Raw genomic sequence first — 236,423 nt, forward strand, 5'->3', positions numbered from 1 at the left:
TATAGATTTAAGATAACTTTTCACGCAGGCGAAAGCTTGTAATAATAATTTTTAATCGAATTTTAGTAAATTTGGGTACTTAATATGCTGTTGACTGTACCTTCCCGTAGTCTACATTTCTAGTAAGTACGGTCAGTGTGACTGACCGCTTTTTAAGATTGTTTTGGTTGTAGGTATTGCATTCTCTAAGAAAATAAATAAACCATTGACATTTTTTCTTATAACTCTCCCCTATACTAACAGATATTCCTTAAAATTACGCTATTCAAATGTAACATTTCTCAATAGAGTAACGTAAACAAGGGCGCGGAAGAGCCTTGCAGCGTCAGCTGGCCTCAGACCGTCGCCAGCGCAGCCACGTTGGGCGCCACGCGACTCACGTGACCCAGAATAGGGCATTGGTCACCTGCGAACTTGTCAGCTGACCTTAATAATGCATGGGTCATCTTAGGTTATGTACATTATTTTGAATGTATTGCAAGGGAATACAAAGTGAGGAAACATGCACATATAGGCAACTGAATGTGTAACCATGATTTTATTCAGGTTTGGTTCCCCTGCAAATGTTGCGGAGGTGAGAAAAAAAGGTGGCTTCGTGTAAAAACCTCACTTACCCAATCCTGGAACATGGTCTAAAATACGCCGGGCTCTTCTCCAGAGAGGTAAGGATGTAACCGGGACTTACATCAGGAGGAAGAAGTAAAGGACACCAGCAGTTGCAGGGGAAACTTACTTATCTTTTGGCTCATAAATTTGAATGCAAACCGATGTTTTACGGCGAGGAAAAACATTGCGTGGGACCCTGCACATATAGGCAACTGAATGTGTAAGTATAATCTAATACGGGTTAGGTTCTCCTGCGAAGGTCTTATGGTCTCTCTCTCTCTCTCTCTCTCACCTTATTACAATTATCTTTATCATAAAAGCTACACTGGATGAATGTGCCTTTTTCTTTGTCAAATATTCTCTTGCACTAAATTAGATTTGTTTAGCTTTAGAAGTAAAAAGAGAAGAAATGCTTGGCCTTATAAACATTCGTGAATAACTACGCCATTATTGGTATTGGTCACCTGTGATCTTTATAATGTTCAGCCACCTTAGATAATTGGGTAGGTATGCGGGCTGCCTTAATTGACTAACTTACATAGTAACCTATGCGTAGTAAAATTACTTTAGATTGAACATTTTGGTAAAGTAAAAAATAGAAGGACCACTCCAACTCTTTCCCATGTATGTCGTAAAAGGCGACTAAGGGATAAGCTTTATAAACTTGGTATTCTTCTTATAGGAGATGGGCTAGAAACCTGTCACTATTTGAAGCCTAATTCTGTGATTAAGTCAAACAGCTGAACATGGCCCATAGTTCTTTCAAGATATTGCCTCTTTCTATCCCGTGTGATATATGTTATGTTGTTAATTTTTTTACAAATAAATATTTATTAAATAATAATTTTTATAAACATAGATGTAACACTGATATCTCTAGTAGAGAGACCACAAAACCAAATCTGTCCGGTAGATTTTCCGTGAAAGAGTTACGTAAATGACCATTGTAGCTCTGGTTTTAGGCTTAAAATTACACTAGAATGAGTCATGGCCACTGAGATACCCCAGCCCAACAATTCGGCGATGCGAGCACGTGCGTTTTGCACGTGACATGCGCGCACGCATCCACGCGTTTGCTGTTGCCATGCGGTGATATGATTTGGGATAAAATATCAGTGCTAAATATGTTTCAATATTGTATTTTTAAGTAAATACAAATATTTGTACATAGGACGATATCAAAAAAAATTAATTAACCGCAAAGTAAATTCGAAACCTGTGTAATGGTAGGTGTAGCTTATAAAACGATATTATATTTTATATGCATTTAAATATAAAAATCCTGAAAAAATTGTAAAACGAGTATTCCAACATTTTAAAGTTAGAACATGAATTGATAACAGTATTTAAGTTGGGTATTTATTAAATCTAAATAGAATTTTAGGAAGCTTCATTCTAGTCTAACTGCTATTTCTGTCACACTATCACTGACTTTTGAACTACCGTCTTTTGTCATAAACTTAATTGGTATGTCTGATAAGTTTTGAACGTCGCCATTTTAATTTTGGTAGATGGACACCCTAATAGAGAAACCCACACAAAAGCACCGGCCTCGACTGTAGCCAGTTAAGACTAACTGAGAATAATAAAATATAGATATCTACTTAGTAGGCACCTATTAGTAAATGAAACGAATGAGTAGGTAGGTACTTTGATCTCTTCTAATGTTAAAACCATAAAACAGGTTCCGTTATGTTCTCTGCTCTTGTTCATGAGCTCCTGAATTTCTTCTCTTGCGGGTGAGCATGACATGCGTGGCGCCATTTTTATCGCCCCATAAACTATCGCACTTCCGTTTCACGTCATAATAAAAAGCGGAAGGGCGTAAGTTTATCGCGCTACACAAACGGCGTCGCTCGTCCCATGCTAGCTTATTTTTTTTTATTTAATAGGCAAATAAAACAAATTATAATCATTAAATCACAAAACATTTACACAAATTGAAACGTCTAAATCGTACCGAATCATGAAAATATGCGCACAGAAAGACTGAAAATTCTAGTGACTTAAACATTAGGTACAGATAGTAAGATAACAAAAATATGAGCCTAAAGGTGAAGAGAGTGTGTGACTCCAGATTCTTATTGAAGAGAATAAATTATATAATTTATGATTTTTTTTTTCAAATGTGAATAAAGTTTTTCTCATATTGCCTTATGCTTTTCTTTTTAATATTTATTTTCTTCTTTTAGGTAGTTAAAAAGAAGAAACATATATTAGGATAAAATTTAAGATTATCCAGAAATTACGCCAAAATTGTCTAAATAGGTTTATACCGTCTTTTTAACTTCATTGATGAAATTCAATTATAAATTAAAATGTATTTATTCAATAATATGAAAGTTATTTTTTTGGTGTGTGGATGGACACCCTGATCAGAATACCACGCGCTCGCTCTGGAGCCGGCGAGACTGATAATAACAAACAAATAAGCCGGCACGTGTTAGCTTCATATATGCTAAAAATATAAAGATACTTTCTGGGAATTGAACTTGATAAATATTTGATAAAATTAATTTAAATAAAGTTCGATGAGAAAAATAAATGTTATGCGTCATCATGAAGCTTTTGCCTATTACGAAGGTCCATGCCAATTAACGTGTTATGAATACTGACATTAATATCATGACTACTAACATATTTAACACCAGAGTCGCCCTCGAAACCGAGTTAATCGATATTCCCTGTTTAGTGTCATATATACCTATAATTGGTATTATAATTGGTACACCAACAGTGTTTACACACTACATTCAATGACAGGGATACACTTACATATTGTTCTTGTGAAAATACCAATTACAGGTAGGCATACACATCGTTCACCATAGATTCAGTAACATATGTAGGTATTAAATATAAAGTTTGCAGTTATAATCCTAAAACATTTACAATAGATTCAGCATCTTATGTCTAAAGACATTCAAACTATCGTCAAATATGTATAATTAAATTAGTATTAAAAGATATGTTTTGCTGTTTTGTTAAAAGTATTGAGGATTAATTTGGAAAGCATAATGTAGAAGAGCGCCATCTGTTATAGAATAAAAATAACAAATTAGCGACATCTATTGTTGAAGGGCGAAAATGTAAATGCGTTTTGTTTGTACAATAAGTAAAAAAATATATACGATTTCGATCATTTTGAAACAATTATCTTTTCTCGATAACATAAATGCAAGGCATAAAGTAAATATAATTACTAGAAGGCTACATCCCTAACAAAAATTAACTTGTCGCACTCAGAGTAATAAACATGAAACTAGGTAAATACTAGTTTTTGCATTGACCAACATGATGTTACCAAACAAAACGTGAGTCAAATTGGCAAATGTCAACATTTAATGACAGTGACAAAACAAGACGGCAACAAACCTACAGTTCACTGAATAGCGTTGTTTTTGATTTTGAATATTGAATTACTTTGAATTTATATTATTGATATTCTTCTACAAAGAAGGTACCTACAAAATTATTAGTATTAACTGCGCCACACTTATATATCATTAATTAAAAGTCACTTTTTGCTATGATGCTAATTATATTGTCAATAGGTGTGGTCAACCGTTATATTCTATTTTAACATAAATTATTTACATTTCAGACTCTAAAGACTGACTTGTTAATAAAGCCACCAAAATGACGATATTGGAATCCTGTTGGTCTCCTTGCATTTGGTCTTCTGATGTGAAAATCGGCAGTAAGGCTGTGGCCGTTTATACGGCGGCAATGAGTGTTATTTTGATAACCTTTATTGGCTATCAGATGGGTGGTGGAGACTCCACCCAGCTGTGGAATCCTCTGTTTGAAGCTGATGTTAGAGGCTGTAAGTTGATATATTTTGCTGTTACTATTGTAAGATAACATTTCAAGATTTTCTCTTAAATGATGATTTTTTGGTCTTAATCTCATCTGGATTTTATCATCCCTTTTTGACCAAAATCCATAGTGAAATTAGAAATTGTAAGTTAACATAGTCATTCTTTTCACTGTCACTGTGTGTTTTCTAGATTATCAATAAGAAATGTGATTCTTTGCTACACATGTTAAGTTGTTGGGTCTGTAGGCTAAATAGTGTGCTTTTGTTCACTTACTTAAATTACAGTATGAAAAAATATAAGCTGTTCACCCTATACAAATCTAGCTACCTATATGTGTCTGAAATTTGTTTATGCTTTTCCTAGGGGGAAATAAAATATTTTACCTATTTTTTATTATTTCAGCTCTACAAGTATTCGGAGGCATATTCATATTTATATTTGTGTTTTTAATAATCTCTTCCTTGCTAATGGTAAGTTTGAATCAGCTTTAAAATAATTTTATTTAAATCATCAGTGTTGTGTTCCCGGCACCAATACAAAAAAGAATAGGACCACTCAATCTCTTTTTCATGGATGTCGTAAAAGCCGACTAAGGGGTAGGCTTCTAAACTTGAGATTCTTCTTTTAGGCGATGGGCTAGCAACCTGTCACTATTTGAATCTCAATCATATCTTAAAGCCAAATAGCTGAATGTGGCCTATCAGTCTTTACAAGACTGTAGGCTCTGTCTACCCCGCAAGGGATATAGACGTGATTATATGTATGTATGTATGTTATGTAAATCAAAGAAGTTCTTATTGAGAATAACAAAAAAAAAATTAATCTAACATCAATGATGAAGCTTACGAAGTATGCAGAGATTGTGGCAAGTGGAAAGATGTAATCTCTGCCTATCCCTCCAGGAGAAAGATGTGATTTTATGTATGTACTCGTATGTATCAATTGAACCATGACCTAAACCATGCCCAACCTCTAATAGGTTGGGTTAGAAGCCTACCAAATGGCATTTGGCATTTAAATAGATTCATAGTAGAAGATATATTGAACTAACTAAAACAAACATATGATACACCTCTTTCCCTTAGGGATAGGCAGAGACTACATCTTTCCATTTGCCACAATCCCCACATCTATTGTTTCATCTACATTAACCGATTCATTGCGGATGACGCCAATGAGCGTCATTGATTAAAGAAATCAATGACGCTTATTGGCGTCATCCGCAATGAATCGGTTAAATAACTTTGTGCAAGTTCCTAGGTTAAGGTTACAAGATCAGTCTGTCAGGGAATATTGGGAGGGACAGGCTTACAAGCAAAACAAACCTTGATCAAATTGGATACGTCCTTCTGAAATGTCAGCTCAAGAGTTACCAAATTCCAGGTGATCGGCATCAACATATGGATGCGAGGGTTGATGCTCCCGTGGCTGGGTACCATGGGCCTCATCATAGTGTTCCAACTCTGCTTTGGGTTATGGCTGCTTGGCGGATACTACATCTATGTGAGTTAATACATAATAATCCATATTCAATAGTACTGAATTGTTCAGAAAACAGGTTTAGAAAATTTGAAAAATTTTAAAAAAGGAGGTAATACAGGAGTTGCTCCATGTAAGAATGTGATTACACCAATTCGGAATTATGGTCAAAGGTGTACCCCGGGCTCCAATCCAGAGATGTAATCAGAACAAATGTTGTTGTGTCTTGTTTTACTATTAATGTCATGTAAGCATATCATCATAATTGCTGCTAATAGGAAGGTACCATTTTAAAACCTGATTTCCCCATCTAAGTGCGTGGTCGTCATAGGCGCAAATCCCTAGAGAGGTGAGGATGCTACTGGTACTGAGAAGAAAATTATCATAATTTGGGTCACACATGCACTGCATAATGTTATAACCATGTTTTTAATTATTTACATATAAAATATAATTATTTTAAGGCTGACGCAACCCCAGGTTTTTTTCTTTAACACTTTTTATTCAATAATTTTAACTTATGTTGTTTGTTTTCTCAGCTGGATGCTACTTTTGCTGCCCTGATTGACTTTTTATGGATGTCTTACAATGTAAGTATGAAATAAATTTGTCTTTATTTTCTATGAAAAAATATTCTTCTGTCTTCCCTATTAATAGAGATGCCGTAATTAATGTTGAATTTCTAGAAATTATGAGTTTTGTTCTTAATTACTAGTGTACTTTATATATATGTATTTGTGCTTTTGTGTACAAAAGGTACTTAAATAATTGTGTCCAACTATGTTGTTCAATTATTTTATGTTCGCAACCCGCCTCGGCTTCCCACGTGTAGAATTAAGATATAAACCTTTCTCAGAAAACACCTTTTTCGAACATTTCAAACAGGAACAAATCCGACTACAACTTTTAGAGATTAGCATATATACATGTATAGACAGAGTAAAAAGGGGGGACTTTATAATATGTTCTATTTATTATAACTCCTGGCTTTAGTCCCGGTTGCATCCTCAGGACAAGGCCAGGTGAAGAGGGAGATGAAAACTAACAATAAAATCATTGATTTCAGATCTACTGCTGGCTGTGTGTGTTTTCTCAGTACCAAATTATATTAGAGATGCAGTCGCCGAATATTGAAATACTAGTTGAATATTGATAACAATTACATTATTTGTAAGACATTGTTGCCTTATTAGAACTTTAGCACATTGATCTGATAACATAGATGAACTCAACTTCTTATAATCATGGAATTAGTTTATTAAAAAATAGTTAAGAGAAAATGTACCTTTATGTAAAAGAAATTTAATAATTAAGTAAAATAGGAAGAGACACAAAGACATATAGAAATATAAAAGAAAATCGTGATTAAACTTTGATAACAACTTTCTTATAAGTAATAGACTAATATTTTATTTTCCATGAATGAATTAGCATCAACTTTCATGAATAGATAGTTATGAGCTATATAAAAATGAAATTCTAAAGTTTAGCACAAATTATGCAGATTCTGTCAAACAATATATAAGAATGAAATTTGCCTTTATAAAACAGAATGAATGATGCTTGTAATAAGGTATCTATTGTTTCCCAACTGATGTTTCTTATTATTTATTATCTTAATATTATTTTTCTAAATTCCGCCGTGTATTGTTGTGTGTTAGATATCTGAATCTTGAATGATGTAGTAAGAAATTTTATCATTTACCTATTTAGATATATTTTAATAATTGTTAAATATATGAAATGACAGTCTTTTTATAGAAGAGAAATCATGAATTATTATAGTTATTTATAAATTGCCATATCGTTTTTGTATGTTGTATACTGTTCTCATCAAATGTATGTATCTCTCATAATTTGTAAGATAAACAAAAGACTAAGACAAAATCCGTCCGATGTATAATTGTTTGTATTAATTTATTAACTTTATTTCTTGTGGGTCGTTATATGCTGAACGTGGCCTTTCAGTCTTTTCAAGACTGTTGGCTCTGTCTACCCCGCAATGGATAGAGACGTGACTATATGCATGTATGTAATGGGAGCCGTGGTCCCCCAGGCATAACACGCCAGGTATAATAACTACAATGGAAAATTATAAAATTACTGGCTCATCTATTGAAAGCTATTGAAATGATTTTGATGTACAAAGCTAATGCGATGCAAAGTTAAATAAATTGACAAGAAATTATTAGCTTTAGTTTTTGTGTAATCTCTGTTGTAGAATGATAACCAACAGAACGGTAACTTTGTTACTAGGTATTTGTTCTTGCATTTATCAGTAAAATAATAAAGTGATTTTTTTAAATTTTAATTGATTTTTTTTTTGCTAAATATAATGTTGTAAATGTATTTTTATAATTATTTTTTTGCGGCAGAACTAAACGCCGTATCAAAGCGTGCTTTCGAATACGTATAGTTTATATATTTTTAACCCAGATGTCGCTAGTGTCCAAAAACGAGTTACAAGCCATTTCTACATGAAGCAGCTCTCAGCCTCGAGACCCAGGGTCCGCTTTCAAATATTTCTCTTTTGACTTTAAATACTTAAGTTTGAAGCAAAGTCGAGCACAATAATGCAAAGACTAAGAAACAGCAAAATTATGATCGAGTTTCTCTGAATTATTTTTCAAAATTATTTAAATATTTTTTTAGATATTAAACAATAAATGGACGCGCGACATTGTTATTGTAGTCGGAATTTTGTCTTAAGATAGTTACTACCATAAATATTTCACGTGAAAGTGTAAGTACTTATGTACATTTGACAATGAAAAGAACATAAAAATATACGGGATAGGTGAATTTCAAATTGAATATGTACCTGAATTTCAAAGCCTCTATGAAATTTTCATTTAATTCTGAAGTCTATCATTAAGCCATCAGCTAAACGTGGCCTATCAGTCTTAACACTGCTGGCTCTGTCTATCCCGCAAGGGATATAGACGTGATCATATGAATGAATGAAATTTTCGTTGATAACAAGGGAAAGATAAAAAAGAGAAAACTGAAAATTCTTAATCGTTTATTCAGAGAAATAAAACTTTCTTCAATTTTTTGTTCATGTTTATCAACTAAAATAAAAAAAATACACGTAGGTTCAAAGTCAAGAAACACTGAAAACATAACAGATAAATTGAATTACAAGCCTATTCCCAATTAATTAATAATTACATTTTTAATACATTTTTAAGGATAATTATCTTAATTTTACGATACGTCAACGAAGCCTATAAAATCGAAATTAACAATGTGTTTCACTTGTATTGCACAGACATAGCATAAATATTAGAAATGTAATTTAACGGTAATAACAACTAACCGTTTTACTATAAAAAATAGAAAGTATATACATAATTCGTTTGGCTTCGGAAGAATATTAATTGCAATAGACCCAAAAGGATGAAGGTTTTCTTTTTATATCTATCCTGTATATATTGTTTTCATCGTTACACAAATTGAAGTTGCGATTTGGCATTCTAAAAGCACTGTATTATTGTACTAATTTGATTCGACCAAATAATATATTTCTTAAAAAAAATGAATGTACATAAATAACTGAAAAACAAGTCTTATATATAAAAAAATAATTAAATAAAATTAAATGTAAGGAAGTAGGTATGTACAATTAAATCTTATTTCGACAAGAGTATCATACAATGCTTACTAGCTAAAATGTACAATCGAGTATAGTATGACTATATGCTAAGTACAGTCGTGGTAGCTATGTTACAATAATTTACAAAGCTTAATTTAAAATGATATGCAATAAGCTATACATAGATATAGCCACAGGCTATGTAGCCAAGAGATTAATAGAAGAGTTCATTGATTATTTACCTTGTATCATGTTTAATAATCTGGAAAATCATTTTAACTTGTTTTTTTAATTAAGATTTTTAAATTCATGCTCGATACCAAATTGCTTTTAGAATTTTGACCTACAAAGTTGTTAATGATTGCCTTTAGAAACCTTTTCGATATCCCTTCCTTACACTCATTTTTAAGACATACTCAATAATACAAGAATATTAAAATATAACAAGGTAAATAACAAAAATGTTACAAGTAATATTTTTTCAATATTACGTCCCCACTGATTAATGTTTGAGCCGGGCACCATAATCTACAAATCGGGTTTGACCATAAATTGGAAATGGGAAACTTGAAAATGTTTGAGTGAACTTCAAAATATAAAGGACAATATATAGAGGTATCTCTACCACGTAAAACAAGTTTTCATATTTCAATAACTCAGTCACAATTGTTTTGGCACAAGTATTTTATGAAGTTATCAATGTCCCTACAGCTGTGAGTATTAAACAGTTGAAGTCTTGTCATCCGTATACAATTTACTATTAATTTCAACAAAACTTTATTTACAAGAAATAATGAGTAAAAATCTTCAAAAATCACTGGAGTCTTCGAAAGTCATGGGCGAGTCAACGTTAACATTAAATCAAAAATTAAACATAACAATGGTAATAAAACTAAAACAATGCTTGAAACAAGAACACTTTCAAATACAAATTCGATATTTGAATACATTAGAAACATTAGACAAATCTAACTTGAATTCGGCTATGAGCTCGCTGAATACCAATTGGTGTTAGGTGGAACAGACTTATCTACATTTTGGTGAGAATGAGTTGCGTGGGCGGAATGGGCCTGAGGGTGATAGAGATGGAATGAGGAAGGAGGATGGAAGAACTGAGACTGATCCAGTGATGGTGCGTAGTCCAATGCACCAGGCACAGCTGAATACGCCTGAGGTTTCAAAGGCAATGGCGCATCTCCTAGATACGAATGTCTTAAGGCTTCAGAATATGCACTGTTATCGTATGATAGTGCATATTGTTGCTTGTCCCTGGGAGAGACAGATCCTGGTGGTGTCATTGCTGAATGATAATCAGCGTAACCCCCATAAGCGATTGAACCAATATCTGTACCTTTGTGTCCTAATTGTTCACCGTAGCCTGACCCCTCGCTTCCTGGGGGAGTCGGCAATGGTCCCGATTGACCGTCACCAGAATAGTAACCGCCTGTTCTACCATCTCCTAAGAAGTTACTTCGAATGACACTTTCTCTATTCGCATATAATTGTCTAAGCAAAGCAGATGCTGGTGTCGATGTGTGATTAGCGGGTATTTGTCTGTTTAGATGGTTCAGATGATGGTTTTGTGTTCCTATCCATTGTATAGTCGACTTTTGTTGCTGTTGTTTGAGCAAGGCATCAGTTGAAAAATCTGTCGGTCGATGCGATATTTCTTTTCCGTCTAACGCTGGTAAATGTTTAGACATTGCGTTTTCTAAGTCTCTTACTGAAGTCGCATCCGTTGCGCCTTCTGGCATAGCTAAGTTAGATTTAGTCATATCTCTTTCGGCAGGCGATATGGTTGCTCCAGGATTGGATGAAGACTTTCGTCTATCCTCTTCTCTTTCTTCTTCCTCTTCAGCCGTATGTTTTCGCTTCTTTAGTCTTCTGGCAGGCATGGGAGAAGTTCTTTCGGGATTTGTATGTAGAGGTAATGGTTGAGCATCATTTAGTCGAGTTAAGTGGGTGACGTCGGAAGTTGGCACTGGGTTAGATGAAGCAGTGTCGTTATTAGATGGCGGTTCAGTTCTTTCTGCTTGATGTCTTGGAGGAGGAGGTGGCCCTCCTGAATTGTCAGTATCAGGAGGTCCGTTTTCAGGATCTCCTGCAGTTTCTTCCCGTTTTACACCTTGGACGCTTTCTTCTAGTTGACAACAATCCATCACAGTGTTAGGATACTCTCGACCACTGTAAACAAAGTAACAAAGTTACGTTATAATAGTGCACACAACGGAAGATTAAAAGTTAATTCGTTGAATATTTAAAAATACGTCCACCCTTTATAAATAACATTCCATTGATTTAAAAAAACTCTTATTACGGTAACATATCTTACATAACCTGTCCATGTATTTTCTTTCAATCAATCGCCGCTTGTATGCCCTTTGCATACTTATCGGTACACTACGTGATATCTAATTATAGCTGTGGCTTTACACAAACAGTATGGAAATCAGAATTACCTTATGACATAGTTGACGCATATGATGTTTTGTTCCTCTGCATTCTTGGAGGAGCAGACGACAGTCGCACAAGTCTGCATCCAGGTATATCCACCCAATTTGTTCATTATTCTGTAGTAGTGAGTCAGCACTTGACCTTTGTTCATTACTGTAACAAAAAAAAAATCTATATGTTTCCGAAGGCGGTTTGATTTGCATACTGTTGATTCTTAAACTTTGCAAAATTTTCCATGAAATTAAATTTTGCTACATCTCACAATTTCTTGGACATACGCCTACCAGATTTAGCCATATAAAATCAAATTTTAGTGTTTTATTGTGTTAATTTATGGAAGTGGTAAATCATCGTGATTGCGTTTGATATCTGTACATAAAAGGTTTTAGAATGACCTTGCGGCCAATATCAACAAAACAATAGGTATCGAAGACATACAAGACCATGTGACAATAATGATATATTCAGTAGATGCACACACAAGACAAAGTGACGAACACGTGTATTGTCTACGTGAATCATTAGGACAACATGCTTTTTGGTTTTGTTTTTGTATTGTGTATTGTAGTCATTAATCTTTTGATGCATTTGGAGCTAGGCCAAAAAGTGAAATTGGAAAGGCCGGCTGCAATTCGTAAAATATTAGTAAATGTCCAATAAGTCCATCTTAGTGACAGGATAAAATATCCAATTTAGTATGCATCTCATGTGAAACTATTATCATCAAATGATCATCATTTAAAATCAAGACATCGGGTAAAACATTCCATTGTCGGAAGTCTCAAATGTAGATACATTAAAGTTTATTACATTATGCACAAACTTGAATAACCTCCTGTTTAATGTCGTCAATAACTTCATCATGCAACCCAATCGCGTCTGTTGTAACCAAATTACCCGCTTTCTAACAAACACCCGGACTTTTATGGTAATTTGACAATTGTTATTCTACATTGAGAATGTCCACATTTGACCGGCATCTATATACACATTGGACATTTTAAATGCAAAGCAATGGTCTCGTAAAACTATCAACCGACGAATTGCTGTGAAGAGCCATATGACGCTCAACCTGAGTCGATTGGCGTTGAAATCGTCGGCCATCTTGTTTGTATGACTGTATGACTTGATTGGTTAGGAGACAATTGTTACGTCAGATTATAAGTCCTTCCATTCATTAATGCTCATCCTTGAAAGCCATCGTGCTCAGAGTCTTAAAAATCATGATTCTTAGATGAATCAAATCCTGATTAATAGGTATTTGATTTATTTTCGATATATACTTTTCAAAGTAGGTAGGTGTTAATATTTATCAATTAAAATAGAATTTATGATAGCTATTCTCTGGGGCGAAACCTGAATCGCGCTCAAAACTTTGTTTCTTTAAATTCTCCCTTCTAACATTATGTATTGATATTCTTGCCTATCCAGAAAATAATAAACGAAATCATAAAACTTCTATTTAACTCATCATAGTTTCCAAAAGCCATCTCAAAAGACATAAAGGCTTGACGTTTCCCACGTCTAAACTCGGGAAAGGAAACCGAAACGATGGTATACTTAAAAATTATTATTCAAATCAGGTTCGCGAGAGCCGACGCATAGCGTTAGGCCTGAATTGTATTCCTCTGACGAATGCTGGAAAAGTAATAATATCCTGCGTATATGAGGCTAAGATTACATTATTTGAATAGAGATTTTCCTCCCGATGTCTGAAGACATACCTAACCAGTGGGAGTTACGTGATAGTAATGCCGAATTTCGCATAAATAATATTTCGTTTGTGGAAAATCCTCTCTCACTGAATCCATCAATATTTTACCAAATCTATCTTGTCGTACTATGCATACCAACATGTATCCCAATCTAGTAAAATCCACACAACATAGATCTAAACAAATATAAAAACACCCTTAAAGAAAACCATGTGAACCAAATTTCCCAAACAAGTGAATACTGGCATCATATTAAAGACTAGGTATTTGAAAAAAGTCTTAACTAATGACAAATTGACAGATGTAAAAGACAAAAGAAGGAGGACGATATCTTGACTATAAAAGACCAAACAAAAGCTTAACTTTGCTACAGTCCAACAAAATTTCCCAGAAATCAGGCGGACTCATAAATTTTCCTCGTAACGGCGCCTCCTTGAGCTGCCAGTCTTCTTGACATGGATTTCCAAAGGGTACAAACTGAATACAAATTGCGGTTGCGACACGACAGCAAGGATTTCACCACGTACTTAATATTGGGTCATGGGTGGAGAGTCATCGATTGTTTATAGACCATTGACGAGGTTAATGATTCAGTACGATGTGAAGATTTTTAAAGATATGGAAATCAGCAAGACCCAAGATGCATTAATCTCCAATTTCCTTGTTTTCTAAGGCAAAGACGATAGACTTTGGGTTTTTGCTTAATTCTTTAAGGTCTTTATAAATATGTACAAATTTTGGCGTTAGCTTCGTCTGTAAGGTAGGTAGTTGTCTCTATGTGCCTTCTAAGTTATTTTAATTTTATGTGTTGACATTATTTTATAATTCTGTGGTATTAAATTGAACGACTGAATAGACGATGTTTTATTCACTTCTCAATAAAAATCAATTCCTTATACCTACATGTAAAATCCGAAAGATCTTTCCACTTTGTTGTCTTTCCTAATGGTAGGTCAATTTTTAATTTAAAAGTGGTACTTACAATCTACATGGCATTTTCTTAGTTTGTTCGCATCTTCCCCATGGCAGAGCGCGTACAGGTTCTTCCCCGTCAGCTCCTCTGCTGTGTATCCGAGTAGTTCAGACACCCTGCTGAGAATTCAAAAAGATGTTAGGTATTTCTGTTCATTCTCTTGATAAAATAAGTGAGCTTTAATTCTTTTTGGAAAAATAAGTTGAAAGTACACGTAAATACTCGTAGGTACTGTGGACGTTTTGCATTAATTTTGCATTGCAAATCTGAAGGTATATTCAATTTTTTTCCCATCAACGAATTCTGCTTAATTTGTAAAACGTACTTAAGCCAACTTAAGAGTAAATTTTGTACACAAAAATCAAGAAATCCAAGTACCTGGGTTCACAGTGGGCTATTCTGAAGTCGAAGTTAATTCTAGTGACAAACATATCAGATTCCAATCTGATCTCGTGGACTGAGGGTGGGGGCAGTGCTATCGCTAAGGCCACCATTCCCAGAAGGACTGTAGGAGACTTCCGACTGTGTGAGAAGGAGTATTGTGGTCGGAGCCGGCACAGCATTAGAACTACCTGGAAAGATGGAGAAAGGAAATTTAGTTGAACGTCTACGGAAATCTCTTTTTATTTCATAACTCACACATTATTCTAAAACTCCACTTTATCTATTATTCTGCAGACTACAATGAGTACAAAGGTAATGAAGATTCAGTTTATGAAATTAAAGTACCTACGTGATGGCATCGCATCACAAGAAAAAGTTAATAAAAAAATCTCATCAAACTTCCAAACTCATTTTCAGGATCTACATGAAACGTGTTTAATACAACGCGAAATAAACCTGAATCTATTTACAGCATATTTCAGAGGCACGTAGAATCATGTGGCTGATGTCAAAAATTAGATACGAGGCAATTTCAAATTTTCCCAATAAAATCTTTGCCTGTGGCGTTTCCCTACTTAGCGGAGTAATAATGGTGGTAATAATTACTACGTCGATCCTGTTCCGACTGTATGAGCCATTTAGATCGAGATAAAGAGAATTAGAGGTATTAGTTCTGGATTTATAGGATTCAAGTTGTAATAATTTGTCACATATATTTACTCGTGATATCTACATAGCTGTATTTTAGAGGTGAATTGCAAATTTAAGTACCTACGTGCGTTGAAATTTTATTGTTAAACGATCATTTTAATGTTTGTATAATATTTTAATCTTGGTATAAAAACATATTTCAATTAATAACATTAAACAATATTAAATTATTAACTTATAATTAGTCGACTTTTAAATACTTATAAATAACAAAGCAAAAATCGATATTTAGTCAGAAAAATGTTTACAAAATACTTAAATAAAATGTAGATAAAATTTATACCCTACAAACAATCTATTACAGCCAATTTCGCGAACCCAGTACGTTATTCGCAAGTCGCTTGAGATATAATCGTACTTTATGACCTAACACCGAGTTAAGACAAAAATTATTGCCAGGACCGTGCCTTGAGGCACCCCACGCAATATCATAACTCTAACCAATAATGTTTGCGATGTTAGCCTTTATAGAGACATCATAGAAATTAAATTTGTTGCTATATTATATTCAGATATATATATAAAATTAAATATAAATGTAAATTGTATTATAAGGACACATATTCTATCAAAAACTAAAGTCAAAACTAACATTAACAAAAAGAAAACAGAACCTGAAAGTTTTAATAATTGTTACAATTATTTTATCTCACAGAATATATATTTTTTTTATATCACAAGCTTCCAAGAAGCTTTGATAACAGTTGTCTTAGATACCCACCCGCCAGTTACCATTCTCCTCATATCTTGATGTCTCACCCTCCTTGCTTCGTGCAACCTAGATTGAAAATGAAAATTCAGCGTCCATTCATTTCTCATTCTAAACTATAGAAAAGAAATATGTCCACAAATTTCCATAGTCATTTACAACTATAAAGTTGATATTTATTACATTGAAATTACTTTCGTTAAATTTGTTTTTAATACCTAATGAATTCATTATTAAAATGTTATTTGGTAATGGAAGATGGGTAAATATACATATGACACTATTCAATCAAGTAAAAAATATATATTTTAAAAGTTTATTATTTATAAGGTAAATTGACGTCTTTGTATAACTATTAAAATGTGTATAAAATAATATTTCATCATGCTTTACCAAATCTTCAATTAGCTAATGCCATAATATAGCCTTACCCTGTATCCAGAGGATTTGAAGTGACAGCCACGTTTGGTTAGAGTGCTCTTCATTCTGACACAAAATGCTCTGTCCATCCCCCGATAAAGTTGACCGCTGGCTGCTAAACTCATTTGTGAAGACACTGCGAATAATAAGGTAGAATTAAATAAAATTGATACCCCTAAATTTATTTACCTTCATAATCCAATCAATATTTGAATACAGGTCGATTGCAATAAGTATAACAGCTTTTGTTCAGCCTCGGTTTTGAAAATTTCCAGAAATCCTTAAGCTTTTTGGCTGCCTTTTTATTCGTAATTCACATTAGATTTATCACGTCAGTTTTTTTATATCACTTAATATTTGTAAGTATGTAAATAAGCACCTACTTATGTAATATTTTGATAATATTAATTAAGTGTGAAAAAACAACACTTTTAAACTTATCTTACTAAAATCCTTTTTGATATCTTCAATTTAGTTAAAAAACAGTACGATAGGAGCATTCCCTTATCTTTATTCGTTAATGAGATGGCAATCAGTCTATTCAGGAGTTATAGAGCACTCGGCAGCTAATTAAAAGATTCGGGCCAAGCGTTGGGAGCAGACAGATCAACACCACGGTCTAATTGATTTCACTGCCTTGGTCCGTGATTCTGAGAAATTTTACGTGATTCTAAAAGTTTCGGTCGATGAAACTGTTTATTTTGTAGAAGCGGGTCTCTAGCTTCCTGGTTTATATTGGCGGTAGATAGCCGCTTGACTTTTTTCAATTAGAAATATGATGTGAAGAATATAACTAATGATGGAGAACACACTCTCAAAATTGAAACAAGTGAATATTTAACACCAAGTATGGTACAAAAGAATGAATCAAAAGACAAAAACAAATAATTATAAAATAGTTTCTTCATTGCTTGGGCGATAACCACACAATTTCCATTATGGTGGACAATGTGGTCTGGCTTGAATCACGGCTTTGTACCTAATACGTAATCATAGATTGACTCAATACAAAAGCATTTCGATAGTCTTGTTGTTTATATTTTATTTTTAAACAAAGTTATTTGGGCTCTTTTACACATTGTTTTTTATACATATGTAATCCATGTTTATAACGCCAAAATAGAAAGACTTTCTTGCTCTACATTCATGTAATTGACCATTGGTATAAATAACAACGACTGCTTTGACCAGTGCTAGCGGTCTTAACAAGTATACTCTGTTTTCATTAATTTTTACCAAACAACTTTTCCGTTGCCTATGATAATGGAAAATGTACTATAGTCAATTCAAGAAATGACATCTTTTGAACACTTTGTGATTGTTTTTATCAAATTGTCTAAGTCGTGTCTCTGATTTATGTGTCATAAGATATCAATCATATATCATTATTACAATCACCAAGTTTAAGAACCACAGCTGCCACCTCATCCACTGGTGTTACTTCATCAGTTTTAGGAATGGCTTTATGGGTATCAGTTGACAATGTGGTCACTTTACCACGGCCTACTGTTCTGAGAGGTTCGTTTTTCCACGCCCGTCACTACACAAAGATCCACTGTCACACAGAATCCGTCCTGATTGATTTTTTATCGATCGTCACTTTTTTAACACATCGTAAATTGAAATTGATTCTAGCCCTCGAAGTATTCATGTTGGTAAATTGATGGACCCTATTTAATATAAAAAAACATGGGGCAAATGTGTTTAGATCAGGAATTAAATTGATCGGTAGTTTTCGGTATGAGTATCTACCTGAAATTAATTAAATTTATTGACAGCTTTACTCAGCCAAGTTTTTACAGCTATAGCTTTTTAGAACATGTTTATAAAATGAGTTACTATTGAAGAATGTGGATAAGCAAAGAAGTAGGCGGGGATCGCGGCAAGTGAAAGGATGTACTCTCTGCCTATCTCTCCAAAAAAAACTGGATATAGATATGTCTTTTCATATTAGACCTATGAAAACATATCTATTGCACTAAGAAAACTATGGTATAATGAGATAAATTTCACACTCAGAACTGTTCTCATTACTTATTTATCATCTTCAACGAAACAGTTATTTGTCAAAAAATTTCTTAAAATTATATTATTTTGTATTACAGTAGACGTGTTCCATATTATCTAAACAACAAAAAAGACAAAGTAGTTTTTGCTAAGCTGCTTGTATTATGACCACAAATAAAAACTCCGAATGCACTGGACCGAGGAATAACTGCTATTTAATAGTAAAATTTATACCGGAATGGATTTTTTGTCCAGCAAAGGTTTAATTAAACCTAGCACCCACATTTGGTATAGTTGTCAAGCGGTTCAGTGTGAATGACTTCAATTTTATCGTGGTGGCGCCAAATTTCAATAACTTAAACTTTGTTCCCATAACAGACAAATGAAATGTTAATCAGATGTTTTGAAGACGCCTACGGACACCCCATAGACAGTTTCATAAGCTCCCAACGCGCCGTGAAGTGGCCATAATCTAATTTCAATTTGTACCAAACTTATTATAGGCGACATTAAACGATTCGACATACTAAGTGAAATTTTTAAATCGGTAATGTCACTCATTGGTGCAATGGCCTTTAAAAGAGGAAAATTTAATTGAATTCTTAACAGATTTTTTCATCGTTTTTGTAGAAGATGGATCGCTATCGTCTTTTTCTACAAATGTTACAAAAATGTTGACGCCTAAATGAATAACGGAGCTAAGTAGAAAGTCACCACTTTTTACTTCATTTGACAACTGTCTAATAAGACGTGGTAGATCTCACTTATTAAGAATTAATTCAGTTTAAAGAATCTCGTTAATTCGGTTTTATATAAAATAAATTTCTTTAACGATATAAACTGTGGAAACATTTAATAAAACCAGTACTTACTGGTTTTATTAAATGTTTAGAATAACAACCACCAAGACTACCAAAAGCTTACTTGTACCTGCTAACCTAATCGCTTTATCTAAAACTATTCGAATAAATCCAATTTTAATTTAAGAGAAAAAAACTATTCGAAATCTACATTTATTTTCTACTCACCATCAGGATTATTGGTGCCATGCTGACTGCCTTCTTCGCTGCCTGACGCCGGGCTGTTAAGCCCAGCACCTCCAGACCTTCCCGCCAGAGATAGACCTAGTTGTTCTGCAATTTCTGCATGGTCCGCTTGGTGCACGTAATCGAATATACTACTCCCCGTCATTTCTACCTGGTGGACAAATAATATGATTTTAATACATTTTGTAGATATCTAAAAAAGTAACAGTTTCCGTAGAGGCGTCATGTAAATAATATTCTGTAAACTGCGTATTTATGTATATCTCTGTAAAGTTGCTAGATGATCTATTTTTTTAAAGATTTGTATCTTTGTACTATACCTAGTATACTATATTGAAATCTGAATGGACCCATTATTCAGATAAAACAAACCCAACTGGTTAAACTTCTACAATATCACATTTACTTTCATCATAAAAATCATCGTGTTCATTCATCCTAGCATTTCCAAGTAACTGGATCCCAAAACCCGGCGAGTGCAAGTTATGTACCCACTGCTGAGCCATCACGTACGTTGTCATCGTTATGAATGAACGGGTGTTATCAACCATCTCATAGCAGGTGGCTCCGCGGAGACACCTATAAACCTCGGAGGTAACGGCTCTAGAGAGAAAATTGAAGAAAATACTCGTCCAGCTAACAATGAACCGGTAGTTTGCCTGAATATTGCAACTCATTATGAAGTTTTTTTATCAAGTGTATTTACAGAATGCCTTTTATAGGAACAATTAAAATTTAAAAAAAAATCACCAGCTGTAAATATGACAAATTACACAGACGGAGTAAGCCCTAAGTTGTCAATGATTTTTTATTAATTATCATTATCCACATATATACACTATCATGTAACATTATATGTTCATATAAAAAAGATCATATATCATATGAAAGTCCACCGCAATCTTTTCGTGGCTACAGCTTATGCAAATGTTTCTTTAAATATATTTATCAAATATAATTGTGGGACCCTATTACGGATTCAGTTGTCGTGTATCCGTGGTCACAGGCGCATGAGAATGTGAAGAACAATAGTGTAGTTACGGTGGTCTCTTCCAAGAATCCACTTGGCATTTTATGGCGTTTTCGCTGATTCGTCTACAAATTTAGATGTAACAATCGAATTTATTATGCGAAGATGGCGAAAAGTTTTTGGCGTTTTTCAAATGTTTAATAAGCTTTCACAAAATAATTTTTTTTCGAGTTCTTGTTTAATTAATTTTAATTTTAAATTATTCAACACTAAGAGATTTACAAACAAACTAGTTGTGTTTCTTGGAAAAAACTGGCGTCAACCATTTAAATTAGAACATTCCGTAAAGTTCTAGCGGCTAGTGCAAAGTATCTAAGTGGATAAATTGTCGAGGATGTCAATTACAAATTTAGAGGTAACAGTCGAATTTATTATGCGAAGATGGCGAAAAGTTGTTGGCGTTTTTCAAATGTTTAATAAACTTTCACAAAATCATTTTTTTTCCAGTTCTTGTTCAATTAATTTTAATTTTAAATTATTCAACACTAAGAGATTTACAAACAAACTAGTTGTGTTTCTTGGAAAAAACTGGCGTCAACCATTTAAATTAGAACATTCCGTAAAGTTCTAGCGGCTAGTGCAAAGTATCTAAGTGGATAAATTGTCGAGGATGTCAATTACAAATTTAGAGGTAACAGTCGAATTTATTATGCGAAGATGGCGAAAAGTTGTTGGCGTTTTTCAAATGTTTAATAAACTTTCACAAAATCATTTTTTTTCCAGTTCTTGTTCAATTAATTTTAATTTTAAATTATTCAACACTAAGAGATTTACAAACAAACTAGTTGTGTTTCTTGGAAAAAACTGGCGTCAACCATTTAAATTAGAACATTCCGTAAAGTTCTAGCGGCTAGTGCAAAGTATCTAAGTGGATAAATTGTCGAGGATGTCAATAATGATTTTTTGAAAGCGTTTAACTCTGAAGGAATCACGAACATAAAATTTCAGTTTCTTCACATTAGTTTGACCCAATAAAATAGACATGAAGTATCGATAAAAACGACACGTAAATAATTTCCTCGGACGGGACGGAGCACGTCCAAACAAAAAGTATCCATTTTCTTCGGTTATCTTTAAAAGAAAAATATGATTTCCCATTGTCGGCGTTATCATCAGTCTTTATAGCTGCCCCGAAAAAATGCCCGCAACAGAATTTAATATAGCAGCGTCTAACGCAGGCCTTGCTTATAAGAAAGTTGTATCTACGCTTATTTACCAGGAAGTTTATGTATTTTATATGTCTACACACACTAACATCCAGGCGAAGAAGACTTATGGACCCGTGTGTGTTAGGAAGGTGTTTAGATGTTATTTGACGGTAGTTGTGTGCGTGTTTGGGGGTGTGTGAGTGGTAAGGTTCGCAGCCGCATTAGAATGAAGAGCACGCGCGCGCCTCGCCCGGGACGTGACCGGCATATCGCATCGTCCCTTTCCCCCCATTTTCCGTCTCCGTCACACCACCCCAAAAGCCAGCCATGTTGGATGGTTCCAACGAAAATTTCTCAGTTTTCAGATCTTTTCAGAGCGGCTTTTAATTTCGTAATGTTATTTAATTTTGTTTGGATGTAAAAATATTTTTGGGAAGTTTCCCTGGCTCGCTGGTTTTTGTTTTATATGTGCTTTATTGTCGGGTACGTTAATCCGAATCTAGAGCATGGTTTTGCATTTCAGATTAGCTCTCATTTTGTAGAAACAAAACTGTTCTGGAAGATCTCTGCTTGTTAGCATTGTAATACGTTCATTATCATCCCTTGGAGTTAAATCTGCAACTTTGTGACAAATAAGCTTAAAATATTTCTCAAAAAGTCTTTTTAACCCTTTGAGATGGTCGGGGTAAAAAAGCAGATAGTCCATAAAAACATCCCACGTAGAAGGCATAACACGACACGTGTAAAAGGACTTATCTGTGATCTGTGCATTACCACCGGATGTCTTTCTAGCGCCGCCGAAATTTCAGATTAAATCGTCTGACTGTACTGCGTGAATGTGTGCGTGGTTCAATGGATGCGCTTATCTCAGTTGTTCATGTACAGACAATTTTGAGAAGGTCTTTGGTACTATTTCATGTGTTTCATTTTGATATCGGGTTATTGAAAAATGTCACAAATTATTTACATCTTTGTATACGTTTGTCACTTCTCCTCACATTAAGGGTATACTTATTCCCAAATAGACGACTTGCAAAATTTTAATCAGCTGTTCTTGTTTCGGGTCGATGTCCTGTTTTATATACATACATGATCTGTTGTACTATAAAGATGGTTATAAACTTCCAGGTTGGTATATACACGAAGTAACTAATTCTCATCCCAGATCACTTTCAACTCCTGAATAACTTACACATAGATGGCATATTTGATGAGCAGTACCGCATTCGAAATAAGGTCTGGAGTATCTTGTGGGACCCTGACAGATTTCAACTCTTTTTATGTGGCAACCTCACTTGCCAATTTGGGTCATGCCTGAAAGATATAAAGTGTCGAATCGAATGTGTTCGTGGGATTGCCACGTGAAATTGTTTCTTTCGAGATCGGATCAGTAGCGTCATGTTAGTAGTCGTTTGATTAGTGTGGTGAAGAAGATAGCTCTTTTATTTGATGAGTGTAGTTTTATGAACTAGATCTTTATATTCGGCTGTGTAATTTTTACACTTTAGGTCTGGGTTCATGTTGTTATTTTATTTTGTTTCGTTTGTTATAGGTGAACAAATAAAAAACATTTTTTACTTTTTGCCTCAAGTAAATTTACGATATCATCGATGTTCAATAACATGAAGTTGATTTTTGAAAATTGAAAATAATAATCCTAAAATTGCATATCACGTAAAATAGAATAATGAGACCAAAAGAAAAATGTCAATAGCATGCGCTAAAGACTTTGTAGTATAAAATATTACAATAAAATCAACTTATTTTGATGAAGATGATTATGTTATAATGATAATGTTAAAACTGCATTTAATTTAAAGATCAAAACAGAAGATTACTTACTTGTGATAATCCTAAATATATAGATACAGTTTCAGATATGTACAGGAACCTCCCGTCCGCCGCTACTGACAAGGCGAATCCATCGAGGGACTGTGAACAAAAAGAGAAATAAGTAAATTATACATACATACATATAGCCACGTCTTTTTTTTCACGTCGTCCGGTCTAGCCGATTTATTCGGCTAGAATAATTTAATAATAAAAAAGTATTAACAAATTGCCCATCAAAGGCATGTTTCAGGCATATGTAAGTATCCATCCATCCTTTCGCCCTGAAAGGATGGATGGATACTTGGATAGAAGAAAGTTTTGCAAGAAGCTTTGGTCAAGCTGCCAAATCACAGTATGATTCGTCAAACTTAATTAGCAAGATCTTAAAGATTAGTTTAGTATGAACTACTGTTTTATTTTTAAAGATGCAGTAGATCTGAATAATAAAACCTATATCCACGTCGCTTGTCAGTACAGTAAAAGCGAAACTACTTACTTAATAGTAGCCATCAAATAAAATTTCGTTCAGTAAAAAAGGTAAACAAATAATAGCATAGATGATTACGAAAACCGATCACCACGAACCAACTAACTGTACTAGATGAGCCATCCACTGTGTGTTTAAACCTACTTAAAAAAAGGAGGAGATTTTTTATATGACCGTATTTTAAGTATAAGTATAGTTTTAGGAAACATAGTGGAGTTAGTAGAGAACCTAAATATTTTTTATACATACATTTAACAGGAGTATTTTATGACATGTCCGTATTATTATTTTAATTTGTCTTAGAATCAAAATTACTTCGAATAAGGAATGTAAGTGTACCTAATTCACCCAAAACTTTGCAAAACTTTTGAATTTATAAATAATATTGGCTATAATTAATAACGTTTGGTGGGTCCGTATACTTAAGAAGTCAATTAGGTTACTTGGTTTAAATATTCTAGAACTTCATTATTCTCTTTTTGCTGGCATAGAGAATTCCTTCCTGTAAATGTATTTCTTTGTAATCTATCTTTATTTTAATGAGATGCACGGTTGACAAAGTACACTTACTACGATTAAGTTTTTTATCCGAAAGCCGCGCTTAATCGATGGAAGATGATAAGTCTAAAATAAAATAACAGCATGGATTATAGTTGTAATGGCCTATTGTCATTTTCTTTCTTCACAGTACGTGGCCCTAGTTTGTTTAAGAAAAGTAACCTATAAGAGTGCTCATGATATTTTGAAAATACAGCGGCCAATAATAAGTTGATATGGAAAGCAAAAAGTTAAGAACACAATTTCGATCTATTTCTTTTTTGTTTTTGTAATATTTCTTGCAAAAGGCTTTTTCAAAAATATCTACTGAATAAAAATAGAGACGACAACAAAGCTACTGAAAAATACAATTTAGCTTAAAAATAAAACCAAATGCAGGAAGTACCTACTTACGAAGTTCATTTCATCCAATCAATCAATCCATCATATATACTTATAGGGTTTTCTCATAGGACTGAATTTATAGTTAATTGACCCTTATGTATGAAAGCTGAGAATTTTCTTAAGACAATCCAACAAAATATTATTTATTATTGACAAACATTGCGTTTCTTCATGCACGTCCTTATTTTTTCTCCTAAACGTACAACCTGTCCCGCAAAACATTTGCCCTCGCCAAAAAAACCGAATCAAGGAATCACGTACACATTATTTTCATTGCACGGAATAGAAACCACAGCACCCACAGACATTATAATGACACAGAATCGATTGCACAAAATGATAATTTACGTGATCGAATGACAGAATAATCGATTTTTTTTACGATACAACCCTATCAAATGGCCCAGAAAGCGTGTGTTCGATTTAATATTGTTATGAAATTTTTGTGAAATCAGTGAAATATCAAATTGTCGTTTCGCAAAATTATTTGTGTGTGTAAGTAGTGTGTCGCAGTGTTCTTTTGTATGTATTCTATTGTATGTTTGTTGTTGAAAAGCGTTAAGTCGGCCATGATTGCGCAACGGTCAAGTTCGAATGTGGAATGGCGTGCTTTCGGTTCATTTTTTGCATGACTGCCGACGAATGTAAACATACCTTTTTGTGAGTAGGACTTGGTTATTATTTGTTTCTCTAAGTGCAGATTTCATTTTACAGTTCTAAGCTCGGGATGATACGAGTGAATGAAACTTTTCATAATGTAAAAATATAAACTCCTACAACAGCGATAAGAAAAGATACTTAGGTAAGTATCTTTTCCTATCGCCAGTGGAATAACTACCTAGTTATTCTACTGTGCTTAGGTTTGTAATAAACCTACAATTATAGGTACCTATGTCAGTAAGTATTTCCAGCTTGCAATTTGTACGAATATTAAAATTAATTGAAGTTTAATATTGCTTCTATCAACAAGTTAACATTAAAAAAAACAGTTGTAGTATTAAGGTGCATACATGCATGGCGGGAGAAAACTCACAGCATTAAATTTTCGATGAGAAATAAATTATTATTATTTTAAATAATATTAAATATAAATAAGAAGAAATATAATTTGTGGTACACACCTGTTTTCAACAACATGCAACGTCGTTAAATGATTAAACTGGCAAATTTACTTTCGACATTAAAATAAAAGTCCTGTGTCAATAGTTTATAAATTATACTATATTTTTACTTAAATTAAAGAAGCTTCCTTAGACATCCATGGGTATGTAAAATTCTCGGCTCCATTTGATAAGGTAAACACTCCATTCAACCAGGAAGTTAAGGCTTGTCTAGAGTGAAATGATAAGTACTTACAAGTAACAATCACAGTGCAGTTGGTTTCAGAAGATTTTTATACACTATTTATCCGATAAAATTATAATATATAAACAAGAAATACATAAACAGTTATTTCCGTTCCCGTGGGTATGTTGGGGAATCCTTTCTTAGTGCATCCCTAAAACACATACAGAAACCTACATGTCAAAATTGATGACTCAAGACTTGGACTAGACAAACATTAATTATTAACCTTTAGTTTAAGGAATAAGACTTTTCTAACCATTATTTGTTTATGTGTACTATACGGTGTTGTGTGGTTCCCGGTACCAGTACAAAAATGAATAGGACCTCTCCATCTCTTTCCCATGAATGTCGTAAAAGGCGACTAAGGGATAGGGCTACAAACTTGGGATTCTTTTTTTAGGCGATAGGCTAGCAACCTGTCACTATTTGAATCTCAATTCCATCATTAAGCCAAATAGCCGAGCGTGGTCTATCAGTCTTTTCAAGACTGTTGGCTCTGTCTACTCCATAAGGGATATAGACGTGACCATATGTATGTATGTATGTATACCTGGAGGATGTGGGTGCCCTGATGCTGCTCGAACAGCTCCATGGCGAGACCAGCCGCCGATCTTCTGCTTTGAGCACCTGCAACAAATGATAAAACATTTTACAACACTCGTTATCCTTCGGTTATTAGACCCGTATACGTTCTCACTTTTCATTCATTCATTCATATAATCTCGTCTATATCCCTCGTGAGGTAGACAGAGACAGCAGTCTTGAAAGACTGACAGGCCATATTCAGCTAGGCTTAATGATAGATGGAAAGATGATATAATTGAGATTCAAATAGTGATAGGTTGCCAGCCTGGCTATGAGAAGAATCCCACTTTACGTTCTCAATCTTTGGGAAAGAAGCCCAGGTTGCGCCTTGAACCACCTTCCTGGTATGGGTAAAGAAGCCTAGTCGACGACTGACCTTCGCAACATTTGCATAGGAACCTATCCGATATTACATCATGGTCACACATCGAGTTGCCTGTTTCCTCACGATGTATACTCTCATTACGGTTAACGAAAGCGGAAGAATATCGGTTAGCAATCAGACTAATACACGTAATTCAGAAAAGAATTATCAGGACATGGCCATGGTAAGATTTTAAGTTGGGCCTTCCAGTGCATCATATTTTTTAATATATATGGCATCCACCACCCATGATTGATACATTTTACACTAGGTATTCGAACATTATAAATAAATAAAATATATACGGGACAAATTACACATATTGAGTTAGCCTCGAAGTAAGTTCGAGACTTGTGTTACGAGATACTAACTCAAAGATACTATATTTTATAATAAATACTTATATAGATAAACATCCAAGACGCAGGCCAATCAGAACCATCCCATTAGACTTTTTTGTCTCATTTTGCTTACTAATGATAATAACAATAAAAAAGGTGTACAAAACCTATAAAACGCGAATTAATTTCAGTATAATAAACAAACTCAACAAAAAGGGAATCCTTGCACTTGAACCTACTTAAATTTAAAACCGTGGCCATTGAGAAAGCGAGTAAAACAAGGGGACGAGGTTGTCATCGTAAAGCAGTATGTAACCTGACACCGCGGCGTTATCAGACAGATCAGACAGACAGACACCGCCACAGTAGCCTTGTGGTTGTGGATACACTGATGAGTTATATATGGGATTGTGTGTTGAATAGTTCGTGTATGATTTAGGAAGATATGGTGGATTTTGGTTTCTATGGATTGTTTCCCAATAAAAGAAATTCAGACATGATCAAATTATGGGTAGGTATGATTTTTGCTAAATAAATGCATTTCATAATATATTTTACATCATTTACATTTACATAGACTTTTATAAGAAATCCCTTTACTCCTTAAATAATCCTTCAGATAAAAGTATTGTCATATCATTGACAAAACAATTTTAAAAACATGACTTTCTTATAAAAGTAAGTAAGATGGGTGTTATGCGTGAAATAGGACTAGTTGGTCAGACGATTCATTATCATTAAAACAAAAAATTATAGGACGTTTGTTAAAATGCCCTTTGGTCTCCGCACTTTAATCGACAATTGCTTGAAACATGTGAAGTCGCAATCAAAATATTGATTTCAGTCCATCACAATTTGATTGAGACTTCATATGTAATCAAAAATCGTACCCATAGAAACCCATAGTAATATTAGGCTGTATTATTCCGATTCCTATGCATACCACAAATAACTAAACACATATTTATTTATAAGGAACTTTTTAAACCACTGAAAACAACGTATTTATTGAGACTATGAATAGCACACCGAATCCTAAGTACCTATTCAATACGCGTTTGTCGTAACACATTTGAGCAAGGAAAATCTCGGTACTCTTCGCCACTTGATTTCGGCAATTTTGTTTACAGCAGACCCAAAACAATGTGTTGTTTACAAGTCGGAGGACACAGCGAACAAGATCACGTTCGCATAATTTTGGTAATGGTCACACTAAATCGTTGCGTCACTGAATCGTGAGGAACACCAAACTTCCTCGGATGTTAGGTAAGTTACACACTATTTTTCAAACTGGTACAGTTTCTGGTACCTGTCCCATTCCTATGGCGACAGTTTTTACTTTGTAGGTATTTTTTTGTCCGTTTATCTGTCTGCACCAAAAAATAAGTATTATTAACATCAAAGTATTATCATCACAGCGCATAGTAGGTACCCGAAGTCAAAAAACTTCCCAATTTTAACCGCTCCGTTTTCTTTTCTTTAAAACAATCATTCTAAGGAAGAAGAAGATAAGAAAAAGATAAATAAAGAATTTAACAGAAAATGCTTATTGCCTCATATTATTTATATTTATCCAGACTTCTAGTAACCTATTACCTACTCAAGTAAGTACATATATACCTACGTGACAGGATAAGAATTTATATCGGAATATTCATACACTCTTTCTCATGCAGCCAACAAACAAATGAGTCATATTATAATTTATCATTTAATTAATTTAATTCAAATTAATGCGACATTAAAATCGCATGAGTGAGAACCTCCTTATCTACTGTCGTGCCTGTCTGTCTGTCTGTCCGCGCCGACGTCACGAACTTTAGTCAGTCACGACCAAGTGTCCTTGCACCCAAACATAGACTTTGTCAGTTCTGATAAGACTCACTTTCGTTTGTTTTGGGGTTTCGTAAATCAGGTATTGGTTCGCAAATCGTCTATTCAACCGACTTAAAAAAAAGTTCTGAATTGATTATTAGATACTTGTATGTACTCGTATTTTTATTGTTTTAGGTACTTTATCTATACCTCTACCATTTATAAACCTTTCAAATTTTGATTATATTTTAGTGAATAAAGGAAGTGAATAGTAATTTTAGGAAATTTGTTGAAATATTTGTTAATATATTATAAAAATGTGGAAAAATTAAATCTCTCGTTACATTACATACACGTCTTAACAGGTGTTTCGTATTAAAATTGTTAAATAAGAAATATTATATCTGGTCTCTACACAATACCACAATTCGTAATTTGCCAACAAAAGGATAATAATACAAAGATAACCACAGTTTGTCCGTCTGTAAATAAGTCGCAAGCGCAGCATCATAGCATCGTAAGTTCTCAACAAAATAGAGCAAAACTACGGTTTTCTGCCGGCCTCTGGGACTGAGTAGAAGCTCCATATAATTCTTAGAATATAAAAAAATATCGAACCAATTATGAGTTTAAGTTATTCATCTATTTATGTAGACAGAATTATATACAGGAAGTAATTATTATTGAAAGTTATCAGGATGAGTATATATTTTTTGGTCTATGTTGTTAGGCAAAAAAAAATCTATTTATATTCAATTAGTAATTGTATACTAAACTAATAAATTAATTAAATACAAAAAAGTAAAAGGTTCTTTGAATATTGAGTGGAATGGTTCTTTTTAAAAGAATAGGAACCACTCCATCTCTTTCCCATGGATGTCGTAAAAGCGGACTAAGGGGTAGGCTTATAAACTTGGGATTCTTCTTTTAGGCGATGGGCTAGCAACCTGTCACTATTTGAATCTCAATCCTATCTTAAAACCAAATAGCTGAACGTGGCCTATCAGTCATTACAGACTGTAGGCTCTGTCTACCCCGTAAAGGATATAGACGTGATTATACGTATGTATGTATGTATGAACCATCGAAGTATTATTTATTCTTTCAAATTAAATCTACCTAGGTACTCTAATTTCATTCCGAAAGAGATGCTCGAATGAGGAAGTCTATTATTTATAACATTATCTTTTTCCAAGTCTATTTCATTATACTTGTGCCGTTAGTTTTAGTTCCGTACTCATTTCTCTGAAGAGGTGCTCCGGAGTAAGACTGTGAACCTGGATTGGATAAGCCAGGTTTTTACACGAAGCGAACCTGACCTTCCAACCAATATTGGTTCATGGAAAAATTAAAATAATTATTTTCGATGGCATTTCTAAAAAAATCCCAACATCGTGGTCACACGACAGCCATGCAAGTCGGCATATCAAAGGTAAGCTCTCTGTGTTTTGTTGAATTAAATCGTTATAAAGAACACGCTTGTCGTATCTGAGATCTCGCGAGGTAAATATGGTTTGTACCCTAAATCTGCGCCATGTGAACTTGCTATATCTGTGTCAACCCGATCTGAACGATAACGGCGGCTGTTATCGCATTTTTATGAGATTAAATTGACTTTTGTAAGTAAAAATGTTACTAGAAATCTTACAAGTACTTACTCATACATTTCACTGCTGAATCGCTTACGCAAAAATAACCGTCTTCCGTTTTTATGGACATTTCATAACTCTTTTATGGAAGCGTTAAGTACTTACTCATTCATCTCTCTTTTTTACAAAAAATCGCATATCGGGTATCGCATGATCTCTTGCCTTCTATCCAAACCTACTCTCTGTTATAAAACTTTTGATATGAGACACTAAGTTTCAGTTTTCATCACGTGGCACTTATGACTTCTGAAAAGTACTTATCCTATCTCCTTCAGAGTACTCCTTACTATATGCACGTAAAAATCACGAAGATCGGTTCAATGGTTTTAACGTGAATGACGGACAAACAAGCAAACCTTTATATCTAAAATATTAAGTATGGACGCATATACAATGATAATATACTAATGCTGGTACCTACTTCATGTACAGAAGTACAATGAAACCATTACTCCACCCCAGCGTACAAATTTTTATTAAGGCGCTAAGTCTTCGTATAATTTTCTCATTACCACCGCCGCCTTAACTCTCGCCGCCATTATTACTGTCATTTGTACAGCATCAACGCTTAATAAACTTTGGTATTTGTTTGACGTTTTTATTATGAACGAATTATAAAGATAACTAACTGGTTAGCGAAAAAGAATTTTCAAGCCAGTTTGGACGTTGAAACTGAGAGGCTTGTCATAAGAACATTAAGGTACCGACGAGCGAAACACTTCGATCATCTCATCAACCAATTTGTATGGAAGTGGAATAAAAAAAATTCACTATTTACAATTCGTGTTTTACGGAAAAATGCACTGAAAATATCATAACGAACAAAAATTATTGCATGCTTTACACATTAATACTGAGAATACTAAGATATTGGTTTTAAGTTCTATAGTTATAAATGAATTCAATAGTTTACAAAGAAAAGAATCGTCTTTAATTCAGCAAGAATCAGCTTTCCCTTCTTTTCAGGTGATTATGGCTCCACTCGTGGTCAAATTTAATAACCCACCCTAAAGACTGGCCACTTAACGAACCACACGCTAGTCGATCGATTTGATACGTTTTCTTCGGACTACATTTACACGGAACTAAGATGTGACTGATAGTTAAGAAAAAATTAAATTATTTTTTTCTTAAATTATTGAACGTTTATTTTAAAGTTATTAGCAGTGTATTTTTTATTCTTATTGAAAACATAATTAACGCTTATTGTCAAAAGATGTTTATTAATACTATAGTGGCTTGCCTCTGAAGAACGCTTTTTAAATAAAATTCTCTTACCTAATATGAGATCTCGATCTATGGTAAAATAAAAAAAAATCGAATAAAATTAGTATATAGGATAGGAAACCTATAAAATTATTTGCAAATAATAATAGTATTATATGATTTTATAGTCCTATACTTTCAACTTCCTATCCTTCCCACTAACATACAAAATGCAAAAATTTGTAAGGATGGATGATTATTACTATTTCACGCGAAATCTAAATCAAATAAACATAGACGGTGTAAATTCAGCCATCAATAGCGCGACCGCATTAGAGATAGAAAAGCAATAATTTGCGCGTATTTGTTCTTCTCGACAGCGGGCAATGCCAACATTGACCGGGGCTGTTTTCACAAGGCGAAATTAAATAAAACTCACCACTAATATTGAGGGGTGGGGTACCAACGACGTGGTAGTGTTATATTTCTTTGGTTCAAAAATAGTTCTTTTTTTCTAAACGAATCATCTAAGAACATTTAATTTTAAGAGTTACTTTCGGGTTTACCGGAGTTTCCACGTAAGGAACCTGAACAAACATGTCAAATTTCAAATCTCTGGAACCAGCGGTTTCGGCTGTGTTATAGAAGGTGAAGAATCTACATACGTACATATTTATAGTCACCTATACATATATCCCTCGTAGGGTAGACAGAGCGAACATTCATGAAAAGACTGAAAGGTCACGTTCAGATGTATGGCTCTATGATGGAATTGAGATTCAAATAGCGACAGGTTGCCAGCCCATCACCTACAAGAGGAATCTCAAGATTATAAGCTTATCCCTTAGTCGCCTTTTACTACATCCGTGGTAATGATAAAGAGTGGTTCTATTCTAAAGTCCCGCATACCACACGACACGGTGAAGATTCTATTTCCAAGTTTTCACAAAGGTCCCTTACGAAAGAAACTTGTGCCCCTCAAAAATAATACAAGTCGGTGTTGATTGGCACCCCCGGGGCCCTTGACCGGGCCCAACACGGGTAATGAAGAATTACTGCCCTTTGTACAGTCGGCTATCGATTGCTGATTAAACGGCATAAAGATGGTATTATTTTGGCGTGAGTGTACTGTGGATTTTTGGACGAGTATGCGAAATAAGTATATCTTTTTTTATTGAGATTGGCGCAACGGTTGTACTTAGACCATATATTTATGTGCATTCTTTTACATTTTCTACTAGTAGTTATAATTAGATTTAAGTTATGTGACGTCAATAAGTGATACCTTGTATCCAATCATGAAAAATCTATTCTACGATTTTTTTTCTAACTGTGCATAGTGAATCTGTTATTTTAATTTAAATTATATTTAAAATTGTTTACTTGTTTCAATGAAATAATTGTTCACTAAAGTAAAACAAAACATTGTTAAAAGAGTACATGGAGCACACATTCACTACCCTTTCAAAGAAATAGCATTTCCAATTCGATTCCACTAAAGTGAGAAATACCAAAAAATCACGGTAGCGTATAGTAATGAATTGTAACTGGGCAATTACACGGCCGGACAACCCTTCAGCGGCGCGCGGGGTCGAGCCGGCCCGGTCGATACCAAATAAAAATAGCAGAATCCGGCAAACGATCCGGGATTCGGAACACGTAGTGTCAATATAGAACTCCCGATGATTGGGATGCACCGGCTGAAGGGACGCACAAAAATGGCGCTTCGGCGACTATGGATTGAAAATAAATGCTGTAATGCGACTTGGTTTTATTAAAGGTTTCTTTTCGAGTGGCTAAATTAAAGTGATCCTAGCGCTCTAGTAATACAAACTAGAAATGAATTAAAATAGAAAATAGCAAATATTTTCAATTAATACGAAAAATTTAAATATATACTTATCTTAAACAATTTTAAAAACATAAAATACAATGAATAAATCAAAACATTTCGGATGGAAAATGTTCCTCTGTAGCTGATTCTCAATTCCATTTTAGCTTAATGCATTTCCTACTATCTAATGGCCCATGCATATGAAAAAATGATTAAATTTAATGTAGATCTGAGATCTTAGCGCTTTTCTTAACAAGTATTAAGACAGGTAAGTATTTATTCACGGACTTCAAGAACTAGATATAAATTAAACCAACAGTAATAAGTCTATCACTTATACGTTTCTAATCCTAACCCTTAATCAACGCGCCGAAACTCCTTACCTTAGAAAACTCCGGATCTTACCCGTTCGGAATTCCGGCCGACTCAATAAGCTAACCCTTCCGCTAATCCGGGGTATAATGAACCCGCCAGGATCGTATTAAACGCTTACGTTGTCACCCCGTACGTGGGAATAATAGGAGAACGTTTCTATTATTTAGTTGATTCGTGAGTAATAAACATGAGTGTTTATACATTCTTTGAAAGGCCAGTATTCAATACATATTTATTATTTACTTAGTTGGTAGCAGTTTTAAATATATTTTTATTTTAAATTTAACTATAAATGCACAAATAGGAATCATATAAATTTTTTCAATATCTTTTCTAAATTCTTGTTGGGAAATGAAATATTTTAAAATTATTAACATGGTTTTTTTTTATTTTGATTAATACCAAAGCGTGTTATAAATTGTATTTTTTTGTAATTTATGCACATTATTTTTGTAATTTATACATAGCAATATTAGTGAAATCAATGTGACATACCAAATTATGCCACTACCACAAACAAGACTTGTTTGTTTTTTATTATTTTATATTGATGGAAAACAAAATCGGATGTTAGCTGGCACGTCGTGGCTCAACCCGTGTCGCGTCGCCGACATTTTCCCTTTATTTATTGTTATTTTTCTATTTCGCCGGCAGATGTGCGGCCATGATTTACGGGGCTCTAGTATTGCGAACGTGAATTATAACGCTAGTTTTTGGTCAAGGGAACCTTGATACTGGCTGAAAAGAGAGGGAGATGTGAGTTCAGGTTATTTTGTTGAGAATGTTCATTTCGGTGAATCTTCGGAATGCGTTCTGGTATCTCATATATCAACGAGCTTTTGAATCATTTATATTAATAATAATATAATCACATCTATTTTCCCTGCGGTGCAGACAGAGCCAAAAGTCTTGGAAAGACTTATAGGCTACGTTCAGCTGTTTGGCTTAATGATAGAGTTGAGATTCAAATAGTGACCGATTGCTAGCCCATCGCGTAAAAGAAGGACTTCAAGATTATAAGCCTATCCCTTAGTCGCCCTTTTACGATATCCATGGGAAAGAGATGAAGTCGTCCTATTCTTTTTTATTGTGATTCCCAGCACCAACGCCACCAACACCAACCACACGGTTGGACATATCGAATAACTATGTTTACATATGTGAATGGAAATAAATGAAAATTTAGAAAATAATTAACTTTTAAGAACCTTTTCACGCAAACTGTTTAATTATGAATTTATTTCAATGGACTTAGGTATGTCTGAAAACTCATCACCATAATAAATGATTTGCTCACAGCTAAATTTGCCTGCTGTGAGTGTCGCATTCGTTAATGTTATGAATTACTCAATTGGGCTATTTCACCTGCCCATTATGATAATCGTGAACTTACAAAAATTGACCGTAAAATATTAACACCGGCAGAGCATACGTCCGATCGTCACGAATTCCAGCGCCCTACTGCTATAAATCAAGCGTGCCCCCACCACGCGGCAATATGGGAACAAAACATGTGTTTACCCCGAAGTTAATTTGTCGAATTTATCTGCCTTGTCTTTGCAACGTATTGTGATATATTACGTGGTACCAGCTTCTATTTTGGTTTCCAATTTTCTTCCTTAATCCAGTTTGTTGTTTTTTTTTCACCTGAGCTGTTTCGAAATCATTGTAGGTAGCTGGCAATTTTCGTTTCTTACTGATAAAGCGAATGTTAGATATACTTCCGATTATTTATTTCACAGCGAGTATGTATCAATTTAAATTATTTATTTTCGACACTACTATATATATTATAACACTTTATATTGCAAGTGAATTAGTTCTTTAATAACTATGTACTATTTCTTGTAACTGTGTAAATGACTGTGCAATAAAAATATAACAAACAAACAAACCTTTTTGTTAGATTTTATGTTATTAATTTTACTAAAATAAATATATTCGAGTTATAACTAACAACGTAACACAACTACATACATATATGCATAAAGTAAAATTAGCATATAAATACTTCATGAGTTAGTAGTCAATACTGGTAGGTCATCTATGCTTCTCATTGTACCCACTTCAATAGTCCGATCACATTCCAAACAGATTTACAAATAGCATATCTAGCTATTAGTCTATCTGTCACTAACCAGGCTGCCGCCATGGTCTGTCATTCGATTAACCAGACAATTGGCACTGGGATTTCACCACTACTATATTTAACGTAATTTGCACCAAATTTTGAATACATTTCACGCAAGAACTAGCCCATCGTTTTGATTATAATACAAACCTGGCAATGGATGTTTTTCAAGTGCAAATTTAGTCGAATTCTTGTTCACTTGTCAGTTTAGGTAGTATGAAAAGTGGTTCCGGTACTTATTGCTATTAAGACCTAAATAGAACACGTATTATTAAGATACCTGCCGTGTTGAAATATACATTTAAATAATATACTAGGTAAACGTTTTTTTTAGATCTAATAGTGACAAGTGAAATGTCATTACAAATAATAATTTTGAGCGAGACAGTAAACAAGTATTTCTACAACTGAAATCATACCCATAGGGTAATTTGTCCATACATCAAAACGTGACAAATTGTACATAACAACTCAAAAAACATTACAGAAACCAAAAGGATGTGAATTTAAACTCACCAACTCACAAACCTACTTATGATAACACAAAGACTGCACAGTGTTACCAATTAAAAGACGTAGCCAAAACGAAACCCCAATTTGAATAAACCAACCAAGTCACGTAGTGCAAATAAGCAGGCACTAACAAGCGGTATATCGCTTGCACTGATTGTTAATTGATTAGATTAAAAATTTTGGCCCAATTCGCCGCGTATTGTTACCAGGGGGACGCCCTTTACGCATTAATTAGTATTTTTAATAGGCGCGGTGTCTTTTACAATTTGCTCGTTGACAAGACCACTGTGTGGTTATCTTGTTAAGTTGTGGGTTTGATTTGATTAAATAATCAATTTATTTTCTTTTATTTGTCTTTGAATAATAATTAAAAACTAAATCATTAACAATCCAAAACAAAGTTCATCTTATACATTGACGTGTTTTCTATCTTGTAAGTAGGTACTTTTATGTCTTACTCGACTTAAAATGAAATTGTGACTGAATTTAATGAAAAATGAATATGAATGAAAATTAAAAACTTGTTCTTCTTAGAACAAGTTTTTAATTTTATAAAGCGTTAGTTTACTTAGTTTCAAACAAGCGGCAATATCGGAAATATATCGGTCCATATTTACTAGAATTCCCTTCAATTCTTTATTGCTTACGTGAGTGTATTCGAAACTTGAGAATTTAACCCCCAAAGTATTTTGTGAGACAATTTTGAAACCCCAAATGCTCATGTTTTATTGTCTCGAATATTTTTATTTGAATACAGAAGTAAGGAAAGCCGGTTTGAAAATTGAGTTAAAATGACAGTGGCGTATGTAGTGATTCGCCTTGTGGTCGTATTAAGCGCATTAGGGGCCAAAATTGGATTTGTCAGGGGTGTTTTATTGGTACACTTGTTACGAATTTTGAAGCTGTGTTAAAAAATAGCATTGTCATAATTCGTACAAAATATGAATGAGTTATGGGTTTATTAAAAAGAAAATATATGTATAAGTTGACAAAAATAAAATTGTAGTTTATAAAGATTTTAGTGTCTCAGTCAATATACAAAAACTTAATAGTTCCAAAATAAGTAATAGTTTATTATGCCATATCAAAATGTGTGAATGCCATAGCAGACTCGGTTAATAAATATAAATAAATGGCTCGGTGTTAAGCTGAACACGTTCAGCCATATTGTGGCATCACGGATACTACTGCTTGTGCGTTGCAAAATCATCAATCATTGAAAACTTAAACGATAAATAAATAAATACGGAAAAAATCACTTTTAAACGCTAATGATTTCCTATAAAATAATAGTAAACTTTTATCTCGACACACTCACAATAATCTGTTTTTTTTTTTTACTAAACGCAGAATTTAACTCAAAATTCTAAATAAACTAAATAAAATCAAGCTATCAAAACAGACACATGTGTGGTTAAAACAAACGTTTATTTTTCGCCATTGAATAGGTAATATTATTTGAAGTATTGCGGAGAATCAGGGTCCCCAAGGTGCATTTATTTGCGTGCACGCTCCGATAAACAATGTTTGTGATTTACTTAGAAATCCGCCGGTTTTTTGTCCACGCGAGGATTATTCCGCGCCAATGGACAAACTGTCGTCGCTCTTTCTAATAAAATACTGCTTTTTAGCGGCCTATTGTTTATTACCTAATTTAAAATACCTACCGATGAAAAAAGAGAGAAGATCAAAGATATTTTAAAGCTTGTAAGTATTAAAATTTCTCTCTCTTTACGATATTATTTTTTAGCAGGTTTGTATTTTTCGTAACCTTGTAAAGGTTTGTATAGATTATTAAGTTTACCAAAAATTATAAAACTACCACTTATTCATAACTTATTACTGTCTTCGTGATGTCCTAAATGAGGACATTCCATTTAGACCAGTCGTGTTTTAATTTAATTTACACTAACAACATCACTATCTAATTTATACCTATTGAATATACTACATAACGTTTGAAGTAGGCACTACTACTACAATGACAGTCTGTCTGTCTGTACGAGGGCGCGGTAACACGGTTAAGAGACAATGGCTTGACGAAGGAAAATCAGATTTGCTAACCCTCCGTTATTTTAAACCTACAGACATTTTGCATAACTCTACAAGGGGTAGTAACTCGGTTTAGTGAATTTAGTTTTGCTATGGTTAATAATGACAATATGCTTGATTGGCGGTTAAAATTTAATCATTCGAATATAGCAATTTGAAATATTAACTTCGAATTTGTGGTTGTAGCCGTTGGTAGCGAATGAGTTGTACATACAAATTGTTACATGAATATTTTTTTAAATATATTTTTTAGATGTAGTCTCTGCCGACTGCGTAATTTTATTAATGTACTTATTTAACATAATTACTTAGGGGAAATTACGAAAAACTACACTTATCTATATTATGTGATGATTTTGAAAAAAAAAAAATGTAACAAAACAAAGCAAATTAAATAAAGTTTTGAATTTTGGATTAGGGTTGAGGAGATCCTTGTAGGATTATACATACATTCCAGAGATACGGTTAACAGCATGCCAATCGAAATCTCTATTGACAAAATGTAGTTTATCCTACTTGTAACTTAATTTTTACAATAATATCATTTTTATAGGTATATTGACATATTATAGGACCGAATTAAAATCAAATTAATTAATACATTATCTTGTGGATAACCTTAACTTTGAACAGAAGACTTCATAAATCAATTAACAGGTAGGGATTAGTCAAGGATATGTACTGCCAAGTAAATATTTATCTTGTGAAATGTAACTTGACGAGTGTCATCCCTATATTTTGAAACAAAGTCTACGCATAGAAATCTAACATCTGAATTATTTTAATTTACAGTCAAAAAAATAAATGAAAAAGTCAGTGATAACCAACCTTTCAGGGCCTTACTTGTCGGCGGCGGGTCTCTGCTCCACGGCGGGTCGCCATGGCCGGAGAAGTCCCTTAACTTGAGGTAGCTTATGGTCAGCCTTATGATGGAAGCCTTGTCCAGTTGACTGGTGATGGCAGCCGGGAGAGGCAGCATCTTCGCGAGCTCGTAAAACTCGTAGTTTTCTTTACCGCGTCTCGAGCGCGCGGCGTCTCGACTTTTTTCTTTTCGCAGCTCTAGAATGCTGTGGGAGAGAAGTTTGACGTTAGCTTTTTATGTAATTTTCTTTGATATTTAGGAACTTACACTTAGGACATGACCTACTCTCTTCTCTTTTACTAAGACGATTTAACATTAGGCCTGAGCCTGGTATTTTGAGTCACATCATTACACGACATAACAGTGTTATAACTGATTTTAAACTTTCGTTGTTGCATTATACTATTTATAAGTTATGCAGATATTATACGCGCATGTAACGTTTAATTTAACTCGGACTCTAACATGCTCCGAAACGTCCGAGACAAAATAAAAGTATCTACTTATGTTACGTGCGCGTTTAATAAAATGTATCGAATTAACGAACGTGGCGATTAAAGTTGTTTTAATTTCTATTCAAATAGGTACCTATAAATGTGCTTAGAAAAGTGTATTGTAAAATAGGCAAGTACATTGGTAAGTAATAAGATTTATGCCATAATTATCTCTCTTTCGTTTCATGATCAAGGTCCAAAGAACAGTGACTACATAAATCTGTATATTTCAATAAAACCTCTCATACTTTTATACGATATGAAAATGGGAAAAATTCCCATAATTTCGGTGGGTGTCCCGCCCGCCACGCCCACACGCCCCGGGGGCGGGGCTGCTAATGAGACCCACTGTTTTATTGTGCCATTTACATTTCAAACATGGAACATTTACATTTTTAAAGTGAGATACCTGTCTGTTTCCTGTCAGCGATTTAAAAGTTATTCTGTTTGTTCTTATGATATTTTTTAATCAACACGCTCGATATTTCAAAATTGAGTAATATTTGTCTCTTGGCATTTCATTATCATATCAATACATAATAAAGTTAGATATCTAGTATTATAGAAGGTAACTAAGTTAAAAGGTTTGCATTTGTGTAAATAAGAATATAAATTTGCAATTCCAATGTATGCAAATAAAAGAAGATCCTATTTGTAATTAAAGGATTTTAATTTATAAAAACAAAATTTCCATCTCAAGTGAGCGTTTGTTACAAAAAGTCAGTCCTCCATTCAAAGGACTTCGTATTCTAAGTTCGTTTCTCTGTATTGGAAAATATTTCGACTTTATTAACTCACATCTACAAAAGTGTATGTAGGTATACATAAAATTTACTTGAGTTTTGTCTCTATGATAGTTATTTGTTTGATATTATTTGGTTTTAATCCCTGTTGCATGATTAGATATAATAGGTATTTTATTACGAATCCGAAGTCAAGAACCTAATGAAACAGCGAAAACGTCAATTTACGGCCACTGGTGCTAAACCTTTTCCTGCACCGTAAGCGAACCAATGATGGCCGACTTTACGATCGCGTGCGATTACCGTCCGTGAAGGTTTATTGGCACCTGAGTAAGGCCATTTCGAAATGGCGTCTTTATTCTTTTGTTTATACGTGGTGACAGACAACAGTTTGATGGCTTTCTTGGGTTAAGGGTTGCTGACCTTCGAATTTTGATGGTTGTCTGCGTTTTATTGTCGGGAAGAACAATGCTAAAGTACTTTGGCTAAGGTGGCTTGTGGATAGTTTGAGATGTTTTGAAATAATGATGAAATGGAGAGGCTGAAAACATATTAGAATTTTACCGTTGGTACTTAGTTATACAGAAATCTTAACGTCGTGTTATTTATAAAAAAAAAAGACAACATGAGAAGTAGGTACTAGACTAGTTTATTTATTATAAAATCTAAGTTGATTCAGAAGAAAAAACTATATTTATATTTAAGTTTTTTAGCTTGATCTTGAATGACCTCCGATACAATTGGAGAAAGAAATAGCATATCTTGAAATCCGTTCCTTATCTAAATTTAAAAATCGAATTGGTCTCTAAAAGAACTACTAAAACGTTATCAGAACATAACTACAGCTTTGGGAGTAATAATTCTTAAAAATAAAGAAAACCTTAAACCCTTTCTAGATGGTACTGGCTGATAAAGGTTAAACAGTTAAAGTATAAAACGAGTAAACGATTGCACTTGATTTAATGTTTTGAGGGGTTGCTCTGGTCAGTTGCGGGGTAATCGGGGTAACATTGTTTAAAGTTTACACTGACCGAGGGTTGAACTCCCCTGCTTTTGTTATTTTATAAATTTATTGTAGGCACATTACAATTATATACTCAAAGAAAGTTATTCTTTTTGTTATTCCATAATAAAAGTAAATTTATTTATTCCTTATACCAATTGAAATTTGATTTAGTTACGGTAGAGAAAGTCATCCTCCCAAAATAAAAGGAGAACAATAATACCTTTTTAGCATTAGAATGGCTTATTATTTATTTATTACTTTGAAAAAAAAAATAACCAAATGGCACCAGATAAAGTCATACCCTTCTATTTAGCACCTTTTCTATAATGGCTCGAACATAATTATATTTATTATTTTTACCTATACATAAAAAATCTAAAGACAGTTAAAGCGTCACCCACCCAAAATATAAGAAGAGCAACACCTATTTAGCGCTACGGTGTTAATTTGACGAGTCCCCTCCTAACAACTACACCGGCTACTAGCGTCCGACGTCAATTACCTTATGATTTATGGTTAGGTTGGATTACGGCAATCGTGATCTATGGCTCTGATATTGCTCGACCGTAGACAAAATAGACGAAAGTAAAATATGTTTGCAATTTTTATATGACTGTAAGTAAATATTTGACCTGTTTCTACAGGTAGAAATTACTTTACAAACCACCAATATTTGTACCAAATTTTATTATAATCGTATCAGTGGACAAAATAAAAAGATTAAAATGAAATCATTCGAATTTTAAAACCGAAAAAGAAACAACAATGTTTTTGATAGCACGTTCGATTTTTACGGAAATGGAACTGAGATTCCGTTTTCCTCTCGAGTCTCACTCAGGAGCCGAATCTAATGGTTTTTATGACGCATTCCGAACTTTTACAGCTAAATGGATAAGTAGTCCCCTTCTGTAGCTAAAGAGATCTACTCTAGTGCTTTCGGACCGTTCATTCTTGGACGTGTCGTTGTGATTTTGTTTTTCTGCAAAGTGCAATATTGTGTTGCGCTTTGCAAAAGTCTTTGTTGGGCTCATAATAACCTTTATTTTTTTTTTTTATTGAAATGTATCTTCATATTTTAAGAATAAGTTTTGATTCAATATTTCATTCATAATTATGAAATCTTGATATAAAAATAATAAAATGAAAGAAAAAATATGGAGATAATATGGTTGAATACTAAGAAGAGAAGTCAACAACATCCTAAGTCATAAGAAAATTAATCTAGAGAGAATTACCTATCCAATAGACATGACTGACTCACCCAATCCATAGTTATGGACAGTCATACCTATCTGGTTCTTCTCAATAGTGGTAAGGATGCAACTGGGACTAAAACCAGGAAGAAGAAGAAGAATTACTTTTCCAATAAGAATTTACGAATTTAGTATTAGATATCTTATATAGGTAATACCTGTCAATGTGAAAAAAATATATATAACAATGAATACCGAATTAAACTAATTGAGAGCGTATATTTTATATTTACCTACTTCACATTAAGTGGTAAAAATACAAAATCCAGTCTACTCCAATGTTTTTGTTCTGACCAATTTTTATGACGGACCTCCCTTCATCTTAGAAGTGGCTGTCTTTAAGTGTGCACGTACGTGTCCCGACGCCCCGTACACCTGGGAATCGAACCCGCAATACGCTACTAACGCATTGACCCCCTCTTTGACAGCGTCCTGAAATTCGACTCAAAGCCTAAGGATTTAAGAACAAAAATCGGGAAAAATGTTTAGCGACACTGGTCAGTGATGATTGGTGTCTATTGGCCCGAAAAAGACGCAACTTTGATTACGCGTCAAGCGAAATTCGACTGAAAATCAATACGTTTAAGACTTACTTTCGTAGATAGGGTAGATGTTGAAAGAAATTTTCTTGCAAATTGAAATAGGACAGAGGGAAAAAAGTCCAGAATTGAACCTTGGAATAGTCGTAAAGGCGTCCAGGCTAGCGACGCAGTAGTTATGGTTAATGTGAGCGGACAAATTGAGTTGTGCCCGGTAGGAAAATTAGCGCTCCCGGGGGAACCTGCGCGTCAGTATGACAGGAATTTCATTTCTGGACGATTGTGTTACGTGTTGAAAAGTTGACAGTTTTATATTGCATTACATATGGGGATTGTTTTGTTGTTTCTAAACTATTTTGATTTGGGTAACGTGTCTAATCTAACAACTAACTAACTATCAAAGAATGTAAATTTCACAAAATTATTTTTGGATGGATACGTGCATTACTATAACTCTTGATCATGTTATTACTTTCTCACTTAATAATCACATTCACAATAAAAAATTTAATGAAGATCTTTTTTGCACTTAGCTTCTTTCACCTTTCGATCTTCGGCAATAATTTAATCCATATTGTGTCTTGCAAATAATAACATCTATAATAGTATTACTCGCTTAAAACCTCGTTTAAATACTGGTAGCAAAAGCAACTACATTCTTAGTATAACTATTGGCATCTAAAGGGTTTGACACCTTTGCGATTAACCCCTCAAATGATAGCTCCATAATCCGCTGTCGTTTGAGCCTGGGAATTGTCGAGTATTTCATGCTTCAATAGCGTTATGTCTAAACACCTTTTATTATTGCGGTTAAATGTATTGATAATGGAAGCAACGATAAGATGAAAGGTGTGAAGTTATTAATGGTGAGATACGTTATATGGTTTCAACCAAAGAGAATGTGATCACGAATATTTAATGGGTTCAAATATTTAACTATCAAGGAATGTAATGAAATTTTTTAATTAAATTAAATACGAATATAAACAATACAATATACGTTTAAACAATCGTATGTCACTTTCCTATTTAAATACATTTATAATTCTGAATATTAAAAAAAAATACTTAATCATCACAATGTCAATTATTTGAGGAAAAACAGAACCAAGAAATGCTTGAAATGATAAAACACAAATTACAGAACATTTAAAATAAGTTCTCTATTAACCAAAACAATGAACTTTCAATCTTAAAAGAAAAAATACACTAATTTTCACACAAGTATAGCCGGAGATTATAAAAATAACACCCCGATATAATAATTCCACTTAAGATGACAAATATGACGTGTCACATTGTCACACAAGTGGTCCTACCGACTGCGCCACTTCGGTCCATGGTATATTATACCACAACAATGACTTTCTTGATAATATTCAGCAGCGGAGGGTTATAAGTGGTTATTATGTGATTATGAAAGATGTAGTGAAGACGTTACATGGTATTAAAAATTTTAATGGGATTTTTTAAGTACTTTTTAACACCGGGACATTTAAGGTCCTATATAGGTATAGACATAACTTGTACATACTTACACACATTCATATAATCACGTATATGTAATTTGCGGGGTAGACAGTGCCAACAGTCTTGAATAAACTGAAAGGCTGCGTTCAGCTGTATAGCTTACCGATGGAATTAAGATTGAAATAGAGACTAATTGCTAACCCATCACTTAAAAAAAAACCAAGTTTATAAGCTCCCGTTTATTATTTATAAGTTTAGTGTTATTTTTATAAGGACATATGTTCTGAGAACCATATGTGACTTGTACACATGTGTTTAACCTCAGCTTTTACAGTATTGACTTTAACACTTAACTATAAAATAAAGAAAGGAAAGTTAAGAGTTCCAAAAATAATCTCGGAAAATTGACGACAATTAACGATTTTTTTCGATATTTTTACATAAGACTTATACACATCCTAGTACAAATAATAAAATAGTGATTAATTATACCAAAAAACTATTCTCAGTTTACGATCTATCGCATACAAATGGCGCGGAGTTAACAAAACTTCTCGCCTCCCCCAGGGTCGGCTAGTTGCCTTTAAAAGATCTCCGACCCTGGGTCAGTCAACCGGCAACTCCCCAAGGATCTCCCCACGGTCACTTATGGGATATTCAAATTGTTCGCACTTTTCCTCAGATCGTATAACGATTGATTAAATAGGAAAAGAATATTTGAAGGTAATGCAGTCCGAAAATGAAGACACAGCTCAAAAACAACTGGTCTGGTTTCAATGAAATTTGGCATTGAAAAAAAAATTGAAATACATATTGGCATAAATATAAAATTGACTTTCCTACATGTAATAAGTAATTATACGTGCTAAATATTATGGCAGCTTTTGGTTTATTTAATAGTGTCTTTCTTGGTGGAGTAGGTAGAGAAATTTATAAGTATTTGTTAATATGTCAGCAGTAATTATTTATTTAGGGAAATTAAATATAAGTAATTATATTAACATATGAGTATAATTTTTTTCATGATTGCCTTTCCGCTTACCACATTGCGTTATCCCAGAAATGCAATTTTATTATTTCCTTATTTATTTTTAAATATTTCTAAAAGTTTTTTTTATTTATTTTATCAAGATAAATCATTGATCAACACACCAGTAAATTAATAACATAATGCATACTATTAGCATAGCAATACCTACCCATTAACTAAACGATGCAATAACGCCATCTTGTGTCAACTAAGGGTAATAACCAAATAAAAGAGGGGTGATAGTTGACGTAGGAAATGAAATGTCATCGGCATATTACTCTTAGGATTATTGATATTACTGTTTCGTATCGCAAATTATAATCAAAAGATATGTCTATTTCTGTTATTATATTTGCCGGTATACTATTATTTTCATCATTAGTAACGCTAGATTTATTTACGATAATATTTTAACTATGGTAAGGTTACTGTTATAAATATTTGTTGAATAAAAAAGTCTTATAATAATAGTAATGACATATTTTATATTTAAACATTTTGAATATTTTCATAAAAAATATAAGTAATATAAAAAGCCGTTAAGTAATATAAATTTAATCAAGAAAAGCTTAAAGTTATTCAAAGAGTAAATTCAAAGCGAGGTTAAATCTATATTTGTGGTCAGTTTGTATTTCTAAACACATTCAAAATATACAAGCTACATTTTAAAACCGAACTCTTTTTGTGACTTAACTTTTTTATTTATAATTGGAAAATGTCAAAGGGTGACAAAAAGTCACTCGTGATGCGGTTGCGATGAGTTGGCGTGTCAAAGTACAGGTCACGTTGGTCAGTTGTGTCAAATAGTTTCAGTAAGAAATGTTATTTCGTATCTACTGAGTGGTAGGTCAACAGCCGATTTTGATACTGGCATTGTCATTGTAAATTATTTTTCTACAAAGAGGATTTATTTTTATTGGTTTTAAATTAAAAATTATTGAATGAGTTAAATTATCATTAGAAGTACTAAAAAAATTACATAGGTAATAAAAAAAAATGTGTGCAGTTAATTTAATATGCGTATGAATTTAACTAAATTCACAGAATGAATAATCAATAAAATATTTGTTTTGGGATTAGATATAATTTTATTATTAAAATATTTTTATACATTTTGAATTGAATTCTAAAATCCATAATAATGTACTTATTTTTTTTATTTTGTGTGGCATATCTTAAAAATCTAAAGCTTAGATAAAAACAGCGCGAATTGCGATTAGCATCCTCTTTTCGGCTAAACATTTATAGTGTTAGTAGCCTAGGTATCTTCCTAAGGTGGTAGTATAGGGTTTACATCAGACGATCGTTAATTCAACCGATTCCTAAACAAGAAAAAAAATATATAAATTACTTCTAGTACCAAACCAGAACACCCTTGCCTAGTTTGTTTTTAAAAAAATCACGAAAAAAAAACAGAAAGTATTACTCCGTAAAGCACCAAAACCGAACAGTCCTAGTCTCCGTTCGGAAATTAGAAGGGCTTCCTCTCACGGGACGGCCGTCGCATCCCCTAGATGAGTATAATATGACTCGGCGAATTTGAGACGCTTTAGAGGTGACGACGGCCCTAATGATATTCCGAAGGAGGATTGTAAGGAGTTGATATAGTGATAAAAATGCCCTGATGGTAGATGACAAAGTTAGTTACTTGATATTATTCATACTTACTTTTTGAAGATTACTTAAAAAAGATAATTAAAAAGAATGGGGAGTGTTTATCAATGATAATGTGTTAGATTCAAATATTCGTAGGTAAGTAGGCATCTGGCCACTGGTAAGTATTTGTATATGAAATCGTTCTAATAAAATTGAATTGTAGTTTAGAAATGAAATTTTAAAGATATAGTTACTGTTTGAACAATTAAAATCAATTGCAAAAAGGCTATATTCAATAAAAGCGAGCATATTTGGGATGAAAATAGATGGTCAGTGGCGACTCGCCCTTAAAGCCCAGTGGGACAATTTGTACGCGCGCCAAATAGGCTATTTGACAAAGTTCTAAAAACTATCTTAGGGTATTTATTTGTTTATAAGGAGCCCTACAAAAATATTTTTCTGCCTTTATTACAGCTATTTTATTAAAAAATCGAAAAAGAAAATGAAATATTCAAATATGCCGCCAAAACGCGACTTTTAGCAATATGGCGGCCATGGCATGCAGTGACGTAAATTTCGTGTAAATATCATACAAAGCTTGTTGGTGTTTCGAAAAGTTTTGATTTTCTCTTGTTTTATTTAACTTGTGCCACGTCATATGTGTGAAAATTATTAAAATGAGTTCCTATAAATGTTGTGTAGTGCCTCAATGCACTAATACAACAATAAAATCTCCTACGAAACTGTTTTTTTCTATGCCGATGGATTTGAATATTCACAAGAAGTGGTTTCAGATCATGATCTAAGATAAGTGGTTACCAAGATATACTTACATTGATGTTTTCACATTCCTCAGTTCGGCAGCATAGCTATAGCAGCTTCTTCCAACCATTATTGCGTCCACTTTTGGTAGGTTTCGACTGTCAGCTTTCGCAGAATTGGTTTCCATTATTAAATACCTATGTTATCTGAGTAATCCTGAGCGATCAAACACTTATAAAATCTTGAAAAATAATAGCGAACACTAAGGAACGGTACGATCCACAGTCTGTTTATGGATAATTGACGTCATAATAGAAATAGCCAATCACGTTCGTTTTTAGTCACGTGACAGCTGCATATAAAAACCTAATTTTCTGAGACGGATTTTGTTTAAATTATGCAATATTTTTATCTCACGTTATTACAAATCGCTCCAAAAAAATAATATTAAGACTGATGACATAAAAGAAATGTATATTTTTAATACAGTCAAATAGCCTATTGCCGCTCTTTAGGAGTTTCATAATCACGTCGTACCCAATTTTCGTTTGAAACACACAAGGAATAATAAACAATCAAAAAAATTTGATTTAATTTTATAGGTAAGATATCAATGTCTATTTGTAATTAGTATCTTCGTATTCCACGTTTTAGAACTTTATCTAAAAGCTTATCAGACACATACCTAGTCTAAGTACTTGGATATACCTGATAAAAAGTTATATCCAAAACCCTCTAGAAAAGAGCCCGGATTCTGGATTGGGTAGGTAAGTCAAGTTAATACACATATCAACTCCTAAGTTGTAGGAACATTTTATCAACAATTTTACTGCTTATTAGTACGAGTAAATGCCAACTTTTCCCATAAAAACAACAAAACCAAACTAATGATACCACAATATCATATTTCAGTACCAAAAGAAAAAAATACCTAATAGTCAAGCGGGCAGTGATCCAGCTTTGACAAAAAATGGCCCAACTACAAGACGCGCCGATACGACTATGACAAATGGAAGTCCGCCGCTTAGCAAATTGCCTGTCGAAATCGCCGCGAAACTGGAAAATTGTTTCATTCATAAATGCAATAGCCCGGATTACCAAGGATAGCTTTTTGATGAATAAAATAGTAAGGGGATTTAGTGGCCCCATGTGATAGCTTGCGGATTGGTATGGACAAATGTTGGCATTTATTTTTTTGGTTTGTTCGAAGCACTTCGCCAAATCTGGCTTGTCTCAGATTTTATTAGCTTTGTATTTAATTTTTCATCATCATTCCCTGGTGTAAGTCTCGGTTGCATCCTCACTTATCTAGAGCCAGGGAACCACAACCTGTAAGATTTTAACGCCTCCGCCTTCGTTGGGCCTGGTCTGACGTCGTCAAACATGATATTTGTGTCAATAGTCTGAAAACGGATGCCGTCACAGACCGGACGAAGTGGAAAGACAAATGTAGGAAAGCGGAATCCATACCCCAAAGCTCTATGGCATAGGGTGCAACTGGGAATGCGCAATGATGAGAAAGAAATCATTGAGATTTTTACATGAAGCGGCTCCTATCCTTAGTTGCTACATAATACAGTATTTTATGCGGTAGGATTATCTTTGTATTGAACTGAAAGTAGGTAAATAAAACTAGTTATAGGCGAAATTAGCAATACAAAGGAAGTTAGGGACTGCATTTGCCGCCAATTCAAAGGAGAAGGAAATAATAGTTATTTGCAATAATCGGTTGAAGGGACGGCTGATTGCGCCCGGGGCGAACGGGATTTTTCCCGTATTTTTGTCTGGCAACTTGCAGTTTTGGCTCACAGTTCGTTAGCGTTTAATAAAAACCATTTACTGAATTAAGTGATGGTTATACGAATTGTCTTGTCTTAGTTATGAATCTCGCATTGCTGTACATGTTCATTGATTATTAGCAAGTTATTTGACTCTGTGGGATGCTTACATATTTTAAGAAGTCTATAAACGGTTCTGTAATAATAGACAATAAATGGAGAGGCATAAACTTGGGATTCTTCTTTGAGGCGATGGGCTAGCCACCTTCAATTCCATCATTAACCTACACAGCTGAACGTGGCCTTCTAGTCTTTTCAAACATTTGGCTCTGTAACCCCGTCAGGAATAAACACATGATTATTATGTAAGTATAAATGGGTAATAATAAAAAACACCAATCTCTAGCTGAGACTCGACCCTTACAATGCTATCCCCACATTACTGACAATTCGACCATAAAAGAAGAAATTAAAACAACAGGGGCAGAAAACTCCGCTGATGAGGTAAAGGGGAAATAATAGATCATTTTCGGGACACTTGTCCCTTTATTGACTGGTCCTGTGATCGATCGGACAACCCTTCAATTATTTTGTTGGTATGCCATTGTATTTGATGAAATATATTATTTAGAACGGTATATGAGTTAAAGCACAGAAAAAATGTAGTAGAAATATGTGTGTGTACATTTATTGTTTAAAAAAAATATATAAATTCTTCTCTCTGACTATAAAAATATAAAATTCTAGTAGAGAAAAAAAATAATAACCGAGAGCTAAAGAAAAATTATCTGTGACAGCGAAACTGTGTGTACATCTCACTCTAAGTGATACTAAATAAAAAATAAGGGCAATGAATGATTGACTCGCATACCTTCGAATGTAAATGTAGTACGAAATAGATGAAAAAAACAGTGACGTTCATAATCTGTTAAGTTTTTACGGCGAGATCGCGTGTAGTCTATATTTGAAAAAAAAACTTATGACCAGTTCATCTTCGCCACAGAATCTCAATATCAATATCCGGGTCAGACCACTAAACATCCATGAATAACACTACAATGTGTTTTCTGTTCGATTTATGTACGCTAATGTAACCCTTATCACGTTGAAATAACACTACTCTGTTGTGGTTATTCGGAAGCCCAGAAATGATTGTCGGCCCTTCAATATATAGATCTATTACGATTTGCTTTTTTTTTAGCGCATACAGGTTGATCAAAATATTTAACTTTATTTTTTTATTTCAAAACTCGTAGTCGCAAACTTATAGTTAGGATCTGGGATGTTTATTTTTTATATCGTCATTCTTCAGGCGTTTGACTAAGTAGCAATGGTAAAAGTTAGGTATAGAATTTCACAAATTTTTAAAAATTATACACGGAATTTAAAAGCAAAACTTTAAATTCTATTAATAACTTTTAAAAAATTTGGCAGTCATTATATTATAACTCTATTATTTCCAATAATAAGAAATACTTTAAAAATGTGCCTTAAAGAACTACGTGTAAAGTGGATTGAGCATTCAAACGTAACGTTAGAAAACAAAAGGTATCGTGATGGTCAGATAATTTCATAACTCAAATTAACTAAATATCTATCTAAAAATAATGAGAGAGAGTAAATTGACACGTAAATTTTTGCAGTAGTTAGTATTTTTAATACTGTAGGCTCTATATCTACCCCCATAATGGATAAACGCGTAATATCTAATATATTTGTTTTTGTATTTTTAAAAACATCCTGTATTTGAGACCTCAATAAGTTGAAATCCGCAAGTCATCGCGATTCGTCGCGCCCTCTAGCCATTGGAGTTTTTACGACCGACGAATTTCTGGCTCCTATACGCGAGGTGTGACGCGTTAAACAATCTATAAATCAACGATTATGATTAGGAAATACTTTATTTATAATCAAAGCTTTTAATATATTTTTAATGAGAAAAAAAATACTTTCTCGACAAGCAAATAATTTTGTGCTCACTGGTGCCAAGAGTTAAGCTTAAAAACGCAAATAGTACCGACCATGAAAAGCTGAATGAATTAAATGTAGTTTTACCTCATATTATTTATCCCTTTGTTCAGTCATTGTCATTGTGTAGCAGTTTGGTCAACCTGATCTATATTTAAAACCAACTTATCATAAAAAATTCTACACTTGAGAACTACTTAGTTAACTTACTCATAATTACAGTAGCTTGATCATGTGACAGTATCGAATCAAAACCCCTATGAATCAAGATATCAGAAGTAGAAATAAGGGTAGCGTCAGACATAAGTGAAATCCAACGGGCCGCGAAGGATTATCGCGTATAATACCGCCTTTGTGCGAAAGATATGAGAAATATCTCAATTAAGGACAACGGTTCATTTAATGCTTTATTTGAAAGACAGTGACACATTATGATTATAATAATTTGCCAAGGATCGAATTATACCTACGAATGCCCTTAAAAAGTTGCCTAGGATCAAATTATTCTTGTATTAAAAAAAAATGGTAAAAAAATTACAGGGTCGCACTTAGTAGACACATGTATGTATAATGTCTCTGCTTATCTCTCTCAGTAAGAAGAGTGATTTTATTGATGTGTCTGTTCAATTCAATATTTGATTAGGTAAGTACTTACTTCTCTAACACTGAAATTTACTAATACAAAAGCTTTTAAGTACAACCATTTAAACAACACGCAAACTTGATCAAAGTTTTAGAAAATTAACTTCTCAATACTTTAGGACCAAAGCTTTCAATAACTTCTAAGAATATTCAGTTAGATTGAGTTACATCCATTATGACCACTAATTGCATGTTTTATCGGGCTTTTTAGGAATCAATCAACTTTTTAAAAATGGAACCAATAAACAAGGGAATGGATTTTTTATATGTACCTACTGTACATATAAGAAAAATCCATTCCAAATAGGTAAATTCAGATAATTAATAAGTAAGTAGGTTATTAACACGAATATTTTAATTTGCACATGCATTGTTTAGCAAACTCTATTTTTTGTGTTTGTTTCTTATATTACCTATTTACTTATGCCCTGTGACTTAGTCCGTAAAAATATAGTTTAACCCGACAGTATGGATTTGCTTCTCTTAAATATATAAAACTACGGATGAATATTTTTATATGAGAGTACACCCTCTTAAAATTTGTAAACGTAGAATTACTTATTAGTAGACACCATTTTTGCCAAAGCTTAGTGGCAGAGGGTGCAACTGGGAACACACAAAGATTTTAGAAAATACATATTTGTATGTTCGGAACCCTTTAGCGCACGAAATAATCGCACTTATTTTTTTCAATGCCGTTGCGGTTAAGAGAACAGTTTTTACCCGCTCAGGTGCAACGTTCGAATCCGATTTTTATTCCCATAATATACGACTTTTCTTTAATGGATTCGATATTATTCGATACTTCTGTTGAAACGATTATCTTAATTGTGTTTCGGTTGCCGGTGCCTCGGAAACAAAAAAAGATTATGGTTATGTGCTTTCAATAATTTTGTACGTCTTGTTATTTGGAAGGAAGTGGTCAAAGAGAGGCGGTTAAGACTAGAAACTGACACTAAATTTGATTGACCAATTGAAGATGTTGTATAGCTGTTACAAGACGGAACACATTTTAATTTTGAGAAATAAAGAATTAATCTATCTTCGCCCCCAAGAACATTCATTCTTTATCCTTTACGGGTCAGACAGAGCCAATAGTATAAGAAAACTCGAAGTTCGCTTTTAGTTAAAACAGATGGCAGGGTTTAAGCCCATTGCGTAAAAGAATCCCCTGTTTATCCCAAAAGATGTATGTGATAGATTAGTAAGTATATGATAAAAAATAATTCAATAGACACAATTTATTAATTTTAAGCCTTTTCATACAAAACCATTGTTCACAATGCACGTGTTTTGTTATTTAGTAACGCTCTTTATTTTCCAATCAAAATTTTCTTAAACTCGGATGCTAGATTTTTTACAATTTTTTTTCTTCGTTTAGAATTTTGATGAAGTGTGAAAGGGTTCTTGTCTTCGGATTGAGTCAAAAGACCGTTTTTGTTAAGAGAATAGGTGAATAAAAACTGAGAGTAACGCTAAAGAATTTGTAGGAAGTGTTTTATAAGGGTGATAAGTAGTTGTTGGCCCATGTGATTTTCATTGATGGATATTTTATAATTAATTAATAAATAGGTAATATGTAATTTATAAATTATAATTTATATATAATATACAATATATGTTTTAATAAAGGATTTTGTGGAGTTACATTTTTTTTATATAGGTATAAGCATATAAAACAAGATCCTAACATATTTAGACGAAAAAAGAATAACTTGCTAATTAAATTTAATTTGATAGCGCCAGCAATTGTTTTTGCAACTAAAATTTCAATATTTAGATGAATTCGAGATTTTGAGCATTAAGAAACTTCATTCAAGGTGTACTACAATTCAAGTTTATGGCCGCAACGCAATCCCACTCCGCGGCAGTCAATGAAACCAGATTTTGAAGTTACGCAGCTTACTGCGCTCATTTCAATTTGATATTTGATCTTTTTTTCGTAGTTAGTAATCGTAGTAGTATAATTACAATTGTAATTATTCTTTTATAATATGATAATTGTAATAATATTAGTAGTTATAATTGGTGCATAAAAATCTGAATAGAAAATGTATCATGTAGGTATTTTTTTTTAAAATCTGTGTAACCGATTATTTCAAGTGGTTATAAGTTTGAAGATAAACAACCGGTTAATCAGAATTATAAAATCTCATACAAGTATTGTATATTTTTTGTTGATACGCCTATTTGTGTAACTTTTCACGAGATTGGCTTTAAATGTTCATGGCAAAATTTCTTCATGTCAATTTGTTTAGTTTGGTTACTGATGGGAGTACCTACTTATTATGGAATCAAGAGCCACCAAGTTATTTTACTATTAGGATACAACAATATGTTTATACTCCAAGGCAGTAGTTAAGTGGCCGAGATGCCAGAACGTCACTAAATAACTTTTCTGATGTTTCTATATGAAATACATTTTCTGTAGCTTTAGACAAAACAATACAAAAGTTATTAATTATGTTGATTGTAAGTTGAAGTAAGTATGCTATGTTGGAATGGTAGATATTATTTATAATACTTAAATTTAAATTGGCAGAATTCTCAGACCAATTATACCAAATCAAGATGAACAATATAGCTAGTATTAAAATTTGTACCATCCTTTATCTCATTACAACAATACGAGTTTCTGAGAAAACGACAAATTAGGAAGTTGGACTTGATATAACGATATCATATTTGTTGTACCTACCTACTAAATTATGCGAGATTCATTTCTTGTAGAGCTCATTAGAACTTTGATATTTTTATAATGTTTTTACAAATTTTGTGTTTGTAAAAACATTTCAGTATTAAGTATATTATATGTTCAGCCGTCTAGCTGAAAGCTTCCATAAGGTTTTGTTTTAAAGTTAGCTCTATCTATTCTGTAAGGAATAAATATGTGGTGTATGCATATTAACTAATTTATAAAATTATAATTTCTAACATCTAAATTAAAATAGCTACAAAGTTCAACATATGTAGGTACTAAGAGAATCACAAATCCTTTGTCCAAATGTATGCCTTTTTTAAATTATTGCACTATAAACATATCAGTTGTTAATTTAGGTGTGTATAATTCAAAGATAACAAAACATTAGGTAAATAAATTTAACAAGTGCAGAAATATTTTTTTTTGTTGCTAAGTGCTGATTAAATATGATTATGTTGCAATTTGCTTAATCTGAGCCATTGAATTAAATGTCAAGAACAATAACATTCCTTAGTGTTTTAAAAAACACAACACCAAGCAGTCACTCAACGGTCATGACATGATAAAATCTAAATTACTCTATGTAACTTGTTCTGACCGGCTGTATTAACAAAAAAAAAATATAATATTTTTTGTTTCGATTTACAAAATTTATTTGTTTTAAATTTTGTAGGTAATATATTTACTTATATTTTTATAATTTTGCTCTTTAGACTGATAATATAAATTTACCTAACATTCTGTGCATACAAAGATAAAATTTGAGAAGTTTTAAAAAGAATCCTTTGTTTTTTATCCTTACTACACTTGTAACTTCCTTAAATTCACATTGATTTATATTAGAACTTCAAATTTTATCTTATTGATTTTCTTTATTTTCATTAAGTTTTTTAACATTTTGTAAAATTTTCTATATGTCACCTTTTAATGTTTAATTTATCCGATCTTTTATTTTAATAGATTTTATTTAAAAAAAACAATAAAATATTATAACCTCCTGTACGTAGGTACTTTTTTTATTAAACGATGATGCAACTCGTCAAGTAAAGCCAGCAGATGTTAGAAACCTGTATAACAATGTGGTAGAGATACGAATCACGAAATATTCGTATGTAATTTCGCTTTACGCGGACATTTAAAAGTTTATTACCTTGTTTTGTTCTTTCATTAAGCACTTAATACAATGCGACGTCGATTTAAAAATAGTGTTAAGTAAATACTATATGATGTGCTTCTGCTATAGACTTATTTCTAAGTATTTGTAATATTCTTAAGTTTAAAGATCTGAAAAACATTGAAGTACTGAAGTATTGAAGTACAACACCAAAAAAAATGATTTGCTTATTCTATAATCTAAAAGCGATTTTTAAAAAGCACAAAATCATAAAAAGTCTGCAAAGCAATTTTAAGCATTTTAGAGTGTAGATAAATATTTTTGTTACATTCAATAAATTGTCATCATATTCATCATGTTCAAGTAACATTGATACAATCAATAACTATTTAATAAAAAAGACAATTTATTGAACACATAATTGAATAAAAGTAACTAAAAAAATATAAAGAAAAAATGAAACGTGCCCAGGTTCAAGATGCGATTGGTTGGATGCTTGTTGCTGCCGACAGATATCCGGGCTTGTCTGTACGAACCAGGAATGGGTGAAGGCCGGGTTAAGGCTCGGATTGAGGCCTGGCCCGGGCCCCGGCAGCCCCATCACTCCAGGCAGCCCGCCAGGCCGCTGGTGGTGATGGAAACCAGCCGAAGCCACCGCGTAGTCCATTGCCACCGCCTGATACGGCAACATTGTCACACACTTTTATAAAAAAAATTAGTCCAATTTATTAGTAGCACTCAGTTCCCGCGTTTTTGACATTCTGATTAACGAGTATCAATATTGTTTGTCCACACTCAATGTCAATCACAGTTCCATTTTCAATTATTTTTTACACAATATCACTGTTTGTTATTGGTCTTTTAATAGTTTATTACTTGTTGTGGCAACCCAAAGGCTTCTGCTGAAAAGTCTTTGCAATCGTAAAAGCGGAGCCGACACTTTAAGTCCACAAGGGTTGACGGGCCGGAATCAGCCGTTTCAGGCTGGAACGTTTTCAGTTATCAAACAAACACCCGTTCTATTTTCGTGGCCGATCATTTACGGGGCTAGCTATTCACAGGGGAAAAGTCACGCACAGCCACCCACTTAATAAATATTCTGGGCATATATCCGTTTTTACGCGGACGTGACTGGCGGGATACTGTCCGCTTTTCACGTACGGAACGCGCTGCCGATTATCGAAAACAGTTGCATGCGTCCCCCTCCTTCGACCTCGGACGTGCAACTGAAGGCGAGCACGCGCGCCAAACGCGACTCTATCACACTCGGCGTAGACACCCTGTACGGTCGCCGCTCGGGAAATGGGAAGGAGATGCCGCCGTACAAATGAAAGGGATGGAATCGATCGGACGTCATCGCTAAGTTAAAAGCCTGCGTCGTTACACGGCCCGTAATAGGCGGTTACGTGATTGGGCGTGGCTTAGGCTATTAAGTTGAATTGTCGCGCTCTGATTGGTTGAAATTGGTAGTAGTCGTCTACGTGATATGTTCGGGAATACGTTTATAGCGGGTGTTCATAGAATATAATAAGTAAGTTGTAGGTTGGATGCGCGCCAGTCGAGTTGGTGTTGCGGTTAGTTTGGGATCGCACAATGGTTTTTAATTATTAGTTAGGGACCGTTAATGGGTGACCGATTAGTATGTAACTGAGTAACCTATGTGAATGAACGTACGGAGGGGCGGGGTCGGCACGCACCTTGTGAGCTTACGAGCTTTATAGATTGACAAGCAGTCTGCCAGACCATCAACTGATTAGTATAACTTGTACCTAATTAGCCCTATCCCTTTGTACGGCGTCTCCATCTCATTTCCTTAGTAGCTTTAGAAACCTTACTTAGCTCCGATAAAGCCAAAAGAACATGCTTAAAAAAAGTTAGGCACTTAGTTGATTTAAGAATTTATCAATGATATAGGTAACTTCTAAGTTTTAATTAATTATAGCTATATAGATATTAATTAATAAAAATAGCTTTCATAACATTATTCTGAAAGACTGTTAGAAGGATACCTACCAATATTTGAAAATAAATATACGTAAGTACTTATTAGGAAGATACTACTTTTACTCATCCTGTATATATACTTTACTAATCATACCGAATGGAAACTTAGACTGTACTTAGTTATGACAAATTACTCTTTTCTGTCAAAATTATTGTACTTAGCCTTTTCCATTCTGCACAATATAAGAAGGTAGGTACCTACTTACTTATTAACTTTAGGTACCAGGTAGGTAAGTATCGATATGAAAATTTACTTTCCATTATTGCTCTATTGGTAACTTGGGATTCTTATTTTAGGCGATGGATAAACAACCTGTCACTATCAGAATCTGCGAATTCCCATAATCTAAACGTGGCTTATTCGAGATTGCTATGGTTCTGTCTACTCCGTAAGGGATAAAGACATTACATTTACTTGTATCTTATTCTTCCACAGAAAAAGCTAATGTATTCAAAATATAGGTATGAAATGTTAACCATAATTTTATTTAGGTTCTTATGTCTAGTAGAAAATATTAATGATTTTTCATAACAACATACAAAACATACTTATACGGTTTTCGAAGATAGTTAAAAACAGCAGTTTCTATCAAGTTTATTCCAACGGAATCCTAAGGCTTCAAGCAGGATGCGCAGATGAGATTAGACAAGACTCACGCGCACGTTGTTTGAATTATAAACTTATTAAACACTTCTATAGAAAGTGTTGAGATTAAAAGATTACATTGACGACCTTAACAGTGTACCATCTCTTGTACCTACGTGAATTTTTAAAGTAAATATCATTAAATGTGTTGTTTTGGTCGTATTTTAAACGCTCAAGCAAAAGAAATACTTAAGTGCTTAGATCGCTCAAAAATTTTCATTATTACTACTTACACTTACACTACCTATATAAATGGAACGATATTTTAATTCTTTTTACATTTACTTTTTTTTTTTGAACGACTTGGCTCTTGGATGATTGCCTAATTAATAAATCTGAAATTAAAGCATTATATTTATTTCACTCTCCCACAGTAGAGAACAGGCATAAGCAAGTACTTAAGTATACTCTTTCTTTTAATTTACGAAGGCTATATACTCTTCAATTCTCCATTTTGACCATTATCTCGTCATAATGTCACCTCTTCATAAAAAAAATTCTGAACAATCAATTTTTTAAACTTACCTCAAGAATTTCCACTGAATTCTTAATCCCAAAACAATTGCTAAGCAAAATCATAGACGAAGCATGTTGCGGATAATTAACTGTTAAATATGGCAAAATTTGTATCACTTCGAATTTGGTGCAGTTTATAATTCAATATTTGACTAACCTCAAGAATTTTTACAAATCTTTTTTTTACCGAAATCAAACTAACCTCACAAACAAACTCAAAGCTAAAACAGTTTGAAAACAAAGATCAGCTGATCGGTGGTCGCCTCTTGTTGGACCCGCTGAATACTAACGGCAGATAAGTGAGACGTGATCGAGAAGCGGGTTAGCCTGAAGCCAGGGCCGAAGGTCGCTTATACTATGATACGAGTATACATATAGCAGCTGAACGTGGCCTATCAGTATTTTCCAGACTGTTGGTTCTGTCTACCCTGTCTGTATGTATTATATACCGTGTGGTTCCCGGCACCAATAAAAAAAAGAATAGGACCACTCCATCTCTTTCCCGTGGATGTCGTAAAAGGCGACTAAGGGATAGGCTTACAAACTTGGTATTCTTTTATAGGCGATGAGCTAGCAACCTGTCACTAGTTGAGTCTCAATTCTATCGTTAAGCCAAATAGCTGAACGTGGCCATTCAGTCTTTTCAAGACTTTTGGCTCTGTCTATCCCGCAAGGGATATAGACGTGACCATATGTATGTATATGTATGTAAGTATATACATACATTGTTGGTCGAGGGGTTATGGCACTTACCTGTCTTAAGAACACGAATTTGAATCTAAAGCGGCCAAGTACTCATATACAAGAAAGCGTAATACACAGGTTTGAATCTTTCCAGCCATGAGAGTTTTTACTAAATTTTCATAAATAATATTAGCAATTCTTAGGACCCTCTTAATAATAATAATAGATAATAAAGCTCTAAAATTGCTCTTGCTAAATGGTATGTAGGGGGAAAAAGCATACGGAAACGGTGAAATTCCGATAAGTTGATGATTTATGGTCCAATATGGATTTCTTATAGGTTTTTACTGAGATAAAACGGTAGTCCAATGTATAACATTAAACATTTTTTCTTCAAAGGGAAAATTTCAACCAAATCCTTTAAGTACCTGAAATAACTATACTTACATGCCTGAAATTTCGAACTGAAGGCGAAAATTTAAACGTGCAACTCTTAATTGTAAGTGCCACACCAATTACTTCTCAAAAAAGCTCAAGAATTCCTTAGACCACTGTTCCCCTTTAATAGAAGCCATATTGCAATAATTTCTTGTATCCTGATGTGCTATTGTCTCTTTCACACAAGCCCATGGTCAGCCCAGCCGCAGCAACTTCCGGTCTAACGGACCCTGCGTGTTTAGATAATTTTCCGGTGGCAGTGTTGCCAGCATAAAGGCAGATTATAATCTGTAGCACTGGCAATACTGCTTACACCGGCAATTTGGCGGCAATTCATTGCCAGGGTCGGATCGAGGCATCTAAACTGTGTCTGGCAATGAATTGTGTGTTTGATAGTTAGTGGCAACCCTAGTAGAAGGCAAAAAAAAATACATCACATGATTATCAGTCAGAATAGGTAAAGAAAAGGGGCCCGAAAATGGTAGTGCCTACAGGCCCATGACAGGGTTTAACCGGCTCTGTAGTTAGGTACCTACACACCATATGATAGCAATGCAAGTCGCTAATAATATTAACGGAAATTGTATATATAAAAAACAAGCAAAAGAGGTTGTTAACTGAAGGTTTACAAATATTACAAAAAATATATTTTTATCTTTCAACCCAAAGTCCTTGGCTTTCTCGCTTCTCTATAAAAAACGTATTCTCTTCTGAGTTGAGATGTCTTTAAAGACAACAAATCATTCCAAGCATGTCTTATCACCTGTACACTGAAAAAGCCTAAGGTTTTTCCTAATTATGCTTGGTCAAAGCTGACATAAACTTTATAAAGTAGTGGTTTTGATACAATTAATAGTGAGCCCGGTGGGCCCATACAAATGTTACTGCCCTGCGAAGAATTTGCCTACATCCGCGATACGGCCCTGTCTATTGCGGTCATTTGGCTCTGATTGGTTTGATCGGAGTAATTCAGATGAAAATAATATTAGATTGGTAAGTGCGAGTGCATATAATGGTAACAATTTTATCTGTAGCAGATGTTACAAAACTGCTTATAGCACTATACCTATTATGATCTTCCTGGTGTGCCTAAGGTCTGAATTACATATGTCTTATTAAGATCTAATTAACCACGATCTTTGAATGTCTGTAATTGTTAACCAACGATATCTCTGTCTCATCTTTGCGCATTCCTAGTTGCAGTCTCTACCAAAATGCTTCGGAGTCCAGGGTCCGCCTTCCTAAATTTATACATCCATTTTGTCCGGTCTTCAGTTTTCAGGCCATTGGCACACATATCAATTTTACGATGTCAAGCCAAGTTTCTTCTAGCTGGGCCCGGCGGAGGCGACATGCCCAGACACATGTTACTCAGATAGCCCCAGATGGTCACCACCTCTATAACTTAACTCAATTTGAAAACATTTTAGTAAGGACCAATTTTTTAGCCGAGCTTATATCGAAGTCGTGGCTTATGCGACTTTAGTCTGAATCGAACTATTTTTAATTTATTTAATCAGGAAATAAGTAGTTTTATTAAAGTTAAATTTAGATGCCTATAACATTGACCGACTGTGGAATTTTGCATTTATATCTTGTACTCTAAAATGTTACAATATTCTAGATACGCTATGTAACTAAACAAATAGAATTAATTTCAAGTTTGCAAAGATAAAACATTAAAACTCGTAATATACTTCATACTTGGTCCATAAAGTACCACAAATATTATTAATAGAACGTTACAAGTTTTGGAGCTCAAAATAGATACTGGCACATTTCGAAACTTGTTAGTACTACCGAACCAGCAGGACACCAACTATTTTTAGTATTTTCACTTTTTTTATGGCCATATCTCAACTCATTTATCCAAAATGGACCTTATTTCGGTTTCGCTAGAAGATACCATGCGGCGTTGTTTTCTATTGTTTTCAGCTTGAATTACGGTTAACGTTTGGAATTCGTCTACGGTTATAATCAATAAAGAGATCGGTTTGGTGGACACGGTCACGCAAGGGGCGAACCAAAGCGCGGACGCACTGGTACGCAGGATGTTGATACAGTGCCTTAGGAGGTAGCGGCAGCGATTTGTATAGGGACAAATACCGTCTCTTTTAGCACCATCTTATTATTGTTTAAATAAATCTGTAAGATTCTTGGAGTTGAATTAGTTTAAAATCAATAGTCGATAGACAAATGAAATATACATATCAGATACTAGCTGTGCCCGCGACTTCGTCCGCGTGGAATAGTTATTTTGGGCATCATTGAAGCCCTCAAGGATGAGTAATTTTCCCCGTTTCTTTTTTCACATTTTCCATTATTCCTTCGCTCCTAAAAGTCGAAGCGTGATATAATATAGCCTAACGCCTTCCTCGATAAATGGTCTATTCAACACAGAAGGAATTTTTAAATTCGAACCAGTAGTTCCTGAGATTAGCGCGTTTGAACGCGCAAACAAATAAACTCTTCAGCTTTATATTATTAGTATAGATATAGATATCAGATTTATACTAGTTATTATTAGAGGTTTATACTTAGTTTATCTGTGTCAGACCAGTGTGAGAATGATTTAATAATCTCCATAAAATTATATAAGTAGATTAAATAAATGACGTAATATGCTGTTTCAACTTAAAAATATCGATTATTTAACATATCCTTGAATTTCACCTCTTATATCGCTACGTGGGACATTTTCCGCTTCCGCCATCTCTTATCACTGAACTGCCACCTTTATTGCGTTGTCAGAAAACTGCCTTCTTATTGGATAATTCGTGATTTTCATTTTTTTCTCCAGTACTGCGACAGGTGTTTGAACCTGTCACCACGATCTTGACATTGCTGAGAAGACAGGTCGATGAACTAGTATACTGTTGACGATGAATCGATTTTAGGGCTTTCGCTTGTCAATTTTCTGGTGAAATTTGGTGGCTCGATAACTTAATTTGAACCTTTGAAGTACCACTGATTTAGTTAATTTATTTTTAGCTACTAATATCTTAACACACCAATTATTTAGATACTTACAGGGGAGGGCAAGTCATTGAGTAGGTATAATGAAAACCCATTACAATCACCGAAAAATTTTACTAGTAATAACTCATTTCAATAAGAAATTTTAATTTCCATATGCTAGTGGCATCTTTTCAGTCACTTCAGGGTTCTTCAAATCGGTCTAGACTCCAGACAGACTTCGTGGGGAACGCTATACTATTTACCTACTAATTTAAACTGTTTGTTTGTTTGTACATTCGAATCGGTGCGCCTTGGAACGTACCTAATCCACTCGACAACCGCTGCTCAACCTACGTAGATATCAAACCTAACAACATAAAAAAAGAGTCCTAGTTTCTCCCCCCACCTCGCTAATTCCCCCACCACGCCATCTATAGTGAATTTTAAGCAGCATCGATCGCTGGCCTACATTCTCTGGGGACGCACGTACAATGACCTGGCCTTTATTTTATGGCTAGGGTGCTAAATCTTCGGTCATATGGTCTACGGAGGTCGTGTTCGATTGATTTTTCTTTGTTTCTATTTTTAAGAAAAAAAGTAACTGGCCATTTTTAAATACATAAAATATAAAAATAATGTAATGCTTTAAATAAAATAAAAATAATGCTGATGAAGATGGAGGCGCGTGACGTCAAACAGAGTATAATTATTATAGTAATGCCGGTATAGTAGTGCCCGCGACTTCGTACGCGTGGAATAGTTATTTTGAATAATTTTCCTAGTTTTTTTTTTCACATTTTCCATTATTTCTTCGCTCCTAACAGTTGCAGCGTGATGATTAATAGCCTAAAGCCTTACCTCGATAAATGGTCTATTAAACACAAAAAAAAAATTCAGTTCGAACCAGAAGTTCCTGAGATTAGCGCGTTCAAATAAATTAAACAAACTCTTCAGCTTTATAATATAAGTATAGATAAAATATTACTTTTGCCATAATATTTAGCTGTAAGTACAAAATTCCTTTCAGTTTTTTTAAAAGTCACGTTTATATGGCAATTTTACGTAAAGGTTTTCTGTAACCACAACAGTATTAAACCTTATACGACAAACACAGCCACAAAGCAGATAACTTAACCCGCAACATAAACAACATAACATTCACTTAAGTACGAATAAACATGTCCAAGTTTAACACAACCTCTATCTACCCCGGAATTAGGGAACATACACGCATTAAGATGGCAACCATGATACTTTGATATGAATTAAGATATTCTAATTTTAATTGTCCCAGCCCTAGAGGACGCAGTGTTGCCCGTGTGCAGATATTTCCTTTGTTCATGTATAATTAATTGTTATTTTTTCTTACAATATTATATTGGAAAAAATCTAGAGTGTTTAAAGTCAATAAAAATATCAAAAAGAAATCTTTGTTTCTCCTTTTATTAAAAAAAAAACTTTCTAGAATTCAACAGTGTTTGAAAACTTGATTGAGGCATTTGAGCAGTGGATTTATCGCCATTTTGAATTGTTATGATTTATGAATAAAAGATTAAAATACATATTTTTTATTATTCACTGACGCTAATTTAAATGTAGAAATAAATTATGTATTTAGAAGCGAACGACCTAAATAGAAGTACATATTGAAAAAGGTTTTCATTAAATGTACCTAATAGAAGAATTAATAAATAATTTTTAAAAGCTCATGACACACTGTTATAAATTATTAAGTATATACATACATACATACATAAATCTTTATCCCTCGCGGGGTAGACAGAGCCAATAGTCTTGAAAAGACTGAATGGCCACGTTCAGCTATTTGGCTTAATAATAGAATTGAGATTCAAATAGTGACAGGTTGCTGGCCCGTAGCCTAAGAAAGAATCCCAAAGTAAGCCTATCCTTTAGTCGCCTTTTACGACATCCATGGGAAAGAGATGGAGTGGTCCTATTCTTTTTTGTATTGGTGCCGGGAACCACACGGCACGGTATTAAGTATATTATTGTTTTAATCTAATCACTTGAAATCATTACTAAGAAAATATATTAAGCACAGATAAAATCAACTCAAAACATTAAACTTTGCATATGGGGCCAATTATGGCGGAATTTGTATAATTTCTCTGATATGTCTGTAAATAAATTAATAAAACAACCCTTTGGCAAGGGTTAAGATTTAAACGCCATGATATGATCTAACCCTTCGCGTTACGACGTAATATTTGGAAGTTATAGGGGTCCTTCTATACTGGATTTAACTAGGCGTTTTCTTAGAAAACTTGGTATTTCTCAACCCGTTTAAACAGACGCATAACAGTTTAAAGTTTTAATAGAATTAGAATTTTCAGGAGGTAACATAAAAAGGATCTGACAGTAAATCTTCGGGTTAAGCAGATATAATGGGTATAAAATGAAGTCATTATCGGATAACTTAATCGGGTTCTTTAAAATAGATTTCAAAAATGTATCATATTCAAAAAGAGATCGTATTGTTAACATCCAATTCGAAAATCAATCATTTCGTAGAAAGCCCAGTGTTGCCATAAACACACTACTAAAACTCCGAAAAACTCCTCCGTCACCGGATATGACTTGGAATCTCATCAGCATTCGTGACACGGAGTCACACCCCTGCTGAAGACACGTAGATATAATATTAGCTTCTTGTAGCTATGAGGTTAGATGATTATATAAATTGGTTCATCCGTACTTCCAAACTTATAATAAAAAGTTTAGTATTTTTATTTGTAACGAATAAATAACAAGACAAGACAAAATCTTCAGGAGTAACAGTAACAAAGGTGGTCAGCCCTGAAAAGACTAGTAGGTATACTTACAATATAGGTTCACCTATGATTTTATTGATAAACTATGTTATGTATGTATTTACCAGTTTAATAAGCAAAAGTTTGTGTGATCATCAATATATGACATATGTACATACATAAATTCACGCCTTTTCCCAGAGGGTTAGGCAGAGACTAAATCTTTCCACATGCTACGATCTCTGCATACTTCCTTCGCTTCATCCACATTCATAACTCTCTTCATGCAAGCTCACCGGTTTCGGGTACTCTATAACCTTCTATTTTAACTGTAGATTTTAATACGATTTAATCGTTTTTTCTATAACGGTAGCATGAGCAAAGCAAAGGGCATGTAACTTTAAAAATTCGGCCCCAGTCTTCGAAACATGGGTATATGAAGCTTGTTTACTTCATATAATCACGTTTCGTTCAGTCGTAGTCTGTAAAAATTTGAAGTTACGAAGTCTTTAAGCTCCTTCTTAAACGCAGCAAGACATAAAACTTAACTAAATTCAAAAACATAATGCAGAACAAATTACGGGCATTCCCGTAATTCGTACAAATTGCTTACAGTTTAAAAAGATCGCGCTAACACCCTTAAGACATTTTTCTCACCCCATTGGTCGCGCATTTTTCTTTTTTCGTCTACACTCAATAAGAGGGTATTTTTTCTTCGAAAAGCGAAAACCTAATAACGCAGAGTAATTTTTCAATTGGCCGTGTTAGCTATTTTGGAACACCTTGCTTGCCTTGGATGGCTTTATGTAATAGTATAAATATAAATAACTACCTACTTATATTGTAAGACCCAATAATAATGACTGCTAGAGTGTCTATTCAATGCTTTTAGAATTAATTGCGGCTTTAGTTAGCACTTTAAACACTACACAAAAGTTTAAGTACTCTTACATTAGGACAAATGTAGTTTTTACATTGGAAGTGAAAAGGATTTTTTGAATAAATGACAAAGATTTATTAAAAAAAATATTACTCTTATTATCTCATATTGAACTGACTTTGTGAAATATATATATATATATAATATATATATATATATTATCTAAACAATTTTAATCAACCGAGAGGTAGTTCATTAAAGTTTGAATCACATCACTACAGTAAAATAGGAGTCCCATACCTATATATTTTTTAATTTCATCGAATAAATTTAGTTACTCAAAGTCTATTGCATAAACTTGTTCATTGGAAACAATTTGCATACATTTTTTCTCCCATGTAATACAGATTCCATTGTTGGGTGTGTCTGTCTGTCAACTTTTGGTAATCACTAAGTAGTATTTGTAAAGTTCCTCTCTTTCAAAGGGGCTTTACGTTGCAATCATAAGTTAACATTTAAAAAGTAGTTTACTCTAAAATGATTTGCCAAATACATGTGACAATAAGAAATTCTTCAGGTTTTTTTTATCACATAAACACTTTTAATTCGAATTAAAAATAATATTTTGACTGTAAATAATAAGATAATTATTATTTATGACTTTATTTAATAGCGGACATGAAAATAATTCAGTCATGTAAAAATAAGAACGTCGTAAAAACTAAAGAATTAAAAGAAAAAAAATTGCATGTCAATGACATTTTGACAAGCGAGTAAAATTTAAACCACCCACAATTGCACGGTTCGATGCACTGCACCGTAGACTGCATACTTTTTAGAGGGGAAATATTCAAATAAATGTTTTGAAATATAAACTTCGTATTGTAAATCAAACATTTAAATAAAAATTCAGTTGCTTCACAAAAAATTTAGATACACAGATGTATTATACTTACACTTATTCTATAGAATTATACGCTTTTTATTACTAATCTTCTTGAAATATTACGAACATATAAACAAACGTCGGAGAAGGACATAGGTAGTTCCTTTCATCCCGGTTAAAACTACGGTTCCCAAAGGATTTGCGAAAACCCTGAATTCTTTTGCGGATTGCCTTATTTGTTGTATATGGCGCTACATTCACACGGGCGAAGCTGCGGGTAAAAGCTAGTTGAAAATAAGTGACGTATAAACTATATATAAAAACTTAATATAGACAGCAATATTTTTATTTACAAATAATGCACTATTATCACTTGAATCACTAGGAATATTATCCAATCACATTTATTAATATGAAATCAATGTTTATTTCTTTCAGGAACTTATTGCTGGTAATTTGTTAAAAAAAAATTAAACCAAAATTAAATATTGTTGCCGCTTCTGAAAACTACACTCTATGCTACCCCTCAGTGGCTATAACGGGGCAATCTTGTGGGTGACAAATGAAAAAAAACTGAGTTGAAAAAAATATGCTATTTTAATAACATGACTTGTGCATTAACCGACAATATCTTAGCAAATTTTTACAAAAAAAATTTAAGTTGGATAAAATTTTATAAGTAACTAGCTACTTACGAAAAAATATTTTTTGCTAAAATATGTTGATCCCAATTTACCTATGTATTTTATTATATTATATTTATTGTATCACGATAATAAATTTTAATAGGCAGATTGAGAGTTTATACAAGTCTTGTCTCAAATTTGGAACAGCAAAATTTTCCTGTTAAAACTTACGGAATTTACCGTAATAAAATACAATAATATTAAATCATTTCCTTATTTCTATAGTGTCATAGCAGACGTGACATTAAACATGCAAATATGTGATGCGTCTCAAAAAATGTGACATTAAAACTCAATTAACCGGATTAAGTCACCACCAAGGCACAGAGTCCTGAAGACCTCTGTTGTTTCTTTGCTCTGTTACGCGATTAAGTAATAATGTGCTCGTGTCTATATTGTACAAATGTGAAGGCTCATTAAGCTCAATTAATACAATTTGTATACGATATAACAATCACGTATATTATTACTATTAATGATGTCGCGTGTTTTACAGCTGTAGATAAAGAAAATTAATTAAAATTTTAAAAAGACCTGTTTCATAAATAGGACAGAACCATAGACATAGTCTAAACTAAGCACTCTGCATTAAGAAGAAACTTAGATTATTAGATGTGTCACGATATTTTTTGCATAATGTAAAATCAACAGGGTCTCAAGATATCGACTGCAATTTTCGAAAAGAAATCATAAGTTAATGTGAAGTAACAGTCACAGCAAAGAATACTGAATTAACAAAATTCTTTGGATATTATGGAACTACTATAATCAAGTCAAGGTATGCAGTTGCTAGACGGTGTAACGCCTGTTGATAAGATTATAATACTGTGACAGTTAATCGTGACACTTGATGTAATTCTGATTCAAATCACTAAAGGATTCCAACTGCAGCGACTGATGAAAAGTCGGAATTATGTCAATCAAAGATTGAAAATTTTAAATTATGTGTGATTTTTTGATACGAGTGCTTTTTAGCCATACAATTTTTTTTACATGTTGTTCGTGGGAATTTGATTATTTTCTTATGTAACTAAATATTTAGAATTGCGTATTTCACCATAAATATTAAGATATTACAATACAGTTTTGGGCTATTTTGATTATTCTTCTCTATTCAATTTGTACAAACTGTATTAACGAACCCAAGTATCAAAATCAATCAAATCGATCATATATAGACGCACAGAAGTCACGTAGAGACGCGGTCGACTTTGCACGTACACCAATCATCTGAACTGCGCCCGTGACCATACACCTGTCCTTTTCTCGCCCACACGCAACCCTATCTCCCATCTTTTTCCATTCCTACGATTCCGTCGGGAAATTTGAATAGAAGACAGAATTAGGTGCTTTGACATTTCTTTATAAGGTGCTGATGGATTTTGTTTGATATCCCCTTTTGGTACATGCCCTTTTTGAGGTGAGGAAGGAAGAGTCTTTGAGTCACTCGCCTTTTACAGTTACAAAATTAATGTTATGTTTTCTTTTCATTGTATCACGACAATAAATTTTAATAGGCAGATTCAGAATGGTACGTTTTGATAGAAGTCGCTTAACACGCAATTTCAAATAAAAAAAAATTCATGGAACGTTACTAATTAATAATATTCTAGACCTACCTTATAAAAATATCACCAAAAAAATATAATATATATCTACCTAAATTTAATTTAAATCACACCATTTAAGGAAATTGAACTTAATAAGGAAAAACTACTTACAAACATTTAAAAGGATAATCACGTGACTGACATTAAAATACAAAATAGTCAAATTTAGAACGATTTTTGTTTTTTGAAATGAATAAAGAAAATGGAATATGGCTAAAATCTAGCGGGTTTTGTATTTGAAGGGTAGTCACAGGCACACCCCGATGGTCCCCGTTCGATGCCCGCACGCACGACCGACCCCGTCTCAGCGAAATCTTGATCTCTACGCTTACTTTTGTCATTGAGGAAATAGAAATACTTATTTGCAATGGATACGTAGGAAGTAACTTAATAACAGACATTATATACTTTAAGCGTTAGAAGGGAAACAAAAATATAGTAGATATTAGAGGCCGCCCGCGACATCGTCTGCGTGGAATCAATCCCGCGGGAACTCCGGGATTAAAAATATGTTATGTTAATCTGGGTCTTCAGCTACCTACATACAAAATTTCATCGTAATCGGTACTGATATCCTGACATACTCACAAACTTTATCATTTATAATATTAGTAGGATAGGATTTATTGGAAAGTTTATGTTATTTATGGTGAAATTTTATTCATTGGTAGAGGTAGTTGGCACACTTAATAGTTTCATGTTCTTTCGTTTAGTCAAGACCTATTTAATAATATTTGACTAAGAAAATATTAAACTAAATGAAATGTAAATCTTTTAATATCGACAACCGACGAAATTCGAGTAAAGTGCATTATACTTTTAACCCCTCACTTGAGAACCGATGTGAGAGTACCCACGTTCTGCGATTTTTCTGGTCAAATGCACTGCGAACGTAGCTCGATGGCCTGCCACGGCCGGCCATCACCGATCTATCAACGGCGTCCGCGCGCGGAATTCCAAATTCGAAATTACCAATCACTGCACTCCATTTCAAATGGACTTAAATTCACACATTCGAATTTTGAAATTCAAACGAACGCCATTTGTTTTACTGATTTGTTTCGTACGCCACATCAGTATTTTAGTGTCAATTTGTGCTAATCAAAATTTAACTCAATGTTTTGTGTAGCAAGGCTCCAATGTTTATTATAGGGTATTTTTATGACAACGACCTTTTATTGCAATTGTTTTAAGAATATAAACTATTTCCTGTTAATGTTTCTTTCGCCCATTGTCATTGGTTTCTCTTTGAACTGATGATGTCATATCTTTTTCTTAGAATAACCATAAAATATTTTATATTTTAATATTACATAAAACTTTACATGTGGTATATCAAAATTTTTATTTGTCTTTGTTTATATCTTAACACGACGCTGATTGCAATAAATGAAACACTACAAAATATTTGAATCCGGTAAAATATATACATAATAATAAAACGCCAACAAATGGATTCCAAGATGAGATAGCAAAAATCTGTATTTTGATAAAGCTAAAAACATAAATTTGTTTAACAACCCTTCATTGCAGGTGGGAAAAATAATTTATTCAAATAAATCTCTCGAAAATTTCAGTATGGCTCGAGGACGCCCCTGGGCGTCGTTTCTCGATTCTTTTAAGTGCACCAAAGAGGTTCTTTTTCGTTTATTTTAATGAAAATGCTAATAAAAAAGTGGGTGACGATGTTTTGAGAAACTGGGTTTGTTGAGGTTGCCGAGGGATTAAAGAGATATTGTATTAATTTACAGTTTAGAACAAAATGTCTTTATTTGTTCTTTTTTTTATGAAATAGCTTTTCCAACGATTACTAAAATGATATTTTATTTGTCCATTGTTATTTTATTAAAAACGATTCTTGCAAATGACTTTCGAAATTATAATAAAGTACTTATTACCTACCTAGTTATTCCACATTTTAACATATTCATTTTTTTCTTTCAAATATTCAGATTAAATAAATACCTGTGAAGTTGTTTATTTACAATAAAAAAAATTACACACGAGACATGACGAAATAAACATAATAAAAAAAAATTGATGCACAAATAAACAAATTCTATAGTAGGTATCTCAGGAAGTCTGAAGTCCATAAATAAAAATTTCGAGATAAAATAACGGTATCTTGCTTATTTTAATTCCTTTAGACATTAATCATAGCGAGTGTCGCGCCATTTATAATGGGCGCGGACATTTTTTTAATTTGCCCGGCATTATAAGGGTTGACTTTCCCTAATGGCGTTGGAAATTAACATAAAACCTAAGATATGAACTCTCTTATTTATTTATGTTCTGCTTCACGACTGCTAAAAAAGGGTGTGATGTTTTATAGTTCATGTAAGTTTACTTAACTAAAAAGAGGCTGGTAACACAGAAACCTTAATTGATTGAAATTGATAAAATATATTATGAAAACCATCAAAAGTTAAACTACGGTGCGAAATAAATCTTCGCTGCAAAGGCTACATAATTAACAAACTTGTCAATTGTAATCATATACCTAGTATTTATATGGTACAAAGGTACAAAATACTATGATTTTATTATTGTTCTGTACTATTTCGCTAGTAAATATTTTTTAATAATACATTCTTATCATACTTTTACATATATACTAGCTGTCCCGGCAAACGTTGTTTTTCCATATGAATAATTTTTAAGTAATTTCTAGTTTCAAAAAATGTTAAGGGTGGACAACCCTTATCACTAAGAGGAATGAAAAAAGATGTCGGTCGATTCTCAGACCTACTCAATATGCTCACAAAATTTCATGAGAATCGGTCAAGCCGTTTCGGAGGAGTACGGGAACGAACATTGTGACACGAGAATTTTAAATATAAGATATTATAATCATAAATATCATTAAGATTGTACACAAGTATAAAATATTTAACTGTATATAGGTAAAGTACTCGTAGCACCAGTTTTTGCCCGCGGCTAAGCTCGCGCACATTGTCATTCTTACTGCAACCGACTTTATTCCGGGATGAAAGATATTCCTTTTCAGTGCTTCTAAATTTAAACGGCGACTTCAGTGAGAATCCACGTCCATTGCTACTACTTCGCTCTCCTTCTTAAATTCCAATAAAATATGAAATTCCAGTCATAAAAGTACTACCGAGGGCCATTATAACCAATTCGGCTACCGTTCTCATGGCCCAGAGATGCAAAGTCGTAAAAGTCAAAAGTTACGAGTCGATATCAATAGCAGTTTTTGTAAAGAAGACAAAGAAGCGCTGCAGGCTTCTCTGTGAGGTTACTTATGACCCTGGATATGCCGGCGAAATAATAATGTGGATAAGATAAGGGAATAGATAGTACTTACAAATTAGTTTAATTTATAGTTAAATTAAATATTAAGAAAATTAAAATTTTAATATAAGTAATAGAGTGAATCGTGATGTTTTGATAGTATAATAGGAAAGCAAAATAAAAAATATACTTTGCAATACCTTTTTAAACATGCAACATGTAGGTAGGTAACTTTTATTCGTCTGCAATTGGCAATAATTTTGAGCTGAACTTGGTCTTTCAGTATTTTCGAGACTGTTAAATAAATACGTTTATAACGTATATAAGAATTTTCTTTTTAATAAATAAGTTAAAAAACCCTGTGATAACTTCTTGTGACTATGTTTATTTTATTTAAAATGTAGGTATGTATTTTCAAAGTGTATTTATATTTAATAACAATCTGTGAAGAAGTGCACGACTTAATTTTTTTTAATAGGTACTGAAATAACCATAACCCAATACTTTAACCCCTAAGATTAAACAGTCAAGTCTTATCCACATTAAGTATTTTGTATCACTTTAACCCACAAGCGCCCATTTTGTCATCAGCCCATTGCGGTGAGCTGCGCGGGCGCCTACAACCCGCGTAAATCTGACGCGGCATTATGATCGTTGATACTGAATGTCAAAACTCAGGTGTGCTCGCACCTACCTGTTTAAGTTGAGGGTTAATATTTAATTTTTTATGTGTGGCATCGATGTAGCCACGTGAATGAACATTATGTTTTTGTGTGACATGGTAAATCAGTACTTTACTAATAAAACTTTTCTATTAAAATAAATAATTAAGAATTTCGGGTTATATTGTAGTTGAAGTATCGTTAAAAATTGTACGTAAAAGAGATAATGTAAAACGAAAAAGACACCATCCATAACTTCTTTCTAATAAAAATTTAAGAATTAAATTATGATTAATAACTTGATGAATATTACAACAGACAAACCTCAAATATGATTTAAAAAAATGGACAACTAAGTATTATTTACTCCATGGAAGAACAGAATTAAATTTGATGCTTGTGATGTTCGCAATGTCTCAATGAATAAAAATTGTGAATTTGAATTTGCTTGTTCCAATCAACACCGAAAAAATAATAGAAAAGAGGCCAAAAAACAGTCGGAACTCTTTTGATTTTAAACTTACGACCACAAACAATTTTAAGAATGGGATCACAAATGACCCATTAAAATACCTACGCATTTAACCTAAACAAAACATAATGAAGACACCTACACCGCCGTTTGAGATTAGAGATAGAATTGTACCGAAAAGTATTATCGACCCTAAATCTCAACATTTATAAACCTACACGGGGGACATATATCGCATGATAGACCTACATCATAAACTTTATTCGCATTAAATTGTTATAAGTTTAAAACTAAACAAATGCGCCACAGATCACGCGCATTTTACTGCAGATCTAATTTTATTAAATATATTACTTTGGTAACAAATCTAATTTTATCTATTTTCATGCCAAATTTCATTGTTCGTTCATTCGTAGTAAGTATGTTACTTGTGACGCCGTTTTTATCCCGCGAAAAACTATCGCTGTCCCGTTTCACGGCATAATAAATAGCGCAACAGCGATAGTATTTCGCGCAATGAAAACGGCCGTAGCGCGTGCTCTACTTCGGGGGCTGGTATGAAGAGTCAACACATACTAATTGACAGGCAAACCAACGAAACTATAAAGAGTTTGTTGAAAAAGCAACCTTTAAAAAGGATAAAAGTATTTAATCAAGGCGCGTGCTCCACTTTATGGTTAAGGTCAACGTAGCTACAACAGCCATATACATACGTTAAATTAATACGCACATACATATTCCTCGAAGAACCTTTCTCACTCTTACCAAGAAGTTATGAAAGTAGATACTTCGCTTTAGATCCACATCTAAGATTTTTCTTTGAAGTAGCAGCTAAGTTTTGGGGTAGAATTTGAATATTAATAGCAAAATTATACCCTAGTCGTTGAATGTCAGCTTTATATCGCTTTATTAGCGTGCTTTTCTTGTTAATGTGGTATAAACAAATCGTTGGAATATGTTCCTGGAAAAGGGATGGTGTCAAAAAACGGTAGCATTTTTATGGCTTAATCGCGTTTGTTTGTTTTGTGTATTTTATCTTTATTGCTATTCTTCTTTGTTATAAACGTCATCACTGGTAAATAACATTTTTGATTTAAGTTGCGTACCTACTTCAGCTGTCATAAGTACTTTTTTTTTAAAGTTTCATTATAAGTGTCTTTGAAGTCAGCTAATTGGTTAGTACCATTTGTAGGTACTCCTATTTTGAAAATTATTGCATATAAATTTTTTTATAAAACTTCATTTGATTTATCTTTTGTAACCTTTAATAATAATGAAAATATAATAAGGCTCCATCATTTATTTACCCATTAAAGTACCAACTTATGTCCTTATACTTACTTACGTACTATACTTTAATAGCTGAAAGTAAAATTGATAAAAAATAAAACCTGTTATTAAAAAAATTATTGCAATACTAATAGTTCACCGATTGCCATAAATAGCCCTATCCTTAATGTTTGATATATTTTGACAGAAGTCACTAGAAAAAGGTACAAATTGCCGCAAAATTAGCGGGAACACATTAAGAGTATGATTTATAGTTTTTTTTTCGGCGCTATCATTTTGTTCTATTCAGCCAGAACGCAAGCGCAGGTATAAATTCATATTACGGATTAAGTCATATATTACCGCAAATTGTTTTGATCACCAAAGATAGTATAGTGTTTCAAAATATTGTCGTTGAGTCCGTTGTTAGTTCCATTGTTATATTTTATGGCTGCAAAAACACATAATTTATTATGTAAGTTGTTATTTTAATTATTTTACTTATAGGTTTTTGAGTTTCCATTTACCAGATGCATATGGTTGTTTCTTTTTATAATTACTTTGGCGAAAGATTAAAAAAATATCCAAGAATTGCATTTTTTAAATATGTCTTCAATAGTTACTTCGCTAATGGCCCCAACAATACTATACCTACTGCACTGTATAAACATACTATAGTGGCAGAGGGTGCAACTGGGAACACGCAAAGTGAAAGAGATACTCTGCTATTGATGGATTTATTTTATATTAAAAACTCTTTAAACAGCAAAGAGGGTGAAAAGCCTACAGCAACAATTATTTACCTGTCACTTTATTTAAAAAAATCTCCTAACATTGAATTTTCCAAAGGCCATTTTTCATTTCTCACAACTATTACTACCCAAGGTTTACGTTATAAACGGGAATAAACAGTGTCCACACAGAAAACCATTTTTCACTGGCTAGACTTAATTTCTGGTGCCTCGTTTTTCATCCAACCCTACATTGTGAACCTTGGGGTGAAATAGCGTAAGTTCAAAAAATACAATTCATTTTTCACATGTGTTTTTTATCAAAATTTATGAAAAATCTTTAAATTCGCGAAAATAGTAATAATTTGCCTCTCGTGTTTGTTTAAAAACAACCATTTATCATTACTTTTTAGTTGATGCCTGTAGCCAATACGGAAACCTTGTGTGTCACATACAAAAATCGAATTAAAGTTAATTATTTTGAATTTATTCTTTTATTAATTATTTTGGCAATAAAAACAGTAATGATGTATTATAATAATATATAAATGCATATAGATAATACGGAAACCTTGTGTGTGACGTAAAATCTAATTAAAGTTAATTATTTTGAATTTATTCTTTTATTAATTTTCTATGGCAATAAAGATGTGTTCATAATACTTTTTTGTCAAAAAGTACATTCTTGGAGTTACAGTCTTTCGCGCCTGGCTGCGTGAACGTCCCCGTCTTGTCCGTGCTTGGAATTCCACAACACCCAATTTGTTGGTGACAATGTGTCCCTTAACTTACTGTTGTCCTTCGCTTCAGAAGTGAAAAATTAAATGATGCAAATTGCGGACATATACTATACATACATAGGTACATCAACGTGTTCGTACATATGTATATTATTTTATTCCTTACAGGATGACTAAGCTAAAGGTCAAGTCTCAAGGGAGAGGTTTGAAAGCCTTCTAGCTTTTGCCCGGGACTTCGATCTCGTGGGAATTTCCAACTTTAATGGCTGGTTGTTCATAGAATCTTACTCAAACATAACATAAAGAAAATGTTTTTAGGTATTTGGTAGCACTGTTTACCCGATTTCAAATAAAGGCATGACTGTATACTCAAGAAAATAAGCTTTAATATTTTATAAATATGCGGAATAGAAGAAATTAAATTCGTACTGAAAACCATTAAAAAATGATTCACCTTTTAGCGTTTACACGAAAAATCGTGAGTGTCGCTTATAACTATGCTATATTGACTTTTTATAAAAAAATATCTATTTCGAACTAGTCTGATCAATCATTTTGCGTTACGTGCCATTTATAACTTTTTAATTTTCCTCGTTTTTATTAATAAATCAGGCCATTACAGCCGTTCAAAAATTGCCATAGCGGACGGTATTTCACGTCCACAAGGCGGGGTATTGGTAAAGTTTTCAACTAGCAATAATCGCACCTCGGATTAACCTCATTGGTTACGATATTGCCTCTGCGCAAAGTTAACTTCAAATTATTTCGTCGAACTTCTTATAGAATGAGTAAACATAAACCATAGCGCGAGCTATTTTGACAACAGCGCCATCTAGTGAAGACTTGTATGAAACATTGTTCAGCATAATTTTGAGGACAGGGTAACGAAAGTAATGCAAATATTCAAATTTAAATTAAGACATTTGAAAAAAGATACTATTTTAAATGGAGCTGTGTGATTGGTGGAGATACTGGCCGAATTTCTCCGAACTTCAAAATTCGAATGGTAACGCGATCACGCACGCGAACCGTTACTGCACATTTCAAAAATAGATTGTGCCGGCCATACTGAGCAGGAGGACGGTAGCGAATCATGATCTGCTTATTAATAAGTCTATTTAATTTTATTATAGGCTATGAAATATAAGCAAATGTGAGAAATGGACTGACGGCTGGACTAACATTGCCCATAAAAATGTTAATAAAATTGAAATTGTTGACACAATGTTAGTCTTTTTATTCATATGTTGCGTTTACAACTTAAGGTAAGGAACATATTAATAAATGACAAAATGAAAATTTCCAAGAAGGACAGGAAACAAAAAAATCAGCAATTTCAAGGAAGCAGTTTTTAGGCAAATTTAGGTATAGATATATTTTTTATTCTTATATTTCAGATACGAAATTGATTTGGTTACAAGTATTTGAGTAGTAAAATTGTCTAAACACATCATATTTAGGTATGGAGTCGCGTTTCAAGAGTTTGTCAAAAGTCCCCTGTTATGGGACGGATATCACATCGCCAATATAACGTGACCCGTACTCTCCATCCTGACTTCGGCCGAATGTAACAAGCTGAAATATTTCAAGAAAAAGACAGATCAACGCACACTGGTTCTAGTTGTGAACCATCATTTGTCATGTCAGATCAGGGTGATAGGCCCTGTGATGGACCGAGATTTGTTTAATGCCAACTATGAATATTTTTCCTTCCATATATGAATTTCATTTTTTTTTAATGTTTATACTTCATTCTTATAATCTCTCTCTCATATTTTCGTGTTCCAAGTTGCACCTTCTGTTGCTATGATTTTGGTCCTCTGAGTGTTAGTACCGTTAAAATATTATTACTTAATTTTCGCGTAGAAATTTTTGACTTCACGACCGATAAGAGGATTGTAAAACGAACAGTAGACAATTTTAGTACGATTTGGGCCTGTTTTTTTGTCAGACTTTATTTGAAAACCAAATATTATATTTATATATTTGGGATAATGTAGGTACGTAAATTTTTTAAGTTTAAACCATATTGTCAAACCAATTGACACAGTTTTTTTTTAAATATAAACCAAAACCCTATCATTACTTTTTTAAATATTTACTTCAATACTAATCGAACTGCACCCCAGAGCTAGCAACACATTAATATTAACCCCAGGATGGCCACCCCAACATAAATAAACATTAAAAACCAACCACAAAGCAACACTTGTAAAATATTCATTCCGCTAGAGATTTTTTCAGTCACTTCTCACCTTAGCTACTTAGATTTCCTTTTTTTCTTGGAATAAAATTAACATATTTCAACCGCGAATTTATTATTTTGTTTGCAGAAGATTACAAGTATGGAAATTGGCAATATGCTTCCTTTGGGATTGCGCGGTCTTAAAGGAATTACTGTCTTCTCTTCTGATTGTTGAAACCATTCAAGATTTCTTTTTATTGTATTTAATTATATTTAGTTGGATTAAAAAGTTTTTGAACATTAACCGCTTGACCACCGATACTTTGAGACAGATATTTAAAAAAAACCGTTTCAAAAATAAGAATTACACTTTCTCTAAAATATTTGAAAGCCGTCTTCACCGACATCTATACTATACCTACCTATATATCTAATACTGAACCTAAAGAATTTCTATAGGTACAGGTATTGCCCAACCGACGCGGGCAGGAAGCGGTAGACGATTCGAGTCCTGACCAGCATATATTATTTGATTGATGTCATGGATATACCATGTGGTGGGGATGCTAAGGTGTTAAATCTTGTTTTATTTACATAATTATTTTTAGATACTAGGTAGCATTAAAAATATAATTGACTGACTGATCGCACCGAAACTAAAAGTCCTAAAATGCTAGAATGCAGGTTTCTTGTAAGGTTGTAAGTAAGTTTTTAAGGTAATTTAATCAAGTATACATAAAATTTATTATTTTTAATTAAGTTTTATCGATAGACAAAATAATATCTTAGTAACTACTTATTCATTATTATGGACAAATGCTAACATTTTGACAAAATGTTTTTATTTTTTATACTTCGAAGACATTAGGACCTATTCAGACACACATTGCGACCCAAATTAAGAATTCTTCAAACGTACATACATTCCCATATGGAAATCCAAATTCCTCAACAGGAGAAAAATTACCTTCAACCCCATCTTCAAACAAAAAGTTACAGCACTTAAGGGGCCAGGTTCACTTTAAAACGCCCCCGCAGATAATAAAAACGCTTGTCTATGCCATAGACAATAAGAGGCGACCATAAAGCACGAAACCAGATATCTAAGAACTCCTTCGTTTGAAAAAAACCATCGAGAAACAGAATTGCGCGCGTCTTCGAAAGGTTTTTTTAAAATGGTTTTCGGCAAAGACAATACTGTAGAAGGCAAATGGCGCGTATCGGGAATTTAAAAGGGAGTTTAAATTGTCATTACACGGTTACAACATTTTTTTATAGTTCGCGAGAGGAGTTCGGCACTTAGCTTAACATATTTCGCTGTTTTAGGGTGAAACTAAAGGGTGTTTGTATCTGTTTTGTTTTTATATGGGTTTCTATGTGTTGAGCAATGCTTTTGAGATCTTTGGCATCGCGTTAGCTAGATATCAGTTAGATTTTTTTCTTCTTCTTATTATCGAAATAATAATAATCTACATAAGAATAGCATATAAATATTTAGTAAAGCAACAAGTAAATAAATTCTGAAAAGACTTCCTAGAGCGTATTGTAGCCAAATTTTTAGATTTTGCAAATGTACTTGGTCCTTGAGACGTACTTACCGCCAAATTAAACTACTTACAGGTTAAAAGCAAAATTTTTAGCAGATTTTTGGGGCAATGTTATTTTTTAATTAAAATTTAATTACATTTCAAATATGAACTGAACTTCATAAATATATAATCCTTTATATGGCATAATCTTGATATAAAAATCATCAAATTTATTTTCATTTATTTTATGAACAACCTGTACATCAATCAGCGTTTCAAAAAGATAGACTGGTCTATAAAAATAATAAAGAAGGTAATCCTTTCTAAGGGCGCGCCCACACCGTCCCCAGCGACGTCACCTGTGGTGTGTTCTCAGACGAATCTATAGAGAAATTGCATCATTCGCAATGGCACGCTTCAGTTGGTTTGACAATTTAAAATAGTTTTCATGCTTAATGGCCGATCAAATTAGATTTGTAAAATTATATCTAAGTTGTTCTAGGAGCGAAGAAAAATATGGTAAATGCTACATAATAATATCCATCCAATCTGTAGGTTAATTCACGAATAATCGTATTGACAAGGCATATTATGCATTACATAATAAACACAGATATTTCGAAAAGTGGTGGTGGTGTAACTTTTGATATATTCACTCACACACACGCACACATATAAAAATCACGTCTTTATCCCTAACGGGGTAGAAAGAGCCAACAGTCACAAGAATAGTAAGTAACGTTTAGCTAGATGACGTGACGATGTAATTTAGATTCAGAATTAGGAACAAGTTGTTATCTTTCCCATCGCCAAAAAGCAGAATCCTAAGTGTATTACTTACCTTTCCTTTTATCGACTTTTACAATAATAAAAAAAATCAAATAGAAATAAGACCAAACATCTCCCCTCTATTAGATTTTGAATATTTTTTCTAACCTGTCAATGGAAATTTGTATTAATGGTGTCTCGCCCCTTGTAAAATCTCGGCATAAGTACATGATAAAAATGGTACTTATTAACTTTCGATTTGTCACGGTTTCAAGTACAAATCCTTTTTATTGATGTAGGATTTAAAAAAATGAAATGCTAGAGCCTTTAGTTTTTTTATAAAGTTATTTAGAATGTTTTTAAAAAAAATAGAAAACGATGAAAATGAACTGTAGTAATTTGAACAAATTCTCTGGAGGAAAAAAGCGTGCAATTAATGACGTACTCATGCGCAGACTCGCCTTCGACTTCACCCGCGTTAGCGCCATCTACAAGAAACCACGTTTATAAGAATACAGGTTTGTCACAAATCCCACGGGAACTATAGTTTTTACCGGCGTGAAAAGAATATTAGTTATGTAGTATACAGTGAGCGACACATCTGTGATCACTGATCATTGTAACATGATTCTAAACGTCCTAGATACAATAAAATAAAGATATACATGCGCGTTTAAAACCTGTCAATTTTATTTTTAATTAGTAAATTTAATGCTACGCGAAAGTTTAAAATAAGAAATAGAAGAATCTCTCTTTTACAGTAATCTCTCTCTAGACTTTTAAGCTTATCCATCTTGTATATTAACATTCACGGCATGGCAAAAGCTATGAAGTTTACCGCGAGATAATCCGACGTCGCCAGGATGGCTCAAGTTGTAAATTTATGCAAAGAAAGTAAGCCAAGCATGCAGGTTGCTTGATGTTACAAACAACCTTAAGCCTGAGATTGTAAGTTAGATGCTTAGAAGAGTACTTTTTACCTTAAAGACTAAGGAAATAGGCGTACATTATTTTAATGTAAGCTTCTTTGCAGATTTGGTAGCTAAGAGAAAAGATAGTGTGCGCCAGCTGCTTCTCTTGCCGTCCATATTGTAATAGTTAATCAAGGGAACGGCTAATAAATTCACTTAGGAATCTTCTTTATGGCAATCTCAATTCCACTGCCGTACCTACAGCTAGACGTGGGTCTTTTAGTCATTTCGAGACTGTTGGCTATATCTTGGTAAACCATATATATATATCCATATATATCCCTGACCTAGTCTTGGGTTAAAGCCGTGGTTATAAATGTTTATATATGTTTATGTGTAATGTCGTGTGGTAAACATTTCGGTTTCGAGTCCCAGCCAGGGTTTGATTAATCCTATTCTATATCTAATGTCATATACTTACTGTAAAGAAGAGCGGAGTCTCTTGGCACAAACATTATTATTTGCCAAAAAGGAGACTTGAACACCTAGTTATAAGATCTTAATTCTGTTAAAGTAAATAAACTATTTTTACTTCCTATTTTATTTGTATATTACTATTCAGGATTCTATTCTCCTTTAAAGTAGAGGTCCACCAAAGAGCATTTTCACAACGTAATTTAGCTTTCAAATTTATATATTGGATCACATATAGTCCGATCAACCTGACCAGAATCACCTGATTCTACATTTATACTTGTACAAGAGACTCGTCTCGGCTTCGCACGGATAACATTTATACATATAAACCGCTCCCCTTCATTAATTTTACCTATAAAAAAAACTTGCATCAAAATCCGTTGTCTAGTTTCTAAGCATACATACATAGGGACAGACGTGGAAAGCGACTTAAGTTTATTCTATGTAAGTACTTACGAGTACCTAGTGAAGAGAGTAACAGATAGCAAACATATTACTATAACTACAGAAGTCACGAATAATGAAGAAACCAGTCCATTAGTTTCTCAGATAGCGCCCCACATAAACAGCGCAGTCTCCCCAGCCGACTGTCTGTCACGACAATATTAACCCTGTCGATATTTGGCGGCGGGGTGACGTACAGAATAATAAATTAGCAATCGTCTTGGAATAACTAGATTTGTGTCATGTCTAGTCTATCTATAATATTATAATCGGTAAGATAAATCATAATTACATCTTAATATGGTCTTTCAGCTTTTTGGCTCTGTCTACCCCGCAAAAGATATGGTCGTGATTATATGTATGTGGGTATGTATGGTTTGTGGTATTTGTATGAATAAATAATAAAGTAGTAATTGTATAGTAATAACTAAATTTAAAATACACAGAATGAAAATAGTACAATATGCGCTAGCAGACATAAAAAATAATAAAAATAGGTATTGACCTGACATTGTTATCTTCAATAAAAAGGATAGGTTGATATTGAAACAGGATTTCCTTATAATAAATTTTTATTGCATTATACAGATGCCAAAAATGGAGCCTAATGTATTTAGGATACGTTATAATTTTCTAATCTCGAACCTGTGAGCGTCGGCGGTCGAACTGTTAATTTAGCTGACTAAAAAGTGCGATACACTGATTCATATCCTACTGTGGCCATATACCAAATATTTACTCTTTTCTGTTTTATACATTAGTTTAAATGCAAACCGATGTTTTTACGGAGAGAGAAAACATCGTGAGCATACCTGTGCACATTAAGTCGCCTGGATGTAAATAAACATGATCTAATACGGGTTAGATTCCCCTGCAGAGGTTGCGGAAGTGAGGTTGCTTTATGTAAAACGCTGACTTGTGACCAGGGTCATGGTCGTGAAGGCGCACCCTGGACTCCTCTCCAGAAAGGTGAAGATGTGACCAGGAATAACACCAGGAGCATTCAGTACTTTACTAATTAGTAAAAGTAGGTATATATTAATTAGTAAGTTATATGTACCTATTTGAATGTATATGCTAAAAAAATACCTAATTTTTATACCTATTGTTCGTAATTACGTAGGTATTGTGGAATTATAGTCACGTCTATATCCCTTGCGGGGTAGACAGAGCCAATAGCCTTGAAGACTAAAGGACAAGTTAAGCTGTATGAAAGAATTGAGATTCAAATAGTGACAGGTTGCCAGCCCATCGCCTTCAAGAGTAATACCAATTTTATAAGCCTATTCCCTATTAGTCGCTTTTTACTTTCTTTAACTTAAGAAAACAAAAGAAATTAAACAACAGTGAAAGCCATTATTCGCTCGATTTGTGCAGACCATAACATAAATGTTTAACCCTCAGATACCTACGAATTACACTTTTATTTCCTCGACAGTGTCTCTCATTAGCAACGGAAGGGTTGACGGTAAACGGACCTTGAAATAAATTCTTTTGCCTTTTAAGACAATTGAAGAAATTAAACTTGACTATAATAGCTAGTTACTGTCTTGTCGGCCCCTTGTTCTTGGAACAGAATTTTTAATCATTTCATTAGATTGAGTTTTTTTTTAATTAAAAATTATTGATTGTTTATGGTTTGAATAATTTTAAATTTCTTAATTTTTGCATAAATTAGTAACCTTCTTTAATTAGACTCCCTTAAATTATAATTTCATTCGCAAGCAAAATAGATAAAAAAATGAATAATTCAAAAAATTTTATCATTATAGTACCTAAGTTATAAAAATTATCTTAGCGCTCAAATTATAAAATACGGTAAAATTAAGTTTACTTAACCAGTTCTCTTGTGCATAGTATCTGAAACAAGTCACATAAAGTATTAATTCACAGAAGATATCATCATACAAACAATAAAAAATAAATATACTATCTACTTAATTCATAAAACTCAAACGTGAATACTACTAGCGACATCTGTGAAAGAACAGCCAAACGAATACAGTTCACTGATAGTTTTTAGTTTTGCTGCTCACCCATAGATGGCACACTACTGCTTTAAAGTAACAGCTTTAGTTTCAATATTTCTTTCACGCATGTTATTTCCGTAGAAAATAATTTTTTGTACTTGCATGTATACACAAAATAAGTTTGTAAACACCAACCAAATGTTTATAGTAGTAGTACACATACCTTCATGGGACACAAAAAGTAAGGAATTTATTTTTATCAAATCCAATGAGATACCTATTTGATGAAAATATTTGTATTTCATAATCTATCGTATTTTGTTCCTGCTGGAATTCCGAATAAAATCCTTACGTTTATACATCCCCAGACCACTTAAAAAACCTACATGGTAAATTTTAAATTTCTAAATCTAGCAGTTTGTAGCTACTGTATGTTGATACGTCAGTCATTCAATCATCAGGGTCCTCTTATCATATTTGAATAGGTATTTTTTATGCCATGTGGTTCCTGGCACTTTAGAATAGGACCACTCCATAACCTTCTGATATGTCGTAAGATGCGACTAAGGGAATAGCTAATTAACGTGGGATACTTCTTGCGATGGACTAGCAATTTTTGAGTTTCAATTCCATCATCAAAGCCATGAAGCTGAACGTGGCCTTTCATCGTCTTTACAAGACTGTTAGTTCTGTCTATCCTGCAAAGTACATAGACGTGATAGTTATGTACCTACTAGAAGACGGTCGCAGTTTCGCCCGCGTAGAATTAATATTCCCGTTAAAACTAGACACTTACTTTTATTTTGAATAGTTGCCGACATTGTCAATTTAAATTACATAACAGTGAAAAAAACATAAAATGAAGTTTTACACGTTTCTCACGAGGCAAAATAAGACGTCTTGTGCCGGCAATGCATTTAACAATGATCGTATACATTGCATTTCCATGCAGATGATTCTACAGGGCCCGCGCGCCGCGACTCTAAGGCTATGAGACAGTCGCCTTTTTATTTGCGACGCAAAAAATAGGTGTTTTAATAAATTAATGTCTAATTATAATAACGAATAAACTGAAAATACTGGACCGAATTTAATGATATATTATGTAATGCAATGAATTAATTTAATTATTTTTATGTATTCATACGTATAACTTTAAAATAATGTATTTTGTAATTATTTATTTTTTAACAAAAGCGTTTTAACTTGTGACTTATTATATTTAAATATAAAACTGTAATTATTTTTAAAATACGTAGGTAACTGTAAATTTTTGCCATTTGGTTTTTTATTTATTTATGTAGTTGATAAACATTGATATATTACGGAGTAAATATTTGTTATAATAATGACTTTAGGTGACTTAGGAAAAGGCTATAAACTTGGGATTCTTCTTTTACGCGATGGGCTAGCAACCTGTCACTATTTGAATCTCAATTCTATCATTAAGCCAAACATCTGAACGTGGCCTCATCAGCTCTGTATACCCCGTAAGAGACGTGATTATATGTATGTATGTAATAATGGCTTTGGTAAATAAATATTTAAATAAAAAAAATATAGTCTTCAGGAAAACTGCACTACCACATTGGATTAAATATAAACAACCAAGATCATTACCACCAAAACAAAAAAAAAACAAAATTAAATGCCACTAGAAAGCAACATTATTGGGCTAGGGTTCGCTAAGCTGTGATTTATATTCGACAATATTGCAACGCACTGACCCCGCCACTATTCATATCTCAGACTACAATTACTAACGCAAATACGACTTTAATACACAAGTAATTCAGTGCGTTTTCATTTACAAGTTGAAGTAAAATATTGACGTGAAATAGAGAAGTAAGAAGGAAATTAAGAAATTATTACCAATGTTAAACTTTGTGGACCTAGCTTTGTATCAAGTGATTTATTCCTGTTGACTGTATGTCTGTTCTCTTGAAACCTTTAAGATTCAAGTTTGGTATAATTTAAGTGGATAACAATTGTCTCACAACATAAATAATTTAAGTTTGGTAGTAGGTAAAAGTTAGTTTTTTAATTAGTAAGCTTTTTGTAATGTTTAAGTAAACTACTAAATCATGAAAAATTTTATAGTTCTCTCGATTTTTGTAAAATCACTCATAAAATAAAAAAAAGGTCCAAAGATAAAAACCAATTAACCTGATATAATAATTATGACGCTTCTGTTTTTCTTTACTCTTCCAGAAACTACATATCAAAAGAATTTCAGACTAATCTGAACAAAATTACTAAAACTGTATAGAGCCATCAAACTTTACTAAGTAAGTTTCAAATTAAAAAGGCAATTATTACTAAGACTCCCTCTAGTAAATACATTTTTTTATTTATTTACTAACCAATTCATATACACAAAAATCTTTTTGGTTATAATTTTACGTCCATTTAGTATTCAAATCCTTTATTATAATAATTATTATGATACATGCGTGCTCTTCCCACGGCCGGCGCAGTCTGACCTCTGGCACTGGTGTCCAATATCTACTTACAATGATATACGAAATGTGCATATATTCGTCCGAGATTAAAATCGATTACATCCTGATGCTCTTAGAGAATGGAAAACTATTTGATAATAGTTTTGTAGTGGACGTTTAAAGAATGAAATAAAAAATATTTTATTAATTTTTTGTAAGGTACCTTCTAACATTCAAGTATTTAAATACTTACTCTTTTTTATGTTAGGTACTTAAAATTAGTCTGGAGTTAAAAAAAGAAAAAATAGCCATGTACAAAAAATAAAGAAAATATTTGCCCAGAAGTAAAATTAGGTTCAAAATGTATGTATATTATACCTATCAAAACTTTTGTTATTAAAACGCAATACTAAACAACAAAAAATGTCGTAAAAAAAGTAAATCTTGTCATAACATCCAAACATAAAAAAGTTATCCCCTCATATCAAACAGACATTATGAAATAATAAAGACACACCTTAATCTTATTACGTATATCATAATACCCCGGAATAACTTACAGATGTTTTTCCAATCAGATTGCGCGAACGAAATCCCCAATTTTTCATCATGGAAAATTACATTATCGAAAATTTGCATTGCTACTACCGCCATCTATGAGCGAGTGGCGTATTATGTCTGTCAAATGTTGTAAGCGCATGAAAATATAAAATTTTATAAGTTATACCCTTATTTCTTGAATGATAAGGTAGTAAATTGAATTGCATTCGATTTTATTTAGTGAATGTGTAATTTTGTAAAGGTCTAGATTGAGATTAGGGCCTCGGTTCCGTGGCGCGCCCTTTGCAAAAACAGTATGAATAATAATGTGATTTACATAATATCAAGAGTTTTCCTAACGAAGTTGTTTACTTTTCCAAGAGGATTAGAAATAGGTAGTTGAATTAACTCTAAAGTTAAGTGTCTAATAGCCTTGCATTGAAATCCAGCAACTCTTTGTCATACTGAGTGACAAAGGAATTGTGTAGTGTCCAATGATTAAGAGCGGAAAAAGCTGACGATAGAGAGCCTGACTTGACGACAATATTTTTAAAATGTGTCAATACTACTACGTATAGACCGTCCGGTTACACTGTACTCGTGTAATTGACTGTCATTGCAAATAGGATTACGCTTCTCTTCTTTTACAAATTTCGATACATACTATACATATAGTGACTATAATCTCCATAACCCTTGCGGGGTACTCAGAGCCAACAGTCTTGATAAGACCCTGTTCAGTTTTCGTTCACGTGGCAGAAATTTCACTAGAATAAAAACCGTATACATTATAAGTTAGAGTCGTATTATTAGAAGTCATAATAACATGAACATCCCTCATAGAAATCAGTTAAAGTAAGTAATGTTAGTATATTGAACTACAAAACTCAATGATCTCAGATAGAGTAGTAACTCAAGTATTTTTCTTATAACAAAAAGACCGATATAGATCCCAACAAATGGCAAAGAATAGAATCGTTTAACCCTACAAAGGGCATTACCATACAAATATCGGGACAGCGGTCAGTATAAATAAATAATTGTAATTCTTAATAAAACTACCCTCAAAACGGGGATGCAGTAACTCGCACGTGGCGGGAACTACGCTAGTTTGTACGCCGACCAAACGGTTTACATACTTCTTGTATCTCGCGTATGCGTACAATAAAATTCGTCTAAAATTCGGATAGCATTTTCTGTATACGTACTGTGTCCTATAAAGTTATGTAGCATGATCATCTTGTCGCATAACGCTTTTAGCCATAATCATCGTTTTACCGTGTGGTTCCCGGCACTTAAGAATAGGACCACTACATCTCTATCCCATGGATATCTTGAAGGCGACGGGCTAGCAACCTGCCAATTTTAAAAGCTCAATTCCAATATAAAACCATACAATTCAACGTTTTCAAAACTGTTGGCTCTGTCTACCCCGCAAGGGATATAGACATGATAATACGTGTAGGTGTGTAAGTATGTATCATTTTCTTGCATACAATATACAAAAAAAAATCACCTATGTAATTTTAAATTTTTTGGGTATAAAAATATGGACCCGCTTTTGACCTGCATAACCGGAAGGTTGATAGAGACATGGAAAATGATGGTTCAAACTTCTGTGTCATTACTGCTCTTTAAACTACTATAACCAAAAAAAAATTAAATTCTTACATACATATGGTCACGTCTATATCCCTTGTGAGGTAGACAGAGCCAACAGTCTTGAAAAGACTTATCGGCCACGTTCAGCTATTTGACTTAATGATAGAATTAAATTCTTACCAAGTATCAATTCCTGTCGGTCGCAGTACACCGGACAGAGTGAGTCCGTAATGACCGGACACTTTACATAATTCGGCGATCGGCTGACCCCTCACCGCAAGTTTATGTCAAACGTCTGTTCAGGCACAGGTGATGTGATCATCTTGCTTATGATTTTTCGTAAGAACTACATAGTACAAAAAGTTGGTATATTTTTTTTAAATAAGTAGTTAGGTACTACTTATTAAAAAAAAAACATTAGGATGATACGCGTGGTTCCCGGTACGAATAGAATCCAATAGGCCACTCCATCTCTTTCCCATGAATTTCGTAAGGGGCGACTAAGGGATAGGCTTATAAACTTAGGATTCTTCGTTTAGGCGATGGGCTAGCAACCTGTCACCATTTGAATCTCAATTATATATCATTAAGACAAAAAGCGGAACGTGGCCTTTCAGTCTTTTCAAGACCGCTGGCTCTGTTTTCGCAAATGGGGCATATTAATAAGTAGAAATTTGAAGATCTACTTACCTAATATATAGCCTCTAAAAACCATAATACATTAAACGCACTACATAAAATAAAAGTCACAAGGTTAATGATGAGATTCAGAAATTTGCTAGTTCATTGCCTAAATAATAATGTAAAGTTTTCAAGCTTTCACTAGATTAAATTTAGCAAAATATAAACAGGAGGAAAAGCAACTGAAACACCCTTTTTTCTAATAATATTATATAGATTTAATAAAAATGTAAGTAGTTCTATATTGATATAAAAATATATAGATTTAACAACAACGTAAGAAGTTCCGAAATAAATAAGGTGACAACGCGCTTTTTGTCAAGTTGCGTTCCATATTGTCAAAAATAGAATACACCTAGGTAGAATCGAATTAATCCCTATGCTATTACGTCACTACTTCAGTTCTGAAATCGTTTCTCGGATCACCACAAAGCTGCTCAACATCCCATTCAACTACCATCAATGGTCATCGAATTCAGCTTATCTCGACGACCTTACTGTTTATGAGACATAACATCGGCGACGATATCTGATGCATTTTTACTGGACCTTTGGGTTAAGACAATGGTTTTGGTGTCTGGCGCAAGTTAAGCTCATATATTAGTTTAAATGACACGTTGGCGTTTCATTAATATTTTAAAAACCGATGGTTTTTAAGTAGGTACTTACGATTAATTTTTTTACTCTTTATTGTTGATAACATTTACAATTTGTATAGTACAATAGGCGGAATGTTAATAGCATTATCTAACAGTCTACTATTCGGTTAAGCAGATTTCTATATGAACCTTAAAGGCATTTAAACCTCTAGCTCCCTTAGCACGGCACGCGCGACGCCATTTTATATCGCGCGAAAAACTAGCGCTGTACCTTTTCAATATATAAAAATTATAAATATATAAAATAATAAATACAGCGATAGCTTTCCGATAAATATAAAATCCCTTATTCTTGAGACTTGCAATAGTAATAACGAGATTTTATTATTCCGTTTTGTTTGACAATGAATAAAATAATCGCTATCCGCCTTTGACTTGGTCTTAGATGCAAAAAGCAATTGACTCGGAATTCACAGTTTAAGGATTAGGAGGAAGCGTCTCCCGCCATCGATAGGTCGCTGGTGGTTCAATTGTTTATGAAGATTGAAATGAGGATTGTCGTTTGAAGTTGCTTCTTTTTTTTGTCTATACAAAGGAAATAGTTTTACGAAGTCAACTGAAGTTTATCAATTTGAATAGGTACCTAAATATTTAAAAGTTTGTGTGCGTGTTTGCAATTTTTTTTATGAATCGTGTGAAAGTAAATGCTTTACATTGGACTGCTCAACCACGTACAGATCTCTCATCCAATCTGGCAAAAATATGGCTCTAATTACTAAGCTTCCCAAATAACAGCAAATATCTAAAAGCTAAAGATATATAGCTTGAGTCTTTGACACTGTTGACTCTGTTTATCCCGTAAAGTTTCTATATGTTGTGTACCTATAGGATGTGCGCCAAATTCCAACATCTACTGCCTGACCTCAAAACATCTACATGTAGGTATGAATGATATACGGACATACACTCCGATAAATCGCCTCGGCCGATCGTAAACCGACCGCCATTAGGGGTCAAGATGGCCACTACTAAAGGATATTTCTATTCAATAATTTATACAATTGATAAATAATAAATAGGGATGGGCCAGCTGCCCGCTTTATTTTTATATCCATCTCTGGATCATTTAGGATCCCCTCGTGAGATATAGTATTGCAATGCGTCCGACTTTTATTTTATGAATGAATTGTTTGTTTAAATTTTGGGTTTTTTTGCTGGAATATTTGACGACGAAACGGTTTTGTGAGTATTATTTCACCAGCTGATTATTAATTACTTACTGTTTTTTTCTATTCAAATAAGAACACATAATCTAACAATATACGAGATAACCATACCAAATCAAATTAGGTAAGTCCTATAGCGAAAGTTGTGATATTAAAAAGCACTTACTCTTACATTAAAACAATTATTTATAAATAATATCTGAGCAGAACGACTAATAAGCTTATCCCGGAATCCGAATACAAAATAACCGATTTTTAATCGACAAATTAAATCGTTCCCGAGAAACCTGAACATCGAAGCGGGCAAGTTAACGCCCGCGAATCGATTTTTTCGCACGGAATCGCACGAAGAATCTTCCCTCATATAATATCGAACAATGCAGCTTTTTGTTAGAACCGATTTCTGTATGATTGCACATTTTTACAAAGCAACCCGGTAGACGGTTAAATTAAAATAACCCAAGAACGTATTCGAATAGAATCGAGAATCCATTGAAGTCAGGTTGATCTTGTTTGCCATAATCGAGGAATTAAGGGTGATAACAGCAAGGTGCTCGAATGAACCGAATCGTAAGGTCGTGTCATGAATGGTTTAAAAAAGGCGTTCAATCTCATATATTGTGAATCCGTTTTTCATAATGGCCGAATTCCTTGGGGCGCGTATAATGCGATGGCATGTGACGCTGCTAAATGGAAGACATTTCATTGTTGATAGTGAGAGTAGGAAGCGGCTGTTTCTTTCATTCGGAGAGTCGAATGTGCAAGTTGAAAGTTTATAGAGTTTAAATCTTTATTTTTGACCCAGGTAAACAATCATTAATGCAAATTTGTTTATCAAATCAATTGGAATAAGGAATATCTAATAGCGGGTCTAACGTAACTAAAATTTAAGTGAAAGGTAAAAATTTGATTAATTTTTTCCACAATAACCGCGGAGATTTCGGGCAAGGTTGTGGAGATCCAACGGGATTCGCTTCCTGTAAAAACCTTGTTTACTCACTCTAAGACTGTCACAAGTGAACCCCATCTCCGTCAAATAAGGAGATCGCAGGCATAAGAAGGAGACTGCACACAAATTAAGTCGAAAGCATTAGATTATTTGTAGTTTTATCTAACTTTTATTTATATAAACCCTACTTACAAAAGGATATCGGTTTAACACATACAATTTTCCTAAACAAAATAAAATATCATACGACAAAAAAGTAGCATACCTAACCTTACGAATACATAAAAAATGTCATAACCTCTGAACTTAAGATGTAAGAAAGTGCAAAGTTGTTAAGTCAAGCCCCGGGAGTCATTCCCTGTCATTAGTGTCATTAAAGCAGTGTCATTACCCGCCGTAAAGTGTCTGACACTGCCCTCGGCACGACACACAGGGGATTTTTAGACTTAACTTTTAAGGAAGGATTAGTTCCGAAAGTAACTTGTAGAATACTTTAATGTTATACCGCATGTTTGGCTCAGAGGAAGTTGACACTCATGTCATTTCATGATGGAAGCACAAAAATATAGATGCTGTTAAAACAAATGCGCAATGTTGAACCAGATAAAAACAAAATAGGTATTTTTGTGGGAGACGAAAAAAACATTCAGAACTAATAATATCTAATACTATAAACAGTTGATCGAAGGAGGTTGCTTTCGAAGTAAAATAGAACTTATTGGATATGATTAATCAAGTGTACTATAGACCAATAAGGAAGGATATCCTCTTAATGAATGTATGATGAGTAGAGGCATTCGCTGGAGGTCCCAAGGGAGGGCGAAAGGACGCTGATTGTAAATACTACTAAAAAAACTATAATCAAGCAACATCCAACTTTCACGAAATAGTTTATTTCACATCATGACCTGACCTGAGATCGAACCCAGAGTCTGTGTTTCACAAGCGAGAACACTTTACCATTGCGCCAAACACACCACCAATCGTTTATGCTTTTGGTTGACATTCTATTTTCGTCATAGTAATTTGGCAAATCAAAACTGCGACCACAAAAAGTTTTCCCCGCCCAAAATGAGGAATTTAAACATAGACTCCACTAAATAAAGATCCCTTTACTAGTCCTGGGCGGAGGCAGTCGTAAATGGAAATTGGATTTTTTCACCCTCACCCCGGGGTGTTTAATTATTGTTTTATTGCGAGAGCCTCTCTCAGCCTTTAATGGCGGTGACGACTCGTGTTCATGTCCTGAGAGGTGTTAGACAAGTGTGACTTTTTCTTAACACAAAACATGTAATTGTAAAGTGTATTAAAAAAGTTTCATAGCGTAACAAAGACATTTCAAATTTTACTTTCATTTTATATAGCTGGTTCACTCTTACCCAGGCTTTGCTATGTAAATCTAAATACTAACAACAAAAAATGTTTCACAGAAATACGTCGTAGGTAGTTCCACAGACTAACGTTCAGACATACAAATAAACAGACAGGAATTTTTTCAAATATTTTTTATTTCAAAAGTATTTTTGATATTTTTCATGTTCACATCAGACACATTTCCTTTCGTATGTATGATGACTGATTGATGATGTACGAGTATCCTCGGAAATTTGCGATTTAATACGAAACACAGTCTAACAAGACTTGGACAATACTCATAAACTCTGACATTATTCAAATTTGCTTCACATATTTTCATTCGTAAGGCAGAACCTTTAAGAACACTTAGCATTAAAATATTTGATCCTCCCAGTAATAAAGCCAGCAAAAATATAACATAAGTTTAACTTAATGTCTCGGAAGTACATTTGCATATGGCAGTTAGAGCTTTGATTAAAAAGCTCATAGTAAAATGGTTCGGATGTGAAGGGTCATTAAACTTTAGTTAGTTGTGAAGGTAATCGGTTGTAAAGAGATGGAATTGAGACAATTTTCAATTTTCTTTATAAATTATGACAACCTAAATGATGTGCTGGCAAATGGTCAGGTCAAGAGTACTCGAAACCGATGAACTTGCATGAAGAGATTCTTAAATGTGGATGAAGCGATAGAAGTATGCATGGGTTACGCAAATGCAAAAATGTAGTCCTCCGGGAAATATGTAGGTTTGATTTAATGTAGATATGTATGTATTTAAAGGATGTAGTGGTAGTGACTAATCGCTCGGTCTAGAGATTTGAAAATTTTGTTCGAAGGGATAAAAAAGGATTTCTCCAATTTCCCTTTGGGAACTGAAATGACCGTGATTCCTAAGAATAACACATTCCTTTAAAAAAAAATATACAGGGTTTTGAAAAACGTGAATAAATAAATGTCTATACGGTAAAACAAATAATTTCTCAATTCTTAAGAAAGCCGAGATAAACGCGACCCCCTATAAATAATTTGGAGTGTATTAGCATACGTCGATTTATCTCAGCTCCAGATTATTATTTATGACCTCCATCGCGCCCCTACAGTACATATGTTAACTAAATCCTTCGATGTATGGAGATTCGTCTAGACTTGATAAAAAATAGAAGGGCTGTGTTTAAAAATCTTATGTTAAATCTACTTTTAAACTTTCGTTACGTTATAAACACTGTTAAAAAATAACACAGGTTTTAACGTGGACTTTTTAACTATAGTCAATATTATTATTTATAATGGATAAAACATATAAAGCTTGTGGCCATAATACTCTATGTCTGAATCATCATCAATGAACATAATCTTGTTGCATATAATAATAAGTTTTACTTAAATATTAGATCAAATGAAAAGATAGTTAACCTAACTTAATATAGTATAATATTATACATCTTAACTTTGTATAAAAAATCCGAATACAATTTCTGAGAAAATTTTTATCTCAAATTAAATATGAGCAAACCAATGAGAGAGAGAGAGATGTTTTGTATCCATTTTGCAAATTTTAGCTAAGAAAATTTATAAAACGTTTTGCCTAGTTAAAGAAAGCACTGAATGGACAATGTAAAATACTATGGAAATTGATTTATTACATATGCCGCTTCTGCGCCAAAACATTTTTCATTCTATGCCGTTCCAAGATTTCCGACACCTTGGCTGTGAATACTACTGGGGATTCCCTTTGATTATCGAAGTTTGATGTCTTAACCAACCCGCCGTATTAGCATTATCCAATTTGTTGTTTTGTTGTTTATTTTAATAACGTGTTTACCCCAATCCAGTCAGATAACATTTACATTAAAATATTGTAACTTTAATTTTTTATTCTACGAGTAGCTTATTTGTGGAACTCCGTCCCGTGGTAATTTTAAAAAAGTTGCCTATGTTATTCCTAACATTTTGTCTGTCATTTTGTCAGATATAATCAAAATAGTCTATCTTGGTTAGTTATTACGTTTGTTCGTTACTAAAAAGATCTACATACAAAAAACGAAGTAACTTTTTTTTTAGCTTAGTATGTATAAATAACTTTTCTTTTTATTTCACCATTATTTGTAGAACAATATGAATTAAATATTAGAACCTAACGAAACTTAGTTTTTAAATAAAAGTACCTTTTCTTATTTGTGAAAGCATTAATTTTTTATTAACAATCTATTCAAATTAGGACTCCCTTGCAATGCAAGACAAAGTGACGGCGATTAGCGTTGACGCGCGACACGATTCGGCTGAGTTATTAATAACAAGGCGCTATGACTTCGTTAATTAAAATCAAACATGATTACAGCACCCCAAGAAAAGGGGAATATTGTTTTTATTTCCTTGATAGATGCTCCTTTACTTAATCGAATTTAATCAGGCAAGGTGTATCATTTAATTCATACATTTGAGTCCCTGTGGTATTGAAGAAATGCGTTAATCAAATTAAGTTGATGTTTGTGTTTGTGTGTTTTAAATTAAATGTTTCAAATATAAGAAAGTTAAAAAATAAATGAAGACAGACCTAAAATCATGTAGGAACCTTCAAAATATTTTGATTTATTCACATTAAGACAACCTAATTAACAAATATGTCCATAGATTGATTTTTCGTACATTTTTATTTTCATTTTATTTGAGAAAGTCATAAAGTAAAGTTCCAACCCAATCGTTCAACAAACATACCGACTTATCCTCTAATCTGTCATATCACGGTAGCATCACTTGTAGCTGTCATAAAAAACATGTCAAAAAGACGCCGAACAATGAATCGTCGCCGCTATTAATCAGGGCTGGAGGGTTGAAGGTACTAGATACTTAATCAAAGCATCACAATACTGGTACTATAATAGTCGCATGAATATTTATAGGAGAATTAACCGCGGAGACGCGGCGTGCGGCGCGATGACAGTCGCTCGATTTGAGACGGTGTACCGTCGCCCTAATTGTTACCGGCAGCTTAGACATTTTGTTTTTTTTTTATTTTGTTGTTCTACTTTTTTAGTTGTTAATAATTGAGTATTTTGAAGTGAGAACGCGGCGAGTGTTCATTTGTTTTTTGTTTGAGTCAGTTCTTACTTAATGATTAAATTAAGCCATTTTTAATTTCATAAAAAATTTATTATTAGATATAATTTCAATTAAGTTACGAAAGTCACTACTTTACTTGTTACATTGATGAACAAATGAATTACCTTTAACAGGATTTACGCATAAAAAGGGTTAGTTTTTATTTAAAAGCAAGCTTTGTTAACTATCCTTCCAATATAGAATTTGAAGTGTATAAGCAAAAAAATTTTATTAAAAAAATTGATATCAATCACGTATCTAATTTTCATATAAATTGCTTTATTACTATTTTAATTCCAACGAATGCCAACCAAAACCAAACTTTTATTTATTTTGTGCTTTCATTTGTTTCCGGCATCCCAAACACAAACAATAGAAAAACGAATTAGAGTAACAAGTGTCCAAATCCCATTTATAATATAACGTAGTGTAAGAGTAACAATCAAAGAACAAATTTATAGAGCGTACAACATACATTATTTCATATTCATATTAGCAAAAGTCATTTCTAACAAATTCAAATTCAAAATTTTTATTCCTCATTATAGGATACTTTATATAGCTTAATAATTGTCATATCTTTTGGTTTCACAACATTGGTTGACGTATTAAAACGGTTAAAACTAAGTTTACTGTCGCTTAATAAAAACGATTTAAACACTTGTCGGTACTATAGTGCGCACTCTGCTAAACAACGCAGCTATATCAACTCTACTAGTGTTGGTCATCCGATCCAGGATCAATTGCTAATCCCAGGACTAATAGCCGAAAGGTATCAACCCTGCAGGACACGACACTAAAAAAATAATTTCGACTTTATAACAATGATTTTTAAGCTTAAATTTCTACAACAGTTTTGTGTATTTTCAAAAACAATTTTTAGGGGTGGCAGCTTTTGAAATGTGAAAGCATTTCGGTGTAAGATTATGATATTAGGGGCAGTATTGCTGTAAGTCGCCGTAACGCCTGACGCGCGTTATATTTTATAGTTTCTGCGATTTATTATGGAATTGTTTTAGTCATTAGATAAAGAAGGGACAAAGATTTCCTTTCACTTAGAAAATTTTACCTATATGTATATGTGCGTATTTTATGTACGGATCTCTTTTGCGATTATAGAAAACTATGCAAAAACGTCGATTCGAAGGTATATTAATAACAATAACCCCAATGTCATATATTTATGTAGATACAGTAAAACTAAATATAAAAAATTCCTTCACGTTATAATTATAAAGGTCGATTTTTGTTATTGGACGAAATAAATTACAGCGCCCTTTAATTAGGCCCTTCTGTTTTCCGCGAGAAGAAATGGAATTTATGCAAAACACTCAAGTGAACAAATTAAAAGTGTGAACGAGGAAAAAAACGAAAAGCGGCAATTAATGCACCCAGTGTGCATCCGTTTTAATTATGTAAGGAGGGAAATGAATAGTGTGGATAATCTTTAAGAAAAATAATTCTCACAATCAATGTCAAAATCAACATTTTCGTCTACATTGTCACTTACCATCAAATGAGATCGAAAATAAATGCCTAACCAAACATTAAATTTTTAAAAAATTAGACATTCAACAAAATAAGTTGTTTATTACAACAAAAGTATCTTTTGTTAAACTTGAGCTTTGAATTCCTTAAAATTTGAAAATGAGACAATCATGCCCATCCCTTACGGGGTAGTAAGAGCCAGCAATCTTAAAAATACTGTAAAGCCGTTCAGCTATTATTAATGATGGAATTAATATTCAATACGACATCAACAAGAAAGAGATAGAGTGGTCCTAATGTGTAACATATATACCATCATGCCTTTGTCGAGATTTATGTAAGTATGTTCATTTTAAGAACTATCGACGGAGTTTGACACTAGTTAAAAAATATATTTCAATTGTAAATGTTATAACGAATAACCCAATAGTAGGTATAGATAAAACCTATGAGGTTTCCACGGTTGGGTAGCAAGGGAATGTCCACACTAATATTTTCCCCAAGAATTTGACTTAAGTCGGAATAAGTGTCTCAAAATTAAAAGTACCAGGGTTCAAACGGCTTTATAATCGAGGCAATAAATTTTACTTTTTACTAATTGTTAGCAGAATGCTGAGGGCAAAAAGTCTTTTGTGTGAAGAAGAATCAAAGATTTTAGAGCTAGTAAGAAGTTGAATTTTCTAAACGATATAAGAGGGGACTTTTTGGTTTTATTTGTATTACGAGTATAAAACTTTCTTATCTCCATTTGAATACAAAAATTAAAAAAATAATTTAAGAATTCTACTCAATAAATTAAGTACTTCCTGGTAAAAGGTCAGGTCAAAAGTACCCGAAAGGCTTGCATGAAGGGAGTTATGAATGTGGATGAAGTATGCGAAGATTGTGGCAAGTAAAAAGTCGTGATTTTATGTATGTATGTATGTACTCAATAAAAATATTACAACATTATCAACGTTTTTTTAATGACAAATTTAAAATTTGTAACTTTTGCTCGCAACCCCGCCCAAGATAATCTAAAATTGCTGTATTTCCCTTTCCCAGGGGAAATTCCATAAAAATGTGGGTCATTTAATTGGCTATTTTTTCCTGATAATTACGTTAATTTAGACACAAATATAATAGACAGTCATTCCGATAAAATTCATAATATTAGGTAGTATCTGTACAGAAATGGTAGAAAAGCCATAAGGTTCCTTATACCATCTAACACATTCCCACGGGATTAATTGTCAGTTTTAAATGTTTCCGCGATCGCCACAAACATTTAGACAATACTTCGAATTCGTTTCGGTGGGCCAATGGGCCATATTTGTTTGGAAATGTATACTATGGACCACAAAGGCTCATTCTATTGCATTATCTTGGGGGCATTCGTATGCAAAATAGAACCCCGCCTTTTCAGTTAGAAGTTGAAAGACGGGTAAATTGTCTGCATTCTTGGATTTGAGTGTTTATGAGTCGGATGTAACAATTTTGGGTATTTAATTAACTCTTTGTTCAATACGACACCTCCAGGTGTCCAAATTCACATCATATAGAACTAAAAAAATTTACGAAACAGATTTTCCATGCCTGTTATTAAGCTTCCATTAATAGGTGTAAGGCAAAGGTCAGGTGAAAGTTTCTTAGTGTAAAACCCTGACTTTAACTACCCTAGAATTTTGATCACAGCTAACCCTGGGTTTCTATCAAGGGAGTTTAGGATAAACCCGGGTGAAAACAACGGATGGTGACTAGAATGGGTTAAAATATTTGAAGTGGATCCCAAGTCTTGAAGCATTTAAGTGGAGGGTGCACGGGGAAACGCAAAAATGAAAGAGAAATGGTTTATAATTTGTTAAGCAAACTAAGTATAACACGACTAACAAGATTCACCATCAAATTATATCTCCCTGTAGTCAATTTCGCATACCGCCCGAAACATATAATATAGGGGAAGGGCGGGCAAGACGGTTATGGTAGGCAAAAAGGGTATTTCATTTATTTCTATGCAAACGAAAGAACGAGTCAACACGATCACGGGACGCGCTAGCGCGCTCGCGCCATAGATAAAACAGCACGCCGCGGGGAGCGGCACGCTTAAGACGAGTGCACTGGGAGCTGTACATGTTTTCGCGCCAAAAAAATACAATATTTGCAACGTAAGTACACTCTATTTTTACAATTTATGTGAAGCTTACTGTGAATGAATATACATCGCGTTTAAGTTTGGCATGTGTACTATCAAATACGAGTTCATCATACTAAAATAAAAAATATTTGTAAATGGTTTTGAGGTGTGGGCTCAGACAGGGGGTGGAAGGCAAAACGGGTCCGGGCAAAACGGGTAGTACCCTTTTTGCCCGCTTAATATTTTTGGTTTAAAGCATGGCTTTAATTGATCATCTCTATTTCAGATGGTGTACAATTATAAAAGAAAAACTGAGAGAGCATCTTGGTCGGAGAGTACGCTAAGAGAAGCAATGAATGAGGCAAAAAAAACCTCAATAAAAGGTGCTGCCACTAAATATGGAATATCCTACAGTGTTTTACAGCGACGCATGAAAACAGGTTCTTCTGTCAAGAGTCTCGGTAGGTTCAAATCAATATTTACAAATGATGAAGAGCTAGAGTTAGTTCAGCATCTAAAGTCCCTAGATTCTCTATTTTACGGACTTACTAAGTCTGAATTTTTGCGATTGGTTGGTGAATTTGCTAAGCGCAAAAATAAGCAAACAACGTTCAAAAATAATACTGCTGGAAAGCAATGGTTCAAAAACTTCAAAATGAGGCATCCTGAAATAGTACTGAGGACACCAGAATCTACGTCCATAGCCAGATTACAAGCATTTAATAGGCCAGCTGTCAACAGGTTCTACGATTTACTTGAAAGCTTATATGCAGAGAAAAATACGAAAGTCCTCCTACAGAGGACTGGATCCAGTGCTAACAATGTCAAGAATGGTCTCATGAATCATGTTCTTCTTATAGTGGACATGGATCGTACTTTTGTGACATCTGTTTTGATTAATAGATTAAATTATATACCATATTCTTTTTGCCCGCTTAGGGTACCCGTTTTACCGACCCCCTAAGAGCAAAACGGGTTTTTAGATTATTTTTTTTAAACTGATATTACTTAATTATGATGATTGTTTAGTTCATTTTCACTGATGATTGTGATAGCCAAAGAGGCAAAGTTTCGTTATGTTTTTGTTTTTTAATAAAATTCTATTCATTTACAAAGATTTTGATTGATAAACCTTAAGGGGCCCGCGTTGCCCGACCGTCCCCTACTCAAAGTTATCCGTCTTAGCCACGAGAAATATCGCCTATGCATAAATCGTCCGTCCCTTTCCCACTCACGATTATTACACAACCTTATCTCCCTTCTCGCTCGCTCTCAAGAGCACGTGACTGGAGTACTAGTTGGGCTGAGTTTTCCCAACTTTACGGCACTTTCCGTGAAAAATTACCTGGCTTGATACGGCTCCAGCCAAATGAGCTTCCAGATAGATATTTGATTCCTATCGCTCCCCAACTTTGACAAATTGTCATGCGTACTAACTTTTACTACCTACCTATATAGTTAAGTAAGGCTGTTCATATAATCTAGACTGCTAAGCTGACCAATGTTATACTTTCACAAGAATGATACTTTTTCACTTTGTAATTATGATTTTTACTGAAAATTTAAGATCAATCTGCCTGATGGTGTAAGCTTGATGAGATTTTAAAAAACACTCGCAAGGTCTATTCACTTTTTCCTTGAAACTCTTAGAATACACCATCGCCTTATATTTTACGTCAAATGTAAAGTTAGCCACAAATTTGCTTAAACAATTTTTCAGCTTTGTCTGTTTTAGGTATTATTATAGTAATAAAGAGCAATCCATACATCAATCCAATGATTGTTACATAACTAATAAATGACTACTAGATTTTAATTTTTATTTCGATAAATAAGGTTCAGAACACAAATAACAAAACCTGTGAATACCCGCTATAATTAAATAATTTTATAAGAATAAATTTTCTATTTGGAACAAACAACTAAAGCCTCATTCACATCCACTCATAACAGTATGCAAATTATTTGATTAAAAACAATAAACCAGTAGCTCGAAAAAGGAATCGATACAGATGAATCGAGTCGATCCGATCGGCGAGTATCGATTATTGTCCCTTACTAGGCGGTCGTAATTACTTGCTATTGTGTTATGAGATTTATTTCCGATACTGAGTGCACTCATAAAGTTTAAATTGCACTGGATTTACGATGAACAAAAATAATTAGGTAGATAGCCGATTACGCACAAGTTATGGTAGTCAACTTTATCCAATCTTAAACCTTAAAGCTTTGACTTAAGAGCGTTTTTGAAGAGCAACTTTTACTGTACTTTGAATGTACTTATACCTTGTGGATTACCGCACGTGAATTTATAATCGTATTATGGTACAGTTGCAGCAAAACTGTGTAGCTGCATTTACGAAGTTTTTTTGGTATATGTTTTGGTTCTGTAGAAAATTCTCCCCAAGCATTAAAAAATACATTTAAGAGTCAATGTCAACCTTTTCTCAAAAAAAAAAAAACGTATGATAGATATATTAGAAAGATTACCTAGCCCATTGATATGCAATATAAAAACAACACCATAAGTTGTGCAGTCACGTGGACTAATACTTAACACTTCTACAATCTTTTATTATTCCAAATTCTATGTACATATATATACTTCGGGTAATTCAACAAAAGATCTGGTATTAAAGAAAAAAATAGTGTGTGCCAGCTATTTGTCTTGCTGTGCAATTAAAAGTAAATTAAGGGAAAGGCTAATAAACTCCGGATTGATAAAAGGCGTGAGTTTACTCTTAAACTTAGGATTCTCCTTTTAGTCGATGAGCTAGCAACTAGTCACTATTTGAATCTCAATTCCATGATTAAGTCATACAGCTGAACATGGCCTTTCAGCCTTTCCGACGCTGTGGACTCTGTCTTCCCGTAAGGAAAAAAGAGTTGATTTATATTATGTATATAATCCAACAATTCGGTGAGCGGCAAATTGCAGCCATCAATTTCGAAAAGAGAAAAACAAGAGAATATTCAAAACAATGGGAGTTTACTATGCGCGGAGCGTGCCACTAAGCCGGGCTTAAGACACTGCCAGAAATAATGGAAAACACACTAAGCCGGTACAAATTAGATCCCGACAGAACACACTTTTATTTTGATGTGTATGTGGTCATCTATATAGAGCGCCGGTGGTCGAGTGGTGAAAATAGCAGACTCAAAAGCGTAAGTTCAGATACGAATCACACAAGTATCTATAAAGACTATCTAGGTTAGGTTTGTATTTTCGAACGCTAATTGTCTGGGTGGTCGAGTGGTTTGACTAGCCGACTGAAAAGTTAGGATTCGAATCCCACTGCGGCCAAAGTATCAACTATTCTTATCTGAGTCATGTAGGTATGAGTTTGAATGCTGTTTTTTCTTGCTCTTAAATGGAAAATCCACCATAGTTTCAGTATAAAAATCTCGCTTGCGGAAATCTATAGCTGTCCCGTTTCAGTCATAATAAAAGCGAAACCGAGATAGTATTTTAGAGATAGATAAAAACGGCGTCGCGCGTGCCATACTACGTGGGCAGAGCCAAATCAAAATAAAGAGAAAAGATTTGTATTTTTGTGTTTTTAACGAAGAAACTCAAATACTATCGAGTATCTTTTGATGAAATTTGGTACACAGATAGAATAGATAGCTGGTATTTGTAACAAAATTTAATTTCATAATTAAAGCGATTTGTGAATTCATAACTTATCAGTAAATGCAAAAAAAAGTCCCACATATTCAGTTCATAAAATATAATATTGTTAAAGTTACTGCTTTTTGCGTGTAAAAACCATAACTACACTACCATAGTCGGGTAAATTCAGCAATTTGGAAACAATAGCCGACGCCGCCCATCCTGTGTTCACATCACACGGATCGAGATTTAAATAACCTAAAATCCCAGGTATAATCCAATCTGTACTAATATGGGTTAAAATGAACGCGGCATGAATTTGCGTGGTTCCGTACGTTATTTTTCAAATTAGGATATATTTGAGGCTTATTCGCAAACTCAAGCGGTTTTCTTCACAATCAAGATGCAAGATTTTCTCTCTCCTCTTTTTTTCAAAACGAAACAAAAGATTCAAAAGTTAAGGCGTAAAGCCTTATCAACTCCCCACCGCAGAATTTCCTAATATCCTACGTTCAAAACTTGGTGCGTATAAAGATATAATATTAGTCTTATTTTCCAGTTCTAATGTTACTTACATTGATATGATCACGTCTCTTACCGTTGCGGAGTAAAAACAGCCAGCAGTCTTGAAAAGACTGAAAAGCTGCGTTAGCTGCACGGCTTAATGATGGAATTGAGATTCAATACTAGCAATCTGTATCCAAAGCTTATTAAACCTTCCCTTAGTCGTCCTTTACGACAACCATGAGAAAGATATGAAATAGCCCTATTCACAGCACATTGAATGATAAGTGATTTATTAGTAACCCTCGATTATAGGATCTTAAAATTTATCTAAAAGAATTCGCACCCCGAAAAAGTATTGAACCCTAAAAAGGTAATCTCTTCGTTCTCACGGCCGGACAAAGGCACAGGTGAAAACGTTAAATGTAAGTTAAAAAAGACAATCCAATCATCGATTACCGGTAATTTGAAGGTCCAACATCGAGTGGAATCGAAGTTATAATCGAATCGAGGTTTGGTTTTGTAGGATTCAGAACAATAGATATATTGAAGTAGATTTTGATTATTATTTATATTTCAGCTTTCATAGAAATTTTACTAGTATTGCAAAAAACATAGAGATCTAGGTTTTACTTTTCCTGTTCTGATTGTAAAAGGCAATCAAGGGAATGGTTTGCCAACATGATAGGTAATTTATACAAGTAATAGATGGAATAGAATAGATTTATTTTCAAAAAAGGATACAAGGTATCACTTATTGACGTCACATCACGTAAATCTAATTATAACTACTACCGCTTCCAAAGCGCATATGTAGAAGAAGCGGCGGAACAAACTGCACTGCAGTATAGTGCTGCATTCGAATTTTAATGCTAGGTACGTAAATTTTTTTAAATACTTCCTGGCACTTAAGAATTCACTTCATATCTTTTCCGATGTTGTAATAGGCGACTAAGGGAAAGGATAGGGCCTATCTAAAAAATCCTTACTTTATAATAGGATTATATACCTAGTATGGACGTGACTTACGGGTCTTGTTGGTGTATGTATTTTGTTAAGTGAAATTTGCGGATAAGTTAAAGTTACTATTTTAAATAACATTTACATTAATTATAAGTTAATGGTACTTACGTTCACATAATTACACGCGGAAGAAGTCGCAGGCAAAACTTAGTAAAAATCTAGCGAATATACCTAAATGATATCAACGCTTCTTAAGTTATGCACAGTTATTAGTTACGCGTTGATGTCTTTTCAATTAATTTAATTCCTTTTACTACTTATCAGTGAAGTATAAAAAATGGATTATGAAAAGAAGAAATGCATATTATACGTAATATAGACTAGTACTAAGAAGTATTTCTGCAACTTACTCTTTCGTAAAGTTTTTGGTTTTAAGAAAAAAAAAATGATTTGGATAATAAAATATTATATGTAACTTTTTTTGGGATTTTACTTTCAAATAAAGTACATACATACTTAAAACCATGTCCTTATCCCTTGCGGGGTAGACAGAGACAAAGAGTGATAGGCCACGTTCAGCTGTTTGGCTTAATGGTAGAATTGAGATTCAAATAGTGACAGGTTATTATTTCATCGCCTAAATGAAGAATCCCAAGTTTATAAGCCTATCCCTTAGTCGAATCATAAATTAGTAATTATTAATTAATATTAACTATTGAAACTCACCGGCTATTAACTGAAGCTGCATTAGCGCCCTCTACCGTAGGTTTTCTGTAACAATCGAAAGTTTGAATTATTGAAAATCATAAAATTATTATTTTGTAATAACATCTACTGTTTTAACTTTTCACAGTATTTTTTTGTAATTGGGAATATCTAAAAAACATTTTTACGTCGCCTTTCCGTATTTTGCATATTATTCGCTCTGTCTATCCCGTAAGGAATAAAGACGTGATTATAATATGTAATTTAAGTTTATGTGAATTATCTATATGCTTATACTTACATCCAGTACGGATCAGCAAGACCAGGGGTATACCCTGGAGGCAGGTGATATGGGCTGCAGTAGTTTACCATAGGAACCGCGTACATTGTCTTTTCTGAATTTAGAGTCACTGTCTAGACATTTTTCCCTATCAGATTTTGTCAGGTGCTCTTTTAAGTTAAGCTCTCCGCTATTTGAATACAAAATTATCGATTAGTCAGGATTTGATTTGACCATTTTATTTATACTAATACTCTCCAAACTCTTAACTATTCTGTACCGTAAGTAGATAATAAATTATAAAATTAACATTCACTCTTACTCTGTCTCCTTTGAACAAATTTTTACTTGCTAAAGCAATAGACATACTGTAGACATTTAAAAAACATTACGATACAAAAATATGCTTTGGGTTAAAGAGCTACTAGAGGGTTGCTCTTGGCTCATAATAATTGGACAACACTAAAATTAAAAAAGTTTAAATTTGAATTTGGAAGGCACAACAATGCTCACTTCGTATTGTTACATTCAAATGATCATACAGAGTCCACAGAGTGCCGACAGACCGTCGCATTCCAAATTTAAAATAGCCGCGACCGTCACTAAAGAGGCTAGTTGACTGAAAAGACCGACTTCGATACGAAGCGCGACCAATCTGACAATAGTTCCACTTAGCGACTCACAGATGTCGTTATAACCCGCTGGGCTGCCTCGCGACATGCAGCGATACGAAATTGAACGTTCCGGTTTCACATTCCTAATTCAAAATTTTGATTAGATTTTTTGCATATATGTATTTATATTTTCGCATTTCTCTTGTTGCTTTTTTTGAGTGCGTTTGACCTCAATCTGTCTGATGGTAAGCGCAATAAATCTGGAGTGATACACGCAAGCTCAAATAATTCTTATTCACGCTGAAACGAATAGACGTCTACGAAAAGGTTGCCGCACTTACCGAATCTACAATTATTCGTCCGCGATATTATCTACAGCTGAAAAAACTACAACAATAGAATCTACAGAATTATCCTGCTTGCAAATCCAAAAAAATGAAGGAGCCATAACCATAACGTTATACCATAAAGTTTACCTATCAGCAGTCATAAACAACTTTAAAAATAGGTCAAAAACACATTCTTAACAACAAAAGTAACTAATCGCAGAGGAAACGAGCGCGGTCCTCTTTTTAACTATTTAACTTGATTATTTACGCTTTGAAAGAAGCTTGTCTTTGTTTGGCGACTCAAAAATCTGTGGCGGAAAGCACAGTGAGTTTTGATACTTGAAAATATTTTCGAAGGTCCTTCCCGCTACAAAAGAAATTTTATTTCGCTATTTATATGTCTGGCTGGAAAAAACTAATGAAAAAAAATAACAATCTTAACGCGACTTTAAAAAAGCACTTAATACACTTCGCTTGCCATTCCACTTTAAATATTTGAACCTGCAGTTAGAACCGATAGCACTATGAAAGGCTTTTAGTGAATTTTCAGAGTCTTTTAATAATCATTGCAATGCGATATGCGGATTGAAAAATTATACGCAATTTTATTACTTTGCGATAACACAAATAACCAAGTTTATAAAAAATGAATTAAAAAAATTATGATGATCAAAACTATCCGTTCCAACTATAGTTGGCCAATCACACACCGATCACAAACTGATCTATCCGAGCAATCATATCGATTACTATTCGATTTGATTCCGATTCATTCGATTGTGGTTGCCGAGGCGGCATGATCTGAGGCGCCCGCGGTGACATTCGTCATGGAAAAGCTACTGGTATGAGGTTTTTGTGAATGCTATTTAAAATAACTTATTTGTGAACTAGAAATGCTTTGGATCTAATCAGCTGGCTAATAATTGTAAAAAAACTAAGATTAAAATAAATTAAGCTGGCCATTGATAATTATAAAAAATGTCATTAAGAAAAATGACCTAGCTTTCATTTTACTCAATGACTCCTGATTATTCCCCAATACTTAATAAACAAATATTGGGGAATAATCAGGACAAACAGTAATAAAAAAAATTATAATTATTTTTAGCAGACATTATACAAGGTTCACTTAGATTACCTATCTCACAAAAATATAAAAATATTAAATTAAGTGATTTAATTTCATCACATAACTATTGAAATATTTTTTACACATCAATTAAAATTCACTAAGAACGTACTTGCTCAAAACTTTCGAAAATTTATTGCTATTTTTTACTACCTCTTCATAAATTGAAGAGAAAGCGATATATTCATTCAGACATTTAATATGTATTGCCAAATAAATTCCAACAAATACTTGCAAAACCAAACTTTTTCGTTTTACCTGTATTGCATACAATCTAGACATCCCCGCAATTCATGTATTCAATTCATTAAAATACGAACGTCTCCATTAAGCCAAGTAAAAACATTCAGAACTCCCACATCGCAATTTCTGGGAAAACTACTCAAAACAGTTCAAATTCCGCGATTAATCGAATATGGACTCTGAATGGGATGATGCGAATAAACAATCGATTGAATTTCGAACTCGCGCCACTTAACATTTAAAATACGTAAAGAAAATTTTTCGTGAAAGTACTTTGTCTCGAAATTTTGTGTCCGAAATACCGAGAAACATTTTAAAAAACCAAAAATTGTTTCTATTGATTACAGAACACAACAGTTATGAATTTAACCTGCCTGCCTGCCAAAACAGTTCACTTCAGATTTTCAACATAAATTTTTGTAATCTAATAAAATATAAACAATCAAAAAGAGACACAAAACGCCAAAAAACAAAGGATTCTCTACAAATCTATTTCAAATCCCGACCAATTACCGCGTAATCGTTCTTTTCCGATCACTGTTTAAAAAGTTAGCGAACTTATTCGAAATTTGAAATTCGCGCCAGGCCAGCGCTCGCCGCGGCGCGCCCCGTGATAGTGCGGTGACACAGCTCGCCCTCTTCGGAAAATTCGCAAGTTCCGAAGTTCCCCTTGCATTACAGCACTTACGTCACATGTGTGGGTGGACCCTCATCGAATAACAATCTGTAATAGAGGGTAGCTTAATGAATGATTAATTCCTTGCGGATTGTTCACTTTGACTTTTAACCTGACTTTCGACGATGTTTCGGTAAAAGTTTAATGCAACTTAGGTAATTTGCGATGATAATACGAAATGCCACTTTAATTTAAAATAAGCAGAATTGTTTTGTTAATTATATATAAATTGTTTGAATCCAATTTGTTCAGTAGTTACCCTTTAGTTGTTAAACTTTAATCTAATCAACTACTAATGAGGTTAGTGGCCTAAGCGTAAAAGAATTCTTCTGTATAGTCTTCTAGTGTGTTTGTGATTATTCATTCTGTCTTAATTGCAAGCGATAAAGACGTGATAAATAGGTATCACTAAAGTTTTCTTTTTTTTATTTATCCCTTATATCTATCTAACCCGCTAGGTTCACTGTTAAAAAAAAACTTAAGCACTAAGCCCGCCTTTGTTCATGTTTTTGTAGTGAAATTCAATAAATTTAAAAATAAGTTCTCAGCATCTTATGACTCCATCCTTAATCTATCTATAGTTCAACAACATAGTCGACCACTAACATCCATTTACAAACAAAAGAGCAACCAGCATTCCCCGCACAAACGACGAATATTTTCCCAATATTGGGGGTAATATGACAGAACACTGGCAACATTTCGTGAATAAGTAAAATCGCGGGAACACGCGACGCGTACTGTCAATTATTTATAGCGATAACGTATTTTTTCGAAGAAATGGAAGGTATTTTGTTCTTCTTCGTGTAATATCAAAGAAATCCACGAATAAAAACTTATATAAAAGTACCTTAAATAGATATGAAAAATAGAAATTAAGTCAGTTCCTAAGTATCCTATCATTATACACTGAAACTTCAATAAGCAGAGATAGGTTTATTCATTAAACATATACATACATACATATAATCACATATCCCTTGCGGGGTAGACAGAGCCAACAGTCTTAAAAAGATTGCCACGATTGGTCCACGTTCCGCTCTTAAACAAATTATGTCAAAATTAAACATTGTAGTTTTCTAAAGCTTTATTATTATGCATTTTACTTAAAATGAATAAATAAAAACATAAATGTTAAATAAAGCAAAAACGCCAAATAATGTTGTAAAGTAAATAAACTAAAAATAATGTTTAAAAACGTACAGTCACGCTCAGCAGGGTCAACAATTTAAAATTATATTTCACGCTTATAATACCTGTCATTATTTGAATCTTGGAATTGAGATTCTTCATCCTTAGGCCTCAACTTGATTACCACCCAGTAAATTCAGGGCAAACGCACTTAAAATAGTATTAAATAAAAAGTATCTGTGAATGATGAGATTACATCTTAAGCCAAACAGCAGTCTGCCAGTCTTTTGTAACTGTGGGCTCTGTCTACTATAAGGGATATAGACGTGATTATATGTATGTATGTATACCTACTTAATATCCACACTGAATAAAAAGTGTATGAAAAATTAATTCTAATGCATATTGTCACTTTTGAAATTCGTCGTGATAAGCAAAAATAGTGATAGTATGCAAAGATCATGGTAAGTGTAAAGATATGTTTTTATGTCTACCCTCACGGGTAAGAGGTGTGATTATTGTACAAAAGTTGATCCCAATTTTTTACTTACTTTAGGTGTCTATATGCAAAATGCAGGTAATTTAAACTATCGTACAAACTAATCACATCATATTCACTTTAGCCTGCGAGTGTACCGCTAATCACCTACTTAACCGGCTCGTATGCAAATTGATATCGACTCAGGGGCAATGAAATTACGATTTTTTGTTAAGTAATACGTTATCCGAACAAATATCGCAGCGCCGACGGCCAACGCCTGATTGCTATCGGCGCTGCATGAGTGAGGATGAAGTTAGTTTTCAGTGCAACCTTGTTGTTACAAAATAAATATAGAAAAGCTTATTGAATGTGATGTTGAAAAGTAATTACCCGGATTATTGGTAAAGGTGCGCACTGGGCTTAACTAAAGAGAGGTAATACATCATTGCAAAATATATTGATTTAAGTTACAAATATGAGTTCTAGATGAGGCTTTTAAGTCTAAAACATTAAGTTTTATGAATGTATTACACTGTTTTTAGTTTCTTTAACTGCTCAAACAATTAAAATAAGAATACTTACTTACGAAAAAAAAATTAGAAAGATTACGTTAATGCAAAAACATTCAATAAACCTATATTTTTTAAATCATACCAATATGCTCTATTTGACTTCTTACACTCAAATAATTAACACATTCCTAAATATCTCATAATATATTTTTTAAAATTTTAATACACATATACAGTTAATTTTATACATGTAAACCTTAATATTAATAAATTAAATATGATGCGAGCTGTCGATGATCAGCAGTGGCATCGATAAATTAAGAAGCCACGCATCATAAACACGTCTTCAATCATTGCCGTGGTACGCAAAGCCTTCACAGCTTGATGTTAGATACGGAACATCATTTTGATCGGAAAATGTATAAGATTTTTTAATATAAAGCAGAAATATTTAATGAAATCTCCTTTATATGCTACTGGCAAAAAATATGGTAGAAAAATATTCGCGACTTCATACACGCAGTGCGGATAAAACTAGTTTCCACTGGATTATCACCGGTATTGCTTTACATTCTCTTGAGAGTTTTAGGAAATGTTTTTTCAGTGCTCTGCTAAATAAAGCATAAGGTTTTACTTGACTATTTTCGACCAGAACCAGACGTGTAATTAGTTTGTGTTAGTCATTAAAAAACGGGGATGTCTTTCCATACCTACTAAAAGATTTCACAGTCTTTTTTTTAACGGAAAATTGAATTTTTATAAAGAATGTAGGTACTTATCAGAACAAATATTTATACTTAAACGAATTTGCATACAATAACAAAAGTGCAGTTATAACTCAATGACTAATATTTTAAACAAAGTACCGAATCACAAGCTTGATTAATTCAAAAATAAATATTTTCCTTGTGACGCAATTTGAAAAAGGAATTTCTAATTTTTTTTTCTTATTAACCAGTACCTGTGTCACAGTAAAAATAATAACATAAAAAGTATATAATTTTCATTGCCTTCCAATTTTAAACCTCAAAATCTGAAAGCCGTTGACCCCAAAAGGCAGTACTTCAATCACTTACCTTCCGTAAGTCAGGGGTTGCCAACATAACGCGGTTTACTGTCGCCGTGGGAGACTCATAAAGTGGGGTGATGCCTAATGAGGATTTATAGACAGAGGAATCAGAAGCATTGCATGCAACGGAATGATGAGTTCTTGGTTATATCTACCTAAAAAGCAATTTGGTTGATACGTGTCTTCCTTATAAATGATTAAGTAAATATTTGCCTGCAAACTTCGTTGAATTCTGAATCACTTTGTTAAAATCTTAAAATAATAATAATATATGACGGGTTAGCTTCCCCTGCAGAGGTTGCGAAAGTCAGACTTTTGTACGCTTTGACGCTTTGTGTAAAAACCTAACTCACCCAATCCAGGATCCATGGTCAAACGCATACCCCGGGACTAAAAGCCAGGAGGAAGACTTTTGTTTAAATCTCATATTATATGTAGCATTAGATTTGACGGCCTCTGTGGCGCAGCGGTAGTGCGCTTGTCTGTGACATCGGGGGTCTCGGGTTCAAATCCCGGCCAGGGCATGATGAGAAACGAACTTTCTCCGATTGGCCTGGGTCTTGGATGTTTATCTATATAAGTATTTATAATAAAATATAGTATCGTTGAGTTAGTATCTCGTAACACAAGTCTCGAACTTACTTCGAGGCTAACTCAATCAGTGTAATTTGTCCCGTATATATTTATTTATTATTTATTAGATGAAAATTATAAAAAATCTTTCATTACAGTTCAAACTATAAAATTTTAAATCCCAAGAAATTTCAATAAGTAGTCGACAATATTATCAAATTATGTTTTAATAGGGCCGTGTGGTTTCCAGCACTTTGGAAAATAACCACTCCATATCTTTTCCATGGATGTCGACAAGGCGACTAAGGGATAGGCTTATAAACTTGGGATTCTTCTTCTAGGCGATGGGCAAGCAACTTGCTACTATTTGAATCTCAATTGTATCATGAAGCCATACAGCTGAACGTGGCCTTTCAGCCTTTCAAGATTTTTTATATGTATGATGAAATATATTTATGCTGACATTTCCTGATTCTGAAGTCAAGAAGTACTTCAGTAAAGTCAGTAAGTTCTCTTGAAATACTCGATACTGTTTGTTTTTTTTTAAACGGTTTTATTTTAAGTTTATTGTCCGGGGTTACTGATCGTGCGGTAAACAATGAGCAAAATTGTGGAATTTATTCATAAATAATATACTAACTATGAACCAGCAACTTACATACCTACATGTATGAAATCACGCATTAAAACCGACGGGGTAGACAGGGTCAACAGTATTTTGAAAAGGCTGTGACCACGTTCAGGTGTTAGGCTTAATAATTGAATTGAGATAGAATCTTTATTTACTTCTGATAAGGGTATGGGTTGCTAGCCCATCCCTAAGAGAAGAATCCCAAGTAATAATAATAATAATTCTCCATAAATTGAGAACAAGTCATAAAATTCCATGCAACAAGAGCACGCGGTTTATTCCGCACTAAAAGTAATTTTAAAACGACCATTTCCCGTATAATGCCCGTCTTAATATTAAGGAGATTTAGGGAGAAATGGCTAAGTTATCTTTTTACTAACCAATTTCTTAGTTTTCTTTTATTAAAAAAAAACTCATTGTAAACAGATCCTTTAAATAGTGATAAAAGAGCGATCTTATAAATAGTAGAACTGTACCATGGTACTTAGTGTCATTGAACTTACTTTTTTAGTGATTTAGGAAGTGTTTCATTCGTAAATTATTTGTGCCGTTCGCAGACGCCATACTACGAGCAGATTTTCGTACTGGGTTTTCTTAAGACACAACATAAGAAATTAAAAGAATTAAAAATTTGGGAGTGGAAAGTAGTTAACGATGATAAAATTTAAGTATCAAGAAATAAGCTGAGAATATGACGTTACGCTAAAATAACTACTACTTTTTTTCTTTTCAGTGACTTATGAAACCTTTCATAAGTCACTGAAAAGATAAAAGATCATGCCTTATTACAGTTAAATCTACTTTCAAATATAAAAAATGTATATAATGTGGGTGGTCTTCAGAGCATAATGTTCATATTAATAGAACCACCATAACGAAGTACTAAGTCTTGGGAACAAAACATCCGCAGAAAACTTTACTTAGCCAATTATGGGGTTAAGTGGAGAAGATTTTAAAGTAATGTTTTAGCGGGATTTGTGGCTCAGACAGACAGAAGTTTTTATTTTAATTTCAGTAAGGCACATAAATACATATTATCACATCTTTATCCATTACAGGGAAGGCAAAGTCAAATCCAAAGACTGACACGTTCGGCTTAAATAGTGACAAGTTGGTAGTCCATCACTTAAAAGACTATCCTTAATTTTATTGCCTTTCCCTTGATTGACCTTAATTATTTGTAATAATTCATTTTTAAATACTTAGTGACAAATTGGCGTGACCAACTTATATCAATATTCTTGGCGAAAACAACTGGAATATTCTATTATCGTCATAAAAAGTCTCTAGAGTCTGCTTGATTATTGTCTTCTAAAAATTATATTTCAGAGATTTCTTATTTTATTTTTTTAAACGTACATAAATAACATCTCTATCTGTGAAGGGGTAAACAGCCTCAAAAAGATTGAAAAGCCACATTCAGATGACGGCTTATTGCCAGAATAATGATTCAAATAGTGACAAGTTGCAAGTGTCTTCTGCTGAATAAAATGATAAATTGGTCTCACGAACACCAATTCAAACTATAATATCTCGCATTAGCTATATTACATGTCAGCGAATTTCAGCAAACACTTTCTTTGCTCCCAATCTACCATAAAATCATAGCAACTAGCGTCAGTTCCTCGTCCTAAATCCTAGCCTACCTAGGTATAAACAAGCTGTATTTATTGCTTCACGTCTACAGATAAAGGCTTCATTTATAGAGCCCCTTACCTAGCCGGTAACGGGTATATCCGTCACAATTTAAGCAAAAATGCGCTTCAAGACGATTTGATTCCGACTGCGCGCTTCGTTATTGAACTGTACGGTGGGCAGCATAAGCAGGAAATAAAAAAAATTGTTACGTATCGATTTAAGTTGACGGTATATTAAAATATGGTTTGAAAAAAATGTAACATGTAGCAACCGAGTAATGAGAATTTCGATATTCGTTAATTATTAAGAGTTTTTTTAAAATACGGTTTTTGGAAATTTTATCTTGTCACTTTGACAAAAGTCAGCTTTCGAGTCTATGGATTGCGAACAGTCTGAAAAACATACGGACTTGTTAAATCTATAATTTGTGTGTGTATCAATGACCATCTCAGGCTAATCTTAAATGATCGAGATTCAAAAACTTATAGGTTACTAACCGATCCCCTAAGTGTCCAAGTTCAGGTCAAAAGTATCCGAAACCGCCGAGCTTGTATGAAGAGAGTTATGAATGTGGATGAAGCGAAGGAAGTATGCAGAGATCGTGGCAAGTGGAAAGAGGTAGTCTCTGCCTACCCCTCCGGGAAAGAGGCGTGATTTTATGTATGTATGTAAATATTGATGTGCAAATATCCTGCTGACGCTACCACATAGAAAGTAATAAGTCGGTAAAAATGTGCATACAATGCCTTGCATTTGAAATGCAAAACGCACGCATTCAGAGGTCGAAGCCTGTCAGTCACTACGCCATTATATACCGCGGTGCCATGCGCTTGCGATTGTCAATATAATATATACCTCATTTCAATATACAGGGTGGTAATTAACCTGATTATCGTAAAAAAATAATTTGACATATTATTTGGTGCTTGTTTAGCTGGATGGCTCGATAATAGGCTGGAGATTTAAGATATGGTCCAATAAAGTTTAGGTCCAATAAAATGAAGGTTTAGAAAAAAACTACGAAGGTCGGACGGGAGTCGCTTCATGGATTCACTTGACTTTCCCAGGACTTGTCCTGGATCCTTGGATCCAGGTCGATGATGGCTTCTTTCTAGAGATATGAAGACGCATCCGGGACTAACGCCATGAGGAAATGAGATTCAGATGTAATGCGCCGCCTAAACTTCATTAAATAGGGGGACCATATCGTCGGATCAACCTGTATAGTTCATTTTAATACACATATTATGAGACAGTGTGAAGTGACTGAGGTACTGTCGTTGATTGATTTGTCTTTCACTATGAACTAGCCACCGGCTCTGAGTAGATTTAAAATATCTATAAATATAATCAGATGAATGATAGCAAATAAACAATGTTAATAACAAGGCGAGTGGAAATTCACATATAAGAAGAGAAAGGCTAATACATAGACACCCGAATGTAATCTCAATCTGAGACATTCTGGTGAAAGGTATGCAGTAATTAGACAAATTTGCATTAAAAAATTGATATATTCCTATAAAGCTACATTACCTATGCGAGTTCACGGTAAGTGGAATGAGTCCTAAACGTTAAGGAACGTATACTAAAGCTCATATGACTTTAGGAAATAACCCATGAAATAAAATCAAATCACTACTAAGTGCTATCTGATGGTGTCCTGCAACAAGAGACGTACGACACAAGTGTTTTAAGACCAAAGAAATCTTTTCAATGTGAAATACAAAATTTAGAAACATTGTGCACTATCACTGAAGTAAGCTACCCAAAACATTCTCAGTAAAAACACTATTTCACACTATCGCAGTGTTAAACTGTTACAAATTACGTAACCCCTATAGTGAAACATGACATGAGAAAAACAAGAAATAAAAACATTTAACAATATTCTTCATTATGTGTGACAGTTTGAAAGTTCCAATCGACTTCTAACGTCTCCAATCTGCATGTTAAGTATGGGACATAAAGGAAATTTACATTTGTACGGAGAGTCTTTTGTCCTTACTGAGTCAGACGGTGTGAAAACCTCGGTCGACGCCCGGTGGAAATGGTATTTTTGTTGCTGACACCGCTTTCGATACTAAGTTAAAATTACTACTAATTCCTTCTGGTTCTATATATAGAATATGAATACTCTGTTTATTCAACCTACTCATGTCAGCTACACACACGTTTCATCAAGAAAGTGCAACATTAACTTAGTTCTTCATCTTTACTTTTAATTTATAATATCTTTACTTTTGTTTATTAAGATCTCATATAATAATATATAGATTCAAACGATAAAAAATTGTTCAAAAATAAAAATATTGCAGATATTGAAACTGTTGACATTATCGTGAGTGCAGGCCCGCGGAACTAAAACACTTCTTTCACCCGTCTCAGAAATGATGGACAGTACATACACCACAAAGCATAACTGACTGTTTTGCTCGCCTTAAAGTGTTCTTTGCTCTGTGATTACACTTCGACTTAACAAATATTGCGACATCATCGCATAAGAACGTGGCCTTACAATCTGTTCAAGACTGATGCGGCTCTATCTACCCCATAAGGGATAAAGATGTGATTATATGTATGTATGTTATAAACTTCTGGGTTATCTTTTAGTCAATGGACGAGCCAACTTTTGCCATCTAAATTGGTTCATAATTAACCTTAGTAATTGTGTGACAAGAAATAAAAAAACGAATAGAGAACTTTTTCCCTATTGATTCCAAATATAAAGTAGAAAGGAACAATTCCAAAATTAAGCTTTCCGAATCTGGCCTCGAAGTTATTTCAAGACTAGGCTCTTTCTACCCGAAAGGGATAAATACATCCATAGTGCAGCTTTTACCTTTATCCAATACTAGCTGTGCCCGCGACTTCGTCCGCGTGGAATAGTTATTTTTGGCATCATATTTATTTTTGCAAACATCCTCCTCGGCTTCGGATCGGCGGTCAGGCGGTCACGCGTATTAGAAAGAACACTGGTTCGCCGTATTAAATGTTTCGCTGCAAATTGCTTATAACGACTAATATCTCAAAACCTATTCGTCTGATTTATGTACTGTAAATGGCAATTTTAGTCTACATGAAAAGCCGAAAGTAATAAACATATTTATTTGGATAAGGATTAATACTGAATTAAAGAAAATTGGTTTCAAAATAACTTATGTTTATAATGAAAAAATAATCTTAAAAAATGAACATAAAAGTGGTTATTGTAAGTAAACCATAAGAGATAGATATATGCTCTCGCGGACTTTTTTGTGGCAAAAAATGAGTACTTCACATCTTTAGTACATTGTTTTACTATATCTTTGTTGGTTTGCGCAGCGTTCGCGTGAAAAGCTCGCAGATGGCCGACTCATTCAACTTTCACCTGCATTGTTGACGTTTCCCGTAGGGAATCCGGGATAAAATGTAGCCTATAGCCTTCCTCGATAAATAGACTATCTAACAGTGAAAGAATTATTCAAATCGGTTCAGTAGTTTCTGAGATTAGCGCGTTTAAACAAACAAACAAACAAAACAAACTCTTCAGCTTTATAATATTAGTATAGATGGATGAGGTTCATTTTTAAAGGTTGGTTATCAATACCTGACATACCAAATCCAAGAGCATGGTTCAAAGGTGTACCATGGACTCCTCCACAGACGGATATAACCAGAATTAACGCCAGAAAAAAAAAGATGTCATAATGTTATAAAAACATCGAGCCGCTGTAAAAAAAAACTTTTAACAGATTATGTGACGACTACTTTTTAAAATGAAAACTATTGATATTACTATTAGTTTTTAAGTAAACCTCGATTTTTTGGCCTTTATTTTGCAATATATGCTAATCATAACTATTGTTGCACTAACGACAGTTCGAGTGACCGCCATTATTTGGGACTGCTCGAATAACCAAGTGGGTAAATTTATTTTTTCCTGATACAGACACATATATCACATCTTTATCTGTTACGGGGTAAACAGGACCTATGCCATTATAATACTTAAACAATTATTGGTTTCCTGACACTGACATACACACCATATTACGTCTTGTTTGCGGGCAGACTGGACCTAGTCCATAATACTCAAAGATTGAATCTTAATTAAACATTAAGCCAAGCTACATGTATTGAATTTTTTGACTTTTGACCCTGGCTTTCCGATTAAAAATAAATACGTGCGTGCATGTGTACATGAAAATATTAGTATATAAACCTAATTCTAACTAGGAAACTAATAAATTATAATATTTTTCGGAAAATTAACTAGCTATAGTTATTGAGGTAGTTCAATTACTTTTAAACAATGAATGCTAAATCAACGGAACTCTCTTTTGTTTAACTGTTCATTTCGATTCAAGAAATTACTGCCTTCATTGCATTTTTTACCGAAATTGCTGCAAATCTGCAAAAATCGGCCACAAAGTCATCAAACCGCCGAAACCCTCCAACGCCACAATCTTTTCCGTTTTCCACGTTTTTACCGATAAAATACCTCAACGTTTACAGAAACTGTCGAGAAATTAAAGGCTATTGGCATTTCAGTTCGGTTTCATGCTCAAATCGATATCGATCTGTACAGTACTCAAAATTCCTTTTGAAACGTGATCATTAACTTAAAGTGACAAAAATATTGCATTAATTGCTACTACATATCGCCGCTAACAAACAAGACACTTTTTAGGATACCGCACCTAAAGGGTGAAACGGGATTCTTCTTATTAGTAACTAGATTTTTCGGTTCGCTCCCGTGGGAATATCTAGAAAAAAGGAGCCTGTTATTCCTTGAGGAGTTCTATCTCTGTTACAAAATTTAACAAAATCTGACCATTCATTTGTTCGTTCCAAATAAAATATAAAACTTTTAATTACAAATCTTAATAATATTAGTATGGATAACATCGAAGTACTAATGAAATGACCACCTTCCGCTACGTAAGTTATATGATTATCAATAGTTCCAGCATGGAACTGCTCCATGGTACTAGTGTAAACGAACCATGTTTTAACCTATATACACAGTACCTTTCGTGCGAGAGTCCGACTCACACTTGGCCAGTTTTTTATTCTACCACGAGATATGTCTGTACAAGAATCAAAACGCAACCTGTTCGGATACACGCATGCAAAAAGTGTAAAGGTCCTCTTGCCGAGTAACTTATTACATTCGATTCGGTGCGTTCCAACTATAAGATCGTATCGATTAGATATGACAGTAACACATATAACAAAAGAATATTAATTGATTTAAGTTTAATTGGGACCGTATTTTGAGTTTATTGTTCGAACACTTGCATAGTAAAAAAAGAAATCTCTACGTCAAATTGGGTAGTAGTTAATTATGTAATATCTTTGATTTCCTTGAAAAACGTATGTTAAACCGGAAATTAGCGTAAATTGACAGTCTTTAACAAAAACAAAATAAAAAATAAAGTATGAGATAATATACTGTATAACTCTGTGACTTCTTACCAATCCAAGTTGAGATAACGATAAGAATAAAAATATATATGGGAAGTTATTTAAAATTACAATAAATATATAGGTATCATTGATTCTAAAATGTAATTGAACTGTGGCATTATAAAGTATTTACGTAGGTAATCGATAAGCGAAGCAGGATGTACCAAATTACAGTTTTTTTTTATATAGAAACGAAAAAAACGTAATTCCTCTCCTGCCATTATCATGGAGGGTTATCACAGAATTTACTTTTTACACAATGTGTTGTTCTCCGATCGGTCATCAGAGGCGCGCGGGGAATCCTGGCGGCCGCCAAAAACTGAGAATGTAACAATGGCTGGATACTATCGGTCATTCGTTATTTGAACAGACTAAGCGGAATATTGAGAGTACAGAATTGTGTTTTGAGGGGTATGAAAATATTGATGATGTTGAATCAAAAGAAGGATTTAAGGATTTTAGTCAAGAGAAAAATATTTTATGCCAACCCCACCAAAAAAGGGCGTGATTATTTTTCCAAATACGTGTTTTTTGCTATGTAAGCTATATGTGCTATGCTGTGTGTTATTTTTGTAAATTAGCCTAATATGATGGCAACATGAGATACCCTTAAAAGGGATAATTTGACAACAATATACAAAAAAATATAAGGAGAGGGCATGAATTAATGACAGTATCAAGTGATAGAGAAACGAGAGTAAAAATAACCTAAATGAATTAATTTATATTTTCCCATTACACAGTTTTCTTTTTATCGCATGCTAAAAACATAAAGCAATATTGCAGGCCCTCAATTCTCTTAAAATATTTCATCAAAACTAATACTGTATATGTTTCGTTATGCTTAAACTCAATTTCTTCTTCTATACCATCAATATTCCGTACAGTCAGTGATTTTTTAAAGTTTCCGAGTGTTAGCGCGCGGAGGACGGTTAATTTATAAAAATACTTCTTGCTCACAAAGTTAAAGTACTTCAGCAATAAGAAATCTTTGCTTGTTTGACTCATTCACACAAATTATAAAAGTAACAAAATTTTACTAAATTATTTCACTGCGGCACTCCTAAATACGGCCTTAATATCTCATGGCCACAATAAAATATCATATAAATGCAAAAAAAAATATCAGAGAATTTTTATTAGAAACATAATTTACATGCAAAAAAATACCTTTATCTTAGGAAAAATTATAGAGAAGGTATTTACGATTCTATAATCTAGTAATCTAGACTCTCATATAAGTATATGTACGTACATACCTACATGTAGATTTTACATACCTATTTACCTAATTATTTACACGTAAAATGACGACAAAACAAAACGCACTGCATACATACATATCCCTCGCATAACAAAGTATAATTACGGGAAATAAATAAAACCTTTTTCTTGAAACCGATCAATGCATCTCTACAAAACCCTTAGATCGTTTACTATAACAAAATAAACACGAATTTGAACATTACAATTTAACATACAAGGATGAATTCAGCTTGAAATGTTTGAGAACTGATTTATAATAGCACGTAGATGTGGACTATCTTATCCTGCAATTACTACTGGATAATTTGATGACAATTTTCTTCAGTAGTATAGGAAATATTTATCTTTGCGACTGCAAGTGATGTGTTGAAGCACTAAATAAAACTTGGATTTAGGCTTATATTATTCGGAATCCAACATACCTATGCAATATGTAAAGTAATACATCATGTACAGCCCGTAAGATAAAATAAAATTATAATAAGCATATCGTGAGAAATTAATATAATTATTGGCTCGTAAGCTTTGCGCGGGAAAACGCAAGATCGATGGATATGAGTGAAGAGGACAGATAATTATATTCATAGGTATAAACGAGACGTAGACATAAACGTATTATTACGGCATTAAATTGGCGCGTTTATGTAAAATTCGCTGCGCTACGCATCTGCTAACTTTATTTTTGAAATTATTTGTTGTAACATATTATCTTTTATGTCACATAAGTAGATTTCGAGTCGACGGATATCGATCAATTCAATTGTAGGTTTTGTGAGCGAAGAAAATGACTGGCCGTTAACAAAATTAGTCTCATTTTTGCCTGCCTTAATTAAAAACGGGTAAATATTGCTCGTACAAAGTACGGGTTTGTAATTTACAACATTAAAAATATACTTGCTTTATAATTTTGTAGATTACTTTAGGTAGTATGTGCACATTAAATATTAGTTTATTTTATACAATTTTGTACAATTTTTTACCGTAACATTATCATGAAGTATGATACTATAAGTAAATACGTACAGATCACGTCTAGAATGACCCTTACAGGGTAAAAAGAGCCGATAGTACTGAAAAGATTCAAAGGCCACGTTCTGTTCAAGGTTCAAGTATTACCTAAGCTTTTAATCGTTGAAGTAAAGTACAGTAAGAACGACCGATCCACTGCGAATTGATTATATCCCCTTAACAAAATTTAATGCATATATTTCTGATCGATTTGTTTTGCATAAATAATTTCGGATCCGCGCCTGCGCTTTAATAGAGCAAGAGCCCGTGAACGCCAGACATACCTTATTTTGTAAAAGCTGAAAGTTTCTGTAAATATGCCTCTAGTACAGGTAGGAACGATCCCCACCTATGGTACTCAGGCAGTGGTTGCTTTGGCAGGTAGCAGGTAATAAAGGTATACTTTTTTCAACCTGAAATTCGTTAATTTGTAAAGCTCAATTTTTTGATATTTTATCCGTAATAATACACAAACTCGCGTTACTCATTGCCAGACACGTACTATGGTTGCAACCCCTTGCCAGACACCCCTAAACTATAATATTTTGTAACTATACTTACGACATTTTGTAAAATCTGAATTTAATACATATTTTTTGGGGAATTATTCATACATAGTTTCTGAAGTAGCCAGACATTTTTGAAGGTTCTATTATCCTGCCAGACGCATTGGAGGGAGCAAAAGATGCAAGAGTGCGGAGTATATGTAGTAACTGGAGCGAGTGGAACAGAGTGGGTATCGTTCAGCGGACGGTTATACACGCATAGTAAACGTTGTAATATTAATTTATGCTCGTTGTAAAATAAATTTCATCCAGTTTTAATAAAGTGCTACCATGAGTGACTAAAAAGAAGACGGAGTTTGCTTTGTCTGTAAAAAAAAGTAGTGAAGATCTTATAATATTTTAGGAGGAGACTTTAAAAAAATATCAGACTATTTTAAAATTACGAAAAATACATAACCTCAAATATAAAGAGATTATTTTATAAAATGAACTTCATATAACTTAAAAATAATATGAATTAATTGTTTCGTTTTTTCACAATATCAATATTTTGTTATACAGGGTGACATTTAAAACAACTGCATCCTTTTAAACATACACTACACCCATGTTTCTGAGCTGTTTGAGCCTATTTTTACTACGCTTTTATATTAGCTTGGGTTGTATGTATGTATGTATGTATGTAGGTATGTATGTATGTATGTATGTATGTATGTAACGGAATCTTTGACCTTAATTTTCACTGGTTTCTAAACGTCTGATCAACTTGGAACTTTGCACACGTATTAAGGACCGATGACAATGCAATATTTTGATAAGAGTTTCTCATTATCCTTATTAAAACTGCCAGGATTAATGAATTCATTTTTAGATCCTTCGTAAGAGAGTAAGAGAGACAGAGCTAGCCATTTCCATACAAGAAACCGAGAAGTTCTGACGTATAAGGAGTCCAAAAAAAATGTAATATATTTCCATATAATGTTAATATTAACCTGAGGCTTCTTTATTTCATCGCATTGCTCCATTTAGAATTACCATTAGAAACCATAGTAGAATTAGTAGAATATTTTAAAACAATAAAAAATATATAAGTAATAAAACAAAAGTAATAAATGAAAATTGAACAACTAAATTTACAAAAATACAAGAATAAAGTTACTACCTACAGAACTTTGCGATATTTAATACGTATTTAACATATTAATGCAATTCTTGAATTAACATTAGGTATCTTTTGCCTATTTATAATAGCAACACTGTAATACTCGTTTGGAAAATGAGTGACAGTTTTTTATGTCAAATAAGTTTTGCAGTAAGTTTTGATTGAATTCGATTCGAACACCTGTAAACTTTCTTTCTGTTGTTTTTTACCGGTGCCTGTGTATTTACCTATTTGCACTTTGTTTTGTGCTGATAACTTGTCGTTATTTGGAGTTTGGAATCTTCCGTTGAGTCGAGCTTTGTTCTTCCGGATATTCGTGTGATTTTATCATCTGAGATTGGACTCTGACTGTGTTTACTGTGTTGTGCAGATATTTTGAGATAGGACTCCTGTAAAAAGTACCTTATTATTTGAGATAGGAGTCCCAAGTTTGTGTTTGTTTTTGTGAAAGACAGATTTTACAACAAAAGTGCCACGATGTCTTCAGATAAACTTTGTTGCGTTCCTGGTTGTAAAGGCAGTGGAGGTATGTTTGAAATATTTTTGTTCCTGTATCAATCTGCCTCTTAATCTTGTGGTTTGATTCCTGGCAAGGCCACAATCGAAAATTATTACGTTTGCTGGATAGTCAAAAATATTATTAACAGTGATTTATCACTATAAAATTCTTTTCAACTGGGTTTAACAATCATCATACATACATATAACTTCCAAAAAATAATTGTATAAAAAAACTAAAAAACTACCCGTTTTATTGCAAATCGAACTAAAAAATAGAAAATAAATAATAGTTTAAAAAAAACTAGAAAACTACGCTTTTATTGCTAATCAAACTAAATAATCAAACTAAAAAATAGAAAATAAACATTAATGACAAAGGAATTCAGTAGTAGCAAGTCGAACAATCAGTTATAGTCAGTTGTAGTAGTAATTACCTCGGATTAAAATTATAACAAAATTAAATTTATAAACAAAACAATTTAAATCAGAGTAAAAAGCGTGGGGTGCCTGATGTAGTAAATATTAAAATCATTCTATTAGCATATATTTATGACAAGAGAGTTATGAAAATGAAGTAAAATGCACCCCACGCTTTTTACTCTGATTTAAATTGTTTTGTTTATAAATTTAATTTTGTTATAATTTTAATCCGAGGTAATTACTACTACAACTGACTATAACTGATTGTTCGACTTGCTACTACTGAATTCCTTTGTCATTAATGTTTATTTTCTATTTTTTAGTTTGATTATTTAGTTTGATTAGCAATAAAAGCGTAGTTTTTTAGTTTTTTTTAAACTATTATTATTTAAATTAAACGTCATCATTTTCACATTTAAAAAGCCCTCAAAAACTACGTCACACGCTTTATTAAAGACCAATACTACAAAAATAAATTAAAACTAAACATGTAAATAAATGTCTGAAAAATAAATTATTTTTCTTGTATCAAGATCAAGTAAAATACAGAGTTGTCGAGATCGCTCAGCTAAATGAATTGTATCGTTGACCTTTGAATCTTACGCGTCGCTTTTCCGCCGCCCGGGGTGATATGACGTGTTTAGGATCGTGGATTTTGAAACTTTTATTTTTTTTCGTACTTTCTGAAATATGAATCGATATTTTTCTTTTAACGTTTTTAAATATCCTATAGATGAGTACACTTAACAGTTAAATTTATGCAGTTGAATAAAAAGTCACCCTGTATAATTCTTAATGAACATTGTGTTCAAAATTTTGTATGTAATGCTTTTATTTAATAATTTTTTTTGATAAATTAGAAAAAGAGACCGCATAATAAACGACAGCTGATGCGCAATGAAACGTCGCAAGAAACCGAACGCTCTGTCCCACTCGCTCCAGTTACTACATATACTCCGCACTCTTGCATCTTTTGCTCACTCCAATGCGTCTGGCAGAATAATAGAACCTTCAAAAATGTCTGGCTAATACAGAAACGTTGTTTGAATAATTCCCCGAAAAATATGTATTAAATTCAGATTTTACAAAATGACGTAAGTAGAGTTACAAAATATTATAGTTCAGGGGTGTCTGGCAAGGGGTTGCAACCATAGTAGGTGTCTGGCAATGAGTAACGCGAGTTTGTGTATTATTACGGATAAAATATCAAAAAATTGAGCTTTACAAATTAACGAATTTTAGGTTGAAAAAAGTATACCTTTATTACCTGCTACCTGCCAAAGCAACCACTGCCTGAGTACCATAGGTGGGGATCGTTCCTACCTGTACTAGAGGCATATTTACAGAAACTTTCAGCTTTTACAAAATAAGGTATGTCTGGCGTTCACGGGCTCTTGGGCTATAAGCACACGTCCATGGAGAAGACAGATGGCGTTAGTCGCTCGATCGATTCAATAAATCAAAATGACAGGCATGCTGTCCTTTGCTGTCACATTACTTAATCATATATCCTTTCTTTTTCATTAGATATACCGTAGTGGCATCATACAGCTACCCGCATTCATGATTTTTGAATTATGGTTACAGTTAGATGGACGTGGTAATTTATCAAGTAATTTTTGTACAACTAGACTTGTTGAGTTTTCAATCAGTTACGATGATGATCATTTGGATCTTATTGCTTATTTATATCTTTAGTATAACTAGTCTTTGAATTCATATCAAATCAAGATTTTTATATCCAATATTGATAACTTGAACTTCACCAAAGTAAGTAGTTTTTGTGTGTGGACAGGAAGACTAAAAAATATACCTAGATGACAAGGATACCTATATCCGGAAAATTATGTAGGTTAAATTAACTATGGAGTGGCTTACTGCAAACTGGTGCCAACAAAAAAACCGTTTCTCTTCGAGGTGTTAATAAAAACGCTAAGCTAAAATTGTGAGGTTTTTCTTCTAGGTGACAAGCTAATAACTATCTCCGTGTTTAGATTACCCGGGGAAGTAATTCTTATAAAGTAAGACAGAAGTACCCGGAACAGACGCGCTTGCATGAAAAAAGATATAAATATGGATGGAGTGAAAAAAGTAGGTATGCAGTAATTGTCATAGAGTCGTGATTTTACCCCTCTGGCAAAGAGTCGTGATTTTATTTATTTATACATATAAAATAAGTAAAAAGGTATTTATTCTAAGCAACTTAGAACAAATAAATTAAAATGCAAATAAAAAAACAAAAACATAAAATAAAATACTTAACCCTAGGTATAGACCACATAATATCTACCCCATAAGGAACAAGGACATCATCTGTGTGTTAACATTGTGGTAACTTACAGTTAACCTTTTAGTTGTATCTCAATGTTATTAAAATAAATGGTTATTTCACCTTAGTAGTCCAGTTTCCGTAGAAGTCACATTAATCTCTCTAGGCACTAATTGTAGGGCTGGCGATTAACGCCAATACCGGGTATTTAGGCCAGTTTATAATACATCATGGGTTTTCATTGTAAGGCCGATTCTATAAACAATGCAACGGTTGCAACTTTTGACTCCTTCTTCTTCATCTTGGCTTTAGTCCCGGTTGCGTTTTCAGCACTTTGGAGAGGAGCCCGGGGTTTGCCTTTGACCATGGATCCTGAATTGGATAAGACTCGTTTTCACACGAAGCGACTCCAATCTTTCCTCCACAACCTACGTATTTTAACTAATTTACATGACTTGGAAAATAGTCATTAGTACATGGCCAAGGTGGTAATTGAACCTGTATTTTTATGCGCGTCACGCATTTTAACCTGGCACCTTTCCGATTCATTTCTAGTTGCAAGTTTAGAGTATTTTGTGCAAAATATTAATAAAATCAGTTTTGTAAGGTGCGGCTTACACGCTTGCTGCCCTTATCATAATACTGTTATGACTAGGACGAGGAAATTCTGTTTAAGGAGATTGAAGTTTATCTAGAAGAAGATTATTATCTTCTTCTAGGTAAACTTCAATCTCAAGTGGGTCAAGTTTCTATGGCAAATACTCTTTCCAGGATGTTTTTGACCGAGTGAGCGAGGCCTATTAATCAACTTGGGCAAAAATATTTTTTTTTTTTGTATGTATGTATATTTTGACACGATAACCTTCGAACATCTGATCTGATTTTGTTGAAATTCAAAATGTACGTAGGATTTCTCAATTGAATTTTTAAGTGCAACAAAATCGGTTAAGTCGCTTTAGAGATATTCACATTTTTCGAAATATAAAAGTGTTCGCGGGGTCTGAAATCGCGGCGATCAACTAGTTATAAAGATCGTAGACACAAGTAGAGTGTGAACTAAGCCTAAGACTTTGGCTATAAAACATCTGTTCCGCATAACTACTCAAATTAGTTTCGTGTGATAGTGCACGTCAATTTGTCAAGTCCATCCTTTATTAATGGGCAATTCTGTAATTAATGTGCAGAATAACTTTTTAACTGATCAATAACATAGTTGTGAAGGGAGATATATATTTTACATTAAGTTTTTGCAGTTGCCGTAATGCATTAACATGCCTTTAGTGGGGATGTGTATATTTATAGATCAGTATCGATAATTTCCAATGGTGCTTTTAAGCACGCGCCAAGGCTGTTTTACGATATTTAGAATACCGTCCATCCATACATATAATAAAATTGTATCGAAGTCTGTAAGTACAGTAGATATATATATCAATAACTTTGAAGTACTTACAGACTTCGATACAATGTTATTATTCAAAATACAATCAAAAAGATCGATAATGGGGTATATATGAAAGTGAACGTGAGCTGAACGGTGTCTTACCGATATTTTTGGCTCTGTCTACCCCTTGACGGATGAAAACGTAATAAATATATGTAGTTATGTATGAACAGTAGGTCTATGAAAAGTTAACGATGTGTGGCTAAGGAGACACACAAAACATCAAAGCCGTAACCTGAATGGCGCGTAATGGCGGACGGCTAATTCCCGCCATCTGATAAGATCCGACATCGGACGGTAATAAGAACAGTGTGTAGATTGAACAATATGTAGACAGGACGAATTTATAATAAACGTTTAATCATATTTTTTATTTGCTACATAATTTTAATTTGTGATATCGGTTGGTTTATAAATTATTTGCTATATTTATTTAAATTTTTTAACGTTCACTTTTTTTTATTTATGTCGGTTGCAATATTTGTTACGTATACTGATGTTATTAAGAAAAAAAAGTTTGTAACGAATAAAGTTAAAAACTACTGGACCTTTGGACATGATTAAATAGAACTTCAGCTGTAAATGTTTTTTCCGGAAATTTCCAGCGAAGCCCTACGCAAAAGCTAGTACAGTATAACACTTCTCACATCTACTTTACTTTATCTGCACGTTATATTGTCTTGAGTTGAAGATTTGAACTTATTTTGTATTTGGAAAAACACTATAGTCACTTAGTATTAGCCTTGTAATTATATCGTATTTATTATTATATAGTAATATGTACATTTGAAAAGAGAAAATCTCTACTCCACGTACTAAAACCAACAAAACCGTTGAAATTTGTTAATTAAAAGGCCTGTCACCACTAATAGAATATTAACACTGCACCGTCCGAGCATAATGAAAAAATAATTTTACAAGATTTATAGCTTACTCAGACCCCCGCAAATTGCAGACAGTTTGGAACGTTTAACATAAGTACTGCGTACGCAGGACGTTAATTTAAAAAAAATAAAGAAAAAATAATAATTCGAGAGCAAAATCGCGCGGCAAAAATTTGGTTCCGTAATAAATACAGGTTGATAAACGCAAATAAGGGATGTAGAATTTACGATGTAACATAACTGCTGTTTGATTGGTACAAAATGTATGCTATCGAAATTTCCCGGTTTATTATGCTACGTTTGACATATTGTGAGTTGTAATTTTATTGGGCGTATTATTCGATGTCGGTGGTCGGTAATTAGCAGAATGTTCTGGCTAAAAAACACGCTCTGTTTAATGAGCAGTTATTTTTGTAGTTGACTTAAAGTACATTGGTATAATCTATATAAGTATAAAAATGCAAAGGTGACTGATCTATCAACACACAGCCCAAACTACTGGACTGATCGGAAAGAAATTTGACATACAGATAGCTACAACGATGTAGTCATCGTCTAAAAAACAAACTTCTATTAAAGCTACTCTAGTTTTATGTATATGTATAATAACGAAAAAGATGTACATGGAAAAAGTAAAAGTTTTATGTCAGTTTAGGTTTAAATTACTTCTATAAATTTCATGTCTAGTGAAAATGAAAGTTTTTTTTCCTTCTACAAATCTTTAAAAAAATTGATGGAGATTACAATTCTGGTAATTTCTTCATTAATTGTTAAAATTTAAAAAGTACGTAAATTTTTTTATGATCTATGCAATAAAATATTAGGTTGCAACTCCATGACAAGCTAGACTATACGTGGGTCCTCGCAGCTTAGGTTAGCTTGTCCGGAGTTCAAATAAATTATAAATAACAGTTGTACGTAGCCAGTACTACATGAATAAATTGCAGATAAATGTTTTTACTATCCTCGTAATTGATTTGTTTATCTGTAAAATAAATAATACAATGAATATTCCCTATTTTATTTTGGTTGATCGAAAACAGACAAAAACACTAATATTAAAATTGTGGAAATGTCACAAGTCTTTGTCATGGCCAAAGATTTAAAGGACGATATGAAATACTACGCCAGTAGAGTGTTTATGTGATTATCATTGTGCATGGCATGTAAAATGAAAACATATTCATACATACATATGGTCACGTCTATATCCCTAGCGGGGTAGGCAGAGCCAACAGTCTTGAAAAGACTGAAAGGCCACGTTCAGCTACTCGTATTTGGCTTAATGATAGAATTCAAAGAAAACATATTCTGTATTGAAAATACCTAAATGAAATCAAATTCCCTAATAAACAAACTAGATTGTAATAACACAAAAAATATCATTATCATAATACGAGTATGCACAGTAGCACTGGACGACAGACCTTAAACTGTCATATAAGTACCGAGAACAAGATATCCATCCGACTAAACGTTCTTGACAACTACAACTCAAAGAAAAAACCTACACTTAGGTACACTAAATTCTACTTTAACTTATAGCCGGAAGAGTTTAATGTCGAATGATAATCCTTTATCAATACATGAAGTTTGCAATTCCCACGCGTTTCAATGCAAACAAAATGGCATTAAAGCTATCAATTAAGTGATTCCAATTGTTTGATATTTGGATTAGATAAGATCATAGATTGTGTGTATTTAGTAGGCCATTATTTGTAACCCGATACTAAATTACAGAGGACAATCGTACGCATTTCTTAAGGTCTTTTAATTAACTATTGTAATCGGTAGAATAATTCTTATAACATACAAACATATAATCACGACGTTGTCCCGTAAGGGGTAGACAGAGCCAACAGTTCCGAAATGATTGAAAGACCACGTTCAGCTGTATGGGTTAATACTTATAACATCTAAACTAGTAATTAACGCGTTTGTTTATGCAAACTCAGTTAAATAATTGTGTCAAATTGATTATTCAAGTAATAAATCTCTTTCCTGTGGATGTCCTAAAGGCAACTAAGGGATACGTCAGTAAACTTGAAATTTTTTTTAGGCGATTTGTTCTCACAATTTTAATGTCAATTCCATCACGGCTGAACGTGGTCTTGAAGTATTTGAAAGACTTTTGGTTCTGTCTACCCCGTAAGGTATAAAGACGTGATTATATTTTTATGTATGTAGTGATAAAGTAAACCGATTCTAATAATGCAATTAACCTACTTGGTAAGTAGCTCTTTTGCTATTGCTTATTAGTGATAATTTATTTTCATGAAATTCTTCTTAACACTTTTTACAAAAGGTTATGTAAGATTTGATTTATTTGTCACAACTCATACATATTTTCACTACATTCTGCTTTTGTCTCCGATAACTATTTATAGTTTTAAACCCATTGACCTCAACAAACAAGATGGCCGTAATACCACTTTCAATATTTGTCCGGATTAAAATATGATAGTGGTCAACCTGGGTTAATCCGGGGCCGCCCGGGATTTTGACGATTTGCATAGAGGATTTGTTATGCTGATGTAACTTAAAAGGGCTTTTGTGTATAGACTAAGCTTTGCTGGGAATTTTCAGAAATCCTGCCTTCATAGGATCTTTTGTCTTGCTCCCTCAACCCATAGACATAGAGAAAGATGACCAGACAAGGAATTTTCAAAAACCCTGCCTTCGCTGGTGACCTCGTTTATCTCTTTCTCTCTCGTTCTAGAGCGTAACCCATAGTCATAGGAAGAGATATCTGGATGAACCGTGTTCACTCTAGAATAGGCTGTTTACTCATAGGTAAGTACATGGTCCTCTCCAGGTAAGTCGCTAGTTATATTCATCATAATAGCATTTTCCTTATATCCCCATAAATGTTTCATTTTCATTAAACCACAAAGTTAATAATAAGGATAGACTTTTAAACTTAAGATTCCTCTTGTAAGACGATGGGCTAGCAACCTGTCACTATTTTAAACCAAATCCACTCATTTAGCCATACATCTGAACGTGGCCTTTCAGTCTTTTGAAGACTGTTGGCTCTGTCTACCCTGTAAAGGGTAAAGACGAGATTATAAGTATGTATCTAATTAATATAATAGTGAAGTGCTACAAAATTTAATAATACAAGGTCGTTTTACCTGTCAGACCAACAAAGAGCTTCGTCTCGATACCTGAAAACAGAAAATAATACATAAATAAGTACAATTAACTCTATTTTTGCTTTAATGACAGATAAATAAGTAAGCTTGGTCTATATAGTTTTATCAGGAGAAATAAAATTTAAAAAAGGAAAAACAACAATAATGCATTGACTCATTGAGTTGTGTCTTTTTTATTTTCGTAGATATAAGGTGAACGATGAATTCTTATTTTGATGGTGGATGGCTGAGCGTTGGACCCGCTTAGAAAATGTATTAACACCTTTTATAAGAACGATGTATGTACATAATATCGTACAATCGAAACTAAACGCTACAATACTTTTACTCTTTATAACAAGAAAGCTGTTACTTTTTATAGATCATATTTTTGGTTCACTGCTCCATCATATTAACCACTTTAAACAAGTATACTAATAAGTTATTACGGTAATAAACTTCCTCCTTAGAAACTGTAACACCAATTAAAAGTTATTACTCCTTTGACAAAGTCTTAGCTGAGAAGACATGAGAGCCTTATTGAATTATTCAGATAGCCGTCGACCAACCTTAATAAGAAACTTTTTCTTCACACCTTCTCCCTTCTGGAATTTAACGATCTAATTTTCAACCTTTGCCTGCAACTTCGCCCACGTGAAATTCCCTGCGCCGCAAGCAAAAAATTTGTCCCACCTAATTAAATGGGAATTCCGCAAATTTTTTTAAAGCTACGACCTAATGGTATCGAATTCTGGTCGCCCAATACCTCATTTGTAGTTAAGTTTAGTCTAACTAGGAGAATATGCATGTTGGTTAAACTCTTTAACTTAGTGAATAGTAAAAGCGCACATGCTAATCCTGTTGTATGGAAATCTGGAACAAAACAACTCATTAGGAACCGGAGCCTCAGCATTGAACTTCAGACCAGAGACAACATTCGTGAGGTGAGAGTAGAACAGTGTAATAATACAACTTATTTTACTTATAAAATGATGTTCCTCGAGTTTGAAATTGTTCTCCGACAGTCGTTTGGCCAGTAGTATCGACAACATTTAAGATACTACGGCCACTACCACATTCCAAAAAATGCAAATTAATCATGGCATTCAACCTGCATACAAATATCACACCATAATCCAAAAATATATCCAATCCATTCACTTGGAATTTTCAAATTTGGAATTTCGCACACATTGGGCGAATCGGGCGAACTAGCGCGGCTGGCCTACTCCGACAAATTACGAAGTAATGCCACATCTGTATGCGCGCCGCGAACCTCTTCCGATATTAGAACGGAACTTTGCTCTCATGTAGGTACCTATTTCTTTTTTTTTGCTCTTGAATTGTCTAGCCGGAAATTCGGTATGAAGGTTGCCATTTAAAATAAATTGTGTCATCAACCAAGATTTAGAGGAGTAAAATCTCAATTTACTTACTTAATTTCTGACTAGAAAAATGGGTTATGTTTATCACCTTTTTATTTGTATATTACGTACTTATTTCAAAATACAAAAATGTGTGCAGTATTCTGGAAGATTTATAAAATGATATTAATTTTAATTTAACTTTATTTGTTTTCAAATAATAGATTTGACTTTGCTATAAGACCATTTCGTATATGCAAACATCAAATAAAAATATGCCAGTCCAATATCTTTCGCTCATTCACACCCTGTAGAAAATTTTAATAAAAACAGCTAAAGGCGAGGGCGTTCGTAAATTTGTCGAATGAAATATGTCAAGTAATAATCCTATCCTTGTACAGAAGTAAAACAGCAAGAGAAGACAACAAGGACATTTAAAAATACGTTGTTTTTAAAGTTCTTTGTTATTGCTGAGATTTTACGACGAGGCTGATCATCTTTTCAAAGATAAAAAATCAAAAGCTTCCAAGAAGAGAATGATGCATGTGGATGAAGCAGAAGAATAATAAAGGGATCAAATGTTACAAGGTCTAATTTTTACTTTTCTGGCAATAAAATTAACTCAAAAAATGGTGTTTAGTCTTTGTGATTTTAGCACAATAGGTATTTAATTTTGCCTAGAAAGTCAGTTCTGTACATAATTTTCTATGTAAGGTGGTGAAGCGATGAAATCAGCACCTTATTACGCCACAAACTGTTCGTACCAGCGTTTATGAAACTTGTGATATGATCACTGAGAAAGTCTAAGGCTGTATACGAGTATCTATATCAACATAACTGTGGAAAATCTTATATCATACCTATTTGTGAAGATCAAAAGATGTTTTGTCAGTTGCTTCTGTTCCCTCTGTCTGTTTTCGAAAGGCTTTATAATTTGAATCTCCATTTTTTATTTCCATTATTAATTAATGTAAAATCTGTCCTGTATATATTAACTTATTGATTTATAAAGCCTTTCAGCTAAACGTGGACGTTGAGTCTCGTTATTATTGGTTATGTCTACCCGTTAAGGTATACATATAATAAATATATGATATTATATGTATATTTTTAACAATTTCTTCACTTTGTAGGTATCACTTTCACATAGTTGCTCTTAGTTCTGTTTCTCTTACATTGAAGACATAATGCTGAGGATATACTATCAACATCTCTTATAAGGGATTTTACTACCATAATTTTATTATTCGCAGTAAATGCACTTATGTGCGCACTAAGATTAATCCCTTTGGAATAATTTAAAAAGCAATAGCCATTTATTCAATGCCGTATGTGTACGAGTAGTATGAGCGAATGAATAAATCTGCAAATTGAATTTAGAACACGATTCGCGCACATTTAACTTACAAAGTGCAATTCCGAGGCGCGTTCCAAACTCAAACGCCATAAACTGTAATCGAATTCAGTTTAGTAGCTAGTAGAGAACATTGCAATTGTCAACACCCGTGCCTGTACATTTTTCAGTAATCTTCCTGTTTCCGAACGTATTTCGACGAGTAACACGGTACTTGACAAGAGAGTCAATAATGTTAATGGCTGATTGAAATAAGCGCGTAAAATACTTTAACTTTTATTGCTCTTAATTCAATTTTAATGGGACATAATAAGACAACCTATGTTTATTCACCACGGGCTAAGATACATAATTAAGATACATTTTCTAATTGGAATAAAAACCTTGATATAGAAATCTGAGACTATATACTAAGCATGCTTTAGAAACTTTAAAATACTATAAAGAATTTAGTACAAATGCTCGTTTCCAATGCCTATATGTGCTTTTAAATGGCACATTAATAGAATTTATTGGGATAATCGCGTTCATTTGCATATAACCGTTATTTATTTTATGCTAATGCTATGGCTATAAACAAACAGTATTGGCTAATTACTTCTAACCCTTGAACTGAAGGCTTAGCTGAAGTTGTCGCAAACGTCCAAACTTGTGCCATTCCGCGCACGTGACGTGCCATCACACTCGTTAGCGTGTGTCGTCAAATGTTTATTGTTTGATATATTATTATTTTTTTTTACTTCCACATGCTTGTTCCTTTGTTACTTATACAACTAATTATGAATATGTGAATAGAAAACAGCTCAACTGTTTTCTATCTATTTCAAGATCTTCCCTAAAACTATTAGTTACATATATTTTACATAATCCACTTCGGTCAATTTATAATCAATTAATTTAATAAAACTGGATAAGTCAAAAGAAGTTGAGACCTTAAAAAGGACAAAGGCTACCACTTCTGGTAATACCTACTAGAACAATCAAACGTAAATTTTAGTCTGCAGGCGAAAGCTAACTAAAAATTATTGAATATCTACTTAGCGTCCAAAACATTAGAACCTTCGTTTGATTTTTGTTCGACGCGGAAAGAAAAAAGCTGTAAATAAATGTGTTAAATTTCGCCACGGTCCATCTCCGCCAAACTCATAAATTCGAAATTTGAATTTTCGTATTCGGAACACGTTTCGCGCGTTCGCGGCACATTGCAAGCAGTTATTGCATAAAATAACAATAACACACATCCTCACCTCAGAGTGCACATCACTGTAGATACCGCTTGCCATAATCTGGCACCATGTGGAAATTGTGGTTGATAATGAAATTAATTTTCTAATTCAGCGACCATTTTGGTAAGAATTTCTCAATCGTCATTTGAAAAAGAAAGCGAATTTCGTTTTTCTGTATAATACAGTAATATGATATATAGTAGTAGGTATGCACACAGATTACAGTGTTGTTAGTTTTGCAAATAAAAAAAAATAACTGTTACCAAATACTTATACACTTTGAATGGGAACCGTGAAGTACGAAGGCCTAGACGAACGCACCTTTACCAAATCTGAGACATTCTACATAAATGTCAAGTGAAAAATACCCCGAACAGATGAGCTCACATGAAGTGAGTAGTGAATAAAGGATGAAGCGAAAGAATTATGCAGAGATCGAGGCAAGTGTAAATTTTAAGTTGACTATTAACTATTAGACTAGTTTTAATTAATATTTATGAGTTCAAACAATTATTTATAATTAAGTAGGTACTCTGATACAAACTGATAGGACTACAGTATAAAGGTATATTATATATATATAGTATTACAGTGTATAGGCATTACATTTGTTAGTACTATTGACCATACTAACATAAATGTACACTTCACGTGTCCGTGTGCACAAGCACTCATTAAGCTACTGTTACAGGGAAACGCAATTAGCTAGCAATTACTTAAGCTGGATAAGATAATTGCAAATATACAGATAACCCGACACCTTCGCAAGAAGCTGGTTAATTGCACTTAACTTTAAAACGTCGTCTTCGTTTAATTTCCTATACTTAGGCTTCAAAATCTATACTAATATTATAAAGCTGAAGAGTTTATTTGTATGAACGCGCTAATCTCAGGAACTACTGGTTCGAATTGTAAAATTATTTTTGTGTTCAATAGACCATTTATCGAGGAAGGCTTTAAGCTATATAACATCACGCTGCAACTATAAGGAGGGAAGAAATAATGGAAATAACTATTTCACGGCAGCGGACAAAGTCGCGGGCACAGCTAGTAGAATATAAAACGTTAGACACACATACATACTCTTAGAATCGCAGATTGGTTCGTGTTCTAAGCATTTAAACACAATATGACAACTCCACCTTCTTCCAACTAATAGGTAACTGGAGGGGTTTACTAATTAAGCCAATGGGTAAAGAAATTATATTATAGCTTTATGGAAATTTGCCGATTTTTGGAGAAAGTAAGAAAACATTCCTGGCTTAAAATTGAAAGCGTTCCAGTTTGGCCAAAGGCAGATTAATTTATTGTGGACCTATGCTCATAGAAAACTCATACAATAAACTAATACATAACCTCAAAGGCAATAAAACAAGGTTTATTCCCGCCAAAACTATCAGTTCCGATTTTATCGCACTTTAACTGCATTCTGCAATAGTCACTTGTTCTAGCCAGTGTAGCCAACCTCTGAGTTTAAATATAGATCTACAGTTATCGATGTCTTAAAAGTTTTTAGATTACTACCCAATTCTGCAGATTATTCGTTATTATACTATTTTTCAAAAGAAAAAATTTCATTCGGCGAAGAATTTACTGGTATAAACGACAAATAAAACCGATGTTCCTAACAATTTACCCCAATATCTCCAAAATCACTGGTACAGTTTTTCAGAGAACATCTTAACAGATCTACGTTTCTCGGAAGAAAATTTGCTTTAGTCTAAATTGGAGTGGGCAATACTGGTTCTAAGTTTTGATTGTACTTGTACACTCGCGCACAATGGTGTAATGGTGTTACGTTGTACAGTCGGGCACATAATCGCGGTCGAGGTGTGAAAGGTTACGCTCGCCTGATTCATGGGAATTATATCCGCTATGATTGTACTCAGAGTATTGATTTGTGTGGATTTATTTGATTATTGTTTTCTTTCCAAATATCCTACGGTGATTTTTGTTATGAAAATTCATTTTTGTGTAATTTTAAATTGAAATATATTTAACATTGTTCGCATATTAGGAATTGATGTGTCACAACATTCTACCGCATATTAAGTGTGAATTTAAATTAAAAATAAATTAACTAACGTAGGTTCGTTATATTACCTGCATTTAAAAACCTTTTTAGATTCACCTAGTCTGTGGCTGCCTGTGTTAATTTACATATATAGTATGACAATGAATGTTATGGCCTTGAAGGCACATAAAAAAGCCTGCTAAATAAAAACAATGTAGCAGATTGACAAAATTAAATAAAAGTAATAAAAGGAACTAAATAACAAAAAGTTAATACGTCTTATCCACAGCAAGCCGGCGGTAAATAGAGGGTATAATCTTAGAGTTATTGTTTTTTCCAATGCTAATAAGCGGTTGGTGTCGAGGAACGGTCATTGATAGAAAATTATTGATTGCGTCTGCGCAGGCCCGGTTCTACGGCGATAATGCTCTTGTTTCCTTCTGACATCCTGATACTTTGATGGCGAACAGGAATTAAATTTGCAGGTAAGATTTAAATCGAAATATATACATATTATACACTAGCTACACTCTGTAAGTACACACACACATATTTATAGTATTTATATTTATACGGCCTCGGTGGCGCAGCGGTAGTACACTTGTCTGTGACACCGGCGGTCCCGGGTTCGAATCCCGGTCAGGGCATGATGAGAAAAGAACTTTTTCTGATTGGCCTGGGTCTTGGATGTTCTTTTGTCTATCTATATAAGTATTTATTATAAAATATAGTATCATTGAGTTAGTATCTCGTAACACAAGTCTCGAACTTACTTCGAGGCTACTGTTGAATTTGTCCCGTATATATTTATTTTTAATTAATTTAAATATTCTCTTACTACCCCGCAGCAAATTCTCTCTCACGAAATGTTCTTGTGGTTGCCTGGAAGAAATTGCATAATACGATAAGGCCGCCTTTTGTTCATTACCTTTACATAAGCGTAGGATAAATCTATTGCTATAATTTTATATACAATAACGTGTATTCTGTCTATCTAGCTACACCCCGGAGTTTTGGAGCAGTTTTGAAATAAAAAGTACTTTATGTTTTATTCCAGGCTTTATTCTCCTAATACATTGTACTAAATTTCATTATAAAAATTGCACACAAATTTAAAAAAAAAAATACTATTCCATTGAGAAATATATCTCGATACTATGTAGATACATTTATTTTTACCAGGCTGCAATTTTGACTATCCCACTCACCGTGTAAACTAACAGTAACAAATACGAGTAACAAGCCAATCTACGGCTAATCAACCATCTGAGTGATAATTGTGGCAATATTCCTTTGAATTACTGCCAATATGATTCTGAGTACTATTTCCATTCTGACTCATACGGTTCACGGATTACTATAGAGATGAGATTTATTGGCTAACACTTTTGTTCATGAGTGTACATTTATGTTATTGGAAACAAAACGTCAGAATTTCACGTCTTCATTCCTCACAAGTTAGAAAACCATCAAGCCACCAAAGTCATCAAGTCTTTAAATATAAAAAAATGGTACATTATTTGCAGGATGCCCTAAAAGATGGTATTGTGATTCAGATACTAACAAGTACATAATATATTTCTTTGAAATACCTGGTTGACTGGAAGAAATCCCTCACATGGATAAGTCCGCCCTTGTAAATCGTTATTTTTAATGTATTTTTATGTATTACTTATAATTTTTTTTTTCGTTGCCTAAAAGGAAAATCCCAAATTAAATGGAGAAACTAACTTCTCTTTAGCATCTTGTGTGTTCCTGGATTGGGTTAGGAGTTCACACGAAACGACCCCGCCTGACTTCTGCAACCTCTGGAATCTAACCCTTTTTAATCATACTAAAGAAAGCACTAGATGAATGTGCCTATTCCCTTAGTCACCTTAAATACATCCACGGAGAACAGATGGAGTGGTCCTATTCACACGGCAACAGAAATCATTTATGACTGTGATTAAAGCAGTATGCTTCAGGAACCGTGAACGAAGCATGATAATACATTCTGTCAGAAAAGTATCGGGAATGGATTATTTATTTATGGTTCCAAATTCAAATTTTTGTTTTTTTTGTTGTTGTTAGATTGGCACAACTGTTTTCCATTTTGGCGCGGAGTTTGAGTTGCATCTGTTGTTTACATTAAATACAGTGCTATTTTTAGTTATATCATATCTAGTGTGTATTGCTAATTTCATAATGGATAAAAACATCGAACAAAGAGTTTGTCTTAAATTTTGCATTGCCAATGGAATATCGTGTTCGGAGTCACTGAAAATGTTACAGAAGGCTTACGGTGAATCGACTTTATCAAAAACTCGTGCTTATGAGTGGTACAAAGCGTTCAAAAGCGGTCGAGATGTGATGGAAGATTTGCCTCGCTCTGGTAGGCCATCAACGTCTGCAACTGAAGTTAACATCGCAAAAGTGAAGGAAATAGTGACTGAAAATCCTCATTCAACTTTGAGAGAGATAGCCACCGAACTTTCTGTATCTCACGAGTCGATCCGTACCATTTTAACTAATAATTTGGGTATGAAACATGTTGCCGCTCGGCTAGTCCCAAAAGACCTGAATTTTTTTCAAAAACTCAATCGCATGAGAGTCGCTGAGGACATGCTAGAACGAGTCAATTCCGACCCAACATTCATGAAACGCATTGTTACTGGTGACGAGACGTGGGTTTACGAGTTTGAATGCAAACTAGTCAACAAGCTTCGGAGTGGCGCCTTCCAACTGAACCGAAACCGAAAAAACCACGCCAAAGTCGTTCAAAAGTCATAGTCATGTTGACTGCTTTCTTTGACTATCGCGGTGTTGTGCACGCGGAATTCTTGCCGGAAGGTCAAACGGTAAATAAGGAATATTATTTGAGTGTTATGCGGCGTTTAAGAGAGCAAATCCGACGAAAAAGGCCAGATTTGTGGAAAGAAAATTCTTGGATTTTGCACCATGATAATGCACCTTCGCACAAGGCCATCATTGTGAACGAATTTTTAACCAAACACTCAACAAATACCATCGAGCAACCACCATATTCACCAGATATGGCTCCAGCCGACTTTTTTCTTTTTCCTAAACTCAAATTACCACTTCGTGGCACCCGTTTTCAATCGGTAGAAGACATAAAAGAGAATTCGCGGCGAGAACTGACCTCAATTCCGGAAACAGCGTTTAAAAAATGTTTTGATGATTGGATTATTCGTTGGCGTAAGTGTATCGTTTCTAAAGGAGCATATTTTGAAGGTGATAAAATAAATTTGGATGAATAACAAACAGTTTGTGTATTATTGATCTTTTCCTGCTACTTTCTTGACAGAGTAGTATTGCTACCTAGCACTAGAAACCTACGCTCACTAAATAATGAAACAAAAAGTCCAATAATAAAACAGTTGTACATCTAAACGTCTTGTCATCGATATTTTCCCGCGATTGATCTCCGAAGGGCTTATAAAGACACCGATCGCAGGTGAATGTACTAAAGGTGTACGCCACATGCCAAGACTTGTCCATACCACCTGTTTTGGATCCTTTACATCTTCAGGCATGAGTTATATTGAATACAGAAATTACGCTTAGTGTTCTAAGGCATTTATAAAGTAATATTCATGATTTTTTTTCCAATAAATATGAAGGTCGATTCTTTATCCAGTTTTTAGATAGATATAGATAGATATTAACCAGCTAAGGTATTGATTAATAGAGTCAGGAATGAAACTGATGACAAAATATGGGATGCTCAAGCGGGATTTCGAAAGGGAATGGGATGTACTGAACAGGTCTTTTCCTTGCGGTGCATAGCCGAAAAGTTTTTGGCCAAGAGTCAAAAAGTCTATTGCACATTCGTAGATCTGGAAAAGGCCTATGACAGAGTTGAGAGGAATGAATTGTGGTCAGCACTTTCTATGCATGGGGTGAGCAGTCTCTTAATACGAGCACTGAAATCCTTATATGAGGATTCGAGTGCTTGTGTCAGGATAAACGGAGCGCACACTGAGTGGTTTAAGATTGAGAAAGGCGTTAGGCAAGGATGTGTTGCGTCACCGTGGCTGTTCAACCTATTTATGGATAGCTGCTTGACAGATTTGAAAGAGTCTAAAAGTGGATTAAGGATGAATGAGTTACTCGTCAAATGTCTGCTCTATGCCGACGATCAGGTTATACTGGCGTCATCAGCGGAGGAGTTACAGGAGATGGTAAACTGTATGCATGAAGCTTTAAAAGAGAAAGGAATGAAAGTGAACGTAAGTAAAACTAAAACACTGGTTTTTGAAATGGAGAAAGAAATGACAGCATGTAATATTTTGATTGGAGGAGAAAAAGTGGAGCAAGTGAAAGAGTTTGTATATCTAGGATCAAAGTTTACATCAGATGGCAAGTATGATAGTGATATTGAAAGGAGAGTGAACGCGGGGAACATGGTGAATGGAGCTTTGCATGCCTTTATGAGCAGTCAGAAACTATCCAAAAAGGCTCGACTGGCTGTGCACAGGGGCGTGTTGGTCCCGACATTAATGTATGGGAGTGAAAGTTGGGTATGGCAAAAGAAGCATGAAAGCAGAATAAATGCAGTGGAAATGAGAGCGTTAAGGAGTATGATGGGTGTGAAATTGAGTGACAGGATAAGGAACAGCGTGATAAGGGAATGTTGTGATGTGAAAGAAGATGTAGTTACAGGAATAGAAAAGGGTATGTTAAGATGGTTCGGTCATGTGGAGAGGATGAATGAAAGCAGGTTGACTAAGCAGATATACAAGGAGAGTGTGGAGGGAAAGGTCGGAGTGGGAAGACCTAGACGAACGTATCTTGATCAAATTAGGGACGTCCTGGTAAAGGGTCAGGTCAAGGGTACCCGAAACCGCCGAGCTTGTATGAGGAGAGTTATGAGTGTGGACGAAGCGAAGGAAGTATGCAGAGATCGTGGCAAGTGGAAAGAGGTAGTCTCTGCCTACCCCTCCGGGAAAGAGGCGTGATTTTATGTATGTATGTATGTATGTATTAACCAGGAATCAAGTTGAGACTTACTTTCTCTGACATCTGCATGAAAATGCATTATTATAATTATAATTATTTAATAAAATGTTTCCTAGCAAGCAAAGCTTTTCAAAAACTAATTATTTCGCAAAGAACACGCAAATCGCACAATTTCATCACTCAATCTTGAAAGCGACGGACATAAAGGCCCCTGCACACGGAATTTTCAGTCTCAAAACGTCCATAATGCGCACACCGGAGCCATAGTCGTAAAATAATATTCCTTAATACATTATAATAGTCGCCATAGCGCGGATAATGTTCGTAAGTATTGGAATTACAGGGCGGCGCGTCCGGGGCCTTATATCGACTAATGTTTGGTCCAAATTACTAGAGGACGCAATTTTTATTGTTAAATTAACTTAATTCTTGTGAGAGAATTCAAAGAAAAATTTTTGTGATATAGATAAATTTCAGACTTTTTTAAATATCAATTAACACAGGTACTTTCTTATGGGGCTTATATACTATATAAACTTTAAAAGTGTTTAGTAAACTTGTCACTAACCACAACAACTACATATATGTATATTAATCTTATACAACAATATCTATTAATCTCAATTCTATAAAAGAGTTTAGCTATACCTACATGACTTTTTAGTCCTGTGACTATAAGTTTTGACTACCCCGCAAAAGATAAAAAAAAATAAAATGTGTATTTTCGGCCATGCTGCTTTTTTAATGTCGTCTGACCTCCGGCTGCTAGTTTACCCGCGCTTCTTCCTGTTCGGACACGCCAAAAAATAATTTTCGGTCTCCACCACTGGTCCCCCTGGACTAGACCCGCCGAATCTAGGTCAAATTGGAAAGGCATGGATTTGGCATATGTACGACAGTGGATGAATGAAATGTATTCTACTATTAACGTATGATATTAAATAAATTAAGATAATGAAAACAAATTAAAATAAACTTAAAAGTTTTGTGTATTTATGTATGTTTACGGGTACTTTCTCTTTTAACTTGGACATCATACACATATCGGATCTCATCGCGCGGTGTGATTGGTTGCGGGTGGCGAAATTGACCGGCGACGATGATTCGATTCATTTCGATGACAGAATTATTTTCAAATTTAGAATTGATATATTTAGATTGATGTTACGACCATGAAAAAATAATTTGTCTATGGTTGCATACGTTGGAAGTTGCGGTTGCATACAAAGGCATATGTGCAGAAGAACCCTGTGTCAGCATCTGCCAGCTTTCTCTGACCTGACAATTGTGTGTCCTTTGGACTGATGACCAACAGGACGATTCGTTTGAAATAGTTTAAAATGCAACCAAAGGAAAAAGGAAATATATTTTTTTCTTTTTCAATAAAATTCTAGTAACTATGAGAAAATTCTAAACCATTATAAATTGAAGATTATAAGCATATATATATGTATTGTTTCGCATTATGTACATTATTATTGTTCTAAAGATTTCGATTTCTTTGTCCATAGCTATTTAAAGGTAAATTCAATAACTACATTATAAACGACATAAATATGAAACAAAACCTCAATAAAAACCACATAAACAAAACACTCCACCAAATGGCTTTTTGAATAAATATTGAGTTATCTAATCTTTAACAAATCGAAGAAAACGCCACTTAAAGCGGCTTCGGCGAAAGGTCTGATTAGCATAACAATCTCAAGGCATAAAGTTAAGATTGGACTAATTAAGTATATTGTATGGCTTGTTCGTTTATCCCGACGATACTGGACACGATATAAATAAGGCGAAATCTGATACATACTAAATTTGTTCATATAAATACAATTTTAAATAACAATGTGAGTGCAAGAACAAAAAGACCTTATGACAATAAGTTTCAGAAGCATTTTTATGTTTCATTATTTATTGAACTCTCATTCATTTTTTTTCTTAGTTGTGGCAATCAAACTTCTTCGTGAGCTTATTTTTGCCAGTTCTAGTAAAAGAATATTCATCATATAATGAATAACAGCTGTGGGTGCTTTTCTTGGCCCTTTTTCGGGACAACATCATTATATGACTGTGGCGCAGATAAGTGTGCTTGTTTCTGGGGCACAAGGTTCCTGCTTCAAATTCTCAACGCAAGTTTCTTACTTTAGAGAAAGTACAATCTGTGTGATTTGTCCCTTTATAATTATTTAGGTACCTAATAAATTAATATTTTATGGTCAATAATTTTAATTTTAAGCTTCAGTTTAAGATATAAAGAATCCAAAGTGTTGATCAAATTAATGAATAAAAATTGCGTCCGCCGTTCACTAAGAAAGATGTCAAGAACAAGAAATGATTTAGTGTCTACAAGGATAAACAAATAAACATAGCCTGCTCTGCGACCCAGCAGGGTCCGAACTTAACGTATAGCGTCGGCAAGCGGCGCCCGCGCCATTTCTCATGCGAACTGACAGATAACCTCAAAATTATCACTTACATCGTCACAATTATATCGACCATACAATTAACTATGCAATGATTAATATCGATTACACCTTTTGATTAATTTTTAACACTTTGCCAATTTCTCTTTTGGTTTTTCGTAGCCAAAAATGTAACTTTAGGTAGTTATTTCATACCCATATTTGAAAGATTATAAGTAATTATTCAAGTACACGCAAGTTCTTATTATATTTTATTTCATACACAAACCACTGGAATAAAAAAAAATTAAATGTAAGTATATTCGGTTTTTTTCAGACGATTTTATTTATATTATTTCAGATTAAGCTTTGGGCTTGATTTTAGTAATATTTATTTTTCTGCAAATTACGTTTCTAGAGGTTGCTTAAACAAATTTTGGAGAATGCTTATATTTCCTGTAAAATATTTTTTTCAAATACTATAGCAGTATAAAGTCACTAAAATAAAGTAAAGCCTTAAAAAAACTTAAAATTTTATGAAAGTGATATATGTGGTAGTAAATCGAAACACTTTTAAAGGCTCCGATTTATCAACTACGGTTTTGTTTTTCAAGTAATTTTGAATAATTTGTGAATGGCTGCTATCAGTTTAAATCGAGCCAGTGTTATTTATTAAACCGATGCTTTAATAATTAATGACCATAATTGTTTTACTCGTGTTTACTTTTATTTTGTTGAATTAAAATAACGAATGTTGATAGTAATTGCTGAGAGATCGTTAATTGGGTTTTATGTCGATCCAATGGTAATTTACCTTGTGGAATCTATGTCCAAGGATATTTAGTGGAAAGATAGGTATACTTCAAGGTATAGTTAGTATGATTAGTTGATAACTATTTATCAAGTTTCTAAGTTATAAGAATGTAATATGAATCGAGTATAAAAATTGCCGTGTGGTTTCCGGCACCAATATAAAAAAGAACCACCACCAGAAACTACTCCATCTCTTTCCTCAACTTGGGTTTCTTTTTTAGGCGATGGGTTAGCAACCTGTCACTATTTGAGTCTCAATTCTACCATAAAGCTAAAAAGCTGAGCGTGGCCATTCAGTCTTTTCGGGTCTGTTGGCTGTTGGATATAGACGTGACTATATGTACCTAGGTATGTATGTATATAAGCATTGAGTATTAAATACCAATTCCATCACCTAGTAATTCCAGTCAACAGTTAATTAAGGTCAGGTCAAGACTATCCTAAACACTTGCATAAAAAGATTGATGAAGCAAAAAAAAGGTCGACATGTAAAAAGATGTAGTTCGTGCCTTTTGCGAGTTATAATAGATGTTTGACCTATATAGATAGGTAGGTAAAAAGGTCCTAACCATAAGTAAAAACTCCAAGCTAAATCAAAGTCTAGCTCTAGTTGACAAAATATAGGTATAATAAAAATAATCTATACCACAACCAGCCCCCTACCGTCAAGCGATTTGTCAACCACCGGTCCACAGGGTACATAAGTCACAGTACGATAATAAAATTATTTATTCAATAAAACAAATAGGCTTTAATAAAGTGTGAGTTTTGTCGCCATTGCCTTGTACGACGTAATAGCCCACATAAATAAACCGACAGAATAACGAGGGAACAGAAATAACACGTCTGAATAACGTACATATTCAGGCAACTAGATGTGTACCATGATCCAATGATGAGTTAGATTCCCCTTAAAGTAGCGTGAGATGGGACCCATTGCGTTTAAAAACGTGACTTGGCCAATCAGAATCAGATCATGGTCAAACACTTCACCTGTGCCTCCCCAGTGAGGTGAAAATGTAACCGGGATTTACACCAGGAGGAAGAATTAATAATCCTAAATAGCCATCGCGAAAGATGATATAACCATGGACTTCAAACTGAGGATGCCGAAAACAAAGTGGAAAGAAGAAGCAAGCAATGACTGATGCGGATGAGAAGTGGCAACACGCTGATAAGATTACGAGTAAGTAACTATATAACAGTAGAAATATCTCTCACAAAATGCTGTCTTTGTGTGCGTCGATCTGTACTCTCATTATGTTGTAACTCAGAATGTGTCTGACTTAATTCTTCCAAGAAATTTCATATACACGAATTTTTGCTTTGTATCTATATCCATAGGAAACTATTTTGAATGACATGATTTTGAGTCTTAATAATAATGTACAATATTTTTGAGATTTCATACAAATAGCCAAATATAAAGGTAATAAAAGTAGACGCAGTCATGAACAACTTTTTGCTTCATTAGTTTGTCTAAAGTAACATTTTAAAAGGTTAATATTTATCTTTTGTCGTTTTAGAGTTTTTGTGCAATTTGTAGTAGATATGGTTTTGTTGTAATAATATTTTGATCAGTAGTTCGAGGACAAATTGTTAGTTTCATTCCTTTTATAACGATCTAAGTAATTTATTATCAATTTTTACCCTTCGAGAATCTCTTTTTCGAGAATTAATTTTTACTTATTACTAAGTGTCGCAAATTAAAATAAAAAATAGGTAAATCAAAAAAGAGTATATTATTTAAAAAAAAACTGTTTAAAAAAGATGATCAACTCCACTTACAAAGTAGGTTTAAGAAATCTACCCCAATTCGTGGACGCGATAATAATGAAACGGCGACCTAATAAAGGCGGCAACAGACGGGCGAGGCACTGAGCGCCTTTTAATTCTTACACCCCATTTGTTGAACGTTGCAGTCTGTGCAATCCTGACCTTATAAAACCATAGGGTCGCTTTTTTTTCTTATAAAAATATATAGTTTTTTTTAATTTTAATTAATCTAACTATACATTGATCACTTGTTAAATTTTTATTATGTTAACTGTCCACCCAACAAAAAGGCTATGAATGTAACTTTCATATTATGACACTTAAAATTAAAATACTTATCCACGCCTTTAAAATAAATACTCTTTTTTTCTGAGAAAACTATTATAGTCCATGCTATAAAGAAGTACCCCTCGTCCCTAACGAGAGCAATACCTTGTAGTACTAACAAGCAGATTCTATACAAAGATGCGTTCAAACAAATTTGTAAGTTAAAAACCTATTTATTTTCCTAATATGTGACATTTAAATGTGGCCCTCTGGTTCCCTGTGCCTTTAACTGAATAAACTTCAAGGAACTAACTTTGATTGACGTTTGAGCGATAGACCCAGACGCATCGGAATAAATACATTATTTATTCTTTTGGACGAATAGATCACAGTTTTAATACATTTTTTAAATAAATGACACTAAAAGTCTTGTGATATTCGAGTAATTTGCATAGTTAATGTTACTTTTTTTAGCAAACGATTGGTTAATTGACCTCTAAGCTGATTTGATTGAAAATTGGGTAAGCTTCCTAATTAAATTTCAAATGAGACCGTCAAGATCAATTTTCATAAAAAGTAATATAACGTAATTAAAGTCGTGAACCAAAGATATTCTCTAAATCTCAATTCTATCATTAAGCCAAACATCTGGCCCATTAGTCCTTTCAAGAATGTTGGCTCTATCTACCCCGCAAGGGATATAGACGTGAATTATATGTATGCATGTAATCAAATACAATAATTTAAACTCTTACTTCCAATCAATTATAACTACTTACTACTAAGTCTTTAAAAATGAATATAAATAATAATTTCGTAGCCACTCCACTCATTTCACAGTTCCAAATGTTTTCCTAATTCAGTCCGGGCGCCTTTTCATTTGTGCTCAATTGCCCTGCATCCCTTTGGCGCATTTCTTTTATTCTTTTTATTTCCTCCTAGAAATGTCGCTATTACACTAAGGTAATTATGAAAATTTGTAAAAAAGGGGACTTTGTGATGTCCCGACATCACTTCTAGGTATAAGTATCTAGCTCAATTTGACACCAATTACATTCAATTATTGCCGTTGTAATAATTACAATTTATCATTTGGTATTGATCACGTTCTTCGTGACAAATTGCCGGAACGATATTGTATCAATAAATAATAGGCACTGTGAAATGTCAAGAAATGTTTAAAAAAAACATTGAATTAAAGTTGCTACAATTTTATGATAACACCATAATTGGTAATTAATATGTCACACATTTAAAGATCATTCGTCTTAACTTCATAAGCTCTGATGTATTCACTACTATCGCAAGAGGCAAGTTTAAACATTAGGTCATTTTAATATGTATGTATAAGTATAAATTTATTGTAACATGACATAATTATTCATATTCATGACATAATTCATTCATTTTTAATCGTCTTATATAATAGAAATTGTAATACAAAAAAAAGCAGACTTACCGCATCCAGGTCAAAAATCTAATCAACTTATATATTACTTATAAGGTCACCGGAAAAGTATTTATTTATTTGTGTAGTAAATAAAATTAAATTTTGAGTCGGTCTATTGAAATGTCTTGGTGTCTCGGTGTGTAATAAATATTCAGTGTCCGATCTTCTGAAATTAATAGCAGAAAATGCAATCGGATACATACCCCGTATGATAACACCTAATAGACGCTTAAAACTCTCAGCAAATTGAATTAGCATCTCACACAGCTAACAACTACAAAAACCAGGAAATGAGTGGTTACTAACTACACCACAATGTCAACATACGGTTTGAGAAACTACGCGAAACCGCGCAATCTGCGTCTGCGGCGGCCGGCACTAATGTTTCATACTTACCTCGTTATAAGATTGCTTTCTAGCTTTTGTTTGAGAGTTCAAGCAGAGCTAAATATTTTCTATGTTTATAATTTTGCCCCATGGATGCGAAAGTCTGTCATAATTGGAAGGAAAGCCAAGACTGAATTTAGAAGAGACATTTAAGATCATATAAACGGACCATGCTCGTAGCGAATAAAAACAAAAAAAATCATTATTCATTCAAGAAAAAAGCTTGTAAATTTAGTATTCTGCTTTTAAGCAATTCCTTAACCTAAACCCTTCTAGTTACACGAGGCTTTAAGTTTAATAGACCCTTTCTCTCTGTAAAGAATTAACATGTTATATGTATGTATGTTTACTTTTAATTATAATACCTGTTTGCCAAATATCTCGGCCGTTATATTCAAAATTTCAGCTGACTCACAAAACACTCATGAACTTTGACACACAAACAAACATACAGACGCAGTTACCGTATGAATGGAGCATTAAATGGTTTCAATGGCTCCTTCCCACGATTCACTGGCAGTCCAATGTTTAGACAAGAAGGCAATTGACCAAATTAATTTCTATGGGCCAATTAAACTGTCAGGTACATGAGTTTCCTTGTTTATAAGTAACATGGACATTTAACTTTGTATGTTGTTCTAATACGGAAGTTCACTTTGTAACATGTGTAGAAGTAATTGTGCAGTCTTAAATTATTTTAGAAGCTTGTAAACAAGTGTTTTTCATATTGTAAAAGAAAATTTTATAAGAGTCATCCTATGTTGTTACCGGCACATGAGAATAAATATATAAAATATAAATAAATATATTCGGGACAAATTACAGATATTGAGTTAGCCTCAAAGTAAAGTCGAGACTTTTGTTACGGGATACTAACTCAACGATACTATATTCTGTGATAAATACTTAGTCACATAGAAGAACATCCGAGACCCAGGTCAATCAGAAAATGTTTGTTTCTCATCATGCCCTGACCTGGATTTGAACCCGGGATCTATTGCTTCTCGGACAATCGCAGCAGAAATAAATATAAGTATACGGGACATATTACACTGATTGAGTTACCCTCGAAGTAAGTTCGAAACTTGTGTTACGAGATACTAACTCAACGATACTATATTTTATAATAAATACTTATATAGATAAACATCCAAGACCCAGGCCAATCAGAAAAAGTTCTTTTCTCATCATGCCCTGGCCGGGATTCGAACTCGGGACCTCCGGTCTCACAGACAATCGTACTGCCGCTGCGCTACAAAGGCCGTCAGAAATGGAATAACCACAATTATCAGTAAAAAAAAGGGAGTAAAATATTTTTTTTTTTGCCTGCTATTCTATTATTTTGGGCTTTACCTTTAGGCGTTGTACTAGCAACCTGTCACTGAATATCAATTCAATAATTTTGGCAATAAGTGAGATATTACTTATCCAATTTTGAAAATAAAAGTAAAACTAGAGTGACAGTGATTTCTATCAAAAATGAAATAAATAAAATGCGTCTAAAAATAATTGCGTTGCGTCAGCCTTATCTGTACGTCGCAAATTGCGTTCCCGTGCCGAGCACATAAAGTACCCGATGGCTCAGTAAATAACACAACAATAGAGTGATAAGTCCGTCAACGGGTTCGAATCTCGGACACTTGTGCCAATAATTTTGCGGCGCACTTGCACATAAATATTTTTCTAGGTTTTTGTTCAAAGAAAGTATTGCGAGTTTACTCAATTTTAATTAACGTGTTTATTTGATTTTTTTTACAGCGTCATAATAATACGATAAGACTTAAGTGTCATATTATATATAAGTTAATTTTTTTTTTTCAGTATAACGTACCTATGTAGGTACATAAAAAGTGTTTTTTGTTTAAATGATTTCATAATATATAATAAATCTTACATGTAATTCTAAATAAATCTTTAGCATTTATTTTTTGTAACAAAACTTAGTTCGAAAATAAGAAGTTTAAAATTTTACGCGAATTACTGAGACAAACAATCAAACATCAATTCAACATTTTTATCTTTATTTAAAAACGATAATAAATCCTTTTTTATTCTCAATTAAGTTGAGGCGAGCGTTTCGCGAAGGCTCCGTCGACATACATTTTTATACCGTAGTCTCCGCATTTGGTAGAAAATCGCCCCATATCTTAAAGTTGGTAGGGTTTTTCTATAAATAAAGACAGTCTTTGCCTGACTAATTGTGAAGTATTTACGATCGATATACTGGAGGAATTAAGGTCCAATTGAACATAGTGAACTTTTTTGACTCGCCCCTTTATTTACGACGGCCTTACTTTAGAAAGCCTTTTAAGGCTAATGTTAATACAGCTTTAAAAAGCTTAAATGGGGAGGGAAATTGCACTGAGTTTTGGGATGATTATGGTAGTATTGGTATTTTAAGGTACCTATATCCATACCAGACTGCCCTTCAAGCGAACATTTAGAAATAAGTACTTTCCACAAAACATAGTTTCACTTTAAATTTCTGTTAACACAATGGTAACATATATTTAATGGTATATTTTGATATTTTTCTTTGATAACATATTCACTTTAGTACGATTTCAACTAAGTCAAATATAAACATTGAAATAAGAGCAAAAGCGGGTGACTGAATGTTGAAAATGAAAATATTTTTATTAGATACAAAACATAGGTATCTAAGTTTTATTATTTAAGTTGTTGTAAAAAAAATTTGGTATAGCCCGAAAAAAATTCATAGAGTAATATAGAGTTTTTAAAGTAAAGTGAATAAAAGGATCCTAACTTACTACTAACGAAGCGACTAACGATATATCTTTATAGTCAGCTTTTTTATTCGTCAGTCGGCTCATCTCTGAAGGTTCGCCATTAATATTGATGATAAACGAGAAATAAGAAGCGACATTTCGGCAATCGACACTATAATTAATGAAGTAACAATAAAACAGATCCAAATATTTAGAAATACCGATTAATACTCCCTAAAAGGGAATATCTGAGTATTTTTTAAACTATCTCTTGGAAAGTTTTAAGTAGTTGTCCCGATTTCGTCATATGTATTTCCTAGGTGTAATCCTACTAATATTATAAATGCGAAAGTTTGTGAGTATGTCAGTATAGATGTTTGTAACTCTTTCACGCAAAAACTACTGAACCGATTACGATGAAATTAAGTATGTAGGTAGCGACCCAGAATAACATCAGGCTACTTTTTATCCCGAAGTTCCATAGGGTTTCCATGCGAACGAAGTCGCGGGCGGCCTCTAGTTCGACATAAATGGAGGACTTTGTTCACTTTGGAATCAGTTCACCAGGGTCATGTTACCGTTCCCTGCATACTTTTTTCGCTTCATCCACATTTATCACTTTCTTAATGCAGGCTCATTAGTTTAAGGACATTGTAGACCTGACATTTACAATACATTCCTTTAAAAACCACGTAATTTGTTAAACAGACCTATAACAGTTAAATTAACCAATATTAGCCATTTATTACCGTCAAAACGGAGTAAAGGCAGCCAAAACTGTATTATAATTTCTCGGAGCTGTATAAAATTTTATTTTTCTTGTTTCTCACGCCATATTCAGCGTTATACGTCAGTAACAGGATTCAATAGTAGCTTTCAAAAGAACATGTTTTAATCAAATAATAACTCTAGTGTTTAAATGGTGTTAAAAAATAAATAAATTAGTGACAAAATAATTTTTATAATTGAACAAGCTGTTGTCCGCGACTTCGTTCATGGTCTTCTTTTAATAATAAATATGGTTATGCATAATATACTTAGATCAGTAAAATTAATTAAGCCTACAGACGAAAAAATAATCTATTGTAGTTTAAGCTTCCCTAAACAATTTCTTTTTTTATATATTTAAATGTGCAGCCACCTATTTTCTCTGTTTCAATTTGAATGAATGGCATTAATATCCCATAACCGAAATAAATATCTAGAGATGAAATCACCCAATGGAGGTCATCGAAGGAAGTCAAAATCGGAAACCATTTTTTCTTCATTACCTGTAATTAGGGTTCGTCCGAGATGGTCCCCGGCCATTCGGACAATATCTCAAATGACATGGTTGGCGCCATTTCGCATCATAATTTTAGGTCGTATGAGCGCAGATTATACAGCGAGAGGCATTAGTGGCGACATACAATGACAGACGTCTGATTCTATTGATGATTGATATCGATTGATCGATTCCGAATTTGAAAGTTAATAATAAATTTTAAATGCTCGCTGAATGGTACTTTTAATGATTCATGCAGTTATTTTTGTTTTTTTTTACAAAGGACATCTATTCACATCCTCCTGGCGTTAGTATCTCTACTCTCTGAATAACACCTTAGGGTACGCCTGTGATCGCGATAAGTAATAATGGCAAGTCAGTATTTTACGAATCAGGTTCCCCTGCAAAGGTTACGGAGGTCAGATGGGAACCGCTTCGTGTAAAAACCTGACTGACCCAACTCCTCAGTTGGGTCAGTCAAGAGCCCGGGGTATGCCTTTGACCATGGATCCTCATCCTTGGTCAAAGGCATACCCTGGGCTCTTTTCCAGAGTGGTGAGGATGCAACCGGGACTAAAGCAAGGAGGAAGGAGTATTTTACGAATTAACACCCGTCTGACCTGCGTGAAACTTTACTCATATCGGATCACGGTTTCACATTCAGTTACCAAAATGTGCAAGTCAATCAATCGTAAGAACATCAATCAACTGGTGTACTAACACTGCAACGAGTAATTGGTTCATAAAATGGCCGCCGTAAGATTTGAAATTTTGAACCTGTGTCGTCTTTAGTTTTTATCCGTATCTTAAAACTGATCGACCACCGACGCTATTATGGAATAGTTTCAACTATTCATTAGTTTAAGGACATTGTAGACCTGACATTTACAATAGGTACATTCCTTTAAAAACCACGTACATTTGATGGCGCTCTTATTCTCAAAGTCTGTCAAGGGCCTGTCCTAGGAGAGACTAATTCTGTCACGGAAATTATTCTGTTAAATAACAAATAAGTATTTTTTTTATTTGGTATTTAAAAACCGTATAAGCTTAAGTTACAGATTCAGTTCCAAACAATCATATTAGTATTCTGACTTATGATTGACTTATACCAATCCGTATTCCCCAAGCATACGTCCTATCTATTGAAATTGATTGACTGACTCGGTTATAGTTATTGGACACGTCGTTAGAAAAACTACATTCATATTAATGATCAATGAGCACAAGAAACAGAATATTTTAGATTTTTAATTAAGCAAGGCATCTGTTTTTGTCATATTTCTAGCTAAGATTACATTCTGTGAAGGATAAATGGCAAGATTTTATCTTCTGTGCATTACTTGCTGTTGACGTCCATATCCATGTTACGCCAAGACTTCGCTTCCTCAGGAATTGCTAAAAAATATTAATATGTTTGATCACATCAGGGATGTAATGGAGTAAATTCAGGTCAAGAGGCCTCACGAAAACCGAAAGCTTGTATGAAGAGAATCATGGTTGAAGCGGGAGAAGTATGCAGAGATCATAGCGAGTGGAAGGATGTAGTCCTATTACCCATCTGGAAAAACGCGTGTTTTCATGTGTTTTATCATAAATACATTTTTTTTTAAATTTAATGTAAAAAAATATTAATATAATAGTTATTGTTCATATAATAGGTATACTGATATAATAAAATTAATGATGACATTTACATATACAGACAAATCATGATTCTAGAGAAGAATAGAATATGTCAGATCTTGAAATTGTTAAGAAAATAAACACAACTTCTACGATGTCCTAGAGTACTGGCAATGTTTTAGCTTGGAGATGGCCGGGGCCGGGTTGCCATACCGGGAATAAAAAGCGCAGCCGCGGAATCCTACTCTAATAACGAACCTTATAGGACTGGCCACTTTTTACGCGATTCGAACGAAAATCGATGAGCAAATACTATTATTTATAGCAGGTGATAATTTGCTATTTTTAACAGTAGGTATACGTTATAACTAGACATTTGCCTGGAACTTCGTTCGCGTAGGAATTTCCTGGTACGTAAGTATCGTACCTTTACTCTTGGAAGGCTCGATCTTGTACTAACTGTCATAGAAAACAGTTCTTTAAAGATTAATATAGGTACAGGAATTAGTTAAAAGTTTAGGGTCAGTATGTCAATCTATACAGATTGACATAAGATTTTGCAGTCTGGTTACGTATATTTTACGTAAATAAAACTAAAGAGACTAAAATATTGAGTATAAATCATTTATATCTATGAATAACTTTTGACCAACGCAACATTGGTGCGTTAAAACCTTAATTGACATTAATGAACCTTTTTTTTGAAATTTTACTACTTACATCATATGATAAGTGTACAACTGAAAAATAAATTTTCAATCTAAAACAATAAAACCTGTCACTATTTGAATCTCAATTTTATCTTAAACCAAATAGCTGAACGTGGTCATTCAGTCTTTTCAAGACTGTTGGCTCTGTCTGCCCCGCAAGGGATAAAGACGTGATTATATGTATATAACAATAAAGCACTAAAAGAAGACGAATCTGGCAAAAATGAGTTTAATTCGCGAAGATTTATAAAGAAACTACTCAAAAGGCTTTAATATTTAACAAGAACCTACCTAGCTTGCTTTCTTCAAGGCGTAAAATATCAAGTTTTTTTTTAAAGAACGTAAGTAGTTAACACATTTTACGCAGGAAAGGTTGCGATGAGAATGCTTATAAAGCGTTAAATGCTCGCTTCTTATAAACATTTACTAAAGGTTAGTACGAAATTCCCCCAAATGCTTATATTATGAAAGTTACAGTCAATATATCAAATTATTGATGGACTGACAGAAAACGTTACAACTATTGGGTAAAGGAAACTGAAATTTGGCATTCAGGCATTCATTCATTTGGCATTCATTCATAGTTGCCAGAAATTCTTATGGGAACGAAAAATATTCGAGATTTTTCTATCTAATACTTTTCTTAGGGACTGAAGTGTAGCGGTAAAGTAGAATTTTTTATAATACCCCCGAGAATAAGAAATAACCTTAAACGGGACCGGAGCTTTGCATTCTTATACAGCGTAAAATAATATGATAAACATTTTTAATGTAAACTTACCGATAATAGGGGAAAGGTTGGGGCACGTGCAAGTCCATGGGCATGGAAGCATGCGCGTGCGCATGACCATATTCATGCTGCATCATGCCGTGCATGCCGTGACCGAGGACGGCCGCCCAATGCGACGGCGCGAACCCACCCGGATGTTCCATTTTCAAATTTAAATCACTCGCACTGTTCCATTTTCTATATTTTAAAACATTTTATCTCATTTTATAGACTTTTTACGAGTTTTTTTTTCTTGCAGTTATTTCACAATATTTTTAATCAATAATTCACTGTAATAATTGTTACAAAATATATAGACAGTGGTGAATGTGACATAATAACAAAAATATAAAAATAGCGTGTAAATTGACGTAGGTTTTATAACTATAATATTCTAGTGCAATAAAGTGTGTCGTAAAATAAAATTTACGAAGCAAGCTACTTCTAAAAGCTAACTAATAATTATAAGTTCCTTCATAAACAATATGTTATTGCTACTAGTTTTGATACCGATTGACCCCCATTGACACTATACTGGAAGTCAACTACGGAATGTATTAACACGTAATTCAAAAGGTTTTATTACCATTACTGAGTTTACTATTATTATTATTTTAATATATAGATAGATTCTATTAATTATAGCAGGCATTATCTTGAAAAAAAATCGTCGAAATCGGTCTATTAGTGTTTGAGTTTGTTTGTCACAACCAAAAATAAATATCTTTTTTATAATATTAGTATGGACGCACATTTGGTCGTCCAAAAGTTGAACTAATAAATTTAAAATCATAAAATATCTTGCAACTCAGGTTAATTTTGCAAGGAAAGTTGAAAATGAATAAGTTGTTACTTATGTATTTATAGAACTTTCTACCTCGTGTAAAATGACTCTCTAGCTCAGTCACTTAAAATAAAATAATGTTTGAGACACACACACTGAAAAATCAAAGATTAAAAGTCATTCCAGAAATTGTTTTTGTACAATCTTTGCTCAGTAATACAATGCGTGAATCGTTTAGGTATAGGTACAGAGAATTTTCAAATTGAATGTGCAAGTAAGCATGTACCTAAGTAGGTAAGAACATTTTCTTTGACTGCCGATAATTCCCAGAAAATCAATGGACAGTTAGAACCTCTTTTCTGGACACTCAATATGTTTTCCCAGCGACTGCGCAACCATTGTTTTCTTATATTTAATCGGCAGTTCGGCACCTATTAGTGAACACGATATTTACCCACTAAAGTATTTATTGCGTTAGTGTTTTGTTAACCTCAACTCAAAACTACAGGTTTTTGGTGTTTGTCCAGTAATAACATATGTTTGGATTGCCGCTCAAGACACCGCCGCGATGGTTTTGTTAGACTTTTTCGGGCTTATGATAAAATAAATAGATTTCGAGCACTTAACACGCTTGTGAAGCAATCGAAAAACTTCTCCTCTATTTGTAGGCCGAATTCGGCTACTTTTGTGTGGTTTGTGGTTTAACTTTGTTAAGTTAAGCTTAGAATATTAAGTGAAATATTTGTTTTAGCCCTAAAACTAACCTAACCTAACTAACCCTGTGTTGCACAATAAATATATTTGATTTGATTTGATTTGAAACTTTTAGTAATTAACATCTATGACGCCATTGTAACTACTCAATATTATAACTCAAATATTTATAAAAAGTAATAACAATTGAATTTTACAATCTATGTCACATAAATCACTGGCCACTAACATCCACAGAAAACACAACTGTCACACCTTCTATAATCTATGCACAGATATCAATCACAAGTGCCCACCGCAGTCATTGGCATGTCAGAAAAAAATTAAAGCGCGCGAACTGCGAAATTTTCTCCGCGCACCGAACGTCCCGCGCGCGTCTCTGCGTCACTATTTACATGCATTTTGGTAAAAGATGGCCGGTGTAAACACGTGTGCCGAGGTTCTCGGTCCAGCGGTCATTGAGGAGCTGCTATCAAACTATACGGCGTGCGGTGGATGTGTGCGGCGAACCGGCCCTGGCGTACGCCGGGCATACGAAACAAGCCAAGCTGTAGCTCCGCGCCTCTCACTCCGCACTGTCGAATATCTGAAGCCCTGAACGTCACGTCCCGGGTAATTGGGTTAGGTTTACGTGACTCAGCCCGCCGTCACGTCCTGTAACGTGTTGCGGGGGTGTGACCTAATTACTTTCGCTAAGATCGAAAAACGTCGCACCTTTTTGTCTGGAGAATCGAATTCGCAAATTTGTACGGTTTTGATTATATACTTACATGTGTCAATTAAATCAAAGCCCATTTAAAACTCTTAATTACAATATTTAGGTGTTTAAATAATAAATAAAGCAATTAAATCTCGTGTTGGTTTATCAGGTGTCGGCAACTTTAAAATGCAAATGTCCAATTAGATATCATACTGAATTGAGAACGACGAAACAATTCGTTGTATCTCACCCTTTTTAAGTTTCGCGAAATTAACAAGGCAAAATAGCATTACGATTGCTCCCACGGTTTATATTTTCACCTACGACCTAACCTCAAAGCCATTTTAACTTTTATAACTGTCAAAGCAATATTAAACTGCGGGTATGGGTAGCCAGTTTAACGTGATCTTCCTCTCTCTTCTCTGGCAATATTACATTGGAAAGGTGAGGGGTAATGAGTCCTCTCCTTGAAATCACTTCAAACTGGTCGTCAAAATAGTAATTGCTTCGTGTAACGACACAGATGTGAATGACGCCTAACGGTGTTTTAGAGTTTGTCATTGAAATCTTTGTCTTAACATTGTTAGAAATGGTCTACACTTATTAGTCATACCCCAGTCTTTATAACCGATACGTAGAGTTTAGAATTGCGTATTTTTTAATCTAGTTTCGCTAAAAATGAATATGCATTCGTGAGTTTTTGCAACAATATCATTTAATGAGTCTAGAGACATAGGCATTCCTGTTGACATATCGTTGTAAATGTAAATGTGTTCTTATCGTTAATGCATCTGAAGGGTTTACAAGCAGATGCGGACAGACGGACAGACAAACGGCATTGTTATGAGCAAAACAAATGCAATCAAACATTTCTCGAATTGAAGACATTTTTGTGTAGACTTTTACGGTGTATATTTCATTAAGAATGCTTTTGTCTTACAAATTGGCTAAAGCGGCACAAGATAGTTCGATATTCTTTTTAATTAAAACTGTTTATAGTAAGGTGTTATGTCGATTGGAAAAAATGAGAGTTCTGTAGATACGTGACGGAAATTAAAATTATTTCACGACCTACAAAGTTTCGCTTTTTCCCCATGTATGTCTCTTGTCCGTTGTATGCCACAAGGTAAAAACTGACCTGCAACAATTTTAATGATATATAAAAAAGTTCGAAAAGTCTAGTCACATTAAGAGAAAGATCTTTTTTGAAAAGAATAACCATTATTAAAAAAAATGATATGATGACAATATAGGATACGAATAATAAGTACCTAACGAAGACCTCTTAAACATCTGTTCATTATATAAGTAAATTTTAGGAGTTATTATAAGATAAGAGTGTCATGCAAAGATTTTTACAAGAAACCTGATATATATCTTAACTTCTTTTGGTTAGAGATGGAGCAAAAGCATACTAAGTTTTTATTGTCCATAAAACTAGACCAGTAATTGCAACCAACACCCTTCATCCACGGTCATGCATACATTGAACAACTTTACTTTTTTTATTTTTTTACGCGAAAACATTCATAAATATGTAGGGGTTATACAACCAGTTTAAATTGACCTTATAAATTGTAGATGCGGTCGAACGCATTGTATGAAATGCAGAGGTCAATGTTGTCTGGTCGGATTATGTGGTTACTACCTTAAAAGGATGTAAGCATGATTTACTGCTTTGAGAAGACAAGTGTCACTCCCCTTTAAGTGATATTTTCATCTAGTAGTCTGAATACATTAAAATTCTGTATAAATATACATTTTATATGTAACTAACAGATTTTTTTAGGTTACTTCTATTAATGTATTTTAAATTACGACATTTTTAGATTTAGACGTTTTACTACTAAGTTTATCAATCGATACTATCTAATTTTTAATATCAAAACGTTTAAGTGATATTGTAATTTTACAATTAAGTAGGTATTCTGATAGACACCCCATTATAGTAATATTTTAATGTGCGTATTGCACCGTAGACTTGGTATTCTTTAGTTGACTTTAACGGTAACAATAACATGAAAGTGGTGCAACTCATCCTGAGCAAATTTAAATGGTCATTTAATTAAAAGAATCTAACTTAGCACTCTAATGATTTTCCTTTATTATTTTTAATATATTATATACTTACCCTATAATTGTACAAATTAAAACCCTTATCTTCATATAAGTATAACAAAATACCAGTCACGTTTCACATCGAAATTAAAATTTAAAAATATTATGCAGTGAACGATTAAAAAATTCATATTCATCTCTCAGTCGTACGAACGTGCAACCGAAACGGGTATACATTGAGAGTCGCGTTCTAAATTTGAAAGTCGGCCGGCGATTGGCTATCGGGCACGCTCGGAGGCGTTGGGCGCGTCGGCTGAGCCAATGGGCGTGGTTGTACAGTTAAGGTGTGAATTGTTACCAACTGATAGTTTGAGATAGTAATAAATTAGTTTACTACACGAATGTCCTTTATGAGCGTAGCCGTAGCCCTGTAGCATCGTAGCGCTACGCCGTAGACCGTCTACGAAGTTAAATTAACTTGTCTTAGGCGCCTAGATAGAGTAAGCGTCATTTGAATTTCAGGTATAATCTGTTGAAAAGTTTAATTTTATTAATATATGTACGTATAAGTTTAGATTAATTGATTAAATTATAAACCTATTTTGTAAAAGATGACAAATTCACAGTTATTTCATACTTAATGGATGTTATTGCAACGAACTTTATTTCATCTGACATTGTTTAATATAAAGAAGCTTACTCTGAAGCAGCAAAACAATAAAATGTAAGAGGACAATCAAAAGCGGCCCTAAAATTTTGCAGCATTGAGAATATGCAAAGATGAAAAATAGAATTCAAGGAAAATTAATACACGATAACAAATACCCAAAATGTAATGGCCACTTACCTATTGGTTGTATTATAACCTCCATACAACAAATAACATTTCTTTTTCACACACTGGTGTAAAAAGAAAACAGTCCTTGACCGACCTCAGAATCCATGCACACTTAACCCGACCCTACGCCAATCGAATAAAGCTCTTATACTATGTGTTTTAAAGCTCACAGTTTCTGTAATTTTAAAGTTGTAGAACTCAACATTAGGTATTCCAGATGCGTACATCGCAATCGATGAAGCTCGCTTAGGAAATGAAAACTTCCGGGAGCTTAGAACTTTGGTGCATTGAATTTTATCTTGATATTGCTGAAGTGATAATACAGGAATATACTAACTACACTTACTAGATTTAGCCTTTGATTTTGAAAAGTTCCTCCGTACATTACGCTTTACTTGCAGAAAATTTCGCGCGCGAAGTCGTTTTTATCGCGCGAAAAGCTTTTGCTGTTTCGCTTTCTATTACATACGAAGACCGGGCCAGCGATAGGTAATTTTTCTGACGATATAATCCACGTCGCTACGCTACAGGGGCTGAAGATAGTTTAAGTGATTTTGTCGTGAAAGACGAACAATTTAACGCACAAACTTCCTTTCGCATTTATAAGTATGGATTGACATCTATCTTCTATCGATTATTCGATCTTTGCTAAAGTACCCTAAGTAAACATTCATGGAAAGAGTGATGAATGTGATGGATGAGGCAAAAACTAGATATGGAGTAATCAGCATCGTTTATGCGTTAGTCCCGGCTGCAGCCTCACTGTTCAATAAAGGATCCTTGAGTTGGCCTGTGATTATAGTCGGATTAGGTAAATCAAGTTTTCACAAACTTCACTTTACAGGAGTAATGAAGATTGAAAACAAAAGTAATGAAATTAATAATAGTGCCGTGTGGTTCCCGGCACCAATACAAAAAAGAAAAGGACCACTCCATCTCTTTCCCATGGATGTCGTAAAAGGCGACTAAGGGATAGACTTATAAAATTGTTTTAGGCGATGGGCTAGCAACCTGTCACTTTTTGGATCTCAATTCCATCAGTGGCCATTCAGTATTTTCGGGACTATTGTCTACCCCGCAAGGGATATAGACGTAACTATATGTATGTATGTATGTAATGAAATGAATAAAAGATTTTAAAGAGAAATTAGAAGATTTGGGTTAGATTACAATAAAAGCACTTTAATATAATAGGACCACTCCACTCCATCTCTGTCCCATGGATGTCGTATGAGGCATTCACCATGATCAAAATATGGGTTAAGTTCCCCTGCAAAGATTGCGGAAATCGACGAGACAAAAAGAATCTCAAGTTTGTAAGCCTATCCCTTAGTCGCCTTTTACGACATCCATGAGAAAGAGATGGAGTGGTCCTATTCTTTTTTGTATTGGTGCCGGGAACCACACGGCACGGCCGCGAGGAAGAAGTATAAATTGTGAAAAACCTACTTTTAGGCGATGGTCAAGCAACCTAACCTAGTATTTGAATCGCAATTCCATTATTTATTATACCATACAGGTGAAGGCGGCCTTGCAGTCTTTCCAAAAGTGTTTGGTTTTGTCTACCCCATAAGGAATAGAGACGTAATTATATTATGTCTGTATATAAGTACGAACTAGAGAGAGCCCGCAACTCCACCCGTTTAAAACGAAATATCCGGTTATCTCTCTCTATTATATCTAATTAACAACGATCTTTTTCGAAAGAATGCATTTTAGGATTTCATCTTAATTCACTCAGGAGTTTTTGACGTGATTGAGTGTACGAGCGATTGATTTTCGCTTTTGTACATACAGATAACTTTACAATTATCAAGTGGGTTCTAACGAGAGGCTCCCAAGTAGTCGGGGCTCCGCACAGCCTCCGCGATCAATAAGAGCACGTGACGGGCGTACCAAGGGCGCGCCGCTGCCCTGACTTGGGATAGTATTTTCTAAGTATATTACAAAGTTTTTTAAAAATATTTTGTTCTAAATTTACTTTCTTAATTCATCATTCACTTGATTAATAATAAATTAATAAATAACTTGGGATTCTTCTTGTAAGCAATGGGCTAGCAATCTGTCACTATTTGAATCTCAATTCCATTATAAAACCATACAGCTATGGTGGCCTTTCGGTCTTTTTTGGGCTCTGCTTACCCCGAAAGGGATATAGACGAGATAATACGTATACGTACTTTTGGTTGGAATATAAAAGATATAAGAATGAAATTACTTAATCCCAATGGATTTCGTGAAAGGTGACTAAGGGATAAGCTCATAAACTTGGGATTTTTCTTTTAGGCGATGGGTTTGCAACCTACTATTTTAATGTCAATTCCATCATTGCGCCAAACAGCTGAACTTGAAATATCAGTCTTTTCAAAACTTGGCTCTACCCCGCTAGAGATATAGATGTGATTTTATATATTCACGTAATAAATCTTTTATACAAAAAAAGCAACTATTAAACATAATTAAACGAGGTACTTATAAATTTTCTTAAGAATGCGAAAATATAGAAAAATAAACCACTATGCGATTATTTGGAGATGCCGGGGATCGAACCCGGGGCCTTTCACATGCAAAGCGAACGCTCTACCACTGAGCTACATCCCCTGATGGCAAACTACTAAATAAAAGCACCTGTTACTTCGCTCACCTCACAAAAATACGAAAGACAATAGTTTTAATTATTCGTTATTGATACATGTGTAGATAAGTAAATATTATAAATACGATCTCAACAAAATGGTTCTATCACTACTTACATAGTTAGTTAGTCACAATACACATTTGGGCAACTGGATGTGAACCCATGATCCAGTAGCGGGAGCAATGATTCGGCTCGACCGCCACTAAAGGGGAGCTCTTCCGCCAAGCTATGATGATGAGATGAAATACCTGGGTAACCGCGGCTCCGACGATGTTGTGTCGGAGATTGTATTTATGCTGCAATCCGTGAAATCTTTGTTAACGCGATTTAGATTCTTCACTGCTATTGGCTGAGCGCGTTTCTTCGCTATCTTTGACAGTTGTTGTGTGACATTAGAGATGTCGCCACAATCCGAGATGGGCGCTCTATAAATTTTGTGGAGGTCAGAAGGGAGTCGCCTCGTGTAAACATCTGACTTATTCAAGGATCACACAATCAAATAGTATTTTTTTTTCTTCAAAACTAGCATGATATAATAGGAGACGAATATGTGGTAAATTATATAAAACTACCTGAAAGTAAACTTGAAAAGTAAAGAAGAAAAATTAATTAAAAAGTGACCATTAAAGTTATAGACTTCAGTGTAATATATTTTTACTTTAAGGTGGCCTCTAGGTAATGCACTACCGGGACCCCCGGTATCAGTCCCGTTCCCGTGGGAATTTTGGGAAATCCTAGTCTAAATTTTCAAGGTTTCCTGTCTTCAACTTAGTTTTTTCATTTATATATTAGAGGATAAAAACCAAAAAAAAAACGCTTCTTATGTAGCGCTTATTTTGGAGATGCCGGGGATCGAACCCGGGGCCTTTCACATGCAAAGCGAACGCTCTACCACTGAGCTACATCCCCTGATGGCAGACAACTAAATAATAGCACCTTTTGAAAGAACACTGCAAGACAATGGTTGTAATTATGATTGTAATAACGAAACGCCCAAACTTCGATAAATAAATTTAACAAAACGGTGTATTGTTTAATTTCTTACAGAGAAATTGTGTTGTGTTAATGGTAATTGTACTATAAGTAAGATATGTCAAGGAAACAATCTCTTATTGTTTATTGGGTTGCGTACTCCCGTTTCTAGGTAAAACAGATAATTACACATCTGACTTCCATCTGCCCTCCTTCACCATATTAACAGGGAAGGTCAATATAAAATATCGTTTTTGAAATACATGAAAGCACATTTTCCTTTTATCGCCTCTCAACGAATTTTGTTTCGAGTAAATTATTACAAAACCTAAACCGTGATGGTTTTGGCATAAGAGGTCGATTTTTCGCATACGGGTAATTGTTAGTTATGCTTTAAATACTTTTGCATAAACCATTATGCGAAAGAAAGTTATGCCTAAAAAATAATACTATATAACATTATTGCTTACTTTTCATGCTAAAAGATAGAGATCCGTCCTAACCACACGACAAAAGACATCGAATTTAACCGCATCAAATATAACATCACGCCAATTATTCTTCGAGGGATAGAATTACAAATCTAATAGAGCATCCACCACAAAACAATAATAAAACAACCGATCACCCTGATGGGTTTATTGATTCCATAAATCTAACACGATTGAAATTCGTCGAAAAAAGGTCAGGATGAACTCTCGGACAGACGGACGGACCGGCAGACGCAAGAAATCATTATTGCGGAGGAATCCATACAAATAATTGGACCGTAAACATGTCTGCGCGGCGTCTCTGCCATGTATATTACAATAGGGTTGCCAGTCAAGTTATCGTCTTAGCGTATCGACTTTGGTAGATGAAACTTCTTCAAATCCTTTACAGTAATGTTTCGGGGCCCAAGGTCCTTCTTCACTAGGTACTTACCGACGCAGCATTATTCGCATTATTGAAGGCTTATAGATTAGTAAATGCTCCAACTTCTTAGGAGTAACCTTCCCCGTGGTTTCATAAGTTAAAGTTAAGATCAACATAAGTCCGTACTCTTCAAAGACTACATGGGACGCTGCTCCGATGGTAAGTTGGGTTATGCTGTTAGGATAGACAAAATTATTTTAAAGACATTAATTACACTTCTGAAATGGATTAATGATAATCGGTCGAACGGTTAGTAAGGCATAAAAAGCCATTGACTTTTTAAGTACTTACATGACTAAAAATGACAATGATATATTGACTTTATATATATTTGTTTGATTGTGAGCGAAACAAAATGAGGAAACCACACCGTTCACATTCAGACAACTGAAATTTAACTATTAATGGGTAAGGTTAGTCTGCAAAGGTTCAGAGGTGGCTTGATGTAAGAACCTGATTTACCCAAATCGTAGTCATAGGCGCATCAAGGCTTACGCAAGAAGGATGATAATGATAAGTAGCAATGATGCAAGCTCCAACGACAAATCATTATGAGAAAAAGTAAATAAAATTAAGAGACAACCCTATTTCCGATGGTCCGTATCCGTCGCGTCGTATCGATAGTGCAGCGATTTTTTCGCCAAGACCATGATCGACGCGAGACCGCGCGATCCTGACGCACACCAACGCACAGGTGTGACACACACTGACGCATTGGTGTAACGCACACGGAGGCGTTTGTGTGACACTCTCACACCTGTGCACACATGTGCTTTGTTTTGTATGAATGGAAGTAGGTATTGATAGTTTGTGTAGATTTGGAGACCTAACTATAAGATATTAAAAATGACAAAGCTATATTGTAGTAGGTATAGTTAATGGGTGTCCAGACATATTGACAGCAGGCGGGTTGAAAAAACAGGAAATTGGAATAATAATAAGTTTGTTTGTAAATTCTTTATGCACAAAAAAAAACATAATATAATAAAGTATAACTAGAATTAAAAAGTAAGTACAATCGCAGTCTTATACCAATTGGGATTTGTTCGAGTCAATCGAATTACTATAGGAAAATCTAAAAACAAAAGAGCAGCGCAGTTAAAAATGATTGATCATTGAGGATGCGTTATAATACATAATTATTTCAAGCTTTTCAGAGCCAGGGCATCTCTGTAAAGAAAACCGCTGTTTTAGCTTGTGTACCTACTACACTACTAATAATTATAAGTAATCCGAATAAAGGACAATGTACAGTTTCAGTGGCAATCGTTTTAATTAATTTAATTGGTGCATCAATAAGAGATATCTGATGGTAATTAGACTGGCCATTAATTACATTATAATTACGGCACAAAGACGCCACCTGTCGGCGGCATGCAGTAACGATTGTATTGATCGATTCCGATTGAAATCCGATTGCTTTTGTATCGATTGTGCAAGTTTAAATAATAAGCTTCACCATTGGCCTCACTGGTATAGCGATTTAATTGCCTTGAAATTCATGAAAATTTCGAAATTCATGAAATCCTCTGACACCTTTAAGCATTTAACTTATTATTCGATCGAAACAATGTGTCACTAAGTAACACGTTATAATTTATGGTAATGTCAGAAGGCAAAATGTGGTTACAGTGAAGGAAATGTTGAGGATTTGGTTTCTAATAAGTAATTCAAGATGTATCAAATTTCTTACGATTCCTTCTTGCCCAGAATAAAATAAATAAAATAATTTATAAAAGCATTCATGTATCCGATTTAGCAACTTTCTATAACCACTTTTAGGTATATTCCTCATAAAGTATTAAACATTATAAGTACTAAATCAAACGTATTCACTTTTTCACACTCTATTCTTATTCATTAATGCTTTGAATAAAGCGTAAAAAGTCAAAGCTAGTGGGGGGTTGACATAAAGCGATCCCCGCAAAAAGTTACGATTTACAATTTAACATAAGCCGGTAAAAACACTTGGGCCCTGGATTGAAAGATTATGCGGTATACACGTAGTTTAGCCGCACATTCGACTTGCAATGACATTTATAGACTACAAAAATATCTAGGCAAAGGCATGACCAGTAAGATACAACAACTTTTAAAAAACATTTCTTTTACATACCTACCTACATATTTGAAAAGAAAAAAATAATAATCAAAATCAAGACCTAATGTGAAACAGAAAAACAAAAGAAGACGTCGGATAATAAGCTAATATTAAACTACTACTTACATGCTTGTAAGTAGTATTATCCAACATTTAACAAAGATAAAAGCCAAAAGGCGGCACATATAATGTTTGAAGTTAAACGACACTTTTGTTTAAACCTAGGAATATTTACCATAGACTATAATTAAATTAAAAATAAAAAGCGACTGACATTTCGCCCGCATCCTACGAATGAACAATAAAATCGAATGTATCGGGAACGGCACGACAAAGCGACTCGATGAAGTGCAAAAAACACCATAATTATTTCAGTCAAACAGTAATTTCGTGTCATTGTTCTTGAGAAATACCAATTATATACAATTACTCGTATATGACATTGTGCGTTTCATTTTATCGATACTAAATCGATGGATCATTGGCATCGCTCGCGCGCCGTGGCTCGGTCCCTTTGTGGAAGCAAAAAGTCGGACAATGAGTAGATTTGTCGTCAATGTATGCAAGAATTTTGGCAGGTTATGGCTTTCAGGTGTGAATGATGCCGTGGGACGCGATTTTCTTAGCACTGTTTACAAAAATATGGAAATAACTATTATCAGCAGTATCTCACATTTATACCGGTTGCTCGCTCATTGGGCTTCATGGCCTGGGATGCACTTATGACCACGATCTAAGGGACTGTCTCCTCGACTCTTCGACTCGAGGGGCAGGTTCCCCTGCTAACGCAGTTATCAACCTAGCTTGGATCATGGACTATTATGATATGATAATCTAATTTAAATGTACTTATCTATCTGTACTTCTATTTTAGAATTCCCACGGCAATGGGATTTTAACCCATTATAGGTAGTACCACTCGCTTAGGTTCTATACTTCAAATTGCAATTTAAATTATTGTAAGAAAATTCAAATTATTTCGTTTATCAGGATTTCTTTTTATAATTATTCGAAGGAGCATTAAATGCCTTTCAAAAGTTGTCGATAATAAAATCAACCTTGATCAAGTTTTTGGAAATTCCTTTTAATTGGCAATAACATTAACACACTGTAATTTTCAGGTTTTGACTGAACCTTTATGTACAATATAAAGGGTACAGAAGAGTATAATTCTGCCGCTTCTTCACACGTGCGCTATGAAAGCGGTAGTAGATTTAATCATATGTGAATTGTGTTGACGTCATGTGAAACCATGTAACCTATTTAGATAACAAATATATATTTCAAAAGTACTTAATTATTTGGAAGCTTTAATTAACAAGTCATACTTTTAGGCGGGGCTAAAAAGTATCTAATGTTTGTTACTTCTGAAGGTTTAGTTTGGTCTGTATTTGCGATAAATATCTTCAAAATAGTCTAATAGTTTTTGAGTTTATACATTACAAACATTTATATACTTTTTACAAATAAAATGAGTATTGAAAGAGGACTAAATAAATAAAGCTCGTTAATCACTCATCTATGTTTTAAAAACACTGCTAACTCTGTGCTTTATCGTATTTTTCACCGTTCATCTTGTACACAGATTACCGTGAAAATGGGCAAAAACGATGGGTATTCAATGAAAATATTTATCACCTTACATCGTTAATGGCAAGCGGAGACTTATTTATGTTTTCCTGTACCTGTTAAACTCTGTTACGATAAATCAGAAGATTCCGAAAAGATAAAAACTGACAAGCCAAAGAATGATTTCAGGTATCTTAAAAAATATATTTATTTTCCATTCTCAAAATGTAAACCCCACATTCTGTGCAGACTTTTACGCTTGCTAGAAAGAAACTTGAATCTTGAGACAAATGTAACTACTTTTAACCCATGACTGCGACAGTTGTTTGCGTTATGCCGTAAAATCATTATACATATGTATATATTATCACATCTACATCGCTTGCGGGGTTACAGAGTCAACAGCCTTGAAAAGTCTGAAAGGCCACGTTCAGCTGTATGGCTTAATGATGTGACTAAAATTGGAATAGTGACAGGTTGCTGGCCTATCACCTACAAGAGTAATCCCAAGTTTAAATTAAAGTAATTCCTAGAAATCAATACATATTTACACATTTAATTGAGACTGAATATACATAAGACTTAACTACCTACTTGTAAATTTTTCCTACTTAAAGCGTAAGGTCTCGTTATCATACAAATCTCATAATAAAAAGAAAAAAAGACAGATCTTTTTAAATCAACCGGAAAATTACCTATAATAAATCTTTGAAGTGGTTTGAAAAGAGGGTACATATTTCTAAGATTGTGTTTTATCCAAAGTTAAAAATTAAAATCTTAATAAGTAGGTATACAGTCATACCCACGTCTTTACTTTTTAAGAGGTAGACAGGGCTAAATGTCGTGAATAGGCTCAACAGGTTGTAAGCCCATCGCCTAAAACAAAAAGAAATCCCAAGTTTATAGTCATGATCGACTTTTACGATGTGCCAGAGCTGGCACACGCTATTCTTCACTATTTTTTCTTCGCTTTCAGCTCGGCATGGGAGATATAAACTAATGTTAGAAAGTATTATCAATACATAATCTTCTTTTAGGCGAAAGACTAGCAACCTGTCACTTTTTGAATTTCAATTCTATCATTAAGCCAAACAGCTGAACGTGGCCTATCAGTATTTTTGAGACTGTTGGCTCTGTTTACACCGCAAGGGATATAGACGTAATTATATGTATGTATCAGTACATACATAATATCAATGGGTCTACACCGCGAGATATCATTAAATTGTCAGCGACAAGCAAAGCGTAGGCGCGAGATTTATAAGGCGTCAATAGACGACAGAATAGTATAAAATAGTCTTAAATCCATCGCACTGCCACGAACCTGTCGCAGGGTCCGTAGGGCTGTCCAAAACCAGTCGGAAAGTATTTAAACTTTAATGTTACTTTTCATTAATTAATATGTATGTAGTACCTACCTACAGTCTATAAAGTTTTAATATTTACGTTCCAAAAAGTTCTCATATGTTTAAATCGGTGGCACAAACTTTATCAATTTGTTATAAACCTTATTGATTGCGATGGTTTTATGACTATTAAATCGCGCTTTGTAAGCTCGGAATTTCATCTATACAACTATGTCATTAGTTTCATTACCAAATCTACATACTTAAACAATTATTTATTATGAATTTACAACCTAAACTTGAAGTTTAACTTAAGTGCTACCTTTCAAAAGCAATGTAAGTACGTGTATAATTCTTACAATATTCAAGCATAATTTAAATTTTCAATGAAAGCAGAGCGGTTTTTTTTTTCTAAAATTCATAAATAAATAATTAAGTAAGTATTAAAAATTAGCCAAAAATAATCGTACAAGAAGAAGAAATGTAGCAACCCTGATCACATTACGCTCGCGTTTTTACATCGAACCGCGAATTCATCGCATACATTGTCTTAGTATGGACAAAATAAGTGAGTCGGAACTATACGTAAGAAGCCGTTTCTCCACTCGTCCCTTAGACCTTTGATGTGCCCCTCTATCAACCTAAAATCAGCTTTAAATTAGCTATGTTTAAGTCTTAAACTGCATGTGAAAAAATAATGAAACGTCAGGTTTAAATTTAAGGTAAATATGAGCCTTAAAACATGTAAATAGAGTTGATTGTGAAGTTTCAAGCGTCGTATTTAAACGAAATTCAATATGTTCGATACAAAAACTGTGTGATGATGGAGAAGTAAGCAGAAACTTATTAAGCGGCTTTGACGAAGATGCCAATTGTCGATCGTCTTATTGTGCCATTTTATTTATAGGATTTTTGTCTGGATCCCGGATTTTCGGTTCCCGATGCGAGTTTTTACGGGACAGGTGATCCGCGGAATGTATCGAAATCAAAGTCGAACGAAAATAAGTGCCTTTTATTGACTCTTTTTGTCGTACTTTTAATATTCCGATTCGCATTGAAATTTATGCCGATATTTTTTAAAGATCAAGAGTACCTATACCGATGAAATTACATAAAGAAGCTAGAAAAGTTTGAAGGAATCGTGTCAATTGGAAAGACGAAAGCATTTAGTCTCCGATAACCACACCGGGAAAGAGGCGTTTTAGTGTGCATTTGGATATTTTTAAAAAAAACATCGTTTGAGTATCATAATAGTATTTCCAAAATTGAAACCAAAAGCCCAGCCTGTTGCCTAAAAAGAAACCCAAGGTACATGCATTCATCTATACGAGGCAAGACATATTACAACAGACAAGACAGAGTTAGCCTCAAAGTAAGTTTGAGACTTGTATTACTGCTATATTTACTACTATATTTCAATAATAAATAAGTATTTATTCTTAATGACGTGACCGCTAGATGTCATAATGCACGTCGCAGACAGCGCGCAGTATTCCGGATTAGTTTTGATTTACGACGGGCCCCGGGCGCGGAATGCGCCGCAAATGTCTTTATGCCATTACTTCCCTACTACGAGATAGCTATTTGGTGGGGCCACGAAATTTGAGTGGCTTCACTTGCGTACAGATAAAACCCGGACAACAGATTAGACATTTTTAATAGATAGGATTTTGTTATGTTCATTTTGAAAAAAAATTGTATTTTTTTTTCGAAACATAAACTGGGATTTTCCGCGCAATCAAAATACTTATAAAGAATACTGCAAGATTTGTTTTCATTAAATAAAATCTTCATAAACCATTGAAAAAATGGAAGTTGCTTCAACACCAATTTAATTTTTTTGTGATTTATGAATTAAATGTACTCCCAAAGATAAATCTGTCTGTACGAAATTATATCCAAATTGGTCCAAAAATACATAAATTCAAAAATGCACATTTTATCTTTGCAGTACCTACCTATAAAGTATGCATTTATTGATGTAAGATTTAGATTAAGACATGTGTATTATTTTCAGTCAGAGTCAGAGCGTCGGTGGTCGAATCGTTAAGGTGCCCGCTTAAAAGCGTGAAGCGCATAAAAAGCACAACTTCAAATCCCACCTCGGCCATGTAAGAATAACTGTGTAACCATGATCGATCCAATACGGGTTGAGTTCTCCTAAAAGATTGCTGAGGGCAGATGGGAGTCGCTACGTGTATAAACCTGACTCAAAAAAATCAGGTCATAGGCCTGCCTTGGCCTCTTCTCCAGAGTGGTGAGGATGCAACCGGGACAAAAGCCAGGAAGAAGAAGAATATTAGTTATTTTCTCTGTTTTCCTAGCCAACCACGATGTCCAAGCACACGTCACGATCCCAATAGTAAAGTACTTAGCGTCGTCTTTTTAATATCTATCCCCAAAAAACTGCCCACTGTCCCCTAAGACAAAAAACAATTTGTTTCACGCACAGTTGTTTCTTTTTTTTTTTGGAATTAATTTTGTCCACTTTTTTCATTACTCTTTATTTAGGTCTTTCACAAAAATGAAGAAATTGATCGACTGACATATCAACGCACAGCCCATAATCCTGAGACTAGGAATTTGAAATACGCACAAAAAAATGATTTCTCGAAATTCAAGTGGGAAAGGAAAATTTACGAGGTATTTTATTAATATTTCATTTGCATGAAATGGGACCACTCTATGGTTTCAATTACTCACTGTTTTTCAGATAGGTACGGCAGGCTCAAAACTGGTTGCAAATTATCGTCACGAGTGCAACTGTTTGATGCACCATGCATTCTAGTTTCTTATTCTTATTGATTTTAGGTATATATTGTATACCTAACAACGCCTATTCATCTTCGTTTCACAATTCACATCCTTAAATTTATCAAGTAAATTGAAAATCGTACAATTTACCGAAACATCGCGTTGAACTGATTTTCCTAAAGTCTTACATGCTGGGTGATCAAGCAGGTATGCCGGTCACGCACTCAGGTGAATATGGGGAGGTTGTTTTTTATTTCATTACCACCCCCACCCCACCCTAAGTAGGTGATAGTGCCGTAATACGATAAGAAATGGAAGGCGTATCTACAATTCGGTGAGCGAAAAAGTACACTAATAAGTATGAATGGGGAAGTAAAGAATATATCGTAAGTTAAACAGCCATACAGATAAGTAATGACAAGACAATAAAACCTAAATAAAAATATAGTACCTAAATAAAATCCAATCAATCCACTTTTTTAAGCTTCGCATACTCTCTTCATTGAATGATGAAGAATGAATATAGAAGGCAACGCAAACGACCGGCGTAGGAAGCTAAAATTTGAAATGTGTAAATAGTTTTCACGGGAACAAGATAGCGAATAAACGGTAAAAGCTATAATACCTACTTTAATTTTATCAATTTTGAATTTGAAATAATAAAGTATTTAAATAAAGAAATTATGTTTCTAAAAACACTTAAAAATAATATTTAAATTGTAATAAAACAGCTATAATAATGTATTCACCTTGGGCGTTAGAACGTTTTATTAGAAACTCCTAACATCTAAAATGAAATCATAAAAATACTTTGTTACTTCTCCGACTAAACATTTTCAATATCAAAACTGAATTGAAGAACAAATACTGAACAATATTTTAACGGCACCTGAACTGAAAGATATATCTCCGAAATACCAAAACCTGCCGGTCACGTTTGGTGTTGCCCCGGAATGCCCCGTTTTGCCCCGTTTCCCCGGGATCGATGCCCGCGCGTGACTTCGAGTTTATGGCCGCCTAAAATATATCCTGGTCTTCGGTAGTTTTACGGTTGAAGTAATGGTTAATTGACAAGTTTTAATGTGCGGGACGTGTACGTATAGTAAAGTCTGGTTAGAAAGAGCATCTTAGAATTTTAATTGGTTTAGATTCGTCGATAAAAACTTCTTAAGGCATGACAAATTTGTTGACAAGCTCAGCATGCGTTTATAAGCTATCAGTGTCTTTCGATCTTGTGTAAAATGTAAGAAAAAATAGCCTTAGTATTATTGACCTAAGTTATGTTAGTAAATGTATTTATATCGAAACCTTAACCACTGACCTAAACCACTGGCAAAACGACTGACAATCACTGATCCGATTTTTTGTGTAAATATATCAAGTTTAATATTTCAAGATCAAGCAAAGGCAACTCTTCTGGAAATTCCCACGATAACGGAATTTCAATTTAACGCGGTCATAGTGTGGCCAAAAACTGTAAACAAATAGATAAGGCTACTCACATACCACCCAAACACCCGTTACCTATCCAAAGTTCTCGTCAGCACTTCAAAATTCGTGCTAATTATCCGCCCAAAGCCGCACGGGCGGCATTCACGGCACGTGCCCGCTACGTGGGCGCCGCAGATATTGCCAAAATATAGCTATAGCTACGGCACTGTAGTGCTGGCTTTAATTTGAATATGCCCGGATTTTATGGTAATGCGGTTACGTGAATTTAAAGGTATTTTTGAATTTTCTAATTCGTCTTACTGGCCAGGATTTTATGAAAAAAGAGGTGTAAAATTTTTAAATTTTATTATTAATTGAATGAAAAATGAAAATGATAACATAATTAATAATGGAATTTCCTTATTTGTCTTAGTGACCAGGATTGTCTGAAATAGCTATTTAAAATGAAATTTAGGAAGTTAGTAGGTATATTCATAATATTATAATGTAGGAAACCTGTAATTGGAATCAAAATATGTAAGTGGTGAATTGATTTCTTTATCAGATTTTTTCTATATTTTTATTAATTCATAAAACTTTACCAAAAACAGTTTTAAGCTTGAGAATATCCGCGAACCCACCCGATGCAAGTCACGTCGCTCAATGCGCTCATCTCCTGAATTACTTGTAGGTACTCTGCAGTTCTCTCTGAACTTGTCATATTAAACTAGGAACTGTTTGGATAAAATAAAGAAAACTTTAAATCTTAAGCCTTCTTTGACCTGTTTGATCTTCAATATTCTCCAAAATGCTCGTTATAATTTTGTTAGAATCCAGTTGTACCGCCCAACTTTTACAACGATGTCTTTCCACCTCATATTCCTAGTTACGAAAATAAAGTTTTTAAACTGGAAAGGTTTGGTTGTTGGTTCCTGTTTTCTTACTGTTTCAGAAATGTTTACAAAACAAAAACCATCAGAATCATTCCAGATCTCATTACCCGTAACATCGACTTCTGAAGATCCGCACATTCGCTGTGTGCGCGCGCATTCCCATGCGAGTCACGTCCGCGAACGTGCGCCCTCGTGTCGCTGAATTACTTGATACGTAGAGAGGTTCTGAAGACGTCATGCTAGCCTGATAGGTATAGAAGTTGGAAAACTTAACTACTTATAATCGATGCAAACTTGAAAGTAAAATGAGTTTCTAAAAATGTACGACACTCGCCTACGTACCTTTTGTGGGTACTAACACACACGATAAATGTAATTTAAGTTATCATGAAAAATTTAGCTAACTGGACTGACATTACTATTCCTACCTCTATACCTAGCCAGAACTCTGAGAATACAATTAGACATAGGGTTAAGCCCCCATTTGGTCGTGAGAATATTTTTATGGAGCATCAGGAATGTCATCGCTCCTGCATCCCCCGACTGAGCATGATTTAATGCACTGTTTATTATGAATTAATTGCAAGCGAATGAACTATAAATCTTTCAGACTTCATTCTGAATTTAAAAGCGCCCATAAATTTTGTTTTTAATATGCTGATTTCTGATTTCTTATTAATAAAATACATAAAAAAAACAGTCACAAAAATTGTGTGTGTATCTATAAGTACTAACTATGAGTACTTACTTACTACTTACTAAAAAAAATTAGAGAAATCCTCAGTAATTGCAATAATATAAGATTACCATGCAATTTCCATGGAAGTTACTAAGCAATTTATTGCTTCCAACCAGGGTACGAAAAGCATTTTGTTAAAAATAATGAGCGCTTAACTCCGGCACCACTGTTGGCACAAAGACAGACAGAACTTTCAGAGTTATCACTCCTGAAGCCATTTCATTATGTAACAAATAAGTACAGTATGGTTCCCAGCACTTTAAAATGTCCTACTCTTCATTTCATTCAAGTCTTTTCCATGGATGTCGTAAAAGACAAATAAGGAAAGTCAAAAACATTTAGTCCTATATACCTACAGCTGAAAGTGGCTTTGTACTGACTCTGTCTACCCCAGCAAGGGATATAGACGTGATTGTACCTAGTATGTATGCAAATAACTTATTGTATTGTTTAAATTACTTGTTGTAGTCTATTGTTTTGTTTATTTTACTTTAGCCATCTGTGTCTATAGCCATTAGTATGGTCTTCAGTGTGTTTAAGCTTTAAATCAACAAATACATACCTATAATTACAACTATTGTCTTGCAGTGTTTTTGTAAGAGGTGCTATTATTTTATAGTTTGCCATCAGGGGATGTAGCTCAGTGGTAGAGCGTTCGCTTTGCATGTGAAAGGCCCCGGGTTCGATCCCCGGCATCTCCAATTTTTTTAATAGTTTTCTTTAAACGATTAAAGATTTTAAGCCTTGAGTGATGCCCTGATAAGAACAAGTACCAAATTCCTCATTACATTTCCCATAACTTTTAAGAAATTCTTATGACCTCAAGAGATGAGATTTTAATTAGGAACCACCTTTTTCGCGAATACCTACCGGTATATTCGCCGGTACCGGTATATACCGGTATTTCGCAAATTTTTCTCGATTCCTCCCGAATCCAATAAAGAAATGCAAATGAGATTTGAGAGTTATTGCCTCTAGTCGGGGATGAATAGCGTCGGCTTAGTCGATAAAATTATCTTTGCATTTATGCCACTGTCTAAATGCTTAGGCGGCCAGTGTTAGATGTTGACACGGTCTCAGTGAGTTGGAATCTTAATTATTTTTTTATCTGTAACATCTTCTTACTTTTTTTTCTACTTCTCATCTTTGGACGCAACCAGTATGTACCTAACCGCTTTGGAAGTCCACTTTCCTTTTTTTTCTGCACTATTGTGTTTTCGCAAAATATCTATTGATTTGTACTTCAGTATTTCTCAGAAAAAATGTATTTTTACCTGAATAAAGGGCATAAGGTTACCCGTTAGAATAATATTTAATTCGGAGGACCATTTTTATTGTACAAAATTTTTAGTACCTTAAGTATTTGAGTATAATAAAATTAATACCACCTGGTTAAAGTAACTGTTTACTTATTGCACCTAAAAACATCAGGCACCTATGTAACTTGTTTTTAAATGATGTGGAGATCATGTCACAAGTCGATAAGTACCTAATGCAATAAAACGCACCTAAAACAAACATGAAACACGTAATTATATTTTAGCGTTTCCACCTCAGGTCGCCTGTAAAAAAGTTTTTATAGCTAATTCCCAGCCGGCCGTTACGCATCCACTCTTATTTCGAACTTTTACAGCCACCGATGTCAATTTGCTTGTAAATGAACTTCTACGTTTGTTTTACCATTTAATATGGCCGTTGGCTTGGAGAGTTGGCTTGGATACATTTTATGATTAACAAAATAATTGATTCACTGATCTTTATATAATTATAAATAATCTTTCTATATTTAAGTATTTATGTTTTACTGTTTTACATTTGTTTGTTTATAAGTGTAACTTGAAAAATATGAATTAATAAGAAATCCTTTTTTTAAAGCTGAACTAGGAGACATCCATTTTGATTCAATCAGATGATTGGCGATACATCAGGTTTGCCTCGCCATATATCCAGGTAACACACCTCTTGCCCATTAAGCTGAATCTTTGATGTTAAATGCCCGCCTGCCAATCTTGGAGACGCATAGGTGGAGTTCAAGATATGTGGAGTGTTTGTGCGAATATATTGACCATTATGTTTTTCTTAGTTGGATTGTTTTCCTTAGTTTTAATTTCGGATTGTTTTTTTTTTCTGATCAAACTACCTACTTTGTTTTTAAGTATAATTAAATGTTTTTTTTTATAATAAGTCTATGTTGCAGTGGAACCTAAACATGTAGGGACAGAACTGCTTAATAGAAATGACTGTGTTACGTTACGAGAAGCCAAAATAATATAGAAGCCACAAAAAGTTAAACCATTTAAAACTGGTTGTATACATATATTTCTAACTTTACATTGAAACCGAAAAAGGATAAACTGAAACATTTTTCACAGCGACGAAATTTATGAGCATACAATTGAATTTCGCGCTTGATTTGAGCGGGCCGCTTGAAAAATCTATTCGACTCTCAAATTCTGAACGCATCTGTCAAATAATGGCGGGAAAACATAGAGCAGTGTTGCCCGCTTAGGCGAAGGGTCGCCATATGTCAAATGGGAAATAGTTATTTATGGGCACCATTCACAAATTGCATTCATGGTCGAATTGATATATTGGAATGTTTTATATGTAAATGTGAACCTAAGATGAATAGCTGCCCCAGAAACTGATACCGGATGATTTAGTTATACGAAGAGTGTTGGCCAAGATCTATATTGGATAACACTCAAGCTTATTCCCATTCATTCAATGAAATATGTGTAAGTTTGTATGTACTAAAGCTTTTATTCTAGCCTACCAACTCTGGTTAAGTAGCTACGAGTAAAATTACGGGAGCGCTTACATAATTTTAATATGTTGATGCCTATCTAGACATTGAAGTTGCATAAAAGTTTGTTGAGTAACTAATAACAATAACAGCCATATGATCATGCTATAGTCATGAAGTTATCAATTTCATTTTGAGCTGTTTGTTACAAAGCTTGAGGCTTGCTAAAAAAGCATGTAAGCCATACTAATACCTCTCTGGAGAACTTTATTTTAATTTAGTATTCATGACATAACCCAAAATTTCCCTCACCGTGAGCATCGGTTGTCAATCAGGGTTCTTATAAAAACCAGAGTCATTGATATATAGAAAAATAGACATTGATACATAGCCCCGTAGGTTTAATCATTTTAAATAATTGGATACCTGGGGTAAGTATTTAGCCGTTCGACCACCGACGCTCAAACATTAGCAAAGTTGAATAGAAATATCAAGTCACGTTTGCAATACATAAGTAAGTAGTATAGTAGTCAGTTTCAGTCCTAGGCATTGTAAATCATTTACCTTGTTCTCCTAGGAGGTCGATTTCGTGAACGCCAGTGTACCCCGCACGCAAGAACACGACCTAATCCGCTATTCACGATATAAATGACAATACAAAACAAATGTGTCTTGATTTCGCATGATTTCCAATGCTTATTCTTGTTTAGCATTGTTATTTCGTAACTATTTATTATTAGTTGCTTTTCAGCTTAAATATCTTGGGTCATAAGATAATAAAGTGTAGGTACCTACCAATTTTGAAAACTGCACACTATAACCGTTAAGATACAGCAAACTAATTTTATAGCTATGTACGTGAATATTTATTTTTTTAAGAAGATACTATATAAGCTGAAACAATTCATAATATTTCTAAGTAGTTTATTTTTAATGATTAAGTAACATCTGACACACATTAGTGTCTTTCTATACTGTTAATCCAATCAGTTAAGCCTTTCAACCTTGCAAGTAATAAATTCCCAGAAAGCAAGAAGAATCGCATTCGCACTTATATACACCATCGTAAACACAGAACAGAATTACTCACGGTTTTTTGGAAATTGAATAAACCCACAGAAGTGCAGCTCAACTGATAAGTTTCAGACCGATTTGGTCAGTTTGAAAGGCGATTCGGTATTTAATTTTTAAATCTGAATCATTATAATTGTCTCAGGTTCCTTTCTAGGAGGCGCGTATCTAATCTAGACAGGTCATACCACATTTCCAATTTTTGTATTTACCGCCATGGAGTCACGCGCTCCTTGTGTTGCCGCTTTATTTGGGCTACTTTTTAGTAGCTTGCTGTGACTAAAATAATACCTCTCTCAACATAGCCTACGTAGTAGCTAAGTTATATTATTTTTAAAAGCATATTTAGTTTCATTGATAATTTTATTTATAACCCTTTTGTTTGAAATACTGTTGTAATAAATGTTGATAATGCGTTCTGTTCATATTATTTATATCTACATTACATAGTTACTAATTTAATTTTTTTTCTGTACATTTTTCAATGTGTAGTAGATCTTTTATCTAAGACATGGTAACACGAAAAGTGACATATTGGTAATTACATTTTATGCCAAACAAAACAAAGTTAACAAATAGTAACATTCCATTCTAGTGGTTATTTTTTTGGTCGATATTAGAAAAAACATTTGTGTAAATAAACCTCAAACTCAAGAACATTTAACCTCATCAAAGAGGTTAAAAATTTATGATGGATTTTACGGACAAAGTAGTGTTAATAACTGGTGCAAGTTCCGGTATTGGTGCAGCTGCAGCTATTTATTTCTCTAAACAGTCTGCAAAATTATCCTTGGTCGGCCGTAAGGAAAATAATTTAAGAAAAATTGCTTTATATTGTGAAAAGTCTAAGGGCAATAAACCTTTGGCAATTACAGCTGATCTTACCGACGACGGAGACATAAAACGAGTTATAGACGAAACTATTGATCATTACGGAAAACTAGATGTCCTTGTAAATAACGCCGGTATAATTGGTATGGGTGGAATCAAGAATACAACAATGGAAACATACGACAATATCATGGCTACAAACTTGAGGTCTGTCTTTCATTTGACTATGCTAGCTACCCCCCATTTGATAGCAACCAAAGGCTGTATAGTTAACACATCTTGTATTGCAAGTAAAAAGCCAAGTACTATGTCACTTTGTTACAATATGTCGAAGGCAGCATTGGACCAATTTACCAAATGCATCGCTTTGGAGCTAGCACCAGACGGCGTAAGAGTTAACTCAATCAACCCTGGCTTTGTTAAGACTAATCTACTGAAAGATATAGGCTTGAGTGAAGAACAATTGGAATTATTCATAAAGAATGTTGTTGGAAACATGCCTCTAAAGAAAGCAGTGGAGAGTGATGAAGTTGCTGCTTTGATTGGCTTTTTAGCAAGCAATAATGCGAAGAGTATAACTGGCTCCTGTTATATTGTTGATGGAGGCAGTATCCTACGTTAAATTAAGTCAGTCAGCATTAATTTGTTCACTCGAAAATATGTATAATTTTATTAGCTATTACACAATTGTATCATATTTAGTAATCTTAGGAAACATTTGAAAAATAGTGCCAGAAATATGTAAATGTTCTTCAATTCAAGTTACAATAAAAATCTAGTCATGAACAAATATTTTAATTCAATAGATTTTTTTTATAACTAAGTTGCTCCCTAGGATAAAATGTAAAAATTAAATAACATAAAACAAAAACTGCTTTTAAAAAGTCACCAAAAAAGTACAACAAAAGACTTTCCATCTCTATATGGCAATATCTACGTAGCGAATCTGATAGGTAACTAGTTTTTGCTGAATTCCAATGAAATATTCAGTAGCTCGTAAGACCAGAATGATTCCGCCGTCAATCTGATCAACGAACAAAGATTAAGTACACAGACCTAAATGGCACGTGCTATTTGAGGTCTAAGACTAAGAGCAAATAAAGGTTTTAGATAGCTGCCGTACCGGCGGAACATAAAAAGTAGCTAGGGAACCATCAACTATGATGAAAAACATTGTCGTTTGGAATTTAGGTACTCCATCTGAAAATAAATCCTCTTGGCATCTTGACAGAGACATGTTCAGTAAATATAGTCAATTTCGTCCCTATGTCGAGAAAAAAAAACATTAAAATATCTACTTATTTAGGTTTTGTTTAAAGTCGTATCTATTAGCTACATATATTATAATTACCATGCGCATACGCAAACGTCGCAAAAGCAAAACACATTTCTTTAACAGTATCATAGCTAATTAAAATACCTCGCAGTCACATACCTTATTAGGTTCAGAAATTAAAAACAAATTAAGTGTAAAAACATGATGAACGTAAGTAGGTCCTGCATAGGTTCCTATCCACACCGCAGATCTTACTGAAGACTCGTTAAAACGCGCATAATGTGCATTAATTGTTACACATCAATAAATATGCTTATCTTTACGACTCAAAGAGTTAATTTCAAACCATACTAAAACTTTGTTACATGGTTAACATGTTATCCAGATTGGATTCTCGTGTTTTTACAATATTATGTGAGAACGAACATAGATAGTATATAGTAGACGAAATTTATGAGCATACAATTGAATTTCGCGCTTGATTTGAGCGGGCCGCTTGAAAAATCTATTCGACTCTCAAATTCTGAACGCATCTGTCAAATAATGGCGGGAAAACATAGAGCAGTGTTGCCCGCTTAGGCGAAGGGTCGCCATATGTCAAATGGGAAATAGTTATTTATGGGCACCATTCACAAATTGCATTCATGGTCGAATTGATATATTGGAATGTTTTATATGTAAATGTGAACCTAAGATGAATAGCTGCCCCAGAAACTGATACCGGATGATTTAGTTATACGAAGAGTGTTGGCCAAGATCTATATTGGATAACACTCAAGCTTATTCCCATTCATTCAATGAAATATGTGTAAGTTTGTATGTACTAAAGCTTTTATTCTAGCCTACCAACTCTGGTTAAGTAGCTACGAGTAAAATTACGGGAGCGCTTACATAATTTTAATATGTTGATGCCTATCTAGACATTGAAGTTGCATAAAAGTTTGTTGAGTAACTAATAACAATAACAGCCATATGATCATGCTATAGTCATGAAGTTATCAATTTCATTTTGAGCTGTTTGTTACAAAGCTTGAGGCTTGCTAAAAAAGCATGTAAGCCATACTAATACCTCTCTGGAGAACTTTATTTTAATTTAGTATTCATGACATAACCCAAAATTTCCCTCACCGTGAGCATCGGTTGTCAATCAGGGTTCTTATAAAAACCAGAGTCATTGATATATAGAAAAATAGACATTGATACATAGCCCCGTAGGTTTAATCATTTTAAATAATTGGATACCTGGGGTAAGTATTTAGCCGTTCGACCACCGACGCTCAAACATTAGCAAAGTTGAATAGAAATATCAAGTCACGTTTGCAATACATAAGTAAGTAGTATAGTAGTCAGTTTCAGTCCTAGGCATTGTAAATCATTTACCTTGTTCTCCTAGGAGGTCGATTTCGTGAACGCCAGTGTACCCCGCACGCAAGAACACGACCTAATCCGCTATTCACGATATAAATGACAATACAAAACAAATGTGTCTTGATTTCGCATGATTTCCAATGCTTATTCTTGTTTAGCATTGTTATTTCGTAACTATTTATTATTAGTTGCTTTTCAGCTTAAATATCTTGGGTCATAAGATAATAAAGTGTAGGTACCTACCAATTTTGAAAACTGCACACTATAACCGTTAAGATACAGCAAACTAATTTTATAGCTATGTACGTGAATATTTATTTTTTTAAGAAGATACTATATAAGCTGAAACAATTCATAATATTTCTAAGTAGTTTATTTTTAATGATTAAGTAACATCTGACACACATTAGTGTCTTTCTATACTGTTAATCCAATCAGTTAAGCCTTTCAACCTTGCAAGTAATAAATTCCCAGAAAGCAAGAAGAATCGCATTCGCACTTATATACACCATCGTAAACACAGAACAGAATTACTCACGGTTTTTTGGAAATTGAATAAACCCACAGAAGTGCAGCTCAACTGATAAGTTTCAGACCGATTTGGTCAGTTTGAAAGGCGATTCGGTATTTAATTTTTAAATCTGAATCATTATAATTGTCTCAGGTTCCTTTCTAGGAGGCGCGTATCTAATCTAGACAGGTCATACCACATTTCCAATTTTTGTATTTACCGCCATGGAGTCACGCGCTCCTTGTGTTGCCGCTTTATTTGGGCTACTTTTTAGTAGCTTGCTGTGACTAAAATAATACCTCTCTCAACATAGCCTACGTAGTAGCTAAGTTATATTATTTTTAAAAGCATATTTAGTTTCATTGATAATTTTATTTATAACCCTTTTGTTTGAAATACTGTTGTAATAAATGTTGATAATGCGTTCTGTTCATATTATTTATATCTACATTACATAGTTACTAATTTAATTTTTTTTCTGTACATTTTTCAATGTGTAGTAGATCTTTTATCTAAGACATGGTAACACGAAAAGTGACATATTGGTAATTACCAGGGGGGTGACACTCCATAGTAACTTGACGTTTCGGAAAGATAGAGGTGCCCTCTGGACGTTGTCCCCAAACTAGTATCGAAAGGGATGCCCACAGTAAATCGTTGAGTTTCGAAACTCGATTCCTTCATCATCGATTTACAAACAAAATAATTTTTGGTTGCTTTTCTGCTGTATTAAATATAAATAAAATAAATAAAATAATTTAAACATAATATATATATCACAATAATATAAATTTGATGTTTTATTTCTAAGAATATGACTAAACAAAAAATAAACAAATCGATTTTTTATAACTGTAATCGAGTTGATCTCGAGCATAACATGGGGGATGTCCCTAAAGTGTTCACAAAATGGCTACTGTTCTGTGCGTATGCGCTTTTCAATAGTATTTTTGTGTATTCTTCATTTATTTCGTTTTTTTAACTCCGGTAAGAGCGTCAAGTCGAGCCCTCAGTGTTCCTTCGCCTTACCGTCGAGAATTTCCGAGAGGTTTTGTGTTAGTGCTAAAACTAAATAACGATAGGACGTTTGCGATAAAGACGCTTTTCATTTATTTTTAGTGTTTTTCTAGTGTATTTCAATATGCCTAGACTCTGTGCATTTGGGTGTTCGTCCAAGGGTAAGTTCAAACACACATTAGACAAGATTTGTGCATTACCTGTCCCAAACCAAAAACAAGTTCTATGTACATGTTATCTTTTTACGCTATACCTGCTATGAAATTTAGAAGATTGATAACCATTATTATAACCATAATAAAACCCAGAGCACAAAGGGTACTTACTTCTTAGTTTTTGTCACACAATATTAGTTGATGAGTTAGGTTACTTATAAAAATTTATGAAAAAAAAGTTTCTGTGTTCTCGTTTCAGTCAAATGTACAAATGTTATTCAATGATGATATTATAATAACCAATCACTGTTTAATATTTTCAGGTACAATAATGCATCGTTTTCCAGATGCAAAAAAATATCCTGATCGTTTCAAGGCATGGGTCACTCTGGTTGGTGGAAAACTTGTAACGGAAACTGATTTTGAGCATTTTAAGAAGAAGATGGTTTGCGATAAACACTTCACGCAAAACGACAAAAACAGGAACCATCGCTTAAACAATTCAGCAATACCTTCACTTTATTTATCGGGTCAGTTTCAACTCAATTATAATGTACTTTGATATTTCTAGTTCTAAAATGATAAAGAGAATCCGATCATCTATTTGAGACCATTTAATCCATTCCGAATTCAGATTACAAGATCGGAGCAAGTGCTTAATTTGTTTCTTTTACTTTTTAGGGACACCAATGAATGAGAGTGAAAGTGCAAGTGATCAAGTTACTGTAGAAGAGACAACACCCACACTTTGCAGTACTACTACTCATAGCGAAATATTGTTACCTGATAACATAGGTAATAAATTAATATAAGTTGTATATATATTTATTAAATAGTTTATTTTTTTAATATTACAACCATTTAATTATGTTTTCAGGCTCCCGCCATCAATTTTCTATAGCGGAGTATGTTCAAACAGAACACAATTATAGTGTTATCAGCAAAAGTAGAGATGACTCCAGAAAAGGTATGTAATATGATTTATATATTTTTACATCTTTTATAATAGTTCCATGTTTATCATCAAGTCACGCAAGTTATATTTGATTTAATTCAAATATTTATTCTGAAAAAAGGCAATGACAGGCTCTTTTCAATGTTCAATTGAAAAAAAAAAAATTGAATAAAATATACACAGTCAAATCACACAAATTCAGTAAGCCCCAATGTAAGTTCGAGACTTGTGTTATGGGATTCTAACTCAACAATACTATATTTCATAACATATACATATAAAAATACCCATCCAAGACCTAGATCAATCAGATCAAGTTCATTTTCCATCATTGCCCGACCATGATTCCGTTACGCCATGGAGGTCGTCGAATTTTTTTATCTAATGTATATGATTTGTCAAAGCTTTAAACTACTAGAATTTTGAACGAGACTAAGACTTTAATTTTAACACATTGGTTCTTTTCAGTACCATTGAAGGAATCTGTTCGACGAACTTCAAAAGTTTTTCAAAAAGACATCCGTATGCTGCGCTTGGAAATATCACGCTTGCGTAAGAAAACAACAACTTTCAAGGCGAGATTGGCTAATGCAGAAAAACTTGCTGAGAACACTGCATTTCAACAAGTGGCAGAAAAAATGTCGTCAACATCGCAACTATTTATGCATATGCAATTGCAAAATGTTAAAAAATCAAAAGGAAGGCGTTTCACTATTGAAGAAAAAGTTCTATGTTTGTCATTGTTTAAAAAGAGTCCGAAATGCTATAAACTTTTACATAAATATTTTACTTTGCCATCCATAAAGGCTATGCAACGATTAATTAGCCAAATAAAAGTATGTCCGGGGATCAACCCCATAATTTTTAAAAAACTCAAAGCTACTGTACTGGATATACCAGTAAATGACCGTCTTTGCAGTTTAATTTTCGATGAGATGTCATTAACACCACAAGTGTCGTATGATGCACACAAAGATAGTTTGGAAGGGTTTTCCACTAATAAGACGACTGAATTCGCTGACCATGCTCTGGTATTCATGATTAAGGGCATCAAAAGTAATTTTAAACAACCAGTTGCGTATTATTTTACGACAAAATTAAATAAATTAGAATTAAAAACTGTTATTAAAGAGGTAATTATCAATTGCCAAAATGCAGGCTTAATTGTAATAAATACCGTATGTGACCAAAGCACAGTTAATGTAAGTGCAATATCAGACATGGTTAGTGATACAAAAGCTTTATTTTTAAAAAATGGTAAAGAGTGGCGCCATGACGTTATACGCGTTAATAAACGGAACATTATACCACTATATGATGTCCCTCACCTAATTAAAGGTATTCGAAACAATTTATTAAATAAAGACATGTCATATGAAGTGGATAATGAAATATATGTAGTAAAGTGGGAGTATTTTCAAAAATTATATGCAGCAGACACTTCTTATGGGGAATTGAGGTTATTAGATAAAATTACGGAAGAGCACATTAACCCAGAAAAAATAAATAAAATGCGGGTAAAATGCGCAACACAAATATTTAGCCACAGCGTTGCTGTGGCTGCAGAACATTTAACCGGTAGGGGCAATTTGCCGATTGAATGTAAGCAATTAATTAAAATTACCTTATTATTGGACAATTTGTTTGACAGCCTTAATGTAAACTCTTTTAATCCTATTAATGGTAAAAAATATAAAGGTGCTGTCAGGCGAAATTCTTGTCATCACCAATTGTGGAGAAATGCAAAACAAATTTTGAAGACTATTAGATTTAGAGAAAAGAAATTTGTTGGAAACAAAATTAGATTGACTGAAAAAGTGGTACCATCTGTCACAAATTTTATAAAAACGATTGAGGGCATGGAAGCAATTTGGGATGTTTTGTCTAAAAAGTATGGTTTTGATACATTGTTTACTCGTAATTTTAATCAGGACCCAGCAGAAAACTTTTTTGGGAATGTCAGAAGTTTCGGAGGAAGAAATAATGCTCCTAATTCAGTTGCCTTTCAAGGAGCATTTAAGGCGCTTTTATTAAATAATTATAACTCTCCTCATTCTAATCGATCTAACTGTGAAGAAGACAATAACAAATGTCTGCAGTCATTACATTTTTTTTTAGATAAAGAAATCATTGAAACTTCTGATGTTCCTACTCATGAAGGAAATGTATTTTGTAATGAAGATATTTTTGATGTAGTCGATTTTAATAATGAAATAGACGCAGGTCAAAGAAATTATGTATGTGGATGGGTCTTGACTAAATGCTTAAAAAATGTTGCAAAAGGCTGTAAACAATGTAAAGAAGACTTACTTGATAACAAAAATGATAACGAAAGTAATGCATTCATAAAAGCAAAAGAATATGCCAACAAGAAATGGCTTTGTTACCCCAACAAATATACAGAACATTGCTTCCATGAAATACAAAATATAATAATATCATTTTTGAAAAAAGACGCACCAAAAACAAATGTAAAAAAAAATATATGTGCTTTTATTAACTTATTAGTTAATTTCCCATTTAAATGTCAGAGGCACAACGAAGTTTTAAAAGAATATTTCACTAATATTACCCTCAACGTAGTGTTACACAGTTGGTGTCGCTCAGTCAACCGAATTTTGAGTGGTAAAATAAAATATGAAGGGGAGGACGAAATTAAAACAGCTGCACAATTGTACTACGATAAACACAAACATTATAAAAATAAAAAATGATTAATGGTGTTAACTTGTTTTATTTTTTCTTGTTCAACAGAACCTATTAACATTGTTTTTTACTTTTGTCTGTGTTATTGTCCTATTTAAGTATTTCATATTAAACTTTTTTGAAATACCTAAACAGGATAATAACACAGAAAGTTCAGCAGTGGAAGTTCGAACAGTGTTTGCGTTCCTATCGACAATTTTCGTTAACTTTCAAAAATATAAATATTGTACAAATTTGTGAAAGTTAACGAAAATTGTCGATAAGAACGCAAATACTGTTCGAACTTTCACTGCAGAAAAGTTTTCACAAATTCAAAACATACCTATAAGTATAGGTACCTGTATAAATAAATATACCAATACTATAGGTAGGCATGTATAGGTATATCAACGGAGCTTTAGTTCAGGGGACAACGTTCAGAGGGCGCCTCTCTTCAATCGTGAAGCAAAAAATCAACGCGAGAGGGCTCTCTTTTCCTACAGTATTACTTTACTCTTTGGTAATTACATTTTATGCCAAACAAAACAAAGTTAACAAATAGTAACATTCCATTCTAGTGGTTATTTTTTTGGTCGATATTAGAAAAAACATTTGTGTAAATAAACCTCAAACTCAAGAACATTTAACCTCATCAAAGAGGTTAAAAATTTATGATGGATTTTACGGACAAAGTAGTGTTAATAACTGGTGCAAGTTCCGGTATTGGTGCAGCTGCAGCTATTTATTTCTCTAAACAGTCTGCAAAATTATCCTTGGTCGGCCGTAAGGAAAATAATTTAAGAAAAATTGCTTTATATTGTGAAAAGTCTAAGGGCAATAAACCTTTGGCAATTACAGCTGATCTTACCGACGACGGAGACATAAAACGAGTTATAGACGAAACTATTGATCATTACGGAAAACTAGATGTCCTTGTAAATAACGCCGGTATAATTGGTATGGGTGGAATCAAGAATACAACAATGGAAACATACGACAATATCATGGCTACAAACTTGAGGTCTGTCTTTCATTTGACTATGCTAGCTACCCCCCATTTGATAGCAACCAAAGGCTGTATAGTTAACACATCTTGTATTGCAAGTAAAAAGCCAAGTACTATGTCACTTTGTTACAATATGTCGAAGGCAGCATTGGACCAATTTACCAAATGCATCGCTTTGGAGCTAGCACCAGACGGCGTAAGAGTTAACTCAATCAACCCTGGCTTTGTTAAGACTAATCTACTGAAAGATATAGGCTTGAGTGAAGAACAATTGGAATTATTCATAAAGAATGTTGTTGGAAACATGCCTCTAAAGAAAGCAGTGGAGAGTGATGAAGTTGCTGCTTTGATTGGCTTTTTAGCAAGCAATAATGCGAAGAGTATAACTGGCTCCTGTTATATTGTTGATGGAGGCAGTATCCTACGTTAAATTAAGTCAGTCAGCATTAATTTGTTCACTCGAAAATATGTATAATTTTATTAGCTATTACACAATTGTATCATATTTAGTAATCTTAGGAAACATTTGAAAAATAGTGCCAGAAATATGTAAATGTTCTTCAATTCAAGTTACAATAAAAATCTAGTCATGAACAAATATTTTAATTCAATAGATTTTTTTTATAACTAAGTTGCTCCCTAGGATAAAATGTAAAAATTAAATAACATAAAACAAAAACTGCTTTTAAAAAGTCACCAAAAAAGTACAACAAAAGACTTTCCATCTCTATATGGCAATATCTACGTAGCGAATCTGATAGGTAACTAGTTTTTGCTGAATTCCAATGAAATATTCAGTAGCTCGTAAGACCAGAATGATTCCGCCGTCAATCTGATCAACGAACAAAGATTAAGTACACAGACCTAAATGGCACGTGCTATTTGAGGTCTAAGACTAAGAGCAAATAAAGGTTTTAGATAGCTGCCGTACCGGCGGAACATAAAAAGTAGCTAGGGAACCATCAACTATGATGAAAAACATTGTCGTTTGGAATTTAGGTACTCCATCTGAAAATAAATCCTCTTGGCATCTTGACAGAGACATGTTCAGTAAATATAGTCAATTTCGTCCCTATGTCGAGAAAAAAAAACATTAAAATATCTACTTATTTAGGTTTTGTTTAAAGTCGTATCTATTAGCTACATATATTATAATTACCATGCGCATACGCAAACGTCGCAAAAGCAAAACACATTTCTTTAACAGTATCATAGCTAATTAAAATACCTCGCAGTCACATACCTTATTAGGTTCAGAAATTAAAAACAAATTAAGTGTAAAAACATGATGAACGTAAGTAGGTCCTGCATAGGTTCCTATCCACACCGCAGATCTTACTGAAGACTCGTTAAAACGCGCATAATGTGCATTAATTGTTACACATCAATAAATATGCTTATCTTTACGACTCAAAGAGTTAATTTCAAACCATACTAAAACTTTGTTACATGGTTAACATGTTATCCAGATTGGATTCTCGTGTTTTTACAATATTATGTGAGAACGAACATAGATAGTAACAAGACAGGGGTAAATAAAATCGGACTTCAACGGAGTGGACTGAGACTCAATATTGAGTACATTAGAAATCTGAATATAAGTCTAAGTAAATATTAATAAGTTTTCACTTGTCAAATGGGTTTGTCTGCTGGGACAAGATTGTTCCCTTTAGTAGCACTATGGCAAATGAGAGTATTCAAATTAAGTTAGACAATTCAATGGGATTAGTGGGATATACGAATTGAATCTTGATTAGAAAGTCTAAGTAGCTAAACGTCCAACAAATCGAAACGTCTAATGGGTATACTGTCTAGTTAGCTAATCGCCCATGCAGCAAAATATGTAACTATCAATATAAATATGACAAAACGACCATTTAGGAAATACATATTTAATTTCTCAAAGTTCCTGGACACTTATCTACAAAAATAAATATGATAATCCTGCTTCCATCCTACTAATATTATTAAAGCAAAAGATTGTAAGGATGTGTGTGTTTTCGTTACCTACTCTTTCACGCAAAATATACTGGACAAATGATGATAAAATTTTGTACATGAGTAGAATATAACCTGGAATTATACATATGTAAGTTCACTTACTTACTTTCCGAAATTCCTTCGAAAGCGAAGCCCTGGGACGCAGTAAGTTATAATATTGTAAGGACACGCAACAAACATACCAACTCCACAAACCTTCAAACTCTTTGAATTATTTTCTGTTTTGTCAAATGTATTTTTGATTAATATTTCTAACTTACTAAAATATATAATCACTAATTAATCTTAAGGGAAGTCATAGTTCAAATAGTGACAAGTTGCTAGCCCATCGGTAGCATTAGCTAACTAGGCAGATTGCTTATTAGACGATTTGCTACTTAAGACTTCCTAATCGATAGGATTCATTATTCCTTAGTCTATTTTTGGTGCCAAGTAGGCTCATACCAATACCAGCAAATATATAATGTTAAGCATTCGGCGCGGCGTTAGGCCCAGATTAGGTACTTGTCACAAACAAAACCCAACCCAAGCATTCGGTTGGTTTGGTATATTTGCTGGTTTTTTATTTACAAATTGAATAACCACACAGAATTTTGTAACTTACGTGAATTAGATAAATTATAGCGCAACATATCGAAGTGTGAAGGTTGTATTGTTCATACCTACATGACCTTACTAACATTATGTTAACAGTTTTGGAGTTTCTACCAAACGGGGATGTAGCTCAGTGGTAGAGCGTTCGCTTTGCATGTGAAAGGCCCCGGGTTCGATCCCCGGCATCTCCATTTTTTTTATTGTTTATTCGGCAACAGGATTCACATATCACAATTCAGTCATTCAAAAAATCATAATTTTATACATTATAACAAAAAGAAGTGTCACATTTAGTGTCGATATTCTCAGTTTTTACATTTGGTAGAATACTTACAATACTACGTTCTACGAAATATCGGTATTAAATATTTTACGCCCTACATAAAACACAGGTATCGTAAGTGAGGTTTGTGGACCTGTCAGGCATTGAGCAAATCGTTTATTTAAATAACAGGTGGCGATTTAACAATAATGTACAAAAAAAGATAGTTAAGTAAATAAAATAACAATGTTAGATTTTTCATTTTTTAATAATTTCTTAGGATCAGATCAGAACTATCCCGCCATTGGAAGGTACATTAGCACTAAAATAAATGCGTAAAAGTGGAGACTACTAGAAAATAAGGATAATTCAAGTGACTATAGCTTGCATGCGCGACATTTTGGTTCTTTGGTTACATTCTGGGCGACGGAAATTTTTAACTGAAATTACAAAATAAACAGAATACAAAACAACTCCATATCAGTATTCTGATTCATAGAAAATTAAAAGAAAATGTCAAAATTCAAATAAGCAATAAACAAGGTCACTTCATACATAATATATAAAAATAACTACAGCATACGAGGGAAATCTTTACATCCAATCATTACACTAAGAAACATCAATCATAAATTTATTTACGACCAAAAATAATTTATTTTAATATTAGGTACATAATAAATGTTTACATTATAGTCATTAGGGCAAAGTCAAATACTTTTTGATTGGAACGTAAGGAATGAATACAATTCAAATGTTTATTTATCCTAATACCAACGATTTTTCGATACTGAATCGACTCTATCACTTGTGAACACTATTCAAATACATTTCAGATCGCCTAAGCGACGACCACTACGCTAGCAACACTAGGTATACAATGAACACATTGCAATTTTCAATATTATTAACGTCAAACGTATTTAGAATCTCATGAAGCTACAATAAATTCGAGATTTATTTACAAGCTTTCTTTAAATCTGCTAATATAATGTGTGGTAGGTCTAAAACGGAGTCATTAAATCTTCAATATTAGAATATGCCCAACACTATTAAGTCGTCTATAAATAACCCGACTCGGAAGTTCAAAAGAGCCATGAACTTTAATAAAATTATACATTTCTTGGCCAGGAATTCAAATTGTAGCAGTCGTTTTATCCTGGTCCTTCCGATATCTGGGTTATTTATAGAAGCAACCTCTTAATTTTTTCTGTATCAATATAAGTAAATTGAGTCAGGAATATATTTAAAAAATAATTATTATCCTACATATTGGGGCACACTCTAACTTGGGGCAGATCTAAAATTGAAAATATATTGTATGATTTCATTTACATTTAAGAAAATTACAAACAAATCAATTGAGAATCCGATTGGATATTGGATAGAAATAAATGAGCGTTCATAATAATATCTGTTCGAATATAAATAGTAAAATAAATATCGGAACAAGGCAAGTAAGGTTTCAACAACTTAATGGAAAATATATTATTCCCTTATACATTAAAATCACATTGAACATTGAAACCAACTACTATTTCTATAACTTCAATGGGTACCTAATATAATTTTATACTTTTTCCATTTTATTTTTCATTTTATTTGCATTATTTTAAGATATTTTAGGAAGTAAACAACTGAGCATTACGTTCAGTTTACAGCTACTGGCATATAATTTTCACCCGGAAAATTGTTTTAAATTTCCGTATACGAAAAATAAATAGTTTCGAGTGAAAATAATGTTGAACAATTTTGTACTTCCGGAATGATATTTTACTTAGAATTTGTTCTCTTTTTATTGATCATTTCGTGATATGATACTAAAATTACGACATAGGAAGTATTTTTCTATTTTATTCCCAAAACGAGCTACGATCAACTACTTTTGTCTACGTAGAAGTCTGTAGCTCAAAGGAATGTCAAGATGGCGAGCGCATCTGACCATCTACTGCTAACCGACCACACTAACTAGTCAATTTACAGCACTTTAGAATCAAATTACAATTTTACACTTTAGAATAAGCTCTCAAGTCTCGCAATAGCGGCAGACTACACATTTTTTTCAAATATTGAGACTCCTCAAGGAAAAGCATCGGACGCTGGACCTAACCGCTTCTGTATAACTATGTGGACGCTTACATTAACAACTGAGGCTTGTTTGAGAACAAATGTTCTATCTCACAAAATTCATATTTTGAGATTTTTCTAAATTGGTTATTCAACAAAAAATCAGCTATAGAAAATACAAATTAGATTCATAATTTTGAGGGGCATTGAATTTTAGCACAGTATTGGAATTTCGTGAGATAGACTGAAATAGAAAAGATATTTGCGTAATAAATAATATTTATCACACCTTGGATCCCGGTCAGTCAATAAAATTACCATTCCCAAAAAAAAAAAATAGTCAAACTGATGAGACATATGCTTTATCAGTTAATAATAGTATCGCGACTTAAACGTCCATATCACTTATTACGCGAACATCTCAAATTAACATGTTTAGAGCGGCTTCACACATCATTTGTCCTGCGTAGGCGTTCTATACTTATCTTACACGCAGCGCAGACGCCACTTTTAACCTACTGCTAAGAAACGTTACACATACAATTTAAAATTCAAATTCCAAATGATAGCCATAAAAAGGTACCATGGGTTTCAAGGGTATTTACAAATAATTTATACAAATAATAATTACCGATTATTAAATAATAAAGGTCACATATCCGGCACGACAGACAGGGCCGTGTGCCTCGCGTCTACGCTGCGTACACGTACATCGACCTACGCCACTCCGAAGCTGTTACGCGCACAAAAAGAATATCAGCAGCGAGTTCTCCGGCAGCGGCCCTACGCGTCGAGGTCCCCCGCGCTAGGCGCGGAGCTCGAGCGGGGCGGGCGGCGGGGCGGGCGCGGGCGCGGCGCGGCCGCTCTCGAGCTCGCACAGCGACGGGAGCGAGGCGCGCTCGGAGGGCGGCGGCGAGGGCGCGTCCACGTCATTCTGCAAGCAGCCAACGCGCTCAGCGGGGACCGCTAGGGAGGGACGGGGACGGGGAGGGGCGGGGGCACCGTTACTCAATCGCTATACGGTGTCGCCTTACACTAATTGCATGTCTCTTTTATTGATGCTATTTTGGCTTTGCGTAAGTCGGAAAGGGTGGTAACATCACTTAAGTAGTGAAGTGGTGTTTAAATATTAGGTAATTCCTAATGCCTATGCCATGAAAAAAGAAAACGTCTTTTTTCATAAACCGGAATTCGGATCAAACGTCTCATTTGTCATTTGTAGCATGCATTTTATTTGCTTTTTATTTAACTCATATTTGCGAAAGAAACCTTTTTACGACTAGAAAACAATTTGCGATCAAGTCTTTTTGCGACAGAGCCAATAGCTCGCTTGAAATTGAGAAAATGCACCCTTTGCGACTAACTTTATAAATGAGACAATCAACTGAATTTCGTAAAGCGACACAACGTACAATCTGTGCTGATGTGGTTGTTCTAAATCACTAAACAAGATTTTGAAACAAAAATCTATATTTGGGCTACATCACAATGACATTGACTAGATACACTTAGAACTACTTTGAAATGTTTTAGTTGCTAAGCATGAAGCCCTGTGAGTGAAGCTATGAACGAGGTAAAAACGGTGCCAATGAAAAAATATTACATGAAATTACTATTATGAAGATGAATCAAACATCTAATGATTTATGTATGATATAAAGTGAAGATTAGAACTCTTTGTCGAACATTATATTTCAAATTACAGACGTGAAATGTGTGGAAAAAGAGCAGGGCTGACCAAATGATAGGAATCTATAAGTAATTTGTAGTCTCAGGGGCAGTAATTTTTTATCTGTCGGTTTCTATACCAAAGCTGAAAAATGCCCATGAAAATTTGCCTTATTTGCAAAAACAACTGAAACCAGGCAGCCTCATTGATATAAAACTATTTCAAAGGCTCGAATATTCAAGACAACACGCTCGTGCGGTCTTTCTCACAAGAAAGAGACAGAACGAGAGCTACAAAAATCTACTTCCAACTACTTTTACAATATTAAATGTTGAAACTATCAGCACATTTATTGAGCGATCGAGGTGCGATAAGGATGACCATGCAAATTTCCTATGTATATGATCCGGTATAGGAAGAAAAATAGTTTCAAACGAAAATACGCCATCTTTATTACCTGTTTGGTCTGAGCGATTGCTTTTTCATAGTGTTAATTCAAAAAGCATTTAACTATTACGCGTATTGTCGCTTAAAAAATCGATAAATTAGCATGCACACAAAATTCAACGATCGGTTATTTTAATAAAAACTAATTAAAGTCTATAACTGACTAGAATTTGTAATCTGGAGACTCAATAATATAAAGAAAATCAGACAGAATCTAATTGAAAATTAAATTACACTTTATTAAAGAATCACTGATACCCTCACCTTTGATTTTTCCTAGACGTGATTAAAATTCAATGGTTTTATTATGCGAAAGCGTATTAATTTATAAAAAACTAAATAGCAGATCTTTTTATACTAGGGCCATAAAAATATGGCTGCATTTATAGCATGCAAAGCTGGCGTGTGGATTAAATGAACAATATATAATAAAATAAATATATATAACAATAAATACTTAATAAAAAAAATTACAAAAAGTATTAAACTAAATGTTTACAGTTTAAATAACAGCATAAAAATGTTTAACATATTTTACACACTAATTCGATTTATACTTTTGTTCTACCTTTAGACATGATAGGTGGTATTTATGAATAGAATACGATTATTACGCTTTAACAAAAACTAAATTACCATCTAGTATGTAAGGTCACTTTATCAAATTAATCTACCAATGAAATAGCACCATTTTCCAAGACTAAGTATGGGACATATTAAGTTACCTTAAACAACCTTGCACCTAAATAATCATAAAATTATCGTTATTACTATTAATTCTACATTTAGCATTAAGTTTTTGTAAAAAGTATACCAACAGTAACAAAACTAGACACATTTAAGTACGTCAATATTACATATACCTAATAAAAATTGAATAAATTCAATAAATAACATATAAGGCTCATTTTAAAAATGACTAGACATTTCGTGGGACCCATGCGGTATTTATTTACAATCAGGTTAATTTTACCGTCTTCTATTATTCAAATATAATTTTTCTACCGCATATAACCTACAATTTGTAACTGGACATAACAATTTTCATACAAAAAAGTAATCAACAAAATTCTATTCCACATTCTAAATTCGAATTACAAAATTTATTTTTTCATTTACTAAACGATTCTAGCTATGACATCGCACGTTTATGGACACATCTAGCTTTCAACGTTGCCTCACTATGGCTTGTCTATGATCTAGCACCCTAACATCGTCAGTTACGGGTTACGGGTGTCTAAACGGTCCCGATCGGTGGCGCCGTTCCTTTCTACGCACTTACTGTGAGCCACGTGCTTACAACCCAAGTAAGCACGCCTGAGCGCGCTTGTCACTTTGCCCTGATGAAACCAGCCATAATTATTTTTAACATTTCGTCGATATTTGGCTAAGCAATAGAAAACATTGTCCTGTAACTTTGCCGCTTGCGTATCATATTACATTGATATTGGTCTTGCAAAAGAGCAAAACACAAACAAATATAATACATACGTATGTGACAGAGAAAAAAGGTCAATGTTCGCTTTTACTGCTTTATGTGTAAGTTGCCTGAAAACTAGTATACTAATCAAATAAATGTACATATTAAAATGCCAACTTAAAAGTTTTTGAAATGCTTAATTTGAAGGAATACTAGACTTAGAAATTAGTATATTCAATGAAACCCGAATTATTTTTTAAAAATACTAATATTTTAGTTAGCCTCAAAAAAATTACTTTTTTGTTTTATGGTATGTTTATCTTCAATTTTTTTTTTGGTTTTATACTTTAACGTTTTTACATGACGTCAATAATCTTCAATTTTTTTTTTGGTTTTATACTTTAACGTTTTTACATGACGTCAATAACACTCGTATAAAGAAGAGCAAAGATTTTTATTGAAAAGAAGATAAACATACTCATACACAACATTCTCATAAATAAAACGTATAAATAAAAATATTCTTTCAAATAAAGAATGCTGTCTTAATATTTATACAATCAAGAAAATAAAACTGTAAGTAATGAAATATTTGTGAAAATTAATAAAACATGCTGGAGTAACAAAATGTTCTCACCACGCTAACGCCAGCCTTGCCCTGCAATTGACAACACCCTTACTTTTTGATCCTATCCTAATCTATGTTTTTTCTCAAACAACAAAGGCTATCCTTATCTATGGCTTGTCTCAAACGACAAAGGCTATTCTTGTCTGTGGCTTGTCTCAAATGTGCCGGATAAATCATCCTAATAATTTACTAAACGTTTGTTTACGTTAATTTTGACATAAGTTTCTTATTAGTTCTTCTCTTTTAATCGGCGGTTAACCTCAGATAGAGAGAAAAGAAAGATAAGACATTATACCTTATCAACGTTCTTGAAAGAGCGAACTGATAAAAATGCAAACAAATTCATAAATTTTAATTTCATCCACAAATGGCGTAGATTTATCTAGCATGGTATCTTTTGTCGCATTAAGGTTCGACAGTTCATGTTCTATTTAGGCTTAGGCAACTAACATAACTATATATTTACCTTATCACGTTGCACTGAGAAAAAACCACGCTCGAGTATTATTAGTATTGCTGTATTGTCTATCTAACCTTATATCTTTCAAATTGGTTATAATATTAAGTCAATAATCGTTGACCATAGTACCAAAAAACTTATATATGGAAACGCGAATTCTAATATAATATAATTGTATATCTTATAACGATCCCAAAAATTTCAACTTCATAATAATAGTATATTTATGTTCTAGCTATATGTTTTATAAAATAAACATACTACACATATATGATAACTTAAAATACATGAAAACAGTAAGAACTTTTGTTCACAATCCTTATAACTCCAAATTCATACCTTTATCAATTTGATACAGTTTCACTAATATGAAAATAGTTTATCAGGAAAATTTTATATTTAAAAAAGTACATACCCAATAAAAGTCTGTCGATAGTAATGTATAAGTAGCACCCATGTTTCGTTCCATCTAAAAGTGATGAAAAAACTAATTCTTATCTCATCGTTAAAACTTCACTTCTGAGAAACTACTACTATAAGATGATTTGTCAAATTAACTAATACTGACAATAAAATAGTAAAGATTGTGAACAAAAAATATTTTTATGCATAGTTTTGTTATATACCAGATAGATCGGAACTGAAAGGGGCAATAAACACTATATACCAATGGTATAATAGCTTCATATTCAATGAACGCCTATTTAGGTGATACTTTTTTCACTTAACCTAACAGTTTTCATCAAAAAAATTTTGCTTTAGATTTTAAACGACACAAAGAAAACAACTACTTTTAAATGCATAAGTAGATGTTAACTTAGTAAAGTGAATTACGGTTAGTGAGCTATTTAATTCTTTGTAAATAATTATTGTTGAGAATTTAGAGATTAATCATCCTTTTTATTGTATTAGTGTTTTGTATCACTGAGTACCTGTAATTGACCTTTTGTTTCATATACGTAGCGCTATTTTTTTTAAACGGTTGTTGGTCTTTCGAATAAATAAATAAATCCAATGTACACAGTATATAACAGAACTAGGCCCGTGACTATCACCAAACCCGGATGGCAGTGAGCAGCGCGCAAAGGAAAGCGAGTGAGAGTCGCAGCCAGCGGAGCGCCGGGCGGGTTACCTTGAGCGGCACCGGGGGCACCTCCAGGTGGTAGCCGATGTCGCACAGGTTGCGGAGCAGCACCAGCCCTGGAATGTCAGGGGAATCTTTATAAATACCGTATATATTCTTTTTCGCAATCGTACATTACTGGGGTAATGGTTTTGGGAGTCCACATTTGGCTCAGTCTGTCATGTCTCCTAAACGCCTGTTTCGCAAAATTCGACTTAGGATAAAATTTCAATTTTTAAATATTATTTACATAAATTTAATTTTATTACATATAATGTCAATGAAATTAAAAAAAAAAAATCACAATCAACATGTTAGTTGAAACACCGTTCAATATACGAATTGTATATTCAATATACGAATATTCGTGTATTGAATGTACATACATTTCCTACCACATCCTACTGATAGATGTAAAGAAAACCGTGCGTAATACCATCCCATTTCTTCTCCTCGTTTACCTTACAACTCTCACTTATAATTTTCAGTAAGTCTGCTTCTTTATTGTCATGGTATCTAGACTTCCAGGCGTTAAACACACTCTTTCCACGTCCCAAGTCCGATTACTGACTCGGACTTGGGACGGGGACAGAAGAGAAACTGTCCTCTCCTACCCCCATAGCATCGCACACGCGACGCCGTTTTTATCGCACGAAAAACTACCGCTTTTTATTATGACTTGAAACGGGACAACAATAGATTTTTACCGGGGTCACACGTGTCATGCTATGGGGACTGCTCTCTAAAACAATCTCAAGACAGATAACTCCATTACCTGCGTCCCTATTGGCGTGGTATCGGGACTCCCAGGCGTCGAACAGCCGGTTGTAGTACCGCGGGCCGGTGAGGTAGCCCAGGTAGCGGTGCGTCTCGTGCGTGGGGAACACTCTCTCCATTTCCCCGGTCTGGGTCAGTTCGTCTTCCGCTTGGATGAGGTGGCGGACGTCGTCGGGGGTGAGGGTTGATAGGATGTCGCGTAAGTACTGTTCAAATTTGTTTCGCGTTAATCATCAAAAATCAAACTAATAGGTAAATAAATATATACGGGACAAATTACAAAGATCGAGTTAGCCTCGAAGTAAGTTCGAAACTTGTGTTATGAGATACTAACTCAAAAATGTTATATTTCATAATTGGATGATTGTCTATATACTTCAAAGACTCAGGCCAATCAAAAAAGTTAGTTTCTCATTTGCCTGGCAAGGGATTCGAACAAGCCAGGCAAATGAGATTCGGGATTCGAATTAGGTCGTTACAACAAATAGAGTGGCGGAAAAATAAAAAACCATTACAATGCCATCTCTCGCTTATTATAAGTACAAATACAACCAAAAAGGTTGACGTGCTTCTGCAAATTGTATTTAAGATCTCTATTCAATTTGTCATAAGTTACATATTACAAGTTGCATTCTTATTTAGTTCCAAAGTTTTATCAAAATTCACTATGTAATCCCACCAATTCCTGACGATTTAAACGCAACAGTTAAGATTAAATGATAAGAATTTCAAAAATTATAAAGACATGCTTACCAAATCCCTGTCTTCCATATTTGTATAAATTATATGTTTATCCCTCTCTTCTTTTGATAAATAAATTGTATATAACCTACAGTCGTATGGCAGTCCACCCTGGAATACATAAAATGGCAGAATGATAACACTTTACCAAGAAACACAAAGTAGTTTAATAATTTGCATTTACGGTAAGGGAAATATCGTGAGGAAACCTGCGCATTCAACTGTGATACCAAGATTCTATATGAATTAGATTCCCCTTCAAATATAATGGAGGTCAGATGGGTGAAAACTTCGTGGAAAAACCTGGTTAACCCAATCCAGAAGAGAAAGAAGTCTCTATATGACTCGGCATTCAATATTGAGGATGTTCGTCACTAATATTCTCCACCACATCTAAATTGCAAAATTTTGGATTTAGCTGACCCTTTACTGAGTGAATTTGGAAGGAGTCAAAAATAGTAGCTGTTAGAGAAAGCCAAAGCGAGAAGAGCGCAACCAGAACGTGATTTAGTGAGGATAACGGGAAGAGCCATGAGTGGTGATGGGACATCCCCTGTATTAAGAGTCAGCGATTCAATTAAAAACTTTGTTTTTACACAAGACCATTTTTCGTGACGGATGTAAACAAAACGAGTAACAGAGTGAAGAATCTGTAAAATTTGCGTTACGTTCTATCAATTGTTTAATTAAAACTGACCAATTTATTGGGTTTATCTTTAGATAACATCTCGAGGTTGGTCTTGAGTGGCACTTGGAACTGAGCAATGTTGAGCACCGTCGTCACCAGAGGGCCTTTCACGTGGATGTCCAATGGCGAGGCGCTGTGCAGACTCGGTGATATGTTTACCTATGTACAAAACAATAAATTGAAGCATCTGAACAAGTTTACATAAAATTCAGACTATAAAGGAGTAAGTGAATGTAAAGCCATTACATTTATTATTGCATCTCAATTCTGGGATTTTCACAGCTTTTCACAGCTTTCAAGAACTACACAGATAACTGCGTTACAAGACACCACGCAACATGTCTCTATATGTCATTTCAAGTATAATATAAAATTACTGTCTCTCTGATTTCTATGGCGACATTATTTACCTGAAGAAAGCACAAATTCAAAAGTCAAAAACTTACGAAGAAATAATTTTACTTTTTTAAATTATTTTAATAATTTAAAAAATCCTCAAAAATAACTTACCTCTAGTAACCACGGTTTCAACTTCTCGTCTAACAAAACATCAATCCCAAACAGCTCATAACAATTGTACCTCGAAGTAATATTTGCTTTGGTGAGGGAACTAATACTGGCCTCTCCAGATATTATTGTCTTGATCACGAGATCTTTGAGTGAGTCCCATAAGGCGTCTGTGTTTATATTCTTTTCAGTCTTTAGGTATTGGAACAGGGCTTGCAGTGTCCTGGAATGCAATCATTGAACATTAATCATCATCTATTTCATACTTTAATTAATTTTACTAAACAGATTAAACCATGTAAGATTAATGACTCTAACCGATTATTTCGAATATATTCTTATACTAATGCACAAATCCAATCAATAAAATAACATGAAAAAAATAAAGCTATTTTACACAAAATATTAATATCGATGAGGCGATAAAAATATCGAGTTAAAGTGTTAAAGTTATTGAGTTAATGTATGCAATCTCACCATTTATGTCCTTCGCACGCGGCAAAGTCCTCGTTCGGCGTGTAATTTTTCGATAATCTATTTATTGAATAATTTGTCAAATGCATATAACGGTCGTTCAATGACGTTACTTCATCATTGTATTTCACTGTAACAAAGGGACAAATATTTTATTGTAGCTACATAAAATGATATCTCTGCCGAATTTATTCTCGTCAATAAAGTTTAAAATACGGGTCAGATTAGTATCTCTGCAGAGGTTGCGGAGGTCAGATGGGAGCCACTTTGTGTGAAAACCTGACTCACCCAATACAGGATCCATGGTCAAAGGCATACCCGGGCTCCTTTCGAAAATGGCGATAATGTAACAAAGCCAGGAGGAAAAAGAATAAAGTTTGGATTGGAGATGCATAAGTACCTACTCGGGTCTTTTGTTAACCAAAGGTTGACTGGAAGAAATTGTCTGTCTACCCCGAAAATACAGAACTATAATATTACCTGAAGCAAACCTGGCCAAACCGTCCTTGTACAAGTATATCCTGAGGGGGTGCACTGACGTCACGAGCACGTACAGACGCATGTCGAACTTGTTGCCGTTGATGAGGTACGGCTTCGACACGTATCTCTGGACCACTACGGCGCGCTTCTTGGGGATCTGAGTCCAACGGGACACCACTTTGATGCCCGTGCCACGGGCTGACGCGGGCTGGAACAGATAGATTAAGTAAAAATACTGTTAATAGTTTTCCAAGAGGACATAATTCACTCTGACAGATAGTTATCGCACCACCCGTATATCCATCGCAGTTTGGTGCAAAGACTCGACTGGCAGAGAATGCCTTGTGGCATTAATGCCTGACTAATGTTGTGGACTTAAGTCCACAATGTATATTTTACGTGCATTATGCACTAAATAAAGAAATACAAATATACATACATATAGTCACGTCTATATCCCTTACGGGGTAGACAGAGCCAACAGTCCCGAAAAGACTGAATGGCCCCGTTCAGCTGCTCGGCTTAATGATGGAATTGAGATCCAAATAGTGACAGGTTGCTAGCCCGTCGCCTAAAAAAAGAATCACAAGCACATGTAATCCTATCCCTTAGTCAAGATTTCGAGAAAAAATCTTCATCGCGCAGTTATGGCCTACACTAACGCACATACTCTAAATAACGGAGATAATTAATCAACTTACCGGCTTAATAATCCACTTCTCATTATTAGCCGCATGTTTCTCCCAATCGTGCTTCAACAGCTTCATATCATGGGGCAGTACATATGTCTTGGGCATGATTCCGAACTCGCTGACACCATATTTGGTTGCTAACTTCTGAAGATTTCGCCATAATCGGTCTTTCCTACCGATTTGAAACGTCCCGGGGAAGTGGTTCATCTTCTGACCGTCTTTTATCGCTCGGAACATGAGCGACTTCATATGTTTACCCCATATGCCTATCCATTCGACGGTCTCTGTAAAATAATACTGTCAAATGAACAAGCTATCAAGGGCGTCAGTGGTCAAATCGGTAAGGTGCCGGTTAAAAATGCGTGTAGCGCAAAAAGGCACAGGTTGGAATCCCACCCCTGCCATGTACCAATGACTATTTTCGAAGTTATGTACATTAGTTTGAATACTAATCGATGCTCTTATAGTGAGGGATAACATCGTGAACCTGCACATTCAGGCACCTGGATGTGTAACCACGATCAATCCAATACGGGTTAGGTTCCCCTACAAAGATTGCGGAGGTCAGACGACAGTCGCTTTGTGTAAAAACCTGACTAACCCAGGATCCATGGTCAAAGGCATACCCCGGGATCCTCTCCAGAGTGGTAAGGAAGAAAACGGGACTAAAACCAGGAGGCAGAGAGAAAAAAATAATCTAATCTTACCTTCCTGCGGACATTCAGCTGTATCACACTCGCTCTTAACCAATCTAAACCCTGAGTTCGTCAAGGTTTTCTTAACAACTATAGGCGTGATTGTGGTTAGTTTCCATTTAAGGTGTTTCTGTATTGGCGCTGGTATCTTGAGAGGCATCGTGTCATCGTGGGCCACGAAGCGGAGGTACGGCGGCACGCGGGGGAAGAGAGACGGTCGAAGGCAACTTGTGATCGAGTCTGGGATGCTGAGTGGCGATTCTGGAATCATTCGGATTTGATCAGAGCTTTTAAATAAATACAAAAGTACGCAAAACATCTCAAGATTATTATGTAAAATGGGCTTGCTAAGGGCATCGGATGTATGTTAAAAAATACTTAATTAAGCGTTAATTTTAATGAATTTGCTACTAATATTTGTATAAAAAGACAATAAGCAAGTTTAATATAAAAATGAACTGAATTAGTTACATATTGTTTGTTATATTTTCGTGACAGTATTTGCATACAAACAGCATGATTATGCTAAGCGAACCAATAGCGTACAAAACTAAAACATGTCAATTCGTTATAAAAATGTAGTAGACAGGAGCGATATGGTTCTCTGGATTTCCAAAACCGTTTTTCTAATGGTAAACATGAATAACTTATCTATTTCTAAACGTTATCAAACCTACTCGTATCTAACTAATACTATCCTTTTTTAAATTTCAATAAGGTAAAGCATAAACCAAAAACAACCTTACACTACATAAAAATAAAGTTGATTAGAATAGATAGTTAACCTTTGCGTGACGGCAACGTTTTGAAAGGATTCGTCGTATGCAATGCCGTTATGAACATTTGCTCTGTGGACAATTCATATGCTAAGTTGGGTAACAAATTTTGACATGAAAATTGGTTTGACGATGTAATAAATGTTACTTATAGTGCATGGATATTTGATGCAAGACAGTATTCTATTAAACGTTCAAATGGACCTAAGAAACCGTCAAGTCAACCAATGGCTAAACGGAGAAAAGAATAGAAATATATATGTATCTAACTGTCTTTTCATTATAATTTTTTTTGTCGATCTAATTATAATTTTCGTTGATCTTTCTGACGATATATTTAGGCCAATATACTGTGTCATTCCCTACTATTAAAATAGGATAAGTTACGATTTTCGAAACACAAGACATTTTCTGATTTATGAATAATCTACTAAAAACCCAGGTATTATATTTCATGTCACAAACCAATTTACTCACTCGCTTGTGGCCACTTGCCAAAACTTGAATGGAAAACTTGTGTTAATTAGAAATGTCGTCAGCAGAGCATACAGTCACTCGTAAACGTCTAAATAATGCAGAGAAGTCACTATTCAAAAGAACAATATGTATGTGTCCCTCAATGGCAACCCCAATTAGAAGTAAAGGGTCTTAAAACGACTAGTTGTTTCTGTTTTCTTTTTGAAGATCACTTAATAAAGAAAGAGCCATCTAAGGGGCTAACAATCGTACTATAAAAATTGATGATATTCAAAATATCTAAGCATTGTTTAAGATGTGCTTCAAATGTTTTGCATAAAAGGCGCCCTATGCGCAGTGCAAATTTACACTAGCACTGGAAGTGAGGCATGGACAACATGTGGTTATGGCTGTCCGCCATTTCCGTTCAAGTTATATTCCGTGTGCGTAGTTTGCCTATGAGTCTAGCTGTCCGTCTGTCTTGTCTGTCGCCCCACGCCAACGCGAGCGGATATGCGGACAAAATGTAATCTATTGACATAAAGCAGTAAACCAACCTTTGGACATAATTTTCTTCGCTGGCACAGCACCGTTCATCTTACTTGTAAGACCATTGGCAGACGGTTTTTCCGACACCTCCTCTTTCTTCGGCGCAGGAGGTAGTTTCTCAATCTTCTCTATTTCCGGTATAACTGGATCGGTCTCCATTGACCACGATTCCATGTGGTCTGGTGACGGTGATCTGCTGTGAGCACTGAAATAGGTTCGTCGTCTAAATAACCTGAGTTTCAATCTAAACCACAGAATATTAAAAGAGCACTAGATGCAAGTATGCCCTATGGCAGCGTATACCCAAGCAAAGTTTGGATTAGGACAGGTAAACATAATTTAATACGCCCGTTGCTCATTGGGACAGGCAGATAACATGGTAAAGACTTGCTACCATAATTTAAAAAAATTCTTGATTCATCAATCATTCAAAGTCCCGGGTGACTATGGTTACTGATGAGTATTCATAATAGTCAAACAAATCTGTCTTTGCATTCTTACACATATTGCACATGTACATAGAACTATCTCTTTTGTAACAAAAAAAATAGCAAAAATGAATGAATAATAAAGTTGCAACAAATCCAAACTTACTCCTCCGCTTCTCCCTCAATCACGCATATATCTAATTTGCTGTTCGTCTTCATCTTCACCACTTTGACTTTCGACTTGACCTTCTTCTTGACCAACTTGACCGACTTCTTTAGAGGGATCGCGGTGACAGAGCTGACTGGTAACGCGGGGCTCACCGCTGGGCATGCTGGGGTCGGAGTTTCTTGACGAGGCTATAATAAAAATTATCATGTTAGTACAACCATTGTTGTTTTCATTAAACAGTGTTTTATTATTTCGTGCAAAACAGGTAAAGGGACTAAAGAAAGGACGAAAGTTTAAGTCGTAGTGCCCATGAGCTTTATCTGCGGACACACCAAGCGGTTGATGAAGTTAAAGTTACATTTCAGTAAGGTTAAGGAATAAAAGAACATTTTCAACATCCCTATTACTTTTTCATAATATTAAAATTAATTATAATTGTTATTCGTTAACAACTAGTTTAAACTACAACTAACGAATTAATTATATGTAAATAACTTACAGGCTAATTGATTTTAGTTTAGAAGCAAATATCATAAGACAAAAGTCGTTACGGCATGCTTTAATTTTTACTTAGTTTCACACCCCCAAACATTCCTATTTCGACACTTTTTACTCTTACATACATACACCCACTCTAACATACTCGTACTTTTGTTTGCATGACGACAATGTTGACATTTACGTCAGGCTTCGGTCAGTAAATCAGCAAACGTTAATTTTGCTCTAAATTATTTTCCACGTTTAACGTAATCTTCTGAGGGTAGCAGGGCATTTGACGTATACGACTATTAATAATTTTATAATATTAACGTGAAACCGTAGAAATACATAGAACGTACTGACGTCGCCGCAAACATACACATCATGCGTTTGAACTGCATTGAACCGACTTGCCTAGTTCTTAAGATTTCAATTCAAATATTTATCACAAATACAAATGGCATCGCAATACAAGTGAACTGCGACTGCGACAAAATGCAGAAATCTAACAATTATTGCTGTACCTAATTTTCTGCAATTATATTTTACTAGTGACTCGCCCGGCTTCGCACGGGTGCAAAATTCGGAAAAAATTATACATAAAAACCTTCCTCTTGAATCACTCTACCTGTTACAAAAAACCGCATCAAAATCCGTTGCGTAATTTTAAAGATTTAAGCATACAGACAAACAGACTAAAATAGCGACTTTGTTTTATACTATGTAGTGATGTTATCCATTGAACTACTAACTTCGACTCTGTGGTATTTGTTATCTCAAACGTATATAACTTTAGAATGTATGACAAAACAATTTTTAAAAATCAATATAAAATTAAAAAATTTTATTGTTTTTGTTATATATTTTTTTTAACTTTCTGCCTAACTGTAACGCACCACCGCATCATTGGCAGAGGTTATTGATGCGTATGACCAAGCAAGCTAATAATAAACATCTCGAATTAGTCTATATTTAGAGGAGTTCCATGGTTAACTGTCAAAGGGATACACCCTGAATCATCAGGCCGTTATTGGCAGTCAGCAGATTGGTAAATGTCAACAGGTATTGTAACACCAAAATAGATGGTAAGTAGGTGAAGACTAATATTATTGAAATGGGCGTGCGTGACATTAGTCACTCGACGCTTCATTTCACGTGCGAATTATGAAAAATCATGTCTGCTCGTTATCTCTTAGCTTAAAATGTGTATTTTTTTTGTTATTCAAATTTTATGGGAATTAAATAAGTGTTTAAAGAAATTCATCACCTAGTCACTGTCGTCTGGCCCACGCAACCCATTAACTACGATTGGTTTGTCGTCGTTTTGTTGAGCTAATATTTTTCCTAAGCCTTCCTTATATTTTCGTTCAAGGAAAGATTTCGTGGCTTAATCAAATCTCTCAGGAAGTAGTTTACTTGATACTTTATGTAACAAATCAACCTGCTTCTTCCTGTTGGTCGCCTAATAAATCACTTTAGGTGATAACGTCACATTTGATCACATACCAAGCAACTATCAGTTATCTATATACAAATGTATGTAATCTTGGTGCAATGTAGATTACAATATTATTATAGCGCATTAAATATTGGATTTAAGTTTTTATTAGGCAATTTAACTACATGAATTCCATCATTAAGCCATCCGGCTGAACGTGGCCATCATGTCTTTTGAAGACAGTTGGCTCTGTCTACGCGGCAAGTGATAGGACTTGATGTGTGTATGAGTTACATACGCATAAACACAACATTGATTGATGATTCACAATTTTTTTTAAACATCTTGTGGTTCTCCATATCAGTGAGATAGTTTTACGAAAATATAAATCATCAAATTTCCTATTTTCTTAAATGATATATTATAGGATAAATCGACACATCCAACATAATAAACAACATATAACTCTTCAGAAATATTACACATATAATACCAGAAAATGGCAATACAGAGATGCCAACTGCCTCCTGACAAAAGTATATAAAGTTTTTTACTCTAAGTTTTAGGGCTAAATAAAAATCTTAAATATATTTTAACAATAAAGTCTACGCGAAAAACTATGCACACAAAATCTAATAGTTTCGCGCCAATAAAGATGAAAAAAGTATGTCCAATCCACTAAGCCCTAAATTCATCTTATATTTAATTAGAAACACTTGCAAAATATAAATATTTTAGTTTCAGAAAATATTTATTGACGTAGGCCTCTCCTACGCTTCTTCCGTAATTACATTACGGTTTATTAGATTACCATTTTAACATTAGTTCTGGACACTCCAACACACGTTAGTTAGAAGCGGTTAACACATGCTGTCTTCAAGAATCCTATTACCGCTGGCTGGAACTATTTCACATGTATTTTGGGCAACAGATGTAACATATTTCTTATTTGCATCACATATTTGTCTTTTCTCACACCTTGAACAGTGCACACGTGCGCACTTAAATATAACACAAAATATGTCAAGGTTACTATCCCAGCGGTCAACATACACCTGATTGAATGGTAAAAAAATAAAATTTAAATTTTACAGCATTGTAAAAAACAATTGTGTTCACGACTGATATAATAACGATATTAAATCGATGTCCGATCGATCTCGCGAGTTAGAAACAGTGATATTGCATTCGTATTGACATTTTATACAATTTGGCATTGCGCCCGGTCTCGTGAATTGGAGCCACAATAAAATCTAAAGAGTACCGAATTAAACAGACAACAAGAGGAGTGTAAGCTAGAGGTAACCAGTATGACGGCATAATGAGCTGAAAGTTACATCAGTTTTATTTTTGAAAACTATAGCATAACTAAGGCACACTCCACGCTATCTACCAAATCTACAGTTTGGATAAAAGCTGCACCGCAGATCAAGAGTTTAACGAATACGAGCACAATTGACGTGCTTTAGATACATTGAGAAAATAAACTGTCTTACAAAACTTTAAATAAACATTAAAACAGGTGTATAACGTGTAATGTATGTAGTTATTGATCATATTTAACATGAAAGAAAATACATTTTTGCGGTAAAAGAACAATCTGCATGTGATCTCAAAGATAAATTATACATCAAGAAATTTCTAATACCTACCATAATTACATAATCATTGAGTGCATTTAAACAGAAAGTATTACCGGCATCAAAATAAGGATACCAAAAATTGCGGAAATTTGCATAAAGGAAAAATAAGATGAAGATCACTTATTTTGTAGGCGATATAACGATAAACACTTACGCATATGCAAATCTTGAGAAGTATTTTTTTTATTTTTCTCATCTTGGCTTCGATATTAAAAGTTTTAACGAGCGCGCACATTCATGGCCACTTCTTGCACAACACCGCTAAAACTATTGTACACGTCAACGTGTATCAAACAAGTCTTCACGCCATAACAACATCTGTCGTCATTTTTTACTTACTCAAAAATATCCTACGAAAAATTCCGCGGCTACTTATGGGGCTTAGACAATTACATAAACATTTAGAACGACAAACTAGGCTACATGGAAATCAGGAAATATTATCAGGTTGACATATAACGGAACAGCGAAGCCGGAAGAAACAATAGCGAACAGATAATTGCTGAACTTGTAATAACTTTGATCACTGGCAAATAGAAGAGCATTAAACAAATTGAGTTTCAACACGCAATAGGTTTATTTAAGTTTTCAGGCACACGAGCCGACGACGACAAAATACCATTACACTAACCCACTTAGCGTTTATGACATTAAAGATATTTTGTCCCTGAGAAGTGACCGATTATATGCCTTCTCCGAGTTTTTATCTAAAACTAATATTATGAAATTACAGCCAGTCAGGTAATCCATTATACTGACTACTGATTAGGGCTTCAGATTTCCGAGCAATTATCTGCCAATTATCATAAAAAGATAAAGGAATTGCGCTTTCTTTTTTATACAAAAATATTTTAACATTATCTTCAAAAGACAAAATAATGGTCAGAGGATATTAAATGCAACACGATTTAAATACGGATGACAACTGACAACCTCTTGATTGTTGAGTCATTCAAATTTATCTAACTAAATTTTCTTTATATATCCGTACATACAGTACGGTAACGGATAAATAAATAAAATTAATATCAGAGCTTAAACAACTACTAGATTACCCATATGTATGAATTAACGCATAATAATATATAATGTTATAACGAAAAAAAAATGTGATTGTGTGATAACATCGGTCTTATCCTTTACGAATTAACAGCACGCTATTTAAAAGAGCCAATCTGACAATATTTCAAATTACGTGTTTGCTGTGTGTTTTTAGAAAATGAGAAATATCTCAGTTTCTAAAAATACACGGCATAACGTATACTCGTAAAGAATAGATACTCGCATATGAGTCGGAACAAGTGACCTATAATTAGTTAGTTCGTTGCGGTTATAGTTCCCTGAGGTAAGCCTATTTTGAATGGATGATCAACAAGTATTAATACCTTTTTATGAGAATACTTATTACTACTTTCAGATTAGTTAAATACGATTTGATTGATAAGATTTTCCATTCATTGCCTAATTACAGCTTAGGCAAAATACATGTACATAGATTCATGTATTCAAAAGCCTTGGACAAATCACATACCTAATAAATAATCGGAATTTAAGAAACCATAAATTATTGTGGTTTTAGAATTACGATCACCGCATCTGAATTCGGAAAATATAACTATTAAAATCTCTATCTTTGTGACCTCTGTCGTATTGCTAACTTGATAGAATATATAATTTATCAGTATAAAAACGGCACGGCACAAGTAGTGGCGTATCAATCATAAGTCTAGCTACAGGATCCTTTCCCTTTTGCTTTCTGAGCAATATACGATTAATAATCAATGAATAATCAAAGGTCAAGGGCCTACCCCGGGCTCCTCTCCAGAGTGGTGAAGATGCAACCGGAACTAAAGTCAGGAGGAAGCAGAAGAAGAATCAATCAATAATCAATTGTCACACTAATCTGATTTTAGAGATTGATGATTGAATTTTTGTTAGCCTCTAGAAACAGCTACACAGCAGGAACATAGAGAATATTTTTTTATCAAAATGCTTTTTCGCCATGCATATGAAAGGCTGACACAACACTTTACTAGTGCGAGTAATACCAAATCTTATCATAACAGCTGTAAACATTACACCTGACATTCACTTTCACTGGTCAACATTTAAAATACATGTTATAAATAAAGAACAGTTAAATATACTCACAACTTCACCATTAGGAATATCACCAACAGTGTCACTATTGATAGCAGTGGTCCTCAAAACATGTACATTATGAAATTCATCCCTTGGTGTCACTATGACTTCTTTGCATGAGCACCTTGCATTTTTCACTTCATTTAGATTAGTGGTCCGTGACCTGGGAGGACTACTCAGGGAGGCTATGGCAGTACCATAGGAGTATCCTGTACCCGAGTTATCTTTTGCACGCTTTGTATTGTTAGAGAGGTATGTCATTCTGGAAAGAAGATGAAATGGTTTATATTTTTAAATTAATGACAAGTTTTTTTTATTGTGTATTCAGTAGAAAAGTTTTTTCTTGGATTTTACATGGTGTTGGTTCAGTGTACTATACAAACATAATAAATTAAATTGATGTACTGGAGAACTTGAAATATATTTACAAGTAAACCTTTTTGCTTAAAATGTTGAACTGTGCGAAGCAAGTAAGTATTCTATCTTTATTCTGACAAATAAAATTGTAAGTAAACAGTAATTTTTAAAAATTGTTACTTTAATAATCAAGGTCAAACTACAATGAAATCAATATGAAGACAACTTCAAAATCATACCTATTGTTAATCATGATTTATACGGTGCTTTTTAAGGCTTTAGACTTAACACTTAGATTTATCTTATTAAAACATTTTGACAAAATCACTTAAATTTTATAGACATCCAAACCAACTAGAATAAGCAATTGTCTGATTTAAAAATATTTGCAGAGGCATATAAAATTAAGATCTGATATAAAGATAAGATAGGTGTCATTTAAACTCAACATGCAGATAAGGCATTATGGAAGCAAATTAATCTATTATTCGTTAGTGCGAATTCTCAGAGATATCATGTCCACAAAATAACCATAATGTTTAAGTGTAAAATTAATATTTAAGGTATGGTAAATATTGAGAATAAAAAAACAGACTAAGTAGGTATGAATTACTTCTACCTTTATGTTTTAGGTCATAATAAGTCCTTACTTATTTATAATTTGTATACATTTTACCAGCCTTAACTAGAAGAAAGACTATTTTTAGAACCACCTTCAAGTAAAGCAAATGCACATTTGACCTATTTATATTTTAGAATTTTGAGACGGGTAATTCTCTTGTGTGGTGCTTTTTTAAAGCACTTACCTGTTATCATATCCTGGTATAGGGGAACCAACATGGAAGCTGCAGTAAAGATTGTCAGATTCACTTGAAGCCCTCTGCCGCCGCCGGCCTTCAATGCTTACTTTTGAGTCATGATGAGACTTATTCTTAGGTTTTTTAAGTATGCCTTGAGGAGGGGACTTTGGTAATGGATTATTGAGTATAGATTTCAAAGGTTGCTTAGCCACTTGCACCTCCATCATTTCATGATCAACTTTCTCAAGTAACTCTTCAACTTTTGGCAATCTATTATCATCTACTTTTGTGTTGGATAATGTTGTTACCAAGAGTGGTCTGGTGGGACTAGTCCTGACGAATTTTGATCTTCCAGATTGATATCTGAAAGAGAGATTATTATATGAAATAAATGTTTACATTATATTTTCTGGTATAAATTTAGGACAAACAAAAAATTGAAATAAGTAATTTTTAAATTATATGTCATAACATGTCATAACAATTGGCATGCATTCAGATTGGGCAACATATTATAGGTTATGTTGTCATGATTTACTTACCCATGGTGCCTGTTGAGTTCGTGTGCCATTATGTAGTCACCGTTCTCAGCAGCAGGGAGCGAGCACTCGTGTCTGAAGCGGTTAGAACGGCTTTCAACAATGTTATTCAATGTGAAGTAGCTCTTATTTGGAAGAACCCGCTGTCGTGGTATGCCATCCGCCGAACGATGCGACTCGAGAGTTGCATCCTCATACGGCGAACGATCAATGCCTTCGCTGCGGCACCGCCTACGCAGTACCCGTGCTGGGCCTCGACCTGACCACTCCAAAACGGACCCCAGGGGGTCGCAAACATCAAACCCGGCTTCGTAACTTGGGCAAGCTCCTCTGCTATCCATTTCCAATGCGCCTATTCGCGACGCATCATCGTTTGTCCACATCAATCGCGCACCACGAATTTCACTATTGCACTGCTAATTTGAATGGTGAAAACTAGTGAAAAATAAAGCTATAACGGCGACGTCGAGGCCAGGGGGGCGACAGATGACAGATCGTAATTCTACGACGGACTCAGAATGTGCCAGCACTCCCGCCAAAATTGAAAGAAACTTATTCTTTTTATGAAAATAAATACATCAAACCTTTAAAGAAGTTTTCCTACGTGATTTAAAAAGTGGTCACTTTGTTCACGCATAAAATAAAATTTATTGCTAGTACAACCATTACAAAAAGTAGCGTAATGGCGATTGAAATGAAACATTCGAAACCGTCGTTCGATTCAATCACAACAAGTGTTGAGCACAGTTTTCATCTTCGAAACCACCCATCATTTTTCACTTTAAGAAACAAAAGATTTTACTATTTCTAGAAAATTAACCTATTCAGGCGATTCTAGCATAAAAAGAGAATAAATTGATTGTAAATTCTGAAACAGAATCAGACCTTTTTTACTTGAAATCAAAACTTGTTAAAAAAATTGGATAGGAATAGGAACATGTTGACAGCAAAGTTACAAAAACAATATCATTTTTAAGTTCAATGTCTCTTTCATATTCTGCGACGCATTCGAAAGTTAAAATGAGATAGCCTAACTGTCACTTGGATGATAATACTTGTTCGGCTAATCGGTTGTAGGTTACAAACAATTTACAACTCTGCTGCACCTAGTACCAGAGTTGTAAATTTGATGAGCATTTATCTGGCAACAACGCCTATTCACTTTGCAATTCGGTTGCAATCACTCACTGATCTCTTAGACTCGTTGCAATGAAACAACTTTATATCTGGATGGGAATCATCAAGATCGGTCACCCAGGCACTGTTCATTTATTGCACTACCGTACACAAACAAATGTCGCACGTGCCATACTACGGTGACTGAGTACCTATAGTGGATGAAACCATTGACGTACCTAACAATAAATAGCTAGAATTTGAAATCGTACCCTATTTGTCAACCATACATACCTACTAACCGAACCCCGGCCCAGTGACCTTTACTTCTACACGAAGACATTCATAGTGTTAAATGTATGTGTGTACGGCACAGATATCGTTTTTGGCCAATAAACAAGTAAAATATAGTATAATTGTTCCATAACAATTATACTATTTACTTGTTTAGTCCTACTAATATTATAAATGCGAAAGTTTGTGAGTATGTCAGTAGTTTTTGTGTGAAAGAGTAACCGAACCGAATATTGAACCGATTACTATGAAATTTGGTATGCAGGTAGCTAAAGACCCAGAATAACATATAGACTATCCCGAAGTTCCCGCGGGATTGACAGGGTTTCCATGCGGACGAAGTCGCCGGCGGCCTCTAGTACTTTATAAATTTTAATAATTTATGTAAATTCTTCCTCTTGGCTTTAGTCCCATTCATATTAGTTGCATTCTTACCACTTTGGAGAGGAGACTGGAGTATGCCCTTGACCATGGATCTTGAATTGGGTGAGTCAAGTTTTTGCAGTGCTCAGTCTAGCGATCGTTCACGGTTATGAGAATGGCGATAAGTTGCTGCTACCAAATTGCATCGAGAGAACTCACTCTACTAAGCTCTACACAACACGTGGGCGTGGTTACAAAATATCAAACGCGGCAAATTCGATTTGATTTAATCAGATACATAATAATAGTAAAGTCTTCTTCATCGACAGGATAAAACTCCCTATAATTCACTCTTTAGGAAGTGGACAGTATGGTCCTTTACCACTTCCTAAAACGACAACTTCACTAGAAAACCCTTCTAATAGGTACTTGCAGCTGTATCCTTTGCCCTTGCCCTACACACACCGGAAACAGAGGTCTAAATTAAAACAAACCTTAACCCTTCAGCTGCGGCGGCTATACGCAAACTGCGCACCTCGTCTGCGGCGTTCAAGCGCCGCGGCGGACGGGCGCGCAGTGTCTTAGATTTTGTTGTATATCTGTATATAATTATTTGGGACCTACCCAAAAATTTTTTTTTTTTTAAAGATATATAAATGAAGAATCATATGCAATAAATTTTGATGCGAAAAAACACTTGCGTTTATTATATTTAGGTCACTGAATTCAAAACTTACCGAAAAATTATCCATTGTAAATATTTTACTGATTTTGCAATTTACATCTTTCATATATTCTGTTTTTGTTTACTATTCCACAAAGTCCAATAATTGAGGAATTTAATGGTGCCAAAAAGTTATTATGTCCCAAGTAAAATTCTCTAAAATCGTCTTCACAAATAATCCAGTAAGAATCACGATTTCGCCATTTTGCAACTTCTACAACGCAAACTTTATACTTCTATTACCATGAAAATATTGAAATGTAGATTTATTTGAGGCATTGTAATCGTAAATAATGTATTTGGCTTCACAAAACAACAAGTAAAATGTATCTAAATGTCTTAAAATAGTATATTTCTACTAAAAACTGAAAACTTACCTAGAAAACTATCATTTTTTCAATTGGCTCGTTCATTCACTTACATTTGTCTTTGCTCAACTGTAAGGGCAGTGTGGCAAACACGAAAAATTGTAGTTTCGTTTTTATATCAGACATATATAGCTTGCCTAGAGAAAATGAGCGAAAAACCATAGCCAAAAACTAGAAAAATGTATGTCTGTGTGCGTGACTTGTTTGCCTTGCTTGTCTGCTGATGGCCGTATCTGGACAAAATGGCGGCATGTGGTTAACGCCTAACTGCTGATGGCCGTATCCGTCCACTGTCAATGTTTGTCTAACTGCTTTAGGTCGGATCTGGGCATATCTACAGGATGTTTGTTTTTAGTTGTGCACGTTAGTAATTTGGAAAAGAGTGTCTTGTAAAAATAAAAATAAAATGTTGATTAAAATGTTTCTTTTATTGGAATACAAAAATGTACAATGTTTATTGGTTTCCACTACTCTAAACCTATTCAATTCATAGTACATACTAGTAATTATTTTTACCAATGATTCATAGTACATACTAGGAATTATTTTTACCAATGAAAAAATAAAAATAAAATTACAATTTTGTAAAAATAATTACTGAACTGTTTTTGATAAGTTTTTTTTTTCAATAAATCTATAATGATAAGAACTATGTAATATATAAAGACTTATTGAAAAAAAATACTTTCATCAAAATCGGTTCAGTAATTTTTGAGATAGGGAATAGTGTTGAAGTCGGTTGTTTTGTAAAAAAAAATACTTATTTTTAATGAATTATGAATTCAAATTAAACAAAAAAATTTTGCGTAGGAATCGAAATTTTAGATTCCCATCATTTCACTTTACTGATAACAACAACGTTTTAAAAGGGTGTTATTTAAACAGTCTGCAGAATATTCATATGCAAAAAAGTTTACACAAATTCAGAAGCGCAAGTGAAGAATAGGATAACAGAAGAATAGGCACCAAACTGCACTGCAGCAGTGTCTCTAAATGACGTCAACTTAAATTTTAAACAAAGCATGTTTGGACTCAAAACACGCATGCGTTCGATCGAGCTCAAGCCGACTGTAACCAAACTCAAACGTTTATTCAGAAAATAGGCCTTTGTAGGCACTTTTTTACGTCAAATTACATGTAAAAATTATCGATTTAGATAAATTAAATAGATATGTATTCAAAACTCAAATTTAAAATTATTAATTCTTTCAAAGCTAAAGACTACTAGCGCTTCGTAACCGACCACTGCAAGAGAAGAAACGCCGAAAGAAACTCTTTTCAACAGTATTGGTCGCCTACTCGCCTGAAGGGCTTTGAATTTTTTTTTTTTTTATTTTATTTGTATATTCATTCTATGTATCTTATAACCCGTAGACCAAACCAGTGCAGTCCTAAGAAAGAAGGGATCAAAGAGAAAAAAGTATTTTTAAACAATAATCCTAATATTAATATTTAAAAATAAAATAATGTATACATAAATAGATAAACACCCAAGATCAGAAGTCAATATGAAAAAGATAATTTACCAACTTGACCTGACTGGGGATCGAACCCGAGACCTGGAAGTAGCAGTCTGGTGTGTTGACTACTACATCACACATTTTATATAAATATATAACTAATATAAATAAATAGATAATATTTAATTATATATTTTATATATATGTAACTACAGAAGTAATTTACAAACTATAGATTTTCTAAAGTATGATACTCAAGCCAACATTGGCCAACACAAATATACACCGTGCAATGACTGCACGCGATGTTACATTTTTGCCTGCATCTAACACAACGTCCCCTCTTAAATTTATCTTGTTTTTTGGTTCGCTCCTCGGTCACCTCATTATGAACAGGGAAATGATTAAAATCCCTGTTCAGCCTGCTACAGGTGGGGATGGGGACCTGGCGCGAACGTGAGGAGACGTTTTGTCCGAATTCTAAGCAGAGCTCTTCAGCAAGCTTGAAACGAAATTGGCGGTGAGTCATTTTTTTATGCTGGCCAATGTTAGCACAATATATAATATATGCATTTAAAATAGATATATTTAAAAGACGTCTAAAAACTTTAATATACCATTTGATTCCCCTCTTTCTTTCTAATAAATACATGCTTAGCTTTTGATCTTTGAGATCGACGCCTCCCATGTATTTATTATATTCATGGACCACGACTGGTTTGGAGCAGGGTTGGCCAGCCCTGTGCCCTGGAGCCATATCTGTTTTGTGGTAAGTAGATACAGTGGTGACAAGCTTCACATCTTTCCATGCTATGACGGATACATCACCACAGTGTCTACTTACCACACTACCCCTAGCCATCCTTTTATCCTGCAAATTTTGGATTTCTACGGGCGTGTCTTTTCGGCGACGGTTCAGAGTACCGACTACGTCAGTTTTATGTTTTTTTAGAAATTGGGTCAGAGGAACAGAATTATAAAAATTGTCCATGAACAGGGTATATCCCTTGCCTAAATAGTTCTTGAAAAGCTCAAGGACTATTTTGGCAGTGGATGTAGTAAACCCGTAAACCGTTTCTGCAGTTGTCGTGCCTTTGCCGGCATACAAAATTAAATTTACTACGTATCCAGTTACGGCCTCACAGAGTTCATAACTTTTGATACCGAATCGAGCTGCTTTGGAACGAATGCATTGTTTCCAGCTTAAATGACCCTTCCAAAGCAGCAACGATTCGTCTATCGATACTTCTCTGTGAGGCACGTAAATGGACTGGAATTTTTTATTTAAATAATCTATAATAGGTTTTATTTTAGCTATTTTCTTATCACGCCCCTGTACATGTATGTTGTTGTTATCAGTAAAGTGCAAAAATTTTAAGAGCATTACGTAATGATCCCTTGACATCAGTTTTCGAAACTCCGGCATACCCATCACACCCGTCATCCAATATTCCTCTAACCTACTTCTTACACATATTGACATAAATATCATCACACCTATAAGCCTATATAGTTCGGAAACCGAAGTTTCCACCCAGTCGTTCATGCGAGATTTACTTGGCATGGAGTCTCCGGTTTCAAAGAAACCGGTTATTGTTTCCCAAGCGTAATGATTCGTTTCGTGGACAATAGAATCCATCAGAGGCTGGTCCCAAATTTGAGTAAACAAGCCTAAAGGACTTGTTCCCTCAATTTTAGGACCAGCTTCTTCGTTGAAGTCCTCCCTGACCCCTCTAAATTCGTTAAAATCAGATGACCAAGTCAATGGCTCCTCACTAACTTCATCTTCAATAAAATCGTCATCTGATTCCAACATCTGCTGTAACTGATCGAGAGTCAATTCTTCCTCGGCATCCTCATCACTTCCAGAGTCGATGGCTAATTCTTCAGCCAGCTCAGGATCCAGTATGTCTTCATCCTATTAAAAAAACCAAACCCTAAACCACATGCAAGCATACACACAAACATAACAAAAGCGGGTATTGTTAGAGATGCCAACCACAATATTTTTATAAAAAGGAATAATTAGTGTATCCCAACGATGAACAGGAATAGAGATTCCTGTTCATTTTTATTCAATTAACTTTCAATATATTCATGCCATATTGCCAATTTCGCTGAATTACGTTATTGAGCATACACCAAACACCTTTATATCAATGAAGTTACAATACATTCATACCGCATTGCCAATTTTAGCAGAATTGTGTTATTGAAGCACAAACCAAACACCCTTAGTTACATTACCTTAGTTACTGGATGGACTAGATTTCTATCAGATAGTCCGGTGCACGATGAGAGCGGCAATAAATAAAAATCCCTTTCTCAATGCAAGTAATTTATACTTTCAAAGAGTGTTATGAAAATGAAACTTACAGGTTCTCGGCCAAAAAGATTACGCGGCTGACCTTTCGTACGTTCCTCTGGTACCTAAAAAATAATTATTTTGTAAATAACATTGCATGTTGTGATAATAGGTAATATTTTGTTTCGATAATCCTTACAATAGACATCAATAAGTGAGCAATAAGTTAGTATACATCTCGACATATTATTATCTTGGTAGTTAAAAAAAAGTTGAACATCTACTAAAGTTATCAAAAAAAAGAAAACCATTCTTACAGCAGCTACTTTTTCGCCGCCATGGACCAACTCATCCACGATCTCTATGGCTTCGCCTTCCACAGATAAATTTTGGGGCCGCCAAGGCTGTAATAAAATATACGAAATAATCAGTTTTTGTTTTTAAAGTAAAAGGGAAAGTTAACAAAACTGGAAAATAACATACTCTAATCCTCCCTGATCCAGATGTCTCCAAGACTACATCTCTGCCCCGAATAAGGGATCCCTGAGGAGTTCTAGTCACCTCCAAGCCGACAAACATGCTTCTGGAAGTACTTGGGGTTTGGGGTTCCATTTTAATCTGTCAATAAAATAAAATTATTAGCATGTATTCAAACCAGACATCGATGTCATCAGAAAGTGCTCACGGAGACAAAACTAACGAGCTAAAACACAGCGCGATACGAGTTACCGGAGCGTAGATCCTGTATACCACCTTCCGACTGCATCATCAGACCCTCGATGTCACTTCATCAGAAAGTGCTCACGGAGACAAAACTAACGAGCTAAAACACAGCGCGATACGAGTTACCGGAGCATAGATCCTGTATACTGTATACCACCTTCCGACTGCATCATCAGACCCTCGATGTCACTTCATCAGAAAGTGCTCACGGAGACAAAACTAACGAGCTAAAACACAGCGCGATACGAGTTACCGGAGCGTAGATCCTGTATACTGTATACCACCTTCCGACTGCATCATCAGACCCTCGATGTCACTTCATCAGAAAGTGCTCACTGAGACAAAACTGACGAGCTAAAACACAGCGCGATACGAGTTACCGGAGCGTAGATCCTGTATACCACCTTCCGACTGCATCATCAGACCCTCGATGTCACTTCATCAGAAAGTGCTCACGGAGACAAAACTAACGAGCTAAAACACAGCGCGATACGAGTTACCGGAGCATAGATCCTGTATACCACCTTCCGACTGCATCATCAGACCCTCGATGTCACTTCATCAGAAAGTGCTCACTGAGACAAAACTGACGAGCTAAAACACAGCGCGATACGAGTTACCGGAGCGTAGATCCTGTATACCACCTTCCGACTGCATCATCAGACCCTCGATGTCACTTCATCAGAAAGTGCTCACGGAGACAAAACTAACGAGCTAAAACACAGCGCGATACGAGTTACCGGAGCGTAGATCCTGTATACCATCTCCCAACTATCATGACATCATGTCATCAAAACCAAACGACATTTTGACTAAAACCAATAAAATAAATTTCGTAGATTTAGTTTCAATCAATGAATAAATCACAGAGGCTTTTGAAAGCATGCTGTATATTAGCGTCGCGATACAATACACAGACAGTGTACGACACAAGTAAGATGGCGGACATAGTGCGTATGTGTGCGTGTAACGGATTCTCAGTCTTGAAAAATATAAGATATTTACAAAATCCATGTATTTATTGTAAAAAAGTTAGTGTATTTCAATAGTATAATAAATTTACTATCTAAAACCAATTATATCCATTACAGAGGTATTGGATATAATGCATAAACTAACACGAAAGAAATATGTAACACACTCCATCTACTTTTGAAAAAGCTAAAATCCTTCTTTTTTTACTAAATCTATAAACTTTTACACGTAATTGCTTCGAAAGTAACTATATAATAACGAAATAAAAACATTTACATACCTGTTTGTAATTACAGCCAAAAAAGACGAGTTTTCTCACACGTTCTTCAGTCACTTTGCAACACAACGAAGTCACAATTTGAAATGACTTGGTTAGCTAAATGAACGGATGAAATTCATATTTGACAGTTGTCTATGACGGCTTCATTCGTTAGAAATACATTTCAAATAATAAAACACCTTATTTCTTGTTATTAGATATTATATTTGTGTAAAAACTACGACGAGTGCATTTGGACGGATCCGGAACAAAGCATTCCTAGTACATGCCCGGATACGGCCTAAAGCTTACGAAGGGTTAATAAAATTAAAGAATAATAAACCAAAAAAAAGTATTGTAATCTCAAAGAATCTTCCTTGCAGTGAAGAGATGTTCCAGCTTAGGTACTGGGCACCCTTGCCTCGCGCAAGGTGTTAAAATATTTATTTTATTTGCAAATAATAAGTTCTTAATTTTTTCCTCAATAATGGATTAAGGATTCGTTTTCCATCCCACCTAATGGTAAGTGATTATAAAGACGAAAATGTTAAATGCCTATCCAAAAGATACCCTTTTATTGTTCTTTTGAATGTTCGTGGACAGTGCTTGTCTGGGAATATAGACGCAGATTATTTGTATTATTACCATAAAATATTACGTAATAATAGTTTTTCAAATTTCCTTTATACTGGAACAAGGCCATAAGTCGGAAATCTAAGCTAGAAACTAGTTATTTGGAGCACATGTGGCGTTTTGGGTAAAACGTCGCAGGTAAACATATGAGAAAAAAACAACTAGATAACCTTCCTATGTATGTCGTAAAAGGCGACAAAGGGAAAGGCTTATAAACCTCAAGTTTTTTTTAGGCGATAGATTAGCAACATGTCACTACACTATTTGTATCTCGATTCCATCACTAGCCTTACAGCTGAACGTGGCCTTTCAATCTTTTCAAGACTGTTGACTCTGTCTTCCAACGCAAGGGATATAGACATGACAATATGTATGTAGCATCCAAAAAATTGCCCATATTTTTAAGAATATGGAAAGAATGGAGGCTTGCTTTAAATAAAACACATTGTTAGAGAATCAGTATTCTTTTTTACACATCATAATAACCTACATCTTACAGCTGACGCCATTATACTTAAAATATAATACGAATCTGACTCTTTTACTATGCTATATTATTTTCTTTAATAAAAATTCTATTTGTGAGAAATTTAACTGTATCCCGATTTATAAAACGAATGCTACTATAAATAAAAGAGTGCGTCTTCCACTTAAAAAAATGTTGGAATTTGTCACTTACATCCTATTCTATAATTATTATATTAATAATATTCATGTATTACACAAGTGTAATCATTATTTATCTCTTTCCTAATAAAATTCTGAAGATTAAGTCACGAATTTTCTATGACAGCGAACATGATGCAAATGAGTGGCTTGGCTTATATACAATTTGAAATATCCAAATCATTCTTTGATCATAAATCTTGATAAATTCATTGCGTAAAAAATCGTTCGGCCACATTTTCTTAATGATTGTAATGATAGCAATTTATATTATAAAACTAGAACCATTATTATCTGTACATATAAAAACAGTCCCGCACAGAATTCTTACGTCTAAAACATTGCAACGTTATAAAAAAAAGACATCTATTATACGCTATGTACTAAATTAACCGATCGTATTCACGTAGGCTGATATACAAAGTAGAAAAAATATACATTGTTATAGTGTTTAATACAACAATATTGTGAATGCTTTGCGTTTTACTGGGCGTAGCATGGCGGCACTTTGTAACCAGTAAATAAATGTCCATTCCAGGAGGGCTCATGACAGATTGATGACGTGAACTTTCTAGAGTCAGCAGGCTGCCAGGGGAAACCTGGAACAAAAACAAACATTAAAATGTCACCTATGTATGTAAAAACATATTTTAATTTCAATTTATACGTCCTTGTTATCAAACGTTGTCAAAGTAAGAGAAGTGGGCTGGTGTTTATTGCATTGACTTTCGAAGGACATACTTTTAATAGATACTCTATTCTCTTTCACTCTATCTCTGTAAATAGAACACGTGGTTGCGTGTCATTCTAATCCAGTTAAGAAGTGTGGTATCCACCTTAGCTAGTGAGCAGCGCGATGTTGATCTCCTTGACCATCTTGACCCTGTGCAGCATCTTGGCTAACTGAGCTCGAGACAGCGGCTGCGTGGAGTACCACACGGGCGAGTCGGGCACGCAGGATCTCTCCGGTTGTAGGTAGAACACGTCGTTGCGCGTGCGAACCGATTCTGGGCTGCGGACGTAATAAAATGTTTAAGTATATAACTTAAATGTTTATCTAATAAAACAATGAAGCTAATTTTCTAAGTAGTAGTGGTGGAATTGCGAATAGTAGTTAAAGTTCGTATTCGAAAGAATCAAAATCACATGAACTTATATTTAAATTAAAGGTGGATTATGAGATGATAAAATTATTAAATAAGGCTTTTATAATATACCAATCTTAACACAAGTGAATTTTTTAATCTTCTGTTACTTAATGACAGATATAAAATAAACAACTAAAATTATGAATCACGTAAATTCTTCCCGGGAGTACATATATACAATCACGTCTATATCCCTTGCGGTTGCGGGGTAGACAGAGAGACTTGAAGACCACGTTGAGCTGTATGGCTTAATAAGTTTACTACTGGGAATAAGTTTACTTCTACTAAAGAGAAAAAAGGAAATAATCTTTTACTCACCATTTTGAAATATAAAATTCGTACAATTTGACAGGACACCGTAAAGGATTTTCTTCGTTTTCTTGCTGCTCATAAACTTTCTTTTTCCTGGAGTTCGCTTCTGTAATTAGAATTTTTTAAGATATATTATAATAGATATGAATTAGTACCTGATTGACTGGAAGAAATTCCTCCTAGGGATAAGTACGCCGGCAGAGACTACATCTTTCTACTTGCCACGAGCCCTGCACTTTCCTTCGCTTCATCCACATTCATAAATCTCTTCAGGTAACTTGCCTAATAATCTCAACAATGTATAATTTCAATTGGACACCTAGGATGTTTTTTCAAATTAAACACTAGTAAATTTATTTTTGTGGCTGAAGAAAATAAATAAAAATGTTTGACTAACCAAGTGCAGATTGTGGGGGGTAGAACCTCAGCAGAACATTCCTCGAGCCGGGGATCTTGGCCTGCCCCGGCTGATTAGGATTGCGTTTCCAATGCTTCATTATGTGCGAGAATGACAACTGCATATGTTCTTCTACCGTCTGTTGAAAGAGATTACAAGTGTTAATAATGAAAGTTTTGCAATAGTATTTGTACTTGTCATATGAGCATAAGAAATGGTCGCCTAACGCAAGGATATCGTCCAAAGGTCCATTTTATACACACTTATTATCACGTCTTTATCCCTTGCAGGGTAGACAGCCCCAACAGTTTTGAAAAAACTAAAAGCCACATTCAGCTTTATGGCTTAATAATAGTAGTGAGATTCAAACAGTGACAGGTTGCTAGCCAAACGCCTACAAGAATCCCAAGTTTATTATCCTATCACTTAGTCGTCTTTTACGACATTCTCCAGCATTAAACAGGATATACAAAGCAATACAACCATACTGACCACTAAATTAAAATGCTTCGTATTGAAGAACATTAGTGTTGATAGAAGTACGTGCGGCGAGTGAGCGCCCAACTGTTTGCTCTCCCACAAGTGTTCCTCTTCCACGCGCGTTACTATGTACTCTGTGGACAAACAGCGAGATAAGATAAGAGACATATACATAACATAGATATAGATGATCCTTTATGGTGAGGGATATATCTATATGTAGAGACATAGCGAGAAAACCAGCACATTCAGGCAAATGAATGTTAACCATCTAATATGGGTTTCGGACGTCAGACGGGTGTGTCTCCGTGTAAAAACCTTAATTACTCAATTCAGGATCATGAACAATGGTGCATCCTCTCCAAAGAGGTCGAGATATAAACGGGACTATAGCCAATAGGCATTCATAACTGCAGGGACTATGGATGATAACTATTGTTTGTGGTTATTTTTCAAGCTTTTCCACTTTTAAATTTTGGTCATCACCACGAACAACAAATTAACCTATCAAAAACAGTTTAAAGAAAAATAAAGTACTTACGTGAGTCATTATATAAAACTGAGAACTTTCTTGCGACTTCGTCCAAACAATCCGTAAATTTCTCATAATACGGATCCGTAAATATATTATCTATCCTACCATTTTCAAACAAATATTGTTGAATACCTGAAACAAGAATTCACTGTTAGTTATTTTTACCATCTCCGATTGATAAAGGCGGCTACTTATCTTACTAGCATGTGGCTCAACTATAGTAAATATTGTGGAGCTCTATTACATGTTCCGACTTCAACATTTAGTGTTGAAGTGTTCCGAGTGTGGTATTAACCCAAGTGGTCTCAAGAGTTTTGGATATATGATGGGCTTGTGTGGAGGAGGGGAGGGATAAGGGAGAGAAAGAGACAGGCTCAGAAAGGGAAAAACGTAGATACGTAATTGTACACAGTTTAAACACTATGCACTTAGAACCAAATACTAAAAAAAACTAGGGGTAAAAACACAAGCTGAGAGAGGAATTGTTATTAGGATTAAGGATGGAAAAGGGGTAGAAAGAGACATGTGGAAAGAGAAAGAGACAGGTTTATAAAGGATAATGGCGTTGTATAGTTTCCTAGCACTAGACTCACCTAGAACCAAATAGTAAATAGTGTCTGGCGCGTACTCGCTGCCGTTCGGTTTCCGCACTTCCTTCACGAACAGACACAGCGAGTAGTTGAGCTCGTCCGCCGTCAGCTGCAGTATCTCCGACTTGAACGGCTTGCGGCGTATGGAGCTCTTCTCTATTTCAGCGTTCTTCGTCATCACCCATTGTTTCCATGCGTTCACGCCGAACGTGTACTGGAATAGAACGATTTCATGAGATTGTGTTTGATTGATGTTGTTTTATTTGAAAAGTAAAAAAAAGAATATGGGGTGATTCACTTTGATGAAGCTATAATAATTTTTTTTTTTATTAGGACTCTCCAATCTCCTGCAATTAATCCACTACACCCACTGTGTGACACACGCAAGCGTGTAAAAATGTACCTACTAATTGTGTTAGAAGAGATGTTTCTTGGTACTGACTGTTCTATGATTGGCCATAGGGGCCTTTGGATCTCCTTTGGTAAGTGCTAAATCACCTTTTATAACAATTCCGTTCACAAATCACATTTGTAAACAGTTGTTAAACTTAAACGTATATAATAAAAACAAAACAATTAAAACATATTATTTAGTATCAACAAGCAAACCTATTCACACACGCTATAAGCACGCCCTCTTCCACCCGCGCTGCAGGTAGCATGCCCAATAATCGCACGACCGTCGATTTTCGAGCAAACTCGAAACTAGCATGTTCATTGTTAGCAATGTTTCGACACACGTACCACTAAGTAGCAATTGCTCAAAAGTAGCATGCTTTCGTGCTACTAACTAGCATGTGTAACTGTACCATTACTGTAAATAAATGATCCTGAGTGTAGTACAGTATAGCTAACCTTGAGACACATGTTGGCGTCCGGCTTCTCCTGCGGCTCGCGCGGCGGCTCGGGCTGCGGCGCGGGGCATCGCAATACAAGTGAACTGCGACTGCGACAAAATGCAGAAATCTAACAATTATTGCTGTACCTAATTTTCTGCAATTATATTTTACTAGTGACTCGCCCGGCTTCGCACGGGTGCAAAATTCGGAAAAAATTATACATAAAAACCTTCCTCTTGAATCACTCTACCTGTTACAAAAAACCGCATCAAAATCCGTTGCGTAATTTTAAAGATTTAAGCATACAGACAAACAGACTAAAATAGCGACTTTGTTTTATACTATGTAGTGATGTTATCCATTGAACTACTAACTTCGACTCTGTGGTATTTGTTATCTCAAACGTATATAACTTTAGAATGTATGACAAAACAATTTTTAAAAATCAATATAAAATTAAAAAATTTTATTGTTTTTGTTATATATTTTTTTTAACTTTCTGCCTAACTGTAACGCACCACCGCATCATTGGCAGAGGTTATTGATGCGTATGACCAAGCAAGCTAATAATAAACATCTCGAATTAGTCTATATTTAGAGGAGTTCCATGGTTAACTGTCAAAGGGATACACCCTGAATCATCAGGCCGTTATTGGCAGTCAGCAGATTGGTAAATGTCAACAGGTATTGTAACACCAAAATAGATGGTAAGTAGGTGAAGACTAATATTATTGAAATGGGCGTGCGTGACATTAGTCACTCGACGCTTCATTTCACGTGCGAATTATGAAAAATCATGTCTGCTCGTTATCTCTTAGCTTAAAATGTGTATTTTTTTTGTTATTCAAATTTTATGGGAATTAAATAAGTGTTTAAAGAAATTCATCACCTAGTCACTGTCGTCTGGCCCACGCAACCCATTAACTACGATTGGTTTGTCGTCGTTTTGTTGAGCTAATATTTTTCCTAAGCCTTCCTTATATTTTCGTTCAAGGAAAGATTTCGTGGCTTAATCAAATCTCTCAGGAAGTAGTTTACTTGATACTTTATGTAACAAATCAACCTGCTTCTTCCTGTTGGTCGCCTAATAAATCACTTTAGGTGATAACGTCACATTTGATCACATACCAAGCAACTATCAGTTATCTATATACAAATGTATGTAATCTTGGTGCAATGTAGATTACAATATTATTATAGCGCATTAAATATTGGATTTAAGTTTTTATTAGGCAATTTAACTACATGAATTCCATCATTAAGCCATCCGGCTGAACGTGGCCATCATGTCTTTTGAAG

The 236,423-nt window shown here is 34.1% G+C and overlaps 9 protein-coding genes and 5 non-coding genes across 22 annotated transcripts; 7 read left to right on the forward strand and 7 right to left on the reverse strand.

Annotated features, from left to right (window-relative positions):
- The first annotated feature begins 3,945 nt into the window (after positions 1-3,945).
- Positions 3,946-8,190, forward strand: LOC106131525 (uncharacterized). Its single transcript, XM_013330639.2, has 6 exons — positions 3,946-4,066; positions 4,211-4,432; positions 4,830-4,897; positions 5,811-5,930; positions 6,446-6,496; positions 6,973-8,190. The coding sequence occupies exons 2-6, from the start codon at positions 4,246-4,248 to the stop codon at positions 7,057-7,059; spliced, it is 513 nt and encodes a 170-aa protein (XP_013186093.1). The 5' UTR covers positions 3,946-4,066; positions 4,211-4,245; the 3' UTR covers positions 7,060-8,190.
- Positions 8,191-8,917: 727 nt separating this feature from the next.
- On the reverse strand, positions 8,918-163,118 carry LOC106131691 (protein trachealess). 2 transcript variants are annotated; one of them, XM_060949958.1, is made up of 14 exons: positions 163,090-163,118; positions 161,375-161,652; positions 136,250-136,282; positions 108,920-108,964; positions 86,889-86,909; positions 40,416-40,639; positions 27,258-27,334; positions 23,941-24,030; positions 19,903-20,071; positions 16,879-17,003; positions 15,022-15,215; positions 14,653-14,762; positions 11,961-12,108; positions 8,918-11,685 (listed from the first exon to the last, which is right to left on the reverse strand). In XM_060949958.1, exons 2-14 carry the CDS (start codon positions 161,524-161,526, stop codon positions 10,485-10,487), a joined length of 2,589 nt encoding a protein of 862 aa, XP_060805941.1. In that variant the 5' UTR covers positions 161,527-161,652; positions 163,090-163,118; the 3' UTR covers positions 8,918-10,484. The 2 variants fall into 2 exon arrangements, with proteins under 2 accessions (XP_060805941.1, XP_060805940.1); XM_060949957.1 differs by having other exon boundaries at positions 40,401-40,639.
- On the reverse strand, positions 79,348-79,486 carry LOC132903007 (U4 spliceosomal RNA). Its single transcript, XR_009657296.1, has one exon. It is a non-coding gene; the product is annotated as a U4 spliceosomal RNA (small nuclear RNA).
- LOC106138132 (uncharacterized) lies at positions 102,940-104,271 on the forward strand. Its single transcript, XM_013339185.2, has 2 exons — positions 102,940-103,144; positions 103,400-104,271. The coding sequence occupies exon 2, from the start codon at positions 103,400-103,402 to the stop codon at positions 104,075-104,077; it is 678 nt and encodes a 225-aa protein (XP_013194639.2). The 5' UTR covers positions 102,940-103,144; the 3' UTR covers positions 104,078-104,271.
- Positions 163,119-168,985: 5,867 nt separating the features above from the next.
- On the reverse strand, positions 168,986-169,057 carry Trnaa-ugc (transfer RNA alanine (anticodon UGC)). The gene has a single exon. It is a non-coding gene; the product is annotated as a tRNA-Ala (tRNA).
- Positions 169,058-169,931: 874 nt separating this feature from the next.
- On the reverse strand, positions 169,932-170,003 carry Trnaa-ugc (transfer RNA alanine (anticodon UGC)). The gene has a single exon. It is a non-coding gene; the product is annotated as a tRNA-Ala (tRNA).
- A 12,440-nt stretch (positions 170,004-182,443) lies between these two features.
- On the forward strand, positions 182,444-182,515 carry Trnaa-ugc (transfer RNA alanine (anticodon UGC)). The gene has a single exon. It is a non-coding gene; the product is annotated as a tRNA-Ala (tRNA).
- Positions 182,516-186,155: 3,640 nt separating this feature from the next.
- On the forward strand, positions 186,156-187,260 carry LOC106131512 (meso-2,3-butanediol dehydrogenase-like). The gene has a single exon (XM_013330626.2). It carries the CDS (start codon positions 186,320-186,322, stop codon positions 187,082-187,084), a length of 765 nt encoding a protein of 254 aa, XP_013186080.2. The 5' UTR covers positions 186,156-186,319; the 3' UTR covers positions 187,085-187,260.
- A 3,168-nt stretch (positions 187,261-190,428) lies between these two features.
- LOC106142505 (transposable element P transposase) lies at positions 190,429-194,462 on the forward strand. 3 transcript variants are annotated; one of them, XM_060950078.1, is made up of 5 exons: positions 190,429-191,319; positions 191,471-191,584; positions 191,667-191,756; positions 192,213-192,304; positions 194,321-194,461. In XM_060950078.1, the coding sequence occupies exons 1-5, from the start codon at positions 191,061-191,063 to the stop codon at positions 194,456-194,458; spliced, it is 693 nt and encodes a 230-aa protein (XP_060806061.1). In that variant the 5' UTR covers positions 190,429-191,060; the 3' UTR covers positions 194,459-194,461. The 3 variants fall into 3 exon arrangements, with proteins under 3 accessions (XP_060806061.1, XP_060806059.1, XP_060806060.1); XM_060950077.1 differs by having other exon boundaries at positions 190,436-190,795; positions 191,113-191,319; positions 192,213-194,461; XM_060950076.1 differs by having other exon boundaries at positions 190,435-191,319; positions 192,213-194,462.
- Positions 194,463-194,947: 485 nt separating this feature from the next.
- On the forward strand, positions 194,948-196,041 carry LOC132902969 (meso-2,3-butanediol dehydrogenase-like). Its single transcript, XM_060950079.1, has one exon. The coding sequence runs from the start codon at positions 195,101-195,103 to the stop codon at positions 195,863-195,865; it is 765 nt and encodes a 254-aa protein (XP_060806062.1). The 5' UTR covers positions 194,948-195,100; the 3' UTR covers positions 195,866-196,041.
- Positions 196,042-198,149: 2,108 nt separating this feature from the next.
- Trnaa-ugc (transfer RNA alanine (anticodon UGC)) lies at positions 198,150-198,221 on the forward strand. The gene has a single exon. It is a non-coding gene; the product is annotated as a tRNA-Ala (tRNA).
- On the reverse strand, positions 198,155-221,880 carry LOC106131593 (tubulin monoglutamylase TTLL4). Of its 5 annotated transcripts, none has more exons than XM_013330732.2 (16): positions 220,941-221,880; positions 220,405-220,761; positions 219,251-219,503; positions 213,536-213,726; positions 212,950-213,146; positions 211,946-212,008; positions 211,173-211,421; positions 210,475-210,749; positions 209,774-209,981; positions 209,297-209,423; positions 208,823-209,042; positions 208,322-208,471; positions 207,637-207,735; positions 206,882-207,089; positions 206,116-206,183; positions 198,155-201,325 (listed from the first exon to the last, which is right to left on the reverse strand). In XM_013330732.2, exons 1-16 carry the CDS (start codon positions 221,318-221,320, stop codon positions 201,143-201,145), a joined length of 3,228 nt encoding a protein of 1,075 aa, XP_013186186.2. In that variant the 5' UTR covers positions 221,321-221,880; the 3' UTR covers positions 198,155-201,142. The 5 variants fall into 5 exon arrangements, with proteins under 5 accessions (XP_013186186.2, XP_013186188.2, XP_060806058.1 ...); XM_013330734.2 differs by having other exon boundaries at positions 198,156-201,293; positions 220,941-221,879; XM_060950074.1 differs by lacking the exon at positions 198,155-201,325 and adding an exon at positions 204,364-205,452.
- A 3,168-nt stretch (positions 221,881-225,048) lies between these two features.
- Positions 225,049-229,844, reverse strand: LOC132902930 (piggyBac transposable element-derived protein 4-like). Of its 2 annotated transcripts, XM_060949925.1 has the most exons (4): positions 229,546-229,844; positions 228,051-228,185; positions 227,885-227,971; positions 225,049-227,692 (listed from the first exon to the last, which is right to left on the reverse strand). In XM_060949925.1, the coding sequence occupies exon 4, from the start codon at positions 227,076-227,078 to the stop codon at positions 225,492-225,494; it is 1,587 nt and encodes a 528-aa protein (XP_060805908.1). In that variant the 5' UTR covers positions 227,079-227,692; positions 227,885-227,971; positions 228,051-228,185; positions 229,546-229,844; the 3' UTR covers positions 225,049-225,491. The 2 variants fall into 2 exon arrangements, with proteins under 2 accessions (XP_060805908.1, XP_060805909.1); XM_060949926.1 differs by lacking the exon at positions 229,546-229,844 and having other exon boundaries at positions 228,051-228,408.
- A 783-nt stretch (positions 229,845-230,627) lies between these two features.
- Positions 230,628-235,200, reverse strand: LOC132902955 (transcriptional regulator QRICH1-like). The gene is made up of 8 exons (XM_060950039.1): positions 235,141-235,200; positions 234,289-234,499; positions 233,702-233,827; positions 233,173-233,294; positions 232,681-232,819; positions 232,290-232,389; positions 231,660-231,835; positions 230,628-231,422 (listed from the first exon to the last, which is right to left on the reverse strand). The coding sequence occupies exons 1-7, from the start codon at positions 235,150-235,152 to the stop codon at positions 231,661-231,663; spliced, it is 885 nt and encodes a 294-aa protein (XP_060806022.1). The 5' UTR covers positions 235,153-235,200; the 3' UTR covers positions 230,628-231,422; position 231,660.
- Positions 235,201-236,423: the final 1,223 nt, after the last annotated feature.

The sequence above is a fragment of the Amyelois transitella genome, chromosome 20 (assembly GCF_032362555.1).
Source record: "Amyelois transitella isolate CPQ chromosome 20, ilAmyTran1.1, whole genome shotgun sequence".
Classification (NCBI taxonomy): Eukaryota; Metazoa; Arthropoda; class Insecta; order Lepidoptera; family Pyralidae; genus Amyelois; species Amyelois transitella.

Coding starts and splice junctions, on each gene's coding strand:
- LOC106131593 (XM_013330732.2), bottom strand. CDS start 221,320: ATGTGGACAAACGATGATGCGTCGCGAATAGGCGCATTGGAAATGGAT. Junction 208,472..208,822: donor TGAAACCGTGGTTACTAGAG/GTAAGTTATTTT, acceptor TTTTGTACATAG/GTAAACATATCACCGAGTCT. Junction 201,326..206,115: donor TGCCCCCGGTGCCGCTCAAG/GTAACCCGCCCG, acceptor GTCCCTCCCTAG/CGGTCCCCGCTGAGCGCGTT.
- LOC132902930 (XM_060949925.1), bottom strand. CDS start 227,078: ATGTTGGAATCAGATGACGATTTTATTGAAGATGAAGTTAGTGAGGAG.
- LOC106142505 (XM_060950076.1), top strand. CDS start 191,061: ATGTTATTCAATGATGATATTATAATAACCAATCACTGTTTAATATTT. Junction 191,320..191,470: donor ACCTTCACTTTATTTATCGG/GTCAGTTTCAAC, acceptor TTTACTTTTTAG/GGACACCAATGAATGAGAGT. Junction 191,585..191,666: donor ATTGTTACCTGATAACATAG/GTAATAAATTAA, acceptor TTATGTTTTCAG/GCTCCCGCCATCAATTTTCT.
- LOC106131512 (XM_013330626.2), top strand. CDS start 186,320: ATGATGGATTTTACGGACAAAGTAGTGTTAATAACTGGTGCAAGTTCC.
- LOC106131691 (XM_060949957.1), bottom strand. CDS start 161,526: ATGGAACATCCGGGTGGGTTCGCGCCGTCGCATTGGGCGGCCGTCCTC. Junction 40,640..86,888: donor TACTATGCACAAGAGAACTG/GTTAAGTAAACT, acceptor TCTCTCCCACAG/CATTCTAGAGCTGCGAAAAG. Junction 20,072..23,940: donor TATATTTAGGATTATCACAA/GTAAGTAATCTT, acceptor TTTGTCCACCAG/GTAGAAATGACGGGGAGTAG.
- LOC132902955 (XM_060950039.1), bottom strand. Junction 233,295..233,701: donor AGTTTTATATAATGACTCAC/GTAAGTACTTTA, acceptor GTTTGTCCACAG/AGTACATAGTAACGCGCGTG. Junction 232,820..233,172: donor CGAAGCATTTTAATTTAGTG/GTCAGTATGGTT, acceptor CTCTTTCAACAG/ACGGTAGAAGAACATATGCA.
- LOC106131525 (XM_013330639.2), top strand. CDS start 4,246: ATGACGATATTGGAATCCTGTTGGTCTCCTTGCATTTGGTCTTCTGAT. Junction 4,433..4,829: donor TGAAGCTGATGTTAGAGGCT/GTAAGTTGATAT, acceptor TTATTATTTCAG/CTCTACAAGTATTCGGAGGC. Junction 6,497..6,972: donor TTTTATGGATGTCTTACAAT/GTAAGTATGAAA, acceptor CATTGATTTCAG/ATCTACTGCTGGCTGTGTGT.
- LOC106138132 (XM_013339185.2), top strand. CDS start 103,400: ATGGTGTACAATTATAAAAGAAAAACTGAGAGAGCATCTTGGTCGGAG.
- LOC132902969 (XM_060950079.1), top strand. CDS start 195,101: ATGATGGATTTTACGGACAAAGTAGTGTTAATAACTGGTGCAAGTTCC.